Source organism: Stomoxys calcitrans, chromosome 2 (assembly GCF_963082655.1).
Source record: "Stomoxys calcitrans chromosome 2, idStoCalc2.1, whole genome shotgun sequence".
In the NCBI taxonomy this organism is placed as follows: domain Eukaryota; kingdom Metazoa; phylum Arthropoda; class Insecta; order Diptera; family Muscidae; genus Stomoxys; species Stomoxys calcitrans.
The window spans coordinates 15,198,247-15,454,526 of NC_081553.1; the positions used below are offsets into that span (position 1 = coordinate 15,198,247).

Below are 256,280 nucleotides of genomic sequence, written 5' to 3' on the forward strand. Positions count from 1 at the left end.
TTCTCACTTTAAACAGGCACAACATAGACGTGGCAGAGGCAGAAACGTGGCAGAACAGTTATGTCCTTGTCACATGGGAAGTACTAGTCATCTCCTCTACGTACTTTTCGCACTATTATTGGATGCTGCCACCTACTATTGGGGTGATGGACCTTGTGCGTTATTGTAAGAAGAACAAGTTAAAAGGCATTAAGTTCGGCCTGGTCGAACTTTGGATACCCACCACCTCGGGTATATATGTAACCACCTTTCATCAAAATTCGATGAAAATGCATACCTTATGCCCCATAACAGCTATATCGAAATATGTTCCGATTTGGACCAAATACTAATAAGTACAAGTCATTGTTCAATTCTATATATAAAAAAACTATTGGTCTTCTTAGTAACGACTATATCTAAAACTATATCTAAAAATAAACCGATCTAAACCATATACGACATGGATGTCGAAGAGCCTAACATAAGTGACTGTGCTAATTTCAGTGAAATCGGATTATAAATGCGCTTTTTATTGGGCCAAGACTTTAAATGGAGATATCGGTCCATATGGCAGCTGTATTCAAATATGGACAGATCTGTCGAAGGGCTTAACACAACTCACTGTATCATATTTTGGCAAAATCGGACAATAAATGAGCCTTTTATGGGCGCAATAGCTTAAATAGAGAGATCGGTCTATATAGCAGCTATATCCAAATCTGGACCGATCTATGCCCTATTGCAGAGGTACGTTGAGGGGCTCAATTTAACTCACTATCCCAAATTTCGGCGACATCGGACAATAAATAAGCATTTTTTGGGCGCAAGACCTTAAATCGAGAGATCGTTCTATATGGCAGCTAAATTCAAGTCTGGACCGATCTAGGCCAAATTGGAGAAGGACGTCGAAGAGACTAATATAACTTATTGTCTCAAGTTTCGGCAAAATCGGACAATAAATGCCCCTATGGCCCCAAAACCTAAAACAAGGGGATCGGTCTATATGGCAGCTACATCCAAAACTGTACCGATCTGTACCATATTGCAGAAGTATGTCACGGGGCTTAACTTAACTCACTGTCCCAAATTTTGGCGACATCGGACATTAAATACGCCTTTCATGGGCCCAAAACCTTAAATCGAGAGATCGGTCTATATGACAGCTATATCCAAATCTGAACCGATCAGAGCCAAAGTGAAGAAGGATGTCTAAGGACCTTACGCAACTCACTGTCCCAAATTTCAGCAAAATTGGATAATAAATGTGGCTTTTATGGGCCTAAGACCCTAAATCGGCGGATCGGTCTATATGGCAGCTATATCCAAATCTATACCGATGTGAGCCAAATTGCAGAAATATGTTAATGGGCCCAACACAACTCAATGTCTCAAATTTTATCAAAATCGGATAATATATGTTACTTTTATGGTCCCAAGACCCCAAATCGGCGGATCGGTCAATATGGGGGCTATATCAAGATACAGTCCGATATAGCCCATTTTTGAACTTAACCTGCTTATGGACAAAAAAGCATCTGTGCAAAGTTTCAGCTCAATATCGCTATTTTAAAGACTGTAGCGTGATTTTCAGACCATAAATACATATACTTATATAAGATTCGGCCCGTCCGAACTTAGCACGCTTTTACTTGTTATATATAAGATGTATCTATTGAAATCACGATAGCTGTCGAACGCGTAAAATTAGCCGCTTAAAATTTTGCACACATACTTTTTATTAATGTAGGTCGATGGATTGCAATGGGCCATATCGGCTCAGATTTGGATACAGCAGCCATATTAACAGATCTCCAGATTTAAGATCTTGGTGGTGGGCTCACAAGATACGGCACGCCCGAACATTTTTTCTTGTTATTACACATCCCATCATTACTTGAATCAAAAAAATCCATTTAACTCTTAAAACCTCATTAGCAAGTGTGAAAGATTTTTTCATTCATTCCATCTACATAATTTGCAAATACTTTTTGCACTTCATCGCGTCCCGGTGATTGACAGTTCAGTTATTTCAAGTGAACCATTCCATATTGTCAATGCAAATGACCCAACACCCATACTTGCCACCATTGATATGTCACATTGCAGCAACGAAAAAAACCAAATGCGTTGATTAATTCAAAACAACCCTTGTATGAGTGCGTGAATTTGCTGAATTCTGTTTTCATGAAAATAATGAAATATTCTTTCGCTTGATTCTGCGAAATAGTGGACCAGGCACAGAAAATAAATTCATTGAATGCGAATAAACAAATCGATACAATGAATGAATGATGTGGTATGCGATTTTTCCCATTATAAAATATGAGATTATAATCACTTCTCTTGTTTTAATTCATAAAAGGCGAAAAAAAAAACTGGAAAAATTCCACACTCAACTCAATTTGAGAATTGGTGCTGTTGTTGTTTTCTCCACATTCAAATGCATAGAAGATGGTGATTCACCCATTCGCACAAGGTAGAAAAATGTTTATTAGAGTAGGTTGTTTCCATTATTCGTTATGCCTCAAAAGAAATGGCTACACCGAAAGTTATTTTGAAAAAAATTTAAATTTCATATTACCATATTACCATATCATTATAGTTAATGTCATATTGTGAAACAAGTAAAAAGACATTAAGTTCGGCCGGGCCCACCACCTCGGGTGTATATGTAAACCCCCTTTCGCCACAATATGGTGAATATTGGATAACTTATGCACCCAAATTCGACACGGACATTGAGTAGTCTAATAAATAAAAATAGTCACTGTTGAATTTTGTAGTTCAAATTTCAGCGAAACCGGATACAAAATAAAGCTTATATGGGCCTCAGACCCTTTATCGGCAGATTGGTCAATATCGCAGCTATATCTGAATATAGTTCGATCTGAACCATATTTGGGTCCTATGTTGGGAGGCATAAAACTACTCATTGTTTCAAATTTCAGCGAAATCAGTTAAAAAATAAAGCTTTTATGCGCTTTAGATCCTTTATCGGCAGATCGGTCTATATGACAGCTATATCTAAATATAGTCCGATCTGTACCATATTTGGGTAAGATATCGGGAGGCTCACTGTTGCAAATTTCAGCGAAATCGGGTAATAGATAAAGCTTTTATGGTCTTCAGACCCCCTTATCGGGAGATCGGTCTATATGGCAGCTATATCTAAATATGAACCGATCTAATCCGTATTTAGGTCAGATATCGGGGACTTCAAATAACTCACTATTTCAAATTTCAAAGAAATCTGTTAACAAATAAAGCTTTTATGGCCTTCAGATCCTTTATCGGGAGATGGGTCTATATGGTAGCTATATCTAAATATAGTCCGATATGGACCATATTTTGGTTAGAGGTCAGTAAGCTTTAAACTACTCACAGTTTAAAATTTCAGCAAAATAGTATGAAAAATGTTTTTATGGGTATTAGACCCTTTATCGGAAAATCGGTCTTTATAGCAGCTATATACAAATATGGTTCGATTTGTCCCGTTCAAGAACTTAATCAGCGTGCATCAAAAAGACGTATCTGTGCCAATTTTCAGCTAAATATCTCAATTTTTGATTGACTACCCTGTTTATTTCGAGATTCAGCTCGCTGATTCTGGGCTTAGCGGGGTCCATACCACGAATTCCATTACGCTCGTCTGCGAGTACCACTGCTTAGGCCGGGAAATTGGGCGCACTTGGGTTATTCGACCGGCTGGTATAAAGCGAGCGGCTACTCCTTTAATGATGTCTCGGAATTTCCTCTCTGCCACAAGCACATTAGAGGGGTGTGGCAGTTCACTGAAGCGGCGATTGGTGTACTCTCTGAAGCCAGCTCAATCGGCCTTCTTATGATTGATAAACGTCCGGCGCTCAGAGGTTATGAAGTCGAGTGGTCGGTCGATGGTAAGAATTATGGGGAGGTGGTCTGATCCCAAAGAGATGACGGCTTGCCAGGATACGTCACTCAGGAGATCAGGGGATGCAATGGAGATGTCTGGCGAGCTGCTGCACCTCCTCGTATTCCTAGTGGGGGCATCCTCATTCACCGCGCAAAAAGTGGAGCTTTCAATCTGCTCTGCCAAAGCTATGCCACGCAGGTCGTTACCTAGGGGAGAATGCCATGACGTGTGATGCGCATTAAAGTGCCCTAGAACCAGACGATTATGACCAGATAGCAACCCACTTAAGTCGGGGTTGTAAGTCTGGTCATTAATCGGGGCACAGCTTCCAACCGGCGCTATGTACACGTTGCATAGCTCTATCTCGGCAGTACCGGACCTGACTGCTATCCCCATTCATTCCATGTAGGGGTCACTATCGCCATGCGCAGGCGAGATAAGTCTATATTGCACGGAATGGTGTATCGCGGAGGCCAATTCCCCACCTCCAATCCTTAAGCGATCCTAACGTAGCACATTGTAACCGTGACAAACCGTGGAAGCTGCAGCTGGTGTTCGTCAGCTTTGTCTCCTGGATCGCTGCAACCAATATGCTCTTCCGACAATCTCATCGATCTTGCCACGAAGTCCGTTCCAGATTACTACAAAGACGATATACTTCCCGGCACTGGCCTGACACTATTTGGACTGGGATGCTGCCGTTGCGTAAATTGCCGTACCGGAGAGGTCGTGGGGGTCACATAGTCCGACGACGAGGACGCAGAAGGCGACGACGACGCTTGTGACCCACTGCTGGCTTTGTTCGCACAGCACCTTGCGACATAACCAGTATGACTTTACATCCGTAGTGAAGTGAGGCCAGAGCAAGATAGGAAATGTACCTACTCCATGCACCGGTTACACCTCACCGACACCGACCGATGATGGAGGCGGTTCTGGCAAACCGAACAGAACCAGGGTCCGGGGTTCTTTTCAATCCCGGCACGGACCAGAAGCGTGTGGAGAAGGCACTTCGGGATGAGCCACACGGACATCGTTAAAATCGTCATAGAATTTAACGACGATCCGAAATATATATATACTTTGTAGGGTCGGAAATTGATATTTCGATGTGTTGCAAATGGAATGACTAACACAGAAACGATTCATTCAAGGTATGTGAGCCCAATTAAATGACTTAGTTGTGCTAAATAAACACAGCTCAGAATAATGCCAAATACTAAAATTCGAATTTCCAAAAAAAAAAAATTATAGAATAAACTAAATTCTACAGTTTAAGCAAAAAAAAAATAAATCCTAACAATAGTGCATCATAACATTTATGTTGGAGTGTGAAAATATGCAATTTTCAAAACATCTCAACTAGTGTGAACGATTGAGATGATTTAAAAAACCACATAAGCACAACGAGTCAAAGTAGACATAGCATTAACGCCATATTGGCCGTTATATCATATTCACATAAACGACCCCATCTAATAAACTTACATGTAAGCGTGTGGCCAGATATAGACAATTAAATTATACAAATAAGTACAAACATTGCAATAAAAATTGCAATTAAATTTTATAGAAACCATTATAGTGACATACTGTTTGAGAATTGTTTCCAATTTAATGACATCTGAACAAATTATGTAATGACAAATAATGAGTTGCAAACTGACAGACTGTCTGCGGTCTGAGTAGGTATTCATTGTCAAAAGTTTCAACACGTTTGATTTGGCAAATGTTCACATCTCAAAGAGATATAATTTTACACTGACATGCCATAGGGAAGATATTTTCAAGGGCAGGGTATAGTAAAAAACGATAAGATTGCTGGTAAACCAACAACAAGTATAAAGTATTCCTTTAGTTATATGAAGACAGTGTTTTACGTTGGCTAGTTGTGGTGGAAATCTGTATTAAAGATATGGTAGAAGATCTTTAAAAACGCCTCAATTATTGGAGAAGAAGAGTGAAATGTCTACAGAGGAAGTGGTATGCCTATAGGGTAGCTCACACAAAGTGTAACCAATTTAAACAACCAAATTCCTTTAAGTTACTGGGAACAATCTTCTCCAACATTAGTGAGTGCTATCCGATTCAAGTTTAAGCTCAATAAAAAGTGACCTTATTTTTAAAGCCGAGGCCGAACAGCGTGCCGCAGTACGACACCTGTTTTGGGAGAGATACTTCACAAATGTCTCCAGCATTTGAAGAGAATGATGCGGATATTAATCCGCCCAATGCTATGGGCATACACCTTATCGGCTTGTTGTGCGCTCTAAATAGTAAAAAGTATCCTCCAAAAATTAAATAATTTTGCATAAGTGAGCTTGTAGTCCTATGTGTTCTGTTATGATACCAAAAGATATGACGACTTCCTTCTTACTTCCTTTCAGCAATAGCCTCGTCCTCTCACGATCAGGATCACCCCACAGGATACTCGCAGCCCTACTGACTGTTTCGCTGTTTGTCTACCACGCCCTTAAATCGAACTGCGTCGACCTGAAAGGTTTCGGGTTAACCAAGTTTATCGACGGCAGTTCTCTGACCCTCATTACCAAATCGTTTGCCCTTTCATTCCATTTGCCATTACTCCGTTATGGCCCGGCACCCAAACGATGCGGATTTTGCCATCCTCAGAGAAGGTGTTAATCTCCTTCTTACACTGTTCGTGACCTTACCGTCTTGCTTGTTATTGCCCTTATGGCAATTTTACTGTCCGTAAAAATGTTTACACTCGACGTAAACGTCCTTTCCGTTCGTGTGCCCTTTCATTCCACCTTACTGCGTTATGGACCGTCACCCAAGCGATGAGGATTGTTCCATCCTCAGAGGTGTTAATCTTCTTCATACACTATAAAACGGTTCGTGACCGTATTCTCCTGGTTGTTATGGCCAGTAAAATGGCCATAAGTATTCACACTCGACGTCCTTGCGTTAGTACAACACCACCTCACGCATTCCGTGATCGCCCGGATGTCCGCCTGCAGGATCGTATTATGCTACGGCAGTCTAAAACAGATCTCAGTCCCTGGGTTCTCAATGTTCCCCAGGTCCACTTTGTACTCTAGCTTTGATCCATACACGTAACATAATCTTCCAGAACGCAATACTGGGGTTCCGTCAGTCCGTCCAAAACTGTACCGCTGGCAGAAGTGCCTCGCACTCGACCGGTTACCTGTGACGACACTTGGGGTGTCAGGTATCCGATCGGAAACCTTTTCCCTTCCTTCCTGGTTTCCTATCGTCACCTCGATTATACCGCGATGGTATGAGCTGCTCCCATCCTGAATCCATTCCCATAGCCGCAGCGGATGAATCACATTTAATCTGTATGTCAATGGGTCGGATATCTAGAATTTTCTCCTTCTTTTGACTTTCCATATCCATGGTAAGCATTGGTCAAATTGGTCTGTAACCTGATCTCATATAAACCGATCCCTGAATAATTAAAGTATACATATGTCCTCGAAATTTTTCGCAGAATCCATGGTGGTGGGATCTAGATCGGACGTCGGAAACAACTCACTTTATTAAATTTTAGTGAAATTTTATTATAAATACGTCTTTTACGTGCTTTGAACGCTATGTTGTCAGATCGGTTTATATGGCAGCTATATCTAAAGACAGTCCGATCTGAATCATAGTTCGGTCGGATGAAAGAAGGTTTGAAACAACTCACTGTTTAAAATTTCAACGAAATCGGCTTTTATGGGCTTTAGATCCTAAATCGGCAGATCGGTCTATATGGCAGCTATATCCAAATATGGTCCAATGTGAAACAAATTCGATTTGGATGACAAGAGGCTTTAAGCAATTCATTGTTTAAAATTTCAGCCAAATCGGGTAATAAATGCAGCTTTTACGGGCTAAATTCCTTAAATTGGAAGGTCGGTCTATATGAGACCTATTCCAAAACTTGGGTCTATATGGTCCATTTTTTGTCCTAAGTCTTCTACAATAATAAATAACATCCGTGCCTTGTTTCATCCACCTAGGTTAACTCCTGCTAATTTCGAGCAACTTTACTATGAACGCACGACACTGTGCGGTGCCCACTTATTGCTCTATGCTGGTCAAAAAAGAGTTACATCCTGCACGAATGTATCTACTGGTATTTTGGCCCATTCCCGTACAATGGCTTTCTTCAGCGCATCCATACTGGCATATTTGTATACCCTCAACTACAGGTATACTTACTTCGTCATTCCAGTTGTAAATCATCTAACTATTGATCCGAGACCTACCAAGGTATACAAACATATATATCCTTGATCGTCTTGAAAGTCGGTTAAGCCATGTTCGTGCATCTGTCCGTCCATCTTCTTGTTCGTATATCTGTCGAAAACGCACTAGGCGTTTCTTATTTTGCACAAATACTTCTATTAGTGTAGATCGTTTGAGATTTGAAATTGTACACGTTTTGATATAGCTCCTATATAAACCGATCTCACGTTCAAATTTCCAAGAACAATACAAAGTGTGGATCGAGTCAGTCCATTACCCGATATAGCTGCCATATAAACCGGTCTACAGATTATATTTCTTGAGCTTCTATAATGCGCAATTCTTATAGGATTTGGTTGAAATATTGTATGTGATATTCTGTTATGACTTTTAACAAATGATCCACGAAGGGTTCAAATCGGTTCATATAAGATTTTTCCTTTCTACTTTTATAGGCTCAATATTCTATATCGGGAAATCGGTCTATACAGCAGATTTATCCAAATATGGTCCGATCTGGACGATATTCACCAAAAAGTTGTAAAGGGGTACCATAGCTCGCTGTTTCAAATTTGAAAAATTTAAATTTTACGGGGTTATTCCTCTATAACGGGAGATCGGTCTATATGGCAGCTATATCCAAATATGATCCGATCGCAAATATGGTCGGACCACATTTGACAGAAATGGGTAGGGGTTTACTAGAACTGACTGTGCCAATTTTCATCGAAACTGGGTAAAAAATTGATGTTTTATGGCCTTAATACCCTGTTTAGGGAGATCGGGTGGTCGGTCTATAGAGCAACTATATCTAAATATGGTCCGATCTGGACCACCTTTTACAGGTGTGGGTCTTCCAGAACTCACTGTGCCAAATTTCATCGAAATTGGATGAAAAATGGGGAATTAATTGCCTCAACACCTTACGTCTGGATATCGAAGTAAGAGATCAGAAAGTCAGTTTTGGAATAAGAAATGATAAAAAAAGTTGCCAAATGATTTTAATTGCCAAAATATCTGAAAATGTATTGAAAATAGCAAATTTTGCCCATGAACATTCCACTAAGGAGCAGGGCAAACTTCTCACATATTAATGAGTGCTGTCCGATTCAAGTTTTTATAGCCGAGTCCGAAAGACGTGCCGCAGTGCGACACCTCTATGGGGAGAAGTTTTACATGGCATAGTGCCTCACAAATGTTGCCAGCATTAGGAGGGGAAAACCACCGCTGAAAATTTTTTCTGATGGTTTCGCCATAATTCGAACCGAGGCGTTCAGCGTCGGTGGCCTCCTCCTCTGAAAATGTATAAAAGCCCAAAAAAGGTATTTATTGGGTATTTACCCAGTAGAAACTCATCTCTACTCATCAAACCATTTCAGGTGTTGCGTTTAGCTACGCTGCCAGTACCATTGTAACGGTTTATGGTGCGATACACAAACATTTTGCTCACTTTGATGTATTTAAGTACGCCAACAATAGCCCGTTGCGATTTTGCGGCGTCCCCTCCTTCGCTGTCATTGTGAGTTGTAGTCTAGGATATTTCTCGCTATATCACCGGGCGGTCGACGTAGGGTATGACCCAACCAAGTCAATTTTCTCTGCCGAATTTCTACATCGACAGGGGTAGTGTTCGTTCCTTTTTGCAGTTCTTCAGTTGAAATACGAATTTACCAGAAAATTCAAATTGTTTGTCCTAGGCAGCGATTTATAAAAACTTGGAAATTGGGGGGTAGTCCCTTTAGGTAGTCCTATAGTTAATAAGAGCATACTTTTCTTGAAAAATGAAGTACCCTTTTGACACATAGTTCTATAAATATATCATAAAATCGCCTTAGCAGGGATTGGTTAAAATGTAGCGTAGTTGGTTAAAACTTTGGAATTCTATTCTAAACTGGTATTTTGGATATGGACTTCTATTCTGATCTGTATATCCTCCGTATAAGGAAAACGCCTAAACTGAGGTACTTTGAGAGGTTTATCCAACTAATTCCAACTACCAAATCCTTGCGAAAGGATTTGGGAGTTTTGGTACATGTCCTTGGTTAACCCTCATATGAGTATACCGCCTGCTGGTGTGGTCCACATTTTAGTAGTAGTATTTTCGATGAAACATGGAATTTCCTAAACGCAGATTGGTTGCTAAACTATGTAATTAATTACTTACATGGCACTTAGCCTAATTTATATTAATAAGGCAGAGAGTATGAGAGCAGAAAGTATATTCTATTTTTTGTTTGTAGGAGAGATATATAAGGGAAATGATTTTCATTCCTGACAACACAAAATCTAAATCACCATCAATAATCTTTTTGACAAGACAAAAGGATAAATTGACAGCCATAATGCCAACTCAAAGATAAATGGATGCCAAAATGCAAAGCAATAATTTATTGATTGTAAGTTTCGAACTGCAGTAATTTCTACAGCAAATTGAATATTTTCTGCCCCCAGCAAACACTTGCATGCAACTGAGTTTGAAAACGTTTTAGTTACTACAAAAAATAACTCAAAAATATACAACGAAAAGTAAAAACTGATAGGAGACAAGAATGAGAGAAAAATGGCAAGCCCAGTTGACAACTCTGGATACAAACAATCAGGCGGACGGACAGACAATTACACTTGGTATATTGGTATTGTTTATGGCTGTGAGTGTTTGTTTAGTTTAGCTGTGTGTATGTGTATGAAAGTAGTTGTAGTTGTGCATGCAATTTTAATAGTGGCCTTGAACATGAACTGCATTTGCGCAATTTATTATTTTTCTGCATTTGCTTTTTATGGCATGGCATTTGCCCGTTCATTGCTGCTTCTGCTTCTGCTTTTAGTCTTCAAACATAGTCCAACAAACATTTCTCAGTCATGTTTGTACATATGTACCAACGTGTGCTTTGCGGTGCACTCTCTTTCTCTCTCTCTGCTACATGCAAGCACACAGTAAGCAGCAGCAGCAGCTGCTGCCGCCGCCTTGGCTGTGCTTTTGCTTTTCTATAATTCCACTGTAACACATTCAACCATCCATCTATCCCTGCGAAAGTATACACACAGTCGCACACACCTACATACAAACGCATGGCAAGCATTGCCTGAAAGGGAATAAAGTGCAATAGCAACAAAAAGCTTGCAGCGGTGTAACACAAAAATCGGGAGAGATGTGACATAGGAAATATTTCTCGAGCTTAATGTAAGAAAAGTGAAATAGATTGCAATTGGAAATAATCGAAAAAATATACAGGATTAGTGGAGTGAGTATGAGCACTGGTGCCATTTTCGTGAAAAGAAAAGAATTACCCATATATTTTATAGAGACACTAAGAGGGGTTTCACACCCTGTGACTTTCTATCTAAATGTGAGTATTACACACAAAATTACAAATAAAAAGTAAATACAAACGTTCTATACATACATACAACATTACTACTAAGATATACTAAATGCAGTACAAAAAACAATATTAGATAAAACACAAATAATATAGAGCCAATGTTAGCATATACACTATAAAATTGTATATGTATATTATTTATGGATGTATGTAACAACTGTTAGGTTGCGCCAAAGTAAGAGATGTTACACTTATATTGCTTACTCCCTTCCACTAACGGTTATTCACTGCAATTATACACATATTTATCTACATATATCACACACACACACGTTCCTACGTTTGCACACAATTGCATTTAATATAAAAATCGCACTTGCGATCTTCTTGTATCTCGTTGTAAAGGGGTAGTATAGAAGCCGCCTATTACTGTACTGTATCATTTCTTATATTAGGGGTGCGAAAAAAAAACTATTTAAACAAGTAACAAGTAAAAAGGCGTTAAGTTCGGCCGGGCCGAACTTTGGATACCCACAACCTCGGGTATATACGTAAACCACATTTCGTCATAATCCGGTGAAAAAAGCATAATTTATCGAAATATGGTCCGATTTGGACCAAATTCGACACTGATATTGAGTGGTCTATTAAGTACAAGTCATTGTTCAATTTTGCAGAACAAAATATTGGTCTTTTTGGTAGCCATATCCAAATATAGATCGATATGAACCATATGCGACACGGATGTCGAAAAGCCAAACATAAGTCACTGTATAAAATTTCAGCTATGGCTTCCAACAGCCATGCGAAGCATAATACGAATCTGTCTGTAAACAGATATAGCCCACGTATAAACCGATCCCCGGATTTGACTTCTTGAGCTCCTAGAGACCTCAACTTTCACCTGATTAGCTGAAATTTGATTCATGCTAAATAAGATTTGAATCGGTCTATATACAGATATATAGGCCCCATATAAACCCATTCTTGGATTTATTTTTTGAGCTATTAGTGGCCTCAATTTTCACCTGATTAAAATACGAACTGAGTTAACAAAGGAAAATAATTAGCGGAATCTAAGGTGGGGGTACCCAAGATTTGGCCGGCCAAAATGAGCACGTTTTTTCTTGTTCAATCTGAATTTTGATTTAAAAAAAATAATTATTTGTTTGGAAATCGGATCACAAATGAAGATTTAGCAGACCGAACAAAATAGTTATCTCAGTCCGTTCTCAATCACAGTCTAAGCTCAGGAACGTTCCTCTTAAAATTATAAATTTTCCAACTTCAAAGTATAAATGGTAGATCGTCGTTATATTCACAGGCGGTCTAGATATGTCCGTCCGTCTGTTAGTTGAAATTACTCTACAGCCCAAAGTTCAAAGATGGCCTATATCTTGACGTAGCACCGTTTGTAGCGATCTCCCAATAAGAAAGCTTGAGTTCATTATAGTCATAGTTTTGCCCCGAATCCAATGAACAACAGTGGCGGTTAAAGCGATCTCCCGATTTAAGGGCTTGAGCCCTGATTTGGACAACCCATTTGTGCCGTTACAGTGCGTTGTACGGACCCTCAACATCTGCGTATGAACCAGATTCGACCATATTTGCCATAAATCCCTGTTTTCGCATTACTTACCCAGCATATAGGAAATTTGGAAGAGGTCACTTTAGACTCACTGCTACGAGTCAATATTATTTAGAACTTATGCCCTTTTTACGGAAAATTGTAAGAAGTTAGACCGCATGTAACTGTATTTGGCCCCTCGACGGTTTTATTTGGCACTCTTAAGGAAAACACAGAAACGACAAGAGTAAAATAATTTTGAGATAACCCCGTCGATTATATACCCTCCACCATAGGATGGGTCTATTTGTAACACCTCAAAATATGCGTCTGAGACCCAAATTATATATATTCTTGATCGTCATATGATTTTAAGTCGATCTATCTATGTCCGTCCGTCCGTCTGTCCATCCGTCCGTCCGTCTATCCGTCCGTCCGTCCGTCTGTCCGTCTGTCCGTCTGTCCGTCTGTCCGTCCGTCCGTCCGTCCGTCTGTCCGTCCGTCTGTCCGTCTGTCCGTCTGTCCGTCTGTCTGTCTGTCTGTCGAAAGCACGCTATCCTTCGACGGAGTAAAGCTAGCCGCTTGAAATTTTGCACAAATACTTTTTAGTGTAGTGTAGGCCGGTTGGGATTGTAAATGGGCCAAATCGGTCCATGTTTTAATATAGCTGCCATATAAACCGGTCTTAGGTCTTGACTTCTTGAGCCTCTATAGGGATCAATTCTTGCCCGATTTGACTGAAATTGTGCACTTGGTGTTTCGGTATAATTTCCAACAACTGTGGTAAGTATGGTTCAAATCGGTTTATGTTTTGATGTAGCTGCCATATAAACCGATCTTGGGTCTTGACTTCTTGAGCCTCTAGAGGGCGCAATTCTCATCCGATTTGGCTGAAATTTTGCATGAGGTGTTTTGTTATGACTTCCAATAACTGCGATAAGTATGGCGCAAATCAGTTCTTAACCTGATATAGCTGCCATATAAACCGATCTTGGGTCTTGAATTCTTAAGCCTCTAGAGGGCGCAATTCTCGTCCGAATTGGCTCTAATTTTGCACGTGGTGTTTTGGAAGCATTTCCAATAACTGTGGTAAGTATGGTTCAAATCGATGTATGTTTTGATGTAGCTGCCATATAAACCGATCTTGGGTCTTGATTTCTTGAGCCTCTAGAGGGCGCAATTCTCATCCGATTTGGCTGAAATTTTGCATGAGGTGTTTTGTTATGACATCCAAAAACTGCGATAAGTATGGTGCAAATCAGTACTTAACCTGTTATAGCTGCCATATAAACCGATCTTGGGTCTTGACTTCTTGAGCCGCTAGAGGGTGCAATTCTCATCCGAGTTGGCTGAAATTTTGCATGATGCGTTTTCGTATCACTTCCAACAACTGTGCTAAGAACAATTCAAATCGGCTAATAATCTGGTATAGCTGCCATATAAACCGACCTTGGATTTTGACTTCTTGAGCCGCTAGAGAGCGCAATTCTCATCCGATTTTGCAGAAATTTCGCATTAGGTGTTTTGTAATGACTTCCAATAACTGTGCTAAGTATGGCGCAAATCTGTACTTAACCTAATTTAGCTGCCATATAAATCGATCTGGCATCTTGACTTCTTGAGCCTCTAGAGGACGCAATTCTCATCCGATTTTGCACAAATTCTGTACCACGGTTTCTCTCATGACCTTCAACATTCGTGTCTAATATGAACTGCATCGATCTATAGCTTGATACAGCTCCCATGTAAACCGATCTCCCGATTTTGCATTTTGAGCCCCTACAAGGCGCAATTTTAACCGAATGGACTGAAATTCATTTTATTTCAATTCATTTATGGTCCGAATCGGATTATAACTGATATAGCTTCAATAGCATAACAGTTCATATTCAATATTCTTTGTTTGCCTAAAAAGAGATACCGCGCAAAAAACTCGACAAATGTGATCCATGGTAGAGGGTATATAAGACGCGGCCCGGCCGAACTTAGCACGCTCTTATTTGTTTCATTTATTAACTTGGTATTTATATGTTGGAACAATCTACCAAAAATATAAGTCATCCCTACCAACCTACCAAAAGGATATAAATCTACCAATTTTGGTAGACGGCTACACTGATTGTGAGAGCTATCAGAATTCATTGAAATGGCGAACTTATCGCACCATGAGACGCTCCACTGATGCTAACTCATTTCTACCAAGGGTTTGACATCAGTGACCTTCGTATTCATTACCCAATTCAACACTATGTCTTCTTCTTCTCTCGATCAATGTGATATCCGTGTCTTTAAGATTTCCCTACAATTACTGAACAACCCCGTGGAGTGCTGAGTAAAAATCAATTTTTACTAAAAAATTCCATGGCATGTTAATTTCGGACGAATATCGAGGAAATTTTCAGAAAACATGGCATTTCGATTTTTTTCTTTTGGTTACCCCCAACATCAACAACAAATAGTTTTGCTCATATCTATAATGGGGTTTGGTGGGCTAAAATAAAAATGTCAATTTCAAGGTCACTGTGCTGTGGGGCAAATACGTGCGGCTCTTCCGTCAACCAACCCCATATTCATATCCTTCGTCTGCAGTGTAAAAACAGCAGCGTTATCAACACCATCCAGGCTGGCCAGATAGGCAACAGGCTGCTGTTGCTGGCATTGCCTGTCGCCACTTGGTTTGGCCTTGATGCCTATGTCAGCACCCTTAAACTATGAGGGAGCATCCGTCGATGACTGGGGCAGTAAGCGGTAAGCGTACAATTTGATTTAACATATTTATTTGTTTTTACTTCAAACAATAAATAATGTGGAAAAACTAGGAAAAATCACATTAGCCGCAAAAGTCCATTAAATAAAATTAGTTTTGTGCCGGGCTTTAGAGGGTCTAGGGGACTAGCGGCCGTAAGAGAAGTTTATGGGAAGGGCAGTGCCATGTAGGCGTATAGTTTGTTATTAACTACGTGTGTGTGTATAGGTTAGTGTAGTTTCAAAAACAGTGGGCAGGGCATTTGTCATTGCTTGAAAATGTTTTTCCTACCAACACACAGCACAGAACAGGGACTTGCATACATTCGCCTTTAAAATTCATTTTACTTTGCATGTGCAATGAAATTTTTTTTGTATAACAACTTATATAAAACTAATCAACCAACCCGCCAGTTGGCTGGTGGCTTGATGATGACGCTGACAATGTGTGGGAGCTTATTAAATTCACTTGCACACATATACACACACCGACACGCATTCATACAATTACACCGTATGGGAGGCACTTAAATCGAATTTAGATACACTTTGTTAACTTGGGAGCAAAATGAATCAGGTAATCAGTCATTCTGTCAATCATGCACTTGGTCACCCACCATCAGACCGACCGACCGGTCAATTAGCCTGCCAGTCATTCAGTTGGTTAGTGAGGCAACGAGTCAGGCGGTCTAGCAGCGTATTTGTGTATAATTTTTAGTGCTGATATTAATTATCTTTACAAGTGCACACTACGGCAACCATACTCAGTGTTCCTGCATGCAATCTCCATGTCAAATGTCTATCATTTTTAAAAACAAACAGCCGCTGTAACTAATTGTATTGGTGTGTGTGTGTGTCTCTTCTCATGTTGACATGTGCAGTGTGATCAGCCTCACTTCTGGATGCTACTTCAAGGTCATGTTACTCATGCCAATTATAGTTTTCCCATTTAGAAACACTTAATAGATAACACGAAACTTAAAAGTAAACAAATTGAAAATTTAAGAAAACTTAAACTAAGAAAATAACAAAAATTAAATTATTAACAATTAACAAATAAAATTAACAATAGTTTTTTAACGGAAGAGTAACATGAAGAACTCAACAAGTTCTTGGCTAATGTTACATATTCATACAAATAAGCCTATTTTATTAAACTCGTTTCGGTTACTAGAGGCTCAAGACGTCTTATCGGAGTATCGGTTTTTACATATTGTAGACTACACATGTCTTCTCTAACGAAAAGAATGAATTGTCTCTTAAGACAAATTATAATTTACGATAAATTTTCCCTTGGGAAAGTGTAGCTATGGTACTCATTCACTTGGGAAAGGGTAGATTTAGTACTCTTTATATAGGGTAGCTGTAGTACTGTCCTTTGGAAAGATTTAGTTTTAATACACTTACCCTTAGGAAAGGGTTGTTTTAGTACTCTTTCCCTAAGGAAAGGGTAGTTTTAGTAATCTCTGCACAGGGAAAGGGTAGTTTTAGCACTGGACCTGGATTCACCTGTCTTTGAACACTCCTATAGTTCCCGATGTCTAGAAAATGGGCAGAGTGATCCCGCTACTGATGCCTGGAAAAGACCCGAGTTTGGGGGAGTCGTACAGACCGATCTCCCTTCTCTCACCGGTGGCAAAGACGCTTGAGGCATTACTCCTCCCGATCCTCGTAGGAGAATTTCCATTCGCCGAGCATTAATATGGATTTCGAAGAATGCACAGCACAACAACAGCCTTGCATGCCATCACCGCACACATTTGCCATCAGCCCAGGCCATGTGATAGGACGGTCCCAGTGGCACTGGACCTATCAAAGGCATTCGACACCGTCAGCCATGCCAAATTATTTGAGAACCAGGCCAACACGTCCCTCCAGCCAGGCCTGAAACGATGGGTCGCGAATTATCTGTGTGGTCGCCAGTCATTTGTGGAATTTACGGATAAGAAGTCGAAGCACCGTAGAGTGAAACAGGGAGTTCCCCAAGGTGGTATGATATTTCCGGCACTGTTTAACCTCTATCTATGCTCCATTCCACACCCTCCAAACGGCATAGATATTGTATCATATGCGGACGATTGTACGATCATGGCATCAGGCCCCCGACCCATTGATGACATCTGCCATAGGTTGAACGTCCACCTCAACGAACTTGCCTCATATTTCGCTGCAAGACATCTGAAGATTTCCGCCACCAAATCTTCAGCTACATTGTTCACTAAAATACGTGTGAGGTGAATACTGAGCTGACTGTGGTAAATTTTGCAGAGCCAGTGTGGTCTCGTCAACTTTGTGAAACGCAGTGGATCAGATCTGTCAGAATGCCGCCCGCCGAACTGCGACGGGCTGTCTCCTCAGCTCTCATGTGGACCACCTCCATCAGGAGACAAAGAGACTACCAGTGCGAAGACATAACTACATGCTGTCTAAGCAATACCTTTTGGGCTGTTATCGCAGAGTCCATCCAAATCATCATCTTGTGGATAGATATCCACCGCCCAGAAGCCTTAAGGTAGATCTACCTGATGTAGGGCGTGAGGTTCAGCGCTACAAGAGAGAACCTCTAGATCAAGCGGCATATCAAGCAGGTCTAAACAACATTCATGCAGACACCTCCCACCCTCCCATTGCAAACCAGAGTAGTTCTGGCTCAATTACGTTCCGGCAGATGCAGCCGCCACAACTCATACAGAGCAAGGATTGATGCCGACGTGCAAGATGTATGTACCGATTGTAACCAGGGACCGCACGATACACATCACCCGTTTAACTGCCCGGCCAGACCCACACGACTCAGACCCAGATCCCTGTGGACGCACCCCATCTTAGTCACAGAGTTCCTGGGTCTTGACACTCAACAGAATCAAGCAGACGAAAGATAGAACACAATAAACTGCTACAACAACAACAACCCTGTACCACAGTAGTGGTGTGGGGTATACAAATGCATTAAGTACGGCTGATCAAGTCCGGTGACAAATACGCCATTTATGAAACCTTAGCTGCTATATCCACCTTATAGCGAAAGAGAATCATTGAAAGTGGGTATGGCAGTATACGGAGATAAGACATAATGGATGGTATCAACTCCTACAACGTCTTAGACACCTGTGCAGACAAAATTAACAAAGTTGAGAATCACTACTTTGAACACTACTTTATCTACCTCGGCACCGCCGCAACCGAAACGAATGCCACCGAATTTGTAATGAAGCAAAGTCTTTTGAGGGCAAGCACTGTGGTATAGGCAAACCGGGACGACCAGAAGATTGAGGCGCTTTTAAATCCATTCTTGATTCGGATAATGGGACAAATGTTCTGTCATAGACAATTAAAATCAAGTAAAATATGAAATTTTTAGAGAAAACAAAGTTTTATAGGAAGCTTTAGATTTAGATATTTCTCCCATATATATCTTTCATCCGATATGGATTTTTAAGGCAGTAAGAGCCACAAATTCGGTTCCATCTTAATGAAATTTAGCATGAGGCGCTTTATTTGGCGTCTTAATATGTGTGCAAAATTTCTGGAAATCGGTCCATATTTAGATATAGCTCCCATATATATCTTTCATCCGATATGGCCTTTTAAGGCTGTAGAAGCTAAAATTTTGGTCCGATCTTTAAAAAATTTAACATGAAGTGTTGAATTTGACGTTTTCATATGTGTGCAAATTTTCGTCAAAATCGGTCCAGATTTAGATAAAGCTCCTATATATATATATCTTTCATCCGATATGGAATTTTAAGGCTGTAGCAGCCACAATTTTAGTCCGATCTTTAAAAAATTTAGCATGAGACGTTTTATTTGGCATTCCAGTAAGCGCAAAAAATTTCATAGACATTTCATCCAATATGGACTTTTAGAGCACAATTATGGTTGGACCTCTACAATATTGGGCGTGAGGCCTTCTATTTGACGTCCCATGTTTAGATATTGTTGCCATATATATCATTTATCCCATATGGCTTTTTAAAGCCATATTTTTTGTTCTATTGTAAAAAAAATCTTAGAAGGTTCCATTCGATATTTCAATAGGTATGCAAAATTGTCAAAAAGTCTGACTAGATTTGGAGATAAATTCTATACATTAAAAGTAGAACGTAGACTAGATGGTGTAGAGTATTATATATTCAGCTCCGCCCGACTTTTTCCTTTACTTACTGGTTTTTTCATTTATTTGTATATGGAAAACGAGTCACCATGGTGGCGTATGACGTATGGCATATCAAAAAATATTCATACGCTTCAATGTCAAATAAATGTAAAAAATAAATTATTTTTCATGGTTGATGCTGTATCAGAGAGGTTAGCATGTACGCTGAACGCCTGGGTTCGAATTTGGTGAAACCATGAAAAAATTTTTTCGAAGGTGTTTATCCCCTCACAATGCTGGCGACATTTGTGAGGTACTTTACCATGAAAAGACTTCAGCCCAGACAGGTGTCGCACTGCGGCACGACATTCAGACTCGTGTATAAAAAGGCTTAAATTTGAATCGGAAATTACTCATTAATATGTAAAAAAAGTCCATATGGAGAAACATATAGCCCTTAAACAAGCTTTAGAGAGCGCAATTATGTATGATCCAGTCTTCATATTTACATAGAGGCTACATTTATTATACAATATTATTGAAACTTGGCTTATGGATTTCTATTATTACTTCATATATTTTAGACAACTATGGTCCAACCATAAAAAGTGATCTTCGCATTTTAATTCCAGTGTATCTTAAATTTGTAATTGTAATTATCTGTTAAGAAAATTCATCACACGCTTCTTCAATTGAGCGACGAATGTCATTTTTGTCTCAATGAGTGAAGATCCGACATAACATCCGACATAGCATCCAGAAAAAGACACAGTTTGGTGCGGTTTATAGGCTGGTGGCATCATTGGACCGTACTTTTTCAAAGTTGATGCGAATCGTAACGAAATTGTGAAGGGTGAGCACTACTGTGAGATGATATACAACTTTTGTTGCCAAAATGCAAGAGCTTGACTTCCATGACATATAGTTTCAACAAGACGTTGCCACATGGCACACAGCACGCGTAGTAATGGACTTATTGAGAGGGGAGTTCGGTGAACATTTTATTTCCCTTAGGGACCGGTCAATTGGCCGCCAAGATCTTGCGATTTAACTCCTTTAGACCATTTTTATACCCACCATCGTAAAATAGGGGGTATATTCATTTAGTCATTCCGTTTGCAACACATCGAAATATCAATTTCCGACCCTCAAAGAATATATATATTTCGGATCGGCGTAAAATTTGAAGACGATTTAACGATGTCCGTGTGTCTGTCCGTCTATCCACCCGTCTCTTGTAACCACTCCAGAGGCTGCAAAAATTGAGATATTGAGCTGAAATTTGACACAGATACGTCTTTTTGATGCACTCTGTTTAAGTTCTTGAACGGGCTAAATCGAACCATATTTGGATAAAGCTGCTATATAGACCGATTTTCCGATATAGGGTCTAATGCCCATTAAATCTTTATTTTTCATCCGATTTCGCTGAAATTTAAAACAGTCAGTAATTTACGATTTCCCAACATTTGACCCGAATATGGTTCAGATCGGACTATATTTAGATATAATTTCCATATAGACCGATCTCCCGATAAAGGGTCTGAAGACTATAAAAGCTTTATTTATTATTCGATTGCGCTGAAATTTTCAACAGTGAGTTATTTTAAGCCTCCCGACAACAAACCTAAATATGGATTAGATCCGTCCATGTTTAGATTTAGCTGCCATATAGACCGATCTCCCGATAAAGGGTCTGAAGCCTGTAAAGGCTATATTTATTACCCGATTTCGCTGAAATTTGGAACAGTGTGCAGCTTCAAGCCTCTCAACATCCGACCCAAATATGGTACAGATCGGACTATATTTAGATATAGCTGCCATATAAACCGATCTGCCGATAAAGGGTCTGAAGCCCATAAAAGCCACATGTATTATCCGATTTTGCTGAAATTTGGTACAGTGAGTTGTGTTAGGCCCTTCGACATCCATCGTTAATTTGGCTCAGATCGCTCCAGATTTGGATATAGCTGTCATATAGACAGATCCGCCGATTTAGGGTCTTAGGTCCATTAAAGCCACATTTATAATCCGATTTTGCTGAAATTTGGGACATTGAGTTGTGTTAGACCCTTCGACATTCTTCTTCAATATGACTCAGATCGGTCCAGATTTGGATATAGCTGCCATATAGACTGATCTCCCGATTTCAAGTCTTGGGCCCATAAAAGCCACATTTATTATACCATTTTCCCAAAATTTGGGACAGTGAGTTGTGTTAAGCCAGTCGACGTCCTTCTTCAATTTGGCCCAGATCGGTCAAGATTTGGATATAGCTGCCATATAGACCGATCTCTCGATTTAAAGTTTTGGGTCCATAAAAGGTGCATTTATTGTCCGATGTCGCCGAATTTTGTTAAATTGAGTTATGTTTGGCCCTTTAACATTCTTCTTCAATATTTAGTTCTACAAGACCAAAATATTGGCTGAATATCCGTGTCGAATTTGGTCCAAATCGGACAATATTTCGATAAAGCTGTTATGGGGGCATAAATTATACATTTTTCACCGGATTATGAAGAAAGGTGGTTTACACCACATTTATATAGTTTTCATGTCCGTTTTGTTTATGCATTCCAGTTTTTTGATTACTATGCCACGCTAGGGCCGCTTTAAACGAATGTAAGAATCCTCTCTCTTATGTAAGAATTCCCTGCTTTTTGACAACTAATTCATTCCAATTGCTATGAACATCAGTAGATCAAGGGTCAATGGTATTAAACGTTGTTTATAAATTCACCTGGCACTTTTTATGATGAGGGAGGTGGGGAATATATTTCTAATGCCATCTGTTCCATTCTAACGCTATGCAAAGGAATGCATTGCATAGCTGAAAGCGAAATTTCTGGCACATAAAGTACTGCTACTGGTGGCACTCAATCACCACTTGACGTCGTATGCCGTTTGGCTTATGCCTGCTGGCATCGCCACCTCCACCAATGAACCATACAATGAGAGTGCGACCAAATTGTCAATTTCAAAAGACTTGAGGCGAATAGAAAACATACCCTACCCACTACCCCCAAGAAGACTATCGGGCCTTATCATAGCATACTAACATACAAAAAGCAAAGGATGAATAGATAGATGGCCGCACAAATCTGGCTGAGTCATAGGCAACAATAAAAGTGCGATTGTAGGGTATGCCTGGCTGGGCCCTAAGCACATACTCGTACAACAAACAATTTGCACTACAGCTGCTGCTGTTGCCGTTGCCGTTGCTGGTGGTAGTGGTGATGATGATTCATGCAAAATACACACATACACACTCATATACTCTTCCATGGAGAAAGCACAAAACGTATGAGAGAATCAAGCAACTAAACGAACGAGAGCAAGACCTTGACATTAAAGAAGGAGAAGGAAAATGAAAATGTAAGTGTTTGTCATAGTGATAGTGAGAGTTACGAAAGATATATGGGAAAAATCGTTCATTCGTTCGCTCGTGAAAGTGTTTCACATGAATACACAGCGAACATTGAGTTAAGTTGTAGTGAGTAGTGGGGTGCGGTCTGGCAGGCACACCAGCACATAGGCGTTTGGCAGCAATTCCCCTTGCCAGCTCTTGCTCATTTGTTCATACATGATGCATGCATACGCCCGCAAAATACGATGAAAAAAAAAACTATTCGGAATTCGCACGGGAATAAGAAATCAAACAAACAGCCAGCCAGAATGAAAGCAAAAACAGAAACACGGTATGAAAACTAAAACTACAAGCGGGGAGAAGGAAAAGCCAAAAACTCATCTATGAACACATATCGCCAGCAAACGACAGCGATTGCATACAGCATGCGGTTAAGAAAGAAAAATACCATCGAAATTGAAAAGGTATTTAGTAGGGCGAGAAATCCCCGCACCTATGGTTTAGTGTTTCGCAAAACACCCCACTATGGAACAAATTAGAGGGAAACTAACTTTTTTTTCTATCAACCAACACGCAGGGAGTGTCCCCTATGAATGCAGTGCATTGCGTTGGCAAATGGAAATTAGGAACTGAAGGGGCGGAAAAGAACGAAGTGTTTATTGACATTTGTCTTAAATTTCAGGATGTCATAGTGGGTGGGAAAAACATTAGACGGAAGTCGATTCCACATACAAACGGTATGGGCGAAATAAGAATTTTCCCTATAATGCAATGTCCGGTCTGCTGACCAATCAATTACAAACACGTGTGAGTTCCTGGAATGTTTAGCATTTTTGACAGGAAAAAAAGACGAATATTAGATGAACACACACCATGTAAATGCCGATAGAACAGCGCCAAACAACCCACATTGCGACGATGTTCAAGGGAGGCAATAGAGTTGGGCACCCTACTGTACATCGCTCTCCTCTGTACACGGTCCAGTAGCTCCAGGAAGGATTTTGAAGCTCCAGCCCATACAAGTGAGTTCTACTCCATCTTCGTCCTTATGAAAGTGGTGTAGATGTTAAAAAGATCAGAAAGAGTGAAGTAATTCTTACAACCTTTAAGGAAGCATTGAATAATGATTTCAACACTTCATATATATATATATATATATATATTTAGCCCAATGACCATCACTTTGTGTTTTCATGGCCAGAACATCAAGAGCTTCTGACTACTCAACATCTATACCGTTAATAGACAAAGATGATCGTAATGGGTCAGCGAATCGTTTGTGTGACAACGAAACGGCGCTGAGTCTTCCGTGCATTAAAATACTCTCTATTCATTCGACCCCACTTAGAAATGGCCAGCAAATCCTGGCAGAGTGTATCGTCCATAACCCGCCTCTTGTCTTCAATCTCTCAAAGACTCCGCCTATGGTCGAATGAATACGAAAGGCAGAGATTTCTATCATTCGCAAATGAGTAAAACAGATTCGATGTCTGATTCAAGAGATCGTTGATGAAAATAAGAAAAATAGAAGGAGGAACCCTTGGGTGAACCTGCGGTCAATTTATGCTCATTGAATGAGAACCCATCTATAAAGACTCGTATAATGCTATCTCTGAGAAAGCTCGAAATAAACGAACGGACGAACGAAGCCATTACCAAAACCAAATGCGACAAGCTTTGATAGTAGTGCACCGTGTCAGACCCCATCAAATGCCTTGGAGATATCCAGAGCCACAACCTTACTCTTACCAAACTGGTGGATTGAGCGAATCCAATGTTCCAACAGAAATGCCCTTAATTCTGATGTCCGATTTAAATTGAAGCTCAATGTAAGGCGACCTCCTGTTTTATGCCGTTTATGTTTATGAAAAGTGACACCCCTTTATTGAGAAGTTGAAATACTCACAAATTTTGCCAGCGTTGGGTAACCACCGCTGAAAAATGTTTTAAGGTGCTCACGCACGGCGGGATTTGAACCTCTGAAGCGATTGATGGGCATGCACTGCGGTCGCTCCCCGCACTTATTTCGCATAAATGGGGCCTTAGTACTATGTGTGATGTAATGACGGCAAAACGGAACTAATTTCCCCTTAAATACTCCTTAGTATTTGGCTCGTTTTTTACAATAGGTTCTCCCGTAGGATTTTCGTTGAACTGTTCTACAGTGCCACATGTGCGTTCGTTGCCCACGCATTTAACTGCATCGTCTTGCAACCATTCGCATTCTCCAAGTTTAGCGACGGCAACCCTCGTGCCCTTGGAGCTAAGTCGTCTGTCCTTTCAATTGCCCTAACTTCGCTATGTACTGGCACCCACATTATGTGGACCGCGCCATACTTCAAGAAGGCGTTAACCTTCTTCTTACACTCCATGACCATTCAAGACCTTACAATCATTGTTTTTACCCTAATGTCCAACTTATTGAACATTAAGATTTCGATGTGCTTCATCACATCCCGTGATCGTCCTGCAGAACTGTCAGGCAGCCTTACCCCGATACCCTACACCACTACTATGGGTATTATAACTTTGAATTTTAGACACCCGGAAGGATGAGAGATGAACCCATTGATAAGTATACGGGGATTGACTCAGAATCAATTTCTGTTTCGATTGAGCTATATCCGCCTGTCTGTCTGTCCATGTTAATTTGTGTAACAAGTACAGGTCGCAAATTTTATGCGATAGTCCTCCAATTTGGCACAGGTATCTTTTTTGTGGCCTTAAGACGAAGGTTATTGAAATTGCAAAAAATTCCGAAGGATTCTCCTATGATTCCATACATTGCTGTTGAATTTTATAGAAATGGGACTACATTCACCCGGTAGCTATTTACCGCATCTGCTACCGTGTCTGCATGAATGTTGTCTAGAGCCGCTTAATATGCAGCTTGATCTAGAGGTTCTCTCTTGTAGAGCTGAACCTCACGCTCTAGATCATATAGATCCACAAGATGATAACAATCCCAAAAGGTATTGCTTAGACATCATGTAGTTATGTCTTCGCACTGGTAGGATCTTTGAGAGAGACAGCCCGTCGCAGTTCGTAGGGCGGCATTCTGCCCAATTTGATTACTATTCCACTGCGTGTCACAGAGCTGAAGGGACCACACTGGCATAACTTACCACAGACCGGCCAATTGCTTTGTACGTGGTCAACAAGTTTTCTTTGTCTGCACCCCAATTGATGCCGGTTAGTAACTTAAGGAGCTTGTTTCTACTTTTGACTTTATCGCAAATTGCTGTGGCATATGGTGAGAATGTGCAAGAGCTGTCAAATGTGACGCCAAGTATATTGGGACACTTAATGGTCGGAATCATTTCTCTCTCCATCGACCATCACAGTCAGCTCAGTATTCACCTCACGCGTATTTGTAGTGAACAATGTGGCTGAAGATTTGGTGGCAGATATCTTCAGATTTCTTGCAGCGAAATATGAGACAAGTTCGTTGAGGTAGGCGTCCAACCTAGCGCAGATGTCAACAATGGGTGGGGGACCTGATGCCATGATCGTACAATCGTCCGCATATGATACGATCTCTATGCCGTCTGGAGAGGGTGGAATGGAGAATAGGTGGAGGTTAAACAGTGCCGAAGATTTCACCCCGCCTTGGGGAACTCATTGTTTCATTTAACGGTTTTTCGACTTAAATAAATAATTCGAGACACAGCGTTTCAGGCCTGGCTAGAGGAACGTGTTGACAATGTCCTCAAATAGTTTGGCTTGGCTGACCGTGTCGAATGTCTTCGATGGGTCCAGTGTCACGAGCACCGTCCTATCACATGGCCTGGGTTGATTGAAGCCACGGCAAATGTGTACGGTGATGGCATGCAAAGCAGTTGTTGTGCTACGCAAATGAAAATTGCAAATTTTTCAGATGAACATTTAACTAAGGAAGAGGGGCAAACTTCTCACATAACATTGAATGCAGTCCGATTTAAGATTTAAGCTCAATGATAAGGGGCCTCCTTTTTATAGCCGAGTCACCTTTTTATAGAGAAGTTTTACATGGCATAGTACCTCACAAATGTTGCCAGCTTTAGGAGGGAAAACCACTGCTAAAAATTTTTTCGGATGGTCTCGCCAAGATTCGAACCCAGGCGTTCAGCGTCGTTGGCGGACATGGTAACCTTTCTGTTCATGCTAGGCGAATGGAAATTCTCTTACTAGGCTCGGGAGAAGTAATGCCTCAAGCATCTTTGCTACTGGTGAGAGAAGGGAGATCGGTCTGTACGACTCCCTCAAACTCGAGTCCTTTCCAGGCTTCAGTAGCGGGATCATTCTTCCCATTTTCCAGACATCGGGAACTACAAGAGTGTTCACAGACAGGTTGAGGGCAGTAGTAAGGTACTCAACTCCAGGTAAATCCAGATTCTTCAACATCAGTGTAGAGATTCCGTCGGGGCCCAACGCCTTGGATGACTTGGCGCCACGGATGAGATTCGTAACTTCGCCCACGGTAAATTGTGATGGCTGTCCATCGGCTCGGAGACCACGGATACGGCGAATGTCTCTCCTCCTTGCCCTGTCACTCTCGAGATGCACAATAAATTGACGGTTGAACAACCTGGCGCATCTCTGCGGATCAGGTCCTGTCATAACGTCTACCGGCGTTCGAGAGTGACTTAATAGTAGACCACAGGTTGCCTAAACCGGTGCCTAAGTAACATTGCTCCAAGTGTTCGTTGGCTACCATGTATTATTTCCAGATTCAGCTCATTGATTCTGTGAGGTAGTGGGGTCTGTACAACGAATCCCATCAAGCTCGTCTGCGAGTACCATTGCCTGCGCCGGGAAATTGTGCCGCACATGGGGTATTCGACCGGCTGGTGTAAAGCGAGCGGCTGCTGTCTCGGTGGAAATTCCGTCAGATTTTGACTAATACTGCAATAATTTGGTGATTTTTCAACCGATGCTCACGAAATTTGGCAAGAAGGTTTCTCTTGTGACTCTTGCCTTTGCAAGCGCACTACCAACCGATTTTCTTAAAACTTTGGACAGCGATTTACTCTATAACTCCAACAATATGAACGGACTTAGGTCAAAATTCTTAATTTAAGCAAACATTAGCCCGTCCTTACCTCCTCTTTTATTTCCACTACCATAGGATAAGGGGTGTACTACTCTAGTCATTTCGCTTGTAACATGTTTTGAAATTCTAAGTCGCTCTAGTCATGTCCGCCCGTCCGTCTGTGGAAATCACGATAGTGGTAGAACGCACAAAGCAAACCGCTTGAAATGTTGTACGTATACTTCTTACTGATGTAGTTCGTTGGTGATTGCAAATGAGCCATATCGGTTCAGATTTGGATAATCTCCCGTATAAACTCATCTTTCGAGCCCATAGAAGCCGCAATTGTAGTACCATTCAGCTGAAACTTTGCATGTAGTATTCTGTTATGACTCCCAACAATCGTGCAAAGTATAGTCAGAATCAGTCTTTAACCTGATGCAGGTCCCATATAAGCCAATCTCCCGATTTGGCTTCTTAAGCCAATAGAAGCCGCAATTGTTTTCCGGTTGAGCTGAAATTTGGCACGTAGTGTTCTGTTATAATTTTCAACAATCATACCAATTATAGTCCAAATCGGCCCATAACCTGATATAGCTCCCATACAAACTTATCTCCCGGTTTGTCTTCTTGACCCCCTATAAGACACAATTATTGTCCGATTACGCTCAAATTTTTCGTTACGACTTCTAACAATCGTGCCAAATTTGGTCTTAATCGATTTTTATTTCAATTTTTACCTTATTCAGTAGAATTTAGGTATGTACAATTTTTAAGCAGCATGCATGGATCCTATGAATCGAATCCATAGTTCCAAGTTTCGGCCCTGCTGTAATGAGCTCGCTTTTAGTTATTTATTTTTTAATTTGACTCATTATCGCTGGCCCAAAAAATTAGTCCCCATTTATTGTCCTGATACTGTACCACGCCACGCGCGCCACTATAACGATGTTCCATAATAGCTGTTCCATGCATTCATCCCCACCGATTTGTTTTACATAAATTGAGTTTAAAATTTTTCTTGCTGGTGCTCACTATAAACAACAATCAGCTGGTGTTGTGGTATGGAAAACAGTACAGAAAACAATGCATTAACAAAACAAAAACCAACACCACACGAGTAAGTCCATAGAAAGAGAACAAGAAATGCAAGTGTGAGTCGAGAAAAGTATATAGCATAGTGAGCAAATCTCTCATTTCCTCCCTTTTGTTGTATTATTGCAAAGCAAAAATCGATAGAAGCTTATAAAAGTTTTGTACGATTCTGTGAGTGAGCTATTACTCAACTACACTGGGACGAGCTTTGCCAAAACACAAATACTCTGCTACCCACTCTCTCTCTCTCTCTCTTTTTTGTGGGCTCTTTGCCGAACGAAAAACTAGCAGTTGTGTGGTTATTATCTTCAGAGTATTCGATAGATACACACAAGGCTTTTGGTTTGTGTATTGTCTCACCATTGTTGTTGTTGTTTTGTGTTGCTCGTTTGTTGGCAGCAATGCATCTCATGCCAACGTCACACACAAATTTGTCGGGTGTTGTGCAATTATCGTACGAATGTATGTTTGCTAGGGGTTGTGTTGTGTTCTCTTCTTATTTGCTGTTTGTGCTTTTTTCTTGACTCGTTACATTTCTCCTCGTTCCTCGTGTGTGTGAGAGTGTATTGGTATAGTTGTATGAGCTGTGTTGTGCAAAATTGCAAAACAAAACAAAAAAATCCTTGTCGCTCATTTTCAAGTTCACTGTCAAGGTCGCCCGCTCTTGACATGCGCTTGCCCTTACCCAGCAGCCGAGGTAGTTCCAACAGCAAACTTGTGTGCCTCGGCATTTGTGTTGGGTATTTGTTGCGGTTACTGCACTGCCGCAGTGCATCTCACTTTGCTGCTGCAGCTACTGCTGCTGTTTTTTGGCATGTGTTGTGTTTGTGACTCTTGTGTGTTGTGTGTACAACAAACGTGACTGACTGACTGAGTGGTGCTGGGTGTATGTACTATGGGAAAACATGCATACATATATGCAGGAACTTTTTGATGCTTGGATGATTGAATAGCTACTCGTTCCAGCTCTCTGCGTGTTACACCTTCCTCAACTCCTTCTCCCTGACCTAGGGGGTTGTGATAAATGTGGGGAACACGGAATACATTTTGCAATTATGAGTTTGTTGCATCCATCCAACATTCAATGCATGTTAGATATTGATGTACTTTCTGTTGGATGGAAAGAGAAAGCTAAATCTCTGATATGTGTACGTGTGTGTGTGTATATGTATGCATGTACAATATATGGGTTATATACGAGTGTGTAAGGTAGGTCCAAATTAATTAGAATTTTGAAAAATCTTTGTTTGTTCAAGCCTCCTTCAGTGTGGTATTTGCATTGCGTGGGTTTTCAAATTGATATTTATAGCCATATCTAAAAATAGAAATTCGCTTCTAATATCCCAGCAAAAGTTTGTAAACTGCAATAAAAAAAAATCTCCAAGCATTTGGAGAAACGAGGCTAAAGGATGAACAGGATGATGTATTGAAAAAAGTCCATTAGAAAGAGAGCAATTTATGCAAAATATGATGAAGAAAATATATTGAAACATTCGCATAAGGTCAATTTCGAAATTTGTTAAAATTTATAAGGAAGTAAGAACGTGCTAAGTTTGACCTGCCAGTATCTTGGAAACCCACCCACCAACTTAGTTGAAGTGGATATGTATACTTCGGATACCAAATTTCTGCCAAAGGAACCAAAAATTGAAGGCTCTAAGGGCCGTACATTTGAGAGATTGGTTTTTTAAGGAGCTTTATCAGGTTTTGGATTATACTCACCATAAAAGTCATAACTGAAAACTATGTGCAAAGCCAAATCGGATAATAATTGCGACTTTCAAAGGCTCAAGTTATCAAATATGGAGATCGGTGTATAAGAGAGCTATACTAATTTCGTCACTCCGTTTCTAACACATCGAAATATTGATGTGAGACCCAACAAAGTACATAATATACTTGCTGGCCCGGTGTGCTTCGCTACACCAAGTTTTATTCTCAAAAGTATTTTAGTATAAAACAACGAACAACGCTTGGTAATTATTGATTTTTTTTATTAAAATGCGTGCTTTATTAAGAAAGTTCATCGCTCGCTTCTTCCATTTTACGAAAAAGCTCATTTTTGGTTCAATTGGTACGTAAGTAAGCAAAATTGTCGATTTTGGAGTGAAGATCAGCCAGAAGCATTGCAAGAGCTACCAATGCATCCAGAAAAAGTCACAGTTTGGTACGGTTTATGGGCTAGTGGCTTCATTGGACCGTACTTCTTCAAAGATGATGCAAATCGTAATGTATCTGTGAATGGGGAGCGCAATCGTGAGATAATATCCAACTTTTTTTGGCCAAAATGGAAGAGCTTGACTTGCATGGCATGTGGTTTCAACAAGACGGTGCCGCATGCCACATAGCACACACAACAATAGACTTATTGAGAGGCGAGTTCGGTAAATCTTTTATTTCACGTCCGGCTGCGGTCAATTGGCCGCCTTGATAGTGCGATTTAACGCTCTTTGTCTATTTTTTGTGGTGCTATGTTAAAGCTCATGTCTATACAGACAAGACCGCTTCAATTGACGCATTGGAAGACAACATTGAAGCGTTTATTCATGAGATACCGGCCGAAATGTTGGAAAGAATATGCCAAAATTCGACTTAGCGGATGGATCATTTGAGGCGCACTCACGGTCAACATTTGCATGATATAATCTTCAAGCATTAAATTACATGGACCGTACTATCAAATCAAATAAACAGTACGATCTCCCGATTTAAGGTCTTGCGGCCATAAAAGGCGCATTTATTGCCCGATGTCGCCGAAATTTCGGACAGTGAGTTGTGTTAGGCCCTTCGATTTCCTTCTTCAATTTGGTCCAGATCGGATCAGATTTGAATGTAGCTGCCATAAAGACCGATCTCTCGATTTGAGGTTTTGGGGTCATAAAAGGCGCATTTATTGTCCGATGTCGCCAAAATTCAAGACAGTGAGTTGTGTTAGGCCTTTCGATATCCTTCTTCAATTTGGTCCAGATCGGATCAGATTTGGATATAGCTGCCATATTGACCGATCTCTCGATTTTAGGTTTTGGACCCATAAAAGGCACATTTATTGTCCGATTTCGGCGACATTTGGGACAGTTCGTTGTGTTAGGCCCTTTGACATCCTTCTTTAATTTGGCTCAGATTGGTTCAGATTTTGATATAGCTGCCATATAGGCCGATCCGCCGATTTAGGGTCTTAGGCCCATAAAAGCCACATTTATTATCCGATTAAGCTTAAATTTGGGACAGTGAGTTGTGTTAGCCTCTTCGATATCCTTCGTCAATTTAGCTCAGATCGGATCAGATTTGATGTTCGTATCGTATATGGTTCAAATCGGTCCATTTTTGGATATGGCTACCAAAAAGCCATTATTTGTTCTACAAAATTGAACAATGACTTGTACTTATTAGACCAGACATTCTGCATTGTACCAAGGACTTTTAAAAGATGGATTTTTGTCCGGCGGTGGTTTTTTTTGGGGCAACCATTTTTATAATGTCGACCAATTTGTCCAAGGTGTTTACATTATAACCTCTCTGCCCAGAACCTTTTTCAACTTTCAGTTGAAATGCATAATTCTTATTTTCCTTCCAAATAAGTTTTGACACTAAATTCATTTTCTCGACATCGTTTCGCTTCTTAACCATATTTAAACTTAATTTTATCTACATGTGATCTGACTATATTTTCTATTCAACAGCAAATTCTTCTACGTGTTTTAGAAAATCCTGTGACATTGCACATATGTCGTTTACAAACTAACTTACAGACCACTCTGCTTATAAACTTAAATCTTCCCTCGGCATCTCCTTTTGTTCTACCATTAAGTACTATTTCACCGTAATCATCTTAAATTCTACAAACTTTCTTCCTTTTACATTTTCGATTTGTCTAAGTTTAAGATCCGATCGATAGTTTGCCTCATAAATTTCATCAATTTCCTGCGCATACCGGCACGGGATAGCAGTGAACACCACACAAGCTGGAACATTGAGGTCCAATCTGGGTGGTGTTTATTGCTGTTACGAGATATTTATCTGTGAGCTAATGCGCTCGTTAACCAATTGCGGATAGTGGAATGTTCCATACGGAGTAGCTGCAATGGCATTCGCGGACACTCAGCAGTATCGAGTGAAGAGTCTCAGTGAGAGGCCGGGCGGCACCGGCTCTTGCAAAATTACTGAGTGCCTATGATGCTCGTTATGACAAGGCGAGGTATTGTCACCTTTAAATAACCACCTGTTCCCGCGGCGATCGGTCCTAGCTCCATACGGAGTAGCCGCAACGGCAGTCACGGACACTCAGCGGTATCGAGCGGAGAGTGAGAGGCCGGGCGGCGGCTCGTTATGACAAGGCGAGTTATTGGCGACTTTAAATAACTACCTGTTCACGCGGCGATCGGTCCGAGGATCATGACGAGGATCCATTTTCAACGAAAATTCGGAACCTTATAATGTGCTAATTGATTGTTGTTGTAACCACATTTGTATGTGGAGGTGGCGATCCTCGTCATGCACCTCCACATGCAAATGTGGTTACAACAACAATCAATTAGCACATTATAAGGTTCCGAATTTTCGTTGTTGTAACCACATTTGCATGTGGAGGTGCATGACGAGGATCGCCACCTGCACATACACATGTGGTTACAACAACAATCAATTAGCACATTATAAGGTTCCGAATTTTCGTTGAAAATGGATCCTCGTCATGATCCTCGGACCGATCGCCGCTGGAACAAGTGATTATTTAAAGAATTTTATGATTTAATGGTTTGAAACTCCACATCCCAGTTTGCACCTCTTTTATATAGGGGAATTGGATTAAATTTGGCATTATAAGTTTAGAGTTGAATTATATCGACATCTGTTACGCTTCCAAAATTATGTTTTACTTCAGCTTCTTCTAGGACTTTTCTCTATCCATATCTACATCCACCACTAGGCTTACCATGAGTATTTATACGTTCAGTTGGTTTCTAATACAGCTTCAAATTGGCGAAATAGTTCTTCCATTTATCCAAAATATCTTCTACTTCATGTGTTGCAATCAAAATAAATATATATGTATGTATGTGTATATAGTATATGTACATACTATTGGCTTGCCCAAAAAGTAATTGCGGATTTTTTAAAAGAAAGTAAATGCATTTTTAATAAAACTTTGAATGAACTTTAATCAAATATACTTTTTTTACACTTTTTTTCTAAAGCGGGCTAAAAGTTACAGCTGAAAACTGACAGAAGAAAGAATGCATTTACAGAGTCACAAGCTGTGAAAAAATTTGTCAACGCCGACTATATGAAAAATCCGTAATTACTTTTCGGTCAACCCAATATATACATATTCTCCTATTTCAAGCTGATTCGTTTCATCTGCTCTGCATACATACAACTCTGTCCATTTGACATTTCTTTTCCCCTTTCATTTCTTGCTAAACTATTTCTGCAAAATCATTTTTTTTCTTGCTGCATTAGAAATGATGACATTTGTTTTTTTTATTATTATTTTATTAAAAATGGAAATGGAAGGAGCATGTCGTGAGGAATGTAATTCAATTATTTCGTCATCCATACAAATAAATCTCACAAGAAATGGTGGCTAACCGGACATAGTGTTTGGATTTAAACTATGAGATCATAAAGGAATACGTGTGCGTGCTTGGAATAGGTAATTAATTGTGTGCTGATGATGATGATGATGATGATAGTGGAAGTGCAGTGCAAGCAATAGATGATATGAAAAAAAAAGAAAACAAAAGTCCGATTTCGATACAAGTGATAAATGAGAATTTTTATGAAGATTTTTTCAAAGCGCATTCATTGTACATTCATAACATGAACATTACAAAAATCTACAATAAATGCATGTGTTTCAGATCAATTGATAATGAACTGAAATAAAATTTTATGAATTTATAGTAAGAAACAAAATCAGGAATTTAATTGAATTTTATTTCACTCTTTGGATGGTGATGATGATGACAAATTTATTTATCATAAAATATTTAAGAGGCATCATTATTTATAATAAACATTCTATATCAGACTTAATTCCTGGTATTCATTTATCTAATATGTAGCCAGAATGCTATATAGGCCATATGGTGCCAATGTGGCAGCACGCCTCAAGCGCAAGGATATGCACAAGCTGCATAAATGGGAACATTAGACTGGTTAGTAAAGGATTTTCAATAAAAATTTAAATTGCAATTCAAAACCGGGCCAACTATTTTTTCCCTACACCGCAGAGTAGACCTACTTTTTTTTTAAGAAGCACTTGGAAATATCAACAATGTTCGTATATTCGTCTGTCAGCTTGGAGGGCGAAATTTTGGACTGATGTGGATAAATTTCCGCATTTAGTGTCCCGTTATGATTGCAATGGTCAAAATCAGCTTCAGCTTCCAGGTAAGGTGCGGCTGGAAGCGGACTTTGGATCTTTATCGCAAGCGGCTCGCGACATAGAGGAAAACTAAAAAACTACTTTAAGAAGCAATGGAATAGAAACTAGTAAAAGCGTGCTAAGTTCGGCCGGACAGAATCTTGTATATCCTCCGGTATCTATTTAAAAGAAAACACAAAGGTGCTAAATTCGGCCGGGCCGAACTTTGGATACCCACCACCACGGGTATATATGTAAACCACCTTTTTTCATAATCCGGTGAAAAATGCATAATTTATGCCCCCATAGCAGCTTTATCGAAATAAGGTCCGAAATAAGGTTCGACACGGTTACTGAGAGGGCTAATAAGTACACGTCATTGTTCAATTTTGTAGAACAAAAAATTGGTCTTTCTGGCAGCGATATCGAAATATAGACCGATCTGAACCATAAATGACACGGATGTCGAAAACCCTAACACAAGTCACTGTGTCAAATTTCAGCGAAATCGGATTATAAATGTACCTTTTATGGGGCCAAGACTTTAAATCGAAAGATCGGTCTATAAGGCACCTATATCCAATTCTGAACTGATTCGGGCCAACTTAAAGAGGGATATCGAAGGGCCTTTCACAACTCACTATCCCCAATTTCAGCAAAATCGGATAATAAATGCGCCTTTTGTGGGCCCAAGACCTTAGATCGGGATATCGGTCTATATGGCGGCTATGTCCAAATCTGGACCGATCTGAGCCAAATTAAAGAAATATGTTAAAGGGCCCAACATAACTCACGGTCCCATATTTTAGCAAAATCGGACAATGAATGCGCCTTTTATGGGCCCAAGACCTTAACTCGAGAGATCGGTCTATATAACACCTATTTCCAAATATGAACCGATCTGGGCCAAAATGAAGAAGAATGTCGAAGGACCTAACACAACTCACTGTCCCAAATTTCAGCAAAATCGGATAATAAATGTAGCCTTTATGGGTCTAAGACCCTAAATTAGCGGATCGGTCTATATGACGGCTATATTCAAATTAAGACCGATCTGGGCCAAATTGAAGGAGCATGTCGAAGGAAAATAAATGTGGCTTTTATGGGTCTAAGACCCTAAATTAGCGTATCGGTCTATATCCAAATCTAGACCGATCTGAGCCAAATATCCCAATATCCCAAATAGCCCATCTTCGAACTTAACATGCTTATGGACAAAAAAAAAAGGAATCTGTGCAAAGTTTCAGCTCAATATCTCTATTTTTAAAGACTGTAGCGTGATTTCAACAGACAGACGGCCGTACATGGCTAGATCGTCATAGATCAAGAATATATATACTTTATAGGGTCGGAAATGGATATTTCAATGCGTTGCAAACGGAATGACTAAATGAATATAACTCCATCCTTCGTTGGTGGGTATAAAAATCGCCAGTTCGCCGAAATGTTTGACAAAACATTGATTACCCCAAAATCATTATAAAACCAGTAAGGATGGCAAAAGTCGGGCGGTGCCGAATGTATTATACCCTACACATACCCTATAAGTACAATGTGTGAGCTATATCTAAATCTGAACTAATTTTGACCAAATTTCTCAGATATTGTGGTAAGGCATCAGTATGTCCGTCCGTCTGTTATAATCAATCTACAGCCTTCAAAAATTGAGATATTGATCTGAAATTTGGCGCAGATACGTATTTTTGATGCACGCTGGTTAAGTTCTTGAACGAGCCAAATCGGACCATATTTGGATATAGCTGCTATATAGACCGATCTTCCGATAAAGGGTCTAAAGCCCATAAATGCTTTACTTTTCATCCGATTTCGCCGAAATTTAAAACAGAGAGTTGCTTTAGGCCTCCCAACATCTGACCCGAATATGGTTCATATCGGACTTTATTTAGATATAGCTGCAATATGGACCTATCTGCCGATAAAAGGTCTAAAGCCCATACAAGCTTTATTTATTACCCGATTTCGCTGAAATTTGAAATAGGGGATTATATTAAGCCTCCTGATACCTAAATATGGATCAAATCAGACTGTATTTAGGTATAGTTGCCATATAGACCGATCTCCAGATAATGCGTCTAAAGTCCATAAAAGCTTTATTTTTTAACCGATTTCGCTGAAATTTGAAACATTGAGTAGTTTTGCGCCTCCTAACATAGGACTCAAATGTGGTTCAGATCGGACTTTATTTGCCGATAAAGGGTCTGAAGCCCATAAAAGCTTTGTTTATTACCCGATTTCGCTGAAATGTGAAACGGTGGGTAGTCTTAGTTCTCCCAACATTCGTCCCAAATATGGTTCGGATCGGAATATATTTAGATATAGCAGCCATAAAGACCGATATCCCGATAAGGGGTCTTCAACATCAGCCTTATTTGTGCACATGCTCCGACGAATGACAAGGACGGAGCAGACTAAAGACACTTTCTAAAAGATCCTAGAGAGAGAGAGAGAGAGAGAGAACGAACGCTGAATGATATTATAACCGTTCTTGGAGATTTTAATGCGAAGATTGGGGAGGAAAACATCTTTGGCCCCTAAGTCGGAAAATTTAGCCTCCACGAGATAACGTCCGTTAATGGATTGAGGCTAATATACTTCGCCGCAGCATGGTAGTTAGCAGCACCAAATTTCAACAAGAAATAAGGTTCCAAAATGATCACCTTGGCATTCATTCAGCGTGTTAAATGTACGATCGATCCGAGGATCGGTGAATCGTATCATTATCTTGTTGCAGCTAAGGTACGCACCCGTTTTAGAGTAGCGAGAAAAGTATGACATGACATCGTACGAAAGCTGGACATTGAAAAGCTGCAAACACAACAGAAGGCAACGTCATACTCCACTCGACTAAACTAACTGCTTGATGCTAGCACTCCTTGTATCGATGATATAACTTCGGAGTGGCAAACTATTGTCCACTCCATGGGGAATGCCTCAAATCCAAACATGGGTGCCAGAAGCCGCCCCAAAAAAACCATGGTCCGAGCAAGAGTCTCGAAATGCTACTGAAGCCAGTAATGCGGCATGAAGAGAAACCCAGCAATCACTAGCAACGCGGGGAAACGTATATTCCCCAGAAAGAAGAAGGAAAGGCAAAGACGTGAGTGTGAGTGCACTGAGTTGTACAGAAATCAGAATGAAGTCCAAAAAACCATGGTCCGAGCAAGAGACTCGAAATGCTACTGAAGCCAGTAATGCGGCATGAAGAGAAACCCTGCAATCACTAGCAACGCGCCAGATGAAGGAGAGGTATCGGGGAAAAAAGAAGAGAGGAGAAACGTATATTCCCCAGAAAGAAGAAGGAAAGGCAAAAACGTGAGTTTGAGCGAACTGAGTTTGTACAGAAATCAGAATAAAGTCCGAAAATTCTACCAAAGAATCAAACATCAAGCTGATGGCTTTGGTACAGGCACATCGTCCTGCAGAGACAAAGAAGAAAATCTTAGAACTGATGCAGATAGTGTGCTGGAAAGAATATTTTTCCCACAATGGCGGTGAGGACGATACCGTTAAAGCAATAGCTGATGATGGTACCGAATGTTTACCTCCTAGTCAGTGACATGACTGAAGAACAAAAAGGCAGCAGCAACCGGCAGATTGCCCGCTCAACTATTTAAGGCCGGAGGCGACATTTGGTTAGAAAAACGTATACCCGTTAATTACAATCTCAGCGTTCTATCTCTGGTACACAAAAAGGAGACCCGACTGAAGAATGAAAAGGCAGCAGGGGCCGGCAGGTTGCCCTCTCAATTATTTAAGGCCGGAGGCTACATTTGGCTAGAAAAAAGCTACCCGATGATTACAATCTCAGCGTTCTATCTCCGGTACACAAAAAAGGAGACAAGATAAAATGTGGCAACTACAGAGGAATAAGTCTCGCATAGACAATACTTTCAAGCATACTGAGTGACAGATTAAAACCTAAAGTCAATGTGGTATTTAGGCCCTATCAATTCGGCTTTAGACCTGGTAAATCCACCATAGGCAAGATGTTTATACTGCACCAAGACCTGGAAAGGACGCAATAGAGACAGGTCAACTCTAACTATCTACTCGTTGACTACAAAGCGCCTTTCTTGAGCATTAAACGTTCAAAGGCATTTCATGTCATGTCTGAGTTTGGTATCCCTGTAAAATTAAAAAGACTCTGCAGCATGACATACGTTCCTCATTAAGAATAGGAAAGAATCTCTCGGAACAATTCAATACCAGCCTAGGTTTCAGACAGGGAGACAGCTTTTAGTGGGATCTCTTTAATATTCTGATGAAGAAGATTATACGAGATGCAGAAATGAATACTTACCTACGCCGACGACATTGAGATCAAAGCTCGGTTACCGGACGTAGCAACTGCAGCCTTTGAGAGTATTGACAGAAAATCGGCGAAAGTGGGTCTGGCAGTAAATGGAGATAAGACAAAATGGATGGTGACACCTCCCACAACGTCTTGTACACCCGAGCAGATAAAGACAATGAAAACAAGTAAAAGCGTGCTAAGTTCGGCCGGGCCGAATCTTATATACCCTCCACCATGGATCGCATTTGTCGAGTTCTTTTCCCGGCATCTCTTCTCAGGCAAAAAATGATAAAAGAAAAGATTTGCTCTGCTATTAGAGCGATATCACGATATGGTCCGGTACGGACCACAAATCAATTATATGTTGGAGACCTGCGTAAAATGTCAGCCAAGAATTTGGGGGCTCCAGAAGTAAAATAGAGAGATCGATTTATATGGGGCTGTATCAGGCTATAGACCGATTCAGACCATAATAAACACGTATGTTGATGGTCATGAGAGGATCCGTCGTACAAAATTTCAGGCAAATCGGATAATAATTGCGACCTCTAGAGGCTAAAGAAGTCAACATCCCAGATCGGTTTATATGGCAGCTATATCAGACTATGAACCGATTTGAACCTTATTTGACACAGTTGTTGAAAGTAAGAATAAAATACGTCATGCAAAATTTCAGCCAAATCGAATAAGAATTGCGCCCTCTAGAAGCTCAAGAAGTCAAGTCCCCAGATCGGTTTATATGAGAGCTATATCAGGTTATTGACCGATTTAATCCATACTTGACACAGTTGTTGAAAGTCATAACAGAACACCTCATGCCAAATTTCATTCCAATCGGATAAGAATTGCGCCCCCTAGAGGCTCAAGAAGTCAAGACCCAAGATCGGTTTTTATGGCAGCTATATCAGCTTATGGACCGATTTCAACCATACTTGACACAGTTGTTGAAAGTTAAAGCGAAACACGTAGTGCAAAATTTCATTCCAATCGGATAAGAATTGCGCCCTCTAGAGGCTCAAGAAGTCAAGACCCAAAATCGGTTTATATGGCAGCTATATCAAAACATGCACCGATATGGCCCATTTACAATCCCAACTGTTCTACACTAATAAGAAGTATTTGTGCAAAATTTCAAGCGGCTAGCTTTACTGCTTCGAAAGTTAGCGTGCTTTCGACAGACAGACATAATGTCACGACATAAAACGACATAAAATGTCACGATGATCAAGAATATATATACTTTATGGGGTCTCAACGAATATTTCGAGTAGTTACAAATAGAATGACGAAATTAGTATAGAAAATTTGGGAACCACAACTTTGGATAGTCAGCAACTGTATATACCTCCTTACCGCCGTTACCGAAATCAATGACCCCAGTTTTAAATGAAGTGAAAAATAATATTGGCAGCATCTTTTTTACTTCTTTGAATAAACCAGAAGATGGGAAATCTATTCATGTTCGGCTAATGGGACAAATGTTCTGTCATAGTCAATTAAAGTGAAGTTCTATTACGATTCAGCTGTTAACCTGATAGAGTTTCCATATAAATCGATTTTCCGATTTATTTTCTTGAACTTTTAGAGGACACAGTTTTTAACTGATTGCGCTCATATTTTAAATTTCCAACATATCTGTCAACTTTTAACCCAAATATAGCTCCCAGAAAACCATTAGACCATTGCCACATTTCAAATCCAAACCTAAAACCTGCCAGTCTAATAAACACAAACTTTTATGCAGCCAAGGATAAGGTCAATTTATCCATTGCCATGCCACATGTCCTCGAGGAAAACGAAAAGGCAACTTGTATTGCCATCGTTAGGAACTCATCTCCTTTGAAAGGAACGCAGAAGGCAAGACCTATAGAAAATGAGGACGAAATGCCAGCTACAACAACTGCTCCAGCAATAAACAATTGAATGACACTTTAAAACGGAAAACAGCCAACTTTATTTGCTCAATATGCAACGAACTGTCTGTCCTGTGAACTTAAACTATAGAAGCAGATGTCTTTTTGTTGGTCCTTGATGCGACATTTGAAACATATGGAGGTGTACACAGCCACTTTCTGTGTTGTGTACAAAAAAAACAGCAAATTTATATGATTTATTTAAGTTTTAAAGACTAACTTATGTTTTATGGATGGTTTGCCCATTTTTCAAAGGTATGCAAAAAAAAAATTATACCCATCGGTATAAATAGAGCTGCGTGACTGACTGACTAACTAACTGAGCAATGCCCAACTCAAAGCTAGAATCACGAAAATTGGCACAATTGTTGATTTTTGCAATAGATGCGGGATGGGGCCTTTCGGGGACAAGCTAAAAAGAAAAATTTTATACCCTCCACCATAGGATGGGGGAATACTAATTTCGTCATTCTGTTTCTAACTCCTCGAAATATTCGTCTAAGACCCCATAAAGTTTATATATTCTTGATCGACATGACATTTTAGGTCGAACTAGCCATGTCCGTCCGTCTGTCTGTCGAAAGCACGCTGACTTTCGAAGGAGTAAGCTAGCCGCTTGAAATTTTCAGCAAATACTTCTTATTAGCGTAAGTCGGGTGGGATTGTAAATGGGCTATATCGGTCCACGTTTTGATATAGCTGTCATATAAACCGATCTGGGTTCTTGAGCCGCTAGAGGGCACAATTCTTATCTGATTTGGCTGAAATTTTGAATGAGGTGTTTTATTATGACTTCCAACAACTGTGTTAAGAATAGTTCAAATCGCTCCATAACCTGATATAGCTGCCATATAAACCGATCTGGGGACTTGACTTCTTGAGCCACTAGAGGGCGCAATTTTTATCCGATTTGGCTGAAATTTTGCATGAGGTGTTTTGTTATAACTTTTAACAACTGTATTAAGAATGGTTCAAATCGCTCCATATCCTGATATAGCTGCCATATAAACCGATCTGGGATCTTGACTCCTTGAGCCGATTTGGCTGAAATCTTGTACGACGTGTTTTGTTATGACTTCCAACAACTTTGTTAAGAATAGTACAAATCGGTCCATAACCTGATATGGCTGCCATATAAACCCATATGGGGACTTGACTTCTTGAGCCACTAGAGGGCGCAATTATTATCCGATTTGGCTAAAATACTGCATGACGTGTTTTGTTATGACTTCCAACAACTGTTTTAAGAATGGTTCAAATCGGTCCATAACATGATATAGCTGTCATATAAACCTATTTGGGGACTTGACTTCTTGAGCCACTAGAGGGCGCATTTATTATCCGATTTAGCTGAAATTTGGCATGAGGTGTTTTGTTATAACTTTTGACAACTGTGCTAAGAATTGTTCAAATAGCTCCATAACCTGATATGACGGCCATATAAGCCGATCTGGGATCTTGACTTCTTGAGTCGCTAGAGGGCACAATTCATATCCGATTTGGCTGTTACGACTTTTAACAACTGTGTTAAGAATTGTTCAAATCGCTCCGTAACCTGATATAGCTGCCATATAAGCCGATCTGGGGTCTTGACTTCTTGAGCCTCTACTGTGAGCAATACTTATCCGATTTGGCTGAAATATTGCATGACGTGTTTTGTTATGACTTCCAACAACTGTATTAAGAATAGTTCAAATCGGTCCATAACTGGATATAGCTGTCATATTAACCTATCTGGGGTCTTGACTTCTTGAGCGTCTAGAGTGCGCAATTCCTATCCGATTTGGCTGAAATCTTGCGCGACGTGTTTTGTTATGACTTCCAACAACTGTGTTGAGAATAGTTCAAATCGGTCCATAACCTGATATGGCTGCCATATAAACCAATCTGGGGTCTTGACTTATTGAGCCACTAGAGGGCGCAATTAATTCCCGATATTCTCATCCGATTTGGCTGAAATATTGCATGACGTGTTTTGTTATGACTTCCAACAACTTTATTAAGAATGGTTCAAATCGGTCCATTACCTGATATAGCTGCCATGTAAACCGATCTGAGGCCTTGACTTTACTTCATCACTATTTTACTTCTTCAGCCCCTAAAGTGCGCAATTCTTACTAGATTTGGCTGAAATTTTACACAATGGTCTCCAATATTCATTTCATTTATGGTCCGAAATGAACCATTACTTGATATTGTTCCAATAACATAGCACATCTCTCCTTTTATCCTTTGTTTGCCTAAAAAGAAATACCGTGGCAAGAGCTCGACAAATGCGATCCATGGTAGAGGGTATATAAGATTCGGCCCGGCCGATCTTAGCACGCTTTTACTTGTTTTAAAAAGTAATGACATTTTTTTCCATTTGATCACAAAAAGCAAAATACGAAATATTATGACGATCGGTAAAGGTTAACCCGAATCGGCAGGTCCTCCAAAATGTGGATGTTAAAGAACCTAGTAGAAGATGTTAGGTTCTAGTATTAATTTCACAAATAAAGTACTTATATGCCAATTATGATTGAAACATGAGCTGCATTCTACGCCACTACTGTTGTTGTGATGCAGTATGCGGTTCGACTCAGAAATTCTTTCTGATTCGGTTCAACAATGTCCATCTGTCCGCGTATCGTTTCTGCACCGGCTGTTCGTCTCATTGTCCCCGAACCTAAGGCCTTTGGGGCCAACATTCTGTCGGCTAACGGCTTTCATTATTGCACAGACGTTTGCCTACAACACAGTATACTCCCCTGCGTAAAAAACCATACACTGATGTTGAGTGTCTTGTATTTAGTATGCAATACAGTCCCTGACTCCATCCGTGAAGACCGGGGTCTCATTCTCTACAAACACAGCATTAGCCTACCACTCCTCCCTCCCGGGAAAACGAATCCCGAACATCCTTTACCGGGGCGGGAGAGATCCTTCAGCACAACAAGTTCCGACAAAGGCCAGTCTTCGCACATTCTGGAATTGGTCTCATAATGGCCATGTTCATCCAGTAATACATCTTCGGGTTAACCCTCACTTCCCAAGGAACATCCTTCTGCAGAAGTATGAGACGCACAGTGCCTTTTGGCTAATTTCCTCTGTATTCCTACCCAGGACAGTTTCGAATCATGGACTAGGCTCAGATGCAAGGTGGTTTGTCCAAAGACAAAAGCCTGAATCCAGTATCTTATATCTCCGAAAAAAAGGAATAGCTCCGTCTGTGCTGGATTTGACTTCAATCCAATTTTCGTAGCCCATTCCGACCGCCTTTTTAGTGACCTCCCAATGGCCTCCCTGATCGGAATAGTCCCTTGTCCCACAAACCCCTACCCCACCCTAACTTTTAGATCTATCAGTCTTTGCAGAGTTTTGAGTAAAAACAATAACGGACTGATGGATCTGCAATTCTTTGTTGTGTTTTGCTTTATTTTTCTCACCCTGAACTTTCTCCATGCTCTCGGTTTGTAGGACAATGTCAGGCTAGTCCGGAAAATCCGTTCCCGTTATGGCAAAGTAACTCAAAGAGATTGCTGCAGGATCACCGGGATATCCAGCACGATCCGATGGAATATGTGAGTCTCCTGGCTACTAGAAAGTGCGTCTTCATCAGTAGTTATATCGTCTCCTGGTTGCTCTCGGTGTCAATGACGTCGTTCCTTCTCAGAGCGCTCGGCGAGCTGGGATCCTTCGATAAAATTTTGCGCAACCCACATGCCTCACTAGTACCTCACAACTCGCTCCAGGAACTCCTCCTTGCTCTCCTCGCCTCATTTTTAAGACTTCCCAGGACTCGCTTCCCAGCCCTTTGCTTTGTACCCTCTTTCGCGTTGTGAATAGGTTCGCCACGATTGGTTCGCCCTTATGCCTTCTGAAAGGTCTCTTACATGCACTCCATAGCAAGACCCACTGCGGACTTCGACTTGAAATTTAATATGAAAAATGGATTATGAAAAAAATATGCAATTCTACTGATTTAAGCGAACATTTACTTCATCAAAGACACATGTAGGCACATGTTCAATACATATGAAAATACATGCCGATTAGAGAGCGCTCCATTCGTATTTGGATTACATAAGGAAAGTCTTGCACATATCGTGTAATAGCACCTTTAGTCTTCCTCGGGCATTTGTACTTCCTTCTTCCTATCTCATGCTCAACCTGAAAACCTATTCTGTAGTGGTCGGAAAAAGAGAGTTCCACTTTGAGACATTGACCGAGTCACTGCTCAAGCATTATATTTATAACCAGTTCTCTGATTCGTTTGTAGAACGTTGGGGTATTTCCCCTGTTGCAAGCAAGTTCGTGGATAAAATGTAGCCAAAAATTAACTCACCTCTATTGTTTGTATCCGCGCTGCCCCATAGACAATGATGTGCTTTGCTGTGGTTTCCAACTATAAGGTCGTGGCACTTGGCCTCGCACCACCTGACCATGGCCCGGACCATGTCTGACTGGCGGTGGTCTTCATCATGCGGTAAGTACATAGATGCCATTATTAACACAAAAAAAATTAGATTAAAATTATGTTCATCGTTTTTGGTTCATTAATAAATAACCTTTTGGTACTAAAACCAATAACAGATTGTTATTAAAACCTACACCAGCTCGGTAATGAGGCTAGTACCAAACGGTACTAATCATTTTATGGTGCATCCATACCAGCCGGTATTGTTTTTGTACCATACGGTGTTGCTCGACTAGCAATACCGTCTTTTCTCCTTTCCGCTTATTCCCTAGCGAGATGGGGACGGAGGATGCGACATCTATGCTCCTAAAAAGGTTTGCGTTGCCAACCATATCAAAAGCCCTTGGTATGCCAAGAGACACGAGCACCGTCCCATAGCACTGATCCATCTGGTCAAGACACTAAATGAAGTGATGGCGTGCAAGGCAGCCGTCGAGGTAGATCATCCACAAAAAAACTCCGCAAGAATAGAGAGGAGTAGTACCCCAAGCACACCAATCCATTGACGAGAGAAATTGAATCGTCCCTTATGATCCTCTCTTACCAGTGCGTATATTACGTCGGGAAGCAGCGGCTGGTCACATGACACGGACCGACCCGGTCGACACTGAGGCCAACATTTTTGGCTTGCACAGTCTTCATGCTACTAATTCTCGAAATCCATGCTGATGGAAACTTCAACGCCTGGGTGGAGTAGTGCCCCGGGCGGCCCAACGACTAAAGAGAGAAAAATAATAGGTACGTACGTTTCACCCTTGGCCGCATCCGCTCTAGACGAGGTGGTGTCAGACACGTGGGACCATAATTCCCCCGGCATCCCAACGACTGGAGAGAGAAATTTATCGGTACGTACGATCCTCCCTTGGCCGAATCCGCTCAAAGGCGGCGTAGTGTCAGACACCAAGCACCATAAGAATTTTCAGAGACTGGTCAATAACCTAAGTCAAGTGCTGGACTTCTGGCACTTCAGTCATAATGCTAATAAGTCTCAAAATCCATGCTCTGATGGAAACTTCAACGCCTGGATGGAGTAATACCCCCGGCTGCCCAGCGACTGAAGAGAGAAGAATAATCGGTACGTACGATCCTCCCTTGGCCGAATCCACTCATAGACGGCGTAGTGTCAGACACCTGTCACCATAATGCCCCCAGCATCCCAGCGACTGCAGAGAGAAATTTATCGGTACGTACGATCCTCCCTTAGCCGAATCCGCTCAAAGACGGCGTAGTGTCAGGCACCTAGGACCATAAAAATTCTCAGAGACTGGTCAATAAACTAAGTCAGATACTGGACTTCTGGCACATTCAGGTTTCTCAAACTATTTGGACGTCATCTTCATTCGTTGCTTAAAGCTGCATTGTAGCAACTCCCAAGATCCCTTCGCAATTATTCTCGCAAAGGCACAAGTCAATGTCTCAATAGTGTACTGTGGGTTGAATGTTGCTGTGTTGTGCAGTTTCTCATGAGGTCCATGAGGACCTGAAAATGTTGCGCCCCTACCCAACCTCTCGGTTCGGGTGTATTCTCGGTGCTTGACCGTTGAACACCTGCAGGGAAGTTCTGTAAATGTAATATTTGTACACCTGTTTGTTTGCTTTGAAATAAGACCATGTTATAGCCCGGGAAGGAGGCTTCAGTAGAGCAGAGGTTAGCATGTCCGCCTATGACGCCGAACGCCTGGGTTCGAATCCTGGCGAGACCATCAGAAAAAATTTTTAGCGGTCCCCTAATCATTGAGCTTAAACTTGAATCGGAATGCACTCATTGACATGTGAGAAGTTTGCCCCTGTTCCTTAGTGGAGATCAAAGTGGTGGGTATAAAAGCAAACCTGCTCCAAAAGAAATCCGGTTATGATATAGAGACCACATTGTCTTCCTTTTAAAGTTTTATTATGGCACCAAAAATTTTGGTACATTTCTAACTGAAATGAGAGTTCATAAGATTATCAATTAAATGTCCATATGGTGGATAATTTGTAGTCCATTGTGTTGTAAATAGAACCTAAAACCTGGTCTGCTTCTGGTTCTGGGGTTGGGTATGGTGTAACAGTGTCTTATTCATTCTCCAATTTTTTGTTTCAATTTAATACCAGCAAAAACTTGGTAAGTACATGTCATTATTTTTGGCATGTAAAATAATGGATAACTCATTGCCCTTGATTTACTAGCTGCTAAAATATAACGAGTTATCAACAGGAATACCATCTGTGTTAACGGTAGTACAAATGCCATTACACACAACATTCGAAGAAGCTCAAGAATAAGCACTTATTTGTACTAATAGAAACGACATCATTATTATAACCTTGGTATTGATAACAAGTAAGAGCGTGTAAGTTTGGCCGGACCGAATCTTATATACCCTCCACCATGGCTCGAATTTGTCGAGTTCTTTGCGCGGTATCTCTTTTTAGGTAAACAAAGAATATTGAATAAGAACTATTATGCTATTGGAGCTGTATCAAGTTATAGTTCGATTCGGACCATAATGATGAATGCTGAACATTGTAGAAGTCATTGTGTAATATTTCAGTTCATTCGTATAAGAATTGCGCCTCGTAGGGGCTCAAGAAGCAAAATCGGGAGATAGGATTATATGGGAGCAGTATCAAGCTATTGATCGATTCAAACCATATTAGACACGTATGTTGAAGGTAATGAGAGAGGCCGTTGTATAAAATTTCTGCCAAATCGGATGAGAATGGCGCCCTCTAGAGGCTCAAGAAGTCAAGATCCCCGATCGGTTTTTATGGAAGCTATATCAACTTATGTACCGATTTGCGCCACACTCAGCACAGTTATTGGAAGTCATGACGGAACACCTCATGCAAAATTTCAGCCAAATCGGATGAGAATTGCGCCCTCTAGAGGTTCAAGAAGTCAAGACCCAAGATCGGTTTATATGGCAGCTATATCAAAACAGACCGATTTGAACCATACTTAGCACAGTTGTTAGAAGTGATACCAAAACACTACGTGCAAAATGTCACTCAATTCGGACGAGACTTGCGCCCTCTAGAGGCTCAAGAAATGAAGTCCCCAGATCGGTTTATATGACAGCTATATCAGGTTATGAACCGATTTAAACCTATTTGACACAGTTTTTGGAAGTCATAGTGAAACACGTCGTACAAAATTTCAATCCAATCGGATAAGAACTGCGCCCTCTAGAGGCTCAGGAAGTCAAGACCCAAAATCGGTTTATATGGCAGCTATACCAGATTATGAACCGATTTAAATCGTACACAGTTATTGGAAGTGATGCCATAATACCATGTGCAAAATGTCAGTCAAATCGGATGAGAATTGCGCCCCCTAGAGGCTCAAGAAGTCAGGACCCAAGATCGGTTTATATGGCAGCTATATCAAAACAAGAACCGATTTTGCCCATTTACAATACCGACCTACACTAATAAAAAATATTTGTGCAAAATTTCAAGCGGCTAGCTTTACTCCTTTGAAAGTTAGCGTGCTTTCGACAAACAGACGGACGGACGGACGAACAGACGGACGGACGGGCGGACATGGCTAGATCGACTTAGAATGACATGAAGATCAAGAATATATGTACTTTATGGGGGTCTCAGACGCATACTTCGAGGTGTTACAAACAGAATGACGAAATTGGTATACCCCCATCCTATGGTGGAGGGTATGAAAATGCCATTAAGAAACTGCGAGCAAAATTATCTCATGAGTTCTGCCTGTTACAAGGTTAAGCTCAATGATAAGGGACCTCCATTTATTGGCGAGTCCGAATGGCTTGCCGCAAAGGCGACACCACTTAGTGGCACTAGGAGGGAAATACTGTGGCGTTATTAATATAAAAAAAATTAATTTTTTCTACCTCCCCACAAAACTGTTGATTGTTCAGCATGCTGTGGGCGTAATTTTAATGAGAAAAAATTTAAAAAATAATTTTGCTGGTCCGAGATTCAATCTCGGGACCTTTGTATTGTAAGTCTTTTGATGTACGCTGTGTGCCACAAAACCTACTAAAATCACTCCCATGTGTTAGAATATTGTGATATATAATTCGAACATGTAAAACATAAACACAAAGGCATGGCCATCTTTGGTGAAATAGAATTAAAGTTTGCTTTTTGGGTTGTTAGCTTATATTGAAAGGAGAAAAGAGGATATTATTCAAACAACAGTAGTGTGGATGAATGTGTGAAGTGTCTGCTTTGAAAACGGAAGGTTCTTGGTTCAACTCTCGGCTGCGATGAAGTAAAAGTTTGTATAAAATTTGTCTTCTTCAAAGAAACTGAGCATTGAGAACGAGGTGGCGCGGAGAAAGGCGCAACATGTCTGAGTCTAAGTAGCTATTTTTTAGCAATGTTCTACTTAGATAATAAGTCATTATTTTTGAGCACCTTGTATACTAAGGTATAAGTACCTATTTTTGAAATATTGGAAGGAAGGACTTTCTTATTAGGACATCACCATGTAAAAGTAATTAGAAACGATGCTTAAAAATAAGTAGTTACTAGTTTTTGAATGAGCTTACCATTCTGATTATTTGGTAATGAGAGTTTTTGCTGGGATTTCAATAAAATCAAGCCAAACTATTGGGTTGTCCAAAAAGTAATTGTCGGTAATATAGTAGTAATATAGTCGGCGTTGACAAATTTTTTTAACGGCTTGTGACTCTGCAATTGCTTTCTTTCTTCTGTCAGTTATCAGCTGTTACCTTTAGCTTGCCTTAGAAAAAAAGTGAGCGAAATTTCGTTTAAATTTGTTTCTTTGGCGTCAATTTTAATATGGGTACCACATGTATTGAAAGAAATTCATTTAACAAACCGAATCAACGCTTGTGATATGCACCTTAAACGCAATGAATTCGATCCGTTTTTAAAACGAATCATAACTGGAGATGAAAAATGGATTGTTTACAACAACGTTAGTCGAAAACGATCATGGTCCAAGCATGGTGAACCAGCTCAAACCACTTCAAAGGCTGATATCCACCAAAAGAAGGTTATGCTGTCTGTTTCGTGGGATTGGAAGGGTGTGGTATATTTTGAGCTGCATCCAAGGAACCAAACGATTAATTCGGATGTTTACTGTCAACAATTGGACAAATTGAATACAGCCATCAAGGAGAAGCGACCAGAATTCGTCAATCGTAAAGGTGTCATATTCCACCAGGACAACGCTAGACCGCACACATCTTTGGTCACTCGCAAAAACTGAGTGAGCTTGGCTGGAAACTTTTGATGCATCCACCATATAGCCCTGACCTTGCACCATCAGACTACCACTTATTTCGATCTTTGCAGAACTCCTTAAATGGTAAAACTTTCGGCAATGATGAGGCTATAAAATCGCACTTGGTACAGTTTTTTGCAGATAAAGGCCAGAAGTTCTATGAGCGTGGAATACTAAATTTGCCAGGAAGATGGCAAAAGGTTATCGAACAAAATGGCAATTATATATTTGATTGAGGTTCATTCTAAGTTTTATTAAAAATGCATTTACTTTCTTTTAAAAAATCCGCAATTACTTTTTTGGCAACCCAATACCTTGCTGTCTAATTTGAAATTTTTTTTTTTTGTTCAATTATTAATTTTTATTGCTAGCAAATCTTGCTGCCATAGATTTGCGATGCGTTTATTCCTAACCAATAGGAAGAAATAAGTAAACAAAGAATCTTTTCTTCACGTTAGTATATCAACGAACTTGCATTCCATTGATGCGTCAGCAACATTTACAAGGCTATGCATTTTCTAAACAATTTTTCGAATGCCGCAATCAATACGAAAATATTTACTTAATGTGGATTTAAACAAATTTTTAAAGAAACTGTCACGAACTGTTTTTAAATTAAATTGACATTGATTATAGTTGACTGCAAAGTAAAATGCAGTCATCCCTCGACTTGATTCATTAGTTCAACTTTAAAAAAAAATTTTTATGATAGTTTTTTGGCCGAATAAAACTTTTGGGATTTTTTATGTTAATGCAAAATATATGTATAGGAAATAAGGTGTTTTTAAGTTAAGACTACTACATTACCCACCGAAGAAGATCAATCGTAGGTATTTAAAAAATTCAGCAAAATTTTATTGGTTTTCTTGTATATAAAATTCAATTTGTGTTTGTTTATTTGTTTGTATGATTGTTTGTTTGTTTGTTTGTGGGTTTGTAAATTTGTTTGTTCCGTATAGACTCAAAAACGGCTAAACCGATTTCTTTGAAATTTTCACAGATTATGGGGAGTAGTCCGGAAGGAGTAATAGGCTATATAATTTTTTGATATCACGTTTATCAAAAATTAAAGTGGACCGATTGGGACAATATGGGACTTAAATGAAAGGTATTCAAGAGTAGAATACAAATTCCATATTACAAATTGGGTCCAAACCCCCAAAATAGGTTTATTGGACGATAATGACAAAATGGGAATCGAATGAAAGGTATTCGGGAGTAGATTACGGACCCTCCTACTTACCCCAAAAGTACCACATAAAACTAAAAGTGGATCGATTGAGATAATATGTGACTTAAATGAAAGGTATTCAAGAGTAGAGCACGATTTCCATATTAAAATTTAGTCCAAATAATTGGGGGGGGGCCGCCCCGACCCCAAAACCCCCAAATTGGTTTATTAGACGATAATAATAATATGGGGCTCGAATGAAAGGTATTCGCGAGTAGATTACGAATATGTTCTGGAAGGAGGTATAGGCTATGTAATTTGATAATGTTCGAAGGGGGCGAATCTTCCCCCGTTACCACAAAAATGCCAACCAAAATCAAAAGTTGACCGATAGGGACAATATGAGGATCAAATGAAAGATATTGGAGAGTAGAAAGTGAATGTGGTATAAAAACTTGGGTTCAAGTATCAAAGGGGTAGTCCAAGCCCGATAATTGCTACAAATTGAAATATTGGACGTATATATCAATATAGGACTCAAATGAAAGGTATTCGGGAGTACACTACGAATATGACATAAAAAACGAGGTCCAAGAAATTGATAGTCGCCCCATCCCCAATAAGCTCCCCAAATGGGAATACTACTCAATCGTAGCTTGATGAAACTCACATGATAGGCATTTGAGAGCAGATTACGAATATGACATTAAATTTCAAGAACCTAGGTGGTGTTTTACCACCTAAAATCGCCTCCAATAGGCTATTTGACCTATCAAAATAATGGGGGATCAAGTGATAGATTTTTTTAAATTGAGTGCGTCATTCAAATTTGTGCTTAAGTGGAAGTGTGGCGCACAACCCTCATATATATACCAAACGGCTGTATACACCAATCATGAGAATATGAGGTTAAATTAAAGATATAAGGTTGTGTACTGCGAATCTGATATCATTATCTAGGGGACCACCTCACCCCAAACATTAGCCAATCACGAATATATGGGATTCGGTTTGTTTGTTCCGTATAGACTGAAAAATTACTGAACCGATTTTCTCGAAATTTTCGCATATTGTGTAGGTTGGTCTGAAGGGAAACATAGGCTATATAATTTTTCGGTATCGGAAGGGGGACGGACCCTCCCCCTTATGCCAAAAACACAACCCAAAATCAAAAGTGGATCGATCGGCACAATATGGGTATCAAATGAAAGGTTTTGGAGAGTAGAATACGAATGTGGTATTAAAATTTGAGTCTGGTATACAAAATCAGATCGAAGTATAGGGGGTCACGCCAACCCTCAAAAACGCCATTAGACCCATTATGACTATAGGATACTTGGCTGAAACGATTTTCTTAAAATTTTCATAGATTGTGTACGTTTATCTGGAAGGAAACAAAGGCAATAAAATTTTTAGATCTCGGGTGGAGGCGGTCCCTTCCCCTTCCCCTTGCCCCATAAACGCCACTCACATCCGAAAGTTGTCCGATGGTCACAATAAGGGTATCAAATGAAAGGTATTGGAGACCAAAAAACGAATATGGCATTAAAATTTGGGTCCAAGTACCCAGCAGCCCTCCTCCTCTCCCCTTCTCCACTCCTCCCTTCTCCCATTCTCCCCCAACCCCAAAACTCCTCTAGACAGATATATTCGAAGCCCATGTCAATATGGGACTCAAATGAAAAATTTTAAGCAGTAGATTGCAAATATGGCAATAAAACATTAGGTCCTAGTAATGGGAGGGCGCCCACCCCCAAATACCCCCAAATGAGCATATTAGCCGACCTTTGCTATATGGGACGCAAATGGTAGGTATTAGGGAGTAAATTACGAATATGACATTAAAATTTGCGTTCAAGTCTAGGTGGCGCTTGTCCTCCTAAAGACACGTCAAATGGGTTATTTGGCCCATTTCGACAACATGGGACTCAAATGAAAGGTATTTGAAAGTAAAAAACGAATTTTATATCCAATTTTGGAGCCAATTGTTTTGGGGTACGCCTTAGAGCACCCCCTAAACTGGACTTCATTTCCGGTGGGAATAAAGAACGAATTTTATATCCATATTTTGAGTCGAAATGTCTAACGTGTCATCCCTCCACTAATGAGAACATTACCCTAAGGAAAAACGTTACCACCAGAAACGGAGAAGGGGCAAATTCTCACACATCCGATTAAAGTTTAAACTCAATGATAAGGGATCTTTTTTTATAGCCGATTCCCCCTCTTTGGTGAAAATTTTTTAAATGACCATTCATGGCATTGAACCTCGCAAATGACGCCAACATTTAGAGGGGATAAACACTGCTTTGTCCGATGTTCTCGCCTATGGCACGAATTCGATATCCACAATCAGGGCCAAGTGTCCCAAAACTAAAAAGATATTAGAGAGTTAAATAAGGTGCAGCGGAGGGGGCCCGGTTCGGCTAGTTTATAAATATAACAAGTTTGCTGATACAATAAAAGCCTCTATAGATATGAGCACTCCCGATGTGATAATCTATCCCTTCTGAATTGCTACAAATAGCACACAATAAATTTTCAATTTTCATTTTTAGACCTAGGTAGCTTAATGTAGTGACTTCTCCTTTACATTCTGGGCTATGACGTGAGGCAGCATTACAAAATCGTTGCACTTTTAGCTGGAATCAGCTTGGATTATGAACAAGAATGTTATGCTCTGGTGCTTGCAAATAGCCAGCTACACATCATCACCACCTCGAATGTTTGTTATGGCTTAAGCCGTTGTTCTTGCCTCCTTAAGGTGGTACGGTTGTAGGGAAGGAGGTGGTTTTTCCCCCAGCTGTGCAAGTGCATTTTTGAAATAGTAAACATGTAATTTGTATGCGTAACATTTAATGCAATTAAACAATTAAAACTAAAAATACAAAATTTAATTAAAATAACAACAAAATTGCAAACGAACCATCAGAAATGGGAAAAAACCGCCAACAAAGCTGGAAAAAAAGAAAGACAAAACTACGGCTAAAACAATGAGCAAGCTTAACCTTTACATGCATTGTAGAGAGGCAAGCAACAGTACAACTAGTAAGCAGTGATGGTCTTACTCTGAGGAATATTGAGGGTCAGATGAGTAATGAGGAAAAATAGGGGCCTACTGCGTTATATATGTTCCCATTCAATTTTAGGTAAGAATCGTATCTCTAAAACCAGAAAAAATGTTCGGCTGATATCAACACACATTTTCTGCTGATATTAAATTAAACAATTAAAAAGCCGTTAAATTCAGCTGGGCCGAACTTTGGATACCCGCCACCTCGGGTACTTATGTAAACCAACTTTCGTATAACGTATAACCAAATCTGGACTAAGTTTCAGAAAAATATCGAAGACCCTAACACAACTCACTGTCCCAAATTTTGGCGACGTTGGACAATAAATGCGCTTTTTATGGGCCCAAAAACTTAAATCGAGAGATCGGTCTATATAGAAGCTAAAAGCAAATCTTGATCGATCTTGGCCAAATTGCAGAAATATGTCCAGGAGCTTAACTTAACTTACTGTCTCAAATTTTGGCGACATCGGACAATAAATTCGCCTTTTATGGGCCCAAAACTTTAAACCGAGAGATCGGTCTATATGGCTGCTATATCCAAATCTGAACCGATCTGGGCCAAATTTCAAAAAGATGTCAAGGAGCCTAACACAACTTGCTGTCCCTAATTTTAGCAAAATCGGGCTATAAATGCCCCTTTTATGGGTCTAAAACCTCAAATCGAGAGATCGGTCTATATGACAGCTATATCCAAATCTGAACCGATCTGTGCCATATTGTAAATAACTGTCGAGGGCCCTAACTTAACTCACTGTCCCAACTTTCGGCGACATCGGACAATAAATGCGCCTTTTACGGGCCCAAGACCTTAAATCGAGAGATCGGTCTATATGGCAGATATATCTAAATCTTGTTCGATCTGTGCCAAATTGTAAAAAGCTGTCGAGGGCCCTAACTTAACTCACTGTCTCAAATTTCGCCGAAATCGGACAATAAATGCGCCTTAAATCGAGAGATCGGTCTATATGGCAGCTATATCCAAATCTGGACCGATCTGTGCCATATTGTAGATAGCTGTCGAGGGCCCTAACTTAACTCACTGTCCCAAATTTCAACAAAATCGGATATTAAATGTGGTTTTTATGGGCCTTAGACCCTAAATCGGCCGATCGGTCTATAAGGGGGCTATATCAAGATATAGTCCGATATAGCCCATTTTCGGACTTAAACTGCTTATAGACAAAAAAAGAATCTGTGCAAAGTTTCAGCACAATTACTCTATTTTTAAAGACTGTAGCGTGATTTCAACAGACAAACGGACAGATATGGCTAGATCGTCTTAGATTTATACGCTGATCTATGATGAAGCTTCATCCTTGATGGAGCTTCATCGTCAAAAAATTTAATGAAGTATAGCAGGAAAATGTTCACGATTTAATTCCAGTTTTTGGGCGAGATGAATCTTTACAGTACCTTATGTAAACAACACAAATAGCGCTCGTATGTCAAAACGTTTTGAATGCGTATAACCTCAAACATATCAAGCTTTACGATAGAGCTGTCAGTTGGCAAATTGCAATACAAGGGTTATCCAATCCCGAAATATAAAAGGCTTCCCTCGTATCTCCCTTCCTTGTACGACAGTTGTGGTGAATAAACTCATTTTTTGAATAAGCTCAGTTTTCGAACAGTTTGAAACTTCGTACTCAAAAACATAGTACGAATCAGTTTTTAAGTATATTAAAATTTTTTAGTATTATAAGCTGTAATCTATCTGGACCAAATGACCCTTTGCAACGGCCGACGACCTACATCAATAAGAAGTATCTATGAAAAATGTCATGCGGGTAGCCTCATTCGTTCAAACGCTATAGTGATTTCGACTATCTGTGGAACGGATGGACAAATATGGGTAGACTGACTATTAACGACGAATGGGCAAATAATAATTATCCGATTTGACTGAAATTTTGCACGTGGTGGTATGGTTGAAATCGGTCCATGTTTTGATATAGCTGCCATATAAACCGATCTTTGGTCTTAACTTCTTGAGCCTCTAGAGGACGCAATTCTCGTCCGATTTGACTGAAATTTTGCAAGTAGTGTTTTGGTATCACTTTTAACAACTGTACTAAGTATGATTGAAATAGGTCTATGTTTTGATGTAGCTGCCATATAAACCGATCTTGGGTCTTGACTTCTTGAGCCAATAGAGCGCGCAATTATCATCCGATTTGGCTGAAATTTAGCATGAGGTGTTTTGTTATGACTTCCAATAACTGTGCTAAGTATGGCGCAAATCGGTACATAACCTGATATAGCTGCCTATAAATCGATCTGGGATCTTGACTTCTTGAGCTTCTAGAGGGCGCAAATCTCATCCGATTTGGCAGAAATATATGTGCCGTTATGATACCGAAAGCTATACTCGTACTGGCCACCTTCTTATTTCGTTCAGTAATAGCCTCGGGTTCTAATGATCCAGATTTCCATATAGGATTTTTGTCGTCCTCATATAATAGCTTGACGATTGATTGGGCGCAAAATGACCATCTATGCCCCTAAAGTTTAATGTGAACATTGTACCGGATAACATGTGACAAGGGGATTTGTTAATTCTACATTGTCAGCACATTTTCTCATTTCTTATGCAGCAACAACAACAATTTAAAATAGACATGAACATTTGTATGTTTTTAACAAGGGAGGGTATGCAACAAAAAAAACAACAACAAAATACCATTTCCTATGTTAACCCCAAAGAAATTCCACTAAACATTTTTCAGTCAATCAATAAGATTACGAATTTCCGTCCCAGATTGGTACAATACAACGGCACATACCAACAAATCATATTTATGATAGTTTTCCCCATATCGATGAGTGTTGTCCGATTAAAATTTTGGCTTAATTAAAGGAGACATTCTTCATCATTTTAATTTTATGCCCACCACCAAAGGATGGGGGTATATTCATTTTTTCATTCCGTTTGCAACACATCGAAATATCCATTTCCGACCCTATAAAGTATATATCTTCTTGATCGGCGTAAAAATCTAAGGCGATAATGGCTATATCGCCTTAGATTTTTGTCTGTCTGTCCGTCTGTCTGTTGAAATCAAGATACAATCTTTAAAAATAGAGATATTGAGCTGAAATTTTGCACAGAAAGCCAGAGACACACACCAACCAATATGGGACGCGTTTCGTCATTTGGTTACAATAACTCATAGGCCATTTTAGGTGTGAAGGTTTCAAGGACCCTAGGTTAGTATGTTGTACTTATATCGTATCTATTGCGAAAACACATCTATGGCATAAATACCACATTTTCCACGCTCGACAGTCCTGTCTGCTAGCTTTTTTCCGTTGTCATCCCCAGGATACGCAACCAGGTATTTTGCTTTACAGGCGGTGTTTTTTCGGCATGAGTGCGCCTCTACGACAGTTAACTATAAATGTCTGGTTCGTACGCTTCTCCCAAACAAGTCCCTTATAGTCTTTATTGACCTCGGGCAGTATTTGGAAATGGGGTGGCAAACTCGACATAAAGGTTCGAACCTAAATTTGAGTTAATCGTTTTGCAAGCCTCTGAAATCTGGTGTTGATCTTTTATTGAACATTTCTCAAAATATTTAGAGCCACTGGCCTTTAAGCATTAGTGCAACCAAGTAAAATATCCTCCCGTGGAGGTCGTTTTAACACGAGCCACTTTTCCTCAGGTGGGTGTGGATAGATGTATGAGTTCAAAGTGAAAATTGTTAAAGTTCAAGTTAATTGGGGGCATTAATTACATCGATTACATGAAGGGCCACACCGTGGTATAAACGCCATTAGCAAAGTCAAGGGAAAAGTGACAAATATATAGCAAATGCACGAAATACACGAGCGCATTTGAAAATGAGTGTGACCACACACTAGTACACTTTGCTGGGCTTTGTCTTTACGAGTAGTGTAACGTCATGCCAATGGTATAACAAACAATGCAATCCAAACGAATCTAAAAACTTAGCTAAACAATTTATTGTCCAAAGATAGGCGATGGATGGAGGATAGCTAATATCGGTATATGTATATAACCATTTGGCAAATCTTACATATATATATGTATATATCTACACGTATACAGTTACATACACACGTGTAAATTCACATTATGGTGCCATCTCTACCTTCTATGGAAGACTGAAGAGTTATAGACGACATTTACAAAGCGAACAAACCACCATATGGAACTTAGGAACCAACCGGGCAAACAACATTTACACTCACATAGCAACTGAGGACATACGAACATACCATATGTCCGTGTGTCGAAGACGAATATCAAGTAGAAGGTAAGAGGCAAAAAAAAAGCTGATGCGTTCAAGAGCGATGCAATTTTCCCAGGGAAGCAAAGAAATCATTCGTTTTCTGTCCAGCCCTGATGACCATACTAGCAAGAGAGGGATTGTCAAAGAGAAAGAGTGAGAGTGTGGGTAAGCATGAGAGGGAGGGGAAAAGGCTGTGGAAAACTGGTTGAGTAGGGTCCATCTGATATGCCGATATGGAGATATGAAATTGAAGGGCAAGGCAACAAACAAAAGCGCTGGAGCAGCGCTATCTCAGTACGGGTAATATTCAATTACTGGACAAAAAAAGGGGGAATAGTGAGGGGATAGCTATAAGGCAGTGCAATCATCAATCGGATGATAGTGTTCGTGGTCATTGTGCTATTGCAAAATGCCACTGTGCTTTCTGTGTGTGTTGGGGTTTGTGCATCAACCAGCCGTGTAGATGGCAACAAACACTAACACCACCAAAAACAAGAACAAAGACTACAGCTGCAACAACAAAAACAATAACAAAAACGACGCTAACAACACGAACAACAGCCGCAATCAATGTTACATAACATCCTTGAACTTGAGCTGCGTTTTGGGTCGGTCGGTCTCTCGGTTGGTAGGTCTTCTTCTCCACACAGTCACACACACGCTCTACCATATTCACAGAGAGATACACACTTTTCAATTCGTTTCGATTCTCTCTTTCTCACATAACTGAATAGAACAGAGATGCGAAATGCAAGCACTCGCATTGGCATTACCTTTTTTGATTGGAATTTTTGTCGTTCAAGGGCCCTCTTGCATTGGCAATGGTTAGGCTTTTGGAGTGAACAAGAATTTAAGTGTTGTTGGAGCATTTGTTTTGTGGGCATTGTATGACAAAATTTGGAATATACTACAATAGAAATTTGTATTGAAATTTGTCAATAGAAATGTTCAGAGTTTAAACTCGGGCGATTTAAGCATAATTGTAATCTATTTGCACCAGTGCGGCCTTGCGAACACATCACCATGAACTTTTAACTTTCAAAATTTGAAATAGGGTAAAATTGGGGTTGAAGCTGTCAAAGCTATCTATTAGTGGATCTATTTAGTCGGTATATAATTTAGGTATAAAAGATACATAGTAAGTTTAGTTACCATACCATATTTCAGCCGAATTGGTCGGGGTAAGTCAGGAATAAGAAGATCGATTTCTGAAGAACCCGTGGAGGTATTGATAGAACAGCGCCACACAACCCACATTTCGACGATGCCGAAGGGAAACAATGGAGTTGGATACCCTATAAGAGTTGGATATCCCACTCAGTAATGGCTTGCAAATTTCGGCATAGTGTTTTGTTAATAATACGCCTCCTGTCCTCAATCGCTCGAGTAATCGGCCTATGGTCGAATGAAAATGAATGACAGAGGTTGCTGTCATTCGCGAACGAGTAGATCGGATTGAAACTCAGATCGTCAATGAAAATAAGAAAAAGAGAACTCCTATAGTGCGATCTGTAAGAAAGCTCGATATAAATTGGGCGAAGTTGTTATCGACACCGAAAGTGGCAAGCTTAGAAAGGAGTGAACCTTTCCAAACCCTAACAAATGCCTCGGAGATTTATAAAGCCATGTTCTTACTCTCACCGAACATGTAAATAGAGGGACCCCGATGTTCCGAAAAAAAATCCACCAGGTCACCCGTGGCGCGATTTCTGCGGTACCCATACTGTCGGTCGCTAAGAAGACCATTGGACTCTAAGCATTTCATAAGTTGGTGATTGAACATGCTTTCTATATCATTGGGAAATTCGAGTCACAACGTTATTGGGAGGTAATTCGCAAGTTTGGCTGCCTCACCCTTCATGAAAACATTCGAACGGCAAACATGTTTGAAAAAATTGAGTAGAGGACGAGCGAGCGTTGAATAAAAAGTGATGATATGCCATCCGGGCATGGGAATTTTTTTAAATCGAGTTCTGCAAGAACCCTTTTAAATCCTTGCGTTCGTAAATATATCTGATGCATGGATTAGACACGTGCTCAATACCGTGGTGTGGTTAATCGCTTTCCGGTAGGGAAGAATTTCCCGCAAACAAGATAGCCAGCGGGTTAGCCTTATCAACCGGGTCGGTGGATATCAGCTTGTCTTAAATACGAGTCGGGATAGCAGAGGAGTTGCCCTTTACTCTTTTCACAAACGACTAAAATAACCTTTACAAGAAGACACTGGTTGTGCAGAAACTTTTCACGTCCAAGTACCCTGGCACACGATGCTTTTGTGTGTTTGCGCTGTAATTCGCATATAAAAATGGGCCGCGAATACGAAAAAGTTGCTGAAGTGATGCAATGATTGGAGTTTGAAAGAGGTGCGGTTACATTTACTTCGAACTTTTTAAGATGCGAAGATAGGAAAAGATTTAGAGTACGAATTTTTGCCTTTCGACGGGAATGTGTGGAATGGTTCATTCACAAGCAGCGTTAAGTCATTCTGCGCCAGACCGAAAAGCTCGGTCTAGACCAGACTCGACATGGACGTTGATGGGTCTAACAAATTTCAGGGACATCTATTAATAGAAGGGCTGCGGAGTCGACTTTTTGAGGCTGAAGTTAAAGTCGGAGTCGGACTACAGTGTGGAGTTGAGCACGCTTGTCCTGACTCCGAACCGGAGTCAAGGACTAGACTCCGCAGCCCTAGTAATAATGCACTTTTTATGGGTCCAAGAACTTGAACCGGGAGATTGGTATACATACATGACAGCTATATCCAAATACAGCCCAATCTAGACCATATTTGGTACGAACGTCGAGAGGTCTAACACTACTCATTGTCCAACATTCAGCGAAATCAATTAATAAATATGCCTTTAATGAGCCCTAGACCTTAAATCTGGAGATGAGTTTATATAGCAGCTATATCCTAATATATCCCGATCTTGTAACGAATGTCAAAAGGGCTTAACACAATTCGCTGTGCCAAATTTCAGCGAAATCGGTTAACAAAGCTTTTTTGTAGATGCAAAAACTTTTCTATGGAAACAAAAATAATCTGTGCAAAGTTTCAGATCAATATCTTCATTTGTAAAGACTGACTTGGCTAGATCGTCTCAGATTTGTACGACGACAAAGAAAATACATATATTCTTTATACAGTCGGAAATGGATATTTCGATATGTTGCAAACGAAATAACAACATTTATATACCCTCACCCTTCGGTGGTGGGTAAATAGATAGTCAATTTAAATATAACTGAAAAGTTGCTGGGCGAAAAAAAGGTACCCGATCCCTGGTTAGAATGGACAAAAATACTCAACCATTGATGGGTAAAAGTACTCACAGTTTTGCACATTACTGTATACGTACACAAGAATATAATCCCAAGCAAGCCCAAGGGCTTGCACATAATTGCAATTATGTAATCCTCACTGATATAAAGACATTCTCACACACAACGTTTTTCTCCTTTTTTATGACTGAGCAAAGAGCCGGCTGACTGCTCTTTGCTCAGCCAAAAAAAGGAGAAAAAAATTTCGAGTCGAGTGCGGATGGTTAACTCTGAAAGTTAAAATTTTAAAAGTTTCGCCTTATGTGCACAAATGCAGGCATGACTAATTCGAAAAATCATTAGAGCAAAAGACAAATGGCTACCAGGTACAAGAATTTCCAAGTCTTTTAATGTCCGGATCGACTGTTGATGAGTTGCCCCCAAACATTAAGACCGGAACTATGATGCCACATTTGTACTAATTTTTGTTTCGTCCAATCCACATGTCTGCTAATCGGTTTTTTGGGAGTGCATCTCTCACAAATTTTGTTTACAGCACTACACTTACATTATTATTATTTTAGTTGTATTTTTCGGGAATGGCAGATATGTTTAAGACTCACTTTGCCAGTAGGGGGTAAGCACCGCCGAAAATTTTGTAGGTGTTCACGCCTGGATTTGAACCCAGGCGTTCGGCATCATAGGCGGACATGCTAACCTTTGCGCCACGGTGGCCTGATATAGCTTATATATAAACCGATTTCGGATTTTGACTTCTTAAGCCGCTAGAGGGCACAATTACTATCCGATTTGGCTAAAATTTACCATAAAGTGTTTTGGTGTCACTATCAACAACTGGCCAAGTATGGTCCATATAGCTCCCATATAAACCGATTTCGGATCTTGACTTCTTGAGCCTCTAGAGGGCGCAATTCTTATCCAATTTGGCTGAATGCGAAAATTAGTGTTCAAATCGGTTCATAACCTCATATAGCTCCCATTTAAACAGATTTCGGATCTTGACTTTTTGAGCCTCTAGAAGGCGCAATTATTATCCGATTTGGCTAAAATTTTGCATGAACTGTTTTGGTTTGGCCATCAACAAATGTACCAAGTATGGCCCAAGTCTGACCGGAGTCCTTAATTTGGTACCACGGGAGTCGCAAAAACCTGGGATTTCGATTCCAGCCCGACTATGGTGAGGCCCCAGTGGGGAGTAAAGTGGTGGCAGTGATTTGGACCCAAATCGCGTGTAGAGCTCAAGCTCGATGTGGAATTGCATTGTAACCAGGTGCCGTGACTCATAGATCGGAAGGAGTTTTAGATAGTGCTCCGCTCCTAACCAAGGGGGAGAACACGTCCAAACAACGTGAACTCAAATTGGTACCCATGCATATCCAAGGCTATGTGTGGGGGCGTTGGTGGGCGCATTATAATCACCCAGGGTTAACAGCCCTGCAGGATTAAGCCAACACGGCTGGTGCCTGCATTAAACACCATTAGGACAATTCATTGATAATCTGTTGGATCAGGCCGGGAATCCGATCTACTCATTTGCGAATGACAGCAACCTTTGTCATTCATATTCATTAGATCCTAGGTTAGAGACAAGAGGCGAATTATGGATGGGATACTCCGCCTGGACTTGCTGGTCATCTCTGAGTGGGCTCGTATGAACAGAGTAGATTTGAATGCACGCAAGACGCAGTGCTGTTTGCTATCACCAAAAACCATTTACTGATTCACTAGAATCTGCTCTGTCTATGACGGTATGGATGTTGAGCAATGAGAAGCTCTTGATGATATGGGCATGAAGATACAAATCGATGCTTGTTGGTTGAAACATGTATTTGAAGTGCATTCAAGTGTTTGGGCTTTTTGAAGCGGTGTAATTTCCATCCTCGGCCTGATGTAGGTAGTATAGATATTGAGAAGATAAGAAGAGGTGAAATATTTCTCGAACCGCTTAAGAAAGCCCAAACACTTGAATGCTTCTTTCGACACTTCGAATTCATGTTTTGACCAACCGACATCACATTGTATCTTCATGCCCAGAACATCAAGAGCATTTGACTGCTCAATATCTATACCGTCGATAGATATCGACAATTGAAGTGGGTCAGTGCATCGCTTGTGAGACAAGAAACAGCGCGGCGTCTTCTGTGCGTTAAAGTCTACTCTGTTCATTCCACCCCACTCGGAAATGGCCAACAAATCCTGGGAGAGCGTCTCATCCATAATGCGCCTCCTATCCACAATTTCTTGAGGACTGTGCCTATGGTCGAAGGAATATGAATGACACAGACTACTGTCATCGGCAAATGAGTAGACTGGATTCGAAGTCTGAGGGTTATAGATCGTCAATGAAAATAAGAAAAAGGGAAGGGGAAAGGACAGAGCCTTGTGGCGGACACACCTGCTGTCAAAGTATACTCATCGGAGGAGAACCCATCTACAACAACTTGTATAGTGCGATCTTTCTTTCTCAGAAGCTCGATATAAATCGAACGAAGTTATTACCGACACCAAAAGTGACGAGCTTTGATAAAAGTGCACCGTGCCAGACCCTATCAAATGCCATGGAGATATCCAGAGCCACGACCCTACTCTCACCAAACTGGTGGATAGAGCGACTCCATCGTGCCGACAAAAATGCCATTAGGTCTCCCGTAGAGCGATTTCTGCGGAACCCATATTGTATGTCGCTAAGAAGGCCATTGGACTCCAAGTATCTGACAAGATGATGGTTAACCAAACTCTCCATAACCTTGGAGAGCGCGAAGCATATCGCAATTGGCCGGTAATTCGCAGGGTTGTTGGACGCACCTTTCTTGGGGATGGGCTGAACGTTCGCAACCATCCAAAACACTCGCATGGTAAGCAAGGTTGAAAAGCTTGTGTAGTGGCCGAGCAGGCGTCGAAGAACACTTACAAAGGACAAGTGTTGATATACCGTCCGGGACCGGAGATTTATTTACGTCAAGATCCGCAAGGACCCTTTTAACTTCACGTGTTCGAAAGAATATCTGAGGCATCGAATTAGGTACACTATCAATCACGGGGAGTGGTTGATTGCTAAACGGCAAGGAAGAATTTCCTGCAAACATTTCAGCCAGTAGATTAGCCTTATCAACCGGGTCAGTGAATACCTGATCATCCTTTGGGAGCTATATCGGGTTATAGACTGATTTGGCCCGTATTTGGCACAGTTGGAGGAAGTCGTCCCAGAATACCGCATGCATTGCGGCTTTTAAGGACTCAAGAAGTCCAATCAGGAGATCGGTTTATATGAGAGTTATAGACCGATTTGGACTGTGCTTGGCACTGTTGTTGGGAGTAGTCACAAAATACTACATGCTCAATTTCAGCCAAATGGGACACAAATTGCGGCTTATAAGGGCTCAAGAAGTCAAACGGGGGATCAGTTTATATGGGTGCTATATACCACTTCGGACCGTATTTGGTAGAATTGATAGAAGTTGTAAGAGAACACCACATGCATAATTTCAGCCAAATTGGAAAAAAATTGCTGCTTGTAAGACCTCAAGAAATAAAATCGGGAGATCGATATATATGGTAGCTATACCAGGTTATTGATTGAATTGATCCATACTAGGCAGAGTTTTTGGAAGTCATAACAGAACACTTTATGCAAAATTTCAGCCAAAAGCTCAAGTAGTCAAATCGGGAGATCAATTTATATGGGAGCTGTATCAGGTTATAAACCGATTTGGACCGTACTTGGCACATTTGCTGGAAATCATAATAGAACACCCCTTGCATAATTTCAGCCAAATCGGAAATTGGGGCTTCCAGGGGCTCAAGAAATCAACGTGCCCCATTTCCCCCAACGACCTACATCAATATTAAGTATCTATGCAAAATTTCAAGCGGCTAGCTTTACGCGTTCGACTTCTATCGTGATTTTGACAGATGTATGGACGGACGGACATGGCTAGATCGGCTCAGGGCGTCGAGACGATCTTAGACGAAGATTTCAAGGTGTTACAAACGGAATGATTTCGATAAAAATACCTTCAAACCCATGCCGTCCTGCTTAGGTGATTATTGTTGGAGCGGTTTTATCGTCCCCCAGATGGTAAAGTCTAATTTGACTGCTTCTAAATGTCTTTAAATCCCATAGTGCTATTATTATACCCTCCACCATAGGATGGGGGGGTATACTAATTTCGTCATTCTGTTTGTAACTATTCGAAATATTCGTCTGAGACCCCATAAAGTATATATATTCTTGATCGTCGCGACATTTTATGTCGATCTAGCCATGTCCGTCCATCTGTCCGTCGAAAGCACGCTAACTTCCGAAGCAGTTAAGCTAGCCGCTTGAAATTTTGCAAAAATACTTCTTATTAGTGTAGGTCGGTTGGTATTGTGAATGGGCCATATCAGTCCATGTTTTGATATAGCTGCCATATAAACCGATCTTGGGTCTTGACTTCTTGAGCCTCTAGAGTGCGCAATTCTTATCCGATTGGAATGAAAGTTTGCACGACGTATTTTGTTATGATATCCAACAACTGTGCCAAGTATGGTTCAAATCGGTATATAACCTGATATAGCTGCCATATAACCCGATCTTGGGTCTTGACTTTTTGAGCCTCTAGAGGGCGCAATTCTTATCCGATTTGAATGAATTTTTGCACGAAGTATTTTGTTATGATATTCAACAACTGTGCCAAGTATGGTTCAAATCGGTCCATAACCTGATATAGCTGTCATATAAAAATATCTGGGGACTTGACTTCTTCAGCTTCCAGAGGGCGCAATTCCTATCCGATTTGGCACGAAATTTTGCACGTCGTATTTTATTCTTACTTTCAACAACTGTGTCAAATAAAGTTCAAATCGGTTCATAACCTGATATAGCTGTCATATAAACCTATCTGGGATATTGACTTCTTGAGCCTGTAGAGGTCGCAATTATTATCCGATTTGCCTGAAATTTTGTACGACGGATTCTCTAATGACCATCAACTTACGTGTTTATTATGGTCTGAATCGGTCTATAGCCCGATAGAGCTCCCATATAAATCGATCTCTCTATTTTACTTCTTGAGCCCCCAAAGGGCGCAATTCTTATTCGAATTGGCTGACATTTTACACAGGTCTCCAACATATAATTTAATTGTGGTCCAAACCGGACCATATCTTGATATCGCTCTAATAGCAGAGCAAATCTTTTCTTATATCCTTTTTTGTCTATGAAGAGATGCCAGGAAAAGAACTCGACAAATGCGATCCATGGGGTATATAAGATTCGGCCCGGCCGAACTTAGCACGCTTTTACTTGTTGGTATATATATCCGTTTATTGGCCGAATGAATTTTAGTTTGATAATCTTTTATTAAGGCCCCATTGGCTAGGCCTTATCTTACCCCATTTCGCTTCGCTTGAGTGCCAAGTCAGTGTTGCTCTAGGTTTGCTAGGTTGGTTTGTTGAAAGTGATATTATTTTGTTGTAAAATTTACAAAAGAAAAAAAATCCTTCCGACAGGCACGGATGGCATGGTACATCCATGCCTGTGAGATGGAACACTTTTTGTTTTTTAAATTTAACAACAAAATAATATCACTTTCAACAAACCAACCGCATTAGTGGCCACATTGCCACATCTTTTCCTTGCACGGATTACAATGGCAGTCAACCATTATGGCCAGTGTGACATGGCTCTTCCAGTTAGCAGCTATCTAAGCGAATCCAGACCAGCCATTCATCCATCCATCCATCCATCCATCTACTCATACGACAAAGTCACTCAGTCAGTTAGTCTGTCACTTCCAAAACCGATCGAATGGTAAGCCTATCTAGCTGGCGGCCGCCTTTTCACCCGCTAAACTGATGTTGGTTGGCTGGAAAAACCTATAGATGGAGGGATAGATGACTGGCTGGTTAGTTGTTAGCTGTGCTATAAGTATCTACACTTTGAGGCGGTGTATATTGTTGCACTACGACATACACAAGAAGGCTCTGTAGTCATACAATTCCATACAACCATACACTTGTGTGCATTCATATACGCTCGCTTGGTTCGTCCATCCATCCATTCGCCCTCCCCAAATGTCCGTCTGTAAGTGAGAATGCGACGACGTCGCATGAGTCTGCTATCGGTCGATTGGCAGGCATTTTCGGTTTGCTTGATAGCAGCCTGATTCCTAGTTGCCATTGAAAGCTCGACAAGCAAAGTGGAAGCAACAGCAAAACGCTGCTGCCAACAGCAGCCTAGCAAAGCCAAATTAACAAATTCAAAATCAGAAAGAGTTCAAGTGCAAACAACCACGGATGGCCAAATGAGCCAAGGGCCGGTAGATGCTGTAAACCAAGTTTTAATAATAAATTAAAAAAAAAAAATATTAAAAAAAATGTACAGTTAGGTTTGAAAAGTGTTATATGAAAAATGCATACAAAAATGACATCAACCAAAGAGTTGGTTTTGCTATTTCCTTTTTGTTGTTGTTTTTTTTTTTTTTTTTGTTTTTTGCAAAACCCAAAAATTGTCAATCAACTAAATTGTGACACAATATGTTTGAACAAATTAAAGTGTGCGTGTGTTTTTTTTTCTCTCATTTTTTTTCTAGAACAACAAATGTCATTAAGCATTGCTGAAGCCTTTGTGAAATAAGCAACAACAATAACAAAAAAAAACAAAATGATTACTATTGTCAGCTCCCACAAAAAAAAGTCATAGAAAATAATGTCAATTTCTGACAAATTTCTTTGTTATTTAAAAAAAACGAAAAAAAAATAAACAAAAAAATAAGCAACTGCTACAACAAATGACTTCAATCACCCAAAGCTATGCTAATTACAGCTAAAGGCAGTAGTCTGTCTAATCATCAGCGGCAAACATTATTATTGCTTAATAACCAACATACGGTCATCGGGTTTAAATTAAAACAAACTCTCTGTGATTGCTGCAGCCAACAATACGTCTTGAGGGAATCAAGGTAAAGATTTTAATTTTATTATTAATTAATTTGAAATTATTGTCGTTAAGAGAATGTTAAAGCACACAAAACCACAATATAAAAAAATATAATTATATATGTACCTATATATCAAATTTTTGATCCCACTTAAAAATATATGGGGAATTTCATGAGTTTTAATATTTCTGATTTTTAAGATATTAAAATTGAAAGAAAAACAAGTAAAAGGTTGCTAAGTTCAGCCGGGCAGAATCTTATATACCCTCCACCATAGATCGCATTTGTCGAGTTCTTTTCGCGATATCTCCTTTTAAGCAAACAAAGAATTTTGAATAAAAACTGTTCTATTATGGGAGCTATACAAAGTTATAGTCCTATTCGCACCATAAATTAATGCAGAACAATGTAGAAGTCATTGTATAATATTTCAGATCATTCGGATAAGAATTGCACCTTGTAGGGGCTCAAGAAGCAAAATCGGGAGATAGGTTTATATGGGAGCTGTATCAAACTATTGATCGATTCAGAGCATATTAGGCACGTATGTTAAAAGTCATAAGAGAAGCAGCTGTACAAAATTTCTGCCAAATCGGATGTGAATTAAGCCCTCTAGAGACTCAAGAAGTCAAGATCCGAGATCGATTTATATGGCAGCTATATCAGATTATATACCGATTTGCGCCATACTGAGCACAGTTATTGTAAGTCATAACAAAACATCTCATGCAAAATTTCAGCCAAATCGAATGAGAATTACGCCCTCTAGAGGCTCAAGAAGTCAAGACCCAAGATCGGTTTATTTGACAGCTATACCAGATCATGAACCGATTTGAATCATACTTAGTGCAGTTGTTGAAAGTGATACCAAAAAACCATGGGCAAAATTTCATTCCAATCAGTCGATAATTGCGCCCTCTAGAGGCTCAAGAAGTCAAGACCCAAGATATAAACCGATCTTGGGTCTTGATGACAGCTATATCAAAACTGAAACCGATTTAAATCATACTTAGCACAGTTGTTGGAAGTGATACCAAAACACCATGTGCAAAATTTCAGTCAAATCGGATGATAATTGCGCCCTCTAGGGGCTCAAGAAGTAGAATAGAGAGATCGGTTTATGTGGGAGCTGTATCAGGCTATAGACCGTTTCGGACCATATATGACAAGTATGTTGAAGGTCATAGGAGAAGCCGTTGTACAAAATTTCAGCCAAATCGGATAACAATTACGCCCTTTGGAGGCTCAAGAAGTCAAAATTCAAGATCAGTTTATATGGCAGCTATATCAGGTTATGGATCGATTTGAACCATATTTGACTCAGTTGTTAGAAGTCATAACGAAACACCTCATGCAAAATTTCAGCCAAATCAGATAAGAATTGCGCCCTCTAGTGCCTCAAGAAGTCAAGATTGAAGATCGCTTAAGATGGCAACTATGTCAGGGTATGGACAGATTTGCGCCATACGATGCAAAGTTGTTGAAAGTCAAAACGAAATACGTTGTGCAAAATTTCAGCAAGCCGTTATTGGTTTTAGTACCAAACCGCCACCTAATGAACCAAAATAAAACAAGTAAAAGCGTGCTAAGTGTTTTAGGAACAAACCCAAAAACTTAATACAAAATAAATTTAGTTGAAGGTCATAATTTGATTCTACATACCAAACTTCCGTCACACCAGAAAAAATTAAAGCTTCTAGGAACCGAACAAGGATGATCGAGAGACCACTATACGTGGGAGCTATATCAGGTTATAGACTGATTTGGATCGTATTTGGCAAAGTTGTTTGAAGTCGTAACAGTTCGCCACGGCTTGTAAGGGCTCAAGAAGTCAAATTGGAAGATAAGTTTTATGTGAGAGCTATATTAGGTTAAAGACCAAGATCGGTTTATATGGGGGCGATATCAGGATATTGACAGATTTTAACCGTAATTAGCACATTTGTTGGAAGTCATAACAGAACACCGCGTGCAAAATTTCAGCCAAATCGGAGAAAAATTGCGACTTTCAAGGGCACAAGAAGACAAATCGGGAGATCGCTTTATATGGGGGCTATATAAGGTTATTGACCGATTTAGACCGTACTAGACAGAGTTGTTGGAAGTCATAACGGAACACTACATACAAAATTTTAGCCAAATCGGACCAAAATTGCGGCTTGTAAGGAATCAAGTAGTCAAATCGGGATATCGGTTTATGTGGGAGCTATATAAGGCTATAGAGCGATTTATATCGTACTTGGGACAATTATTGGAAGTCGTAACAGAACTCTACATGCAAAATTTTAGCCAAATCGGACAAAAATTGCTGCTTGTAAGGGCTCAAGAAATCAAATCGGGAGATCGGTTTATATGGGAGCTATATCAGGTTATATAATGATTTAGACCGTACTTGGACAGTTATAAGAAGTCATAACAGAACACCGCGTGCATAATTTCATCCAAATCGTACAAAAATTGCGGCTTCCAGGGGCTCCATCCGTCTGTAGAAATCACGATAGCGGTCGAACGCGCAAAGCCAGCCGCTTGAAATTTTGCACAGATACTTCTTATTGATGTAGGTCGTTGTGGATTACAAATGGGTCATATCGGTCCAGATATGGATGCTGCTTCCATATCAATCAATCTCCCAATTTGACTTCTTGAGCCTTTATAAGCCGCCATTTTTGTCCGATTCAGCTTTGACTTTCAATAACTGCACTAAGTAAAGTCCAAATCGGTCTATAAGCTGGTATAGCTCCCATGTAAACCGATTGCCCTATTTGACTTCTTGATCCCCTAAAAGCCGCAATTTTTGTCCGATATGGTTAAAATTTTGAACGTGGTGTTCTTTTACAACTTCCAACAACTGTGACAAACACCCTTGAAATCGGTTTATAATCTGATATAGCTTCCATATAACCAATTCCCGATTTGATTTCTTGAGCCCAACTACTGTGGTATTCTGTTACAACTTCCAACTACTGTGACCAGTACGGTTCAAATCGTTCCGTAACCTTATATAGCTTCCATACAAACCGATCTACCGACTGTACTTCTTGTGCCCGTAGATAGCATAATTCTTAGCAGATTTGGCTGAAATTTTGCGTAATTTCGCCAACGTCCTTGCCAAATATGGCATGATCCGGTCTATAACCTTATAAAACACCCATAAAATCCGACCTACCGATTTTACTTCCTTAGCCACCGTAGCTCGTTGGTTGGCATGTAAGCCTATGACGTTGAACGCTTGGGTTCGAGTCCTGGAGGGAGCATCACAATAAATTTTCAGCGGTGGTTGTCCCCTCCTAATGCTGGCAACATTTGTGAGGTACTATGCCATGTTAAAACTTCTCTCCAAAAAAAGTTGTCGCACTGCGGAACGCTGTTCGGATCCGGCCATAAAAAAGAGGCTCCTTATCATTGAGGTTAAACTTGAATGGGTCAGCACTCATTGATATGTGAGAAGTTTAACCCCGTTCCTCAATGTTCATGGGCAAATTTGCAGTTCTTCAATTCCACTGGAAGCGTAAATTCCTGAATTTTGTTCCTGAACTTCTACACGCAAAAAACTAAAACGTTTTGGTCATTTTTTCATATAAACCGATCTGATTTCTTGAACCCTTACAAGCCGCAATTATTGTCCGATTTGTTATGACTTCCAACAAGTGTGCCAAATTGAGGTATCTTTACCAATTTCACAGTATCAAGTTTTTTGGCCATTTTCGATTTTGAACAAATGTGGGGTGGGCCCCGCCCAAAATAAAATCCTGGCTACGTCCCTGGCTCCCATATAAACAAATCTCCCCATTTGACTTCTTGAGTCCCTGGAAGCCTCAATTTTCTCCCGATTTAGCTGAAATTTGTATAAAGTGTTTTCTTATGACTTCCAGGAACAGTGTCCAATACGATTGGAATCGGTCAAGAACCTGATATAGCTCCCATTTAAACCGATCTCCCGATTTGTCTTCTTGAGCCCTTTCAACCCTTACTTTTTGTCTGATTAAGCTACAATTTTGAACATAGTATTTTGTTATGACTTTCAACAACTGTGTCAAGTACGGTTCAAATCGGTCTATAACCTGATATAGGTCCCATAAAAACCGATCTCCCGATTTGACTTCTTTAGCCCATACTAGCCGCAATTTTTTTCCGATTTGGATGAAATTTTGCATGCAGAGTTCTGTGGCTACTTCTAAGAAGTGTGCCAAGTAAGGTCCAAATCAGTCTTTAACCTGATATAGCTGCCAAATAAACCGGTCCATCGATTATCCTTGTTCGAATTCTAAAAGCTTTGATTTTGCCGGTTTCACAGAAGTTTGGTATTTAGAATTAAATTGTGATCTTCAACAAAAAAATTTTTTTTGTATAAATTTTAGCAGAATTTTAGTAGATTCCAAAGATTCGACCCGGCGGAACTTGGCACTATTTTACTAGTTGGTCCTCACTTTGCTTTCCCTACTTGTAGGTATTAGGTTCGTACACTGTGGAAAGTTTTCAAAAAACATTGTTCCCTTATTGTAGAAATCCTCAAAAAACGTTTTTTGCAATAAGTAGATACATAGGCAACCCTCCCGTCATGAGTTTTACCATCAGTATTTATTTTATCGTAGCACAGAGGTTAGCATATCCGCCTATGACGCTGAACGCATGGGTTCGAATCCAGGCGAGAGCATAAAAAAAATTTTCTGCTGTGGTTTACTCCTCCTAATGCTTGCAACATTTGTGAGGTATTATGCCATGTAAAAACTTCTGTCCAAAGAGGTGTCACACTGCGGCACGCCGTTCAGACTCGGCTTTCTGCTTTCTTCTTTTATCATATGAATCAATAACAAATATTTTTACACAAACATAATGTGATCGTTTGAATTCTTAACACTTCGTGTCAGCTACCCTGTACATATTCAACTTATCAAATTTAGATCTATTCAGATAAAAACTATTATTTCAAATAGTATTTATAAATATAACACATTCCCAAAACAATCCCATAAAAACCCAAATTTATAGTTCAAATTAGGTAAATCAAACAAGCTGCAATCCAATCGCAAATATGTATCTCTCTCAAAATTTTCTGATTTCTCTACCCACCTTAACGAGGTTTAGCCACTGTGCTTGCGTCAAGTGAATTTCTATTTTTCCCTGATGTATGTTTGTTCGTTAATTCCTTGGTTTGTCGATAAATTTATTTCTATATACATATATACATACGTATGCATATCGATATATGTATGTATGGTTTTTCGTTTGCATTTTATTTCAATATTTTTGGTTCCCTCTTTTAGTTTTATTTTTATTACACATTTTATGTACATTCTTCGGTGTGAACGACAAACAAACTTCAAAGGGTTTGAGTCTGGGTTAGCAGAACACGAGAATACACAGTAACAGCAAAAATCATGTACCTTCTCACTTGATGGCAAAGTGTGTGCACAGTATATTTGCGAGTGTGTGTGTGTGTGTTGGATGGGGGAAAAAAAGGCAAAAGTAATACAAATACCAACACAGTACAGTTCACCTCATCTCGCACTTGCATTTTTAACGACACAATTTACACCAATACAAGCCTCCTGAATGAGAGGGAAAACTTACTAATTCGAATGCATGTGAGATAATACGGCTTGCTGTAGTAGAAACATTCCAAATGCAAACATATAGAAATGAACTCTCGCTGTGGGGAAAGAGAACCAAAGCACGACAGTTGCACTGGTAAGAGCTACAGTGTTGCCGTTTGGTTTTTTCTTCGGTGTATTAAAAGCTCAGGGGTAAAAATTAAAAATTATGTGTGATCTTAGTAAGACGCTCAGAGAGTGTCAAGATTAAAAAAAACATAATGATTTCTAGGTAAGGGATCCAATATTATCTCAGCAAAACTTTTGCTTCCAAAGATTAGAAAAAATTAAGTTTTTGGGGATCTGGATGTACTCCAAAACTGCGCCAAAGTTTTTAAATTGGTTTACAAATTCCATAATATACTGTTCTTTTAGAATGATTCCAATTTATTTTGTTGTGCATTAGAAATGGTAAAATTCCCACACAAAATCCACTAAAGAATCGAAGATAGTCTTTTTTCATATCAATTATTGCAAACCCGGCTTTGTACCGATTTACGCCATACTTAGCACAGCTGTTGGAAGTTATAAGCAAACCCTTCATGAGAAATTTCAGCCAAATCGGATGAGACTTGCGCCCTCTTACGGCTCAATAAGTCAAGATCCAATACCGGTTTATATGGCAGCTTTACCAGGTTATGAACCAAAAATGTCATGACGATCAAGAATATATATACTTTATTGGGTCTTAGACGCATATTTCGAGATGTTACAAACAGAAGGATGAAATTTGTATACCCTCATCCTACGGTGGAGGGTATAAAAATTTTACCTTTTTTGGGACATATTTGGTTTTTGAACCATATTTTAACATTATTTTAGCAAATCTGGCCAAAAATTTATAATTGGGATCCAATTTATATGGAAACTATGCGAACATTTTAAATTAGGTGAACCATATTAAAACCGCTTTATTGTTTCCCTAAATAAAAAGGCCGAAAAAAATCAAAAATCGGCCGAAAAATAAACATTTTATGACAAAAACTTAAATTAGTCAATTTTTAAGGTATTGTACAGTTTAAAATTGTTGCGAAATTGGGTAAAAAGCTTATAATAGCCGTATTATAAGCTTAAGACCCAAAATGGGCAGTTCCATGTATATGGCACCAGTATCGAAATACGAACTTTTTAACGTAAAGAATATGTACACTAAACTCAGCATGGTCGATGTTTTCCAATAAGTATGCAAAATTTGGGGACCCTAATATGTCCAGAGGCTGATGCATTGGGCTTGAAAGTTTGTCACCTCGAGCATGTCAAATTTTGAAATGCTTGCAAAACAGTCATACATGGGCCGAACAGCTTGATTCTTTCTTTAAAAAATAGAGCTCGTAAAACCCTACCTCTGGAATGTGTGCAATATCTCCAACGATCTATGAGTTTTTGGACTTACTACAAATTTTTGTTAGTCTAGATACCGTAGGTATTATTGAAATTGTGGGACTATTTGTGAACCGATTGCATCCGATAGCTGTTTCTTACATGTTTATAGCTAGGATATAAAAACTTTTGACATTTGTAAAAGAAAACACCTGCACCAAGTTAATGCGCTAGCAGTGTCTCTAGAAGATAAAAGTCCTTCCTGCCAACGGTTAACAAATGAGCACTTTATTGCAATATTTCTTAAAATCGGACGAACATATATATTGGAGCTATATCCATATCAGAGCTGATTTCGACCAAACTTAATAGATAATGTAGGTATCGTCAAGGAAAGCGTTGTGAAAAATTTTGGCAAAATTAGTAAATAAATGCGCTTACAGTAGCTCTAGGAGCAAGAATCTGGCAATGTATATTTATGAGAGCTATGTCTAAATTTGTATCAATTTCTATGAAATTCACTAGTAATGTCGAGAGAAATCCTTCCTGTCAAATTTCGAGAGAATCGGTTGACAAATGACCATTTATTACTGCAAATCGGCGGAACATATATATGGGAGCTATATCCAAATCTAAACCGATTTTCCAATTCCAATAGGCTTCGTCTCCACGCCAAAAAAAATGTATGTGCCAAGTTTTAAGACGACCGGATGAAAATTGCGAACTATAGTTTGTACACAAATTAACATGAACAGACAGACAGACATGGCTAAATCGAATCAGAAAGTGATTCCGAGTGTTACAAATAAATGCAAAGTTATAATATCCCGTACAACAGTAGAGGTGTAGGGTATACAAGTTAAAAAGGTTTTAAGTTAGGCTAAAATTGGGTATGAACTCATCTATCAATGAACTTTATCTGCCCAAAATAAAAATACTTCTTTAAAAAAATACCCTTTTCAAATTAAAAGAAAAAAATCGGCATTTTTACAGTGGAAATCGGAAAATCGGCACTTTACTATTTTTTGAAGGTAAAAATTGGCAAATCTGGCAGCCCTGGCTTAGAATAAACAAAGAAAGAGAGCGAGAGTGCGAAATGAGACCATGCAAAATAAACCAGAAGTAGTGTGTTAGGTAGGTTAGGATATGCGTTGTTGTCACACCGATAACTTTGGTGTGAAAGATGATGTTCACAAACGGTTGACTGAGAGTGAGAGAGAGCGGAACGAAGAGTAAAATGAAAGAAAAAGTTTAGGTCTGTGGGTCGGGGTCGGTCGGTTATTGGTATCAAAAAGGCGAAGGCCCCGCTGCCTGTTCTCAACAACAGCAAGCAGCCAAGCAACCCCATATGGGAAGGCAAATCATGGTTACACCTCCCTCGTCTTGCAAAGGAATGAATGAATAAAAAAATAGATAAATAATAAAAAAAAAACTTATTTTCTTTCCAATTCTTAGAAAAAAAATCTATTAGGAAAACATTGGGCTTTAAATTATAAGATAAAGGGAATAAATTAAAGAAGATTTCTTATACCTACATATTTACTTTTGAGTTCTTCTTTTCCATAATCTTTTCTTCTTTTGTCATATTGCATATAGCATATTTAAATATTCCTTATAGTATATAAGTAGATAGTTGCCATAGATTCTATTATTTTATATATAAACTTTTAATAATATTTTGGTTTAAGTGAAAGATACTTTGGAAAATTTCATTTGCCATATTCTGCTACAACATGACAGTTGTAGTTTTTTTTATTTTTGCTTTGTTTTGTTTTGTACAGAACACAACAAAAACCCTCAATATTTTATTCCTTGTTTGTGGTAGAGTGAAAAACAACAACGCCAACAACAAAATAAACACTCGGCAACGACGCAACTGCTGTAAGGTAGCAGCAGCAGCAGTTGCTGCCTCTGTCTCAAACAACAACAGTGGCGTCAACAGCAGCAGCCGTCATAATGAAATGAACGTGGAGAAGAAGAAGAAATGTGTGGGGTTCGTATGTGTGTTCGCTAATTCGTTGTACCGAGAAGACAGTAGGAAATGAGCGAATATGACGACAATATGATGGACTACAACAGCGACGACGACGGCGACAACGATTCTAAACGAATCAACGTAGCCGCCTGTATTTTTGTTTTTTTTTTTTGCTCTGTTATTGAAAACGACGACCGAAGAAGGTAGAGAACTAAACTAAACTTTCCATATGGTCTGGTATGGATAGCTGTGGCATTGAGAATTGAAACCTTTGTGCGATCGTACGAAAACGGATATAGCGGCTCTAAGTGTTCCTCGAGATATGTACAACTACCACTAATTTACAAACAAAGAAACCACAAAAAAAAACCCTACACAAACACAATATAATTTCTTTAGAAAGGACAAAAAGTTATAAAATGATGTCCATAAATGCAATTGATTTTAAAGATAAAAAATTGAATAACTAACCAAAAAACAACAAGCTAAAAAAAGATAACTAGTGATTTTTTTTATCAAAAAAAGTAAAAACAAAACACCGTGCTATGAAAATGTTTCCAAAAAAAAACTTGTGAATTAAGCAAAAATGTGTTGCCTCTCTTAAAGAAACCCTTCCCCCCATCACCAAGTGAGTATAAGAGAAAAAAAAAACGAAGCAAAAAACCCCAATTTCTGCAAACAAACAGGCAAGACGTATTGCGTCGTAATATAAAAACTTATGGGCTAAACAAATTTTGCCAACAAAGAATAATTTTTGCATTCTTTCTTAATTTGGTCATCTACGTTCCCTTGCAACAAAGTCGCTGGGTTTTTTAGTCAATCGCCTATACGTCTGTCCGCCCTTTTCATTACCCTTTGGGACAGCTGGCGACTCAAACCCCCAACCCTAGCCCATTTGCGATGTGTGGTGAAATTCATTCTAAATTTTATTTGCTGAAAACGCCGCCTTGCTTTCTTCTCCTTAAACCTAAAGGCAAGAACGCAAATAAAACAAAAAAAAATTCAATAAAAATTAAGGCAAATCGCTAAAGACAAATTGTTGGTATTTCTCTTTGGCAAATCTGCGTGTTTCTTTCTTCGTGCTTCCTCCTATTATCGGTGTTTTTTTTTTTTTAATGAGCCCTGCAACAATGTTGTTGCTTGCCACACAGCAACTGCCACCGTCCATGGTGTTACGACAGCAGAGCTTTAAACATGACAACAATGATTGCAAATGCTAATGAAGCTTAATTTGCTGCCTTACAAGTCATACCGAAAATATATAAACGCACACACACACAGACACATTCCACTGCAGGCTAAAATGGGTGGGTTTGTGAAATTACAGTGTTGCCATTTTATAGTAGGTACGAGTACAAGCAGAATAAGAAATTGTTGTAGCCTAATGTTTTTTGTAATGAAATACACACAGAAAGGAGAACTGGTAGGACATATTCAAGTCTAGACTCAGAATCTATAATCTCAAAATTGAGTTTTTATATTTTTATAAATGGAGAAACAGCACCGACACCAAAATTCTGATTAGAGATTTTAACCTACAAGTATTTTACATTCGATAGGATGACTTATGTTTATGGTTGACTGTATAGTTGAGATTATCAAAAAGGGTTTTCGATCCATACGGGGGAGTACATTACCCTTAATGTACTACCCAAACATAAAAGTAACCCGATCGGGACAATATGGGATTCAAATGAAAGGTATTCAGAAGTAGAGTACGAGTTTGATAATAAAAGCTGGGTCCAAGTACTTGGGGGGCCGCCCCAGCCCCAAAACCCTTAAAATAGGTTTATTTGACGATCATGACAATATGGGACTCAAATGAAAGGTATTCAGGAGAAGATTACGAATATGGTCAGGAATTAGGAATAGGCTTTATAATTACGGTCCCTCCCCCGTTACCCCAAAAACACCACCCAAAATCTAAAGTGGACCGATCGGGACAATATGAGTATCAAATGAGAATTATGCGGGAGTAGATAACGAATCTGGCTTACAAATTCATGTCGAAGTATAGGGGGTCACCTGCCCCCACAAAAATGCCCAAAATCGGCATATTAGGCAATCACGGATAGGGACTCGGTTTGTTTGTTCCGTATAGACTGAAAAACGGCAGAACCGTTTTTCTTGAAATTTTCGCATCTTGTGTAGGATGGTCTGGAAGGAAACATAGGCTATAAAATTTTTCAGTATCGTAAAGGGGGACAGACCCTCCTGCTTATGACAATAACACAACCCAAAATCAAAAGTGGACCGATCGGGACAGTATAGTATCAAATGAATGGCATTGGAGTAAAATACGAATATAGTATTAAAAGTTCTATATGGGTCTCAAATGAAAAGTATAGAATCTGGCATACAAAATCAAATCGAAGTATAGGGGGTTACGACACCCCTTAAAAAACGCCATTAGACCCATTATGTCTATATGATACTTGGCTGAACCGATTTTTCTAAAATTTTCATAGATAGTGTACGTTTGTCTGGAAGAAAACATAGGCTATATAATTTTTAGATCTCGAGTGGAGGCGGACCCTTCCCCTTACCCCAAAAAAGCCACCCATATTCGAAAGTGGTCCGATGGGCACAATAAGAGTATCAAATGAAAGGTATTGAAGACCATAAAACAAATATGGTATTAAAATTTGGGTCCAACAACCCAGCGGGCCCTCCCCAAACCCAAAACTCCTCCAAGCAGGTATATCCGAAGTTCATGTCAATATAGATTTCAAATATGTGATAAAACATTAAGTCCAAGTAATGGGAGGTCGCCCATCCCCAAATGGGCGTATGTGGGCCTCAAGTAAAGGTATTTGGGAGTACAATACGGATCTGATTTCCAAATGTGGGACCTTCTCCAACAGTAGAAATTAACCGACCAAATGAAAGGTATTAGAGATTAGGAAACGAATATGATAATCAATTTTGGGGCCAAGTGTTTGGGGTAAGCCTCATCCCATAAACTTCCCTCTAACCAATGGCAATATGGGGTTAAAATAAATGATATTTGAGAGAAGAGCACGATGCGTTTTTTTAGGGCCAAGTGTCTGGGAACCAACTCACCCCGAAAACACCCATAAATCGGAAATAGATATTTATGGGTCAGGACAATATGGGACTCAAATGAAAGGTAGTTGAGAGTAGATAACGAATTTGATATCCAATTTTGGATTTGTCGAATTTGGTCTAAATCGGACCAAATTTCGATATAGCTGCTATGGGGGCATGAATTATGCATTTTTCATCGGATTATGACGAAAGGTGGTTTACATATATACCCGAGGTGGTGGGTACTTATACGTACTACTATGGGAGTATACTCTTCTAGTCATTCAATTTTTAACGCATATAAATATTTATCTAGGACCCCAAAAAGTATCTATATATATTTTTGATTGTCTTGACATTCCAATGCTGCCATTTCACGATTAGACATGTCATATGTAACTTCAATCTTCTGAACAAATCGCGTACAAAAAATTGTATATGACAAATGTATATTGGAATCAATATGCAACTTTTTCGATTAAATCGAGCTTTTATTTAAAAACGAGTAAGAGCGTGCTAAGTTCGGCCAGGCCGAATCTTATATACCCTCCACCATGGTTCGCATGTGTCTAGTTCAATGCGCGGTATCTCTTTTTAGGCAAACAAAGAATATTGATCAAGAACTGTTATGCTATTGGAGCTATATCAAGTTATAGTCCGATTCGGACCATAAATGAATGCAGGACATTGTAGAAGTCATTGTGTAATATTTCAGTTCATTCGGATAAGAATTGCGTCTTGTAGAGGCTCAAGAAGCAAAATCAGGAGATAGGTTTATATGGGAGCTGTATCAAGCTATTGATCGATTCAGACTATATTAGACACGTAAGTTGAAGGTCATGAGAGAAACCGTTGTGAAAAATTTCTGCCAATTCTGCCAACAAACTCATGCAAAATTTCAGCCAAATCGGATGAGATTTGCGCCCTCTAGAGGCTCCAGAAGTCAAGATCCAAGATCGGTTTATATAACAGCTATACCGGATTATGAACCAATTTGAGCCATACCTAGTATAGTTGGTGATAGTGATACCACAACACTACGTGCAAAATTTCAGTCAAATCGGATGAGAATTGCGCCCTCTAGAGGATCAAGAAGTCAAGACCCAAGTTCGGTTTATATGGCAGCTATATCAAAACATGGACCGATTTGAACCATACTTAGCGCACTTATTGGAAGTGATACCAAAACACCATGCGCGAAATTTCATTCAAATCGGACGAGAATTGCGCCCATTAGAGGTTCAAGAAATCAAAACCCAAGATCGGTTTATATGGCAGCTATATCAAAACATGGGCCGATTTGGCCCATTTACAATCCCAAACAACCTATATTAATAAATAGTATTAGTGCAAAATTTCAAGCGGCTAGCTTTACTCCTTCGAAAGTTTGCCTGCTTTGGACAGACAGTCGGACGGACGGGCAGACGACGACGACTGGCTAGATCGACTTAAAACGACATGACGATCAAGAATATATATACTTTATGGGATCTGAGAAGCATATTTCGAAGAGTTACAAACAGATTGACGAAATTAGTATGGAGGGAGGGTATAAAAAAGTACAATACATATGAGAATACATGCCGATTAGAGCGCTCTCTATTCGTATACGACGTACATAAAACAAGTCCTGTGAATACAGAAAGTGAAAGCTCCTATGACATGTCTGATCATGTAATACGAGCTTAAGTCGTTGTAGCCATGTTCACTTGTCCGTCCATCCCCCTGTCCGTCCGTCTGTGCAAAATCACGATAACTGCCGAACGAATAAAGTTATTCGCTTGAAATCTTGCACACATACTTCTTATTGGTGTAGGTCTTTGGGGATAGCAAATGGTTCAGTTAAGGATATAGGTTTAGAGTAGGATATAAATCGATGTCCCGATTTGACGTATTGAGCCCCTGATCGCAGCAATTGTAATCCGAATTGGTTGAAACTTTGCACGTAAGGTTCTGTTTCGACTTCCAACAACTGTAGGAAGCACGAGGTCAAAAAGGTCAATAACCTGATATAGCTCCCAAATAAACCGATCTCCCGATTTAAAATAATGAGCCCCGGGAAGTTGCAATTGTTTTCCGATAAGGTAGACATTTTGCACGTAGTGTTCTGTTTCGACTTCCAAGAATTAGCACAAGTACATTCCAAATTAGTCCATAGCCTGATATAGCTCCAATAGAAACCGATTGAGCCCCTAGACGTCGCAATTGTTGTCCGATTGTTTCAGTGTGTAGTGTTCTGTTACGAACACTTCTACGGCGCCAAGAGGTTTAAATTTTTGGCTGAACTGGCAGACATTTTATATGTAAAGCACGCATATGCACTCCAACTAAGTTCGTTTGGTTAAGTTTTAGTGCAATCCATGGTGGTGGGTTCCCAAGATTCGGCTCGAACGAATTTAGCACATTTTTTGCTTATTTTTAAATAAAGCCAAAAAATTAACAAATGATCATTTCACACGTCTGTTTAGCGAACGGATCTTTGTAATATGTAAATAAATTGATGAGATTGTCTTACAATGACAAGAAATAGAATAATGACATTATCATCTATGAATATCTTGTAAATCTTCCATCTACATACAGTATTTCTTTGTAATTTTTTCCCTCTTGCATTGTGGGCTTTTCACTCTGACTGAAAATTTGTTTCGAAGCAGCAAAGATTTTCTTTTTTTTTTGTTTTTCTTGTGCAAAATAAATAAACAATTGCCAACATGAATATAAACAATCGGATGTATTAATCAAAAAATAAAGCAGCAAATGCCCAAAGACGATTAATATGCATAGATCTAGGAATACTAAAAGAATGATAATAAGAAGAAGATACAACGTAATGAAATCAGATTCATATAATCGTTAAAAATAATAAACAATCTGGTTATATAATTAATATGTTATATATGAGAAGACTCATACATGCAAATGCAACATCCGCTTTCACTAATACATCGGTATTGTCAGTAATGACGACAATCGCCATATGCTTGTGTGAACAAAATTATGACCCAAGTGCATAGTGCTGTTGAATGCATCATATCGATTATATTCATTATACTAACATTAAATAAGGAGAGTGAAGGTCTATTGCTAAGAGATATTGATACAATAAAGGTTCTTAACTGTTCTTAAGGGTAATTGTTGTCTTAATAACTGTTTACAGTACTTTGAATTTAAGCAAGTCCGAATCTTATATACCCTCCACCATGGATCGCATTTGTCGAGTTCTTTTCCCGGCATTTTTTCTCAGGCAAAAAGAGGATAAAAGAAAAGATTTGCTCTGCTATTAGAGCGATATCAAGATATGGTCCGGTTCGGACCACTATTAAATTATACATTGGAGAACCTGTGTACAAAGTCAGCAAATTCGAATAAGAATTGCGCACTTGTGGGGCTCAAGAAATAGAATAGAGAGATCAATTTATATGGGAGCTGTATGGGGCTATAGACTGATTCAGACCATAATAAACACGTATGTTGATGGTCATAAGACCAGGCAATTTTCAGGCAAATCGGATAATAATTGCGACCTCTAGACACTCACGAAGTCAAGTCCCCAGATCGGTTTATATGACAGCTATATCAGGTTATGAACCGATTTGAATTATACTTGGATATCATAACAAAATACTTTGTGCAAAATTTCATTCAAATCGGATAAGAATTGCGCCCTCTAGTGATTCAAGAAGTCAAGACCCCAGATACGTTTATATGACAGCAATATCAGGTAATGGACCGATTTGAATTATTCTTAACGCTGTTGTTGGAAGCCATAACAAAACACGTCGTGCTAAATTTCAGCTAAATCGGATAATAATTGCGCCCTCTAGACGCTCGAGAAGTCAAGACCCCAGATAGGTTTATACAGCTATATCAGGTTATGAACCGATTTGAATCATACTTGACACAGTCGTTGGATATCATAACAAAATACTTTGTGCAAAATTTCAGCCAAATCGGATAATAATTGCGGCGTCTAGTGGCTCAAGAAGTCAAGACCCAGATCGGTTTATATGGCAGCTATATCAGATTATGAACCGATTTGAATTATACTTAACACAGTTGTTGGAAGTCATAACAAAACAAATTTCAGCCAAATCGGATAGGTTTATATGACAGCTATATCAGGTTATGAACCGATCTCAAGAAGACAAGATCCCAGATCGGTTTATATGACAGCTATATCAGGTTATGGACCGATTTGAACTATTCTTAGCACAGTTGTTAAAAGTCGTAACAAAACACCTCATGCAAAATTTCTGCCAAATCGGATAATAATTGCGGCCTCAAGTGGCTCAAGAAGTCAAGACCCCAGATCGGTTTATATGGCAGCTATATCAAAATATGGACCGATTTGAATTATACTTAACACAGTTGTTGGAAGTCATAACAAAATAAATTTCAGCCAAATCGGATAATAATTGCTCCCTCTAGACTCTCAAGAAGTCAGGACCCCAGATAGGTTTATATGACAGCTATATCAGGTTATGAACCGATCTCAAGAAGACAAGATCCCAGACGGTTTATATGGCAGCTATATCAGGTTATGGACCGATTTGAACTATTCTTAGCACAGTTGTTGTAAGTCGTAACAAAACACCTCATGCAAAATCGGATAATAATTGCGGCCTCAAGTGGCTCCAGAAGTCAAGACCCCAGATCGGTTTATATGGCAGCTATATCAGATTATGAACCGATTTGAATTATACTTAACACAGTCATAACAAAACAAATTTCAGCCAAATCGGATAATAATTGCACCCTCTAGACTCTCAAAAAGTCAAGACCCCAGATAGGTTTATATGACAGCTATATCAGGTTATGCACCGATCTCAAGAAGTCAAGATCCCAGATCGGTTTATATGGTTAGCGTGCTTTCGACAGACAGACGGACGGACAGACAGACAGACAGACGGACAGAGGGACGGACGGACATGGCTAGTTCGACTTAGAATGTCTGGCGTGGATCTATGACATTGATCAAACAATCACCAAACTACAGAGGCGGCAGTAGGAAACCTGGTTGAATTGAAAGAAGTTTCGGATCGGCGTCCGAGTGGGCTACAAACTCGCATTTAGCACTATGGAACAGAGAAAAGTCCGGAAGGACAGCGAAAATACTAGGGGGGTGGTCTTACAATGCAAATTTCCCCATGAGCATTCCATTAAGAAACAGGGCCAAACTTCTCACATATCAACGATTTAAACTTAAATCGTTTAATGATCGACTTTTTAAAGCCGAGTCTGAATGGTGAGCCGCTATGTGACACCTCTCTAGGGAGAAGTTTTTACAATGCATAGTACCTCAAAAATATTGCCAACATTAGAAGGGGATAACAACCGCTGAAAATTTTTCTCTGGTATTCTCGCTAGAATTCGAATCCAGGCATTCAGAGTTAAAGGCGAACATGATAACCTCTGACCTCCGGTATTTTCTAAATCGTACACCCAAAAAAATCGGTTCAGCACTCATAAAAAAATCTTAAAAATCTAGTTGAGCTATTATAGCAAAATGTATGCAGTTTCATAACAGCAGACTGACTGCTAAAATGTTCTTTAACCATTCAATCGAAACTTCTATCTATGCCCGACCATTTTGCTTAAAAATAATTTTTTTTTTTTAAAGTAAGAAGGATTTTTGTTTTTTTTTATTAAATTTACTAACTTATTTTTTCTCTTTCTGATTTTACAGATATTTGACTTAAAATGAATACAGGTAAATATTTAAATGGTCCTTATTGAGTTGATTTTATCGACTCATATAGGAAAAATTAAAATTTCATCTAAAATGTCTTGTCTAAAATTGACCCTTTGTTTGTATACTTCCATTTAAAAAAAAAAAAAAAAAAAAAAAAAACATTCACAAGTGCTCAATTTCACCTCAAACTTAGGCCTTATCACTGGCAGCACCTCTTATCGCCTGGACAATGACCATTATATTCAATACCTTCATATTTGCTTTGTTTCAATTCCTTCATAGCAGCCACGCTGTCTGCATAACATAACCCCCCCCCCCCATTTGGCTATTTTTATAGACCTTTTTCAATAATGCCTCGAAAGGTTACACGTCAACGTTCTTAGAAAATCACCTAAACAAAAAGCCAATGTGACAGTATTTAGAATAGTAAGACTATTAAGGGCAACACTTTGTACTCTTGTCGGCTCCTGTTGCAAAATGTTTCGACGGCATTTGTTATTATATATGAAAAACTATTTATAACAAAAATTCTTTTTGAAAGGCTTCACAAACTATTGGAAATAACATAGAAAAAATCTAAAAAGAAATATCGCCTAGTTTGGTAACAAACATTGATATCGATTTCATTGTTTTGTAACCATGAACTGAGATATGACATCATTTGGGGGGAAAATCAATAATGATATCAGTTTCCTGTTTGGAAACTTTTTCTTTTGTTTCGTTTTCAGTGTTTTATGAATTTAAATATTTATATAAGCAAAGTTGGAAATTGCATTAACAACTAACAAGTTCACTAGCAATTTTCTATTACATGTCGGCGGCATTTGTTTAATTTTTAATTGCTATTTAAACATTGTGGTGCACAGTGGCTCAAAGCATAAACTTTGAAGAAAGCTTTTTCTTCTGAGTATGTTTAAAAAGAAATTTATTCATGATGGAATTCAAGCGTAATATTATGATTGAGTAATATTTGGATAGAAAATCACAACCGGATATAGTTGGCGATCTCAAATACCTCATAGTGAACAATATGTTTGTATATCGCACATTAAATCGTTATAATGATAAAGCTTGACCCTCAATTCCCTTGCCCGATTTTGCTGAAATTTCCTATTTTTTCTGGTTTTTTCGACTCGAGGTCATGAAAACAATTATTAAAAAAACTGATGGCTTTATTTTTGAAAATTGTTTTATTAATGAAAAATGCAATATTTCGAAAACCACCAGTTTTCTTCCGCAGGGAATTTCAATTATTCTTAACAATTTTAAACAACTTTCTTCTAACAATATAAAACTTATTTCATATATTCATTATTTAGAGCATTTATATTAAAATAGTGTTTAGTTTAAAATTTTTTTAGAATTTACAAAAAAAAATTACAAATCTTTTTTTTTACATCCGACGTTCTTACAACAAAAAATATTATTTTTCTTAATATTTTATGACTAATAAGAGAAGAAAAGTGTATGTTAATGACTTTGACATAAAATCGCACCTGCTGTCAAAAGTAGCATAAATTATTTTCTTTAATATAGAAACCATCAAATTTTTTGTTTGATTTTTTGAGCTATAAAAAATTGCTGACTTTCGACAAACCAATTTTCCCCAAAAATATGACCTTATATGACTAGAAAATAATCTTTCACCAGGCGTTTGTTGTTTTAAACATTCCTTCGTAAAGACTAAATTTTCCTATCGCTGTACAGTTAGATGATAAACAAGTAAAAAAGCCGGGCCGAACTTTTGATACCCACCACCTCGGGCATATATGTAAACCCCCTTTCGTCATTATCCGGTGGAAAATGCATAATTTATGCCCCCATAGCATCTTCATGGAAATATGGTCCGATTTGAACCAAATTCGACACGAATATTGAGAGGTCTAATAAGTACAAGTCATTGTTAAATTTTGTAGACCAAAATATTGACCATAACCAAATATAGAGCGATCTGTACCATATTAAGGTCGGATATCGTGAGGCTCAGAAAAACTCACTGTTTCAAATTTCAGCGAAATCGGGTAATAAATAAAGCTTTTATGGGCTACAGTCCCTTTATCGGCAGATCGGTCTATATGGCAGCTATATCTAAATGAAGTCCGATCTGCACCATATTTAGTTCAGATGTTGGGAGGCTTAAAATAAGCCACTGTTTTAAATTTCAGCGAAGTCGGACAATAAATAAAGCTTTTATGGCCTTCAGACCCTTTATCGGCAGATCGGTCTATATGGCAGCTATATCTAAATAAGATCCGATCTGTACCATATTTAGGTCATATGTTGGGGGGCTTAAAGTAACCCACTGATCTAAATTTCAGTGAAATCGGGTAATAAATAATGCTTTTTTGGTCTGCAGACCCTTTATCAGGATTTAGGTTGGGTATCAGGGGGCTGAAAATAACTCACTGTTTTAAATTTCAGCGAAATCGGATAAAAAATAAAGCGTTTATTGCCTTCGGACCCTTTATCGGCAGATCGGCCTATATGCCAGCCATATCTAAATAAGATCCGATCTGTACCATATTTAGGTCAGATGTCGGGAGGCTTAAAGTAACCCACTGATTAAAATTTCTGCAAAATCGGATAAAAAATAAAGCGTTTATTGCCGTCAGACCCTTTATCGGGAGATCGGTTCATATGGCAGCTATATCTAAATATAGTCCGATCTGGACCATATTAAGGTCAAATGTCGGGAGGCTCAAAAAAATCCACTGATCTAAATTTCAGCGAAATCGGGTAATAAATAAAGCTTTTATGGTCTCCAGACCCTTTATCGGGAGATCGGTCTATATGGTAGCTATATCTAAATATAGTCCGATCTGAACCATATTTGACTCAGATGTCGGAAAGCCTCAAACTACTAACTGTTTCAACAAAATCGGATGAAAAATAATGTTTTTATGGGCATTAGACCCTTTATCGGAAAATCGGTCTATATAACAGCCATCTTCAAATATGGTCCGATTTAGCCCGTTCAAGAACTTAACAAGCGTGCATCAAAAGGACGTATCTGTGCCAAATTTCTGCTCAATATCTCAATATTTGAAGGCTCTAGAGTGATTACAACAGACTGACGGACAGACACACGGACATCGTTAAATCGTCTTCGAATTTTACGACGATCTGAAATATATATACTTTGTAGGGTCGGAAATTGATATTTCGATGTGAAAGCATTTTTATTTTCAATTAAACTTTTAATTGACAAAAAATGTCCTGATTTTTTTCAGTGCATAAAAATTCTACATAACGGAATTATTCACAAATGTTGCCACTGTAAGGGGAATTTATCTCCGCCTGCAGTACCGTATTATGGTCAGGCAGCCTTTTAGACTGCCGGCAGTGTTTTAGACTGCCGGACCATAATACGGTCCTGCAGGCGGAGATCCGTGCGATCACGGAATGCGTGAAGTGGTGTGGTGCTAACGCGAGGAAGTCGAGTGTGAACATCTTTACCGACAGTAAAATTGCCATAAGGGCAATAACAACCAGGACGGTAAGGTCACGAACAGTAATAAGGAGATTAACGCCTACTCTGAGGATGGCAAAATCCGCATTGTTTGGGTGCCGGGAGTAAGGAGTAAGGGCAGACGATTTGGCCGTCAAAAAACTTGGTTTACCCGTAGCCTTTCGGATCGACGCAGTCCGAGTTAAGGGAGTGGGCGACGAAGGCGCATGCAACATTGTGGAAAAGCGAAATGGTCGGTAGGACGGCGAAAATCCTATGGGGTGGTCTGGACTAGGCTATTACTGAAAGGAAGCAAGAAGGAGGTCAGTATAGCTATTGGTATCATAACGGGACACATAGGACTACGAGCTCACTTATGTAAAATCAGTGCGGCAAGTGATAACATGCGGGGAAGATGATGAGACAGTGGAGCATTTCCTTTGGAGCGTTTCCTTAGGTGAAGACACAATACCAGACATGAACCAACTTAGGGGAGTGTTATTGAAAACAATTAAGGATTTGGTAGGTATCATGGAATTCCTAACTTAAAATTTTCTTTTTAGAGGTTACTTTATAGTTTTTAGAGCGCACAACAAGCCGATTACTGACTTAGGTGTATGTCCAAAGTGGCATGGGGAGGATTAATATCTACACCCTCTTTTCAATCTAACCCAACCTAAGGGGAATTTAATCCAGGCGTTCAGTGTCATATGCGGACATTCGAGCCTTAGTGGGTCGAAAATTAGATTGCTTCGACAACGGATATCATCCGATAAACTTTAAATTTCATGACGACCAAGAATACATTTGTAAACCAGAAATTTTTTACAAATTCATCAATTCATTTTCGATGTATTTAAAAGGTTAAAGAAACAAAGCAAATCATTTAATATGCACACATTTACACCGGTTTTAGCAAAACTTATTGTAAATTTGAAAAAGGTTTTTCGAAGGCTTTGCTTTATAGAACTGCCAACTAAACCTATTTTAAGGCTTCATTAAGTTTTGTAAATAATGCCGTCATTAAACTTCATATAAAATGTGACATTCACCAAAGTTTACTTAAATGTTTAAAAAATTATCTTACAAAATTCCATAATATTTTCTTATTTATTTTGCGATAATCTTTCTTTGTCTAACATTTGACAATATTTTCTATGAATATTAAATTTCACCAAAATTTTCCACTGTTTCGAAATGATTACACACCCTTGTGTCCATGTTACAACTGAATACAATTAAACATTGTACTTGAATAGGAAAACAAACTTGTCTACTCGTATTACCATTACAACAATAGAATACAACGTTAATAGGTAGATTTGTAAGCCAATGCGAGTGTATGCGCGCGTGTGTGTGTGTGTCTTGATATATAAAGATGACCCAATACTATCTATAGTACCCCCTATTATGGACAATAGATAGATAGGGTATCTGTGGTGTACTACGAGTATTCCTGTAACACTGCTTTACATAAGTATGAGTGTTAATTATGGCATTGTCATTGTTAGGGACGTTTGGTGTTGCTGATAATTGTGTTCACTATTAGGGCGGGAGGGAGATGTTAAGTACCAGAAGTCGTCACATTTGCAAACTGCCTGGATGATATTTAATCTCGATAATACAGAATGAATGCTTTGTTAATTTGCGATGACGTTATTTTTTTATATATATGTACATATATTTTTAAATACACCAATCAGAATGAATGTATGTAGAGTACAATCAAATAGAATGAATGATGGCAAAGAATTAGGACAGTGGGACCTTAAATTATAATAATGATAAGAATAAAAAGTATATTTCAATAATGTATGTAAATCACAACTGACATCAAATGACGGGCATTGCGGTGATATTAAGTTTCACACGCTTGTAATTGTCGTAGATTTCTTTATGATTTAAAAAAATTAAAATAATTCACTGACATTTATTGTTATTTCTTTTTTGTTGGTGTATAGTTGACCTGTTGTTGTTTATTTGTTGGAGTTTGTTTGGCTTGAGGTCATAGGTGAACAAATTTAAAAAAAAAAACTGATGTTGTTTTTTATTACTTTATTATATCTATCGATTTTCCAATATGTCGAGACATCGCCGATGTTCATCCTCAGGGTTTGCGGTGATATTAAGTTTCACACACTTGTAATTGTCGTAGATTTCTTTATGATTACAAAAAAATTAAAATAATTCCCTGACATTTATTGTTATTATTGGGTTGCCCAAAAAGTAATTGCGGTTTCTTCATATAGTCGGCGTTGAAAAATTTTTTCACAGCTTGTGACTCTGTAATTGCATTCTTTCTTCTGTCAGTTATCAGCTGTTACTTGTAGCTTGCTTTAGAAAAAAAGTGTAAAAAAAGTATATTTGATTAAAGTTTATTCTAAGTTTATAAAAATGCATTTACTTTCTTTTAAAAAATCCGCAATTACTTTCTGGGCAACCCATACTTTTTTGTTGGAGTATGGTTGAACCGTTGTTGTTTATTTGTTGGAGCTTGTTTGGCTTGAGGTCATAGATGAACAAATTTTTAAAAATCGGATGTTGTTGTTTTTAATGCTTTATTATATCCATCGATTTTCCAATATTTCGAAACATCGCCGATGTTCATCATCAGGGTTTTGTTCTTTTACATTAAAACAGAAAAAACAAATAATTAACACATTTCACTAACACAATTTACTCAAAGAATGGTCTCGTCAGCTTTGTGACATGCAGTGGAATAATATTCAGATCTGTGTCCTTCCGAACTGTGACGGGCTGTCTCTTCAGTTCTCATGTGGACCACCTCCATCAGTGGGAAGACATAACTAGATCTCCATGATCTAGAGCGCTCGGTTCAGCGATACAAGAAAGAACCTCTAGATCAAGCGCCATATCAAACAAGTCTAGACAACATTCATGCAGACACGGTAGCAGATGCGGTAAATGGCTACCCGGTGAATGTAGTCCTTGGAGAACGACCGCTTCTCATTGCACCCGAAGAAATTAACCTCCCCCGGCAGAGTAGTTCTGGCTCAATTACGTTGCGGCAGATGCTGCCGCCACAACTCCTACAGAGCAAGGATAGATGTCGACCTGCAGATGTATGTCCCGATTGTAACCAGGGACCGAACTATACACGTCACCTGTTTAACTGCCCAGCCAGGCCCACTCGACTCAGACCCAGATCCCTGTGGACGCACCCCATCTTAGTCGCAGAGTTGCTGGGTCTTGACACTCAACAGAATCAAGCAGAATCAACAAACTGCTACAACAACAACCAAAAGTATAACAAATAATTACTTATTGCGAGCGAGACAATTGACTTGTTCACCATGGAGTCACTTCACAACTATAAGCTAATGTGTTTGCTTCTATTTTTGTATATGCTTTGTAATTCTGTCTTTCTTAGGTACATTAATAATGTGTAACATTTCCAAAGTATATCTCCTATCGTTCGAATTCGGCTTGTGGCCTGTTGCCAAACAGTTAGCTGCAAGGGCTGTCTTTTGTTCTAAGAGCCTACCGGAGGCCTTTGGGTCTGATTTGTATCCATCTAGCCTGGTTTTGCAATTTTGTTTTTGTAGTGCCAACATACACCTACTGGCATATAATGTTCTTCCATTTCAACAATAAAATTTATTCTGTAAACTATATTTGCTTCGTTCGATTTTCTTTTGCTGAAAAACTTATTGACTGTATTCTGCGTCTTCTGAGTAATCTGTTATTTTTCCTTATTTTATACATTGGATCTGCTAAGTCTTTCGGAGTATGCGTTAATGGCTTGCATATTTTGGTTTCCTTTTCTTCTCTTATTATCTCCATCTCTTTTTATTCTTGATCGATTTTATTCTATTAAGTCTCGTATTGTTTGATTTGGAAACTCATTCATTTATTATCTTTTATTCTCCTCTCGTTGCTTTCTTTGAAAATTTCATCGCTAATGTCCAATATCCTTCTGATAAAGTTGGTTGCAGTCTTGACAATTATTAGCCGAGAGTGTTTGGAGTTAAAATTTATAAGATGACCTGACGCCGTAGGTTTCTGGTACTAGTTTATTCTGAGTTTCTCGTTGCATCTATGAATAATTGTGTCTAAGTGCGGCAATTTGTCTTCGTCCCACTTCTCCACAGTAAATTGAAATTGTCTATCAAATGAACTCACTGCGGTTAATGTGTTCTCCACTTACGTTCTCCTTAGTATGCAGAATATGTCATCAACATATTTTTTTAGCATTTATAGCATATCGTCAATTTTTCCGTTGTCGCATCTAACATTACCTCCATCAAAATGTCCGCAATTATCGCCGAAACTGGTGATCCTTTTCTCTGTTCATAAACCTTTTGAACAAATATGAAATATTTGGTATCCTTTATGCAGAACGTTAAAATTTCGATGATTAAATCCATTGTTATGTTCGTATGACTTTTTATACCTTTCCTTCCTTTATTGTTTTAATTGCCAAGTTTACTGGAATGCTTGGAAAACGTGAAATTACGTAAAACGATATCAGTATTTCATCCTAAATTCGATGGTGTCCTTTACATTGTATTTAGAATCATTCTTCAAACTCTTAAAAATGCTGATCATTTATATTGATAAATCGTACACTGGGGAGTTTATCGATGAACAAAGTGGCCGTAAAGGGGTCCCCTCTTTGGTATTTATTCGTTTTTAATAATAAATATCGTGGATTAAAGTTATTACTACCCTCCTTTTAGCACATAAGAGCCTTTCACAACAATATTTTAGTTTAAATGCGTCTTTATTGCCTCGGGCCCACTGTAACTAATAAATGTAGCATATAATAGATATTTTTTGACTAAATATCTATTTGTAATCACGGGTGTAGGTACTCGTACTCGTTCATGGTTTGTGTGATTATTCACAACAAATTACGTAAATGATAATAAATACAACAACAACAAAAACGTTTAGCAAACTCAAAAAGCAAAACAAGCCAAAAGCAAAAAAGGAAAAACTATAACATCAAGGATGTGAAGAGGGAGAAGAGCCGAGAAGTGGCCATGATGATGATGACGATAGTGGTGGTGACAATGCTTGAACTTGCTTATGATTACCCACTACCCCACTTTGAGTTAGAAGTGTAGAAGCTTATGATGTGCTTAAGTTGCAGGGGACCGGAAAATTTTTCCAACTTACGTGTGCACAAAGTGCATTCGACCAAACAAACGATATAATAAATTTAATTGACATCAGACCAACAACCAACAACAACAACAACCATAACGGCAGCGACGCTAACCAAAAATCATTAGAAATATACTAATAACTATGAAAACAATAACAACAACAGCAACAACTACACTTATGTATGTCCACATGTATATGCGGCAATAGGTGGTAGCCTTTTATCATATGGATGAGTTGCATTGTGTAGTGTGTAGATGTTGGGTGTAACCATTTGGCAAGACACATTTTTTACATCAATGGGAAATATGATTAATTTCATCACACGCTCCAAAGACATTATGACAAATGGATGTGCGATTTTCAAACCAAAAATAGTAGATAATTTTAATTAGAAAAATTATAAAAGCAGTTTTCTTTGCTTTAATCTTTCGAACAGATAATTTTTCACAAAGAAACTACGACTTCAATTAGTACTACATACAGGACATTTGTGAAGTACGATGCCATATGAATGACATAGGGCCCAAGTGAAACTTTTCCCCAAACAGTTGGTCGCCCTGCGAATCGCCGCATAGTGTTACCTCTTCACCCATATCGTTGGACAAAAATAGTTAGAGTTATTTTAGCTTTCTAAAATTTAACAAATATGTTTATTTCAGCTTAATATAGAAAACATTGAAGTGTGGCCCAAATTGGTCTATAACCTGATATAACTGTCATCTAAAACGAACACCCGAATTGACTTCTTGTGCGTCTAGAATCTGCAACTTCTATCCGATTTGGTTGAAATATCGCACAATGACTTCTGTTGTGACTTTCAACAACTACGGAAGTATGGCCTGAACCGGTCTATAACCTTACATAGCCCCCATATGAAACGATTTCCCGATGAAACTTCATGAGCTCTTCGAATTTTCGTCCGTGCGCTCAGTTAAGTAAACAAGTATTTTAAGAGATTAAAAATCAATTAGTCAGAGAACACGATATTCGGAAATTCGCCATTTTTTTCGCAGCAGCTCTATTGGTGTTTCGGATCCATCTCTTTTTGCTTTGTTGTAATATCGAGTTCGTTTTTCAATATATGTTACATCCTTTCACAGGATATTTTCGTAACTTTAGCCATTTGATTGCACCTATGTCGTGGATTTCGTTGGGTTCGAGCCTCCCCTCATCTAACCAGGGTTTGTTGCAGTTTTGCAGATGAGCAAACATTTTGTTCACTTTCCACTGTTTGAGTTCGCAAACAACAGCCGGTTGTGATTTTCCAGCCAAATATAACGCAATCACACTATTATGCTTGAAATCTATCACAAATTACTTTTTTTTTTTTAAAAAAAAGAAAACTATATGAGCTGTCAATAAAACAATTATCGTGTTGTCATTTCTAGTTTGACAGACTTTCCATTGTGAACTTGGTAACACTTCGTGTTTGCTTTTCTGTAATAGGGACCAGGGCGTTATGTTCTTGACGCATTTGCACAAGGTACTATCATCATTTGGAGGCCATCGGAGCGTTAGCATGTCCGCCTATGGATTCAATTTCCGGCGTGAAAATTTTTCTATGGTAGTTATCCCAAAAAAAAACAAAATTTTTCTATGGTAGTTATCCCCTTATTAATGCTGGCTATATTTGTGAGGTATCCTGTCTGTTGAAACTTCTCTAACAATTGGTGCAGCTATACGGCATGCCATACTCGGCATGAAAACGGAGGCCCCATATCATAGAGCTTAAACTTTAACCGGACTGCACTCATGGGACATTTAGTGGAAGTTGTAAAGGGTGATTTTTTTGAGGTTAGGATTTTCATGCATTAGTATTTGACAGATCACGTGGGATTTCAGACATGGTGTCAAAGAGAAAGATGCTCAGTATGCTTTGACATTTCATCATGAATAGACTTACTAACGAGCAACGCTTGCAAATCATTGAATTTTATTACCAAAATCAGTGTTCGGTTCGAAATGTGTTCAAATTTTGAAAAATTTTGTTCAGCGATGAGGCTCATTTCTGGTTGAATGGCTACGTAAATAAGCAAAATTGCCGCATTTGGAGTGAAGAGCAACCAGAAGCCGTTCAAGAACTGCCCATGCATTCCGAAAAATGCACTGTTTGGTGTGGTTTGTACGCTGGTGGATTCATTGGACCGTATTTTTTCAAAGATGCTGTTGGACGCAACGTTACGGTGAATGAACACATTTCGAACCGAACACTGATTTTGGTAATAAAATTCAATGATTTGCAAGCGTTGCTCGTTAGTAAGTCTATTCATGATGAAATGTCAAAGCATACTGAGCATCTTTCTCTTTGACACCATGTCTGAAATCCCACGTGATCTGTCAAATACTAATGCATGAAAATCCTAACCTCAAAAAAATCACCCTATACTAGTTATCATCTGCGCAATTTCCGCACCATGATCGAATGCTGCCACCTGCTATGGGGGTGAGACGTTACGTTACTTTATTGTAAGGAGAAAAATAACGATCTAATTCGTAGCTGCGAAAGTGTAGCGAGAAAGTGTTCGGGAGTTCTTCTTAGAGAACGGGTTATTTATTTACAACAGAGGAAAGGACGCCGCCTTCGAGATTTCGAACAGGATAGGGGTTTTGAACCTTACATTAGGCAAGGGAGTTTGAAGAGTTAAGGCAACAGAATATTGAGCCACTCCGAAACCCAATACGGACAAAATATGAGAAATTTAATGCGTCAATTGGTGGTAGATTTCGTTACGCAACGAGTGAGATCTCGAGTGTGATGGACATTGAGTACTTGGTATAGACCATTGGAAAGGGGATGGCATACGCTTACAGGTCGGCTTGTCGGTGCGGGAGGCCGCGAAAAAGGAAGTCCAAAAAATAGGGGAATAAGGATCTCAAGTTACTCCGAACCAATTTCTGAAGGACGTTTACTGTGGCACTAGGAATGGCGACAGAGAGTAATGAGCGGTGTATGAGGACAAAGTGAGGGTCAACAAAAAAGAATTTAGGAGAACCAGAAAGGGGGATTTTGTAAGATTAATGCAGGAGTTTTCGAGTGTCAAGGCCACCTCGAGATTAAAGAAATTGATAGCAATCGAGCAGCGATCAGACGGAGAGTAGACTGAGTAACCCGGCGATGCGTTGGTTCATTTGTTGAGACGAACTTTGCCAGCTGTTGTTGTATGGGTCAGAAAATAGGGGTATTGGGTTCTGTAGAGAGCAGTAATATGGGTGCGTTGGTGATGGATTTGGTAACCCATGACAGCATTCATTGGGTATTGCATACCTTTGTACCCTATAAGTCTCGTGGTCCAGTTGGAATTTACCCCAAGATGCTACAGGAGGATTTGGCTGTCTGACCGATGGTTAGGTCGCTTTGTTATGATCGTGTATAAGGTACTCCTATCTATAATTGTGGTGGAGGAGGGTGAAGGTTGACTTCGTACCGAAGGTGAGGAAGCTGAAATGTAGTGCAGCAAATGGTTTAAGGCCGATTTGTCTCTCATCCGTCTTCGTGAATATTAAAAATATATAGAATTTCTTCGTGAAGACGTAAAAGTTGAAGAGGATTCTGGGCTATCATATAACAAATAAGCTTAGAAGGGACTATTCCTTCAGATGGAATTTACCCCAAGATGCTACAGAAGGGCTTTGACTGTCTGACCAATGGTTACGTCGCTTTATTTCGAGCGTGTATTTCGTGCTCCTATCTATAATTGTGGTGGAGGAGAGTGAAGGTTGACTTCGTACCGAAGGTGAGGAAGCTGAAATGTAGTGCAGCAAATGGTTTAAGGCCGATTTGTCTCTCATCCGTCTTCGTGAATATGTTAAAGATGAAGAGGATTCTGGGCTATCATATAACAAATAAGCTAGGAAGGGACTGCTCCTTCAGTTGGAATTTTCCACAAGATGCTACAGAAGGGCTTTGACTGTCTAACCTCTGATTACGTCGCTTTATTTCGAGCGTGTATTTCGTACCCCTATCTATACTTGTGGTGGATGAGGGTGAAGATCGACTTTTTACTGAAGGCGAAAAGCTGCAATGGAGTGCAGCCAATGGTTTGAAGCCGATTGGTCTTTTATCCTTCTTCGAGAAGATGTTGAAGAGGATTCTGGGCTTTCATATAACAAACTAAGAAGGAACTACTTCTCGAGGTGTCAGCTTACAAAGATGCAGGGCAGATCGGTTGATGCTGAACTTCTTAGTTTAGTACATCACTTGAAAAGGACTCTTCAGTATAAGGAATTCATGTAGGCGGCCTTTCTGGATATATATGGGACATTTAATATTGTCCATTCATCCACCATAGGCGCGACTTTAAAGGAAGCAGGGTAGAGAGCGGCATTATAAGCTGGATAATGAGTATGTTTCAGCATAGGGAGATTACGGGTAGTATTGGAGCCATCTCAGTGAAGGTGAATTCGACGAGGGGTACGCCACAGGACGGAGTTAATTCGCCTTTGCTATGGATTCTAATAATCGATGGGATTCTGTTTAGACTTGAGACGAAGGGCATCAAGGTGTGAACTTATGACACGGTTATTCTTAGCACCAGCAAGTTGATACACATTTGGGGTTTTGAATGCCGCTCTCGGAGTTACGGCGTCCTGGGCTACTGGGTGTAGTCTAGGAGTGAACTCAAGAATGACTCAGTTAGAATTGTTCACGGGAAGGTGCCTAGTCTGCAAAGAACGGTCTTGAAGCTTTCAAGGTTGGCAAGGGCTTTTCTGCATAATACGAAGGTTGTTTTTGATATTTCGGAATTGGACAACCTTTGTGTTGCAATCTGCCAACTGACAGCTCTATCATAAAGCTTGAAATTTTTGAGGTTATACGTACTCAGAACGTTTTGTCATACGAGCGCAATTTGTGTTGTTTACAGACATCTCGCCCAAAAAATGAAATTAAATCGTGAACATTTTCGTGCGATTATTTTTTACAACTTTCGACGTGGATTAACTCAACATCAGTGCATCGATGATCTTATTTCAATTGTTGGCGGTGAAGCTCAAGTGTTTATTGATGATATGGTGAATTCAATTCTGTCCTTTCTATAAACTTAGTATTGTACATTTTTTAAAAGTTTTGCTATTATTTTCTGTCAAGACAAACCTTTTCGTAAGATGCGATTCACATGTTTTATATTCAGTTACGATAAGATACCCTCTTATTATTGATCTTCATTTTAATTAGAAAAGTATTATGAATAATTCGGTTTTATTATGTCCGTTTAAAGAAAATTAATTAATAATTTCAATATTTTATCTTATTCATCATTTCCTCGTGTTAATTTTTTATTTTATTTTAATGAACTGTCTATTTAAAAACCATTAGTTAACTATAAAACTGTTTTTTTCATTTTCATTTGACATTTTACAATCGTGGGCAATGACTCAAACCGATTGCAAATTGTCTGCCAATAGTGCATCATTTGCAAGGCCAATATTTATAGATACACCTAATATAGATTGTTTACGTAATGAGCGCAAATAATACGAAATACATCCGTGTGGGTGTGTGAAAATTATTATAAATATAAGGGAATTACAATAACAATAGCGATAATGCATGATGGCAACGCAGATAACAATGACTACAGCAAATTAAATGGATTGGCAACTGTTGTTGAGCAAATGAGTGATAGATAGAGAACCCAGAGTTGCAATCTTGATTTGTCTTCACTTGAACAGCATTGCGAATATGATGAGGATATATTTAACATTTTGAAACTCAAACTTAAGAAATCAAATGGGAGAATGACGTATTTAAATCATGTGCAGCTTCTTCCATAGACATAGACATGGGGTATATACATGTGCAGCATAGACATCCGCACATCAGTGAGGTCTTTGCAATATTCGTATTGTGCCCATCAATATAAAGTGTTGTAACTAAGAAAAGTATAAAAAAACTAGAAGTGTTTTAATATATAAATTAATATTTATATAATTAAATATATAATAATATACCTAAGGGGGACATTTTATTCAAAATTCCAGTTAAAAAACGCATAATTGTCCCCAAAATTGTTTCTCTTATTAATATTCACTTTATAATTTACTCCCTTTTAGATTGAAATCTAAAACGAAAATTCGGGCAATGGGGTTTTTTCTGGAAATTTTCTTCTAAATACTATTTTTATTGAAAATAGTAACCTATCGCTTAGTAATCGAAGGTTGTCACTTGCCGAAAACAGAAAAGGGCAAACCCAATGAACATTGAGGATGTCAAAATGTACATATTGCAAATGATACAAATGCGAGACAACATAAACAAAGAATGTATGTTAAAATGGATCTTGATGACATCCCCAATGGTAGGTATTGTAAAAAAAACAAGTAAAAAGGCCCCAAACTTCGTCAAAATCGGACAATAAATGTGCCTTTTATAGGTCCAAAACTTTAAATCGAGAGATCGGTCTATACGGCAGCTATATTCAAATCTGAACTGATCTGAGCCAGATTGAAGAAGAACGTCGAAGGTCCTAACATCACTCACTGTTCTAAATTTCGGCAAAATCGGACAATAAATGCGCATTTTATGGGCCCAAAGCCTTAAATCGAGAGATCGGTCTATATGGCAGCTATATCCAAATCTGAACCGATCTGAGCCAAATTAAAGAAAAATTGTCGAAGGGCCTAACACAACTCACTGTCCCAAAATTTCGGTGACAGCGGACAATAAATGCGCATTTTATGGGTCCAAAACCTTAAATCGAGAGATCGGTCTATATGGCACCTATATCCAAATCTTAACCGATCAGTGCCATATAGCAAAAGTATGTCGAGGGGCTTCACCTAACTCACTGTCTCAAATTTCGGTGACATCGGACAATAAATGCGGCTTTGTGGGGCCAAGACCTTAAATCGAGAGATCGGTCTATATGGCAGCTATATCCAAATCTGAACCGATCTGTGTCATATTGTAGAAGTATATCGAGGAGCTTAACTTAACTCACTGTCCCAAATTTCGGCTACATCGGACAATAAATACGCCTTTTATGGGGCCAAGACCTTAAATCGAGAGATCGGTCTATATGGCAGCTATATCCAAATCTGAACCGATCTGTGCCATATTGCAGAAGTATGCCGAGGGGTTTAACTTAATTCACTGTCTCACGTTTCAGCTACATTGGACAATAAATGCGCCTCTTATGGAGCCAACACTTTAAATCGATATATCGGTCTATATGGCAGCTATATCCAAATCTGGACCGATTTGGGCCAAGCGTCGCAAAAATGCCAAAGAGCCTAACACAACTCACCGCCCCAAATTTCGTCAAAATTGGACAATAAATGTGCCTTTTATAGGTCCAAAATCTTAAATCGAGAGATCGGTCTATACGGCAGTTATATCCAAATCTGGGCCGATCTGAGCCAAATTGAAGAAGAATGTCGATGGGCTAAGCTTTACTTATTGTCCCAAATTTCGGCAAAATCGGACAATAAATGCGCCTTTTATGGGCCCAAATCTTTAAATCGAGAGATCGGGCTATATTACAGCTATATCCAAATCTGGACCCATCTCGGCCAAATTGAAGAGGAATGTCGATGGGCCTAACACAACTCACTGTCCCAAATTTCGGCGACATCGGACAATAAATGCGCATTTTATGGGCCCAAAACCTTAAATCAGGAGATCGGTCTATATAGCAGCTATATCCAAATCTGGACCGATCTGAGCCAAATTCAAGAATAATGTGGAAGCGCCTAACACAACTCACTGTCCCAAATTGCAGCAAAATTGGATAATAAAATTGGATTAAATCGAGAGATCGGTCTATATGGCAGCTATATCCAAATCTGTACCGATCTGGGTCAAATTGAAGAAAGATGACGAAGGGCCTACCAAAACTCACTGCCCTAAGTTTTAGTAAAATGGTACAATAAATGCGCCTTTTATGTGCCGAAGACCCTAAGTCGAGAGATTGGTCTATATGGCAGCTATATCCAAATCTGAACCGATCTGTACCAAATTGAATAAGAATGTCGAAGGGTCTTACATACCTCACTGTCCCAAATTTCCGCAAAATTGGATAATAAATGTGGTTTTTATGGGCCTAAGACCCAAAATCGGCGGATCGGTCTATATGGGGGCTATATCAAGATATAGTCCGATATAGCCCATCTTCGAAAGTGACCCACTTAGAGACAAAAAAAAAATTGTGCAAAGTTTCAGCTCAGTATCTCTATTTTTAAAGACTGTAGTGTGATTTCAACAAGCAGACGGACGGACATGGCTAGATCGTCTTATAGGATCGGAAAAAGATATTTCGATGTTTTGCAAACGGAATGACAAAATTAATATACCTCCATCCATCGTTGGTGGGTATAAAACTATGTAGTCTGATCGTTTTCCGCCACCCCATTTAATAAATCCTGCCCTCCTCCATAGGGTGAGAAAAATAATAATTTTGTTATTCCGCTTATAACTCATTGAATACAAACACAAGGATGAATTTCTTGATAGCCTTGGCCATCCATCTTTCCACAAAATTTAGATGACATAAGTCAAAGAACGATTTAAACAAACTCAAAACCCCTATGAATATATATTTGATCAATAGTAAAGGACATACTTTAGCCGCCTCTGCTACAGTAGGGCAGAGGTTAGCATGTCCGCCTATGACGCTAAACGCCTGGGTTCGAATCCTGGCGAGACCATCAAAAAAAATTTTCAGCAGTGGTTTTCCCCTCCTAATGCTGACAACATTTGTGAGGTACTATGACATGCAAAACTTCTCTCCAAAGAGAGAAGTTCGGACTCGGCTATAAAGAGGAGGACCCTTATCATTGAGCTTAAATTTGAATCGGACTGCACTCAATAATATGTGAGAAGTTTGCCCTGTTCCTAGGCAAAATTTGCTAATATGCATTTTGCCCTATTATATATTGGGTTGCCCAAAAAATAATTGCGGATTTTTTAAAAGAAAGTAAATGCATTTTTAATAAAACTTAGAATGAACTTTAATCAAATATACTTTTTTTACACTCTTCTTCTAAAGCAAGCTAAAAGTAACAGCTGATAACTGACAGAAGAAAGAATGCAATTACAGAGTCACAAGCTGTGAAAAAATTTGTCAACGCCGACTATATGAAAAATCCGCAATTACTTTTTGGGCAACCCAATAGTACCCTTCTAGATTTCCTACCTCTGCGAAAACTCCAACTTGGAGTTATTTTTTCTGAAAAATAATACTCGACTTTAAAAACGCCCAGGTTATTTTTAAACAGAAGTAATATCACAATAATCAATATGGCATTAACTCATTAAGGAAAATGTTTTGTTATTATTGCTGATTTATTCGGATATTCAGTGTGTCAGTCGTTAGGTCGGACAGACGTACTGCTTGCCACTCACCCAGTCAACACCATTTCGTCAGAGCAATTCACATAAAAAATTTTGCATACGTAAGATTTCTGTGTTGTTTTTGTCATTTGTGTTTTTTTATGTTTTGCTTGTCTGGCTGCTCGGTTTTTTTTTTTGAGTTCTTATCGTCTTTATTTTAATTTCATTCCTTTTATAATTTTTATGCCAAGACATTTGGTCGTCAGCGTCAAGCAGCAACCTCATCATCGTCTCATGACGATGACGACGAAGTGAGCTATGCGCGGTGTCAATAAATGCGAAAATGAAATGTAAATATTTACGAAAAACTCAAAAGAAAGCAATAAATTTCAATTAGATTTTTTTTGCAAATTTTTTGCTTTCGTTGAAAGCTTCTTCAGAGAAATAATAATTTTTATTTTTGTTTCACACAGAATGAGAATTATTAAATTGAAGAAAGACAATTATATCAATATAAAGGAGTTGGAGTATTGTTTATGAAGGCGGTGAAGGATAAGCAATTACAAATTAATTTGTAATTTATCAGATATATAAAGAATTTCATTCAATTATTTGTAGCATACATAATGTGAAGAGTTTAATTCTTCTTACTGGGATTGCCAGAAAAATAAGGTTTCAAATTCAATATCACACTCAGCTCACTATTTATGGTTAGATAGAATATATTAACTAATTTGACCAATCGCAGTGATGGAGGGTTATCAATCCAGAAAAATTTAGTAAAAAAAAACTTTAAGAAAAGTTCAATTTGGCCTTACTTTAAAAAAATGCGTTAGGAAAAAATTATACTAATTTCGTCATTTCGTTTGAAACACCTCGAAATATTGATCTAAGTTCCATAAAGTACATATTTTCTTGATCGGTTTGACATTTTAAGTCAATCTAAGCAGTCCGTTGGTAGAAAGCACCTAGATTTTCGACTATGTAAAGCTAAGCCTATGAAATTTTCCTCAATTTCTCCTTTTTGATATAGGTAAGTTGGAATTTTAAATGGGTCAAATAGTCCTTGTTAATATATAGCTTACATAAAAGCCGATCTGCCGATTCCACACCTTTAGTCTCTAAAGAGCGCAATTCCCATCCGATTTGCCTAAATTTGGCATAATAATTTTGCACTATGACCTCTAACATATGTTGCCACAATATCATATAGCTCTCATATTTACAAACTCTAGATGCGAGATATTGAATACCTACAGGAAATACAGTTGAACCTCGATTATCCGGGCCTCTAATAACCGGTTAACCCTTTTAACCGGCATGCTGTGCTTTTGATTTTGAACCTCTATTAACCGTGCTTTACCTCTATTGTCAGTGCATCAATAATTTATAAATCAAATAAGAGAGCATGGGTAACACAAAAACTTTTCCTCGAGTGGTTCAACAACAATTTTGTACCAGAAGTAAGAGAACATCTACAAAAAATTGGCTTCGATAGGAACTGCAAATTGCTTTTGATTCTAGATAATTGTCCAGCATACCCAGATGTAAATGTTCTGAAATCTGAAAACGTTGAAGTAAAATGTCTTCCACCGAATTGCACTCGAATCTCGAGTGGTTCACCAACAACAATTTTGTGCCAGAAGTAAGAGAAGATCTAAAAAAAATTGGCTTCGATAGGAACTGCAAAGTGCTTTTGATTCTAGATAACTGTCCAGCATACCCAGATGTAAATGTTCTGAAATCTGAAAAATAAAATGTCTTCCACCGAATTGCACTTGATGTTCTATTGATAACCTCCCAAAGTGGATCGAGTGCTATGATGATGTCACATCCTGCGCTATTCTATCTGAGACCGACATAATACGTATGGCAAATCAAAGCGAAGATTACGAGACTGATGTGGATTCCCAGAAATACCTACATTGGCTTAAGCAAAATGGAGGCATACAGTGCTCTTTTGGTATTTCTCAGCCAGATGTAATGCAGGTACATCGCATACAAACAAATCTACTCACACAAAATATATATGCTCAAAACCGAACAACACAACATTGCTCGACTCCCACTCAGACTTCGGAGTCGACTCCGGGCACTTGAAAAGCTACATTGTATCATCCCCACTAAAGAATAGGGATGATACCCAACCTAGGCAATATAGACAAAAAAAATGTATTAGCAAGTTATTACGAATATGTTAAAACAAATAAATAAAAATTGAACCTGGAAAAGACCTTCGGGATCTTGAGGACTTTGAACCCCCTTTAAACCCTAGGCAATATGGCCAAATGAAAAGTATTAAGGAGTAGATTATAAAAACAAAAAAAACAAAAAACTAATAAATTACACTTAACTACAGCTCTTTTTTCCAATTTTCATTTTTGTCCAAAATCTAGGATAAAAAAGAGTTGGAGGGGTGTAAAGGGCACCCACATATATTTATATACTATCGTTGTTGTAAAGGGCCCCCACATATACATATACTATACGCGGCAATCCGAGGGCATTTTGGGTTGCTAGGGGATCGAGGGGCATTTTTCCCATAAACGGACATAAGAATCTCGTTCATGGGCTCAGAACTTGCGGGTGCGCCCTATAAAGTCAATTTTTACGCAAATGTCGTCATTTCGTTTGTAACACCTCGAAATATTTATAATAAACTAGCCGAATCGGGGGAGGGGCGCCCCCAAACACTTGACTCGACATTTGGATATCAGATTTGTATTCATATCTCAAATACCTTTTATTTGAGCCCCATATTGTCATGTTCAGTAGTCAGTCAGTTGGGGGTTGTTTTGGGGAAGGGGAGCACTCCCAGAAACTTGGTCTCGAAATTGGATATCAATTTCGTGCTCTACTCTAATTTCTGCTTTTAGATTCCTAAAAGAGAGCGCACAAAATTTCACTTAAATCGCACACACATTTCCGAGATCTGGCGTTTCTGAAAATGAGGGTAAAGGGGAGGGTCAAATCCGGAGATCGATTTATATGGGAGCTATATCAGATTATAAACCGATTCGGTCCGTACTTAGCACAGTTGTTGAACATCATAACAGAACACTACAAGAATTGCGGCTTGTAAGGGCTCAACAAGTCAAATCCGGAGATCGGTTCATATGGGAGCTACATTTAAAAACCGATATGGCCCATTTGCAATCCCCAAAGACCTACATGAATATTTAGTATCTGTGCAAAATTTCAGGCGGCTAGCTTTCCGCGTTCAACCTCTATCGTGATTTCTACCGACGGACGGATGGTCGGACATGGCTACATCGGCTCAGAACGTCGATCTAGAATATGTATTCTTTATGGGATCTTTGACGAATATTTTGAGTTGTTACAACGGAATGACTAGATTAGTACAATTTACGATTCTATGGCGAATAATGGGCCATCTTTTTCCTGAACTGGACTTTGAAACTGTTCAAAAACTGAGCTTAAATACCTTTTGCAGAATAAGTATGGAAAAATTATTCCTATTTTGTCCGGAGTCAAGGTAATTTTTTTGACTCCGACTCCGGGGAAAATTCCTCGACTCCGCCTCCGACTCCTCAGCCCTGGTCGTTATGTAACTTTTGTTTGTGTTATATCGTTCAAAAAAATGCGTCGTATTTCTCAATCAATTAATAGACAATTTTCGTGCGAAAGATCTTAGTAATAGGCGTATAAAGAACTTCACAAATGTGAACCATTTATATTTTTTTTTTTCAATTATTTATCATGATATTCTTCAATAATGCTTAATTTCTTCATAATTTTTTCTATTTCTAGATATCATAACCTGCAATATGTAAACAATAACAACATTCTGAATTATAAAAGTATTTCAATCTGAGCTGCTGCCTTTTAACAGGTAAGATATATAAGTATCAGATACTGACAATAAATGCGAATTAGAATGCGCGCTTCCAATCTTCTCAGAAATTTTAAAAATCCGAAAATCGATTTTTTTTATCACAAATAATGCCACATAGTGAAAAAACTGGAATAAGAATTTCCTTTTGAATGCAAAGAACATTCCACTAAGGAACGGGGGCAAATTTCTCACATATCAACGACTGCAGTCCGATTCAAGTTTAAGCTCAATGATAAGGGCCCTCCTTTTCCGAATGGCGTGCCGCAGTGCGACACCTCTTTGGAGAGAAGCTTTACATGGCATAGTACCTCACAAATGTTGCCAGCATTAGGTGGGGAAAACCACCACTGAAAATTTTTTCTGATGGTCTCGCCAGGATTCGAACCCAAGTGATAGCGTCATAGGCGGACATGCTAACCTCTGCGCTACGGTGGCCCAGTGTCATAAGCTGTAATGCTAACCTCTGCGCCACGGTGACCTTTTAAGGAAAGGAATGCGGTAAAGATTAAACAAAGCTGGAGTTATTACTCAACATGGGACAGCATTCCGGCGGCTCTTAAACCTAAATTCCTCATACGACTGGCGACCAGACAAGTAATTCGTGATGCTACGTTTTAGTTCCAAAAAGAGTGGAGGATCAGGAGTATCTTTCTATGAGACCTAATCTAACCTTGGTGTTCAAAGCAGACTTTGCACAGTGGGACAGTAACGAAAAAAAAAACAAGTAAATTATTCTGCCGTTTACGAACAGGTAGAGATAAATGTTTAAAATATTGCATGGTTAGAGCTGAGGTGTTGACAAGATCACATACCAATATCATGACCCTAGGTGGTTTGGGTGCCTGTAAGCAAGCCCCTAAAGCATTGGTCACCTCAGCATTTCGAAAAATGTTTGGGCTGCCAAATCATTAGTGGTCCTATTTGGACCAGTTGATACAAATATCTCTTCTGGTTTCGGAAATATTCGAATTTATTTTTTTTTCGACCTAGACCGGACCTCGACATACGAAGGCATTTGAGGTTTGATTTTCATTTTGATTTGTGTCCACGTCCGATTAATCAGTTAAAAGTTACCTTAACCCGTCGTCAAACAGCCGATTTTTGCTAATACTAATAAATAACCAGATCTACATCGGCATAATCCTCTTTCAATTCATAACGGCTGTGACGATTGCAATTAAATTCCTTTGTGGACTTAGAGCAAACAGCACTTTGGCTTTCAATTTAGCCCGACTTTCCAAAATCGCTTGTTGCGATAAATTACAAGAGCTTCACTATAATCTTTATAATCCATTTGCCATTGCGGTTCCAAAGTACCTCGAAAATGTCAAGTCTTTGCTTTTCATTCTTCTTGCTATGGAATAAACATTGGCATTATCATCTTTACTACCTACTTCACTCGATGCAGTATTCACGTAAGGAGGAGTCCTCTCTTCAAATAGATGGGTCAGACAAGCAAAGTTCTCCATTAAACGTGAATGAAATCACAGCAATTTCAGTACAAAATTAAAGTAAATGCTAGAAAGGTATCTAAAAACAAAGTGCGACATCAACTTTACGAAAACAAAAAAAAAAAAACAACACGAGAACAACGATATTTAATGCATATAAGAAGAAAATAAAGCCCCAAGCACAAAATCAAAAGCAAACAATTAAATTATATTTTTTTTTTTGTATTTATATATTTTTTTTCCTGTATGAAGTGTTTTTTTGCGCGCGGGGTATTAGTCAGAGTACAAAGAGACTTTCATGCATTCACATGTTCATATGTATATCGAAACATTCTCCCATACGTATAACGACTACGCTTCTGCTATGGCTGATACAATAGAGAGGCAACGACAACGACGACGACGCCGACGACAAACGAGCGTGCAAAACGAACAGTCAAGTCAGCCAACAATCAAACACGCGACACACAACCAGAATGTATTTCAAGTTCAAGGTTAAGATACTAGTTGTTGTAGATACAAACTGGCTGGTTGGCTGTTTCGTTGCTGTTCTCGCCTGTAGTTTTTTCCATTTCTCATATAGCCAACTGCTGCGTTGTGGGGATTGGTGTTGGTGCTACTGCTGCTGTGCTGTTATTATTATTCTCGTTGCTGCTGCTGCTGCTGCTGATGATGATTCCAGCCACCAAAACAAAATAGAATAGAAAAAAAACCCAACGAGTATGATGACGGAGTACCACCAACTACTTGCACACCACATTGGCATGGCATGTGTACGTGTACGAGAGCACACACAAGCACAGCCAACAAGAGCTGATTGCTTCTTTGCTAATTGGCAGTGCTTACACATTCATTTTTTGTTTGTTTGTTATCTTGTGGTGCACTAAAAATGAGAATGAGGTACTTTCAAGTGCATTGCAAACACCAGGCTTTCTCATTTTGAGTTGAGAGCTTGCAAAACAATGAGAAAGTTTATCTTTTACTCTCTTCACAGCGCCCGCTCTCTCTCTCTCTCTCTCTCACTCTCTTTCTAGTTTTCTGTAACCTACCTAAAAGTTTTACAAAATCCACCACAAACCAATGTACCAAGTCTTCTCACAAACACTTGAAAAGAGTTTGGTTTTTGTATCTATGAGATAGGTACACATTAAGTTATCTAAGTAAAACCACCGTGTAGTATTGTGTGTGCATTTTTATAATAAAAGCAAGTTGTATATACTCGTACCTACCTATATTCCATGGAATGGATCGGTAAGAGCGGGACTTTTGTATGAGTTCACAGTGTTTTGGGTTAGTAACAAACCGACAGTCAATTATTCTTTGTGTAATTGGAAAATTGCAATTGTTTTATTAGTGCATAATTGGTTCGATTTGCCAGAGTGAGTAATAAAAGAACTTTTTCTAGGTTGCAAATAGTGCAAGGGAAGATTTTTCTTTCGACAAATTGTTACATATTAAGTATATAAAAAATATATATTTTTCAAATTAAAACAAAGAATAAACCAGATCTCGCTTAAGTTGAAGACCTTTTTATAAAGCAGTTTCCCAGTCCGTCAGACTCCGATCATTGATTTTTGAGTTTAGTATCAACTTCATCGGTAATTTTAAGCTTTTATTTGAATTGCTGGGTACCCCAGGCCCCTAATGATCTAGAAAATGTCATCGGCGAGAGTTGTCCTCCTCAGCACAACTCCTCTAATGACCCACTTCCCCTCCTGTTGACAACTATTCTTCATCAAAACTGTTCTTCATTACCAAAGAGCGGGTTGTCCCCGTGTTTCATATATCAACATTTGAATTTCATAGAACAGCAATGCTTTCGGATATAGAGTCCTCTTCGTAATTAGTTCTTAAGGGTTTGGCGTTGATAGAAGGCAAGGAAAAGACGATGTGGAGAATGTAGTTCTTATCGAAGCAATGCATTGCTAAAATAAAAAAAGGAAAAATAGAAAATAAAAAAGGGATTTACTGATGAAGATGACAAGACTGCGGAGTAATAAAACCTTGCATGGTACACTTAAAGAATTTTGTTAGTAAAAATACCAAACTAAGCTGTGTTTACTGTTTTTGTCCGCTAAAATAAGGAAAACAGATTTTTCAGCAGTACAAATCGTATGATGTTCACATTAAAAAAAAATGTGTAAGCACAAAATTCCAAAAAAAATTCATGGAAATAAAAATTTTTAACAATGGTTTGCTAGTTATCCTTGTGATAAATGACAGCCAAAAATCAACAAAAAAAAATCTATTAGAAAAGTGAGGGAAGATTTAGCATTCAGTTGTTGGTGCTGGAGTGATTTATGCATACATATGTATTATTTCCTAAAAAAATTCTGTAAAACAATTTTTCAAAAACAAAATTAAAAAAATAGCAAAATCTGCGTCCGCCCGTCCGTCTGTAGAAATCGCGATAGTGGTCGAATCCGTAAAGCTAGCCGCTTAACATTTTGCGTAGATAATTCTTGTTGATGTAGTTCGTTGGGGATTGCATATGCGCCATATCGGTTCAGATTTATTTAGATGTAGCCCCCATATAAACCGATCCCCCGATTTGACTTCTTAAGCCATAAACTTTCATCCGATTTGCCTAAAATTTGGAACAAAAACTTGAGTTACGACTTCCAATATCCATGCCATGTATGATCCGAATCGGTCTATAAACAGATATAGCCCCCATATAAACCGATGCCCGGATTTAACTTCTTGAGCATTTAGAAGCCTAAATTTTCATCTGATTTTGCTGAATTTTGGAATAAAGACTTGAATTATGACTTCCAACATCCATGCCAAGTATGATCCGATTCGATCTATAAAAAGATATAGCCCCCATGTAAACTGATCCCCGGATTTGATTTCTTGAGTCCTTAGAAGTCTCAATTTTCAACCGATTTGGCCGAAATTTGTTACAAACACTTGATTTATGACTTCCAACATCAGTGCCAAGTTTTATTCGAAACGGTCAATATGGTGATATAGGTCCTCCTAAGTACCGACATCCCGATAAGACTCTTGAGAACAAAATAATTCAAATACAAGCTCGGCTAATAAGGGTCAATTTTTAGCGGAATCCATGATGGTGGGTACCCAAGATTCGGCTCGGCCGAACTTAGCACGTTTTTACTTGTTCATCTTAAAGTGGGGAAATTTTATTTTCTGCACTTTACCTAGTCTATAGTCGCATTTTTTCAGTTTGGGTAATCCTCCCGACATTTGACGTAAATATGGATTAGATCGGACTATATTTAGATATAGCTGCCATTTAGCCCGATATCCCGATAAAGGGTCTGAAGCCCATAAAAGCTTTATTTATTACGCGATTTCGCTGAAAATTAAAACAGTGGGTTATTTTCATAAAATTCGAAACAGTGAGTAGGTTAAGACCTTCCAACATCCAACCTAAATATGGATTAGATTGGTCCATATTTAGATATAGCTGTCATATAGACCGATCTCCCGATTAAGGGTCTGAAGCCCAAAAAGCTTTATTTATCACCCGATTTCGCTGAATTTTGAAACAGTAGGTAGTTTTGGGTCTCCCGACATCCGTCCCAAATATGGTTCGAATCGGACTATATTTGGATATAGCTGACCGATCTCCCGATAAAGGTTCTGAAGCCCGTAAAAGCTTTGTTGTTTAACCGATTTCGCTGAAATTTGAAACAGTGAGTAGTTTTACGCTTTCGAATATCTGAGTCAAATGTGGTTCAGATCGGACTATATGCCGGTTTAGGGTCCGAATCTCGCTAACTTTCGTAGGAGTAAAGCTAGCCGCTTGAAATTTTGCGCAAATACTTTTATTAGTGTAGGTCGGTTGGTATTGTAAATGGGCCAAATCGGTCCATGTTTTGATATATCTGCCATATAAACCGATCTTGGGTCTTGACTTCTTAAGCCTCTAGAGGACGCAATTCCTATCCGATTTGACTGAAATTTTGCACGACTTTTTTTGGCACTTCGAACAACTGCGCTGAGTATGGTTCAAATCGGTCCATATTCGGATATAGCTGCCATATAAATTGATCATGGGAGTTGACTTCTTGAGCCTCTAGAGGGCGCAATTCTCATCCGATTAAACTAAAATTTTGCACGTAGTGTTTTGTTATCTTATCCAAGTGCTAAGTATGATTCAAATCGGTTCATAATCTGGTATAGCTGTCATATATACCGATCCTGGATCTTGACTTCTTGAGCCAATAGAGCGCGCAATTCTCATTCGAATTCGCTGAAATTTTGCATGAGATGTTTTGTTAGGACTTCCAACAAATGTGCTAAGTATGGCGTAAATCGGTATAGAACCTGATATAGCTGCCATATAAACTGATCATGGGTCTAGACTTCATGAGCCACTTGAGGGCGCAATTCTCGTCCGATGAAACTAAAACAAAACTGAAATTTTGCACGTAGTGTTTTGGTATTACTTCCAACAACTGTGCTAAGTATGATTCAAGTCGGTTCATAATCTGGTATAGCTGTCATATAAACCGATCTTGGATCTTGACTTCTTAAGCCAATAGAGCGCGCCATTCTCCTCCGATTTGGCTGAAATTTTGCATGAGATGTTTTGTTAGGACTTCCAATAAATGTGCTAAGTATAGCGTAAATCGGTATAGAACCTGATATAGCTGCCATATAAACCGATCATGGATCTTGACTTATTCAGCCTCTAGATGGCGCAATTCTCATTCGATTTGGCTGAAATTTTGTACAACGACTTCTCTCATGACCTTCCACGTGGTCAGAATCGATCAAAAGCTTGATAAAGCTCCCATATAAACCTATCTCACGACTTAGCTTCTTGAGCCCCTACAAGGCGCAATTCTTATCCGAATGAACTGAAATATTACACAATGACTTCTATTGGGTTGCCCAAAAAGTAATTGCGGATTTTTTAAAAGAAAGTAAATGCATTTTTAATAAAACTTAGAATGAACTTTAATCAAATATACTTTTTTTACACTTTTGTTCTAAAGCAAGCTAAAAGTAACAGCTGATAACTGACAGAAGAAAAAATCCAATTACAGAGTCACAAGCTGTGAAAAAATTTGTCAACGCCGACTATATGAAAAATCCGCAATTACTTTTTGGGCAACCCAATACAATGTCCTGCATTCATTAATGGTCCGAATCGGACTATAATTTGATATAGCTCCAATAGCATTTCTTATTCAATATTCTTTGTTTGCCTAAAAAGAGATACCGCGCATAGAACTGGCATTGGTGGAGGGTACCGCAACTGAACTGGTGGAAGATATATAAGATTCGGCCCAGCCGACCTTAGCACGCTCTTACTTGTTTTCTTTGTATTTATGATGACTTATCACCGTTAAGTGTTAAGACAGTTCGGCAAGTTTAGCATCTCCATGAAAATAGAGTATTTTATATTTAATATCCAAAGGTATGGGACCCTTCTCCTTTACTCTATTTTCAGAATTGTCAATTTGAAGTTATAAGTATAGGGGACCTATCCTCCGCCATAAACTCCCCAACAGGATATGTCGACCGATCTTGGACTTTAATGGACTCTTTGAGAGTACAAATCTGATCATATTATAGCAAATTGCAAATTTTGCCCATGAACATTCCACATATCAATGAGTGCAGTCCGATTCAAGTTTTACGCTCAATGATAAGTGGCCTCCTTTTTATAGCCGAGTCCGAACGGCGTGCCGCAGTACAACACCTCTTTGGAGAGAAGTTTTACATGGCAAAGTACCTCACAAATGTTACCAGAATTGGGAGGGGAAAACCACTGCTGAACATTTTTGTCTGATTGTCTCGCCAGGATTCGAACTCAGGCGTTCAGCGTCATAGGCGGAATTGCAAACCTCTGCGCTACGGTGGCCTCCATAATATTATTCTTCAGAGGTAAATGTCTGGGGGTTCACTCACCACCACCCTCACAAAATCTCAAAATTGCCATTATGCTTGATGAGGGGGAAATATTGGGTTGCCCAAAAAGTAATTGCGAATTTTTCATATAGTCGGCGTTGACAAATTTTTTCACAGCTTGTGACTTTGTAATTGCATTCTTTCTTCTGTCAGTTATCAGCTGTTTCTTTTAGCTTGCTTTAGAAAAAAAAGTGTAAAAAAAGTATATTTGATTAAAGTTCATTCTAAGCTTTATCAAAAATGCATTTACTTTCTTTTAAAAAATCCGCAATTACTTTTTGGGCAACCCAATATGACTCCAATGAAAGATCTTTAAGAGTTGAGTGAAACTTTGCACACAAAATTTGTTTGATTCAATACTGTAAGTCTTTTATAACATTTTATCCCATGTGGTGCCTTTATGATATGTTGAAGAAAGTAGATGACAAATACTTTAAACAATGAATGTAATGTAAATCTGAGGAGATTTCACGATCTGTATGTCTTGATCCTCTGGGCATCAACTTCAACATATTTAAACAATTATCTCACAAATGCCATTGTAGGGGGTAGCGAAACTTATGGCATATTTTTGTTAATATAAATCAATTTCTAAAAATAAACAATTTCCTATTCTATTCAAGTTTTTGATTTTCTAGTATTGTTAATATCCTAAAAAAAACAACAAAATTTCTAAAACAGTATTTAGGTCATTGTAATCCAAACCTAAGAATTCTATTCAGCAATTTGGATTTTTTTTTAAATTTATTTAATGTTTGTTTCCCATTGCATTTCAAATTATTGTAGATATGGGTGCAATGCGTTGAAGGCGTAAAGAATATGCAAAAAATTTGCAATGCCTTCAATACGTAACAGGCGTTTATTTCCGCCCTGGGAATTGTAACAATGCCTGTCAATGAACTCTAAATGATACCCACACCCTAGGCGTTCAGAATAATGACGGCAACTATTTTGCCATAAATTAAATTGCATGAACCAACAGCAAGAACAACAATAACAACAACAACAACATCACATGAAATTGCACATTATACAATGTTGTTGTGAAAAATCACGTTCATTCGATCATAACTAATTAGAGTTAATTTGCAATCGAGAGAAATATCCATTCAATTAGCCATGCAATTGGTATGCAATAAATGCTGAGTGTGCCTTTTGTTTCGTTGTGTTTTGTTTAATTGTAATAGCGCAATGTTTTGTGTGTAATTTTTTTTTTTTTTTGTTAGCAATTTATGAACAAATGCAAATGTTTTTCCCCTCCCAAACATAATCTTTTCCTTTCTTTTTGCCGCTGATGGCAGTGATAACAACTTAATTGGCATTGTATTGTAAATTACACAATAACCCAGCAAACAGCAACATTTCACAGTGTTGTTTAATGGTCACAGAGGTCGTTCTGCTCAAAATACTGCAGCTGATGCAGAACAAAGTCCAGCAGTTTATTAAGCTTTGTCTCTTATCACAAGATAGATAGTGGGGGAAAGCAGGTGCCTGCAAGAAATAGTGTGCCCTTAATATTGGTTTAATCAAAATGGAAATCAATTCATTATAGAATAGTGAATATAAATAAATTCTAATATGAAACAAAAGAAATTGTAATACATTTACTGAATGCAGTGGGTGAAAGGTGGCGGAAATGGAAATTTAAAAAAAAAATTTACATATGTTTATATTACGGCAAAATATTTTGAATTATTTTATTGCAATTTAAAACTTGATGAAAATATTGAAGCTGGCCAACTATATACGAACAAACAATGTAGATTTAATAAAACAAATAAAAACGTGTAAAGTTCAGCCGGGCCGAATGTTGTATTCCCTCCACCATGGAACTTTTTTTTTTAATTGGCTATGACAGAATATTTGTTCCACTAGCCGAACGTAGAATAGCGTTCCAAGCGCCTAGATCTTCTGCGCTCATTCTAAAATCTCTGACACCAAGTTTCGAGGTGTCTCCCACCACTTGATTTTTCCATCGAGCTTTTGGTCTTCCCGATTTGCGTGTACCACCGTGTTTGCCTTCAAAAGACTTCTTTGCCAGAGCTTCCTCATCCATTCTGACAACATGACCTAGCCAACGCAGCCGTTGTATTTTGATGCGTGTAACTATGCTAACTTTGTCATTTAGCTCATACAGCTCTTGGTTCATATGTCGCCTATATCCTCCATTAACGCAAACTGGTCCAAATTTTTTACGAAGAATCTTTCTCTCAAATACTCCAAACACTGCCTCATTTGCTTTCACAAGTACCCATGCTTCAGAACCATATAACAGCACGGGTAGCATCAGTGTCTTGTATAGTGTAATCTTCTTCTGTCGAGAGGTGACTTTGTTTCTAAACTGCTTACTTAGTCCAAAGTAGCATCTGTTTGCCAGTATTATTCTTCACCCTGGATCACATTTCTCAAGTTCCTTGCCCGATATCTCTTTATAGGCAAACAAATGATAATCGATAAAAATTTTCATGCTATTGGAGCTATATCAGGATATTGGAGACCATAGTAGAAGTCATTGTGCAAAATTTCAACCAAGTGGGATAAGAATTGCGCCCTCTAGAGGCGGTTTATATGGAAGACTAGCCGAACCGGGCCCACTGCGCCTTATTTAAATCTCTTATATCTGTTTAGGGTGGAGACACTTCGCCCTGAATGCTGATGCCTATAACGCTGAACGCGTTCGAATCCTGTCGAAAACATCGGACAAAGCGGTGTTTATCTCCTCTTAATGTTGGCGGCATTTGCGAGATACAATGCCATGCATAGTCGTTTAACAAATTTTCCTCGCACCCGCAGTGCCGGGGGACTCGGCTATAAAAAAAGGTCCCTTATAATTGAGTTTAAACTTGAATCGGAAAGCTTTCATTGATGTGTGAGAATTTGCCACCTCTCTAGTGGTAATGTTCTTCGTTAGAGTAATGTTCTCATTAGGGGAGGGATGGCACCTTAGACATTTTGACTCATATATGGATATTAAATGGATATCTTCAGCCTGATACAGCTCCCCTATAAACCGATCTCCCTATTTTACTTTTTGAGCCCCTAAAAGGACTAATTCTTATTCGATTTCGCTGAAATTTTACACACAGACTTCTACTGTGGTCTCCAATTCTCAATTCAATAAGCATAGCAATTTTTTTCTTTTACCCTTTGTTTGTCTAAAAAGAGATACCGGGAAAGAACTCGACCAATCCGATCAATGGTGGAGGGTATATAAGATTCGGCCCGGCGGAACTTAGCACTCTTTTACTTGTTATTAGCATTACATATTCCTGTTGTTTAATATCTCTACAAACAGTTTTATTTTTGTCCACAGGGCAGAGTAGAAGTGAAGAGTGTACAAATTCTCCTTACTAATGCTGGCTAAATTTATGTGCCATTCTGCCATGATAAAACTTCTATACCAAGTGGTGTCGCTATAGAGCACGACGACATGGAAACGAATTCCCCTTATTTTTTAGTTTAAACTTCAATCGTACTGCACTCATTGATATGAGAGAACTATCCCCTGTTCCTTCATGGAATGTTTATGGGAAAATTAGTAGTTACTAATATAGAAATTCAAAGTTTTTGGTCTTAAATTATGATTACCATAGGCCTTGCTTCAAAATCTCGGAACACCCTTTTTCTTGTATTAAATTTAAGAGAAACACTAGGGAGAAATCCTTTTTCTTAGCAATATTTCTTCGCAGTTGTAATTCATTTTTATTTTAAATTGTCTATTACAAATTTCAATATTCTCGTACAACTTAATTATTATTCATTATATTTTATTTTTCATATTTTCTTTATTCTTTTCTCTTTTCCTTCTAGATTTACTTTGCACTTGGGCGAAAGTAATTGAAAATATGCCACACGTCACCATGAAGCAATGAAATGAAAATTCGATTTACAATCAAAGTGTGCGACAGAACGAAACGAAACGGAAGCGGCGGATATGGAAAACATGGCTGCTAACTTAATAACTACAAAATCAAATACAATCGCACACCCGGACACGATACTTACCCAAACAGAGACATAAAGAGAAATAAAATATAGTTACTATACACTCAAACATACATAGATACGCACGAGTATGTGTGTATATATGTGTGCATATACAACAACAAACACCGTTGCAAACATATGTCAATGTGTACTCAATGACGACAGCAACTCATTAAGGCCTCTGTTAAAATAATGATGGCTCTATGCAAACAAACCAGAAAATCGAAAACGAAAAACTCACCCCACCATCCGCTACGGGTATTGGTGGTAAACACCCCCGTACCGCCTGAAATGATGTCCTTAGTCATAGTGTAGGTACCAAACGTCTCAACGTAACTTAGCCAATATAAACGATGTGGGTTAATTTACAGGAGAGTTGGTGCTGCACCATTGGCCCCCACACCACCGCCGCCCAGCATTCATCCCAGCCAATATCAAGGCGATTATGAGGGCTGATGCTCTGATGCTGGCCCCAAACCAGAAATGCAATTTAATGTCAAACGTTTATGCGAAAGTGCAAAAGGAGGAGTGTTGACTGCCCAGCCAAGGCAACTGCGCAACTGCACTTGAACCTGAAACTGTTTCGCGGGGAGATGCTTATGTCCTTCTCCCTCCTTCCCTTTCTCCTGGTTCCACCAATCAACAAAAGGTTAGGCTGTATGGGGAAATGCCAATTGGGTGGTTTTTGCAATCGGAAAATGAAAGTAAAACTGAAAGTGCAAGTGGAACCATTGCCAAACCAAAAGGCCATAGAAGAGAGAGAGAGAGTAAGCCAAAATAAAGCAAGTGAGTATAAAAAACAAAAGTAAAATACCTAAAAGGACTCCCTCTCACAAATCCAAAAGCAGAAAGAGAGAAATACTTCCGCAAGTAATTGAGCAAGTCCTTAACTTAGATGTAGAAAAAAAACCCTCCTCAAAGAAAGTGAATTGTGAAAATAAAAAACAGAAATTCTCTAAAACTCAAAGAGCGCAAAAATACAAAAAACTCTCAGACTTTCTTTGACATGACTCTTGAGAGCATTTTAGAGTTCCTGAAAAAGCTTTCGGTGTTGTGGTATTTCATTATTTGGGAAAATCAATTTTGCTTTTCCAATCTGGACATAAAGTGTAGGTGGCTTTAATATTCACACATACACATACACATACACACACACACATGTATATGTACACGTTTAAGTAAATAAAACACACACCAACCCATAAAGAACCACACTTGCCATTTTATTTGCTATGTATATATACATACATACGTGTGTGTGTGTGTGTGAGAATGTTTTTTTGTTTTTGTAATGTCTGTGTATCCTGGCATCATTCGTCCTTGTGAACAAAAACAAATCCTGCTGCCTGTGCCTATCTTTGGATGGCTCATCAACTCCACAATGTATCCAGATGAACAAAGCCTTTGTGGCATCAGCACCATACAGGTGTTGATGCCGTGTGTATTAGAATAGATTTTCGGTGTTTTTTTTTTTTTTGTTTCCTAAATTTATTTTGGATACTTATGGTGGCTACAAAAAGCAACAATGAAAAAAAAAACTCAAGTGTTAAAAATAATATACAGCTATAAATAAAAATTATAACACAAAACAAAAACAATATTGCAAGTGAATTTTTAATTGAAAAAAAAAGAAAAAACACACGTCATCAAAAGTTTTTTTTTGTTTTTAAAACCCTTAAAGGAAAAAAGTTTCATAGAAATATGGAACACCCAGAAGCAAAGCAACTTTATTTACTTGTTTTTTTTTTTTTTTTTTTTTGAAAACTTTTGAAGGTCAACTAAGGACTATGGTGTGTTACATGACTGCATTCTTGAATAATTAATAATTGTTCCCTGCGTTCGTTCATTCATTCAATCAAACAAAAGAGAACTACACAAAAAATATATACGAAGAAAAGCATTCAAGCATTAAAAAATGGTTTCTAAAGCGTTTTGTTGTTGTTGTTTTTGTTTTTTCTTCATTATTTTCACTTTGTTGTGCCGTTTTGTGCTATTCATCATCATTCTACTACTTACGCTGTCTTTGGTGATTTTGGCTTTTGCTTTGCTTCATTTGCTCATCATTGCCTCTTTGGCCTTTTTTTTTTTTTGGGGGGGGGGGGGGGGGGGTTGCCGCACACTTGTTGCCCCTTCTTCTTGGGCAAGGACAACGACAACATTGATTCAGTGTTAGCTTAACAGCAACAGCGAAAGACATTTGATGGTGTAAAGTGTAACAATCCTTGGAAAATAATACAGGATAATCCCAAAACCAAGTAAGAACAGTGTTATGAGGTTGTATACATTTTGATGGACAATCTATGGAAAATGTTAATTGAATATGACTCACATAAATTTGATTGCCATAAAATTTAAAACTTAAAAAAAAAAAATAAAAAAAATTGAAAAGACACCCATGTGTTCAAACTAACACAGCTTTTTCAATGCCAGATTTTTAAAATAGTGACTAAACATACTAAATGTGCAAAACTAAGGTCTACAGAGCTTAAAATATAACAAATAAATATAACCGGGCTAAGAAAAGCAGAACATAACTTTCAATGTGTTAAAAAAAAATACCCAAAAAGTAGTTTCATATCACTTTTGGGTTTACAAACACTGATCTGCTGCTACTTTGTAAATTTAATGCTGCTATAAATTGAATATTTTATAATAGTTTTTGAAATTTCAAAAAAAGTTAAGAGAAAAAAACTGGAACACAAAAATTCGTCAGAGCCCAACCGGGATACGAACCTGAACACATGGAGCAACAGTCACTGCCGTTGTCTAGCTTTCGAAATCGTCAATACAACTTCCAAAAGATCACAAAATAATATGTGCATACATATATGAAGGTCATGAGAGAAGCCGAATATTAACTGCGCCCTCTAGAGGCTCAAGAAGTCAAGTTTATATGGCAGCTATATCAGATTATGTACCGATTTGCGCCAAAATAAGCACAGTTGTTGGAAGTCATAACAAAACACCTCATGCAAAATTTCAACCAAATCGGATGGGAATTGCGCCCTCTAGCGGCTCAAGAAATCAAGATCCAAAGTCGGTTTATATGGCAGCTATACGAGGTTATTAACCGATTTTAAACGTACTTAGCACAGTGGTTGCAGGTGACACCAAAACATCACGTGCAAAATTTCAGCCAAATCGGATAAGAATTACGCCCTATAAAAGCTGAAGAAGTCAAGACCCAAGATCGGCTTATAGGAGAGCTATATCAGATTATGAACTGATTTGAACCATACTAAGCACAGCTGTTGGAAGTGATACCAAAACACCACGTGCAAATTTTCAGTCAAATTGGACGAGAATTGCTTCCTCTAGAGGCTCAAGAAGTCAAGATCCCCGATCGGTTTATATGGCAGCTACATAAAAACATGGACCGATTTGGCCCATTTACAATTCCAACCGACCTACAGTAATAAAAGGTATTTGTGCAAAATTTCAAGCGGCTATCTTTACTCTTTCGAAAGTAAGCGGGCTTTCGACAGACGAACGGACGGGCGGACAGACGGACGAACATGGCTAAATCGACTTAAAACTTCATGACGATTAAGATTATAAATACTTTATGGGGCCTCAGACGCATATTTCGAGGTGTTACAAACAGAATGACGAAATTAGTATACCCCCATCCTATGGTGAAGGGTATAAAAACTTGTAAATAAAAATTTGGCAGAGCCCAGCCGGGATACGAACCTGAACACATGGAGCAACAGTCACTGCCGTTGTCTAGTGTTTGAAGCCATCAATACCACTTCCAAACGATGCTTAATTAACATGAGTATGCCATGAAAGCAATTTTAGTCGTATGGAAAACCAGTCCATGACTATAACAGATAGTGTGATAGGTGTCAGTATATTCGATATTAGTACTACCTACCAGTGTATGCACCTTGAAGCCTCCACACCTAATGTGGTTAAATAAGTCCACTAACCAATGATGAAACTCATCCCACAGTGATTGGTGTGTTGTGATCTCTGGCTTTGCTTTTCCGTCGTCTAAAATGAGAAACAAACGGAAAACTTTTCACTTTCTTTCCTTACATTGGTGTGGTATTATCATAGCTTAGAAGAAATTATTTAATTTTGTTTCAAATGTTTGGTGGGATTAAAACTTAAAGCACAAATAACAACAGCAAAAGTGGTTTTCAGTCATACTGTAACGCCATCTAGAAGCGAGTAGTGATAAATTATCTCGAATACGATACGCTTTTTATACTAACCACCGAAGGATGGGCGTATATTCATTTTGTCATTCCGTTTGCATCACACCGACCATCTTATCTTCTTAGATCTTAGGCCCATAAAAGCCACATGGCAGCTATATCCAGGTTTGGATAGCAATCGGTTTGGTTCAGATTTGGATATAGCTGCCATATAAAGCGATCTCTCGATTTAAGGTGTTGGGGCCATAAAAGGCTCATTTATAGTCCAATGTCGCCGAATTTTTATTTTCAATTTGGCCCTGATTGGTTCAGATTTTGATACAGCTGCCATATAGACCGATCTCTCGATTTAAGGTTTTGGGCCTGTAAAAGTCTCATTTATTGCCCGATTTTGCTGAAATTTGGGACAGTGAATTGTGTTAGGCTCTGTGACATTTTTCTGCAACTTGGTTCAAATCGGTCCAGATTTGGATATAGCTGCCATATAGACCGATATCTCGATTTAAAGTCTTGGCCCCATAAAAGGTGCATTTATAATTCGATTTCGCTGAAATTTGACATAGTGACTTATATTGGACTTTTCGACATCTGCGTCGTATATGGTTCACATCGGTGTATTTTTAGATACAGCTACAAAATAGACAAATATTTTGTTTTACACAATTGAACAATGACTTGTACTTATTAGTATTTGGTCCAAATCGGAACATATTTCGATATAGCTGCTATGGTGCATAAGGTATGCATTTTTCACCGGATTTTGACGATAGTCGGTTTACATATATACCCGTGGTGGTGGGTATCCAAAGTTCGACCCGGCCGAACTCAATATCTTTTTACTTGTTTGAGTGTTGTTTGTGAAGTACGTTTATATCCTCCACTACCCACAACCAATCCTACCCAAAGGTCTACAAACAAATATAGGCTTCAATTGTAATACCACAGTTGTGACAGACCAGAGGAAATCGTAACCACGGCCCCCGCACTAGAAAGAAGAGCACGCTACCAGTTAGGCCGACCATATGATTTCTTTTGATTTCTAAAAATGCCAGTGAAGGCGATCACGAAAGCCCGAAAGTTCAAGTAGTGGGAGACATATCGAAACTTGGTGTTAGAGATTATAGAAGGAGCGCAGAAGATCCAGGCGCTTGGAAGGCTATTCTGAATTCGGCAAATGGGACAAATGTTCTGTCGTAGCAAATCAAAGTAAAGTAAAAATGATACCACAGCAGTGACAGACCAAAACCTCTTGTGGGAATCGAAGCCACCATACCCACATTAAAACTCTGAACGCAGAAAGTTAGATTACTATAAATAATTTGCTTTGATTTTTTCAAGCAAGTTTTTCAAATTTCAGCAAGTTTATTTTCAGCTAGCAAACTAGAAAATATACCCGCACAGAAAGAACAAGTAAGAGCGTGCTAAGTTTGGCCTGACCGAATCTTATATACTCTCCACCATGGATCGCATCTGTCGAGTTCTTTGCGCAGTATCTCTTTTAAGGCAAACAAAGAATAATGAATAAGGAGGAGGAGGAAGAGCTATATCAAGTTATAGTCCGATTCGGGGCTCAAGAAGCAAAATCGGGAGATCGGTTTATAAGGGAGCTGTATCGAGCTATTGATCGATTCAGACCGTATTGCGTATGCTGAAGGCCATAGAAGAAGCCGTTATACAAAATTTGTGCCAAATTGTATGAGAATTGCGCTCTCTAGAGGCTCAAGAAGTCAAGAGCCAAGATCGGTTTATATGGCAGCTATATCAGGTTATGAACCGATTTGAATTATAATAAGCACAGTTCAAAACACAAACTTTCAGTCAAATCGGATGAGAATTGCGCCCTCTAGAGGCTTAAGAAGTCAACACCCAAGATCGGTTTATATGGCGCCTATATCAAAACATGGACCGATTTGGCCCATTTACAATCCCAAACCGACCTACACTAATAAGAAATATTTGTGCAAAATTTTCCTGAACGCCTGACTTCGAATCCCGGCGAGAGCATCAGAAACATTTTCAGCTGTGGTTATCTCCTCCTAATCCTGGTTATATGTTTTGCTTTTTTAGCAATAATTTACTGCTGTCCCATTTTCAGCAGACTTTCTGCTATTTCAGCAAACATTTTTGCTTTTTTTACAAACAAATTTCTATGAGTATATATATATGAGTAAAATATGATTCATGGCCACCGATGCGCAAAGGCTAGCATGTCCGCCTATAACCCTGAACGCCTGACTTCGAATCCCGGCGAGAGCATCAGAAACATTTTCAGCGGTGATTATCCCCTCCTAATGTTGGTTATATGTTTTGCTGTTTTAGCAACAATTTACTGCTGTCCCATTTTCAAGCAGACTTTCTGCTGTTTCGGCAAACATTTTTGCTGTTTTTACTAACAAATTTCTATGAGTTTATATATATGATTCATGGCCACCGTGGCGCAAAGGTCAGCATGTCTGCTTATAACCCTGAACGCCTGGTTTCGAATCCCGGCGAGAGCATAAGAAACATTTTCAGCGGTGGTTATCCCCTCCCCTCCTAATGCTGGTTATATGTTTTGCTGTTTTAGCAACAATTTACTGCTGTGCCATTTTCAGCATACTTTCTGCTGTTTCAGCAAAAATGTTTGCGGTTTTTTACTAACAAATTTCTATGAGTGTATATATATGAAAAAAATATGATTCATGGCCACCGTGGCGCAAAGGCCAGCATGTCCGCTTATTACGCTGAACGCCTGGGTTCGAATCCCGGTGAGAGCATTAGAAACATTTTCAGCGGTGATTATCCCTTCCTAATGCTGGTTATATGTTTTGCTGTTTTAGCAATAATTTACTGCTGTCCCATTTTCAGCAGACTTTCTGCCTTTTCACCAAAAATTTTTGCGGTTTTTTACTAACAAATTTCTATGAGTGTATATATATGAAAAAATATGATTCATGGCCACCGTAGCGCAAAGGCAAGCATGTCCGCTTATTACGCTGAACGCCTGGGCTCGAATCCCGGTGAGAGCATCAGAAAATTTTTCAGCGGTGGTTATCCCCTCCTAATGCTGGCGATATTTGTGAGGCTCTGTACCATGTGGTATGGCAGCCACGTAAAAACTTTCTCCACAAAGAGGTATCGCCCTACGGCACGCGGTACGGAGGAGTCCCCTCATCATTAAGCTTAAAAATGAGTCGGACAGCACTCATTGATATGGAAGAAGTTTGCCCCTCTTCCTTAATTGAATGTTCATTGGCAAATTTGCATTGCAATCTACGATTCATATAATTAATATTTTCATAATATTTATGAACAAAAGGTCGTGAAACCAGATTATTACATTTATGATGAAAATTTATCTCTACGTAGATAAAAAGTCTATAGAAGCCAAATTAGGCAGTTTTGCAAGCTTATTCTAATTTTCAGCTATGAATTTTTTTTGGTACTGCAGGTGCAATTAATTCATCCAAAAATTCTTTAATTCAGCAAGTAATGGGTGATTTTTTTGAGGTTAGGATTTTCATGCATTAGTATTTGACAGATCACGTGGGATTTCAGACATGGTGTCAAAGAGAAAGATGCTCAGTATGCTTTGACATTTCATCATGAATAGACTTACTAACGAGCAACGCTTGCAAATCATTGAATTTTATTACCAAAATCAGTGTTCGGTTCGAAATGTGTTCATTCACCGTAACGTTGCGTCCAACAGCATCTTTGAAAAAATACGGTCCAATGATTCCACCAGCGTACAAACCACACCAAACAGTGCATTTTTCGGGATGCATGGGCAGTTCTTGAACGGCTTCTGGTTGCTCTTCACTCCAAATGCGGCAATTTTGCTTATTTACGTAGCCATTCAACCAGAAATGAGCCTCATCGCTGAACGGTGAATGAACACATTTCGAACCGAACACTGATTTTGGTAATAAAATTCAATGATTTGCAAGCGTTGCTCGTTAGTAAGTCTATTCATGATGAAATGTCAAAGCATACTGAGCATCTTTCTCTTTGACACCATGTCTGAAATCCCACGTGATCTGTCAAATACTAATGCATGAAAATCCTAACCTCAAAAAAATCACCCTTTACTTTGCACCATTCTGCAAATCAAATTGTTCAAATACATGTGTAAATTTATGGACAATCATATTAGCAAATTCAGCAAGCTTAATTTTGTATTCAGGTACCCATATTCATAAAATACAATTAAACAATTTATACTTAAAACTGAGTATTTTCATAAACCTGAATTTTTAAAACATCAAACATCAAGGCGGCCTCTATACCTGGTCCCTCAATTGAATATCAGATTTATTCACTTCTCAAATAAACTTTCAGTCTCATTTTATCATGATCAGCCTTTATATATATTTGGCGGGCTTTAGGGGTGGGGCTGTCCCCTTAAGCATCCCAATCCGAATTTGCATATCAAATGTTTGTTTTCATGTTACTTTATAAGAGTGCAAACAAAAGTTATTTTAATAGCCCTACGATATCTGCCGTTTTTTTTTGAAAAAAAATTTGAAAATTTGCCCATGAACATTCCATTATGGAACTGGGGCAAACTTTTCACAAATCAATGAACCTTTCGATTAAATATTAAACTCAATGATAGGGACCTCCTTTTTGCAAGGATTAAAATCCAGGTGTTCAGGGTCTTAGGCGGACATATTAACCACTGCGCTACGGTGGTCTCCAGTATATGAGTATATGACCGAAAGTAAAGATCTGCCACAAAAATTTCATAATTAAGTCTCTACCGAACATTCCCAGCTGAATAGCAATCTGCCAATTTCCCATGTCGAAATATATACATATTTGCAAAATACTATATATAATGTAACTCTGCATGAATAAATACACTGATATAATGTCATTCTTCTCTCGGTGTACAATTCAGGGGACTATATTAATGATATATGTCGATAAATTTTTAAATTATTGTCTTTCTGTTTCAACAAGGCCAAAATCACCAAAAGTTGTCTTGAGCGTATAACACGTGTCCATTAATAATCAAGTGCGATTTTTCAATATTTAAAAATAACTACCAATAATTTGTATACCTATAATGTTTAAAATTTTTACAATGTTTCATTATTTTTTAGACCATTTCCTTTTATGAATTCAATTGAAACAACATTTTTTTTGGTATATTTTCAGTTAGCAACAAAACAAAACGCTTTACCTGTGAATGCATTACCAAACACACACACATACACATAAAAATCAAGAAGAAGAAAAATTCACAAGACTTAATTATTTTCAATTAATACGAATATTTATTAAAAGTGCTAAAAATGCATAGGTATATGTATGTATATGTATATGTATGCATATATGTAATTGCCAACGAAGAAGAAGAAGAAGAAAAAACTATAATAATCGAAAGCAGCAAACACAAGGTATGCAGTTATTAATTTATAAAGTGAAAATAAAGCAAAAACAATAATCATACGATAGAAATTAAAAAAAAACTACCTGGTGAAATGAGTGAAAAAGCTTTTCCTCTTTCCACCAGAGCAAAAGCTTTAGCCATTAAACAGAGGACAGACAAATAGTATCTATAAAGGTTCTTGTCTTTGCTAAGAAGCAAAGCTCATTTTTAAACTAAATTGGCCTTGTCTCGCCCATGCTGCTGCTATTGCTACAGACAAGGCGAATAGCATAAGAGCTTTTGGCTGTTAAACTGAAATCTCTCTCACACACACACACATAAGCCCCAAATTGGATAGTTCGTCATCGCCAGCAAAAGAAAAGTCAATCTGTATGTGTGTGTTTTTATTTTAACATACCTTTACTGCCGGGATACCCCTGTGTTCGCTTTGAAGTTTAAGCTAACAATTTGATATGAGTGAACACAGCTGGTGGTATCTCAGTGGTCGAGGACATATGAATTCAACATTGGTCAAATGTGTGCCGTCGTCTTCTCCGTTGTCCGTCCCTATTTGGCATGTCCTTTATTTGAGTTCAGATAGGCAAGGCGAGATATGTATGTAATAACAGCTATATGTATTGATTTTTGTCCCTATACCCTCTGAACATATTTATTAGCGCAAAGTAAAAACAAAACAAAAGCTTTCATTGACGCCCATCGGAAGGTGTTGGACCGCCAACCACCTGTGTGTCCTTCCACCCATATTCATCCATCGATTGCATCGATTTTTTTCGAAGGTAAGTCTTATTCGAACATTTTTATTTTATTCTTTATTGTTTTTGTTTTTTCTTTTGTATGCAAAGTAGTGGGAATACAAATTGAGTTAAAAAATAATAATTATTTATAATATATTCAAACTTAAAGGGTAATATTCAAAGTTTTTTATCTAAATAAATTTTTGGGAAAAAAATAAAAAAAATTTAAATTTAAAAAAAAATTATAAAAAATGGAAATCAGATACGAAAATTACTAAAATTTATTAAATTGAAAAAGCTACAGAGTCAAACATAAAGATTAAATATTAAAAACTTAAAACTAAATGATTTAAAATGCACACAAATAAAGCGAATGCAATTGAACAAAAAAAATTTAATTTAAAAAAAATAAATGTTGTTCTAAAACCGGGCGCCAACAGACAAAACATAATAAAATGCATATTAACATTTAAAATTTAATCCAAGACTATACCAAGTCTTCTTAGGAACTATTTCTAGTCTTTGTAGTTAGAGACTGCCCAAACTGGAAAACTAAGACTATAGACTAGGTAAAGTGCAGAAAATAAGATTTCCCCACTTTAAGATGGAGAAGTTCCGCCGGACCGAATCTTGGGTATCCACCACCATGGATTTCGCCAAAAATTTACCCTTATTAACTAAGTTTGTATTTGAGTTATTTTGGCCTCAAGAAGCCATATCGGTGCTTAGGGGAGCCAATATCACCATCTTGACAGATTCGAATAAAATTTGGCACTGATGTTGTTAGTCATAAGATAGGGTTTTGGGTTAAATTACAGCCAAATCAGGTGAATATTTTGGCTTAAAAGGGCTCAAGAAATCAAATCCAGAGATGGGTTTATATGGGGGCTATATCTGTTTATAGACCAATTCGGATCAAACTTGGCCATGGACGTTGAAAGTCAAAACACAAGTCTTTGTTCTAAATTTCAGCTATAGCGTATGAAAATTGAGGCTTCTAAGATGTCAAGAAGACAAATCCAGAGATGGGTTATATGGCGACTATATCTGTTTATAGACCGATTGGGATCATACTTGGCATGGACGTTGAAAATCAAAACACAAGTCTTTGTTTTAAATTTCAGCTATATCGTATGAAAATTGAGGCTTCTAAGGGGTCAAGAAGAAAAATCCAGAGATGGGTTTTTATGGGGGCTATATCTGTGTATAGACCGATTGGGATCATACTTGACATGGATGTTGAAAGCCTTAACACAAGTCTTTGTTCCAAATTTCAGCCCAATCGGATGAAAATTGAGGCTTCTAAGGAGTCAAGAAGACAAATCCAGAGATGGGTTATATGGGGGCTATATCTGTTTATAGACCGATTGGGATCATACTTGGCATGGACGTTGAAAATCAAAACACAAGTCTTTGTTTTAAATTTCAGCTATATCGTATGAAAATTGAGGCTTCTAAGGAGTCAAGAAGACAAATCCAGAGATGGGCTTATATGGGGGCTATATCTGTTTATCGACCGATTCGGATCATACTTGGCATGAATGTCGAAAGTCAAAACACAGATCTTTGTTTTAAATTTCAGCTATATCGTGCGAAAATTGAGTCTTCTAGGGGCTCAAGATGTCAAATAGGGGAATCGGTTTGTATGGGCTACATCTGTTTATAGACCGATTGGGATCATACTTTACATGGATTTTAAAAGCTTTAACTCAAGCCTTTGCTCCAAACTTTAGCCAAATCGAATGAAAATTGAGGCTTCTAGGGCTGAAGAAGTCAAATAGCGGTATTGGTTTATATGGGGGCTATATCCAAATCTGAACCGATATGGCCCATTTGCAATCCCCAACGACCTACATCAATAAGAAATATATGCGCAAAATTTTAAGCGGCTATCTCTACCTGCTATCGTATCTCTATTTGCTATGCTATGGACCGCTATCGTCATTTCGATAGACGGATTGACAGACAGTCTAGATCGACTCAGAATGTCGAGACGATCCAGAACATATGTATATACTTTATGGTGTCGCACATCAATTTTTGGAAATGTTACAAACGGAATGACTAGATTAGTATATCCCCATCCTGTGATGGTAGATATAAAGATTATTATACCCTCCACCATGGGACAGGTGTATACTAATTTCGTCATTCTGTTTGAAACTCCTCGAAATATTCATCTAAGACCCCATAAAGTATATATATTCTTGATCGTCATGACATCTTAATTCGAACTAGCCTTGGCCGCCTGTCTGTCCATCCGTCCGTCCGTCTGTCTGTCGAAAGCACGCTAACTTACGAAGGAGCAAAGCTAGCCGCTTGAAATTTTGCACAAATACTTCTTATTAGTGTAGGTCGGTTGGGATTGTAAATGGGACGGTCCACGTTTTGTTATAGCTGCCATATAAACCGATCTGTGATCTTGACTTCTTGAGCCTCTAGAGGGCGCAATTCTCATCCGATTTGGCTGAAATTTTGCATGAGGTGTTTTATTACTTCCAATAACTGTGCTGAGTATGGTTGTAATCGGTCCATAACCTGATATAGCTGTCATATAAACCGATCTTGAGTCTTGACTTCTTGAGCATCTACAGGGCGCAATTCTCATCCGATTTGACTGAAATTTTTCACTCGGTGTTTTTTTTATCACTTCAAACAACTGTGTTAAGTATGGTTGAAGTCGGTCCATAACCTGATATTGCTGTCATATAAACCGATTTTGGATCTTGACTTCTTGAACCTCTAGAGGGCTCAATTCTCATCCGAATTTTGCATGAGGAGTTTTATTACGACCTTCAACAACTGTGCTGAGTATGGTTGAAATCGGTCTACAACCTCATATAGCTGTCATATAAGACTATCTGGGGTCTTGACTTCTTGAGCCACTAGAGGACGCAATTATTATCCGATTTAGCTGAAACTTTGCATGAGTTGTTATGTTATGACTTCCAACACCTGTATTAGGAATGGTTCAAATCGGTCCATAACCCGATATAGCTGCCATATAAACCGATCTGAGGTCTTGACTTCTTGAACCTCTACAGGGAGCAATTCCTATCCGATTTGGCTGAAATATTGCATGACGTGTTTTGTTATGACTTCCAACTGCTCGACCGAAGTCGAGTTTTTTAAGGCCGGAGTCGAAATCGAAGTCGGACTATTGAGCCGTAGTCGAAGTTTGGTTCGTTAGCCCCGACTCCAAACCGCTCTCTGATTCCGGCTAAATACTCCGACTCCGACCCGGGGACTACACTTCGGAGCCCTGCCCCCATCCTATGATGGATGGAATAAAAATAAATTAAATATGATATACATGCATGAAAACCTATTAAAATATTAAAAAATTTAAAATTTAAAAAAGATATACAAACTTAATTTTTATTCCCACAATTTGCTACTGTTTTATAATTTTATTATTTATTCTTTATTTTAAGTCATTTACAATTTGTTTTTTTATTTAATAGCATAAGAATTTGTCATTATTTAAGTTCTTAGCATTTAATTATGATTTACATTTGGTATTATAATATAATTTCCTTATTCTAATATTGGATTAATTATCTTAGTCTCAATACTGAGAATATTAACAAAAAAATATTATCGAAATTTATATTACACAAATAATTATTTTTATTTATTTGTTTATTTTTTTTTTTTTTTTTTGGAAAAAAAACACAAAACGTTTTCTTAAGAAAAATTGCATATCTGTAGCATTTCTTAATTTTTGTTATACAAAGAAATGAAAAAAATTTACATTTTTATTTCAAGCAGTGAAGAACAAATATTAGTAAACAATTTTATATTTATATTAAATCAAATTGATTGATCGTACATGGCAAAAAAGAAAATAAAAACAAGTATCGGAAACAAAGAAGAACATTCATGCATTCATTCATTCATTCATGATTCAAGCCAATTGGCCTCCATACACGTGGATCGTACGACTCACCTCTAGTCATGCCAGCCAAATAAACAACCCAAGCAACACCCACTTGCAATTATATTTTGCAACATCACATCACATCACATGTTCTTTCTAAAGCTTTTGGACACCTAGAAATTATTTATAATTGCTCATTTTTAATTTTGAGAAAAAAAATCCATTGCAATTTATCTACTTAATAATAGATGTGTTTGAAATGTTTCACTTTTTTTGGTTAAATTGAATAACTTTGTTGTTGTTTTGTATGTGGGATTTATAGTCGTTGTTGTGTGGCAATTGTATTGCAAATAGCATTTATATAAGAGAAAAATGATGTGGGTAAAATTGGGTTTCATTAAACTGTTGGAGGAAAAACGCTTATCTACATTGAATTAAAGTGCACGCTTTCTTCAGTATCGCGAGAATTCCGTTTTTAAAGTTGCAAACCATCCCAACACTATTGGTACGAGGACTGGGCAAAAAATAACCGTTATTTTTTAAACTTGTGATTAACGTATGTTCGATTTTCACATTTGTTTTGCTGTTATGTTGATACACATGTCTGTTATATATGTTGGTAGTATCCGCCATTTTGGATTGTCCATTTATTTTTGACACATAACAAATAAGAGCGTACTAAGTTCGACCGGGCCGAATCTTACATACCCTCCACCATGGATGGCATTTGTCGAGTTCCCTTTTTAGGCAAACAAATCGAAAAGAATTATTATGCTGTTGGAGATTTATTAGAAGTCATTGGGTAATATTTCAGTCCATTCGGATAAGAATTGCGCCCTCTAGAGGCTTTAGAAGTCAAAATCCCAGATCGGTTTATATGGCAGCTATATCAGATTATGTTCCGATTTCCGCCATACTTAGCACAGTTGTTGGAAGTCATAACAAAATACTTCATGCTAAATTTCAGCCAAATCGGATAAGAATTGCGACCTCTAGTGATTCAAGAAATCAAGATCCAATATCGGTTTATATGGCAGCTATATCAGGTTATAAACCGATTACAACCATATTTGGCACAGTTGTTGGAAGTTATAACAAAACCAGAAGGGAAATGACCAAATAAACCACCTCATGAAAAATTGTGGGTTCTGCAGCCTTAATAGGCCATATCGGATGAAAAATAAATATGCGAGCTATATCTAAATCTGGACCGATTTTTATGAAACTTTGCACACATATGACGGACGTTGAGTAAAACGCTCCATGTCAAATTTTGTAAGGATGGTGCTAAAATTGTGGCTACTACTGCTTTAAAAGGGCATATCGGATGAAATATATACATGGGAGCTATATATAAATCTGATCCGATTATGATAAAATTTTGCATACATATTAGGACGTCACAAATTTGGCACAAATCGTGCCAAATTTTGTATAGATCGGACCAAAATTGTGCCTTCTATAGCCTTCATAGGTTAAATCGGATGAAAGTTATATATGGGAGCTATATATAAATCTGAACCGATTTAGATGAAATTTGGCTCACATATTGGGACGTCACACGAAACATTGCCAAATTTGGTAGAGATCGAGATCAAAATTGCCGCTCCTACAGCTTTAAAAGGTCATATTGGATAAAATATATATATGGGAGCTATATCTAAATCTGAACCGATTTCAATAAAATTTTGTAAGCATTTTGGGTCGTTAAAAAAAAAATTCTTCTTACCATATTTTGTAAGGATTGGACCAAAATTGTGGCTTCTACAGTTTTAAAAGGGCACATCGGATGAAAGATATATATGGGAGCTATATCTAAATCTGGACCGATTATTTTCAAAATCAATAACGTTCGTCCTTGGACCCAAAAAGATACTTATGCAACATTTTTTGAAAATCGGACAACAAATACGACGTGTACTTTGATTACAAGAATACATGGACAGACAGACGGACATAGCTAAATCGAATCAGAACGTGGAGACGATCATGAATATATATACTTTATAGGGTCTTAGACGAATATTTCGAGGGGTTACAAACGGAATGACTGGATAAGTATACCCCCATTCTATGGTGATGGGTATAAAAATGATGCCGGTTATAGTCTCAAATTTTGCCGATATAATAATTTTGTGCCATTTTCCTCACTATAAGCAGAGTACTACTTCTCCGCCTATTTTTAGCTAACGTTACGCCGACGTTTTTTTTTTTTTTTTCTTTTTATAGGGTTTGACAGCATTCTGCTCGAAGAGCCGAACAGAATACTCAGCTTAAGAGAGAAATAGACTAGACTAATTAGGGATATATTGGGTTGCCCAAAAAGTAATTGCGGATTTTTCATATAGTCGGCGTTGACAAATTTTTTCACAGCTTCTGACTCTGTAATTGCATTCTTTCATCCGTCAGTTCCGTCAAAATCCGCAATTACTTTTTGGGCAACCCAATAGTTTAAACTACTTTTATACTTTGTACAAACAAGAACTCTGACAACCATGAGAAACTTTGTGGCATCTTTGTGATCCTAATCTTCATATTTACTCCATGTTCATAACTTCTGTTCTATAAATTACCAACATTTACTAGAACGGAAGAAAAAGTTAAAACTCAACAACTCTGTAGGTCAACCTACCTATACCTATTGCTTGCAAGTAAGCTTGCATTTCGCATGCATTTAACGCTCCAAAAAATAAAAGAAAACTTATGATCGATTTGATTTAGTTTGTAATTCCTACCAACAACCATTTGTTAAATGAAATAGAGCTGTGCATTCTTTTCTTTGATAAAAACAAAATAAATAATTAGATAACATACATAGTTAAAGAGGCAAAACCGAAAACTAACCACGAAGAAAAACACAAAACACAATAATTTTTGCAACAACATTAAGCATTAAACGGACCACCATATTTCTGCTTTAATGTGTATATGTGTATGTGTATATGTGTGCGGGCAAGTGATGGCTCATAAAGTTATTAAAGTGTATCGGAAACATCAAACATGCCATTCCCATATCTAAAGTCCCATTCATTGCATTGCCACAATTGATTGAGATGTGAAAATGTGCGATGATGTATCATCATCACAATAGCCTTGATGACGAAGGCGATGGCGAACAGTGTCATTATTGGAATGGTAAAAAAAATGCTAACAAGACTTTATCAATTATTTGAAAATCAAGCGAAAAAGGCAAGTGACATTTATTGACAACTAAAATCATATATAATCATTAAAGATTAATAAATTTAAAAAAAAAAATCAAATACAAAAAATTATACAACAATTGATATAAATAAAATTAAACAAAATAAAATAAAAAAATAAAATAAAATAAAATAAAATAAAATAAAATAAAATAAAATAAAATAAAATAAAATAAAATATAAATAATAAACAATAATTTTAACTTAATCAAAATAAAATAATAAAGCAAAACATTATAAAATTAAATTAGAAACTAAAACAAATGAAATAAAAGTAGTAACGAAAAGCAAATGGAAATTGAACACTCTACCTAATTCTAAACCGAATTTGATAGAATTCTATATCAATAGCTGTACCAAATCGAATTCTATGAATTGCACCAGTAATATCGGGAGTCCCTAAGAAAATCCTTCCTCTCAAATTTCGAAAGAATCGGTCCAAATCAGACGAACATATATGTATGGGAGCTATATCCACATCAGAACCAATTTTTTTCAATTCCAAAAGGCTTTGTCTCCTGGCTAAAAAAATGCATGTGCAAAATTTGAAGATGATCGTATGAAAATTTTTATCTGTACTTTGTATATAAACTAACTTGAACAGACAGACGGACATAGCTAAATCGAATCAGAAAGTTATTCTGAGTCGATCGGTATACTTATGAATGAATCTAGCTCAGTTGTTATTGTTGTTGTACCCATATTTGCATGTGGAGGTGGCGGTCCTCGTCCAGCTCTTATTGGCGAGCAAGCTCGTTCCTGTCTACATACGACCGATCGCCGCGGGAATATGATGGCCATTGGTTTGTTAAAGGCGCCAATAACTCGCCTTGTCGTATCGAGCATCATAGGCACTCAGTATTTAAGCAAGAGCCGGTACCACTCGGCCTCTCGCTGAGACTCTCCACCCGAAACCGATGATTGTCCGCGACTGCAGTTACAGCTACTTCGTATGCAGCATTCCACTGATCCTAGCTAAGCTTTGCGCTATAACGAAACACACCACAAAGATCGGAGCTCAAAGTTCCGGTCTGCGTAATGCTTATTGTTACCCCGTGACGGGTGGATCTATCTCTCTTCCTGCTGTGTGTTACAAACAAATGCATTAAGTTATAGTACCCAGTACAACAGTAGTAAGAGCGTGCTAAGTTCGGCAGGGCCGAATTTTATATACCCGCCACCATGGATCGCATTTGCAAACAAAGAACAATGAATAGGAACTGTTATGCTATTGGAGCTATATCAAGTTGTAGTCCGATACAGGCCATAAATGAATTGAATGCTGAACATTGTAAAAGTCATTGTGTAATATTTCAATCCATTCGGACAAGAATGGCGCCTTGTAGGGGTTCAAGAAGCAAAAAAGATCGATTCAGACCATATTGTACACGTATATTGAAGGTCATGGGAGAAGTCATGGTACAACATGGTACAACACCATGTGCAAAATTACAGCCAAATCGGATAAGAATTGCGCCCTCTAGCGGTTTAAGAAGTCAAAACCCAAGATCGGTTTATAGGGCAGCTAACATGGACCGATATGGGCCATTTACAATCCCAAACTACAATAATAAAAAGGATTTGTTCAGAATTTCAACCACACGTGGCATAGTTGTTGGAAGTGATACCAAAACACCATATGCAAAATTTCAGTCAAATCGGACCATAATTGCGACTTCTAGAGGTTTAAGAAGACAAGACCCAAAATCCGTTTATATGGCAGCTAACATGGACCGATATGACCCATTTACAATCCCAACCAAACTACACTAATAAAAACGATTTGTGCAAAATTTCAAGCGCCTAGCTTTACTCCTTCGTAATTTAGCTTGCTTTCGACAGACAGACGGACGGACGGACATGGCTAGTTCGACTAAAAATGTCATGACCATCAAGAATATGTATACTTTATGGGGTCTTAGACGCATATTTGGAGGTGTTACAAACAGAATGGCGAAATTAGTATACCCCCATCCTATGGTGGAGGGTATTAGAACAAAACTGTATAGAGCTAAAAATTAAATAAAAAAAATTTATTAAACTAGAATAGAAAAAAAGAAAACAAAAAAATTTTCGATATTTAATTTTTAGTAAGAATTAAAAATTTTATTAAACATTTTTATTTTTTTTAATCTGGTGTAACACTTTCTTCACTTTCAATATTTTTCCCTGATTCATTGTGCTCCCCATTGGGCATATACATAACGTGTTTATAAACAGCTTTTGTTAATTTAAAAATAGGTTTTAAAAGAAGCAAATTATTGTTGAATCATATATATAAAGGGTGATTTTTTTGAGGTTAGGATTTTCATGCATTAGTATTTGACAGATCACGTGGGATTTCAGACATGGTGTCAAAGAGAAAGATGCTCAGTATGCTTTGACATTTCGTCATGAATAGACTTACTAACGAGCAACGCTTGCAAATCATTGAATTGTATTACCAAAATCAGTGTTCGGTTCGAAATGTGTTCAAATTTTGACAAATTTTGTTCAGCGATGAGGCTCATTTCTGGTTGAACGGCTACGTAAATAAGCAAAATTGCCGCATTTGGAGTGAAGAGCAACCAGAAGCCGTTCAAGAACTGCCCATGCATCCCGAAAAATGCACTGTTTGGTGTGGTTTGTACGCTGGTGGAATCATTGGACCGTATTTTTTCAAAGATGCTGTTGGACGCAACGTTACGGTGAATGAACACATTTCGAACCGAACACTGATTTTGGTAATAAAATTCAATGATTTGCAAGCGTTGCTCGTTAGTAAGTCTATTCATGATGAAATGTCAAAGCATACTGAGCATCTTTCTCTTTGACACCATGTCTGAAATCCCACGTGATCTGTCAAATACTAATGCATGAAAATCCTAACCTCAAAAAAATCACCCTTTATAAAAACTTAAAAAAAAAAACATTTAGTAATCGATGCCCTTAGATTTATCTTTCATATTGAAGGAAATTCAACCCACTCACACTGCAGGACGACACCACACTTTGTGTGTTATATCAAAATTGCTACTCAAATATGTGTATATTGGCACCATTCAAGAGTAGGTCATTGTAAAAATGTTTTTTTTTTCTGTACTGTTTCTATAGATGGCACTATAGGTAAAAGTAAAAACATATGTAATTACATACATATTGAGTGGGGTATGTGCATACAGAAAAAAAAAGAGATAAATATTTAATTTATATACGCAATTCTATTTGGTAAATACACATACATACATATGTACGAATTTCTTTCACTTTTTTTAAAAATTGATTAATGTGAACTTCCCCCAATACGTATGTATGTAGCATAAGTGTTTGTACGAAAGCACACACGAGTCTGTGTGCATGTGTGTTTTGGCAAGCCAAGCCATAGACAAATGGATTTGCTGGTCATACTAGACATTCTACCTTCTATTGGCCGGGTATAGATCGATTGAATGTTTCTTTGCTGTTAGTTTTTGGTTTTGTCGTTTTAGTCGCTGTCACCTTAGCTGCAAAAAGTTTGTGGTGACATTATTTGTCATTGTTGGGCGATTGGCTTAAATTCAAACATTTGTACATACCTGCAGAATATAATATACTTAGAATATACTATATATTGTACTAATATTGTACTAGATATACATAGAGTTGTTGCATTCAAATTCAATTGGAATTGTTCGTGGGTAAGGCTAAGAGGAGGTGTAAGGGTATAAAGTGCCATGAAATGGAATATTGAGTGAATTGTAGTGATGGTCGGCTGACCACTATTTTTATTTTGGCATTTGATTTATTTTTGGTATGACCGTCAATTATCCTTTAGTGCTTTCTAGCACTGGGGCTAGTTAGGCAAATTTATTGCAACATACTACACACCTTCTCACACATTGCGATTCTGCATACCCACACCATATGTAATCATTTTGTTTGCAATATACACAAAACATAGTTTCTAAAAATGCATTCACATTTTGACTGAAGTGCAAAAATACTAAAATTGTGCCAATGTTAAACGTGCCACTATTATGTGATGCCAGTAGCACTGTGAATTCCCTTTCAGTTTTTTTAGTACTTTGTACCATAACAATATTTGTTATAGAATATTTTATTAAAAATTTGATTTTTTAAATTTTTTTTATATAAAAAAACAAGCACTACAAGGCAAAAATCGGGCGGTGCCGACTAGTAATACCCTACACCTACAATATAGCTTAAAATAGCAGCTACATCTAATTCTGAACCGAATTAGATAGATTTCTGTTATACAACAACCTGTATCAAATTTCGAGCAAATGTTTTCAAAATTGTAATAACTACGGCTTTATGTGCAGATAGGGCGCTGTATATATGCATATAGAAGCCAAATATAAATCTTAACCGATTTTGATAAAATTTATCAAAAATGTCAACAGTCAAAAGAGAATTATATGTGCCAGTTTTCGTGACAATCGGTAGACAACATTATTACCAATTATTTAAAGTCGAACGAACATACGTACATATGGGAACCCATTTCGACCGAACTCTTTAGATATCGTGGTAGTCGAAGAGCGTGTTGTGCAAAAATGTTGGGAAGATTCGTGCTTTCCATGGCTCTAGAAGCGAAAATGGGGGGAACTATATATATATGTATATATATATATATATATATATATATATATATATATATATATATATATATATATATATATATATATATATATATATATATATATATATATATATATATATATATATATATATATATATATATATATATATATATATATATATATATATATATATATATATATACATATATATATATATATATATATATATATATATATATATATATATATATATATATATATATATATATATATATATATATATAGTTCCCCCCATTTCGCTTCTATATATATATATATATATATATATATATAACCACATAGCTGTTGAAGCGAAAAACAAGCGAAATACATACGTATGAGAACTGTATCTATATCTGAAATAATTTATATTAAATTCATCAGTAATATCGAAATTGTCGGTTACCAAGTGCCAACATAATTGCTATTGAAAATTGAGACCTGTACTTTGTACACAAATTAGCATGGACCGACAGACGGATAGAGAGAAAGACTAACGAACATAGCTAAATCGAATAAAAAATTGATTTTCAACAAATCGGTATGCTTATCCATGGGTCTAGCTCTCCTTATTCTTAGAAATAAGTTTCAAATTTCATTAAAATCGGATGAAAAATACTCATTTTATGAGATCTGGACGGTTTAGCGGGGCACCAGAACTCGCTGTGCCGAATTTCATTGAAATCGGATGAAAAATGCTCCTTTTATAGGCTCATAAAACTATATCGGGAGATCGGTCTATATGGCAGCTATATACAAAAATGGTCCTATCTGGACCACTTTTGACAGGAATGGGTAGGGGTCTGCCAGAACACACTGTGTCAAATTTTATCGAAATCGGATGAAAAATGACCAATTTATTGCCTCAAGACTTTAAGTCTGGAGATCGGTCTATATAGCGCCTATATATAACTTAAATACGATATTATGAGATCAGGTTTATATACAAAGAATACAAAACCATCGAAAATTTTTTGGAAAATATTTTTATACCCAAGATATCTGCAAAATTATTAATACCCAGCTTTTGGCTATAATGGGTAAATACCTTTTGGGTATTTACCCATCGCCCATCTCTACTCATTCGGTGTTTTACCAACAAATGCACTAAGTTATAATACCCCGTGTCACAGTAGTGGTGTGACCGAATCTTATATACCCTCCACCATGGATCGCATGTGTCCAGTTCTTTTCCCGCTATCTCGTTATAAGCAAACAAAGGATAATGGTTCCGAATTGCTATGCGTTTGGAGCTACATATATCAGGTTATAGACCGATCATATTGCCACGTATGACCATATTTGAGAGGTATGTTGAAGGACATAGGAGAAGCCATTGTTAACAATTTCCAAATCCAAATCAGACAAGAAGTGCGATCTCTAGGGGCCGCCGAAGTGTAATCGGGAGATTGGTGTCTCGAACGACATAAAATGTCATGACATTTAAAGTCGTAAAAAAATTTATAAAAAAAAAAACGAGTAAAACCTTAGTTCAGCTTAGTTCAGTCGGGCCAAATCTTATACAAACAAAAGGTAATTGAAGTTACGCTATATGAAGGGCTATATGAAGTTACGGCACCAATTCGTACCATAATTGAATTGAATGTTGGAGACCATTGGTTTGTTGACCAATATTATCTATTTTTAAAGTTCATCTCAACATTGCATATCAAACTAAGCATTTTGAGTGAGGAGTTCGATATGCAAGGGTGAAAGAAATTATCTCTCCCGGAAAATAACAATTTAAAGTTTATTTCATTTAAGATGATCCCATTACCTATTCTATTAAATACTTGTATGGCATACTGAAAATCGTTTTTTTTTCTATGAACTTAAATTAACTAATGCCTTTGTTTTCAACAATCGTTGAAGCACTCTGTGAACTACAATTCAAGTCACTCTATAAACTTTAAAATATGGAAATTTACCCTCTCATACAGAATGACACAATAATTATACAATAATGCAGTCTCGAAATGATTCACTGTGGAATTTCCACAGCAAAAAGATCAAAACGAAAATGTTAACATTAGTAATTTATTTCAGTTACATAAAGATACGATAAATAGAAAAACATTTCATTTACAATTAAAAAAAAAAAAAAAACAAATCCGTATGTTATTAAGAAAACAGAGAATTGTCGGAAAATTTAAACATTCAAACGGCTATGTAACCTTAACCTCAAAATTGATCGATAATTTCACATAATTGTGTGAGATAAACATGGCAAACAACTACACAAGGGGAACACAGACTAACCTACAAAGAATTCCCCTCTCTTGTAAGACTCTTCCTCCAGCCTCTCTTGTGCCTTGGTCTTAACATCTTTGGGTTCCTAACTGCAACCAATAAATAGCAGTGTGAATGTATGTATGTATATAGAAAAATGCATTTATAACAAACCTACGTACAAACATTTATATACACACGCTTAAAAATACATACGTACATATTATACATTTGATGCTCGTGTGTATGCATCCACTGTGCCCCACTGCCAAATTGTGCACGAAAAATGTGTAGAGCGCAACAACAAACAAAACTACGGGCTCACACACAAACGCAGTTACTCAATATTAGTATTTTTTTGTTTTTGTTTTTGTTTTTGTTTTTTACAAAAGAAAAGCAAAAACTATTGCAAATCACCTTGAACATCAACGACGCCCAATGCAAAAAAAGCACATACAATATAATGGCCAACTAGCAGTGGCTAGCTAGCCAACTAGAAGTTATGATGACCGGAGATGGAGGTGGTGTTAGTGCTGTTTATAAAAGAGACACAATCAGGCAAGCAAAACAGTTGTAAGCAGAGAAACTGGGAACAAGAGCAAGTACCGAACTATAGTTTTGGATTGTATATAAAAGCTTATGAAATTGTGAAAGCTTTAGCTTGCCATTCATGAGAATACATGAAAGTGTAAGGAATACTTTAATTACTTCCTAAATAGTTTTCTAAAAAGGTTGATAAAGAGAAAACAAGCCCCTTTTATACCATAAGGAGAATGTGGTTTAAAAATCCTTCTAAAGAGAAGAAATGCATAACTAGTATTTTCAGCTTATTTTACAAAGAGTTGTTGCTATTTCTTTGTACCAGCTTTCCAAAGCTTTATTTTAGTCTACTGTATTGTACAGCACATGTATTTATAAATGCATTCACCTTTATTCTCTTTCTCTGAAAAGCCTTAGGCTCCTCTCTTTGGCCTTTGAGTGCAGGTAAACTGAGGCAACTTTCGAAATGCATTTCGAAACTGGCAATCCAGTGATGGGTATGGATACCAAATATTTTCGTACAAAAGTACAAAATAGTACCAAAATTTCTGCCATAACCAATAATATTTTAGTTTTCAGCTGTTTTCTTTATTTATAATCAGCTGATTTCGATGAATTGGCGAACGAATCGAGTGACGAAATTTAAGTGGTTTCGGCAGTTAAACCTAAATGGTTAATACTGGTTAATTAAGCGATAGCACAGTGGCGGTAGCTAGGGTTCGATTTCCACTTGAGTCTTTGATTTGTCGAATAAACTTCCAGAGCCCTATCTATTTATGTATTATTCGTTACATATAATACTTACAGAATTCTCTACTTTGGCAACTCATAATGAAAATAATATAGAATATTTTTTCCATTGACATGATCCCTCTCAAATTGATATACCCTTTAACATTGATCGCCTTAGTTCTTTGCACGTTCTCTCTTTATTAGCAGAAACTAAAAATGATGATGAGAGAACAAACAATAAATGGATAAGAATTGCTTACAGTAGGTGCAAATTGCATTTTTTTCCCATGAACTTTCCACTAAGGAACAGGGTAGTCCGATTCAAGTTTAAGCTCAATGATAAGGGGCCTCCCTTTTTATAGCCGAGTCCGAACGACGAGCCACAGTGCGACTCCTCTTTGGAGAGAAGTTTTACATGGCATAGTACCTCCATGATGCTGAACGCCTGGGTTCGAATTCTGGCGAGAACATTTCAAACAAATTTTCAACGCTGGTTATCCCCTCCTTATGATACTTAGGGATACTTGTGAGGTGCTAATGTACTGGGTACTAGTACTTAGTTTCATTGATATGTGAGACATTTTCCCCTGTTGGAATGTTCATGGCCAAATTTCCAATTGCGATTTATACCATACCCATGCATTGAAGTTAGTTTTGCAGTCTACATGCATAACAAATTAGTATAAACGATCGATGGTTTATAGCTCTCTTTAGAATCCTTTATTTGTCCGTCTATCCGTTGTCCCTATTTTTATACACATAACTACATATAAGGTCAAGGACCGAATTAGATCATTCGAGGCACGTCTATTTCCGCCAAATGGGATAAGAAATGAGCCCTCTAGATTCAAGAAGTCATAACCAAAAATCGGTTTATATGGGAGCTATATCCAAACCTGAACCAATATGGCTCATTTGCAATCTTCCACGACCTACATCTATGAGAAATATGTGGAAAGTTTCAAACGGATCTTAATTCGTTCGACCGCTAACCTAATTTCCATAGACGGATGGACATAGGGACGGAAGGACTTGGATAAATCGACTCAGAATGTCAATGCGATCAAAAATATAAATACTTTATAGGACGGCAGATCAATATTTCGAGGTGCTACAAACGGAATAACAAGATTAGTATAGAAGTGGAGAGTATTAAAAAACCAATCGTTATGGCTATAGGTCCGCCATTTCGGTACGATTTTATGTAATGCGGTCCATAACAGAGAACTGGCCTTTTTCTGATATTCGGTGTTTGTACATATTGTCACCGCAATTGATGTGGTGTTATATTCACCACACACCCCAAGCCACTATGAACAAACACCTGAGCCTGTAATCGGTTTGTTGTGCGCTCTTAGATGTTCTTTTTCGATTTTACTTTTTTTATGTTTAAAACAAAATTGCAACGTTGTTTTTGACAAACACCGGTTGTAGTTTGAACTCGGACTTCGTTCGCTTCCTTCAAACCGATTCACACATATACACACCAGCACCAAAGCAAAATCAAAAAATACTTTTTGCCTGTTAAGGCGAAGTTCATTTTACTTCAGAATTTTTGTTTTTTATATCTTTCGAGACGAGCTTAAGATTTTTTTGCAATGGAAAAGGTCTGAGTTTCGCTATTGATTATAAGACTTTTCAACAATATGATCCATTGCAAAAAACTTCGATCATGTTGTTTTATATTGTTGTTTTAAAATTAAAAAAAAATTAAAAATAGTTATGACGGTATGGGACTTTTTCATTGCAAACCCTGATTGTTGCGACCCAATTTGACTGACTCCTTTCTATTTATATTTCAGGTTATTACTATAGAAACTATTGCTCTGTATCTATTATTTAAGCATGAAATTCCATGTGATAAGGGTTTTACAAGTTTCGAACATGTTTTTTTTTTTTTTTTTTGATCAAATGCATATTAAAAAAAAGGAGATAATTATGACGACTACGCACTATGAGAATTTTTTGTGTAAACGCATGGTAAAATAAAATAGGTAGCGCACTTGTAATATGAGACATCTGTAATTTTTCCTAAAAAAGCAAGATCGAATACTTCTAATGACTCTCAAAATCAGTATTTTTTCAACAAAATCTTTTACCGTCAAAAAAAAATTAAATTAATGTATTCTTAAAGACAACATTTTGTTCTTTTAGAAATAAAAATGTACTCACAGAAAGCTTTTGCCATCTCCTTCATAAAAATCTCTTTAGGATGAGTGCATTATTACTCATGCTTATGATGCTCTTTTGTTGCTACTTCCCAAAAAAAAAGCTAAAGGGATTCAAAGAAAGTTTTCTCCAAAATAAAAAGGAAAACCAACAACACGAACTATTTATAGCACACACATAGCAGCTAACTACAACTTTGCGAGAGACAAAATGACTAACAACAACAAGTAGTTAATATGAGAGAGAGAGGGAGAGGAAAGCACTTAACATTGTACTTTGTAGCTGAAAAAGAAAGTTAACCTAACAAACATATGACCGAGTGACTGAATGACTGACTAACTGCATTTAGAATGCAGAGCAGAACGGAGAGATAGAGAGAGAGAGAGAGCTGCGACATAACCCTGAAAGAGCAAATGCTTATGCACTTTTAAATGAAAAGAACAAAAGGCAAATCAACACAAACTTTATAGTAAAAGTTGTGCTTTATTTTCCAAAAAGAAAAGAAAAGAGAGCATTACAACAAATAAAGAGGACGTACCTTCATATAAAAGTACATAACATATGTATGTATGTACGTATACTTGTTTAACCATTATTACAACCTCCTTCAAATAGTCGAGTGCAATTGTTGACAATAGCAATAGCAACGACTACTGCTGATAGCTGCATGTGGCTATGCGCCCCTCAATACCAAAGAGTGTAGTGGAAGCATACAAACGAAAGCAAACAACTAAGAGCAAACAAAAACAACCAAAGCATTTGAAAATACACGACTATGCCGACGAAGACGATGTTAGCCGACAAATCCCCCCACCATACGAAAGAATATACTCGATATAGCCAACAACAGCCAAGCCAGCAAGAGTAAAATCCAGCAACAACAATGCATGGCCTAGCTCCTCCGTTCCCCTGTACACTCATGATAAAATGCTCCAACAACAAAGCGCTGCGGCTGAGAACGTCGACGACACGATGATGACTACCAAAACATTGTGAGTAGAGTAGAGTAGTGTGGTGCTGCTTAACTAACGCTCTTCCGCAGCTGCTGCTGCGAACTGCTTGCAATTTTAGAAAAAATGTACGACCATCAGTGTTGAGTTATACACCGAGACAGCAACAGCATTTACTCGTCAATCGTCGTCGCCTATACAAGCAAAGCAAGCAAACTCATTTTGAGAAAATAACAGAAATACCTTCTATCTTAACAAACAACAAGACACACAGTCAGCAAGCAATTGCTACAAACAAAAAAACGTTTAAATGAAGAAATTTTAAAGAAAATGTTATGAAAAAAACTAATAAATTTGAATAAAATTTAAAACGAAAAAACAAGAGATTAGATAGAGATAAACGCGTTATAAATAATATTTCAAATTGAACAATTTATTAATTAAAACCCCCCAACGTTGGCGAAGAAAAAAAAACATTATTTAATTGAAAAATATATTCTAAAGATCTTATAACGTACAATTAATTAAAATGACACCAATGTCACGGCTTCATGGCTAATTATCAGGGGATTATAAATGAATACCAAGAAATCGATAACTACCACAACAACATCAAGAACAAACTACAACAGCAAAAACAACAACACTAATATTTGACTACAACACATCAGCTGTTTAAAAGCTATCTAAATGGGTTTTTTACAAAAAGCAGCGACACCAACGGCAACAACAATAACAGCTGAAGCAGCAGCATTGGTAGCCAACAGCATTTACTTGCCAGCAAAATTATCCACAAGGCTATGCAGCCAGCCAGCCAGTCAGCAAACGAGCGAACTAGTAGTGCTACAACCTGTCCTCCCCAATCTAGGCTTGGCCTTTAAAGGATTAAATAACTTTTACACGCTATGTGGCATTACGTGATGTGCAGCAGTAGTTGCCAAAGTTCGTGAAGGTGTGAGTGTCTATGTGTGAAAGCTAAACGTAACGTACCGTATCGAACAATACACGTGTATCTTGGTATCTTTTGTTCTTTTTAACAATTTCTCTGCGACAAAATTCAATTAGAATGAAAATGTGTAAAGCGAAAAACAAATTCAAAAACCAAGAAATATGTGACGCATTGCTTAAAAAACTAGGAAAATATCAAAAAAAAAAAACTACATAATATTTTTTCCCCTTACATAAATTCAGAAAATTTAAAGGTCAAAGTAATCATTGTCATTAAAAATCATCTAATCGACATTTGAAAATTGGGTAGATTCAAAAGTGGGGCCAAAGGATTTAATTAAAACTATTTTTTTTTAATTTGTCATTACAAGAATTTTTTCAAAGGTAAATTTGAACTAGGATTGAGTAAGAAAAAAAAACTAATTATCAATGAAAATACCAAAGAGTCTTTAATACAATGCCAATGAATTTGAATTCCTTTATGAAAATGTCTTATTTGCTGCAAAGCTCCTTAATCGTTAAAATTTTAGCATTCAACCAAAGCTACATGAACTGTTTAAAAATTCAATTTCATACACAAAAATAATTCATGTTTTTTTTTATAAAAAATTATAAAATATTTTTTAAACTCTTCAAAATATTTATAAAAAGTATATTTATCATAAAGGAATGGGCTAAAGCAACCCATTTATGTCTCACCTTTGTTCCCCTTGTCAGATTTTAATGAAATTTCATTAATTCGTTAATAAAAACATTGATGTAGTGTTTATTAATGTTTATGGGTTGTTGTTTTACTTTTGACAAAACAATTTTCCCCAAAATATGGCATTCTATGAGAAAAAAAAATATTTACTTATTTCCATTTGTCTGATTTTTGCCAAAGAAGACCTCTTTGGGGTACAACTTTTCTTATTCGATCTAGAACTTTTCTAAGACAGTTGTTTTCATATGGACCGCATAAGTCATCTTATGTGGTGCTTATTCAAGAACACTAATCGATGAATTGGTATTTATTTGTATACCAACACACCCCCTCTAAATTATGAGCTCTGCAAGTACGCTATATAAGTCACCAACGAAACTGTTTAGGCCCCATTTAGTGGTTGTGTTACCTAATATCATTCTAATGTTAAAAAAAAAACATTTTTAGAGTTTGAAGAAATTAAAACAGGAAATCAATTTATATACGATCTATATCACGTTATTTATTTTAAGCACCACGTGTCGAATTCGTATAAAAATTGTAGACTTAAACCCCGTTCACACCACTCGATGTCGGTTTTCCCTTTATAAAATCAGCTGCCGATAGCCTTAAATCCGGATTTAAAGAGCAGTGTAAACGGGGTTTTAAGAGATTTGTGAACTTAAACAGTGAGGTGGGTTTAAATGCAACCTTGTAACGTTGTGGAATTCTTATAATATTTTTAATTTAGATTATTCATCCTGGGGAGCCCCAAAGAGGTTTCGCACTGCAGCACGCCGTTCGGACTCGGCTATAAAGGAACCCCTTTTCATTGAGATAAAACTTTAATCGGACAGCACTCATTGATATGTGAGAGTTTGCCCCTATTCCTTAATAGAATGTTCATGGGCAAATACCCTTAACTAATATCAGTTATATCTACTGCACATTTTGACAATGAAAATGTACATGGGGCCTTTCCACTCTTTGCTCTCGGCAAGTGCAACTCTACATTGAGTTAAGACTCTAATTCTCTCTCTCACTCTCTATGTCGCGTATATAGTTAAAACCCCGTTTACACTGCTCATTAAATCCGGATTTAAGGCTCTCTTCAGCTGATTTTATTAAGGGAAAACAGATGATCGAGCCATCAAATCCGGATTTAAAGAGCAGTGTAAACGGGGTTTAAAAGTTACTAAGGACTTGCCCACTCAATTGTACCAAATCAATCAATATTATCTTATTTGTGTCATTGTCAATCGGCACATTTTGACAGCCTCATCAACATTGGGGCTTTTCCACTTACTGTTTTCAGGAAGTTACGTAACCTTCTATTATTGAGCCATGATATCAAACTAAAATTTCCTAATATGGCCTTCGAATTTCCACCTCATATGTAACGGAACTTGTTACTGCTTTAAATTGTTTGTTTGCCTAAACACATTCATTATTCTTGGAAGTTTTCTTATATTAAAACAAGTTTTCCTTTATTTAAAGTATTTAAAGTTTTCCTTTATTTAGAAAGTAATACATTTATGAGAGCCTAATCAAATCAATTTACAATCAGCTGGGCTACTGACTTTACCTTGTTAAGTGTACCCTGTTGTATGGGTCATAACTATAATTTTGAGTTATGGAAAGAAGATAAATAAGGCCACAAGAGAATGAGCGCGTTGAGCTTCGTTTTTAAGCGTTGCGTTGAAAAATACAACACTGTAAACAAATCATACAAAAACAACATATAAAAGTTAAAGAATTTTCAACTTTGACGACTGAAATCGAGCGTCATTCTGTGTTGCAAAACATAAAGTAGTGTTTTAAGGCGTCAAAGTTAAAAATTACTGTTTGTTGCAGAATTATTCCCGATGTTTTTTAACAATCGACAATCCTTGCCATTGATATTTTAAATGCAACTTTGCCCATGAACACTGCATGGAGAAACGGTCAACCTTCACCATATCAAGAGTACTGTCCGATTCAAGTTTTAAGCTCAATGATATTTAAAGCTTATCTAATTAAAAAAAAAAAAAAACAAATTAAACTGCAAACCTGTATATTTCTTAATTTTTGAAACCATCTACCTTAATTTTCATAGGTACTTTTGTATTTTCTTTGATGAAAGTAAATTTCCCCCTTCTCCCCACCCTACCCTACACCTTGTGCTTTGTAACACTGTACGCCTGCAGTGTGTTTAGAGTAAGTGGCGCTTTGGTGTTAATAATTTTAACAAATTTTCACAACTTCTATGTAATTTTTCCATTCATCGATTATGCAATATGACGTAGTCAAGTAGGTGCAGAGAGGGGGCATAATTCACCTTATTTCAAAATGCGATTATTTTCATGTGCTGTGTGAGTGTAGGCAACCATATAAAACATACAACTATGTTTGTATGTGCAGATTACATGCTTGTATATTTTTGTTGTTGTTCAATTTTCTTGCTTATGCCAATTAGACAAAACATATACACATACATATAACAAGTTATATTCATTATATATCTACTATAAAAACAACATCAAAACTACACCTAATGTTGCACATGTTTACCCATCCATCCGTACAAACGAACAGGCAAGCACATACACACACACGTACCCATGTAAAATGCTCCCATGACACCTCACATTGTATTTATTACCTTATTTTAGCAGGCGTATGAAAAAAAGCTAAAATTAAATTTATTTTTTTTTTATCGCTGCTGCTGTAGAAAACAAGAAAAAACAGCAGCAGGAAAAACTTATCACTATTTCACAATAATGAAGACGACAAGGCGAGATATGTATGTAGAAAACTTTCAAACCAAAGCGCAACACTCGAACACAAATGCACTTCTCTTCGAGAGAATGACAGGAAAAAATAAAAACAAAAAATCAAGCAAACAACATCAAAGTGTCATCTTCTTGCAAATGTCATCTTGCAGCACCAGCATACACAAGAAATGCACCAACAAAGTGTGCTTGTGTGTGGTAAGAGATGTTGTGGAATGTGGGTAAAATTTAACTTTTCAATACAGTATCACTAACAAACATCATCATGTAGAGATTAAGGGTGGTGAAAAGAAAACAGGCTAACAGATTTCCTGATTAATTGCTTAAATATGCATAGGAGATTGCAATTAATCAGTCGTATAACCTCGATAAACTATAGGTCTGTTCGCGTAATTTTCCAATAAAAATTGGCAGGCGAGTAAAGACAGCCTCCATGCTGGTTTTCATAAAACAGCTGTTCAATGCTGTCAATTTTTGCTGGGAAAAAGAGCTCCAGTAGAAATTTGCAAGCTCTCAATTGCCAAACTCTCGAAATTTTGCTTACTCTCTCGCACTCTCCCGCTCTCTTCTGCTGGCAAATAAAGTACGCGAACAACTTCAAGTAACAATTTGAGCAAATTTGCAAGCAACCATATGGCAAACTTATGTGGGGATAGGCAAACTCTAGGCAATAGAAAGAACAGCTGATGTACAATATCAGCTGTAGAACTGTTAGCAAAGTGAATAAACTTTTATTGCTTAAGGCAAATGGCAATGAAAATAAAATTACAATTGCAACATTTTTTATGGCTGAAATTAAAATTTAAATCATGACATAATTACCAGGTAGTGTACCGTAAACAGCTGAGTATAATTTTTTCTCCCGAAGTGCACTATCTGTCAACGAGTTTTGGTTGAACCATAACACACACAAACAACGAAAAATGGCGCGAACTAGTGACGTACTCAAAATCAGAGTTGCACTAATCACTGACTTTGACAGATAGTGCACTCAATATTTTGTTGTTGGGCAACATAATGAATATATCTTGCAAAAATGTTCTCTTAAACATTCCATTAAGAAACAGCGGAGAGACTTGTCTGATATCAAAAAGTTTTGTTCGATTCAAAATTTAGTTCAGTTCTAAAGGTAAAAACAGAAAGATCGCGTTGAGCTTTGTTTTTAAGCGTCGCCTTGCAAAAATGCTGCTCTGCACACTAATTCCAAAAAAAAAGCGGAAAAGTTACAAAATTTTCAACTTTGACGCTTGAAAGCGAGCTTCATTCTGTGTTGCGCCACGTCACGTAGTTAAAAGTTAAAAAAATTTCAACTTTGACGCTTGAAAGCGAGCTTCATTCTGTGTTGCGCCACGTCAATTCGACAAAGTTAAAAATTGTTTAACTTTTACGAAGGTCTTTTTTGCCATTTTTTTAAAGGACTGTTGAACTAACTGTTTATATACTTAACTCTTTTGTCCGGAAGTTTATGCTATACGGATGGATCAAAGGTAGAGGAGAGAGTGGACCTGGTGGTCTACATTGAGGATCCAGGGAATGAGATCTGTTCTGGACCACCTGACCATAATATGGTCCTGCAGGCAGAGATCCAGCAGGTTTTACTGCGAGGATGTCCTGCATCTCGTAATAGGTTATTATTTTTGAAAGAAAAATTTAAGTCCCAAGGATAGCTACGACGATGATGATCTGCGTCTGTTTCCAGCGGAGCGACAGGTCTATAGACCGGCAGTAGGCTTAGAATATATTACAAAAATAAAATGCAAATAAAAATGCAAATTTTGCCCATGAACATTCCACTAAGGAACAGGGGCAAACTTCTCACATATCAATGAGTGCAGTCCGATTCAAGTTTAAGCTCAATGAGAAGGGGCCTCCTTTTTTTAGCCGAGTCCGAACGGCGTGCCACAGTGCGACACGTCTTTGGAGAGAAGTTTTACATGGCATAGTACCTCAAAAAAAAATTTTTTTTCTGATGGTCTCGCCAGGATTCGAACCCAGGCGTTCAGCGTCATAGGCGGACATCCTAACCTCTGCGCTACGGTGGCCTCCATAGAAAGAAAAAAGAATAAATAAGGATTTTGTGGCTAACACGGTATTCTTCAAATTACTTTTTGGTATTTAGAGCGCACAACTAGGCGATCACCAGCTTAGTTGTGTGTCCTCCTCTTTTCAATCTAACCTTACTTAATCAAAACTAAGGAGTTTGTGAGTCTCAAATGGTTTATTGATGTACTTACATATGTACCTGCTTTTTCAGTTATAAAATACAAAATGCAGATAGCCATGGGACTTCAATGTTCGATAACATGAAGCTATCAGCTCTTCTCTCACCGGTCGAAAAGTATTTACATATATGCATTAATATTTAATTAAAATAGATCGTCATGCACTGAAATTGCCTTCTTCATATATGGTAAAAAATTTTATATATGCACATAGCGTTGCCAACTGCCAATGACACATCATTGTTTAAATCAGTTCACTCAGTGTGTGTGTGTTTTTTTCGCTTTCAACGCCATCGTTGTTCCTCGCCTTTGCAGTGATTATTATGATTGTTTTGAAATATGTATGAATTATAATTTTTTTCTGTATTTTATCCGCTTTGGAGGCGAGCTAATTCTGTTGGCTTTTTGCACCATACAACAACGATGCACTTTTTGTTTTTGCCGCGGTGGCAACAGAGCATTTGCTATGGCTGTTACAGCAACAATAGCAACAGCTATTATATCACCACTTTGGCATTATGTGCAGCAATGGGATGATGATGGTGCTGCTATGGTGCTTTTAGGGTGGTGTATCCGATCCCCGCTGCATGCGGATGTATGAGTGCGCGCTTGAGTTTGAATTTAAAACAATCAATCCGTCTGTCTATTATTTCATTGCATTGTGAAAATAATTGCAATAGACCAATTGTACATAGCACTTTTGACGAGTTAAAAAATATCCATTATGTCTATATATTCTCACTCTTACTTATTTGTATGCACAATGGGGCAAATTGGGCCCATTGTGTAAGGGTGGAAGTGAAATATGAATTAAATTGCACTTGTTTGCAGCCTTTGGAACAAACCTTCGTATAATTTTAAATTTTTTCTATGAAGCCTTAGAAAACAGTTTGAATGTAATTCACCACTTCCATCATTCCTTTTTTAAAGAAAACTTATTATGCGGCCACTTCAAAGAAAACTCTCTTTAAAAAATAGAAACAAAAACATTTACGAAACCTTGAACATAACTATTAATTTCGTGTTTTCCTACATAGTATTAAAAGAATGACTTTATGGAGAAGCATGCCCACCGAAAAAAACTAAATACACAACACCGCAACACGTCATTCACAGTTAAAACAAAGAGTCAGAGCATGTGACAAAATCTGAGCTCACTTTCGTTAAATAGTCGGCATACATGCGGATGTACAACACACACGACACGTTCTCTCATTTCTAGTCATTGGCATAGGGTGTAATCTGTCAAAATACAAAATGATCTGTCGCCTCCCATAGTTGCCATATGACAATACTTAATTTTCGGGGGAGGAGGAGAGAGAAAAAGTAGAATAGAGTACAGCAAAATGCATGCAATTCTCACAACAAGAAGCAAAAACAATTGGTGGGCATTATTCAACAACATCATCCAAAAGAAAAACAGAAAATAAACACACAAAAGAAGTGGCAAAATTTAAAGAGCTATGACAAAACCGCTTGAAATAAAGTTAAACTAATGACTTGACCTTGTACAGCAAAACTACATTGAAGGAATGAGTGAATGAATGCTCGTTATACGTACGAGACGAGCGTTAGCCACACAACCAGTAGAATGCTATAGAACAGAATGTAAGCAAAAACTTAAGAGACACCAGAAGCAAGTAAACACATCAATAACCCCAACCGCCAACCAACATCATCATCATCATCGCCATAGTCTTATGATGTGAGTGAGTAATAGACACATGCCAAACACATAGGCTGACACATAAAAGAGAATGGCGGGAATTCCTTGTATAAGATTGGCTTTTAAACTCTAGGTTAGTTTATTTTTTTTTATGTTACATGGAATGGGAGTAAAAGTAAAAATCATCAAAAGCTTAAAAATTGCAAGGAAAAAATAGGCCAAACAGAAAATTACCTTTAGGGTGCAGGAAGCAACAAGTCTGTCGAAAAAAAATCAGTAGAACAGTATGGTAACATGGATTCCAAAATAACGGTATAAGAAAGAAGCCTCTTTATATCCAAGCTGCTATTACACGACATGTAGTTATCTAATGACATGTCACTTTTTGTGTTCGCATGTAAGTTAAAATGTTTGTCCAAATTGTCAATTTACATACGATGCATCATTTTTGCTATCACACCTGTATGTTATTTTCGCATGACATAACCTAAAATTGTAAACAAATTGTTAGAGTTGTGGGGGTTGCTTATATTAGACTGACAACAAAAACAACTGACTTCTATATGTGTTTGTAAGAAGGAAAAGAGGACTGGACTTCTTCGGGTAGAAGTTTTTACATATCATAGTACCACATAAAAATTAACTCCCTCTGAGGGGCTTGTGTATGTTACTTAAATCCCCAAAAACGCTGTGTAAACGGACAGGATTTATTTTTGGATTTGGTTACATCCAGATCTTAAAAATTTCAATGTAAACGTGCTACTAAAGTTGCTTAGTGGCATACCGTCGAAACAGAGCTGCAAAATTGAGGTTTCCTATCCTTGAACTAAATCTGGATATGCACCTCTAGTGAAATTTTCGGTTGTAGCCAACCGACATTTATGTCGTCAATGAAAAGTAGTTGTGTAGAGTACAAGATGACAACAAGCATCAATTTATAATTTTGGTCATATTTTTTATATCAAAGCACATATGTACTAAAATTAATCGTTTTTAGTTGCAAATAACTTATTTGCATGTTGCATGGGCCTATCGAAACATACATTCCGATTGGTTATTGCAAGAAAAATTCTCCAGTGCCTGTTATGTCACCCTCAGGATTCACTAATAGAAGGTTAGGTCACATGCAAAAACACAAAGTGGATAGGCCCCATAAACATCATTAAGGATGTTAAATCTGACGATTGAAAATGTCATCATATAGGAGAAAACGTAAACAAAGAATGAATGTAAAAAGAGAACAAGTTGACATCCTCAATGCCAAGTACTGCCAAATATTAAAAAAAAAAGTATATCGGCTGATCGCTTGGCTTAACCTTATTCAGTGAATCCTGTGTCACCCTGTTACGCAAAGAAAATTTCATTTGAGCTGCATACCTGCAAGCGAAATTTTCGGTAACGGTATCGGTAACGAAAATTGTCAATGCATTTCTTATGGTAACGAAAATTTCGGCAGAGGTGCATACTGCCCTTAAAACTTAAATCGGACACTACTTTTTTAAAGAATAAATCAAAATTTTGTGTAAGTAGTTGAAGTGTTTTTAGTACAGAATTACCATGAAACCATTATTCAGACAAGCCTTGAAGTAATCTCAGTTATTTTAGTAGTACCTATACAAATTTTATTTAAAATTTTTCTTTTATGAATTTCCCTCTTGTTGCATAGTGTTTTCTTTTATTCTTCCATTAGAATAACAAGCTATTGAATATGAAACATTATTTCATTTTCTATGAAATTGCATCATTATCCGCATTTAAACACTCTGACGTCGTCTGATGCGTCAACTGATGCGCGTAAAACCTGTATTTAGTCAATTAACAACAACAATTTTGAAAACCAAAATGAATAATGTGCGCTCAGAGAAACACGTGCATGTGTGAGTGTGAGTTGGTGTGCATTTATCTTGTGACTTGTACCAGTGCCAAATCATGACAGAGTTCAAGGTATTCAATGAGCAGACACAATGAAATCCCATAAGCACCAACAATGCGAAAAAAGCTTACCACAATTTTTTTTTAGGGAATAAAATTTAATTCTTTTTATATTCCATGAACTTTGCCAACTATTTTGATGACAGATTTCACAATGTTTAAATGACGTTAAGCAATGGGTTGCCAAACTTTGGAACAACATACAAATACTTAAAGGGGTATTAGCACTCAACAAAATTTATCATATAGAATTAATTCATTAAGGGTGGTACTATGTGCGTTTTTCACCGTTGAAAACCCATGTTTTTCGCGATTATTCTTTCGAAATATCAATGATAAAATAATAATTTTATTAAAATTGTTCCATAATTAATAAGGGAATATCCTATTGAATGAAATCAGCAAGTTTTTTTTTCTTCAACATTTATTATCTAAAAAAGTAAGCGTCGAAAAATATCGCTAAAAGCGAACGTAGTGCAATCCTTTACCGAGGAATGTTAAAGAGAGCTGCATTAGAAATATTCGATCTCGAATTAGGAGAGAGGTATCCCTGTGAAGATTTGATTAGCGCTCAAAAACACAAAATATAGTACCGCTGTTTTTAAATAACTTCGAAATAAAAATCATGCTACAAGTCTTCCTAAAACGGATCATAGGTATACTTTTATGAACTCACTTTGAAAAGCATCCAAAAATATTCAAACAATTTCAGTTTATACAAATTGCCGTCTGGAATAAGTTCAATGACTTATTGAGATTATGCAGCTTTCGATTTGAATAATTATCAACGCCAAGAGGAATATTTAAACGTTGATGATTTTTTTGTATATATTTTCTGGAATTCACAATGATTTGGATGCTCAGCTTTTTTTCGCATTGCTGAACTTTGAATGTGCGATCAAATTTTATTTCACTAAAAACACAACATTGACCATTCCATATAGAAAAAAAGCAAACAAAACGTAGAAATATATAAATAAAAATAAAAAAAATTGAAAGGCTCATGCAGCGCGCCATTTGCCACTGATAACAACACAACAAATGCAAAATAGTATTGTAGTTTTTTTATATTTGTGTCTGCAAAATACAACTTTTTTCTTCTATTGTTTTGAATTTATATGTGGGCTTTAAAAAACGGAATTTGTCTTTTTTTTTAATTTAAAAATTCAAACATAAAACTGAACAAAAGAAACACATAAAATTATAGCCATTTTTTTTCGTGTGATGCTTATATTTAAAATATGTTTGAGACATTTTCTTTCATCTTTGCTTTCAATGCTAATGCTTATGTTATATAAACATATATATTTTTTTTTTAATTTTTTCAAATGCATTTTGTCACTAAATTTATCTGATCTAAAGGCAGGCCTTCTGTATGCGCCTCTCTATTCTTGAAAGCCATTAAGAGTCTATTTTCGAACACCACAAACCTTCTTTTTTCTTTGAAAGTGTCCCCTCTTGGATCTCAGCTATGATGTGCACGTTTTTAGTGGTTGATTTAATCAAATAAAGCCACAAGAAACCTCAAACAAGCAGTTCTATGATTCTTTGCTTGAGGCAAAGAAATTTGAAAAAAAAATTCCCAACAGACGGCTAAGCATTCATTTTGATATTTTGCCAATTAATTGTGTGTTTTTGTAGCTCACTGACTGACAGCCTATCTAGCTGGTAGTTTTTTGAGTTAAATCAAACTCTGCTTTCCTATAATGACCTTGGAGGGGGGAAATAAAATGTTAGCCAGTGTGTTTTTATTGAAATGGAGCAAAAAATATTTGGCAAAAAAACTTTGGAGTTTAAGAGTGTGTATGACCCATTTGTTGGAGATTTTTGTGTATGTAGGCAATGTAGGTTAATCAGAAAGATTGTAAATAAAAAAAAAATTGGAACATGGTGCTTGGACAGGACATTTTAAAGGGTATTTCATATTTTATGGTGTACGGTTTAATGTGCCATACTAAATAGGCTTTTCCTTTAGACTATTTAAGGCAAGATTCCGTTTACCAGCAGAAAGTTACTTTACTTGCCAAAAACTATAAGTTGAAATTCACCATTGAGGTTGTTAGCATTAAAAAAATTACACAAATTAAGAGAATTATTAAATAAAGAACAAAAAAAAGAGCTAGTTGACATCATCCTCAATGGCAAGTACTGTCAAAATAAAAAATAAATTGTATATTGTCTGATCGCTTTCCGCAACCTTATAATGAATCTTGTGCAAGTCCATTGTGCTAAAAAAACAAATGTGCTTTTATTTGTATAAGGTGTAAATGTCCCACAAAGTTCGCTGCAAATCTCCAAATCATTTTCAAATTTAAGTTTTTTCAGTCTTACCCAGAATTCACTGATATAAGGTTGTGTCACTTGCGACAACATAAAGCGGACAGGCCTCATCAACACCATAAAATTCGTCCAAACCAGCTGATTGCAAATCTTAACAAATGTCATTAAAATTTTTTTTTCTGACATAATGCACCATGTTGCACATCCATGCATTATTTTTTCTTGTATGTTCAATTTAACTTGAATGTGAACAAATGCACATTGAAAAAAGTAAGAAAAGTAACATATTTGACAAACTTAAAGACGAAAAATCAAAAATTGTATGTCAGTTGATGGCTTGCCATAACCTTGTTAAGTGTATCCTGAGTCTTACCAACGTATACGATAATCTCAAAGGTATTGTCACTGGCTCGCGACGTAAAGTGGAAAGACTCCATGAAAACTCGCTACTCTTGGTAATTGTTTCGGGCGTACAACTTTAACATCAAGAGCATCGTTGCATTGAATGGTTTTATATATCATGAGATAATAGCACATTTACATTGAAATTTTTATGATCTTGATTTAACTCAATCCAAAAACAAATCCTGTGCATTTACACTGTGTTTTTAGGGATGTAAGTGACATAGAACGTAGCACTTAAATCTCGAAAAGGCCAATAAATCCGGATTTAGTGGCCAATGTAAACGTTCTTTAACAGCTGGCAAAACGCACTTTACAATATGTGCAGAGTAGTTGACATGAAGTGTTACCAGAACAACTCAAAACTTTGTGAAATTTTTTTTTAATTAATTCAAAATCCACTTGTATGTCCAAATGGTCGTAAAATAATTGTTTTAGCAGTTAAATGATGACTTAGGATCATATCATAGTATTTTTTTTTATTTCTTAAAAAAAATTAAAGAAAAAAATATTTGACAAGGAAATAAATAATGCCAAAATTTGACTTTCACTGAAATTGAATTCCTTTTCAGATTCCTCTTTTATCAATGATTTACATAATCACAACTTCATAGTGATGATTTTTTAATGAAATTTTACTTATTAGCAAATATTTATACATTGCATAATCCTTTTGTTACTGCAGCTACAGTAAAAGAAAGGCCACAAGTAGCCCGACGGACGACCTGTCAATCGTTGTGACCCACAAAATGTTCGGCCTCTCATAATCACACATACCCATGTATTGAATTGACACTAAGTAAATGCTTAGCCTCGTTTATTGACTGCCATGAGGTTACAGTATCGTTGTTGTTGTTTGTTCTTCATTTCTCTTCTCTTATTTAAATGTGCATTATAAAGGAATATTGATTTTAAGGCCACGTCAGTAAGCAAATGTCTAGCCTAACAAAATTGGATAGTAGTAATGTCAGGACGAAAATAAGAGTTTTTGGGTAGAAAGGCAGGATTGTTTTATTTTGAAGCACACAACAATATTTGCCAAATGTAATTTAAGGCCTTTTGTGTGTGTGTGTGTTTTTTTGCAAATCCAATATGGAGCACTGCTATAGGCATAAATTGTTATGTTCTCATGACACAAACATGCGAGTACACCAAAGAAAATGAAAATAGACAAGACAAAACTGGCAAAAACAAAAATAATGTCAAAAATAAGAACACCAAATACAATTTGGCCATAAGCCAATACATAGGTATATGTATGTATGTGGGTATATGCTTCAATTGGTATGCATAGTATATTATTTGCAAAAGCAGCAATAACAAAAAGTATACTCAACACCACCACCAATGTTGGTGATGAAAAGCCAACACTGCATTTGCGAAAAAAAATGCATTTACCATTGGGCGGCAGGTATGGCAAAAGGCTGAGAACTGTTTTTTATTTTCTTTTTCAAAGAAAAGGAGGGACTTGGGGGTGTGTTTATCATGCAAGTAGTATTTATTCACAAATTGTAAATTTTACTTTGCATTTTTTCGCTTTTCTGTACACCATGTTAATGGCACGAGTATAACAAACACAACCATGGCCAATTATTGTGTTATAATAATATATTTATAGAACAAATAGGAGAAATAAGAAAATTATTGATTACATTTTGTTTTTTGTGTATAAAGGGAGGTTATGGGAAGCCACATGCAAGGTAGAACCTAAAAATCATTGAAAATTTTTATAAATTTACAATTTGTTTGTCTTTTGAATTTTTACCAGCAATTGTTATATGTCATATACATATATTTCAATTTGTATTCCATGTGTTAATTATTGAATGGAGAGTTTTTAATCACACTTCAATAATTTGAATAAGAAAGCCAAGTCGAGTTCTTCCATTATTTTCAAATTTAGAGTGGCAGTCTATTTTCTACACAGACTCACTTAGACCATCTTAGTCAATGTCGTAGATTTTGCTGCAACTATTATTATCTTTTTCTGCGTGTGAACGCTCCTTTATTGACATATTACCCACCCTATTTATGAATACAAAAGACGTTATTGCCTCATATAATTTATATAACGGTATTATTTGATCATAACAATAAACAGCTGTCGAGAGCAAAGAGAATCTCATTAGTAAAATGCAACTGAGTATAGCCTGCAATAGAGTTGCCATATGTGTCATTACATAACGGTAATATATGAACATATTGATAAGAAAATATAAACCGCTGTAAGAGTTAAGAGACTCTTGGCGGAGAGGCGTTAACTGCCACTAGTCGTATGTAACTCAAAGAGGATAGAAATAACAGAGGAATTCAATTTCTCTCAAAATTTAACAACAAATGTCAAGCTTATAAATGTCCGTAATTAATTTATTCTTTAAAAAATTTATTTATTCTTCAAAAAAATATACAGCAAAACAAAAAGAAATTAAGTAAGGAAAGCTACAGATGTTGGAAGCTAAGCCTGCCGAAACCCTATATGAGTACATTAAACCATAGTTTTCTTCACGAAAAAGGAAATAATGGTTATTTAGAAAATGCAAAACGACGTATGCCATTGAGAGCAGAATTCTGCTTGCGGCATGTTCGTAGATAACACTTATTTATCACAAGCGCCACCAAACAGGGTAGGTGCGGACTTTAAATTCTTTATCTATACATAATTTGTCTTTGTGTAACTGTATATCGCCTGCAATAGAGTTGCCATATATGGTAATACTCTATATGGTCATTATATGCAAAAAATAAATTTTGCATAGAACAACCATTAAAAAACAGCAGCAGATTTATTGGGAATCTATTAAAGTGCTAAGTTCGTCAGAATCTTGGAAACCCACCACCATGGATTCTAATACATATTTACAAAAATTAATTTAATCCAAGGACACAAGTGTACTTAACGCACAATATTTCTGCCAAATCAGCCAAAAATTTAAACTTCTTGGGGCCGTAAAAGACTAATTGGGAAATTTGTATATACATGGGAGCTATATCACGGATGTTGGTAACAGAACAATACATGCAAAATTTCATCCCAGTTGGATATCAATAGCGGCTTCTCGGGCATAAGATATCAAATCGGGAGATCGTTTTATATGGACCATACTTACCACAGATATTGGAAGCCATGAAAAAAACATTACATACATACATACATTTAATTTCATCTAAATCGGGTAATAATTGCGGGTAATTCCTAGGATACATGACTTAGAGAGCACAGCAAGCCGATAACTGGCTTAGGTGTATGCCCATGGTGACATGGGGCGGATAAATATCCGCACCCTCTTTTCTACCTAACCTAACCTAAGCTATGATCCACGAAATCATGTCGAATTTATAAAAATATTGTAAAATTTCAAGCGGATATATTTATTAGTTCGGGCGCTATCGTGTTTTCAACGGATGGACATAGATAAATCTATGAATGTTACAACGAAAACCACAGCTGAAAATTTTTTCTGATGTTAACACCGGCATTTGAACCCAGGCGTTCGGCGTAATAGGAGAACATACAGCTTAATAGTCGACATTTCGTAACTTGTTCAAAAATCAATTTATTTTCCAATTGAAAAGTGCTGTTAAAAATTATTTGCAATCAATTTAAATGGGGGTGAGAGAAGTAAAAAAAAACTTTGAAAAGTGAAAATAAGGACAAAATGTCACATAAGATAATAGTTACCATTTGGTTACAGCAAAATAGATATTTTGTTCTTGTTTCTTGCTTTCATTTGTTTTTTTGGTTATGCTAGCAAGACATAGGATGTGCAGGCTAGCCAAATAGACAAACGAAAAAACAACCACGTATGTTTGTACCCCAAATGTCTACAGATATTGCGCAACCAAGGCAAAAATACACCAACACCTTCTAATACATGCATACATATGCATATACAAGAAAAAGTGCATAGCATTGTACATATGGCAAGCAAACTTGGCACTAAAAGCCATTGCAATAAGAACGTGTTAAAACCCCTACTACCAAAATAATCAAGAAAGAAAGAACAACAACAACAACTGCAGCACATTGTCAGCACTAACTTGTGCTGCAACAGCAATTTTCACTCACACACACTTCAAGAAAAACTAGAGAATGATTTTCAAAGAATACCAAATGAATAGAGAAAATAGAAAATTCTAAAATTTTCCGAAATCTTTTGTGTATTATTTTAGAATGAAAATGCTGAACCAACTAAATTGCAAACAAGAAAGCCAGCATGCACATGTTAAACACATTCATAGTACTTTGTACATATGTATATATATGTGATGCAGCAACTTGCATAGTATAAACACGTGCATTTTTTTATGGTCCAATGTGTGTGAATGTGACATTTTACAACAAAGAAATGTCACTTGTGTCATATAATAAACATTGTAACACTGCCCCAAGTTTACAACAGTAAAGGGCTGTAAAAGTCAATGGGAGGAAAAAACACCCATTGCAAAGTCATAGCAGATTTTCTCTCTTGTGCCCCAACGCCCTGCTTACGACCTCACCAAACTGAAAACATCGATAAGCCATTGTTATAGCAAAGCGGACACGTGTACGTATACTCAACATCAATAAAAATGATGCACATACACACCCCGCAACTTTTGACATTCTCAATGAGAGGGCTACATACATATGTTGCTTTAGGTTTAACCCATTAACGCCTCGCCCTTGATTTCCTTGTCTGATTTTGATGAAATTTCTTATTTTCTTTATAAAAATGGCATATATATTGAGGTAGTAGTTTTTTTAAATTTTATTCATAAATTTTAAAAAAGTCAATAAAATTAAAAAAAAACAATGTTTCTAATTGTTTCCTACGCCACTATATTTTTACAACAAAAAAATCATTTTTTTTATATTTTATGAGCATTAAGCGAAGAAAAGAATCTTAATGACTTTGACATAAAATTGCAAAAGTAGTAGCCTTATCGCTATAAATGTATTTTTTTAATATAGAAACCATCCAATGCAATAAGACACTAAAAGGTTTCCAGAAATCTCAGAGAAAATTTTTTTGTTGAATTTTTTGAGCTTTAAAAATTGCCGACTTTCGATAACCCAATTTTTCCCCAAAACATGACCTTAAAAAAAATTTTATTTAATTTCATACGCCCAGTTTTCGCCAATCCAAATTTCAATAGAATTTCAATCTAGAATTTTTTTAAAATAGCTATTTTCTTGGATATTTTCCACCCATTCGGCGGTAATGGGTTTAAGGTTTTTTTCTTTGTGGGTGTATACGTATGCTGATGGCATTGCAGCTCTTTTATTTTTTAATATCAACATTTCACTTTCAATTATGTTGTCCTCAACAAACTCAAAATGTTCTTTGTTCGATTTTTTTCTTTATCATTTCCACCATTCGTTTTTCCTTTCTTTCATGTGCATTATGTAAAATTATAGAAGACAAACTGCAGCGCAAATCAAACCATAGAATGACCTTGATAGATAATTTTAAATTTCTTTTTCTGTCTTCCTCTTCTTCTGCTTCATCTGATTCTTGTAATTGTTTTCTAGTTTTGGCCCGAAAGCATATGAAAATATTTGTATTGCTCTTTGTTTGTTTCTTTCTTTGGTTGCTAGTATGTGTGTGTTTGTTTACCAACAAACAAAAACAAAGAAACAAACACATTCTCCCTAATATCCCAGGGAAAAACCAACAACAGTTTGCAGAGGTGAGCCCTCCATTTTCAAATCAGCTTTAGAAGAGGAAATTAATTGTTTAACAAATCAGTTAGCAGCAAGAACTGAAATAGTGGCATTGAAGAAAAGAACCCAAAAGATTGAAAAATATTGAGAAACATTGTATTTAAGACAAAAGCTATACTGAATTGTGTTTAAATCCTTAAAGGATATGGAATATTTCGATTTTATTTCCATGTGAAAGACTGTAAAAATCTACAGAAATTATGTGAAGTATATGTGAATTGTGAAATAAGGTGAGCCTTTAAGATGGGGTTACATTATAAATTTTCCATGGCCTTAAAAACACCAAGTAAGATCTATGTTGGATTTTTTTTACATTTTGTCTGAGTGTCGAAGCTGTGTGTAGAAATAAAGACTAAGCTTTGTTCAAAAATGTATCAAAACTAATAAAGCTATTCTTGTCAAAGGAACTTTGCAAATTTGCCATGAACATTCCATTAAGGAACGGCTTATATATCAAAGTGCTCAATGATAAGGGGCCTCCTTTTTGTAGCCTAGTCCACTAGGGAGCCGCAGTGCGACACCCATTTAGGGAGAAGTTTTTACATGGCTTCTATGCATGGCATAGTAGCTTCCAAATGTGGCCAGCGTTAGGAACGGAAAATTTGCGCTGACAATATTTGTCCTGATGTTTTTGTCAGTATTCGAATCCAGACGATCAGTGTTATGGGGGTACAAGCTAACTTCTGCGTTATGGTGACATACAGGGTGACTTGGCATCTCCATTTATATTTTGTTATTTGTTTAAACCCAGCATGCCTTAAGCAACCCACTCAAATTTTTGCAAATTTGTTTCAGATTTGGATATATCTCCCGTATAAAGTGAAATAGTTCAACTTGCCTTTTTGAGCCGCTATAACCACAATTGTTAACTGATTTGGTTGAAATTTTACACGGAGTGTTATGTTACGATTGGGAACAATCGTTCAAATCGATCTACAACCCGATAATACGTCCATATAAGACGATCTCCTGATCTTGAGCCCCCGGAAACAGCACATTAATTCTACAATATTCCTATATGTCTTCTAGCCTGCATAAACAGCTGATTTGCACTGTTCAAAGTTTATGCTTGCATTTGTCATAGACTTTTACCTTGTTTAGTATACCCTAAAGTGATATAACGGATTATCTCAATCTGAGTTAGCTCTCGTTAAAGTGCGGCTGCCATAACTTCGTTTAACTAAAGCCAGGGTTGTGAAAAATCTAGAATCGAATGGGCCATTGTTACGTTGTGCTTTAAAAATAGTATTCTGCGAAGCAATCTATACTTCATTTATGTTACAAACAAATAAAATTTGCTTATCATTTAATTAATGCTATTACATACACCTGTTTACAACCTTCAGTTTTCAGATTATTTTAAAATCAATTTAAAATTATTTTTTGTTTAATTTTCTTTCGGTTAATTTGCTTCCATTTTACTTTGCAATATGAATTCATTTGCTCTGAAAAAGAAAATTCTATCTACTCTTAATATTTTGAACAAACCAACATACCTCCAAGAAGAATAGTTCATAATTAATCTTAAGTATTTAATGTCATTCTACAGTTTGCATTTAAAAGTAGGCCACGTCTTAGCTTTGTTTGTGTTCCTCATTTTAAAAATCTCGGCACTTATATTTTCCATACAAAACAGTATCGCCTTACAACATGTGTATAATCTATAAATAAACTAATTATGTTGTGGTGAGCCTAATTATTAGTGAGTCGAGACAAATGATGGATGTCTCAGTAAACGATCTGAATTTTCAGCTGAATGACTAATGGCATATCAAGCAAATTGGTTGCCAGGCACACAAACTGGTGTTCTCACCCAAAACAAAAGGGGAACAACATAAACTGTTATTCATTCATAAAAATACCTCACTCGAAATAAAGTAAAATGAAATTAAATAACGGACAGCAAGCGTTTTGTGTACCTTAAAAAACACCAATAATGATTTCACGTTGTAAATATGTGGCCAAACGCACACTTCTCTCTAACTGCCCCTCTTGACTTGTGTCTTTTCATTTGGATGTAGCTCTCTTATGGCTCTCTTCGGCTCTGTAATTCCAAGATGAGTGTGTTAATTTTAAAATTTCGTGCGTTACTTTCGAAGCAACTCTGCCGCTCTCAGTACCTTGTCTACCAGCCCCCCTTAAGTTGTTTGACTTTACTGTTGCTAGTTGTTGTTATTGTTGTTTTATTGTGTATATGTTTATTACTCTGTTGTTTGTCAGTGTGTTGATCATGTGATAGCAACTCAGCCAGCGTAAAAATCCATATAAATTCGCTTTGAAGCAAAACAAGTATAATGCGGTGTGAAGCAAACGTAGCAAACAAATAAACGCACCAAATACGTCACGACGGAAGCGTATAAAATTAACGTCATTTTTTTAAGCAAAGTCTACTCACATATTTTGTACAAAATATAGTTTTGTTTTCATACGAAATTAGGTTATGAGCAGAAAACAGGCATGGATCATAAATAAGGCGAGCACGTTTTTGTGATGGTATGCACTTATTGCAATAATTCCAGATATGTGATAAGTATGTCATATACTAACGTCTAATACGGTTCACAACTTATTTGGTTAGAAATGATATGATGTGATGCAGATACTGATAGATGTAGTGCAGTGTCATGCATGACAATAAAATATTTAGGAAATTTGGTTAATTATTAATGGGATTTTAGATTTATAACCAGTGGGAATAACAGTAAATTTCATATTTGTTGTTTTGACAGATTTTAAATGATTTAAATTGTTGTGGAAAATTATTAGCCACCTGCCAAATATGCTGATAACGTATGCCAGATGTTTTTTTCACATTTTTAGAAAACATCTGTCAACTATTTCTATTGAGTTTGTGCTGATAACATAGAAAAGTAAATATGAATGATGGTTTTTTATATTTTCTCAAATCATAGTTCAATTAGTTGAAACTGACTTTGAATACAAAGTTCATAGTATGGCAAAATTTAGAGCGGGGTAGGCAATAGTTTTTTGTTAAATTTAAAATATAATATTTTTGTAATGAAAATTCTGAAAAAGTGCCACATACACCATGCAAATGCAAATTTTGCCCATGAACATTTCATTAAGGAACAAAGGCAAACTTCTCACATATCTATGAGTGCAGTCCGATTCAAGTTTAAGCTTAGTGATATGAGACCTCCTATTTATAGCCGAGTCCGAACGGCGTGCCGCAGTGCGACACCTCTTTGGAAAGAAGTTTTATATGACATATTGCCTCACAAATGTTGCCTGCATTAGGAGGGGATTCCCGCCAGAAGCCTTGGTCTGTCGCTACTGTGGTAACACAATGGACCTAAAATTGTCTAAGTGAGTCTGTAAAGAACTGCCACTCTTACCTAACCTAACCTTGGCTTAACCTTATTCAGTGAATCCTGGTTCAATTTGAAATAGTTTGACATTCCGAATTGTCAAATGTATAGTTGTTGTTGCCAATAAAAGACTCAAGTTTAACTTAACAACTAACAAATCTATATTTATTATAAAATTGTAGGACAAATAATTCGATTAACTTTTACGAAAGTATACAACTGAAGGATGAACAACTCACGAGCAACTAGCAATTGCTTCCTCTCATCTGGCAGCCGAAGGATTGCCATGATGTTGACTCTCAGAAGTCGGCAAGTTCGGGGTTGCCTCAAATATATTGCAAAAAAAAAAAATAAGGTGTAGTTCACATTCAACATCGGTGCTGAAAATTTAACTACCCTTTAGTTGCAAATGCAAATTTTGCCAATGAACATTCAACTAAGGAACAGGGGCAATTACCCTCTAGTTATCTCCCTTTAATTGATTAGAACTCTGTTCTGAGATATTTTTACCTTTTTTTCCATCTAGACCCAATTGTTGTTTATGTCAGAAAGAAGTTAGTTAGTTTGAGTCTTCTAATTTTCTTTAAATAATGTACAGGGTTGTTTTCTAAAACACATGTTTCTTGTTTTGATACATAAGACAGGGTTGTTTAATACACCGAGTTTCCAACGAATAGTTGAACTTGACCTTAAAGCCTACTATTCATAAATCACTAGATACCACACTGGACAACAAGACAGGTTTCGACACACACACAAACACTCGCTCTAAAAAGAGCATGGAAATGACAACACTTACCTCGCCTAGCCATAGCAGACGAACAAAACACGTGTCTAGTTCTCTCACAAGTCGACTAAATGTTTTTAGTTTGGTTTCTGTTCACCATAAACCTAACTAAAACAAACCACAAAAATATGACCCAATTTTAGGAGTAGAGCTTTAAAATTTGATAAAAAAAAAATTTAAAGAAAGTTGAAAAAAGTACAAACATTACTGTCAGGCACTACAGGCATTCTTGTACACATTATATGTATGTGTCGTTGAAGGGACTGCAAAATGTCAACGCCATTCTAATGAAATTGTCCAAACCACATAGGCAAAAACGGCAAACCATATAGTTAATGAAATTATAGAACATGACTAAAAATGCCATAAAAATACGACATCAATGTCTGCTCTATGTTAGTGTGTCAACTCACCGCTAACAAAAAAAAGGGAAATACAACGAACTAAAAGAAAAGAAACACAATCCCCCCAAAAAACAAACACGACGGACAAATGTCATTCACAGACGGTGCCGACAAAACCGAAAAAAAGATAAATTGTACAAAAACACACACATGCAAACAGAAACACATACCAAAACTCATAGTCAACTACAAATTTAGAGCAAAAAAAATTTAAGTGAAAATTAAAAATTAAAATAAAATAAAAACATAACAAAAACTAAACGGTCACAAAAACGCAATAAAACAACAACAACTAGATAGCCTACAAACCACGACATTATAAATAATGTTCACATATGATAAACATCAGTAGTAGTACTGTGTTTTGTATTTAATTAGTTTGTTAACATTAGCTTTTTTGTTCTTTGTATAGAAAACGAAAATTAAAAAAAAAAAACACATACATTCATGGGTACTTACCTCCCTCCATTCGGATATTCATAGTATGACCCATTTAGTAGTAAGTAGCCTTCACTAGAATCCTCAACCATATTCAAAATCAACTTTTGTTATAAGAAAAAACACAAGGAATTGTTGAAAGTTGATTTCTTCAGTATTGTTTGATTGAAAGCTTAAAGTTCACTTTGGCTTTATTGAATTAGCAAACCCGCATTAAAATTTAATCGAATTGATATTTGTTCATTACATAACTTACGTACAGTACGTAGAGAAAACTAAGGAATGATTAGTAAAGACTTTGAAAAAAAAATAAGAAAAAAAATATTGTTTATACAGCAGAAAATAATTAAATAGAAGCACTTAAACATGTTGTTTTGATTGATACTCGAATTGTCTAGAATATGAATGCGAATAATATCCAACTTTATAACCTGGGTGGCAACCATGGTTCTTTGTCTTAAAGGGTCGTTCACACTTTACAAAAGAAAATAAATATTAAAACTAGTAAAAAAGTATTAAGCTCCATATATATCTTATTGGCATCAGTGAGTGTCGATAACAGGATATCGGTCCGATATAGACCATATACTTTAAGGTATTGAGGGGTCAAAAACAGGGATGATAATGTTGATTCCTTGTCACTTTTTTGATACTTTTGAAAATCGAAAGTACCACATTTGGTACTTTTTCAAAAATAATCTTTTTCCATTACATACTATATTCGAAAACTGAAAAAAGGAAAGAAATTCAAATTCTATAACTGGCATTAGCATTAGCATTAACTATCGGCATTGAATTGAACAATGACGTCTATTATTAGTATTTGGTCCAAATCGGAACATATTTCGATATAGCTGCTATGGGGCATAATGGATTGCATTTTTACCGGATTTAGGCGAAAGGTGTATTACATACATACCCGAGGTGGTGGGTGTCCAACGCTTTTTTACTTGTTGATGACTAAATTAGGGAATCTCGTCTATTTAAATAAATAAAATATAGATCACACAATTTCAAATCCACAAAGAGCAAACAAACGTAAAACTCACAATACAATCTTTAAGAGGCGTTACATTGTTTTTACATTGAATTAGACATAAATGCAAGAAACACGACTTAAAAGCTAATATCACAGTTGTTTAACAATATTGCTTTTGGTAAAAAAATAATACATATATCATGTAACTGTCATATCTTTTCTGACAAATATACCATTGTGAACTTGGTTACACTACAAATAACGAGTATGTATAGATTTGTTGCCCAAAGTTTTCAAAAAGATCCGTAATTGCCTTTGTCTGCATTATCATCCTATTGTTATTGCTATCATATAAATTGTAGTCATTCGATGGTATCAAATCACGACTAATGACATTGAGAGTTGACTTTATGTACTGCGTCCCTGGTATCATATGATTAACCTACGTATCTGTACAAATGTTTAGAAACGTTACTCTCCCACTCTAGCTCTCTTTGTTGCATTTATGCAATCTCTCCATTATACATGGCTGCATTGCCTCCCACTTGGTTGGGCATCACTGTCATTGCCGTTGTCTCGATGACAACAATTGGGGAGTATATCATTGTGTGTGAGTGTGGGTTTAAATTTCAGCTGTTTTATTATTACCTACTATAATTTGCAATAACATTTAGGCATTAATTTGCTGTTTTTGTACAGTAGTAGGTTTTAATCGTTTTCAAAGTGCTGAGTGAGTGGCGTTTGCCATTGATTTGAATTGCTCATGATGTCAAATAATATTGTATTAGTTTGCTAATATAGACAATGATCAATCTGGCGGGAAATAAACATTTGCAGTAGACTTGAACCTATGCTATGTGAAATTAGCAAATTTTGAAGTTGTAGTTTCAAACGATTATACGTTGTTACCGAAAAAAATCTTTGGTTTTTGTTTATAAATGATGATGTATTCAACTTAGTCAACAAATGTATTCGAAATCTTATTTTTATACCCACCACCGTAGAATAGGGAGTATATTCATTTAGTCATTCCGTTTGCAACACATCGAAATATCAATATACGGCCCTACAAAGTATATATATTTCGGATCGTCATAAAATTCTAAGAAGATTTAACGATGTCCGTGTGTCTGTCCGTCCGTCTGTTGTAATCACTCTAGAGCCTTCAAAAATTGAGATATTTAGCTGAAATTTGGCACAGATACGTATTTTTGGAGACCACCGCAGAGGTTAGCATGTCCGCCTATGACGCTGAACGCCTGGGTTCAAATCCTGGCGAGACCATCAAAAAAAAATGTCATCGGTGGTTTTCCCCTCCTAATGCTGACAACATTTGTGAGGCACTATGCCATGTAAAACTTCTCTCCAAATAGGTGTCGCACTGCGGCACGCCGTTCGGACTCGGCTATAAAAAGGAAACACCTTATCATTGAGCTTAAACTCATTGATATGTGAGAAGTTTGCCTCTGTTCCTTAGCGGAATGTTCATGGGCAAAATTTGCATTTTGCATATTTTTGGTGCACGCTGGTTAAGTTCTTGAACGAGCCAAATCGATTTCCGATTTACCGATTTTCCGATAAAGGGTCTAATGCCCATAAACACTTTTTTTCACCCGATTTTCGTGAAATTTCAAACAGTGAGTATTTTAAGGCTGCCCGACAACTGACCCAAATATGGTTCAGATCGGACTATATGTATATAGACCGATCTCCCGATAAAGAGTCTGAAGACCATAAAAGCTTTATTTATTACCCGATTTCGCTGAAATTTGCAACAGTGGGTTATTTTAATCCTCCTGAAATTTTATGTAAATATGGATTAGATCGGTTCATATTAAGATATAGCTGCCATATGGACCGATCTCCCGATAAAGGGTCTGAAACCCCTAAAAGCTTTATTTATTACCCGATTTCGCTGAAATTTAAAACAGTGGGTTATTTTTAGCCTGCAGACACCCAACCTAAATATGGTTCAGATCGGACTATAAAAGCTTTATTTATTAACCGATTTCACTGAAATTTGAAACAGTGGGTTTTTCTGAGCCTCACGATATCAGACCTTAATATGGTCCAGATCGGTTTATAATTGGATATATCTGCCAAAAGGACCAATATTTTGTTCTATAAAATTGAATAGTGATATATATATTAGTTTGAATAGTGATATATGCTTAAGTTATCCAATTTTCACCGGATTGTGTCGAAATGGGGTTTACATATATACCCGAGGTGGTGGGTATCCAAAGTCGAACTAAATGCCTTTTTAATTGTTTTTTTTTTTTTAATTATTTTAAAAATAAATACTTTTTCGAAAGCAATTTCTCCTAATTTGATATGTAAACATTTTATTTACATTTCTCCTCTCTCTCTCATAATTGTTGCAATAAACTGTTATAAAATTTTCTTGTATGTATTTTTTTTTTTAACATGAGCCATACATTAAAGTTTCTCCTCTATCTATTGGTCTCTAGATATTTGGAGCATAAGAAAATAGCGTGATTTTCAAAAATATTTTGCAAAACTATGATTTCAAGCAATGATTGAAAGAAAAACTACTGCAAAATTCATAACTCATGATTGCCAAGTAACCAAAAAATTTGCACTAAAATCATTCAGGCGCATAAGACGCATGCATTCTTCTATAAAACAGACAAGAAAAGAAAAAATTTTCTTTTTTTTCTTTCTATGTCTGTGGAAGGCAATACAAATGATTTAATGATTTAAAAAAAAAAAAAACAAAAAAAAAAAAAAACAACAACAACAACAGCTGGTTGTTTAACACATGCTAAGCTACTCCGATATGGTCTCTTTATTAACACTACACGATGGCATATAATTTTTGTTTTTTTTTTGTTATCATAATTTATTATCAATATTATCGAGAGTGTGTTTCTACACTCGCAGCGTACAAAAATTGAGGTGTATGTACATATGGAATGATAGCCAATAGCGCATTTGTCTTAAAGAAATGATTAAGAACTTTGGTTAGTATTGACCATCGACACGAATGGTCACTACGCTATCATACTCGATGACAATATATGTATGGTTGGTTGCCGGCCATATCACTTAGACGCCGACAGCCAAATACATCGTGCTTTTAACATTATGACATTTATGAGAGCTTATATAATAAATTGTGTCAACAAACCGAACAACTTGAATACTGATACGTAATTGTAGAAAACTATTTTAAATAGTTTGATCCAGTTTTTTACAATGGTGAATTGTTATCGAAAATGGAATTTTAGGTCAATTAACATTTGTTACCATTAGGTGTATGGTTAGGAAATATATATTTTATTTTTCGATTTTGGCTTTATATGGCGAAAAGATCAGTTTCAAGATATTTGGAATTCAAAAAATATCGATATGGAGCAACATGGGATTTATTGCTTGACTTTCTATCATCTATTTATAATTTCTTGTTTTTTAATTCTAAAGTTTTTAAAATACACGTTAAAGCTAATGCTAAACCTCATGGCGATTGTTTAATCGAATATTTTCTGAAGTTTTTTTTTTTTGCAAAATTTATTTTGCGAAAAATTTTTTCGCATCGAATTTATTTCGTTATAGTACATATTTTGTTTAATAGTATTTTGCCTTTAAATTTGTCACCGCTTGGCAACTCTGGTAATCAAACAAACACGTGAGGATAGAAATAACAGAGAAATATTTGTGCTCTCAAAATTTGACAGCAAATATCACGCTTATAGGTGTCGATAATTATCAAATTTGCAGCAAAAAGAAAAGAAATTAAAGAAAGTAAGAAACACATATTGGAAGCTTAGACTGTTGAAAAACTATATACGTCAATTATGCCATAGTTCCTTCACGGGAAAGAAAATAATGCCTATCTAGAAAACGCAAACGATGCAAACTTCATGTCGTTGAGAGCACAATGCTACTTGCTTTATGTTCTTAAATAATTCTAATTTATTTATATTCGCAAGCGCCACCAACCAGTCTATGTGCGAAGTTCAAACTATTTTTCTATATATAATACTAGCTGAACCGGGCCCGCCCTGCTGCGCCTTCTTTTACTTTATATGGAAAAAAATTATCCTTTGAATATTTATTTTCGTTAATTAAAGAGCTTTTAGTGAAATATTATGCTACGAAAATGAATCCCATTTGATCTTTATTGGAGTACGAATTTTACTCGGAGGGTTAAATGTCTTAAAAGACTTTATTTCGGGGTGAGGTGGCGCCCCCCGGACACTTGGCCCTGAAAAAAAATATCAGCATCGTGCTCTTCTCTCAAATACCATTTATTTAAACCCCAAATTGCCATTGGTTTTAGAAGAGTTTATAGGATTAGGCGTCCTCCAAACACTTGACCCCATAATTGGTTATAAAATTTGTTTTCTACTCCCGAATACCTTTTATTTCAGCCCCATATTTCCGTAGTCGGCAAACATGCCCGGTTTGGGGGATGGGACGGCCACTCAGTGACTCTGACATCAAAATATATATTCTTGTCCAGATTCGTATTCTACACTCAAATAGCTTTTATTTAAGTCGCATATTGCCATGGGCAATAAATAAGTCCTGTTTTGGAGAAGGGGTGGAGCCTTAAAAACTTGGTCTCACATTTGGATATCAGATTCGTATTCTATTCGCAAATACCTTTCATTTGAGTCCCATTTTGCCATGGTCGGTAAATATGCCCAATTTAGGGATGTTTTGGGGGTTGGGATGGTCCCCCGAACACTCGGTTCGACAATTGGATATCAGATACATTTTCTAATCTTAAATACCTTTCATTTAAGTCCCATATTGTCGTTATTGGTCTATATATATATATATATATATATATATTTTTAGGTTTTGGGGATGGGGCGGTCCCCCTGCGTTTCTGAAAATTAGGGTAGGGAGAGGATTTTCTAAAACTGAATGCTTTATAATGCAACTTTTGTGTTATAGGCTGTAATTGCTTCATAAAGGTAGATTTTTATTTGTAGTACATCCTGCCAGCTTGAAAAGTGGCCAATTCACTTCGGTTATCATTTTACCCTTAAAAAGTACAATTAGGGTTTCTGACATTTTTTTACTCTACGGCAACCCTGTAACCAACATCACATCATCATCATTCTTACGATAATCGATTTTTAATCGCTATTACATCATATACTCTATGTATTAGGCGTGCGAACTTAATTACTACCAGTCATATGTCCACCTGAGCGGAACATGTTGTCTAAATTGAGTTTTTTTTCTATTTCACCCTTTAATTTAATTGTTATTATGTATGAACCTTGTTTCATTCTTATTTCCGATATGTGTTATCATTTTTTCCCCAGTTTTTCGTGATTTATGTTGATTTGAACTTCAGACTTTTTCTTGCTTAACTTCGCCATCGATAGGCGATATAGTACACCATCATCAAAACCACACATTCTTCACCAACTCTTGAAAATAAAAAAAACATGTTTCTGAAGCATGTTTTGTTAGTTAAACTTTTTGGCATGAAAGCCTATTTTCTGTTAAATCTATGCAAAAAGCAATGCGTCACTTTTAAAAACAAATTGTTTATGGTTTTCGGACTTTGTTTAATTTTTTAAACTGAATTTTTCGAGTTTTTGTTTGAGTTATTGTTAAAACAAACAGATACCACTGATACATATCGCATTCCGTTATGCGATAAACACTTCGTATTACGAATTTTATTTAACCGAGCAACCTAATCAACAGGCCGTTTGCTTGCGCCCCCTACCGCGTAACAGTTTGTTTTCTATGTGGAGCCCACCAAAACAACAACAACAGTAATAGCTACATTAACCACTACACTCAAGATAAGACCCCAGCTCTGCTTTGCCATTAAAGTCGTCGTTTGGCAACATTCGTGTTTAACATTCAATTTGTTTTGAGTTTTCGTTACGTTTTTGAAAACGCTTCAGTTACAATTTGATTTTGTTCGATTATTAATTATCCTTTGTTTTGGAGTTCGTATCAGGGGTGACATTTGCACTGGGTTTTTAAGTAGTTTGTAAATGCACTATCTGGTACGACACGCCATTACGATCAATCTTCTGGTTTGATTAAAAATTCCAAATACCGATAAGCATTTTTTACACAAAAGTTTTACTAAGAGATTTCTACAAAATATGCAATTTTTCTGCCGATCAGTGTTTTAGTGTTAAAGTTAATCTTATCTTTACAATAATAAGACAAGAAGAAGAAGAACAAAAGATTCGTTTTAAGTTTTAAAATAATCTATATTTAAGGTACGTTTAAAAACAACCACACTCACACATTTATTAACATATACATATTTATTATTTTTTTTTAATTTTTTATTCTACTTTCTAAGATGAAAAAAAAAATATATACAAAATAAAAAAAGATTTTAATAAAGAGTTTCTATAAATAAACCATTTTATTTGTTGGTGTTTTATTATTACATTTTTTTATAATTTATATACTTATATAGCTACATATGTATGTATTTTCTCTTCTTGGAAATCTCTTGAAATTTTCAATTCAGTGGAAACTATTCATTTGAAACTTTTAATAGGAAGACCAGGGAAAGACCCGCCACTTTTGCGGTTTTAGGAAACAACATTCATAGAAAGGGAGTACCATGTTTTTTATTTAAATATATTTTATCAAAGTACAAGAGAACCCTTTGAACAATGACCGGCTAAAAGAACAAACATTTATTCTTAATTTATTCTTTTAAATGCTACAACAAATTGCCATCAAACCTGGCTTTTAGCAGTTGTTTGCGTGAAACCACCTTTTTAAATCCACCTTAGCATAGTACCTTACAAATGTCGCCTGCATTAAGGGTGGTACTATATTCGCTTTTGGCGAATTTTTTTCACGATTACCTTTTTATATAATAGATTTTGATTTGAATCGCACTGCACTCATTGATATGTGAGAAGTTTGCCCCTATTCCTTAGTGGAACGTTCAAGGGCAAAATTTGCATTTACAGATTTTGAAGTAAAAAAGCAAGCTGATTTCATTCAATAGGACGGACGTTCCTTCATTACTTATGAAAAAATGTTCATAAAAGTATTATGTTATCATTAAGATTTTTCTAGTGTTTCAAAAAAGTATCCGTGAAAAACATGAGTTTTCAACTGTGAAAAATTAATATAGTACCAGCCTTTAGGAGGGGATAATCCACACTGATGTTACGGCCAGTATTCGAAGCTGGGCGTTCAGCGTAATAGGTGGTGGCCTCCCCTGCCCTACGGTCAAAAAATAAAACAACTTGCAAGCTGCATGATTAAAATCTGCTGGTATTTTGGCCCATTCCCGTACAATGGCTTTTATTAGCGCATCACTACTGGCATACTTTTTGGTCCTTACCTTGCTATGCTCTAAAGTGGCCCATGTAGAAAAGTCCCTCAAATTAGCCTCTGCCAAACTCGAAACCACTTTGTGGAAGAAATGAAGTGCAGAACATGGTTTTTTAGTCATTCACGTTGTTGTTGCGCATGGTCTACCACCGAAATGTTTGCGTGCTCACAGCTTCAAAGCAATTTCTATGAGAACGGCAATCGGAGGTCATCACTTCCCATACAATCACTTGAGATGGAAAATTGCTTCGGGTGGCCGTTCTACACTCAAATTCTCGTACATTTGCTCGGTTTAGTAAACGCGATCGTTGGTTTGTGAGCTTACGAATTATTTAATTGAGAAATTTTTTTCCCCAGTGAATATTATGTTTGGAACATCACAACGTCTGGGCAGGCCTAGCAACACCTTTACTCTTTCGAGTCTTTTTTTGCTTCGGACTTGTAAGGTTTTTTCCTTGAGTTCGAATTTTAACATAATTATGTGTGTTAGATCCTTTCATGTGAAATTTTCAGATCTTTAGCCATTCAATTCACATAATGGCATGGATTTCGTTGCATTCGAGCCTCCACTAGCGAAATCAAATGCCCTTACTGAAATATGCTCCACTTCAGAACAGTGTATCGAAAAATGTCTTGCTGCATTCTTTACCTGAAAACTCGAATATTAAAACGGCTGTTACAAATGAAATAACCATTCTAAAGGGCATGAGTAAGGAATACTAACCCCAACATAAGGCAAAAAACATTCAAAAATCGAATACAAGTACAATATAACGCGAAAATTCGAAACTCGCTATACTTGATGTGCAGACCTCGTACATGCTATATTTTTATTTGTACGATTTTCTTTAATTAATAATCGAATTTAAAGGATACTGAATTTTCGAATACTACTATATCGTCCGATAATTGTATATAACTTTTATGAGGAAGAGAGAATTTTTGAATTATTCGGTTATTTGAATATAGTTATCGATAACACCAGCCATATGGAACCTTATGGGTAACTTAAATACTTTACTGTATGACTGCTGGTGTCATTGCATGATTTCGATTACAGTACAGTTGTTAAGCTGCATTCAAAAGTCCAAACGGGGTGCCGCAGTGCGACATCCCTTTGGAAAGAAGTTTTACATGGCATTGTACCTCACATATGTTGCCAGCATTAGGAGGTGAAAACAACCGCTGAAAATTTTTTCTGATGGTCTCGCCAGGATTCGAACCCAGGCGTTCAGCGTCATAGGTGGACATGCTAACCTCTGCGCTCTGCATATCAATGAGTGCTGTCCAATTCAATGACAAGGGACTCCCTCTTTATAACCTCTTTGGGGGGAAGTTTACCAATGGGAAAACTATTAGGGCCTGCTAAATCAGGACTGTTAACAGCGTTTCTACTCTTTCTAATAGAAGGACCGTATGCCTCCTAAAATGAAGCTTCCAAGAGGACAATCTTCCAACTTCTGAAAGTTTGACAGGGTATGCGTCCACTATCTTGATGTATTCCTTTTGAAGTACCCCCCAAAATATGTAGGACCCAAATGAGTGTCTATTGAACTTTTCGAAGTTTTTAAGCCATTAAGGCTTCTTTAGGCCATGTATTTATAGTAAAAGGCAAGTACCAACCTGGCAATGTCACTCAATGTTAAAAAGACATAAACCAGGAATTCGGAGAACAAAAAGAGAAATTGTAGACAAAAAAAGTTTGCACTAACGACCATATTGTTCTTTAATTCCTAGTTAGCAGAAATCGTTATCTATTTTTCCCTGAATGAATGTTTTCATTTCTCGTCAATTAGTTGATGATTTTTTATTCGGTAGCAACAACAGCTGATTTGAATTATGTCGATTTTCTGTTATCGCGATTTTCGTTTGAACATTTTACAGAATTCCACTACAGGCCCCGCGGATGCATAATACGAAATGATGTTAGGGCTCGAAGCCGCCGCTTTTTCCCGCTGGGTTTAACATGTCTTCTATGCATGGCATAGTACCTCACAGATGTCGCCCTCTTAGGGTTGGTATTCTATTCTGCCTTCGAAATAGCCGCTTAAATTTTTAATTGTTTCGCGAGCGGAATTTGACAGCAAGCAAATGTTTTTATTTCCCTACCAAAACACGTTTCTTTATCTGCACTTATTGTTTTCTCAGCCAACGTTTAGCCCACGTTTTTTTTTATATGGAGTTTGACAGCATTTCGCTTGAAAAACTGAACAGAATACTCAGCTTTAAGAAGGGCATAACCACCGCTGAAAATATTTCTGATTCAAACTTAAGCATTCAGGGTCATAGACGGACATACTAACCTCTGCGCTACGAAGGCCTCCAAAACGCATAACTATTTCAAAATTTTCATCCTTCCTATAAAATGCAAATATCCCTAAGAACAATCTATTTGGTAACATCAGGTATACTTCTCTTAAATCAATGAGTGATGTCCGATTCAACTGTGGGACCTCATGTTCAGTGTCGTGTCCAAATGGTGTACCACAAAGCGACACTATTTAGTGGAGAATTTTAACACATTATTGGACCGGCTCAAAGCAAAAGTCAAGGTAAATTGGGGTCAGCTCGAGCAAAAGTAATTGATTCTGAAATTTAGGTTACTTCCACACTTTTTTTCATTTGAATCAATAAAAAATATTTTTTTAACACCAAAAAAATATTTGGTCATTCCAATTGGTAATACTTTATGTCAGCTACTTACCATACGGATATTTTGCAATTTGGCTTACAATCAAGGAGTTTTCCATCGCTGTACATTTTCGGACCTCTTGCCAAAATTGTCCGGATCATTTAACTGAAAATCTAACTAGGAGATGTGACTTGCATTGCTTGCATAAAGGCTCTATCACACAACATGTTCTCGTCTTAAAACATGTCACTTTTTATGTATCATTGGTATTTCATTATATGTGTCAAAATTGCCAATTTACATACGATTCATCAGTTTTGCTATAGCACTGTTATTTTTTTTGTATGACATAACCTAAAAATGCGAACAAAAGTTGATTTTCTATGGCTACAAATTTATGAGATACCTTTTGAAATCATAAAGTTGTGAAAACAATTTCATTTGGCGTTGCTTCCGTTCAACTCAAAATATATTCATTTACAGGTAGTGGTCAGATAGTGCACTTCGCGAGAAAAAACTATACTCAGCTGTTTACGGTACACTACCTGGTAATTATGTCATGATTTAATAGTGCAACACTCTAACCGAAAAAAATTTCGGTGCTGTTTTGAAAAGTGATTTTGATGTGTTATTTTCATTCGTATCACAGAATGTGTGCAACATAAGCAATAGTAAAATTTCACATGTCATAAGATATTAATAACACAGAAATATAATTGGTTCCACATATTCTAACTGTTGATCGAAGGCTTTAATGGAAGTGAGTTAATCGCCACCATATGTACATTTTAACAGTCTTTGGGAACCACATTTGAGTGCTTGAGAACTTTTTACCTTCTTCAGCTTATCCATCAATATAGCTTTTTCACATTTCCTCTTCTTTTTTTCAACAACAACAAAAATTCGCCCCTGAAAAGAAGCCAAACAATGTCAAACATACATATGTACATGCAAATGTATTCACATAGTTTCATAGATGATGCATCTCTGGCCTTTTCCATGGAAACTCTTTTTCCCCCCCCCCCCCCCCCCCCAACCAATGCACACCTACATATCAATACATAAAGTGACCTTAAAAGTATGAGTCCCTTAAACTAGGTCATTGTCCATGAGAGAAAAGTAGCAAAGAAACAAAAAGACCCCCAAGCTGTTTGTTGTTTTTGTGTTTGAGCATATGATGATAGAGTAGAAAGGGAATTCCTCGGATGCCAAGACAATGTTGTAACATGACCGCCATATTATCAACCCCTAAGATGACCTTGAGCTAATTTTGAGATATCCCATAGCAAGCAAATACATGGAGGACACATTTGATGACCTTGTTTTAGAGCATACAGTTACTGTAGTTGTGTTTTATTTAGGTTACGAATGTACATAATATAAAGGAGAAACAGACAACTAAAGTGAATATGCAGCATACTCGTACTGAAATACACATATTTTTTGAATTTATGCATAGACCAAAGGCTAGATAAAAGTTAAACAAACAATTTTCCAATCAGTAGAAAGAAAACAACCGATTGCCTATTAGACGCTTAAATCATGCGGGGACACCAGCATTCATTCTGAACTAAAGTTCCGAAAAAGTGTATGTAATTACAATTACATTACAATGAAATCATTAAAAAAAAGTAGCGATGTTGATTCATGATCAGTAGAGTCCGGATTTTAATGAAAAATCGTAGTTTTGCTCTCAATTATTTGGGATATGCGTTAGCATTTTGCATATATGCTTGCAGAATCGAAGTTATGAAGCCATTATGTGTTTACAAAATACCACCGCATTTGCCGAACAATAGATGGCAACATTTAGATTTTTAATAAAAATCCCGACTCTAACGATCAGATAAAGGAATTGGCTTGTAGAGTCAAACATAAACTTCTATATTCGATTTTTATATAGAGTGAAGTTTAAAGTACTAGGCTATGAATCATGGTACAATTAAGAGGTAGGGTCATTATCACAGCAAAAAAATCTACCCCCAACGAAACTACCTTGAGTGGCAAATGCCGTAAATTGAAACGTCAAAGTGGTTCTGGAAATAAACTTTATTTTACAACTTATCTTCTACAAATATGTTTTATATTTGTATTTTCATCATAAGAACACTGTTTTGTTTCCGATCAAATAGAACATGTTCTTAAGATTTTAGAAATACATCACAGCTGTGATATCAAGCCATTGACATGTAGATGTACTGCAAAATCAAAACAAAAATAAAAAATTGTACTCAGATGCTCGCATGACTTCACCTTATTAGTGCATCCTGGCTATGAATTGTACTCTCGACAAAGTCTGTGTGCCAATTGATAGCAAAGTTGTTTAGTTGAGTGTGGTGAATAAGGTTTGAGTAGCCCAGGGCCTGGTAAGATTATTGACAGAAGCAAAGCAAATTTTAACGTTTATAAATCAGAGTTCCATGTTGCTAGTTCTGAATATACACACATATTTATTTGTTTATGATGTATTGATGATTTTGCTAAAAATATTATATTTTCGCATTGCCATTTGAAAATTGATGATAAATGATACACCGTTGAAAGAAATTGGCAAAACGAAATGTTTTTATTTGAGACTGTTGCAACCTCTGTGTGAAAAATTTGTTGGACTGCATCGGCAACAGCAATTTTTGTCTTTTAAGCCTAGTACTGACTTCTTTCGCAGCGAAATTAATTGAAGCGAAGTTAATACTGACGCAGCGACATGTCGCTACAATTTTGCTCATAGGACTCAGTAAACCTCCAACGAAATTTTTTTTCACCAGTGTAAATTCCTTCTCACCATAGGAGATTGCTATCGATTGGCGCACCCTCAGACAGGAAGTTAGAGATAACACTTGCTGTGTTTTATTTTAGTCTTCTCCAGTGCAATTCAGATGTTCTTGATAGAATATCAGTGGAAAGTTGTACTGGTAAGTTATCGATATCAAGCGATAACGGATAATAAGAAACGATTAATGGTGATTTGCCACACTCACTTAATGCCACATATAGTGATTAAAGGTAGATTGGTAATAGGAGACAAAAAAATCTTCAAACATCGCGTATAGCCATTTTGATATTTCACTTGGGGCGCCGTTCTAGGCTGATAGCGGAGGACCAATATGTATTAATGCAAAGTTTGTATACAGTTCTGCTGTGGTATTAAAATTTCGTAGACATGCAAAGTACATATACAAAGCAACTACTGCAATACATACGTAATGAATTCATTTGTTCTTATGTCTTATGCTATTTGTTCCATATTTTCTGTAATCAATCAATCCATCAGTTGTCTAGAAATTGTTCAATAGTCAAGCCTCTGTTAATTTCCATCGGCTATATACGAAATTTTCCTAAACCAAGCATGTCGTTAACAGACCCCTTCGTATTATTTTGTATAAACATTATTTCTATAGCATATTTTTAAGCATAAACATAAAAGGCAAGCCCAACAATGTGGCTGCACAATGTTGAGTTTTACCGCATCCACATCGATTTTATCGCTAGATGGTGCCAGTGAAGCCACATCAAAGCACCCTGTGGCAAAGCAGCCGTTTTACTTAATTTTTTAATTAAATTTTTTCAGTATGTATTAGTTTGATCTCAATTTGTTAATTTTAGCCGCGAAAAAAACATATTTCATATTTTTCAATCGGCTAAGGCGCTTTGGCAGTGTGGTTAGCTGGTTGTGTAGTTTTAAATATCACAGCCACTATCTTCACTGCCGCCGCGACAAGCTGTAACAACAAGAAAGGTTAACGAAAATAAATCGACGATAAAAATTAAATGATGCAGGTACATTTTTTTAAAGAAGGTAAGATGGCGTTAAGAAACGTCATTGTCGCCACGACAAGCTGTAACAACAAGAATTATGTGATAAAAATAGACAACAAAAAATAGTGACATTGGCGAATGGGTTTCAAGATGGTAAGAGGACTTTGGAAAATAACAGGTTCAGGTAAAAGGCCGTTTTTTCTAATTTTATATATATATATCGATTCTAGTTGCCCTAAAGTGATCTGTTAAAAGTTAAGTAAACCCGAACAAAGAAAGTATGGATCTTTAACATTGAACTAAAAAAGCCAATCAAACTGAACTCTTTGAAAAATGACCAGACTCCCCTGTCCCATTAAGGCGCTATTACAAGGCATGTGTCTTATGATATGTCACTTAATGTATTCACATGTTATTGAAAATGTTTGTAGAAATTGTCAATTTACATACGACTCATCATTTTTTCTATCACGCCTATATGTCATTTTCGTATGACATAACCTAAAAATTAGAGCAAAAGCTGGTTTTTTATGCGTAAAAATCGTTTAAGTTGTGAGAAAGCTGGTTAAATCATAAATTTGTGAAAACAATTTAATTTGGGGTTGATTTCATACGACTGACAACAAAAACAGCTGATTTCTTTATGTTATTGTGAGACAGAAGCACGCTCTAATCGAAAAAAATTACATATGCTTATTTGAAAGGTGATTTTTATAAGTTACTTTCGTTTGTATCACACGATATGTACAACTCAATATGTGCTTAAATTGACATGTCAGTAGACAACTACATGCCCTGTATTGAGTCTTTATGGAATCTTCGTGAAAACTGTTTGTGTACCCAAAATGTTACTGGAAATCGTGCGCGTACTTTATTTGCCATCTGAAGAGATCGAAATTTTGAGGGTTTGGTAATAGAGAGCTTGCAAGTTTCTACTGGAGGGTTTTCCAAGCAGGAATTTGCACCAACTAACAGCTGTTTTATGAAAACCAGCTGTTAAATTCAAATAAATAGCAGAAGAGACTAAACATCAGGATGCACGAAAAAGGTGAGGTCATGCGAACAGCTGAGTACAATTTTTTTTATTGTTTTGATTTTGCAGTAAATCTAAAATCTTAAAAAGATGTTCTATTTCATCCGTTATTCCACACATAAGCAACAAAACAGTGTTATAATGATGAAAATACAAATATAAAACACATTTGTAAAATATAAGTTCTAAAACAGCGTTTATTTCTAAAACAAGGCAAACTTTGACATTTTAATTTACGGCATTTGCCACTCAAGGTAGTTTTGTTGGGGGTAGGTTTTTTGTGGTTGTGCTAATGACACCACCTCTTAATTGCACCATGCTTAAGGTTTTGAAGCTTTTTGCCTGTTAAACTGAATCTGCACCTGCAAAATGACGACGAACATCGATTTAAAATGTTGGCCGAATTTAAATCATTTTTGGCTAATAAAGTACATATGTGCTGTAATTAATCTCTTTTTTGGAAATAATTTTATTTCATTTAGCACGGAGCTAATAAAACACAAATTTCCATTCGTAGTTGCATGAAAAAATCCACCAATGCCTATTATGTCACCCTGTTACGCAAAGAAACATTTGAGGTGCGTACCTGCAAACCAAATTTTCGGAAATTTCGTTTAGGATATGTTAATGCATTTCTTATGGTAATGAAAATTTCATCAGAGGTGCATACTGCGCTTAAGACATTTATGTCTCCACTAGAAGATGACAACAAACATCGATTCATAATGTTGCCCGATTATTAATAATTTTGGGCTATGTACTAAACTTAGTTGTTTTAAGCTACAAAAAATATTATTTCATGTTGCTTAAAACGATCAAAATATACTTTTTTATTTGTAGTTGCAAAGAACAATTCGTCAATACCTTTTATGTTACCTTGTTACGCAAAGAAAATTTCATTTGAGCTGCGTACCTGCAAACGAGATTTTAGGTAACGCTATCGGAACCCAAAATTTCGCGTATGGATACGAATATTTCCCAAGAGGTGCATGCATACTGCCCTTAACGACAATTTCGTTTGGGATATGTCAATGCATTTCTTAAGTTAACGAAATTTTCGCCAAAGGTGCATACTGCGCTTTAGGGCGATGATCATTACATTTTACAATTTTGGTTTGTTTTCCTTTCGAGACGAGCTCAATAATCAGAGATTTTCTTTGAAAATGGAAAAGTAAAGCCCGAGATCGCAACACAACAACCACTATGGATCGCGTTTCGTAATTTGGTTACAATTTCCCATCAGACGTAGGGCCATACGTTGGTTTGTCAGGTGTGTTTTATTTACTCATTCAGCGGATTTTCTCACTTAGCTTGTATGGAGAAAAATTCTATTACTGTTTAGCTAAGCGGCTAATCCTATAAGCGTTTATTAAAACATATGGTGTCATCATTCAATTTGTTCTTAAACCCTATTTACAAATGCAAATGCAAATTTTGCCCATGAACATTCCACTAAGAACAGGGGCAAACTTCTCACATATCAATGAGTGCAGTCCGATTCAAGTTTTAAGCTCAATGATAAGTGGCCTCCTTTTTATAGCAGAGTCCGAACGGCGTGCCGCAGTGCGACACCTCTTTGACGAGAAGTTTTACACCCTGTTTACACTGTTCATTAAATCCGGATTTAAGGCTTTCATCAGCTGATTGAATAAAGGGAAAACAGATGATCGAACGATTAAATCCGGACTTAAAGAGCTGTGTAAACGTGTTTTATATTTGTATTTTATTTATTATAGACCTATTTGGATGCTTATGTGTGGAATATCGGATCATATAAAACATCGTTGTATGATCTTAAGCCGCTATTACACGGCATTTAGGTGTCTTATGACATGTCACTTTTCGTATGACATAACCTAAAAATGTGAGCAAATCTAATCTTTATCTAAAATCTAAAAATGTTTAACGTTTTGTGAAAGATGTTTAAATCATAAATTTGTTAGAACAATTTAATTTTTGGTTGCTTTCATCGACTGACAACAAATCATTCACAATTTAGAGTTCCGAGAAACAATTAATTGTGATCAAAACTACTTTTTTGTTTGTTGATTTTTTATATTTTTTTAAGAGTGTTAGTCTTGGTCAATGTTAAAATACAAAACATTTAATGGGAAGAGCGGTTAATCCATTCCATTTTAGGGTTAATATATTTTAGACCACTACACCTTCTTGTGGTGTGGTCCCTTTGAAACTTTACATGTAAGAAGCTCTCGGTTCCCTTGAGAGATTAGTTTATAAAGCAGATATACCATGTTATAGAAAAATCCTGGCAGCACTAGGCGTTTGAAGTCATAACAGAAATCGTGCAAATTTTCAGTGCGGTTGTGCCCTCTATAGGCTCTATAAGCTAAAACGCAATATCGGTTCATATGGCAGCTATATCAAGGGTCTAATTCTCTCATACTTGAATTGATATATTTTTATCGAATAATTCTATTCGTAGTTTTGAATTCGAATTTTTGCCCGCAACGATTTGCCTATGGTAGACAACAAATTTTCACGTATTTTTAAGAAATTAGTTAAATGTATAAAATTTAAGTAGTTATTTTGTAATGAAATAATTATAATCAGGCCTGTTCCGATTTCCACAGAAGTTTGCGAATACAAATTAATATGAGAGAAATATCCCATGTACCTTAATGGGAAAATATGTATGTATTGCCATGTTTTATTGTAGACCTCTCCGTATCCGTGATCTCCGTGCTGCTGAAAGCTATCACAAATTACCGTGGACGACGCTACGAATGCCATTCGTGGCGCCAAGTCGAGCAAGGCGCTGGTTCCAGACGGAATCTCTACACTGATGCTGAAGAATCTGTATTGGCCTGCTTTTGGATTTTGTGGCTAGATAAATTGCTACGGCCACTGATGTGAGGCTAAGGAAGCTTTCTATTTGGTCATGTGGCGGCTACGGACACTTTGTTATCATTGAAGATATCTGTACCCGTTCACAATTGACAGACTATTTTTTTCTAAACCCAGTGCGCGTCACTGTTATAGTAGTAGCCACATTTTCATGTGGAGGTAGCGATCCTTGTCAAGCTCCTTTAGGTGAGCAGGCTCGTTTCGGTCCAAAGAGCCTATCTCCGCGGGAACAGGGTGACCATTTGTTATTTAAAGGCGCAAATAACTCGCCTTGTCATATCGAGCATCATAGGCACTCAGTATTGGTGCAAAAGTCGGTGCCGCCCGACTTCTCTGAGACTCTCCGCCCGATACCGCTGATTGTCCGCGACTGCCGTTGCAGCTACTACGTATGGAGCATTCTACTATCCGCTGCGAGCTTCTCGTGATAGCAATGAACACCGCACAGATCGGGTACTTCACCATTTTTCGTTGTTTGTGTGCGTTATGGTTCTTAATTAGAATGCACACACACTACCAAAACTTTTTGACAGATAGTGCACTTCGCGAGAAAAAATTGTACTCAGCTGCTTACGGTACACTACCTGGTAATTATGTCATGGTACACACGATGAGTACGATCACGATGTGCCATGTAAACTCTGCTTAAAATGTTTTCCCTATAATCATTTTTTTTTTTTTAGAAATTTTGTTAGGTTATCCCGGTTTAAATATGTCATGTACCCACCATAGAAGATTTGCATAAATTTTTCAGTTTTTTGACAAAATACGAGCAGCGCTATTCTGAATAACAATTCCCTGGGAGTTTATTCCCTACTCCCTTTTCACCTATTCTGAATAACAATTTACTGGGAGTTTATTCCCCGATCCCTTTTCCTTTATTCTAAACAAACTTCGAAAAAGGGGAATATCTCCCAGGGAATAGTGTAGCTACTCTGAATCGATGTAAAAGAGACGGTATAACTTGGGAAAAATTCCCCCAAACAAATGAAAGGGAGCTTAATATAAAAATAAAATTTTGATTTTAATTGTTTTATAAAAAAAATGGTACCACTTCTTATTATTTACAAGCAATTTAAAATGTATGGAAATTATTTTTCACTTTTTAATCAAAATCAAGTACAAAGTTGTTAGGTTCTCCCGGTTTAAGTGTCATATACCCACCATTGAAGATTTGCATAAGTTTTTAAATTATATTGCCACTCCGTTTCGGGTCGGATATTTAAAGGAGGTCCCTTATCATTGAGCTTAAAGTAGAATCAGGCGGCACTCAATGATGTGCTGGAAGTCTTCTGCCTGTTCCTTAATGGAATGTTCGTGGGCAATTATTCAATTACTTGGCGCCACATTTGGCAGCATTTACTCTACAGGAGTAGGAATACATCCATAAGTCGCACTATGTCCAGCAGCAGTCCCAACCACCAAGAAAAGCGGTCGCCGCCCGGAAATGTCGATTAGATCTTCAAGTTCTAGCTCCATAAAAGTAGGCCTTTAGATAAAGCGGCGTATCAGGTATACCAACACAGCATTTTTGACGACGAAGGAGAAGCAAACCTCTATATTACGATTCAGCCACCTTTATTCCTTTTGTCAAGGGATGTATGCCCCGCATGCAACCAGGGACAACACGACAGAATTAATCTATTTATAGTGACCGTTGGGGAAAAAACAGTCTTATCACGCTCTGAAGGAGTTCCGTCCGATTTCTATTCTACACGTTTGTTCAAAGATTGTCGAGCACGTTATTAAACGTCAAATGTCTGGCTATGTGTGGATTTAGGCGTGGTAGAAGTACAGCCTCATTGTTATTGGGTTTGACAGATTCTATCCGGTCAAACATGGGTGGATAACGATTTTGCGTGCTATTGTCTTTAGATTTGCAAAAGGCATTAGACAGAGTGGATTATGGCATTCTTCTTAGTAAATTAAAGTCTGTTTATAAGTTTTCGACCAGTGCATGTACATACATTGTTAAGCTCGTATATTACAGTTAGGAGCCAGTTTGTTTGTGTTGATGGTAAATGTAGTAGTGTTCTTTCTGTAAGAAGCGGTGTTCCTCAGGGTTCAATATTAGGTCCGCTTCTTTTTGTGTTATTTGTCAATGATGTTTTTTCTCGTCTAGATTGTTGGTGCACTCCATTTGCATATGCTGCTTTTTAAGGGTGATAACCGATTTTTGAATGTTTTTCAGGCGAAAATTAATTTTTTGATGGAGTCGTTTTGTGAGTGGATGACGGAGAATAGGTTCAGTGTTAACGCTGCTAAAACTAAAGCCCTTTTTTATCTTCGGGCTGTCACAATAATGTTAGTGTTAGATATAATAATGTAGATATAGAATTTGCGCAAAGCGTTGATTTGCGCAAAGCATGTTCAGCTGGATGACAGGCTTCGGTTTGATCGGCTCGTTAGTTCCGTGGTGTCTAAGGTTAATATATTCTTTAAGAAGCCTGTATACCACAAGTTTATATTTACCGCCCTTTGTGGGGGAGCATGCATTAGTTTTGCTAGCCTTTTTATATTGTCTGGAGGTGTACTCCAGTGCGTCGCTAGGGAGCATGCATCGTCTTCAGGTCGCTTTTAACAATATGATTCGTTTTGTTTACGGTGTAGGACGCCGTGTTCATATAACGCCCTATATGTGTCGTTTTCTCGGTTGTGATTTCCCGTCGTATGTTAATTATCGTTTGCTGTTGTTTCTTTTTAAGTTATTGAAATGTCGGTCTCCTATTTTTTTGTTAATGAATTTAATATTTGTCATTCTACCAGAACTAATCAGTTGGTTCTTCCGAGGGTAGATCATTTTTTGAGTAGTACTTTTTTTGTAAGAGTTGCACGTTTGTACAACTCGTTGCCTGCGGATATAAAAAATTTCAGTTTTTCAACAAGATCCTTATCAAATCGTCTTCGTCTACACTGTCAGCGCTTCTAAGTTTTTGTGTCAAATTGTCAACAACTTTAACTATGTTATATAGTCTTACGGATTGTTTTTTATCGTGCGTATTATTGTTAATTTATTTATTTTTTCAATTTTGTTTAATTCTTTTTATTGTTAACTGATCTTTTTTAATTATTTTTTTTTTTCAAGCTGTTTTGTTTATAATTCTTGATAATTTGTTTTTAAAGCCAAGAGTATTATTGTGATTTTTTTTTGTATATTTTGGTTTTAGTATTACTAATTTTTTTTACTTTTTTTATTATGCTTTAATTTTTTTTAATTTATTACGTTGATATTTTTTGAGTAGGTTTTTTCTAATCAATTACTGCTTATAATTTTTAGTAATTTGTTTTTTATTTGTTATTTAGTTTTATCTAGATTCAGAAAGTGTTAAATAGGTTATAAATTTATTCCATTTTCTAAGTTTTTAAGTTTTTTATTTTTAATTGAGTAGTTTTTTAACTTATGTTAGAAAAAGTACGTGTTATGCATAGTGTGATTGTTTAAAGGCTTGATGGCTTCGCATTGCATGAAATGAAATAAATAAATAAATCTTTACACCATACCGCTCTAATTTAGCCAACGATTGTTGGATGAAGATAGAAAGTTATCACCAGGCAACTGGTGACAAGCTGTAGCCCATAATTGTGTACTATTAAAATACAAAAATTAAAACAAACATTACAAAAGCAAAAGTAAACATGTTTGTAAACTTTTTTTAGCAACCTTAATAACTTCTGTTTGCTTATTTCTCCATATTATATTCGTTTTTCCAAAAAATAACAGTCATATGTTTAGCCAAAATGAAACAGCTGAAGCAAAACAGCTGTTTCGGAAATTCGAAATTCCCACTCCCAAAATTTTCCTCTCCCCATTCAATTAGAATAGAAGGATTTTATTCGAGGGAGAAATTAATTCCCTGGGCGATTATTCCCAGGGAGTTTTCTGAATATATCTTGGTGTGTACGTGTTGATTACAGCTTTTGCCTAAAACGGTACTTCAATTTTTTCTTTTCTTTGATTTTTTTTAATTTTTCATACTATACCTCTCATTTCTTAACCTTATTTGTCACAGAACGTGTTTTTCAATATCTGTCAATTAATGAATTCACCTTCCTTTGTGACTAATGGTTATATGCACATGTGACGAATACATCTTTGTTTCCACCAATACTATTACAATGACCATACATCAGATGTGCCATGTAAACTCAGCATTGGAACCTGCTTGGGGCCTTGGGTATGCAAACATTTCGGTCGTAGACCATGGATGTACCAACAAGACTCGTTACCGTCACACAAAGAACGTATAAACCAAGATTGACTAAAAATAATGTTCCGCACATTATTATTTCTGTCAATTAATGATCACACAATTTTTTGTGTTTAATGGTTATATGCACATGTGACGAATACATCTTTGTTTCCACCAATACTATTACAATGACCATACATCAGATGCGCCATGTAAACTCAGCATTAGAACCTGCTTGGAGCCTTGGGTACGCAAACATTTCGGTCGCAGACCATGAATGTACCAACAAGACTCGTTACCATCACACAAAGCACGTGAAAACCAAGGTTGGCTAAAAATTATGTTCCGCACTTTATTTTGCCACAATGCCTTCTTTTGCTCCAGCATGCATAATATAAATCTCATATTTCTACCTTACCCATAATCACCTCCGTTCAAAACGGAGCGAAAAGAAAACAAAACTGTTTTTAGTTTTTGTTTTTTCTTGTTTTAAAATTAGAAAAAATCCTTTAAGGAAATTTGTTTTTGTTTTATTTCATGCTTTTCCTTTTTGAAATGAAAAAAAAAAAAATGAAAACTAAAATTAAAATAAAAAAGATGAAAGTTAAATATATATATATTTTTACATAAAACTTAAAAATATATAATGTTGTTGTTAGTTAACATTGTTCTTTTGTTTAATTTAGATTTTCTTTTTTTATTTCTCCTTTGTTTTGTATGTTTATCAAATTAAGTGCTGTTTTCTCGCTTTATTAATATATTTATATATTTTTAAATTACTATTAAAATTTCGGTTTCTTTTGTGTTTGTTTGTTTTTTTTTTATATTTTTGTTTGTTGTTCTATTTATCAATTAAATTAATAATTTGTTGTTGTTGTTATTTCATTCATTTCCGCTTTGTTTTTTTTTTTGTTTTTATTTAATTATTTTCTTTTTCTTTGCTCACATTGTTTTATTTGTATTTATAATTACTTGTATTGTGTGTTATTTGAATTTTTTTCTTTTTTGTTTTTCTATATTTTTCTGTGAGAGCTGTTTGTTTTTATAAGTTACATATAGTTTGTTGTTCTATTATTTTTAAATTGTTGTTGTTGTTGTGTTCTTGGTTTTATTATTTAATAATATGTACCGTATTATTATTGTATTATTATATATCTCTAGATTTTATTTGATGTTTCATAAAATTATTTGTATTTATTTTATTATTATTATTATTATTATTATTATTATATATATATAATTTTATAAAATTCTCTCTTCATTACTAGTATTATATATATATTTATTTTTTATTTTTCCTCAGAATATTTTGTTTTTGTCGTTTTTGTAACAAGAAATAAAAAAATTGCTGCAAAAACTCTTCAGGGGAGTTTATAAACGAACGAATGGAGGGATTGTGAGTGTTTGCAAGTAGAGAAAATGAGAGGAGTGGGCATTAAGAGAAGATCGATAGCAAAGTAGGGTGCACAAAATTGGGCAAATTCCTTTGGAATCCTTTGGATGTTATTGCTTACTAATTTGTGTTGTTCTGCTGTGCTTTCGATCGTTTGATGGACTTTGATAAAAAATTAAACACATAAAATTGAGGGCGTGGGGAGTATAATGAAAATCTAGGACATGTGTGTGGGTGTGTGTGTGAGTGAGTGTATATTATGAGTTGCGTTTTTATGGGGGCTTTCTATTTATTAATGTATAGTGTGTGTGTGTGCATGTGAAGTTTTTTGTTTATTAATGGCATATGGGAGTTTGTTTTTTTTTTTTAATTTGTATGTGGTATGAGTGTGGGAGTTGTAGTTTTGCTGTAGCTTTTGTTCTTTTCTTCACCACATCACGGTAAATTAGGAAGTTCCATTCACTAAAGGCTCCTTTTTAGCCTGTGTGTGTTGTTGTTGTGGTTGTGGCTGCTGTGTCTGTTGTTGTTGCTGTGATTTTTGATGATCATTTGCATGATTTTGATTGCGATTTTTATTATTACGTCTAGCCTTAGGCGCTTGACTTTGTGGCTGTTGTTGTAATTGCTGCTGCTGCTGCGGTTGTTGTTGTTGTTGCTGCTGCTGCTGTTGGTGTGGTGGCATCTGTTGTGGTGTTGCATTGTTATAGCCACCGGCTGATGCCAATGGTTGATCACCTCCCTTGTTATTGTTCGGTGCCACATTGTTAGCGTCCTTGTTGCTGTTGTTGTATGCATTCTGCTTTGATCTATCCACGGCGTTGCCAGCGCCACTTCCACTGGTGCTTGGATTGTTTTTGTCGGCATTGTGTTGCGGTGGCTTACTATTTTGTTGTGATTTGTTGTTGTTTACCATGCCAGAGTTCGCTGCAAAAGGGGAAAAAGAGTAAACAAAAGTAGGTGCATTTTCATGTTCATTTTATTTCTGAATCCTTTTTCGAATTGTGAAAAAGACCATAATGACATCATACTCACTGTTATGGGGGACGTTGCTCTTTTGTCTTCTACGTCTTCGCGAGCTGCCTTCAAATGAGGAATTGCTTTCAGCTGTATTTAAAAAGAAGAAACATTTTTGAGAGAGTTAAAAGAAACATAAGTTGAATATTAATTTTTACAGATTGTGTAGGTTGGTCTGGAAGGAAACATAGGCTATATAATTTTTTGATATCGGAAGGGGGGCGGACCCTCTCCCTTACCCCAAAAGTACCACCCAAAAATAAAAGTGTACCGATCAGGACAATATGGGATTCAAATGAAAAGTATTCAGGAGTAGAATACGAATTTCATATTAAAAATTGGGTCCAAATAACTGAGGGCCGCCCCAATTTCAAAACAACCCAAATTGGTTCATTGGACGAGCATGGCAATATGGGACTCAAATGAAAGGTATTCGGGAGTAGATTACGAATATGGTCAGGAAGAAGAAATATGCTTTATAATTCGTTGATATCGTACCGGGGCGGACCCTCCCCGTTACCCCAAAAATACCACCCAAAATCACAAGTGGACCGAAAAAGACAATATGGATATCAAATGAAAGGTATTGAAGAGTAGAATACGAATTTGGTATTAAAAATTGAGCCCAAGTACCGAGGAAGTCGCCCTAACCCCAACATGTCTAAATAAATAAATTATTGTAATTTTTCTATAAAATAAACAGACAAATTGGTCGTCGATATCAATATGGGGCTTAACTGAAAGGTATTCGAGAGTAGATTACTAATCTGGCATTCAAAATCAGATCGAAGTGTAGGGGGTCACCCCACCCCCCAAGAAGTCCCCAAATGGGCATATGACCCATCATGACTATATGACACTCGGTTTGTTTGTTCTTATATATATAATTTTTAGAAATCGGATGGTGGCTGACCCTCCCCCTTGCACCAAAAACGTCACCCAAAACCAAAAGAGAACTGATGGGCACAATATGGGTATCAAATGAGAGGTATTGGAGACTACAAAATTAATACCATATTGAATTTTGGATCCAGCGAGCCGCTCCAACCCCAAAACTCCTTTAAACAGATATATTCGACGTTCCTATCAATATGGGACTCAAATGAAAAGTATCTGACATAAGATTACAGATATCGCATAAAAAAATTAGGTCCAAGTAATGGGACGTCGCCTCACCCCCAAATTGGCATATCAGCCGACCATGGCTATATAGGATTCAAATGAAAGATATTTGGGAGTAGATTAAAAATATGACACTAAAATTTGCGTTCAATTCAAGGTGGCGGTTTTCCTTCTAAAAATACGTCGAATAGATTATTTGACCCATTATGGCAATATGGGACTCAAATGAAAGGTATTTGAATGTAGAAAACGAATTTGATATCCAATTTTGGGGGTACGCCCAAAATCATCCCTTAAACTAAACTTTATTTCCGACTATAGCAATATGGAGCTCAAATCAATGGTATTTGGGAGTAAAGAACGAATTTGATATCTATTTTCAGGGCAAAGTGCCGGTGGCCTCCCCAGCCCCAAAACACAATCCAAACGGTTCATACTTACCGTACACGACAATATGGGCTTCAAAGTAAAGGAATTTGGGAGTGGACACGGGTTTGATGTCCATATTTGAGTCGAAATGTCTCCACTAAAAAGCACTTCTCTAACCCTAATTTCAAAAATACCATATCTCGGAGATTGGTAATGCGATTAGTTTGAAATTTTGTGCACTCTAACAATCACCAAAAAAACATGGTTTCTATTGTTGGGGACGGGTTCCGCATGGACAGTCCAAAACCCGGCAAATGGATATATAGACCAATCACGACAATATAGAGCCATGTGTTTGAGGAGCCGCCCCACCCCAAAATACCTACCTATTATATAAAATCTATTTGGGGTGGAAATTTATTGATCTTCGGGAAATTTATATTAATTTTTGGGACAAAGACCCTGGGGTCCACCCCACCGTCAAACACAATCTATTTTACTGATCATGCCACTATGGGGCTCATACGAAATGTTTCTGAAAGTAGAGCACGAATTTTATATTTACTTTAATAGCCAGGCGTTTAGCGTCATATGCGGACATAGGCTTACAGTAGCACGATATCTACATTCAGGGCGAAGTGTCCCCACCCTAAAAAGATATCCAGCTAGTAAATAAAAAAAAACAAGAGTAAAAAGTACAGCGTGGACATAGGGCATCGACAAGCGCTCTATATCTAACTCTATCGCTGGCCTATCGTTTAGCTTCCACGGTATATGGGTTGATTTCAACTCTCTTTTCGTATAGCAGATCCATGTGTTTCTCGGCCGTCCCCTCCTTCGCTGTCCTTGCGGTTTCAGTCTAAGACATTTCCATTTTCTCTTCCGGAAAGCCATACCGATCTTCTTTTTGCTTTACCTCATTAGCCTCGTTTTCTCATTATCCGAATCCTCCCTGCAATTGCAACCGCGGTCAATCAGCGGTATCGGATGGAGAGCATCGGCTATTGATTAAATACTGAGTACCTATGATGTACTTGACTTTCATGGTAAGTACATGCATGGCCTCAAGGACAGCATTACTGCTTAAAAACATCGAAAAGTTCAATAGACACTAACATGTGCCCTACATATTTTATGGGGTACTTTAGAAGGAATACATGAAGACGCTAAAGGCATTCCCTGTCAAACTTTCAGAAGTTGCAAGGTACTCCCCTTGGAAACTTCATTGTAGAAGGCATATGGACCTTCTTCGAAGCGCTCTTATCAGGCCAGATGTAAGCAGGCCTTACTAGTCGTCCAACTGGTTGGTCCCTTTAAATAACCAATGGCCAAACTTAGCTTGTTCGTCTATAGAAGCTTAACGAGGATCGCTATCTGCACATGAAAATGTGGCCACTACAATCCATCGCCGTCCACCAAACTACCAACGCCTAAGTTGGTATTGATTACTGTTGTTGTTGCAGTGTGGTGTATACTAAGGCGGTAGCCCTTGCCGTTGAAGGACTCCATCATGACAATCGTCCAACCGGCTAAAGATCTAGCTGTAGGGTTCTGGCTGCTTCAATTGGAGCGCTCCATAGTAGTTAGATTAGTTTGTTTCTCTGGGCAAGTAAATAGGTGATTGGTGTCGTGGCGTCCTAGGGTCCATGGGGTTGCATGCATAGCAAATATCAGGGATGGTATTGTGTAACCTCGACGATACGAGTTACGTTTTCTAAACCATCCAGATCATAATTGGAACAGAGTAGCTCTGGTTTTCCAAGATTGGTCTCTTTCGTCATCTGCGATTGGGGGTGGGCATTTCCCAAGGACTACATTCGGGTGGTATGATGGACTACATTCGGGTGGTATGATGAAGAAGCATTGGCTACTGTTGCATGGTGAAAGTTATTCAGACCTTTTCTGTATGTAGAGATTGTAAGTGGTTCAGTGATGTGTTGTTGGACAGCGTCTTTAAAGCCATCCAAACAATCTTCCTGACATGCCTCGGAAGTGGATCTGGCTCTGAGTTGGAAATTTAGCTGATCCTCCTAAAGTCATCGCAGGAGATACTGCTTTGAGGGAAGATCACTATAATCATTTTTTTTAAGGATTTGGGTTTCCTTGTGTCGATGGCCGATGTTTGTCATCTGTAGGCAGCCAGTTATGGTCCTTAGGGCTGCCTTTTCACAGGTCTGTAGGTCTCTCCACTGCGTATTCAAAACTGCATCCACGCTGCATAATTCACTACTGGCCAGCCAATCGCTTGATAGATGGTTAATAGTGCCTTCTTGTTCATATCTCAAGAGCTTCCTGCCTTAGCACAGACTGCAGGTAGATGTTCGGGATAGATGTCAGCACCACACAGGCTGGAACATTGAGGACCGATAAGTGTGGTGTTCATTGCTGTCACGAGCAGCTTAGCTGCGAGTCTGTGTCTTCGGCCTCTCATTGAGACTATCCACTCGATAACGCCGATTGTTCGCAGACTGCAGTTGCAGATACTCCGAGTAACAAGCATTCCACTATCCGCAACCTGTAGTCGGTAGCTTCCAGCTGGCCTGCCGTGATGACGATGAACAACACACAAATAAGAGCTAAGAGTTCCAACAAGTGTGGTGCTTATGTTGTTGTTGTGGTGGTAGTGTGTTATATACTAGGGCGGCAGCCATCCGGTGCGTACAACAGGCTGCCATGAGGTATTTATAGTCATTCCCCTTGTTGGGATAACGACATCAAAGAGTATGGCATGATTTAAAATATCAATGCCACGAGAACAGTTCGTTCACGAGGCCTTTTGGTTCAAGGCGTGGCTGATTTGTGCGGTGATAGAGATGAGTGCTGTTGCCGCGCTGTGCTCAATCCATGCTAGTGGGTATGAGTAGAGTCTCAAGTAGAGTAATTGGTCTGGATTGCCCTTCTCGGTCCGTCGGTGTTGCAGCAGCCAAATGGTAGGCAATTTTCTTAAAAATCAAATTTTTATAATGATAAAATTAACCTGATATACCCTGCAAGGAACAGGATTATAGCTTAAATCGTTTCTTGAGAATTCAAATTCCAAGTTTTCCACTGAGATGGCATGCCAGGTTATGGTACGATTTTTCCAAGAAGTTTCTCAAATGATTCTACATTAAAACGATATTCCCATTAGAACTGATGTTTGCAAGCAAATGTTATAAAAAAAAAACACCCCAAATATGATTTCAATTTTGTAATCTTTCTAATCTTAGTTTTGAATACTGTTGGCCGGTCAATGAAGATCTTGGCTGCCATTTTTTTTAGTCCAAGTAAATTACATCAAACTCACCTCTTTCTATACTGCTTTGTTCACGAACTTCCTGTACGTTATCATTATTTTGATTATAGTGCTGGTGATCTCTGCCATTTTGTTCATTGCTACGATTATTACGTCTTTGGCCTCCTCGTCGATCGCCACCACGATAACCACCACCACCGCCGCTATTGCGATCGTTATATCGATTTTCGCCACGTGTATAATAGTCCTCTTCGTCACCGCCGCCACCACCACCTCGACGGCCTTTCATAAAATAAAATTTAATTAAAACAAATTGAGTGGGGTTGCTCAGAAAAATGAATCACCTTGATTATAGCGCTGATTGCCGCCACCGTTGCCACCACCGCTGCGACCTCGACCACGTCCACGGGGACCCCCTCGACTGGAACGCACCGATTCAATATCGCTACTATAACCACGTTCTGAACGACGCGAGGAAGGAAAATTTTGCACAGAACTCACTGAAGACTCTTGGATGGCTCGCAGTTGTTGATCGATTTCTAGTTTAGCTTGGCGTAGCTGTTCGACTTCCTACAGAATACAAATGATTTCAAATCAAAGTTGTCAAACTCTTTCAATTCTTTGCTTACTTTCAAGTGCGCCAAATGATAGTCCAGTAATACTTTGGCATTAACAATACTTTCAACGGTACCAATGAACACAAATGGCACATGTCCCGGCTCACGTTGTATGGTAGCATCGGGTTCATCATCACCAGCGATCTGCACAACGCCGGCCATCACCGAGGGAAATATACATGTGAAGGAGAAATAAAAATGAATATATTTTTAAAACCAATCCTGCAACAATTGAAATGATTATTTACCACCTTAATTCGAAATACTCCACTTTTGTCGACAATCTCTTGTATAATGCGACCATTTTTGCCAATAACCTTACCCACCAACTCTCGAGGAACATGAAACAATTCCTCGGCATATTCCAACATGGCTCGGGCTCTCTGTACCGCTTCCTCTGATTCGCCGGTGATTTTGAAAGTACACGATTTCTCTTCAAGCTCGATGTTGGTAACACCCTCAAGAAGACGGGCTTGTTGTATATTCGAACCATGTGAACCAATCGCTAGACCCATCAAATCTTCACGCACCTGAAAAACATGAACGTGCCTAGAATATAAAGGGAGGAGGCAAAGGAAGGAGATGAATATTATCAATTATAAAATCATTTATCGATTATCATGTCATTCAATGTTAGAGACAATATACACGGACTTTTATTGCACTCACCCACGGTTAAGTAGCTTCGTTGATTTCAATTGGCGAGCAGCCTCCTCAGTATGTTTCAATATCATATACTGCAAGTAAAAAAGAAACGAAATATTGAAATTCTTTGGATAATTCAAGAAAAACTGGTGTTGTAAAAGATATCCCATCATAGCGGCTTTAGCCTATTTTCTATTTCAACTTCGTTATTGTAAATTGCCGGATGTCGTGCCGCGGAACTACTCAACTTTGTAGAGAAGTTTTAAAAGGCTGAAAAACTAATGAATGTAGCCGGGAATAAGCCAATTTTCTGATGATCTTTTCAGGAGTCGAACCCAGGCGTTCAGCGTCAGACGGATATTCTTCGCCCCTTCGCTCCGGTAGTCTCCAAGCCTCGAGTTGTAGAAACAAATACTTACTTTCACCTTGTTGATAGGCCGAAAATGATTTAAGAACTATTATCTTCGAATCCTTATCTTGATTGCCCCAATTGCTGTTCAAAGAAGACGAATAATTGCTTGGATAATTGCACATAACTCATCAATTGGACTTTTAGGATTATATAGTGTGCAATGAGAAAACTACCGTTTAATGGTTGACGGCTAATGAGCTTGAAATAAACCAGAGAAATACGGAGCTTCCTACTATAAGTCATTAACCACGAAGGAGCAATGCAGTGAGCTGTACACTGAGGCGGCAGCCCTTGCCGAAGAAGGAATCCACCGTGTCGATTTGGTAGGTACAACTGGTTGTCATTGTTGTAGCAGTGTGTTGTACACCGAGGTGGCAGCCCTTGCCCATGAATGTCTCAATCGGGTCAATCCGGTACGTACAAACGGCCGACATGGGATTGACACATCATTCTTTTAGATTTGTTGTTATTGCTTTAGTATTTAAAAATGTTGATTATTATAAAAAGTTTTTCTATACATTTTTTAGTCAGCGCCTGCGGAGCTATTTGACCACGTTAAGATATTTACAAATTCCACCACCATTAGTGAGGGGAAACAACATTTGAAAATGCTTTTGATGTTCTCGCCAGGATTCGATATCAAACGTTTTCTGTTATGGACACACCTTCTAACATATGCAAATCACGAAAGTTTACAGGAGCTTGGCGAGGATGGCCACCTCAACATGAAAATGTGGCTACAACAACAACAACAACTAAAGTTTAAAATAGCTGTACGATTTCCTTATTATTTCTTAACTCTGTCAAAAACATTTTTTTTGACTTACGAAGATTTCGGCGTATGATCAGAAGTTTATTTTAAAATTTCGTGAGTTTCGTATGTTCAATGTTCGCACATGTCTATGATATATGTTTGTAATATGAGCCATTTTGGATTGTCAGTTTGTGCTATTCGATTTTTTACTGTTAGAATAAATAGATCAAAGAAACTGTTGTTGTTGTAAACCCATTTGCATGTGGCGATTCTAGTCAAACTCGTTCCAGTCTATACGAGCGATCGCCGCGGGAACATGATGGCCATTGGTTATTAAAAGGCGGCTAGATGCGAGATGCTTTGTCGTATCGAGCATCATAGCAACTCAGTATTTAAGCAAAAGCCTCCGGCCTCTCACTGACCGCTGATTGTCAGCGACTGCAGTTGCGTCTACTCCTTATGGAGCATTCATCTATCCGCAACCTGTGGACGTGACAACGAAGAAGAACACATAGGTTTGAGCTCAAAGTTCAAGCCTATGTGAAGTTCATAGTTATCCGGTGCCTGGTGCAGGTATCCAATAATGGGTTCGCGCCACAAGACAGTGATGGGAACGTGTTTGCTTTCCAAGATAACTGCGCGTATAAAGGCTAAGCTTAAGGGGTGTTGGTCGGTTCTTTATCCTGGGGCTGAGGAAATTGATGCACCGACCGAAGTAATAAGTGCTCCAATTAGTTATGGACTAAGGCTATGGGTGTAAGGTGATTTGGACGATAAGTTCCAGTTTTACTGGGAGGAGGACGTCCTTCATTCTGGTTCTGACGAAATAGGAACCCAGACTGGATCATGACTGCTGACAATATCCAATCCATAACATCGCACTTGGCGCAGGAAAGGTGACCAATTTTGCAGGGGAACCCTGCTACCGGTTCCCGGTTAACCGGTTAACACTGGCGAGCATTTTTCGTGATAATGCCTCACACGGATGAGGAGACACTAAATTATGTGTGAATATCTTTTGCCCTGGCTTGATTCCATTACGATTTTCATTTTTTTCATTATTCTAAACTAATGCAGAGAAAAAAATATCACGAATCCGAACTTTTTTTTCAATAACTATCGTGAATAAAATTAAATGATTCAATAATTTGGAAATTAAAACATTTTATATATAAAATGTAAATGAAAATGTTATCTTTTTTTAATTAAACAATAACGGCCAATACCAATAATTTTTTCCTTTTTGTCACTCAATTCGTTCGCCAATTCATTGAAAACAGTTGATTTTAAAGAGGTAAAACAACTGTTTTCATTGCAAAATTAATAGAAAATTTTAAAAAATTTAATCATGGAAATTTAAAAAAATTTCAATCATATTTTTTTTTTTGGATATGCAATATTTTTAATTGAAAAAAAAAAATTCCATCTCCTTGAGTGACTGATTCAATTAAAAAATTAGTTGGATATTTCGAAAATTTCTATAATTTTCATCATTTTTCGAAAATTTCAAACATTTCCATCCTATTTCAAAAATTTCAATCATTTTTTCAATGTATCAATTAAAAAATTAATTGAAAATTTGGAAAAATTTTCAAATTTTTTAATTGGATCAATTAAAAAATTAATTGGAAATTTGGAAAAATGTTCAAATTTTTTTTTACTGAATAAGCAATTTTTTTAATTGAAAAACAAAAAAATTCCATCTCCTTTTTCAAAAACAGTGATTGATACTATCATTTTCGTGATTGAAGCGGTTTTAATTAAAAAATTAATTGAATCAATTAATATCGATATTGAAACCGATTTTTATTTTTTTCTGTGAGTGGGAAGTCGCTTATATAATGTAGTTAAAGCTTAGGAGAACGTATTCTGGTTGTTTATCAGACACATTGGTGTTTCTTCCGTAAATGACTCTTATCTATAGACCATTATATCAAGGGAAAACACAATGAGCAAACGGAATCCATTAACAAATGCGTCTCCTTCAGTCTTCATCAATTAATTATACGAATATGAACTTACCTTTTGTATTAAATTTCGGAAATGCATTTCCTTAAGCAAATTGGCTCGTTTCTCAGTTATTTCCCATTTAGAAATTACAACTAAAGCATTCAGTTCAGGATCGTAGACACAAACGCCAGCGCTTATGCCACGTTGAAATTCCTTATGAATGTCCTCTTTGTCTGCTCTAAAAAAATGTAAAATTAAGGTATGATGAAGATTCTGCTCTATACTAGACTGACAACAACAACAACAACAACAACAACAAGAACAACATTGAATACTTACTCTGCACGCAGTTCTTCGGGTACCGGTATTGTGAATTTGAAAAGCGATTTGGGTGTTAATGGCGGATTCAGATTTTTCTGTCGTAATCGTTCCATGTCCACCACTTCGGTATAGTGTTGATCTAGGCCAGAATATACCACAGCACAAATTTCCACATTAACCATTTTCAATACGCCTAGCCACCAGCCGCATGCCTCACTCCCCGTTCGACGTGTAAGTACTTCGACTTCCTGACCTTGTTCGAAAACCGGTGGCTCTGGGTTGACTTCTGGTGGAAAGCGTACACTGTTGTAGGCATATTTTTGAATATCTGGAACGCTGCATAAGAACGAAAGAAGGTGGATAAGGACAATGATAAATTGACCATACAAAATGCAAATATTGTATAACTCATGCCAATCTAATCAATGGCTAAAGAAATTGACGCATTATTCTCAAACACTCGATGCTATGTGAAAGACATGCGAAATGCATAAATCTTGAAGACAGGTGTTTGCTTCAACATTCCCATAATCGACGCCACCATCATCACTACCAATGGCAAGAAAAAGTATTACCAAGAATTTAAACGTCAGTCTGTTGGCGTCATTGCTATGTGGGTCTTTTTCGATTATAAGACCAATAGAAGGCATCACGTTCGTGGCCGCCACTCGTCGACGTCGTTCTTAGTCAGCCAGCAGCAAGTCATGAACCGTTTGCTTGTTGCATAGATTCGGGATAAAGAATCCGTATTATTTGTTTTCACAGAGATCTTCTTCATCTCTTGTGGGGTAGTCGTAACTGGCACAAAGCCAAATGTATTTGGTTTTCTCTTACTTGTTTTTTATTTGTTTTTTTTTCCTCACATTGTTTGCTCGGAATATCAACAACTTTTTAATAGGGAATAAAAATGCAAAATCACACAACAGCAGGGAAGAGGAAAAAAAACCCAAACGCCAAATGAAGACGAATATGCGGAAATCAGTTTTTTTTTTATTATTAATTTCGATCATACAACGATATTTTTAGGTCCAATAAGGGAAAATAACTTTTATAGCAGGCATGGTACACTCAGCCCTCAGAACTTAATCTGTGTAAACCGAAACCATGTGCATAGAAAATTTGTTATTTTTGACATTTTCTAGAGATCCACCGGCAGCCCGCCTGCTTTACAACAACTATAATTCACATAGATTGTGCTTCAAAATAAACACAATAAATGGGATTACGCTGTAATGCTTATTTCATTTAAAGACATTTGAGATAAGATTATAAATAAAATATGTAAGAACTGTATAACGGTTTACGAACTTTGTATTTACGTTGGGTTAGGTTGAAAAGAGGGTGCGCTTATTAAAACGCCCCATGCCACTACATATTTACACCTAAGCCTCGGCACGGGATAACTATGAGCATCACACAGGCTTGAAACTTGAGCTCCAATCCATGTTATCACGAGAAGCTCATCCACCGGTTGCGGATAGTGAAATGCTCCATTCGGAGTAGCTGCAACTGCAGTCGCTGACAGTCAGCGGTACCGAGTGGAGACTCTCAGTGAGAGGCCGGGTGGCACCGGCAAACAAACAACAAATTTTGCCCATGAACATTCCACTAAGGAACAGGGGCAAATTTCTCACATATCAATGAGTGCAGTCCGATTCAAGTTTTAAGCTCAATGATAAGGGGCTTCCTTTTTATAGCCGAGTCCGAACAGCGTGCCGTAGTGCGACACCTCTTTGCGGAGAAGTTTTACATGGGATAGTACCTCACAAATGTTGCCAGCATTAGGAGGGGAAAAACCACCGCTGAAAAATTTTTTCTGATGGTCTTTATAGGGGAGCTGTATCTGGTTGAAGACCGATTCAGACCATATTTGACACGTATATAAAAGCCAAATCGGATAATAATTAAGCCCTCTTGAGGCTCAAGAAGTCAAGATCCCAGATCGGTTGATATGACAGCTATATCAGGTTATGGGCTGATTTGAACCATATATGGCACAGTTGTTAGAAGTCATAACAAAACACTTCATGCTAAATTTCAGCCAAATCGAATAGGAATTGCGCTCTTTAAAGGCTCAAGAAGTCAAGACCCCAGATCGGTTTATATGACAGCTATGTCAGGTTATTAACCCAATGGAACCATAATTGGCACAGTTGTTGTCATGCAAAGTTTCAACCAAATCGGAAGAATAGCGTCCTCTAGTGGCTCAAGAAATCAAGATCCCAGATCGGTTTATATGGCAACTATATTAAAACATGGACCGATATGGCCCATTTACAATCCCAACCGACCCACACTTATAAGAAGTATTTGTGCAAATATAGTAAAGAGGATTGCTTTACTCCTTCGAAAGTTAGCGTGCTTTCGACAGACAAACGGACATGGCTAGATCGACTTAAAATATGACGATCAAGAATATATTGGGTTGCCTAAAAAGTAATTGCGGATTTTTTAAAAGAAAGTAAATGCATTTTTAATAAAACTTAGAATGAACTTTAATCAAATATATAATTGCCATTTTGTTCGATAACCTTTTGCCATCTTCCTGGCAAATTTAGTATTCCACGCCCATAGAACTTCTGGCCTTTATCTGCAAAAAACTGAACCAAGGGCGATTTTATAGCCTCATCATTGCCGAGAGTTTCACCATTTAAGGAGTTCTGCAAAGATCGAAATAAATGGTAGGCTGATGGTGCAAGGTCAGGGTTATATGGTGGATGCATCAAAAGTTCCCAGCCAAGCTCACTCAGTTTTTGGCGAGTGACCAAAGATGTGTGCGGTCTAGCGTTGTCCTGGTGGAATATGACACCTTTACGATTGACCAATTCTGGTCGCTTCTCCTTTGATGGCTGTATTCAATTTGTCCAATTGTTGACAGTAAACATCCGAATTAATCGTTTGGTTCCTTGGAAGCAGCTCAAAATATACCACACCCTTCCAATCCCACGAAACAGACAGCATAACCTTCTTTTGGTGGATATCAGCCTTTGAAGTGGTTTGAGCTGGTTCACCATGCTTGGACCATGATCGTTTTCGACTAACGTTGTTGTAAACAATCCATTTTTCATCTCCAGTTATGATTCGTTTTAAAAACGGATCGAATTCATTGCGTTTAAGGTGCATATCACAAGCGTTGATTCGGTTTGTTAAACGAATTTCTTTCAATACATGTGGTACCCATATTAAAATTGACGCCAAACAAACAAATGTAAACAAAATTTCGCGCACTTTTTTTCTAAAGCAAGCTAAAAGTAACAGCTGATAACTGACAGAAGAAAGAATGCAATTACAGAGTCACAAGCCGTTGAAAAAATTTGTCAACGCCGACTATAACTTCGACAAGGAACATCTTAGTCAGGAATTCCGTGCTTTTTACAAAATCCCTCATTGTTTTCTATACCACGCCCCTAAGTTGATTTATGTCTGGTGTTGTGTCTCCCTTTGTTTTTTTTATAAATTAAATTAATTAAAGAATAAACAAGTAACTTTGGATACCCACCACCTCGGATATATATGTAAACAACCTTTCGTCATAATCCGGTGAAAAATGCATAATTTGCCCCCATAGCAGCTTTATCGGAATATGGTCCGACTTGGACCAAATTCGACACGGATATTTAGTGGTTTAAAAAGTACAAGTCATTGCTAAATTTTGTAGGACAAAATATTGGTCTTTTTGGTAGCCATATCCAAATATAGATCGATCTGAACCATATACGACGCGGATGTCGAAAAACCTTACATAAGTCACTATGTCAAAGTTCAGCCAAATCGTATTATAAATGTGCCTTTTAAGGGGCCAAAACTTTAAATAGAGAGATCGGTCTATATGACAGCTATATAAGAACCTGCGTTTTACTATTCAGGAGTCGGTACTTATGTCCGCTCTAACTTAGTCCGTCATTATGAAATAGAATCTTAGTATTATGGGGTTTCTACCATCATTGATCTAAATGTGGGGATTAAATCTTAATTCCAAATAATTAATATTAAAACTAATATAATTATAACTAACTTAATCGTAAATAAATACAATATGCAGGGGATTACTGTGTCGTATTGTAGACCGTGTCCTCTATGGTGCTATGCCTCCTGTGATTCATCATCTACAAGAAGGTGCTCTTCATCTAGTCTTAAAATCGCAGCGGTAGGAAGGTAAGACCTATTTAACAGAACCTCCCGAACATTGTCACAAGAAAGAAGATCGGACACTAACCCGTTGTCCAAGTCTCCACATCGCTCAAGAAACCTAATGCAGCCCTTGGTCATCCAAGCATCAATTCGAGGAATCCCAGCGCCCTCATAAATCGTCCTACACGATGACCTACGAATAGAACCATCTGCCTCAACAGTGCTGCGCAGTCCCATGCAGGAACGCAAAAAACGTCTTTCCCAGATCCTGATCCTTTCCATTTGATTTGAAGAGATTCCAAGCCAAATGGGAAAGGCGTACGAAACAACAGGCCTAACTATCTGCCGATAGATCAAGAGCCTGACTGCGGGCGTTAAGTCCCCTTCCATATTGAACAAGTGATGGTAACCAAATTAGGCCTTCCCAGCTTTGGTCAGAGCATAATCAACGTGACGGCAAAATTCAAGCCTCGCATCAAATATCACCCCCAGGAATTTGATGCTAGGAATATATCGACGAAAATTGGGATATGTAGCATCCCTACGACCTCGAAATACTATAGAGATAGCTGACTCAGTCCAGCTCATCTTATATACCATTCGTGAGTTGTTTAATATGGTAGTGCATAAAAGTAGTAGTAGTTGATTTTAAAAGTTGTACAAAATATTCGGGTATGACCTTTGTTTCGTTTCGCTGGCTAATGTGAAATATTTGTGAAATGAGGTGACCCGTATCATATTTGTGTCATTAGTTTTTGGGTAAACAAATCACTTTAGTGTGCGCTAAATTGAGATTTAAACAAGTAAAAGCGTGCTAAATTCGCCCGGGCCGAATCTTATATACCCTCCACTATGGATCAAAATTGTCAAGTTCTTTTCCCGGTATCTCTGTTGTGCTGTATCAGGTTATAGACCGATTCAGCCCATATTTGAAACGTATGTTGAAGGAATGAGAGAAAACGTTGTACAAACTTTCTGTCAAATCGGACGAGAATTGCGCCCTCTAGAGGCGCAAGAAGTCAAGACCCAAGATCGGTTTATATGGCTGCTATATCAGGTTATGAACCGATTTAAGCCATACTTAGCACAATTGTTGGAAGCCATAACAAAATACCTCATGCAAAAGTTCAGCCAAATCGGATGAGAATTACTCCTTTTAGCGGCTCATGATCTTTGATCGGTTAATATGGCAGCTATACCAGGTTATTAACCGATGCTTAGTATGGCGTAAATCTGTACATAACCCGATACAGCTGCCATATAAACCAATCTGGAATTCTTGAGTCCTTAGTGGGTACAGTTATTATCCAATTTGATTAAAATTTTGTACAACGGCTTCTCTATCTATCTATATCGATCTATAGCTTGATACAGCTCCCATAAAAACCGATCTCCCGATTTTGCTTCTTCAGCCCCTACAAGGCGCAATTCTTATCCGAGTGGACTGAAATATTCCACAATAACTTCTACAATGTTTAGCATACAATTCATTTATGGTCCGAATCGGACTACAACTTGATACAGCTCCAATAGCATAACAGTACTTATTATACCCTCCACCATGGATGGGGGTATACTAATTTCGTCATTCTGTTTGTAACTACTCGAAATATTCGTCTGAGACCCCATAAAGTATATATATTTTTGATCGTCGCGATATTTTATTTCGATCTAGCCATTTCCTTCCGTCTGTCTGTCGAAAGCAAGCTAACTTTCGAAGGAGTAAAGCTAGCAACTTAAAATTTCGCACAAATACTTCTTATTAATGTAGGTCGGTTGGGATAGTAAATGGGCCAAATCGGTCCATGTTTTGATATAGCTGCCATATAAACAGATCTTCGGTCTTGACTTCTTGAGTCTCTAGACTCAATTCTGGTCTGATTTGACTGAAATTGTGCACGAAGTATTTTGTTATGATATCCAACAAATGTGCCAAGTATGGTTCAAATCGGTTCATAACCTGATATAGCTGTCATATAAACAGATCTAGGGACTTGACTTCTTGAGCTTCTAGAGGGCGTAATCCCTATACGATTTGGCTGAACTTTTGCATGACGTATTTTATTCTTACCTTCAACAACTGTACGTGTTTATTATGGTCTTAATCGGTATATAGCCTGATACAGATCCCATATAAATCGATCTCTCTATTTTACTTCTTGAGCCCTCAAAGGGCGAATTTGTTATTCGAATTGGCTGGCATTTTACACAGGTCTCCAACATATAGTTTAATTGTGGTCCAAACCGGACCATATCTTGATATCGCTCTTATAGCAGAGCAAATCTTTTCTTATATCCTTTTTTGCCTAAGAAGAGATGCCGGGAAAAGAACTCGACAAATGCGATCCATGGTGGAGGGTAAATAAGATTCGGCGCGGCCGAACTTAGCACGCTTTTACTTGTTCATTATTCTTTGTTTGCCTAAAAAGAGATACGGCGCAAAGAACTCGACAAATGCTATCCATGGTAGAGAGTATATAAGATTCGGCCCCACCGAACTTAGCCCGCTCTTACTTGTTTCCTTTACTTTCTACTTTATTTATCCATGCTTTAAATTTGTATAGCCTACACCTCTACTGTGGTACAGGGTATTATAACTTAGTGAATTTGTTTGTAACACCCAAAGGGAAGAGAGATAGATCCATTGATAAGTATACCGACCGACTCAGAATCACTTTCTGATTCAATTTAGCTATGTCCGTCCGTCTATCCATGTTAATATGTGTACAAAGTAAGGTGGCAGTTTTCATCCGATTGTCCTCAAATTTGGTACAGGCCTGTTTTTCGGCCTAGAAACGTAGCCTATTGAAAAATCGGTTCAGATTTGGATATAGCTCCCATATATATGTTCGTCCTATTTTCAGTAATAATGCAATAAATTTGTCATTGGTTAACCGATTCTCTCGAAATTTGGCAGGAAGGATTTCTTTATATCGCCCGATTTTCACTCCTAGAGCCACTGCAAGCGCATTTGTTGAGCAATCTTCCCAAAATTTCGTACAACGCTTTCCTCGACGACTGTCACAGTATCTGAGTAGTTTGCTCAAAATCGGTTCAGATTTAGGTATAGCTCCCCTATATATGTTCGTCCGATTTCGAGAAATATTGCAAGAAAGCGTTCACTTTTTAACCGACTTTGTCGAAATTTTGTAGGAAGGATTTTCTTATGACTGTCGATATTCATAGGAATCGGCCGAAATTTAGATATAGCTATCATATATGTATATCGCCAGATTTTCACCCCAAGAGCCAGAGCAAGCGCATTGTTTAACGTATCTTGCCAAAATTTCACACAACGCTTTCCTTGACGACTACCACCTTATCTGAGTTGTTTGCTCTAAATCGGTACATATTTAGATATAGCTCCCATATATATTTTGTGGGTAATTTGCAATAATGTTGACATTTGTCAACCGTAGTTATTGCAGTTTGAACGTATTTGCTCGCCGAGGTCCATAAAAATTGGTTCAGAATTGGATATAGCTCCCACATTGTACTTATAGGCTAGGTATAGGGTATTATACAGTCGGCCACCGTAGCGCAGAGGTTAGCATGACGCTAAACGCCTGGGTTCGAATCCAGGCGAGACCATCAGAAAAATTTTTCAGTAGTGGCTTCCCCTCCTAATGCTGGCAACATTTGTGAGGTACTTGTAAAACTTCTGTCGCACTGCGGCACGCCGTTCAGACTCGGAGGCCCCTTATCATTGAGCTTAAACTTGAATCGGACTGCACTCAATGATAGGTGAGAAGTTTGCCCCTGTTCCTTAGTAAAACGTTCATGGGCAAAATTTTCAATTTGTTAAAATGCAACTTCCCTCTTGTTTTTAAATGTCTTGTGACAAAGGAGGCATTGTATGTTCCCAAAAGTTTTCTTAATCATAAAATATGAACGCTGCATATTAACGATAAGAACCAACCTGAAATAATTCCTGATAGGCAACAGGTTATTTCGCAGTGTTTTTGCAAAAATCATGCGTACACCCCAGTGCATGTTCAATCGTTGATGTCTGGACAACGACTGAAATAAAGAACATAAGCGTACGTGTGAATTGAGCATGAAATCTAGTGTAAAGAAAATTTTAATTTTGGCCACCAGTGAAATAGGCATTCTAAAGCTTTCCTCCGCCTGTGGTTCTTAATGTGGCAATTACAATCTAATTCTAAAACTCAAAAATGAATATGAAGCCCTTGAAAACGTATAAAACATCCCTTAAAAAAGACTTTTGTTGATAAATCGAACCCATATCTATTATCTTTCATGCGAAGATCTTACAGGCGGCATACTTAACAAGTAGAAACAACAAAGAATAAATACATATGTTATACATATTGTGGTGGGTAGAATTAATTAAATAATTAATCTGATGTTCATACAAGATTTCCCACAATTTAATAACACCGTATAGCCGCTGTAAACATAGATCATAATATCACAAACGCACATGCATGCATACATGCTCGTATACATGGGCAACATCTTTCTAACAAGCCCCAATTGTAATGGGATTTTTATTGGTCACATGAAAATGGAAACCAAGCGTTTCATGCGAGTACTTATTATGCATTATTATTCATTATGTTGGGTCTGCCAATATTTGTTTCATTTGACGTATTTTCTTTCACCACAAGTGCAGTGTTTTTAAATAAATATTTCAAATGTTGCACATTTTTCATTATTTTATAAATTCAATTTTGACAACATAAACGACTTACCCATCGACCTCGCAGCAAACGCCATCATGGTGTACACTTATCACCATACCCTGAAAAGAAATTAAATATAAGGAAACATTTTTAAATTTGTATTTGCATTATATTTGAGAACTAACATAGTTAGAATAGTTAATCAATACCCAAACTGGTTGATTAGGTTAGGTTCGAAAAGAAGGTGCGGATATTAATCCACCACATGCCATTATGGACATACACTTAAGCCAGTAATCGGTTTGTTAGGCGCTCTATAAACTAAAAAAGTAACCTCGAAAAAGAAATTCTAAGTTAGGAATTCGGTGCTACTTACAAAATCCTTAATTGTTTTCCATGCCACGCCCCTAGGTTAGGTTTAAATGGCAGTCTGCCATCAGACTCACTTAGACGTTTTCGTCCATTGTGATACCACAGGAACAGAAGAAGGAAGATGCCTTCTAGTTACTATCAAGATCGCTTTAAAAAGTCCAATAACTTGCAAATTTTCACATCCACTAAATCAGACAGGTTCTCAAAGAAAATAGAACCTAAAATGGAACTCATTCTAACTGCTAGTGCGGGACACACACACAAAAGGTGTTCTATAGTCTCTTCTTCTTCCATGTCCCTACAGCTTCTGCAAAAGTCGTTGCTGGCAAACGTCAGTCTGTCAGCATGTTTTCGGATTAGGCAGTGACCTGTCATGACGGACACAATGACACGCCCCTAAGTTGGTTCATGTCTGGTTTTGTGTCCCCACCTAAGTACTGGTGACTTTTAGCCGCGAAAGCCGGACAATGGCATAGGAAATGCTCCTACGTCTCATCATCTACCCCACATGCCCTTCACATATCACATGATACCAAAAGCTATGCTGACCTGCTTCTTACATCCTTTCAGTGAAAGCCTAGTCCTCTCACGATCCGGATCACCGCCATCCTACCGACTGTTTTGCCATTCGTCGCCTTCGCCCTTAACTCGGCTTCGGGTTGGCCTTCACCGCTAAATCGTCTGCCCTTTTATTAGGAGGGCATTTTATCGCCACTCTTATGGGTGACCACGATCCGGATCACCGCCATCCTACCGACAGTTTTGCCATTCGTCGCCTACGCCCTTAACTCGGCTTCGGGTTGGCCTTCACCGCTAAATCGTCTGCCCTTTTATTAGGAGGGCATTTTATGGCCACTCTTATGGGTGACCACTATAAATGTCCTATTACGGATGCTGACTGAGGACGGATTTGAACCCGTATGCTACGCAGATGATGTTATAATACTTTTTAGAGGTAAGGATACAAACCAGCTATGCCGGAGGGCCGATAGCGCCTTGCAGATGGCATACGACTGGGCTAAAGCTAGGAGTCTCAATGTTAACCCAAAGAAGACCGAAATTTGCACGTTCTCTAGAAAGACGAAGGTGGGCTAATTTGACGCACCCCGTTTCCTCAATAGAAAAATTTCGATATCTGACTGAATTGGAAGTGTTACATTCAGCAGCGTACCGAGAAAGTTGAATCCGAGGACAGTCGGCTCTACAAGAGCTTGATTAGAACGATACTTACTTACACCTCAGTAGTTTGGTAGACTGCAATGGAGACAAAGTGCAACGTAAGGACAATACAGGTTCAGATGTTGTCTTGGCATAGGAGAGGACCACGGCCACTAGGGCACTGGAGACTATTCTAGATCCGACCCATAGACATACAGATTAAGTGTGAGGCAGTCACTGCGACTATAAAACTAAAGGCAATGAGAGAATATATAGAGGATAGGAGCAGGTCATACCATAATCGAGGCATAGATAGGAAACCTGAAAGGAATAGAGGTTTCCGATCGGTTACCTGAGACGATACTTGTTATGGAGTGGGAGGCACTCCTGCCAGCAACACAGTCATCTGGTAGATTATGATACATAGATGGATCAAAGCTAGAAGACAGATTAGGCCTGGGGATTTACATTGAGAACCCAGGGACTGAGATCAGTTTTAGACTGCCTAACCATAATATGATCCTGCAGGCCGAGATCCGAGCAATCACAGAATGATCCGAGAAATCACAAATATTTTTACGGACAGCAAACTGGCTATCAGGGGTAATCCAGATTGTGAGTGGCTGCTGCTGAAAGGAAGTAAGCAGTCAATAAAGTTTTCGGTATCATAACAGGACATAACGAGTTCACTTATGCAAAAACGGGGCGGCAATTGTGTAGGGCATGTGGTGAAGATGATGAGACGTTGGAGCATTTCCCATGTTATTGCTCGGGTTTCATGGCTAACAGATATCGGTACTTAGGTGGGGACACAATACCAAACATGAACCAACTTAGGGACTTGGTATGGAAAACCAATTAGAGATTTTGTAAGTAGCACGGATTTCTTGACTTCGATTTTCTTTTTCGAGGTTATTTTTTAGCATTCAGAGTGCACAACAAGCCGATTACTAGCTTAGGTGTATGCCGATAGTGGCATGTCGGCGAATTAATATCCGCATCCTGTTTTCAACCCAACCTAACCTAACTGGTGCCGCTATGCGCCACGCCGTTCGGATTCGGCATAAAAATGGAGGCCCCCTATCATTGAGCTCAAACTTTAATCGAACTGCATTCATTTATATGAGAAAAGTATCCCAGTTCCATAATGGAATGTTCATGGGAAATTTAGTATGGTAGTTAGTTCCATAGATTTTGGTAAGGTTTGAAAGGGCGATAGGTATTTGTCCACTTGCTAACATGTTAAACACGCTCCAAATCGGACCTTAATGGATCATAGGCGCCATGTGAGCACTAAAAGGCTTGTTTATCAACCAAACGGTGCCGCCCGATCGACTCTCCACTCGATATCGTTGATTGTCCGCGACAACAGTTTTAGCTGATTGGATTTCAGAATCGCATCTGTTTGCGAGGATTTACATACGAACATTTGCAAAACCATTTTTGTTAAATTATTAATTAAATTCATCTAAAACTACTGATTTTTGACAAACTGTCTAAGTTGTCTTTATTGAACGGGCCATGTAACCGTTTTTTGCAGAGCTCACTAGCGTCTGAAATGACCATGGCAACAAATGCGGTCCTTTGGTAAAGGGTATATAAGATTCGGCCGAACTTAGCAAGGTTTTAAAGGGTGATTTTTTAGCTATCATCTTTTTGGAAACACTGGATTAAACAGCTCACGCACGTTTCGTGTTTGGTTTCATTGTCAAACATCTTCAGTTTGGTCTATAATTTAACCATGAATGGTCTTACAAACGAACAACGCTTGCAAATTATTGAATTTTATTATCAAAATCCGTGCCCTGTTCAGAAAGTTCATCGAGCGCTCATTTTTCCCCTTTTTTGGCTCAATGGATACGTAAATAAGCAGAATTGTCGATTTTGGAGTGAAGATCAGCCAGAAGTTTTGGAAGAGCTACCAATGCATCCAGACAAAGTCACAGTTTGGTGCGGTTTATAAGCTGGTGGCATCATTGGACCTTACTTCTTCTGACTGTAAATGGTAGCGCTTCCGTGAGATGATATCCAATTTTTTTTTGCCCACAATGCAAGAGCTTGACTTGCATGACATGTGGTTTCAACAAGACGGTGCACAATGGACTTATTAGGATGCGTTTCGGTGAATATTTTATTTCACGTTCGGGGCCGGTCAATTGGCCACCTAGATCGTGCGATTTAACGCCTTTAGACTATTTTTTTGGGGCTATGACAATTCTAATGTCTATACAGACAAGCCCGCTACAATTGAGGCATTGAAAGACAAGATTAAAGCATTTATTCGTGAGATAACGGCCGCAATGTTGGAAAGAGTATGTCAAATTTGAAGCGGATGGGCCATTTGAGGCACAGTCTGGTCAACATTTGAATGAAATAATCTTTAAACATTAAATATATGGACTGTACTATCGATTCAAATAAAGATTTCAGACATTTTTCTGAATTTTATGTGTATTTTTTTGAAAACTTTTCTAAAGCTCTTAAAAAATCACCCTTTACTTGTTTTGACTTAAAGATGAAACTGTTTAAAGTTCATAGAAATCGGTCCTCTATTATCTTTTCGATAACGGTTAAACGGAAGATAATTTAAAAACTACTCGTTTTAACTTAAATTTTTGTTTCATTTCGCCAAAACAAGCCCGTAACAAGTTTCGTCAGAGCGTAGCGGTTTTCGAGATAGGAAACCGTTCCGCTACTGGTTATACATATTTCCGAATTCCTGGATCCGGCCTGTGTGGTGCTCATAGTTATTCCGAACCGGGGTTACTATGAGCAGAGCCTTCAGCGCCGACTGATTGTCCAGGTACATGGTCACAGTCTGATCCGGCAGCAATTCTCGCATCGACTTCAGTGCTTCAAGATTGACAATGCTGCACATGTCCAGAATCTTATGTGACTCCATAACTACAAGGAACTTTATGTAGAATGCCGCCACAGTGATCCTAATCCAATTTAGATTCTATTGGTTGCCCAAAAAGTAATTGCGGATTTTTCATATAGTCGGCGTTGACAAATTTTTTCACAGCTTGTGACTCTGTAATTGCATTCTTTCTTCTGTCAGTTATCAGCTGTTACTTTTAGCTTGCTTTAGAAAAAAAGTGTAAAAAAGTATATTTGATTAAAGTTCATTCTAAGTTTTATTAAAAATGCATTTACTTTCTTTTAAAAAATCCGCAATTACTTTTTGGGCAACCCAATATCTATAACCTTCACAATAATTAAACCCCACAAGATTTCTTTTAACATTTTTAATCACCTCTTAAGGGACTCGGTACTTCTAAGTGTAAGTAAACATAAATACATCATGTTTCTATTACCATACATCATCATTATCGTCATCCACTCATCCATTGGGGCATTGCCCAGAGAAGTGTGTAGATACAAAACACTTACGCTGCTAAGTATTTTCCTTCAATTAATTGAAAATAAATTTCAAATGCCAATAGTGGAATAAAATGAATTTAACACAAAATGTGCTATGTAATAATTAATCCCACCACAAATTACTCCCCGGTGACACCTCACAATGCACGGGCCGCATTCGACAAGATTCTATTGCACTCAAAAATAGCCTCCCGAATCAAATGACAACCAAATAGCCAGCCACTCAGCCAGTCAGCCCAAATGCAAATATTTATTTCTTGGACTATTTGCTGATGCTTTTGGCATTGTTGGCTCCTCTTCGTCGTCGACGTACTCGTCGTCGCCGTAGTCTCATTATTACATATTTCTATGTTTATGTCTTTCTACCATTGTTGTTGTTGTTGTTGTTGTTGTTGTTGTTGTTGTTAATATTGAAAGGGAAAATCAATGCAGAAAAAGAAGATGAGGCGAGTGAGCAGTGTGTGGTAGATACCACCTCATATCTACAATTAAAAATAAACAATTCAAAGCCATAAAATAGAGCGACTGAAGCCACGAAAAAATGTAAATTAGTTTGCATCCAGAGGGCCCATGCCTCTGGACAAGAGGAATACGCGCCATAGGACTAGACCACATAGCATGAAGCAGTAGCAGCAGCAGCAGCAGACTACAACAGACAATGAGACGTGTAAACAATGATATAAACAACAAAAACCGCAAATGGTAAATCCTACAATGGCAAGACAACGAGAGAAAAAGCCCTACCTAAGAGCGAATTAGCCAGAAAAGTAGTGGAACAAAAAATCAAAATAATAAACACACAGCAAAAGAAATAAAACAGCTGAATAAGTTGCAAACAAAATACGTAAAGTTCACAGAGCTAATATGACACGGCAGAGGAGCACAGCACAGCACAGCACTCATCACACCACATCACAGCAAAGCAGAACACAAAGCCAACAAACAGCATAGAAGAACTCAAGCAAATTCAACAAAATCTACAAAACGAAAGCAGCAGCAAACGCATCGCAGCTCGCGCTGATGTATTCTAAAACGAAAACGCCAATGATGATGATGACATAAACCAGCAGCAGAGGTGTACTAGAGTATCCATTGTGTTGTTTACGCCAATTTTTAGGCGGCCGGGGGGTTTGGATTGAGTGGGTGTTAAGTTTGATTACATTCAAAAAAAGAAATACCATGCAAAAACATATATGTAATCCAATGACTTTATTATTATTATTTTCCAACACTTCCAACACCAAAACATCATATGAAGTTAGACAATAAGTATCTCAAAAAGTATGATAACAAGTTTTTCAAAAGCTTATATGGAACTTCTACTACCTAAAGTTCTTCTAGAGACTAAAGTTTAGCTTCTGACCCTACACAAGTTTATTTGATCCAACGCAATTTTGCAAACTATTGGGTTGCCCAAAAAGTAATTGCGGATTTTTTAAAGAAAGTAAATGTATTTTTAATAAAACTTAGAATAAAGTTTAGTCAAATATACTTTTTTTAAAATTTTTTTTTTAAGGCAAGCTAAAGGGTAATTTTTTTGAGGTTAGGATTTTCATGCATTAGTATTTGACAGATCACGTGGGATTTCAGACATGGTGTCAAAGAGAAAGATGCTCAGTATGCTTTGACATTTCATCATGAATAGACTTACTAACGAGCAACGCTTGCAAATCATTGAATTTTATTACCAAAATCAGTGTTCGGTTCGAAATGTGTTCATTCACCGTTCAGCGATGAGGCTCATTTCTGGTTGAATGGCTACGTAAATAAGCAAAATTGCCGCATTTGGAGTGAAGAGCAACCAGAAGCCGTTCAAGAACTGTCCATGCATCCCGAAAAATGCACTGTTTGGTGTGGTTTGTACGCTGGTGGAATCATTGGGCCGTATTTTTTCAAAGATGCTGTTGGACGCAACGTTACGGTGAATGAACACATTTCGAACCGAACACTGATTTTGGTAATAAAATTCAATGATTTGCAAGCGTTGCTCGTTAGTAAGTCTATTCATGATGAAATGTCAAAGCATACTGAGCATCTTTCTCTTTGACACCATGTCTGAAATCCCACGTGATCTGTCAAATACTAATGCATGAAAATCCTAACCTCAAAAAAATCACCCTTTAAAAGTAACAGCTGATAACTTACAGAAGAAAGAATGCAATTACAGAGTCACAAGCTGTGAAAATTTGTCAACGCCGACTATATGAAAAATCCGCAATTACTTTTTGGGCAACCCAATATTTACCTAACGGAGGCCACCGTAGCGCAGTGGTTAGCATTTCCGCCTATGACGCTGAACGTCTGGGTTCGAATCTTGGCGAGACCATCAGAAAAAAAAAATCTGCGGTGGTTTTCACCTAATGCTGGCAACATTTGTGCGGTACTATGCCATGTAAAACTTCTCCCCAAAGAGGTGTCGCACTGCGGCACGCCGTTCGAACTCGGCTGTAAAAAGTAGGCCCCTTAACATTGAGCTTAAACTTAAATCGTACTGCACTCATTGATATGTGAGAAGTTTGCCCCTGTTTCTTAGTGGAATGTTCATGGGCAAAATTTGCATTGCATTTTGCATTTACCTAACGCCTGAAAGGAATAGCTTTCATGTGGACCTTGGCTAGTTATGAAAGAAGATTAAAAAACAGCACCTTATTGTATCATATTTACATGTCGAAGAGGTTAATGTAAACTAGCTCAAATTTTATCAATATCAGATGAAAAAACCACCTTTTGTGGTTTTAAGAATTAGAAGCGAGGTCTTGTACCTCAATCTAAACCCCCATTCCTCAAAAAAAATTTTTTATTTCTTTACATCAGTCAAGTATACAGCGGACAACCTTCTCGTATATCAATGGATCCACTTCAAGGCAGTTGCTTCTACGCACCAAATGACCGTTAGTAGTTCGCATTAGGTTCTATGTACGTTTTTTATGCCCTCCACCATAGGAAATATTGATCTGAGACCCAACAAAGTTCATATATTCTTGATCATCTTGACATTCTAAGTTGCTTCTACGCACCAAATGACCGTATGTAGTTCACATTAGGCTCTAGGTTCGTTTTTCATGCCCTCCACCATAGGAAATGTTGATCTGAGACCCGACAAAGTCTCCATATATTCTTGATCATCTTGACATTCTAAGTTTATTAAGGATGGCTTACGTTCAAAGAAGCAAAGCTAGGCGCTTGAAATATTGCACAAATACTTTCTTTTATTGTAGGTCGGTTGGGATTGTAAATGGACCATATCGGTCCAAAAGGGCGCAATTCCTCTCCGATTTGGCTGAAATTTTGCATGAGGCCAACTGTGCCATGTATGGCCTAAACAGATTTCACATCTTCAGTTTTTAGAAGTCGCAATTACCTCCCGATTTCGATGAAATTTTGCACGTTAAGTTTGCTATGATTTCCAAAAGCCGAGTCAAGTAAGATTTAAATCGGTACATTACCTGATGTAGCTGCCGGATAAATCAATCTTCGGATTTGATTTATTAAGGCTCTACAGGGCGGAATTATTATTCGCTTTGGTTGAAATTTCAATGTGGTATTTTTTAGTGACTTCAAATGGTCATGGCAAGTATTGTCCATATCGGTTCACAACTAGATGTATATCCTTTATATCTAAAAAAAGTGCATCCATGATGGAGAGTATACTAGTATAAGATTCGGTCCAGCCGAACTTATAGCGTTTTACTTGTTTTTTGTTTTATGCGATGTGCACAGTGCCCGATTCCACAGTGCCTGCTCCGTACCGGGCGGGATTGTGTAACCAATGCATGTAGTAGATGCATTTCTGGACGTGCTCCAGCTGAGCTTCTCGTAATAATAATGACCACCACACAAATGGTAGCTCAGAGTTCCAAACTGTGATGCCAATGAAGGACTCCCGGATCAATCCGGTATTTACAACCGGCTGCCATGGGATTGACAAGCTTCGTCGTCGGACTATGTGACTATTCTTCCGCTCAGCATTATATGCAGCACCTGACCTCAAAACTTGCACACAGCTATTGGCGGGAAAAACGTGGTCATTGTCATTTTATTGCAATGGTTTGCTAAGCAAGGCCAACAAAATTATGGACTACGTGAGTGGGAAGCATGTTCCTTAGTGGAATGTTCATGAGCAAAATTTGTAATTTGTTTGAGTATAAGTATTGGGTTGCCCAAAAAGTAATTGCTGATTTTTCATATAGTCGGCGTTGACAAATTTTTTCACAGCTTGTGACTCTGTTAGTGCATTCTTTCTTCTGTCAGTTATCAGCTGTTACTTTTAGCTTGCTTTAGAAAAAAGTGTAAAAAAAGTATATTTGATTAAAGTTCATTCTAAGTTTTATTAAAAATGCATTTACTTTCTTTTAAAAAATCCGCAATTACTTTTTGGGTAACCCAATATAATATAATGGTTTTATCCAAGGATAAAACTGACCAAAGTTTTCAGAGTATCAATTTGCTTCCATGAAAATTTTAACTAATTTTACAATTAGCACTACACAACCGTTTGATAGATGAATCACATCACTCTTATCAATTATATCATCGGGGCTGATCACCCGAATTCGATGAAGAGGTTAATCGTGAACTACATGTACGGTCAATAGTCATACGTAGAGTTTAGAAACGGATAGTATGCTCAGTTGCAGGCAGACAGCGATATCGATTGGGGAGTCTTAGAGGCCGAGCAGCACCGGCTTTTGCTTAAATACTGGTAAGCCCTCATCATGCCCCTTGTTAACCCGGTGATCGGTCCTGTTCCACTAAGAAACAGGGGCAAACTTCTCACATATCAATGAGTGCTGCCCGATTCAAATTTAAGTATAATGAAAAGAGGCATCCATTTTATAGCCGAGCCTGAATGGCGTGCTGCAGTGTTACGTTGTTGGGGAAAAGTTTTTACATAGCTTCTATACGTAGCATACTTCCTCAAAAATGCATTATCCAAAGCTGAAAAATTATTTTTGCAAATATGAGGCTTAAACAACAAAAACAAAAGATCTGTCGAACCGCGGTACTAAAGACCATCACGGGATACCACCAGATGGAAAATATTTACCACCTAAATGTACAAAAATACCTAAGGGTAAGTGTTATGGTAAATGTATGGCCTTTGAAAGTTTAACGTTTCTGATGGTGGCCTCCTTAGCCAAGGTCCCTAAGGATAAGTATCACTGTAAATGTACGACCTTTGAAGCCCCCAAATCTAAAGTTTCTGATAATGACCTCCTTAACCAAGTTGTTGAAACGCGTCATGGCATGGTTGGTTTGCAATATCCTCTGGCTTACGTTTTTCATGGCATAAAAATTTTCAATCATTACGCTCAACTCGAAACAGAAATTAAAGAATCTCGAAAAAATTATCCTAAGCATCGGAGAAGAAGAATATTTGAATGTTTAAGAATGCAAGGTACCAACTAACTAAATATTAAAATTTCTCATGGACATTCCATTAAGGAACAGGGGATGCTACTCTCATATCAATGAGTGCAGTCCGACTAAAGTTTAAACTCAATGATAAGGGGCCTCCTTTTATACCGAGCCCGAACGGCGTGTCGCATAGGGACACCACTTGGTAGAGAAGTTTTAACATGGCAGGATACCTTACAAATGCAGTCGGCACTAGTAACTGGATAACCACCGCTAAAAATGTTGTTGATGTTCAGGCCGGAATTTGAAACCAGGCGTTCGGCGTCATATTCGGACATGCTAACCTCTGCGCCACGGTGGCCTACCAACACCTTACCGATTAGCCAAAAAAAGCCTCACACAGAGTGGATTTACACAGACAACGAGGATGTTGTAATTAATGCGACCTTATCATACTGACCGATGAATAATCTTTGGCTGACGCTTGCAACCGATGCAGATGACTTTAAAGACATACCTTGGAAATGCAGAACTACTTGGCCTGCTTGGAAATGCAGAACTATTGAGATCAGGGAGTTGTTGCAAATAAAAATCGTATGGTTCGAGGTTAGACAACATTGTTTCTGATATCTGTGCTACATGCAACATAGGCCTCCATTTCACCAGTCATCTATTTAGATGCCCGAACAAAACAACTAATCTAACTGCAGATCAGAGACCATAACCGGGTTATAGTAATCTCAGAATAATTCATCTTTATACTTGCAGCAATCGTGTCTTCAACAACATAAACGACTGCAGTCAGAATTTATTTGCTTGGACTTAGGGGAATTTGATGGCATTATATTTTTATTAATAAAGCCACCCGTAGAGTTAAGCAGGAAATTTCCTAAGTTGGGGTGAAATTGTCTGCAATGTGTAATCTCTAACCAATTTCTATTCCCCACCCAAACACAATCATGTTTTCGGGTCCCCACGCTGATAACATGGGCCTAAGTTAAACGTTTATATTGTGGATCTCGCCGCTTAATTCGCTCCAATAAAATTAAATATCTGCAATCGAATCTTCAGCCATATTCTTGACTACAAGAACAGCGAAATTTCATCAACAGCTGAATATGAGAGTGGATGGCATAACAATTCCAACCTCCTACTATCCCAAAATACTTGGTGTATGCCATATGACAGTTTTTACAGGTTCTCCCTACATGCTGCTGTATTTTATAACAATGTCAGAAAGAAAAATAAGTTCCTCAAGACACTTGCACTTGAGGTGCTGACAAAAATCTCTTGTATATGCATAATTGATCGGTCAATAATAAACAATGCAGCGCTAGTGTGGAATCACTAGCTGAATAACATGTAGTAAAAAAAGAGGCCAGCTGAAATGCTGCCACGGGTAGTCTGCCTCAGTTCTTATGTGTACCACCATCAGAAGGAGAGAAAATCCCTTGTCTTTAAAAAGAGGACCCCTCACCGGGTTATTAATTCTTAAATTGGGACAGCAGAAAAAATTCTTGAGATATCAACGGTATATTGGTATAGTAAATTATTTTAATGGACCATCGGCGGAAGATTGGGACCACTGTTTTATCACGTTTGAATGTCCGATTACTAATCCTGACAAGAACGTCAAATCATTTTTTCCAGCTGAGTAATCCTCTCAAGAAAAGTCGTTAGATTTTATATTTATTTCCTTGCCAACCTTGAAACGTTGTTGTTGTAGCAGTGTGTTGTACACTGAGGCTGCAGCCCTTGCCGATGAAGGACTTCATCGGGTCAATGCGGTACGTAGAACCGGCTGCCACGGGATTGATCTTGAAATGTAGATGTTTGTATGCATACTCCTATCAAACCTCTATGTAGCAAGAGGAACAAGTGATTTCAAATCTTAAGGAGAAGGACTTAGAAAATATAGGCAAAACAATTTTTTGGGTATTAGATTTATTGCTCAACGGGACGATGCCGAAAGATACTATATAACAGAGGCAATTTCCATTCTTTCAACTTTGCATATGTTGGAGAGAAGTTCCCTATAACTACTAAATGAATGCCCATCAAATATATACACTATCCAAAGTTTGAGAAATAAATATATGTTTTCTTTGATTACTAAAAAATCCCTCATTTCAATACAAAAGTTCGTCAATATCAAATTACAACTAGTCCCAGATGATGACCAAATGCCTTCATACTGATTTAATACCGAAATTATGATTTTAATCTTTAACCATATACAATAAAATGACAGATACACTATGCAAACAGATCATAACAATAATATCCTTGAATCTTACCTTGTAGTAGGCACCATTGTCGAGTCGAACTTCGACATGTAACTCATCCATATTGGTGATGTAAAATATATGACAACTGACTGTGGGAAAACACTAAGCCGGAACACAAGAAGTAAAGTTTTGTGCGCTACTACTGCCGTAGACGAGCGCTAATAAGTGATGACGGCGTTGAGGTTGTGTCACAGCTCAATTGCTTTCTTATGAACGAGACGCTAGCGTGCAGCAGGAGTATATGAGTGGGGTTGTCAGTAAAGAGGTAGATGACGGATTTTAGAGAGCAAAAGTTGAGACGGTGGCAAAAAAAAAAGAAATGCGTTTGGTTGCGGTGCGCCAACGATCGCTTCCAAGATAAGTTGAGGTTTAGTTTTTTTTTTAACAAAGCTAATATCAATCGCGTACTTTAATGGGGTGGGATTCCCCGATTTAGGATGACGTTATAGGTAGAGTTATTTTGGAGTCCTGGCGTATTTATTAGAGCAAGAATTGTTGTTCTAAATGGTTCAGTCTTCTTTTCTGTTGCTCTTGTAGTGGCCGTCTTCGTCTCAATTAAATGTGTCGTCTCCTATTTGTTTTGTTTCCTCTTTGCTTTGCTTAGATGATGGGGATGCTGATTTTTGTTGGTTTTTTCTTCTTCTTTCCTCTCCTTTTGAGAAATACAGATACTCGGTGTTGTGGCTGTTTCTGGTGGTGTGGTACAATTGAAAAAATCCTAAATTTGTTTTACGTCTGCTTTCGGTCACTTCTTTCTCCACTGTTGGCTGTAAGGTCTATATTTACGGTACGGCTTCTAAAACGACAAAATAAAACATACAAAAATGAGAAGAGATTACGACAAACACTAACACAAACTCCAATGTATATACATATAACAAAAATGTTTCATTAAAATATTTGCATGTCCATATCCCAATACAAAAACAAAATTACGCCCAAAAACCCTTTTATCCACCAAAAGAGGAAAAAATCAACTTTGTTTTCATGTGAACAGCCTTTTTGCACTGACTGCTCTGCCAGCGTTGACGCTCTGCGTTTTGTCTAGCCTCTTGTTCTTGCTATCTACACTCTTTGCTCACTTCACTCTCCTTTCTGAAAATGCTTGTTGTTGTTGGTATTCCAATTGGTTCGTCTTTTCTTCTTATTTGAACAAAAATCATACAAGATTTAATAATTTTTTTTGGATTACCGACAAAATAAAAACGCCGCTCTATTTGAGAACTTTTATCAGATTTTTGCTTTATTTTTTCTGTCATACACACTGACATAAACGTCAAACACTACATCACATTAGCTTTGGTTTATCTGTTAGAGAAACAGAAAAAAAATTATGCACCAGGCCCCACACACACGCACGATTGCAAGAAATACCAATGAGAAATAAATAGACCCTCCGTATAGAATAGTTCGTTTTAAGGAATGTTTCTAAAAATGTCTTTTTTCCCTTTCTATTTGTTTCTCCATTCTCGTTTACACTTTATTTTATTCTTTTTGTACGCCGACTTGCAAAAATTATTCTTTTTCGTATTTTCCTTTCGTTTAGTGTTCTCCTCTGCTGCGGCGCAGTCGAAGCGGCGACGTTCCTGCTTCTTCTTACTCTTCTTTCCATTCCCACTAGTAATCCTCATTTTTTTCTCATTGCATTTTTTGCCGAATTTTTGTCGTTTTTCCCAACAAATTTACACAATTCCTGTGTATTTAATGCACTCACAATTCAGGGTTAGTTTGTCTATGAGATATTTTTTACACAGACTCAAAAAATTCTTGAATTTTTGCGACTCCCTGCACACAAATCCGTTTCTTGAGGTAATTTAAATGACATCTACTAGCGTACATAAGAATACATGTACGTGCACATCACACATATCCATACACAATTCTTGATAACAGTTGTAATTTTTGGTACTTTTATCGATTAATCAGCTTATAAATCGATTTTTTTACGACGATTATGTCATGTTACACTAGAATCAATTCTTCTGCGAAAGTGGATTTGTAATTCAAATGCAACACTGCGATTATGCTTAATACCGGGTATTATCAGTATTTTCACAAAAAGTAGAGTTTATTTTTTGGAAAAAAGAATAACAAACCATTTCAATTTAAAAAAAAATTAAAATTTTTGAAAATCTTCATAGAAAATCAAATGTTGACTGGTTGTTTATCTAAAACCCAAATCCTGTGGCTTTATTGTTGACCTTTGGAATTTTATAACTTTGTTTGGCTCGAGGTCATCAAGCAATTGTGCAAAAATAGGTGTTGGTGTTTTATATGTAATTTTCAACAATATTTCGACCTCCGCAGGTGGTATTCATTAGGGTTTGAAATTTTGAAACAAAACAATTGACTTTTCTTTTACAGCGCGAAGGTACGAATCTTGGAAATTCTTAATTCATGTATTTAGATATGCATATCATTGAGCTTAAATTTGAATTGGGCAGAACTTAATTGGTATTGTGGGAATTTAGTTTCCTTCTGCTTTGTTTCCAAACGGGATGTTCGGGAAACACTAAACTCAGATATCCACAAAAAAAGAAGAGAGTTATATCATGTTTACACTTATCGCAAATCTAGATTTCCGGCGAGATTTTTTAGATCTTGTGTTTTGCAACGAGGTAAATTTTTAGTTGGAGCCAATCTATATATTTGAGGAGATTTCCAGCATATCTTCGCAAGTGATTTTGTAATACGAAAAATTCAAATGCAACACAGGGATTGCAGTGTTTGCCGGTTATTATCGGCATTTTCGATATCACATTTTGGAAACATTTGGCATTTGAATTGAACATATTAAATTTTGAAGTTAAATTGAATAGAATGCTTTCAATAAAGAAACAGCTTACCACAATAAAAATGCTGCTTATTTTATCGTTTGAATTTTACTTAATTAGATTTCAAAATTGCGGTTGACTCCGTGAACACCGTTTTTATGGAAACTATATCAGGTTATGGACTGATTTGGGACATACTTGGTGAGAACTCCAGCAGTCAATATAGAAGTCGCTGTGCTAAATTTCAACCAATATCAGGTTTTAAAACGATTCGGACCATTTTTGGTACATCTGCTGAATGGCATAGTGGAAAATTCCAGCCAAATCTAATAAGAACTGAGGTCTTTAGGGGTTTAACAAGAATAATCGAGAAATCCGTTTATATGGGAGCTATATCTAAACATGGACTAATTTGGCTCATATAAAATCCCAACCGACCTACATAAATGAGAAGTATTTGGTAAAAATATCAAGCGGCTAGCTTTACTACTTGTGGTGTGCGGCCTAATGTGCAACCCCAGCACCATCTACTAGTCGATAGTAGACAGCCAGCGCCATTTAATGGTTATAGTTTGCCACCTGTCAACGAAAGACAGCCAGCTGACACCAACTGACGAATATGACTACCACCATATGTTTTGTTGGTTCCCGCTGGCAGTCAAATTTGATGATGGAGGCGAATCCAAGCCAAGCCGGCCGGTGATCCAAGGAAGCTTCTATCTTTTTCGGTTGGGACTTGGAAAAACACCAGAGAAAAATGTTATAAATGTTTTATTGAACGGTGTTTTTCTTTAATGAAAATGAATGTGACACAAAATGTTAATGTTAATGTTATTTAAAAAAGTTTTTTTATAAAAAAGAATAGTTAATGATTTTATATTCAAAGTTTAACTTTTTTCTTGCAATTGTTTGAAAGTTATTAGACCCAGTTAAGATTTAATTTTTTTAAAATTCAAAATTTTGTTTTTTTAACCTTACACGATTAATACTGTAAAACTTTTCCAATTTATTAAAAACGGGAATTTGTATTATGAATTGTCATTGAAAAGGCCACCGTAGCGCAGAGGTTAGCATGTCCGCTTATGAGAATCCTGGCCTTTGAGAATCCTGGCGAGACTATCAGAAAAAATTTTCAACGGTGGTTTTCCCCTCCTAATGCTGGCAACAACTTCTCTCCAAAGAGCTGTTGCATTGCGGCACGCCGTTCGGATTCGGCTATAAAAAGGAGGACCCTTATCATTGAGCTTAAAACTTGAATCGGACTGCACTCATTGATATGTGAGAAGTTTGCCCATGTTCCTTAGTGGAATGTTCATGGGCAAAACTTGCAATTTGCATTGAAAATACTTGCATTATTAATTGAGTGATGGAAGGCTAAATCAACGGAATATGGTAAGTGACTAGACAGCGGCGGAGCTGGAACAGGTGATGGATTACGGGGTACCCTTAAATATTTCAGGACAAGGGATGCCATGGTTGGGGTGGGAAATGTCCTGAGGCGGCGTAAAGGTATTTTAGGCGGCAGGCAATTCCACAGTTGTGAGGTCTACAAGTTTGATTGTATAGGTGTTTTGTCAATGATCTATTGTGTTTTCTTGTTCCATCGATAGCTGGTTGACTTATTATGCTTTTTTTCACTTACCAGAGGGTTGGATTGGCAAAAGAACCGCAACCCACAGGCTTAGCCAAAGCCGGTGCTCAAGGTTGCTGCTCTGCTAATTGTCCGCTGACAACTGACTGTCTCCTATTCTTTTTTGGACGGTGTCTCTAAAGACGTTCGCACAACTTTCCAGTTTACATTGCAAAACAGAACACAATTAAAATTCTGAATATAGTAAAAATGCTGACCATAGTAAAAATTCTATAAAAACATTGCTGGTGTCAATTTTGGATCGAAAATTCGAATTCTAAATCACTTCGAACGTAGTATAAACGGGTTTGGGAGATTTGCTAAAAGCATGTAGGAAGTTGAGGTATCTTATCTTCAAGCAACATTTTGGTAAAACTTTCCAATAAAAATTTCTCCATTCCATTTTTACATAATTTTTTTGTGTTGTTAGGTTTCCCATTTCTTTCCTAGGTTTGGGCTCGTCTCCACTTTCAAGAATTTAATCCAATGCCAATTTAATGACGTCCTCTTCAACAACATTTATCCTTCCATCTGGAACAGAGTTTAGATCTGTAGACTGTTAAAATTAATAAGTTGTATAAAATTTATGTATGCATTTACTTTTACTTATCTTCCATAACTAACTAACTTACCTCTTCGATTTAAAAACTGTCTTAAATGTCGTCATATCCAACCATGTATTCAGGCCCACTAATGCAACAATCTGCTTTTCAATCGGTGTAAGGCATATTTTGGTCAGAGATAAATTTCCCGTCCTGGCTCTTTCTCGTTTCAAAGACTTGAATTTCGACGCTGTCTTTGATTTTAAATCCCGCCACACCTCAAAATTAAACTAAAGAAAAGACGAAAATAATTATTTTAGCATCTTTTTATTTGTCATCAGGATTCACTAATAGAAGGTTAGGTCACTTGCGAAAACATAAAGTGGATACGCCTCATGAACATCACTAAGGATGTCAAATCTACCGATTGAAAATGTCTTCAAATTGTAGAAAATGTAAACATAGAATGAATGTAAAAAGAGAACAAGTTGACATTCACAATGCCAAGTACTGTAAAAAATTAAAAAAAAAATGTGTCGGATGATTGCTTGGCTTAACCTAATTCAGTGAATCCTGATTTGTCATTTACAAAATAACCAAATAGTGTATTAAACTTATTTTTTACGTTAATTAACGCTGTCGGTTCAGTATAGGAAAACTTAAATATCGCACTATTGATCTAATGACAAAAGCTTATGTTAGTATATCTCAAACCCCCGTTTACACTGCTCATTAAATCCGGATTTAAGGCTCTCGTCAACTTATTTTATGAAGGAAAAAACAGATGATCGAGCTATTAAATCCGGATTTAAAGAGCAATGTAAATGGGTTCATGATATATTCATTCACCCTTATTATGTATGTCGTTGTCGAATTTTCGACTTTGACTGCTGGAAATTAAAGTTAATATATCATTGGAATTATGTGCAACATCGAGTTGTTTGGTTTTTAATGATGCTTGCAAGCAAACACATCGATTTTGTTCATAATACCGACAAAATAAAACACCGAATTTTCGTCAGTCGTAGTCGAATATTCAAATTCGACATACATAATAAGGGCCATTTACTATTATTAGTAATTATGTCATAGTGTATTACAACTTGAATTTATTCGTTCAGATTTATTGAACGATTAATTTTAGTCACCTTATGCGACCTTGCATCGGTGGATTCCAATTAGATTTTCGATTTATTTTTTTAGCATTTCACGCTAGCGATAATTCCAACCTGATTTAATATCGGTTTATCGAGAATATGGATCCTACAAAATAAAAGGAAATGGAGACAGAGCTTTTCTCATTTAGCTAAAAACTGAAAACGAACGGCTTTTATTGATATCAGAGCAGTCTCTTAATCGTTAATGGGATTCGATAAGAAAATTTCCAAAGTTCGATAAGAAAAGCTCCAAAGAAAAAAAAGTTTATTAGTTTTTTAAGTTTATTTGATTGTTTTGACTATAAGTCCATTAAAACAATATACAAATAAATTAATTAAATTAATTTTTTTTATCAAAAATATCAAATATCATGATGTATGACTACTTTACCATAGTTAAACGTTTCAAAATACAACGATTGCCTTGGGTAGGTTATGTTGTCAGAATGGATGAAGAAACTCAAGCGAAGAAGCCTTTTGAAGGCAAACACTGTGGTATACGTAAAAGGGGACGACCTAAACTACGATGGAAAGATCAAGTGAAAAAAGACATCTCGAAACTAGGTGGAAATCTATTCTGAGTTCGGCTAGTGAACGAAAATGAATGAGTTAATCAGCTTTTATTTATTCTTCGTTACACATAATGTGGAACAGAAAACGAAGAAAGTACCTATTACGATTGTGATTACAAAATGTATCATTTGGGTTCAATGGGAATGGATTTATACAGATTCTTTCAATTATTAAAACTTGTATTCAATTTTTAAAACATTCCGCCTTATTTATTCAACATTAACTTCACACTTTATTATACCACCACCATAGGATGGAGATATACTAATTTTGTCATTTTGTTTGTAACACCTCGAAATATGCGTCTAAGACCCCATAAAGTATATCTATTCTTGATGATTTTGGAGCTCCTGCCCATATATGAGAGTTATTAGCGACTCCAAAAGCGGCAATCATTGATAAAATTGCACCAATTTCCTTGGAGATATCCAGAGCCACGACCTTAGTCTCACCAAACCGGTGGATAGAGCAACTCCAACGTTCCGACAGAAATGTCATTAGGTCTCCCGTAGAGCGATCTCACAGATGATGGTTAACTATACTATCTATAACCTTGGAGAACGCGGATGATATCGCAATTGGCCGGTAATTCGCAGGGTTGTTCGCCCCACCTTTTTTGGAGATGGGCTGAACGTTCGCAACCTTCTAACGTGCCGAGAAAACTCCCACACGGCGTCGAAGAACACTTACAAAGGACAAGTGTTGATATACCTTCCGGGCCCGGAGATTTATTAACGTAAGGATCGAGACTGCTTAAATACAAGCAGCATGCCTATATCAAGAGAAGGTCGGTGGAGACTGCCCTGCATGAGGTTGTGCATAAAATAGAAGAATCCTTTGATGCCATGACGTTGACATTGGCGGTTTGCATTGACATCGAGGGGGTGTTTAATAATGTGCGGACCGACACATTAATCTTATCCTTCGACCAGTAAGGAACAGGTGGATAAATTGTGGGTTCCATGACATAAATATAAGGGAGAAAGTGGCACAGGGCACGCCACAGGGGTGCATTTTATCGCCACTCCTTTGGGTGACCACCATAATTAATCTATTATGGATGCTGACTGAGGAGAGGTTTGAACCCGTCTGCTACGCAGACGATGTTACAGTACTTCTAAGGGGTAAGGATTCGAACCAGCTATGCAGAAGGGCCGAAAGGGTCTTGCATATGGCATATGACTGGGCTAACCCCGGAAGCCTCAATGTTAACCCAGAGAAGACGGAAAAATGCCTGTTCATGAGGGAGACGAAGGTGGGCCAATTTGACGCGCAACGTTTCCTCAATAAAACGATTTCGATATCCGACAAGGTCAAACACTAAGGAGTGATCTTGGATAGGAAACTGAATTGGAGCGTACTGAGAAGATTCACAGATGTTGGGCACTATGTAGACGGCCGTAGGCTCGAAATGGGGCCTGAATCCGAGAATAGTCCACTGGCTCTACAGAAGCTTGTTTAGACCTATACTTACTTACACTTTAGTAGTTTGGTGGAGTACTATGGAGAAAAAGTGCAACGTATGGTGTATGGTCCTAACAAGAAGTTCAGAGAACATGTTGCCTTGGCATAGGCAGAGCGATGAGAACCTCGCCCACTAGGGCACTGGAGACTATTCTAGATCCGACCCATTAACATACAGATTAAATGTGAGGCAGCCACTGCGGCTATGAGACTTAAGGCGATGGGAGAATGGATTGAGGATGAGAGCAGCTCATCAGATGCGACAACAGGAAACCTGGACGGAATGGAAGAGGTTTCCGGTCGGATACCTGAGACGACACTTGAGGTCGAGTGCAAGGTACTGATGGCAGCGGCAAAGTCTTGGATTGACGGAACTCTAGTGTTGCCTTTTAGAAGATCATGTTACACGGATGGATCTAAGCTAGGGGACAGAGTGGACCTGGGGGTCTACATTGAGAACCCAGCGACTGAGATCTGTTTTAGACTGCCTGACCATAATACGGTCCTGCAGGCGGAGATCCGGGCGATCACGGAATGCGTGGTAAAAAAGGCCATAAGGTCAATAACAACCAGGAGGGAAAGTTCACGAACAGTCTTGCAGTGTAAGAAGGAGATTAACGCCTTCTCTGAGGATGGCACAATTCATATCGTTTGGGTGCCGAGCCATAACGGAGTAAGGGGGAATAAAAGGGCAGACGATTTGGCAGTGCAGGCCAGAGAAATGCCGTCTATAAACTTGGTTATACCAAAGCCTTACGGTCGACGCAGTCCGATTTAAAGGCGTGGGCGACAAATGCGCTGGTAACACTGTGGAACAGAGAAAAAGTCGGTGTGACGGCGAAAATTCTATGTGATGATCTGGATCGTGAGCGGACGAGGCTATTACTGAAAGGAAGTAAGAAGGAGGTCAGTATGGCTTTTAGTGTCATAATAGGACACATAGGACAAAAAGCTCGCTAATGCAAAATCGGTGCCGCAAGTGATAGCATGGGGGAAAAATGATGCGACGTTAGGGCATTTCCTATGTCATTGCCCGGCTTTCGCGGTTAACAGACACCGGTACTTGGGTCGGGATACTATACCAGACATGAACCAACTTAGGGGAGTGGTATGGAAAACAATAAGGGATTTTGTAAATAGCACGGAATTCCTAGCTCAAAATTGTCTTTTTCGAGGGTACTATTTAGTTTTTAGACTAAGTCTTACAGTCTTATGTGCATGTCCATAGTGGCATGGGGCGGATTAATATCCGCACCCTCTTTTCAACCTATATATAAATAATATTATATTTGCTATTAAATGTTGTTTCATGTTTGGAACATTGCTAAATCATAATTCCTATTGACTAGTACAGAAACCAAAATGCTATTTGACACAAAGAAGCGTTTGCAGTGACTGACCATAGACAACATGAATGAATAAAGTCAAAGACACTTTGTTTATGAACCGTAAATATGTTAGCATTGCATTTAACCGCAGTTTGGTGATTCATAGCACATGTACACTGATAGGAAAAAAATGTTGCAAAATCATGCACCAATGTTGTCACTATCATACACGGACGTTGTTGTAAATCTTAAAAAAAAAGGTTGTCAGAATGTAAACGGAGTGGACGTTTTGTTCAACATAACCGTTGTCGGTTTATAAACATTTGTAGTTGATCTAATAACAATGGCCATTTAAGGCTGTAGAAGCCACAATTTTTTTTCCGATCTTTAAAAAATTTGTCATGGGCTGTTTTATTTAACGTCTACATATGTGTGCAAAATTTCATAAAAATCGGTCCAGATTTTGATATAGCTCCCATATATATGTATCGCCCGATTTGCACTTAAATGGCCGTAGTTGCTACCATTTTCAACCGATCTACACAAAATTTGGCCCGGATTGTTTCGTTACTAATACTAACATATCTGTAAAATTTCATCAATATCGGTTCATATTTAGATATATCTCACATATATATATATATCGCCCGATTTGCACTTCAATGGCTGCAGAAGCTCAATGGCTGCAAAATCCTGCACCAATGTTGTCACTATCATACACGGACGTTGTCGGAAATCTTAAAAAAATGTTTGTCAGAATGTAAACGGCGTGGACGTTTTGTTCAACATAACCGTTATCGGTTTATAAACATTTGTAGTTGATCTAATAACAATGGCCGTTTAAGGCTGAAGAAGCCACAATTTTTTCCGATTTTTAAAAAATTTGTAGTTGATCTAATAACAATGGCCGTTTAAGGCTGAAGAAGCCACAATTTTTTCCGATCTTTAAAAAATTTGGCATGGGATGTTTTATTTGACGTCTACATATGTGTGCAAAATTTCATAAAAATCGGTCCAGATTTAGATATAGCTCCCATATATATGTATCGCCCGATTTGCACTTAAATGGCCGTAGTTGCAACCATTTTCAACCGATCTACACAAAATTTGGCACGGATTGTTTTGTTTCTAATCTTAACACATCTGGAAAATTTCATCAAAATCGGTTCAGATTTGGATATAGCGCCCGATTTACGCTTATAAGGCTGTAATAAACACAATTTGTAACCGATCTACACAAAATTTAGCATGGATTGTTTTGTTGCTGATCTTTACATGTCTGCGAGATTTCATCATAATCATAATCGGCTCAAATTTGAATGTAGCTCCCATATATATTAATTGCTGGATTTGCACTTATTTGGCCGTAGTAACAAGAATTTTCAAATGATCGGTTTATATTTAGATATAGCCCTCATATACATGTATATTTAAATATTGCCTGAATTTATAATTGTAGGGAAGGTGTAGGGTATTATATGGTCGGCATCGCCCGACTTTTGCCTTTCCTTACTGGTTTATATAGAACTTTGATTTATTTAACAACGCTCTGAATTTAACACTGTCGCCGTTGGTATAATTTGCGAATTCAGGCTGAGCCTGAGTTCGCATTTCGCATCGATTGTGTGCGTCAATGTAACAAACAGTGGTGTGGAAATTTTTTTATCGCTCCGAATTTCGTCATCATACAATACGAAATGTAATGTAAAAACATGAAATGGAAATCGCACGAAGACCGTAGAAACAACTTATGCATCGCAGGAATTTATTACGATTTATATGCGTAAACATTCATGGAAATCGGAACAGGTCTTATATCCACGTGATGGTATATGCCCAAAAAAAAAATTGGTCTCTCGCGAACAGCTGCTAACATTCGCCAAGTTTTGACGGTATTAAGATGACAGATTTTTGTTTGCATTCTCTTTGTTGTTGTCTTCTTTCTCGCATATTCTCTGCTCATGTACGCAGACGTATACACACACTCACACAAGCTTGATGACAACATGGCGGATTGCACCATATGATTTGTGGTTGTTGTACAAATGAGACCACCCATGGTACAATTAAGAGGTAGCGTCATTAGTACAACAACAAAAAATTACCCCCAACGAAACTACTTTAAGTGGCAAATGCCGTAAATTAACATGTCATAGTGGTTTTAGAAATAAACATTGTTTTACAAATTATCTTCTTCAAATGTGTTTTATATTTGTATTTTTATCATTATAACACTGTTTTGTTGCTCATGTGTAGAATATTGGATCAAAGAGAACATCTTTTTAAGATTTTAGAAAAAATTCACAGCTGTGTTATCAAGACATTGACATTTAGTTTCACAAAAAAAAAAATTAAAAAAATGTGCTCAGCTGTTCGCATGACCTCACCTTATAAGTGCATCCTGGAGACCACCTTTAATTGTTTCGCCATGGTCGATGCCCAGCAAACCAAATGTGTGATGTCAGACACGTCTGAACAAGTTCTCTAGGATTCCGACAAAATCTTACCAAATTTGTTCCGAATTCTGTTCGATTTTTTGAGGGAAGTTTTATTCCGATAGGTCGGAGCGAATTCTGGACTTCTTGTCTGAAGCAATTTATGTTCCGACAGTTCTGAAAGAATTGCAAGCTATGTCTGAACTGTGTGTCGGATTGTTTTTCCCCACGATTCCAGAGAACACGCCAACCACTCCATATATTTTTCGTAAAAAACTCGGAGAGACTTCGAATGTTTTTCCGAACTTTGTAAAGACTTTTGACCGAACTTTGAACCTTTGGTACGCTGGGTGGTTGTATAGTACGTATGTAACGCTTTGTCCAAGTGTACTTGTTATTATTTGCTGCGAATTGCATGTGTGTTCAACTGTCATTTGTCAATTAGGGTTATTTGTAATGGCAATGAAATATTTAGATGACACAAATCACAATTTCAGGACATATGCATCTATATTTTGCTTGAACTGAAATGGTCAAAGTGTCAACATTGAGTTTGTTTTTTTTTTTTTGTTTTTCGTATTTCAAGGACATTTTAAAGGTGTGTTGGCATAAGAAGCGTGATTTGGTGATAATGACAGCTTTTGTGTTATATGTATGTTGAGTTTATATTTTGTGCGTTAACTTAAAAACTGGGGCAGGGACAGAGGCGGAAGTGTACTTCGGCGCTAAAGCTCTGTGATCGTCATTCACATGATAATTTTAAGAAGCGATTCCTTCTGATAACCCAATGGGTTGGTAGCTAATGGAAGAAGGTGGCGAAACAATTAAAGATGGTATCATATGGTGCAATCCGCCATCATGCTACCAAGCTGATCCACGTTTGCCAACACACACAAAGAAATTTGTGTGCATGGTATTCACCAAACTCAATGCAGCTTACCAAGATAATTTTGTGTTCGGCAGATAATACCCTAGGTTTGGAGCAAACAAAAATATAAAGTAAAGCTATCATTCCTAAGTTCATAATTAATTTAAAAATAATAATAATTCTACCAGCAAATATTTTAAATAATTTTTTTTTTTATGAAAACTACAAAATTTTCTGATCGACATCCGACCGGTGATACAAAATGGGTTTATTTGACAGTTCTATAAAGGAAATCTGCCAAATAAACCTAGTACTTTAAATCTGCATTACGTTTTGTGAATACCGGCGTTAATCTTCAAAACACAATTTCCCATCTCTGCAAATCAAACATTAGAACTTTTTGTAAATTAAAAATTATAACTTTACACCACTACTGTGGTACAGGGTATTATAACTTAGTGAATTTGTTTGTAACTCCCAGATGGAGAGATAGACCTTTTGATAAGCATACCAATATACTCGGAATCACTTCCTGATTGGATTTAGCTATGTCCATCTGACTGTCCGTCTGTGCATGTTAATTTCTGTACAAAGTACGGGTCGCAATTTTCATCCGATCGTCTTAAAATTTGGCATAAGCTTTTTCTTGGGCCTAGAGACAAAGCCTATTGAAATTTGAAAAAATCGGTTCAGATTTGGATATGGCTCCCATATATATTCGTCCGATTTGGACTTAAATTTTATCGTAATTGTACACCGAGGGATTCTCTAATAAGTCTCGACATTATTGGTGAATTTTACAGAAATCCGATCAGATTTAGATATAGCTCCCATATATATGTTCGTCCGATTTGGACTAGTATTGCACTAATTTGGTCATTTGTTAACCGATTCACACGAAAATTGGTATAAAGGATTCCCTTATGACTCCCGGTATTGCTATTAAATTTAATTGAAATGGGTTTAGATAGCTCCCATGTATAGATTTAGATATAGCTCCCATATATACATTTACGTCCGATTTTGAATAATACTCAATAATTTAGCAATCTGTTAACCGATCTTCACAAAATTTGGCACGAAGGTTTCTCTAATAACTCCTCTGATAAATTTCATAGATATTTGTTTGTAGATATAGCACCCACCTCCCGATTTTCACTTTTAAGGCCTTTGCTAACCCATTTATCAGTCGACCCTCTCAAAAATTTGCACAACGATTTACTCTATGGGTCCTACAATATGTACGGATTTTGATCGAAATTTTACATATCAAATATAAGCAAATTTTAAATTCGACGACTTAGCCAATGTGGTGTTGTACGGTATCAAAAGGTCGGTTAACCGCGACTTTAGAACGTCCTTACTTGTTTTTACAAGTTTTTTTTCGATTTTCTCCCACTGTGCGTTGTGTTCAATCACATTTGCATCAGAACAAACCAAGAGAAAAGGAAAGGTGAATATGTATGTTTTAAAACTTAAACTGTCTCTAAAAATGTTGTTCCCTATTTTCCCAAACTTGCTCGAACAGGCAAGTTTGTAGGTGCCTCAAAGCAGCTATTCGTTGGTTTTGTGTCCTGGACAATTTGTCGGTAGGAGCCAGAGACGCTGTGTTACAATTTGGTCCCAATTTTAAAGTAGAGAACGGAATTAGCAAGCGATGTGGACCCCACCCCCTAATTGGATCTCTTAACCAATAAGGAAGGGCAAAAGTCGGGCGGTGCCGACTGTATAATACCCTACACCTACCCTATAAGTACAATGTATCAAATTCTGAACCAATTTTGATGGACCTCGGAGGATGTTTTCAGATGGGTTTTTAAACAATCCGTATCAAATTTCGAGAAAATATGTTCAACTGTAACAACTACGATTGTCAAATGACAACATTATTGCAAATTACTCAAAATCTGACTAACATATATATGGCAGCTATAAGTAAATCTGAAACGATTTCGGGCAAACTTCTCAGAGCAAAACGTTGTGGAAAATTTTGTCAATATTGGTTAATAAATGCGCTTGCGGTGACCCTAGAAGTGAAAATCGAGCGATATACATATATGACAGCTAAAGGGTGATTTTTTTGAGGTTAGGATTTTCATGCATTAGTATTTGACAGATCACGTGGGATTTCAGACATGGTGTCAAAGAGAAAGATGCTCAGTATGCTTTGACATTTCATCATGAATATACTTACTAACGAGCAACGCTTGCAAATCATTTTCAGTGAATGGGCCCTAGAAAAGTTGGCAGAAAATCCGCTTTTTTATCGACAAATTTTGTTCAGTGATGAGGCTCATTTCTGGTTGAATGGCTACGTAAATAAGCAAAATTGCCGCATTTGGAGTGAAGAGCAACCAGAAGCCGTTCAAGAACTGCCCATGCATCCCGAAAAATGCACTGTTTGGTGTGGTTTGTACGCTGGTGGAATCATTGGACCGTATTTTTTCAAAGATGCTGTTGGACGCAACGTTACGGTGAATGAACACATTTCGAACCGAACACTGATTTTGGTAATAAAATTCAATGATTTGCAAGCGTTGCTCGTTAGTAAGTCTATTCATGATGAAATGTCAAAGCATACTGAGCATCTTTCTCTTTGACACCATGTCTGAAATCCCACGTGATCTGTCAAATACTAATGCATGAAAGTCCTAACCTCAAAAAAATCACCCTTTATATCTAAATCTGGGCCGAATTCTATGAAATCCACCCGTAATATTGAGCGTCATAAGAAAATCCTTTCTACCTTCTAACTTCGAGAGAACCGGTTAAAAAATGAGCACTTTAGTCCAATATTTCTCGAAATCGGACGAACATATATATGGAGATATATCTAAATCTGAACCGATTTAGAGCAAACATCTTAGATACTGTGGCAGTCGTCGAGGAAGGCGTGTAGCAAAATGTTGGTCAAGATGGGTCAATTAATGCGCTTGCTGTAACTCTAGAAGGTAAAATCGGACGATATATATATATGAGAGAGAGATCTAAATCTGAATCGATTTCCATAAAGTATTGTTGTGAGTCAAGAGAGAATCCTTCCTACCAAATTTTGAGAGAATCGGTTAATAAATGACCATTTTATTGCAATATTACTGAAAATTGGACGAACATATATATGGGAGCTATGTCTAAATCTAAACCGATTTCGAGCAAACTTTACAACCATTGAGGGAGTCGTCAGGGAAAGCGTTGTACGACGCTTTGGGAAGATTGGTCAATAAATGCGCTTGCAGTGGCTCTGGGAGTGAAATCGGCTGATATATATATTCTGAAATTCACCAGTAATGTCGAGAATCATAAGAAAATCCTTCCTGCCAAATTTCTTTTTATTGCATTATTACTGCAAATCGGGCAAACATATATATATGGGAGCTATATCCAAATCTGACACGATTTTTTTCAATTTCAATAGGCTTCGTATCTAGGCCGAAAAACATGCCTGTTGCAAATTTTAAGATGATCGGATGGAAACTGCAACCTGTACTTTGTACACAAGTTAACATGGACAGACAGACAGACGGACATTGCTAAATCGAATCGGAAAGTGATTCTGAGTCGATCGGTATACCTATCAATGGTCCTATCTCTCGTCCTTCTGGGTGTTACAAACAAATGCACTAAGTTATAATGCCCCGTACCACTGTAGAGGTGTAGGGTATACAGAGTAATATACCCAACTTTTAATTTCGTGTCGGCAAGCCTTAATGTCAACCGATTGCCATAATAGTTTGCATTTCGCTTATTGGGATCAAAAGAAAAAAAAATAGAGGTAAGCACTTCAAACAATATTGTTTTCTTTTTTGGTTTTTTAGGACACTCTTATGTACATTGATTTTGAAGTAAAAGTTTACATAAGTGAAAACAAATCGTAGCCGATTTTTTTCTAAATTACATAAGATTTGTATCCTTGAATTTATATTGACCTTGAGTGGACAATTTTGTAGTGCACATAATTTCCTACAATAATTACACCCAATTGTTTACAGTTGTATAGGTGTATGCAGCTGTGGGTGACAACAATGTATTTAAATGTTTTGAATTGAGTAAATTATAGCACATGCAACCTTCATTAACCACTATTCGTTTTAGCATTGATGTTGTTTTCTCCTTTTTATTTAACTTTTACTACAACCGCAATCGACATTTCCGTGCTGTGCTGTAAATGAAGAGACAAATTCGTAAAATGCTTTAATTGCATTTACATGCACCCCCAATGCATTCCATTACAAATATACACAAAGGTACAAACACACGTACACATTGTCAAAGGAAGAGTTGGCATTTGTACTATAGAGAGACTATATTCTCAGTAAGTACATATCTCAATGATTGATTTACCACGGCCAGCACATCAACTACCACAACTACTACAATGTTTACCGTGTAAGCGGGGCCATAAAGTTGTATGCCAAACGACCCGCAGATAAACAATAAACAGTAAAGTAATTGCGATTATTTTGAAATGAAATGGTCATTCATTATAAGATTTCAAATTCATGTGAACAAATGTGAAATTAGTTTATTTCCCCCCGTTTTGAGTCACTATATCCTTCGTCATAAGAGGGAGGATAGAGGTATACTAATGTTGTTACCTCTTCAAATGTTTTTTTTTATATTCATCACCAAAGGATGGGGGTATATTCATTTTGTCATTCCGTTTGCAACACATCGAAATATCCATTTCCGACCCTATAAAGTATATATATTCTTGATCAGGGTAAAAATCTAAGACGATCTAGCCATGTCCGTCCGTCTGTCTGTTGAAACACGCTACAGTCTTTAAAAATAAAGAAATTGAGTTGAGACTTTGCACAGATTATTTTTTTGTCCATAAACAGGTTAAGATCGAAGATGGGCTATATTGGACTATATCTTGATATATCCCCCATATAGACCGATCCGCCAATTTAGGGTCTTAGGCCTATAAAAGCCAAATTTTTGATCCGATTTTGGTGAAATTTGGGACAGTGAGTTGTGTTAGACCCTTCGACATCCTTCATCAATTTGGCTCAGTTCGGTCCAGATTTGGATATAGCTGCCATACAGACCGATCCGCCGATTTACGGTCCTAGGCCCATAAAAGCCACGTTTATTATCCAATTTTGCTGAAATTTGGAACAGTGAGTTGTCTTAGACCCTTCGACATCCTTCATCAATTTGGCTCAGTTTGGTCCAGATTTGGATATAGCTGCCATACAGACCGATCCGACCGAAATTTGGGATAGTGAGTTTTGTTAGGTCCTTCGACATCCTTCATCAATTTGGCTCAGATCGGTCCAGATTTGGATATAGCTGCCATATAGACCGATTCGCAAATTTAGGGTCTTAGGCCCATAAAAGCCACATTTATTATCCGATTTTGCTGAAATTTGGGACAGTAAGTTGTGTTAGGCCCTTCGATATTCTACTTCAATTTGGCTCCGATCGGTCGAGATTTGGATATAACTGCCATATAGACCGATCCGCAAATTTAGGGTCTTAGGCCCATAAAAGCCACATTTATTATCCGATTTTGCTGAAATTTAGGACAATGAATTGTGTTAGGCCCTTCGACATCCTTCATCAATTTGGCTCAGATCGGTTCAGATTTGGATATAGCTGCCATATGGACCGATCTCTCGATTAAAGATTTTGGGCCCATAAAAGGCGCATTCATTGTCCGATGTCGCTGAAATTTGAAACTGTGAGTCGTGTTAAACCCCTCGACATACTTCGGCAATATGGCATAGATCGGTCCAGATTTGGATATAGCTGCCATATAGACCGATCTGTCGATTAAAGGTTTTGGGCATAAAAGGCGATTTAGCCGACATTTGCGAAGGATGTAGTGCTTATTGACATTTGTCTTAAATCTTTAGATGTCAAAGTGGGTGGGAAAAACATTAGCCGGAAGTCGATTCCACATACAAACGGTTCGGGCGAAATAAGAATTCACTCTATAATGCATTGTGCGGTCCGCTGGCCAATCAATAACAAACGGGTGAGAGTTCCTGGAATGTCTAGTATCCCTGACATACATCCTTACATCTGGAATGAGAAAACGAATATAAGACGAACACACACCATGATAGTACCGATAGAACAGCGCCAAACAATCCACATTGCGACGATGATGAAGGGAGGCAATAGAGTTGGATATCCCACTGTCCCCAATCAATGCCATCGCTCTCCTCTGTACACGGTCCAGCAGGATGATTTTGAAGCACCAGCCCATACATATGAGTAGTACTCAATTTTCGGCCTTATGAAAGTGGTGTAGATGTTAAGAAGATCAGACGGAGTGAAGTCATTCTTACACCGTTTAAGGAGGCCTTAATACTTGAATGCTTCTTTCGACACTTCGAATACATGTTTAGCCCAACGGACATCACTAAGTATTTTCATGCCCAGAACATCAAGAGCTTCTGATTGCTCAACATCTACACCGTTGAGAGACAAAGATGATCGTAATGGGTCAGCGAATCGTTTGTGTGACACCAAGCAGCACTGAGTCTTCCGTGCATAAAAATCTACTCGATTCATTCGACCCCACTCAGAAATGGCCAGCAAATCCTGACAGAGTGTACCGTCCATAACCCGCCTCTTGTCCTCGATCTCTCGAAGACTTGGCCTATGGTCGAATGAGTACGAATGACAGAGATTACTGTCATCCCCAAATGAGTAGATCGGATTCGATGTCTGACCCAAAATATCGTTGATGAAAATTAGAAAAAGAGAAGAAGAAAGAACAGAGCCATGGGGTACACCTGCGGTCAATTTGTGCTAATTGGATGAGAACCCATCTAAAGCCATTACCGACACCAAATGCGACAAGCTTTGATAGTAGTGCAACGTGCCCGACCCTATCAAATGCCTTGGAGATATCCAGAGCCACAACCTTACTCTCACCAAACTGGTGGATTGAGCGACTCCAACGTTGCGACAGAAGTGCCATGAGGTCACTCGTAGAACGATTTCTGCGGAACCCATACTGTTGGTCGCTAAGAAGGCCATTAGACACTAAATACCTCACAATATGGAGAATAACCATGCACTCCATGACCTTGGAAAGAGCGGAGCATATCGCAGTTGGCCGATAATTCGCAGGGTTGTTTGCCTCACCCTTCTTTGGTTTTGGCTGAACGTTCGCAACCTTCCAACGGGAGGTTGCGAACGTTAGGCAAGGTTGAAAAGGTTGCGTAATGGACGAGCGAGCGTCGAAGAACACTTGCGTAAGCCAAGTGTTGATATGCCATCCGGGCCCGGGGATATATTTACGTCTTGATTTTCAAGAACCCTTTTAACTCCACGAGTTTAAAAAATTATTTGGGGCATGATGTCAGATATATTTTCGAAGGAGGTTGCGAACGTTAGGCAAGGTTGAAAAGGTTGCGGAATGGACGAGCGAGCGTCGAAGAACACTTGCGTAAGCCAAGTGTTGATATGCCATCCGGGCCCGGGGATATATTTACGTCTTGATTTTCAAGAACCCTTTTAACTCTACGAGTTTGAAAAATTATTTGGGGCATGATGTCAGATATATTTTCGAAGGAGGTTGCGAACGTTAGGCAAGGTTGAAAAGGTTGCGTAATGGACGAGCGAGCGTCGAAGAACACTTGCGTAAGCCAAGTGTTGATATGCCATCCGGGCCCGGGGATATATTTACGTCTTGATTTTCAAGAACCCTTTTAACTCCACGAGTTTGAAAAATTATTTGGGGCATGATGTCAGATATATTTTCGATTGATGGGTGTGGTTGATTGCTATCCGGCAAGGAAGAGTTCCCTGCAAATATATCAGCCAACAGGTTAGCCTTATCAAACGGGTCAGTGAACGTTTGATCGTCCTTAACAAGAGTTGGAATAGATGAAGAACTACACTTTACTCTTTTCACGAACGACCAAAAGCTCGATATTTTCTGCAACTTGGTCCAAATCTGTCCAGATTTGGATATAGCTGCCATATAGACCGATATCTCGATTTAAAGTCTTGGCCCAAAATAAGGCGCATTTATAATTCGATTTCACTGAAATTTGACACAGTGACGTATGTTAGGCTCTTCGACATCCGGTTTATTTTTAGATATAGCTAATAAAAATACCAATATTTTTTTATACACAATTGAACAATGGCTTGTTCTTATAAGTATTTGGTCCAAATCGAAACATATTTCGATATAGCTGCTATGGGGCATAAGGTATGCATTTTTCACCGGATTTTGACGAAAGGTGGTTTACATATACAACCGAGGTGGTGAGTATCCAAAGTTCGGCTCGGCCAAACTTAACGCCTTTTTACTTGTTTTTTTTTTTTAAGATTGTGGATTGTCATGATATTCTAAGACGATCTCGCAATGTTCATTAATTTTTCTGCTTGTCAGCTGTTCGAAAACATACTTTCTTCCGAATAAATAAATCTAACCGCTTCTAATCTTGGACAAATATATTGTTGTAGTAGCCACACATTTGCATGCAGAGATTGCGAAATATAACAAAGGCTACTACTGTGGCCCAGTAACTACAATTGATAACTTGTTTATTTTGTTACATCTTTAATATTTAAACTTTAAATTTTATTAATAAAATACTTTCATTGTATTACAGATGTTATACAAATTATGTCATTACCGTAGAATTAAAAAATCAGCACTAAATTCTCTTTCAAAAATTGAAAGAAAGCGATCAAATTACAAAAAATGCATTTCTGTGTAAATTTGCGTGCCATTCAACTTTTTACGCTAATGAGCTTTAAACAAAGTCACGTTTTGGTTCTTAAAACTCATCATTGCTGTGACAGCTAACGATGGATAGATGGTTGGTTATATAGGGGGAAGCAATAGCAATAGCAACAGCAATGTCATAATAACAGTGACATTGAGTGTATATGTGTGTGTAGCTATGGCTGCGACATTGTCTATAAAGAGATTAATTAATTATTACAATGTTAGTAATGTACAATAAGACAACAACAACAATACCAACAATGGGAATGCCAGAGCATTTGATGTTGTTGTTGTTGTCGTCAGAGTGAGTGAGTGACGCCGACTACAACAAAAGAATTTAAGGTGTACTCCAGTTTTAAATGAATTAAAAAATAAAAACTTGTGCTCGCACACAAAATTTTTAATTGACAAATTAGCAAATACTGCAATGACTATACACGCATACACATACATACATGGAGATACAAACACTTAACTACGTATGTATGTATGTATGTATTTTGAAAACGGCTGCCACATTTTTGAGGAAGATAGTGAAGATGAGAGAACAGTAGTACGAGTAACGGTATTTAGTTGGATATGTTTACACTTTACTGCAATATTTTGAATATTATTGTGAGCGATAGAAAATTGGGAATAAACCAGATTTCATAAAACACGGACGACCGACCGTCTGGTCATAGCTAAATTAACTAAATCGTTGTAGCATGTGTCACGAAAAATATGTTTTGTTTTTCATTTTTGAGTGGAAAATTTTTTTTTTACAAATCATATATTGTTGGACGTCACCCTTCAGTCCTCTTTCAAGTAAAAAAATATGAAAATTTTACATTACACTGAAAAAATTTTATAGCAAATTATTTGTACTGTAGCGTGAGTCACGAATTGTCCAGTCAACAACAATTTAATTTCAAAACTTTTTTTTCCGTTTCTCTTCAGTAATAAATACAACTCTTTTCATTTATAATGTAGTGGAAAAAATTTAGCTTTACGTAGCGTTCGTCATACAGCATACAGGGTTCACGACTTTAGACAAATATTGTAAAAGTTTTGGGGTGTTTAACACAAATTTAAATTGTCGTTTGTTTATCTTTAAATCATGGAATACAATTTTTGAGGCTGACTAAATAAAAATATTTTTTTCATTCGAAAGTATTTTCAAATCCCTTAATTTACTATAAGTAGATCAAAGAAATTTTTTTTACATCAAAAAAAAAAAAATCATATTTTTCAAACGAAAAAATGTAGTGTTTATTACGCAGGATTCACCCATACATACTTTGTAGGTTGTCCGATCAATATTTCGATGTGCTACAAACGGATTGACGAAATTAGTATACCCCCTCCTATGGTGGAGAGAAAAAAGGATGTGCTGGTCAACTTTTAGCTTCATACAAGGTTTATTTGTAATATTTTATAGGGGTTGTCTTTATATAAAAAATAACCGGTTTAGCGGACGAAATTAGTATACCCTCATCCTATGGTGTAGCATAAAAAAGGATATGTTGGTCGACTTTTGGCTTCATATAAGGTTTATTTGTAATATTTTAAATGGGTTTGGTTTTATAGAAAAATAACCGGTTTAAGAGGAAACGGCTAACAGATACCGGCCCATAGGTGGGGACACAATACCAAACATGGTCCAACATAGGGGGGTAGTATGAAAACAATTCTTGATTTTGAAAGTATCACGAAAAAGTAGCCTAACGTATTAGATGCCTTTTTACCCTCCACCATAGGATGGGGGTATACTAATTTCGTCATTCTGTTTGTAACACCTCGAAATATGCGTCTGAGACCCCATAGAGTATATATATTCTTGATCGTCATGTCATTTTAAGTCGATCTAGCCATGTCCGTCAGTCTGTCCGCCCGTCTGTCTGTCGAAAGCACGCTTACTTTCGAAGGAGTAAAGCTAGCCGCTTGAAATTTTGCACAAATACTTTTTATTATTGTAAATAGGCCAAATCGGTCCATGTTTTGATATAGCTGTCATATAAACCGATCTTGGTTCTTGAATTCTTGAGAGGGCGCAATTCTCTTCCAATTTGACTGAAATTTTGCACGTGGTGTTTTGGTATAACTTTCAACAACTGCGCAAAGTTCTTGAATTCTTTAGCCTCTAGAGGGTGCAATTCTCTTCCGATTTGACTGAAACTGCGCTAAGTATCGTTCAAATCGGTCCATGTTTTGATATAGCTGCCATATAAACCGTTCTTGGATCTTTACTTCTTGAGCCAATGGAGTGCGCAATTCTCATCCAATTTGGCTGAAATTTCACATGCGGTGTTTTGTTATAACTTCCACCAACTGTGCAAAGTATGGCGCAAATTGGTACATAACCTGATACAGCTGCCATATAAACCGATCTGGGATCTTGACTTCTTGAGCCTCTAGAGGGCGCAATTCTAATCCGATTTGGAAGAAATTTCATACAACGGCTTTTCACATGACCTTCTACATACGTGTCTAATATGGTCTGAATCGATCAATAGCTTGATGCAGCTCCCATATAAACCTATCTCCCGATGTTGCTTCTTGAGCCCCTACAAGGCGCAATTCTTTTCCGAATGAACTGAAATATTACACCATGACTTCTACAATGTACAGCATTCATTTGTGGTCCGAATCGGACTATAACTTGATAAAGCTCCAATAGCATAACAGTTCTTATTCAATATTCTTTGTTTGCCTAAAAAGAGACAAATGCGATTCATGGTGGAGAATATATAAGATTCGGCCCGGCGGAACTTCGCACGTACGTACGTATGTGTAATAGTTAAATATTTGTTGGATCTACCGAACAAACATTTTTCCTTTAAATTTAATGCATTACATCAGTGCGTATGAATAATATGTTAAGTATTCGTTTCACTACAATACTACTAAACGATAACTTTTAACATTATATTAATCTAGTCACTGCATTTGAAACACCTCGAAATATTGATCTAATACCTCATGAAACATATATACTGATGATTGTCTCGATACTCTGAGTCGGTCTAGTCACGTCCGTACGTCTGTCCGTCTGTCGAAATCACAATAGCGGTCGAACGCGTAAAGCTAGCCGGCTAAAATTTTGCACTGATACTTACTATTGATGTAAGTCATTGGGGATTGTAAAAGGGCCATATCGGTTCAGCTTTGGAAACAATTTTTGTCCAATTTGTCTAAAATTTTGCACACGTTCTATTATGGCTTCCAACAATTGTGTAAAGTAAGGTCCAAATCGGTCTATAACCTGATATAGCTCTCATATAAACCGATCTGCCGATTTGACTTCTTGAGCCCTTACAAGCCTCAATGTATGTCCTATTTGACAAAATTTTGCAAGCGGTGTTCTGTTACTTCCAACAACAATGTCAAGTGCGGCCCACATCAGTTTATAACCGGATATGGCTCCCATATAAACCGGCCTCCCGATTATCCTTGTTCGGTTTCTAGAAGCTTTTATTGTTGCTGGTTTGACAGAAGTTAAGTATGTAGGATAAAATTATGCCCTTAAATTAAATTTAGTTTGTATAAATTCTTAGCAGAATCCATGGTGGCGGGTTCCCAAGATTCGGACCGTCTAAATTTAGCACGCTTTTATTTGTTTTTATACCCTCCACCATAGGATGGGGTTATACTAATCTCGTCATTCTGTTTGTAACACCTCGAAATGTGCGCCTGAGACCACATAAAGTATATATTGATCGGCATGTCATTTTAAGTCGATCTAGCCGTGTCCATCCGTCTGTTCGTCCGTCTGTCTGTCGAAAGCACGCTAACTTTCGAAGGAGTAAATCTAGCCACTTGAAATTTTACACGAATACTTTTTATTAGTGTAGGTCGGTTGAGATTGCAAATGGGTTAAATCGGTTCATGTTTTGATATAGCTGCCTTATAAACCGACCTTGGGTCTTGACTTCTTGAGCCTCTAGGGTGCGCAATTCTCGCTTTGATTTGATTTGACTGAAATTTTATACGTAGCGTTTTGGTGTCACTTCCAACAACTATGTTAAGTATGATTCAAATCGGTTCATTATCTGGTATAGCTGTCATATAAACCTATTTTGGATATTGACTTCTTGAGCCCATAGAGCGCGCAATTCTCATCCGATTTGGCTGAAATTTTGCATGAGGTGTTTTGTTATGACTTCCAATAACTGTGATAAGTATGGCGCAAATCGGATCATAACCTGATATAGCTGCCATTTAAACCAATCTGGATTCTTGACCGTTCTCCCGAATTTTCTTCTTGAACCTCTACATGGCGTAATCCTTATCCGAATGAACTGAAATGAGTTTTACAATGTTCAGCATTCATTTATGGTCTGAATCGGACTCTAACTTGATATAGCTCCAATAGCATAACAGTTCTTATTCAATATATTTTGATTGCCTAAGAAGAGATACTGCGCATAGAACTCAACAAATTCGATCCATGATGGTGGGTTCCCAAAATTCGAACCGGCTGAACTTAACACGCTGTTACTTGTTAGAATTTAATTTAAGTCGCCTAGTGTTCTCATTATAACTCAAAAACTTACACAAACACTCACCCATCAGTAGTAGTAGTAATTCACATACCATTGATTAAGCAGTTTTTTGTTCACTTTGTTTTCATTTCTATTGTGCGAATAAACGAGAGCAAAATTGATGTCGGTAGTAGTTTTGAACATTTGTGACGTCGCTCACATGCTTCTGTTATCTATCGCTCACACACACTAAACAAACCTTGCAATCAAGCACATTGTAACATATTACACATGGGTAAATTAGTGTGCTGCAAACATCTCGATTTTCCTCACGCTTAGGGTTGTAGCTGAAAGTTGTGGATTTGATTTTTTAATTTGAATAGAATTCGGTAAATCAATACTGTATTAAATTTGATACAGTAGTAATATTACATTAATAATTATATTAATATACAAAATATTCCCATAACTTTTTAGTGCACACATATTAAAAAAAAAAACATTTCTATGGAAATAATGTAATGATGAGTGCAAATTATGTGTCGTAGAATGACACTACTTGGTAGGGAGGTGTTACACAGCTGATTTCGTCAAAAATGTTAAATGTTGCCAGCACAATGAGGGGATAAGCACCTCTGAACCTTTTATTTGCTGTTCTCGCTTTTTCTAAAGCATTCAGGGTCAAAGGCGGACATACTAGCCTCTTCGCTTCATTGAGTCCCTTAAGGACTCAATTATCATCCGATTTGGCTAAAAACGTGCACGTAGTCTCCCTTTGAATTCCAGCATCACCTCAAATTGCTCCAATATAAATCATCTATTCTGGCAATAAAAAGTCATTAAAAAAAAATTTGAATGATTTAAATGTATAAAATTTCATATTTTTTTAAACTCCATCATAGGATGAGGGTCGGTTCGTCTGTCGAAAGCACGCTAACTTTTGAAGGAGTAAAGCTAAATTGGTCCACATATGGATATAGCTTCCATATAAGCCGATCTCCAGTTTAAACTTCTTGAGCCTTTGGAGCGCACAACTCTGATACGATTTGGAAATATGCAAGATAACATTTCCTAGATGTACTAAGTATGGTTTGAATCGGTCTTAAATCATACGTATCACTTAAAGTTTTACTATGAATTCCAAAAGCCGAGTCAAGTATGATGCAAACCGGTTCATAACCTGATATATTGGGTTGCCCAAAAAGTAATTGCGGATTTTTCCATATAAACCGATCTTCAGATTTGACTTCTTAAGCCTCTAGAAGGTTCCCCCATATAAATCTATAGTCCGATTTGACTCTTTGACCCTCTTCGGGAGCAATTATTTGGCTCAAATTTTGAA

The 256,280-nt window shown here is 37.5% G+C and overlaps 1 protein-coding gene and 1 long non-coding RNA gene across 7 annotated transcripts; one reads left to right on the plus strand and one right to left on the minus strand.

Moving 5' to 3' along the window:
- The first annotated feature begins 11,209 nt into the window (after window positions 1-11,209).
- Window positions 11,210-130,772, plus strand: LOC106082221 (uncharacterized). 5 transcript variants are annotated; one of them, XR_001220463.2, is made up of 7 exons: window positions 11,210-11,334; window positions 11,396-11,439; window positions 69,917-70,285; window positions 87,885-87,908; window positions 109,511-109,592; window positions 120,746-121,233; window positions 121,294-121,458. It is a non-coding gene; the product is annotated as an uncharacterized LOC106082221 (long non-coding RNA). The 5 variants fall into 5 exon arrangements; XR_009397427.1 differs by lacking the exons at window positions 11,210-11,334; window positions 11,396-11,439 and adding an exon at window positions 130,228-130,772 and having other exon boundaries at window positions 69,502-70,285; window positions 121,294-121,708; XR_001220461.2 differs by lacking the exons at window positions 11,210-11,334; window positions 11,396-11,439 and adding an exon at window positions 69,502-69,652.
- Window positions 130,773-197,092: 66,320 nt separating this feature from the next.
- Window positions 197,093-230,846, minus strand: LOC106082222 (FMR1 autosomal homolog 1). 2 transcript variants are annotated; one of them, XM_013244612.2, is made up of 12 exons: window positions 230,715-230,846; window positions 229,010-229,796; window positions 216,510-216,559; window positions 207,682-207,999; window positions 207,415-207,580; window positions 204,251-204,318; window positions 203,833-204,130; window positions 203,594-203,725; window positions 203,309-203,534; window positions 203,016-203,246; window positions 198,257-198,328; window positions 197,093-198,148 (listed from the first exon to the last, which is right to left on the minus strand). In XM_013244612.2, the coding sequence occupies exons 2-12, from the start codon at window positions 229,058-229,060 to the stop codon at window positions 197,670-197,672; spliced, it is 2,091 nt and encodes a 696-aa protein (XP_013100066.2). In that variant the 5' UTR covers window positions 229,061-229,796; window positions 230,715-230,846; the 3' UTR covers window positions 197,093-197,669. The 2 variants fall into 2 exon arrangements, with proteins under 2 accessions (XP_013100066.2, XP_059218436.1); XM_059362453.1 differs by having other exon boundaries at window positions 203,830-204,130.
- Between the last annotated feature and the right edge of the window lie 25,434 nt (window positions 230,847-256,280).

Coding starts and splice junctions, on each gene's coding strand:
- LOC106082222 (XM_059362453.1), bottom strand. CDS start 229,060: ATGGATGAGTTACATGTCGAAGTTCGACTCGACAATGGTGCCTACTAC. Junction 207,581..207,681: donor CCCGAAGAACTGCGTGCAGA/GTAAGTATTCAA, acceptor ACATTTTTTTAG/AGCAGACAAAGAGGACATTC. Junction 203,247..203,308: donor CAATCAGCGCTATAATCAAG/GTGATTCATTTT, acceptor ATTTTATGAAAG/GCCGTCGAGGTGGTGGTGGC.